This window comes from Leptonotus elevatus, chromosome 10 (assembly GCF_054856555.1).
Source record: "Leptonotus elevatus isolate MCC_2025b chromosome 10, RoL_Lele_1.0, whole genome shotgun sequence".
NCBI classification, from domain to species: Eukaryota; Metazoa; Chordata; class Actinopteri; order Syngnathiformes; family Syngnathidae; genus Leptonotus; species Leptonotus elevatus.
In genome coordinates this window covers 6,955,808-7,182,359 of record NC_141248.1, presented here as the reverse complement: position 1 = coordinate 7,182,359, position 226,552 = coordinate 6,955,808, and the positions used below count along the sequence as shown (strand labels likewise).

At 39.5% G+C, this 226,552-nt stretch overlaps 1 protein-coding gene across 2 annotated transcripts; it reads right to left on the bottom strand.

The window, feature by feature from the left end:
* Positions 1–6,094: 6,094 nt before the first annotated feature.
* Positions 6,095–211,008, bottom strand: cdh4 (cadherin 4, type 1, R-cadherin (retinal)). 2 transcript variants are annotated; one of them, XM_086086866.1, is made up of 16 exons: positions 210,733–211,008; positions 209,103–209,214; positions 79,182–79,408; positions 72,941–73,123; positions 56,241–56,396; positions 47,253–47,397; positions 38,826–38,998; positions 27,239–27,376; positions 23,855–24,040; positions 22,600–22,853; positions 18,027–18,178; positions 13,724–13,960; positions 12,879–13,112; positions 11,150–11,289; positions 8,643–8,807; positions 6,095–7,500 (listed from the first exon to the last, which is right to left on the bottom strand). In XM_086086866.1, exons 1-16 carry the CDS (start codon positions 210,784–210,786, stop codon positions 7,294–7,296), a joined length of 2,763 nt encoding a protein of 920 aa, XP_085942992.1. In that variant the 5' UTR covers positions 210,787–211,008; the 3' UTR covers positions 6,095–7,293. The 2 variants fall into 2 exon arrangements, with proteins under 2 accessions (XP_085942992.1, XP_085942993.1); XM_086086867.1 differs by having other exon boundaries at positions 18,036–18,178.
* Between the last annotated feature and the right edge of the window lie 15,544 nt (positions 211,009–226,552).

Here is a 226,552-nt window from a genome sequence, read left to right as displayed (position 1 = left end):
GTGCTGAACTGCTCATTGAGAAAAAAACGTAGTTGACGTCAATTGACGTTATTGGCGGCATTCATTAGGATTTCAGCATACATCATTAAACGTTTTTGCCGGTCAAAGAGTTAAAAAACATATTTGACCCAGAAAGACGCCGGAACCAATATTTCGTGTTTCCGCACGGAAATTCATTGCTGACGGACGGCGAAGCGGAGCTAATTCAAGCTCAAAACACGGAAATGTGACGCGCCTAATGGCTTATGGACGTCTGTTGCTGGAGGTAACATCAACACAACTTTAAATAACTTTAAAACGGCGTGATTACAGTGGGAAATTAACAAAAAAGAAGCTGCTACGGACAAAAGTTGAAACGACGTAGGTCGCGTGCGACGTAGCTCAAGGACTTCCTGTATAGCCCACGAGCTTGTTCCAAAAAAAATGCTGTATTAATGATCATTTGAAAATGTAAACAGTGAACAATATTTATAGAAATAAAGTGCATATAATTAGGATTATTACAAATTATTGTGAGAAATTATTAACATGATTGGTGGTTTCGCATAAATAAATGTCATTATTAACTCAAGCTGTCACTAAAAAAATATTTTCAGAATTGATTATCCTACTTTAGCAATTACTCAGATAATTATCTGTCATGTTTGGGCTCTCAGACTGCATCCTTTGTGTTGCATGTAATGATGTAATCAGCATCCTATGAGAGGCGACCACAGACTATAAAGGGAATAGCGGATGACTCATTTTGTTTGTCGGACGATTCATCTGCTTACCTCCACAGCCTTGTGAATGATAGTTAGCAACCTAGCTCCACGTCTCTTGATCCACGATCCCTTCTCGCTGTTTCTGGTCTAGTTTTCGCTGCCTCGTCTAGTTTGTTTTACAGAAAAAAAGGCTAAACTATTATTTGTGTCTGCGTTTTGGGGATTCAACTCCTGAACATAACATTATCCCTGTTTCAAGACAAAAAAAATTGTGTTAACCAATTTTTGTGGTTGAATTATTTCCCCTTCCAAATATTAACATGTGATAATAAAATTGAACAACTTTGTTATTTCAGAAGCGAGTATTAAAACTGGTAGTTCTTTGCACAAATCCCTATAGCCAAAAAGTAGCTCTCAGTTTCAAAAAGGTTGGTGATCCCTGATGTAGGAAATGTGGGGTTAAGAGAAACGTTTAAACCTTCCTTCTTCATGCGGTAAATACAGAAATAAAAGCATTTTTGTTTTTATTTCATTAAAGAAAACATTTTTTCCAATATTAATTTTAGTTAGTTAGTTTTCGTGAAAGTGGAAGTCAAAGTCAACCTTAAACATTTCTTGACAATAATATGTTTTATGTGACCTCACTAGTCTAAACATGACATTCTGATTGATATTACATTTGTGGAATACGAGTTATGAAGCAAAATCCAGCCATTCAGGGGGCGGCCATTTTACCACTCGCTGTCGACAGCATGTGGCAAAATGGCCGTCCCCTGAGATGGATAAAAACGATTTTGCTGCTTAACTCATATTCCACTAACACAATATGACCCAGAATACCATATTTAGACTAGTGGGGCTGCATAGAACATATTATTGTCCCAATTTTTTTTTTTGGGGGGGGGTTAAATAAAATAATCTGAATACATGGAAATACATACATACATACACAAGGAAATTGGTGCAATTCATTGTAAAATATAAACTGTATTGCCATTTGTTTCCTCCAACCATCACATCACAATGGGTTCTGAATTATGTGGTTGAAAGAGTCCTGTGATTAACGGAGTCCGGGTTTTGGGGTTAGTTAATGATGATGTCACATTTCTTCTGCTTTGATCTCATTTGAGTCGTAAAATAGCAGCGGTGTCAGCACACAAGCGTTGAAAAGAGCAAGTCTATCTTGCACAGCACTTCAGTTGACAACATCAACACGAAACTCTGAACAAGTCTTTATGCATCCAGCATCACAACCAACAGCTTGTGGAGTTGTTTTGATTGGAATGGTCCCAAGACCCAACACCCAAGAGACTCAACAATGAAAAAAGTACAACATGGACATGTTTAAAGACCACTTTATTTACAACACACACAAGGCACTGGCTGCATGCCAGCAGCAAAATCTCAGCCTACATACTCTTCATTGTAATTCAACTCAGTCGTACTTTCTTCTGTGCTCATCCTGGCAGGGAAATCAAGTGAGCCTCTGCTAAGATCGTCAAATACACTCTCTGTAAAGAAGATCAATGTCCAAATGACCTTTTGGCCAACATAATTAACACTTAAAGGCAGTGGATCAGTGCATCAAGAAATTGTATAACATTATATACCAGTTTTTTATTTATTTATGTAGATTACATAAAAACACCAACCACATTAACTCATTCACTGCCATTGATGCTTATAAACGTCAACAATTCATTTGAACTATTTCTATTAGTTTAACATTTTTTTTCCACTTTTGTTAACAAGAGTATGAAAACCGAGACTTTTAAAAAAAAAATCTTTTTTTAACCCCCACCCCCCGAAAAGACTGTAAAAAATTTGGGCCGTGAGTCGATAATTTTTTAAAATTGTAATTAATCACATGACTTCAATAGTTAACTCACAATTAATCAAAACATTTATATCTGTGCTAAATGTACTATAATTTTTTTAAACAAAAGTTGAATTAAAAAAAAACCTAATATGAATAGTTTAAATGAATTATTGACATTTATAGCCGTCAATGGCAGTGAATGAGTTAAACAGGACCATTTGTAAACATCTGCTTTGACTTTGGGAAAGAATAATCAACATTTTTGTCAATTTTCTGACAGATGTTGGGGACCAAACCCATAAAATGAATCATAATACATTTGAATTTGTGCATTTGAAATAATGTCCTGCTTTATTAAATAAAGTGATGGAAATGAAATCAAGTTTACAGTCTTATCTTTTTGCCACTTTCTTGTGTCTTTTCTAGATAAAAGACAGCCAGTGATCAAACATTGCAAGATAGCACGCAGGTGGACCTCATCCACAATGAACTTGGTTCACTTCTCCTCCTGCGTCTTCACACAGTGACGACAAAACGACAAGATTTATTTTCAAGCTATTCTCCAGCAAGTTTCCAATGATGTACATTGGCCCCACTCTTAAATCTCTCTTCCTCGGTCCCTCCCGCTGCTGACCCTCTTCGATCCTACTAATCACTTCTCCGCATGGTCTACCTGCAGATTGCCACCACCTCATTTTTCTCCCTTGCTCACTGCCAGGCCTGCAGCTCTCTGGATGTCTCATTAAAGGCGCTCTATCTAATGAGATTACGCCTTGGGGATTAATGGCGTGGCTAATTGATAGACACGCCGCCAGAGAGGATTTAAATCCCGTTAAATCCCCAGTGGCTTTTTTGGCACTCCATCTGGGTAATTGAAATCACAGGAATGGACACAAATATAGTTCTTGACCCCCCACACGCGATACACCACTGCTTTTGCTCAGATCCGATAATTGGTCTAATTTGTGGGGGATTTACTCAGAAAATAAAGATGCAGCCTACCACAAAACGTTTACTGCACTATATACCAAGACCACATCATACATATATTCGTATTTCCAAAGTAGTCAATTCACCATTGAGCCCACCAGGACTTGTCAAATAGTGCATCCATTTTCTGTACAACATATTAGGATCTCAGGTGAGCAGAAGCCTATCCCCTATCCGAACTTCATTTTGCCATGAGGTGGCGTAAATTCTGGAATGGTTGCCACGCCCATAACTATTCACACTCACCTTCACACTATGCACAATTTAGACTCTTCAATTAACCTTGTTTTGGAACGGGAGGAATTAAGTACCTGGAGAAAACCCATGCAAGCACGAGGAGAACGTGAAAACTCCACATCGACTTGATCTGACGCAGAACCAAAATGGGAGCTGCAGCCTCGCCCAGGTGACTTCAGGCCAAACGCAATAGTGCATTAAAAATGATGTAGAACAGTAACATTAACAAAAGATGACACAATATAAAAACATGCCTTTGGTTTGTAAACAACACTTTCTATATGTAAAATGTAGATATTAGATATAGAAATTTAGATTAGGACTGGGGAAAAAAGTCAACCAACTACAGTAGGTTGTGTCGACGACATAAATTGGTCGATACAAGAATGAATGCCTCGAAACTAATAATTTGTATTTTTAAAACTGTTGGAACCAGTGTTCTGCACAGACATTTGTTGCTGTGGACGACTAAACACACATCCCGCTCTTCCGGCAAAAAATATCTCCATCAGTATATTATGCCGATGGTTTAGGGTTGGTTTTTTTACCCCCAAATTAAAGATACATGTCATTACAGTGTTCCCTCGCTATACCGCGGTTCACTTTTCATGGTCTCGAAGATTTTTTTTTTTTTACAGTAATGTACTTATTTTTTTTTATATGAAGGTTTGAAAATTAAGAATGTTTAAATAAGAGAGAAATGTGAAAAAATGTAAATGCCTAATAGATAAAAGTGTATAAACTGTGTGGTGAGGGTTTTTTAGAGCCTTAAAACATTTATAATAAATGTAAAACATAAAGCTAACTACTTTGCAGATTTCATTTATTGCAGGTATTTTTTTTAACCGACCCCAGCGGAAAACGAGGGAACACAGTACTGCGCTTGGAAATGGGAACATGAGGACGTAAATACTTGATTAGCAGGTGAAATTCTGCTAGCAAACTTAGCTTAGTGTGGGATAAGCAGTATTTTTGGTGTAACAGTAATTTTTGCCTAATTGTAAAACACGCCCCACTTCATATTATATATATATATATATATATGTATATATATATATATATATATATATATATATATATTTGAATAATTATTACATGTTTGCCGAATTTATGTTGGAATTATATAGATATAACACTTTTGGTCAGCTAATTATTTGCAAAGGGGCTTCATGTAACTTTTTTTTACTTGTATTTTTTTAATAGATTTTTTAGTCGTCCCTTGCTGTTTACACTAGTCAGTTAATGCTTTCCGTGAGAATGGCGTGGTCATGTCATGTTTCGTGTGTTGCAGTGCATGTGAGCGATTACAGTAAAGACAATGAAAGTACACTCTCAAGTGTCTTCATCCAAACCCAAGTGCCACATTAGCATAGCGTTTTCCAAAGTGCGTCTCCAGGGCTAAGCAGTGATCGTGTTTGAGTGTAAAGTGATGGGATTATTGTGGGAAAATGAATAAGGACCATGTAAAAGTGACAGTCGCTGCTGGATCTTTTATGTTTTTCAAAGTCCTCTTTTTCATTCATGGTCACAAGAGTCACTGGACTCAGGTTTATATGAAAGCAACATGAAAATGTTCTTTACTTTGAAGTTAGTATAACGTTAAAGTTTGGCTTATCGCTGTTGGACAGTAAAAACAACAACAACTTAGAACAGCGTTAGAACCATGGTGGGATATAGGGATGGGGGTGTTGGGGGATTCCCTGAACAATCAGAGGATAATCGATTCCAAAAAGATTCATTTGTGAGAGCCCAAATTTCGATTGTGTCTGTGTGCGTCTCCACGATTCCCTTCAACCCACTCACATGATTCAAGACAATTCTTCTGAAAAAAAAATGCTCTCAGCCCTTTGGCGTGACCAAATTGTTGAAAATCTTTGAGATCCTCAAATGGTTTTGTGACATTGTATTTTTAAGAGCAGTCCATTTGGAAGCTGCTAGACATAAAAATGAAGAAATGGAGCAGACATTTTTTGTGAAACTTGAAAGATGAAGCTGAGCATTCCGGAACTTAGACTGATTTGCAGTAAATATCTATTAAGTTAGCTTTTAGATTATTTTTGTTTGATATATATCAATGTTTTGAATTTGGAGGACATTTTTTAAATCACATTTTATTTTTTCAATTATGAAATGGTCAGTGAATGCACAAATGAAACTTGTAGAGCTCACAACCTCCAAGATATATATATATATATATTTTTTTATACATACAACAATTTGAAAATAAGAGAGCAAAACCTATATTTAAAATATATATATTTTTAAATGCAACAAGCCCCTTTCACTGAATGGAAGCAAAACAAACAAACAAAACAAAACATGAAATGTCATCAATACTTCAAAATGATGTGTTACAGTATTTTTATTTTCTCAGTGTCTTTATACAGAGTATATTTATACAGTTTCTGTTGACTATTTTCACATTCTCACCACATACTAACAAGTGATTTGAAGAAAACTTTAAAAAAAAAAATCATGCACCTTTCAATATTGTTGTTGGACTGTAAAAAACGGGAATGTTAAAGGTGTCGATAATGTTTCAGGACTTGTCAGAGGCCTTGATTCGGAGTCTTTTAAGGTCCCTGCTTTCTTCACATCATGCCAAATAGAAGCTTTACACTGTGGAGAAAGCATCACAACAACCGTACAGTGCAGGCAAGCATCTCAACATCAAGGCTCCCTACTGTAAATTCATGAGACCACAGAGGAAAGGCAGGCATTCTCCATCAATTTACAAATTCCAAATGAGTATAAAAATGATGTCACACAATAGCAGTTAGTCCCTGTATTTGTGTCAACAGGTGATGATCAACTGAACAGGTCCTTGGAGAAGAAGTTTGTCCTCACTATTTTCAGGCCATACTTCACGTGAGTGTGACAAGGGTGCCCTGGTTGTGCCTTTCTCTCATGAACCGCGCCGAAGGGGAGGGGTGGAGTGACAGGCAAGGTTGGTTTGAGGGCCGAAGGGGAGGCGATGACAGAAAAGAGCTTCCCTGTACTGCATGAATGGCAACCGATCCTGAGATAGCAGGAGTCTGATACAAAAATCACACCACAAAAGGCACTTTATAAAATGACAGTGCTTCTGTTCTAAGGAAATTCAAGTTGAGAGAGTCACAGGGCGTCTCCCCGGAAACATTCTCTTCAGCGTTGTGACTAAAGCAAGACATGGTATTCTTTTAAACAATCAAAGCTTAAGTTCAGTACGTGCGCCTCTCACTACCGCCTTGATTTGTCCCCAGGGAGTTCGGGGTCCAGCACGGTGAGAGGACAAAAAAAAAGAAGAAAAAAAAAAGAGAGAACAATATCCAACAAATTTGCCATTGAAAAGTATAAAGCCAGAATACAGTTGCAGTGGAATTGATGTTTCCAGACTTCCAGTGAGCATCGACAGCCCATGTGGTGTCAGCGTGGGTCATGTCTCTGGTGTCTACCCGTGCTTTTCCAGGGGCATCCGTCCAAACGACCCACCTCTCCTGATTCCTGGCTCCACCCGAAAGAACCCCGCCGACCCTGCCCACCCCATTCCTCCGTCCTTCGCCCTCAGTCATCGTCCCCTCCCCCGTAGAGGTCGGCCAGCTTCTTGAAGCGAGGGCCCCAGTCGTTGAGGTAGTCGTAGTCCTGGTCACCTGAGCTGGTGGAGTTGAGTGAGCTGACTGATCCGGCAGTTGAACCGTTGCCCTCATAGTCAAACACCAGCAGGGAGTCATAGGGGGGCGCCGTAGGGTCATTGTCTGCTGCCCGAAGACCCTGGAGACACGACAGTCAAGATTTATTGAGCTGCAATGTGAGAGATGTTTTTTAACCTGCCAATTGCCAGTTGTTCTTGAGTAAAACACATAAAACAGTTCAGGGTGAACATATCGATAGATTTTTCATCCTGTTAAGTAGCATTCTCACTAAAGATACTTCATTGTTATACAACATAATTGTACTTATTGAAATGTATTTGGAATTAGGCATTGGTCGATGTTAGATTCTGACAATATGATATGGGTCTGAGTTAACAAAGATCAAATGCGGGGTTCCACAAGGGTCCATTCTAGGACCACTTCTATTTAATATGCATGCTGCTCCTTGCTCAGATTATGGAGCACTACAACATCTCTTATCGTTTTTATGTAGATTACACGCAACGTTACATTTCAGTGTCATCATATGATTACTGTCCCTTACTTTCAAATATTTAAACTATTTCATTATTGTTTAATGCAGCATTCTTATGAGTCCATCTTTTATTCTATTGTTTTAATACCCATTTACACACTGTCTTTTAATTTATCTGGATTGATGGTCGGTTTTCATCATTTTAATCTAAATGTTGTTTAGATGATTTTTATTATAATTTTTGCAATGTCTATATTTTTTCTGTTTCTGTAATGTTTTTAATGTTTTATGTAAAGGACTTTAAATTGTCTTTAAATGTGCTATGTATGTGTTTTAATTCTTCTTTCCATCACCGGTGAGCTATTTTTTTTATATAAAAAAAAAACATATGCTACTGATGTTGTCCTTGGGCTTACTAGTACCCGTTGGCACTTATTTTATTTTTATTTTTTTTATAGGACAATGCACATTAGTCAGAGCAAAAAGGCATATGTGTTTGCAGTATAAGACCTGCTTAGATGTCCCGTCAAAAAAGAAAACAAGAGCTCATTACTGGTGACAGACAATATTAGTGGTTATTGAAATATTGACTTTTAAAAACCACGGTAAACCGTCAAACCAGTAATAGGCCCATGTTTATTTGGAGTATATTGTTACAAATGTTTAACATTTTTTGTTGTATTTCTCCACTAATGGCTTTTGAATGCGTAATGGCACACAATGTAATTGTCAATCATCATGCCTGTTTGATTTCAAACAGAAGAAATTCAGCATGTCAGTCCTACATCATGAATGAAATCTCCTATATCTCCAGGGTGGGGCAGACTTGGTCTGACGGGATACTGTGACTCCGGGATGACAGGCCTCTCATCCACTCTGCGTACTCCCACCGGTTTATTGATGATGTGGTCCAAAGACTCTGGCTGCTGGAGTTGGCTCAGGTCATAGTCCTGGGTAAAGACCACAGAGAGAAAAGTGCAAGACTTGCATAAAACTGCTTTGCAAAGTCTGTCTCATGCAGTAAGGGCCCTGTAATGAGGAGAAAAGTGATGAACAATCTTTGCCGTACCCCACGGAAGGAAATGAAAAATGAATCCCCAACTGCATGGTAGTATCAAGTGAAGTGGAACGTTGACGTTGTATAATAGTCATATTTATACTGGACATGGCACTTACCAGTTGCATAGATCTTTGTTTCACAAATACAATTTACACTACTTTAAAATGGTATAATTTGCGGACAATGCAACTAATATACTCCAGTATCAGTTGAAACCCCTTGTGGATCACGTAAGTCGCATTTATGGGAGCATTTTGACAATTTAGCGTGAAATTAGTCCTTAAATTAATGATACAGGATTTTTTTCCTTCTGCCTCTCGCATTGACACCATTCAGACATGTCAAGGAAGCCGAAACATACTCAATGTAACATGCCACCTACGCTAAGGCTAACTTTAAAATAAAGTTGACCAAATAGTTAGACGGCAATGCAACTAGCCCTAGTAGACTTTTGCTTTGAAGTTGCCCCACGTGGTGGCGTGACGGCTAGCTTGACTTCTATTTTAGACATTTAAATTTCTTTAGCGTAGTTTTGATTGACATTAAAGTTGCGGCCAATATCAACACAACTCATATTCTTCATAATTTAGGATGCTAAGAAACCGCTAATTAATTACGCCATCATTGTATGATACGGCAGAAGTCTCCGACGTAAGTGGCTACTGACTAGCTTTTAGCTAGCAGTTAGCATTACGTACGAGTGTCTGGAAGCTGTAAATGAGTTTGACAGCTGGTATCTGGCTTACTTTAATTAATTTTCAATATTCAGGACCAAGGCTATTTTGTAAGTCACTCTCCGTGTTTAAAGGAAGGGATCTTTTCATTATTAAAGCACTTTTGTCCATTTAAAAAATAACATAAAAAAATCAGCTCAAAATGTCAAACTTAGCCGTTTAGATTTTAGGAACACAACTTTAAGCCAATAATACCTTGTTATTTTACACATGGACCATGTATACATTTTTTCTGCCTCATATTTCACTTAAAGTTATGTTCCAAAATCCTAAACGGCTATAGTAGACATTTTGAATGGATTTTTTTTTTAATTTATTGGGAAAAAACGTTTTACGAAATAAATGAAGAAAAAGTAGGCTACTATTTATCCTTTTTTTTTTAAAATCCGAAAAACGATCCGATCTGTGACTCAAATCCGTGATACGATCCGAACCGTGACTTTTGTGATCCGATGCACCACTAGCCAAAATCTACCAGTGGCAGCCAAAATTAAGATGTGGCAACCCCCCCAAATGGCAAACACTATCATGTTTTATTTCGAGTATATGATCAATGACGTCATCGATCCGGTGGGCAAATTACGACATTATGGCTGACCACAAAATGAACAAAATATGCAAAGTATTAGCCACTCTAAGAAAACTCGCAAATCGTGTCACTCGTATCTCGAGGCACCACTGAATTAAAAAAAAACTTTTATTCTATGGTAGTTAAGAAATTGATTTAACCACCATCCATTGTAAAGTTTATGCCATAGCTGCCCTAAATCAACACCATCGGTAACCACCAAAGTATTTTTTCTTCAAAGAAGCATTTTAAATAAAATGTATCTAAGCACGACGTTACATTTGTTAAGTTCTTTGCATGAACAGCAAAGATTGCTTGTCGCGTGCATACACCCACACACACTCTCTTGAGACGCAAATGTTGTTGCACTCAAATGGTTGCTATTTATATGTTAATTATTCAGAAGTGCTTGCTTTTTTCATTAATATTCACCATCGGGTTGTGTCGGGGTAAATAGCTAAATTCTATATCACAGTCATTTGCTGAGATTTTGTTTTGCAGTTGATGAATAACTGCAACGCTACACTCAAGGCAAAAGTGGCGCTGCAACTTGCAACTACATCGCCAGAAAATCCCCGTTGCAGTCATTGTTTCCACTCTCCTGGGAAGACTATCTACACGACTGTGGAGTGTGTCTGGGAATTTTTGTTCATTCACCATAGAAAGCATTTGTGTGAAGAAAACCAAATCTTGACCAGCAGCCTGTATTTTAGCTGGGAAAGCAAATGTATTTTGCTATGAGAAAAGCATTTCCTGCTCTACACAAAGCAAACTGCTCTGACCTCAATTTGCCAAGTCTTGTTCAGCTGTACACCACCAGGGAGTTATCCTCCCGCTTATATTCGGGAACTTAATGGGAGTTTTGTGTTCATCATGTCAAAGTTGACCGTGATGGATAACAGCCTTTTATGGTTTTGGCTGACTACATACCTGATCCTCCTCTCCTCCCCCTTCCTCGTCATATTTGAGGATATTGTCTCTGACATCGTCTTCAGGGTCGATCAGCAGTGGTTTTGCCTGCTTCTCCTTCTCTCTGCGTTTCATCCACACCACAAACAAGAGCACCATGCCTATGAGGAAAAGGCAGCAAAACATCAGTGGGCCAGAGGCACGCACAAACACCAAATGTTCCAAACTGTATGTTAGAAATCTAATAATAGAATGCATGATCAAAACTAAAGAGTGTGATGTTCCTTAAAAAAGGTCACGGACTACTGCGCTTTTGATGTGCTTTTTAAAAATTGAAATTGACATCGAGTTTATTTAATTAATTGTACAGTTCACAACTGAAATAGAAATCCAGGTATTTTGCTGGCAGCAAGAAGGATGAACAGAATTGCTCTCTCATTTTACATTTAGTGGTCATGTGTTGCCAGGAAGAGTTCATTGGACCTGAAGGCAAATGAAAAGTGTTTTTGTTTTTATTTGTTATAGTGGACGCCAGGATAGTATGGCTGTAACGTGTTGTAAACTTACCAAGCTTATATGTAAAATATTTAACATGAAATCATGCAAATGAACTCGCGATTGTGATTGGTTAGCTCGGATCCAATCGTCAACCAAAAGTGTTGACATCATCTAAATTACGAGTTATTATTATTTATTATTATTATTTATTTATTATTTATTTATTATTTATTTATTATTTATTATTATTTATTATTATTTATTATTATTTATTATTATTTATTATTATTTACTATTATTTATTTATATTTATTTAAGGGGTTAAATGCTAGCGGAGGCCACAATTTTTCATCTATTGTAAAAGGGGGCTGCATAGATATGGTAGCTCTGATACATAGAGTGGATTAGATATGGACATATTACTGTACATGCATATGTGCAAAATATGTATTCTTAATACATTTCATTTTTCATAACACATTTCTCAACGCATGTATAAACCCGTCAACAAAGTGCAAAAGGCTCTCTTGCATAAAAAATACCATTCAAGGAAGGCAAAAAACTGAACAGCAAATCAACATTTTGTCGATTTTTTCACAAAAATCAACCTACTCAAAAATTCTAAAATTGAGGTACGTGCATAGCTGCAGTTCAGCATTTGCAAATTCACATATTCGCTGCTTAAAATAACAAACTAAACAAAAAACTGACGGTATATTGAATGTCAGTGTTTTTTTGACGAACGTTTTTGTGTTTGCACAAAAAAGAAGAAGATTTTTTTTTGGGGGGGGGGGGGAATTAATCAAAGATATATTTTTTCAGTATTTTGTAATATTTCGTTTTTTTCCATAGATTTTCTTTCCCCATTTAACCCATTTTACGTGGAAAAATTATACTGAATGTTTTATAAGAATTTCTTGAGGAATGTTTTTAAAAATATCTTGTTTAATTATTTAAAAACAGATTGTCAATGTTTTCAATAATGTATTGTCACACTGTATTTTTTGTACGTTTTATTTCATTATTATGAAATAACTTGAACTTTGTTGTGTTAAGATTAAGATTGACTCTGTTAAGGGTTGCTGTATTTTATTTGTTAGTTTTTTGTTTTCTTTAAATTTGTATTTATTTTTTCGTTTCTTTTATGTTGTATTTTTTGTGTGGGACCCCCTCGCAAACGAGATTTTGGGGTTTATCCCATGATTTAAAAAAAAAAGGGCCTCATGTCCCTAATGCAGTAATTTGTACTTACTGAGTAGTACAATTATACAGATGAGTATGGCGATGATAGCCCCTGTGCCGAGGCCGGCGGCCGCTACGGCCCCCGTAGCGCTACAGTCCCCATTATCATCACAAGGACACACTTTGATTCTGATCAAGGAGCGGTTGGACAGTTGAGGGTTGCCGGAGTCAGACACAGTAATGGGAATCTCGTACACGCCGGCCTCCAAGTAAGGAATCCTTAACCTCAGCTGTGCATGGTTACCTGGAGAGAGTTTGTGAGAAAATGAAATGAATGTCGAGCTGGAGATTTCTCATTTTGAGTACACCGCATATGATAGAGCAGTAAGGGCATATCTGCCTATAGTTTTTCCACGTCATGTGTTGGGTACATAGTAGGTACCTTTAATACCTAACAGCAATACAACTTTCAGCATGTATGAGTCAGTCAGATGGAAACATTGAGTCCCAGTGGGAGGAGAATTCAAGTATGTGATCACATTTGTCCTCAAGGCAAGTGTTGTGATACATCCATCTGGGTGGATTAGTTGACAGATGGGTTTCTCGGGGGACAAGGCGATGTGAATAGATCTCATTTGTCACAAATGATAGATCATGTGTCAACACTGGATGCAACCTGTATCTCTCACTGTGAGACACTCAAGTTTTACTTGGGGAGCTCAAAGCAATCCATTTATTTCATCTCTTGAGAGTTTTTGCATCCCACCGGTTACATTTTATGGATTCATTCGGCTAGTTATGTTGAGTTGCTTAATATAAGTGACTTTAGCACCTCCTAAATTTAACATGCCAATGGTACAATTATTGCATCATGAATCCTACATATTATCAAGACAATATAGATGATGATATTACCGCTGAGTCTGGTAATGGTCCAATTGCGGCGCAAACTGAGTGGAAAAGATGGTAGCTCAAAACCAAACGGCCCCACATTGGGGTCAGCATCAGCGTCCGAAGCTGTGATGTTTATCCTAGAGTTGGGGCGTGCCCGCTGACACACTTGGGCCTCCCGCGGTATCAGCACTGGGGGGTTGTCGTTCACATCATTTAGGTAGATCTGGAGGGTTCCTGTCCCGCTGGCTTGAGGTGAACCTGGAGGAAAAAAGAGAGAAGAGCGACTTGATCAAATGAGGCAGGAGGAAAAACACGCGAGGAGGTGGTGAGATAGTTATGTAGAGAGGAGGGCGAGGTAATAGATGTGAGATTAAAATGCATGCAGATGGAACTAAACAACAAGAGAGAGGAGTTTGAGGCAGTCTGGCAACGCTGCTGTTATCTATACGCAGCACTTCAGGCAGACACAAACTACGACTCGGAACACAAGCTCTGAGAAGAGCAGCAGAAGGATTAGCTTAGTAGACACAGTGTGGCTGAACGTTTGGTTCATTATTACCAAAAATAAACTTCTAGAATGCAACCTCTAAAGTCAAACTCCCCAAAGCCATATAAGTTGGAGTGGGATAATTTTCCTCAAAGATTACATGGACGAAAGCCAGCTTTACAGAACTAAAAGCTAGCTTTTACAGAACAGCTAGCTTTTAGCTAGCTTGTTTTACAGAACTAAAATCTAGCTTTTACCAAACTAAAAGCTAGATTTTTTCCTAGAAGATTACATGGACGAAAGCTAGCTTTTACAGAACAGCTAGCTTCATTTACAGAACTATAAGCTAGCTTTTACAAAACAGCTACCGGTACTTTTTACAGAACTTAAAAAAAAAAAACTGAAGGAAATAGCTAAAATAGCTTCAACTTTCTACAAGATGTTGAAATGTGTCTTTGGGAATATTTGTTCATTGTTCCAGAAAAACATTTCCGGTCATTGGATGATGGATGAGACCAATTCCTTGATGGCCCCTTCTTTGTGCGCTAGGGGCACCATTATGCCAAATTCATGAGCTTAGAATAGAAGAAAGCTTTAAACAAACTGTTTCCATAATGCTGGAAGCATACAGTTGTCCAAAATGATGTGATCATAACGCAGCAGCTCACAATGCACGAAAAGGGCTTTTGCGGAAATACCTGGGCAAGGTAAACTTTTTGCCGCAGGTATTTGGCTGTATGTGTTATGCAAGCCTTCAATTGTCTAACTACAGAAGCTTTACAGAACTCTGCCAGACTAAAGTCATTAGCTGCTGGCTTTGCCTTTCACATATTTAATATAGATGAGAATTGAAAATGGCTTTCCTCCTTGTCATTAACACATTCCACTGTATTCACACAAAACCTAACGTGGGACATTTTGGAGGACACGCAGTTTAGTTTTATGGCAAAAGAGAGCTAGATTAATTGGTGATTTAAATAAATGAAAAATAGATTCTAGAAAAATGACACATTCTGGTATTCTAGTCTACGTGATGGCAGACTACTGTAAAATTGCGTGAATAACACCTGTGTATTAAAAAACAAAACATATAAAATTAAAATATATTGTATAGCTTTTCACCTACATAAAGAGCAATTTGATTAATATTATATTTGTGGTATATACTGTAGACGAAACAGCAAAATCTACTCATTTTGCCACTTACTGTCGACTGAAACTGACATTACAGTTGCTCAGCGCTCAGGTAACGACCAATCAAGGCTCAGTTTCAGAAAACTAATTATTTAACGCATATTCCCCAATCACAATATTAATCAGAATACCATGTTTACACTAGTCGGGCTGCATAGAACATATTGTAAAGAACATTTTTGGGTTAACTTCCTCTTTAACAAGCTTTTTTTTTTTCTGTACTCGTGTATAATATGATTTTCAAAAATCTTGTTCTTGTACTGTACGCACTTTTGGTCATTTTACTAAGCTATTTCTTTTATTTCTTTGCTTTTATATCTCTTTTAATCTTTTAAAACGTTTTTTTTTTTAAACAGTTTTTAAAATGTACTTTTAATTACAGTATGTGAAGCATATTGAGCTGCGTTGTTGACATTGTGTTGGACAAATGATATAAATATTTTTAATATATAAAGACCAAGGAGCAGCATCCTGAAATGTCATTGTGTTGTATACAATAACAATAAAGGCGATTCTGATTCAGTACTTTAAAAAGTAACAATTAATAAAAAATAACCTACTCGGAAGACCGTGGCATCAGCACAGCAAGATGTTGACGAGGAAACGACGTGCTGCTCTGTTGAACAAACAGACTGTAGTGGTGTTGCCTTGAGCACCACGTGCCTCCCAGCACACTGTCAGCAACCGGAATTAAATTACTGATGCGAGCAGAGAGAGTTTCTACCAGCAACTCATCAGTGTTACTTTAGCACTGTTCTCTCTCTAACTAACTTGGTGCATCAACCATGTAAAGGTCTGCTGTCAAAAGGCCTCGGAACCCATTGACTGTCTTGTCAGTTATGATTGGATACGAGCTTTGTCGCTTCCTTTTTGCGTCTCACTTAGGGGGAATAATAAAAGCAATTTCAGTCAAAGAGGATAATTTTTTCTTGTTGATACTGGGCACCACAATCGATAGACAGATGACACGGTGAGCCTGAGTTGGTGTTCTTCATTTCTCCAAGGAAAAACAACACTTTTACACAGAGAGCGAGCTGCTTATTGTAGCTATCTAGTTTGTGGCAGACTGCTGTGGCGAATGCCTGCTATTGACATTGACATTCATTTTATTATTACTTGCTCGTCACTGGTTGAACAAGACTCACACCTGACAAGCCACAGCCTGGCTGTATGGAATGTAGCATCATTCATGGTACAGTGCTGCAAGAACTGAATGGCTAGTTAGTTCAACCATCAAGCAATAGAGGGTAAAGGAGAGAAAGCAGGGAGACGTTTGGTATGTTTTTCCAATGAATATATAATGTTTGTTGAAATATTTTGTCTACTGGAGTAAATAAGAGTAAATGCATTTTATTTTTTATCATAAGTTTTTTTTTTTTAGCTATACTTATACAATACTTTGTGCCTGCTGTACTATTACAGGAACATGTTTAAGCGGGAAAGTAGTATACTGTATGTGGCTGTAATAATGTAATAATAAAACTGGCCTGGCTACAACCTCCTTTGTATAAATGTAATCATACAAGAGTAGTCAAGATATTCTGTTTACGTGCTATGTCTTAATTGGGTTCTAACGGGAATAGTGATTGAAACACAGGTATCGTCTAAGTGCAGGCGTGGCAAGCTCATTTTTGTCTTGGGCCACATTTTAGTTATGGCTTTCATCAGAGGGCTGTTATGACTGTGAAAAACATATATGGTAATAATGTATAACCAATTCATGATATTATTACATATACACAATAGCCCCTGCATTTGATTGTTTTTATGTGTATTAACAACACATTGAATAGTAAGTCATGGAAAATTGTGGCAACCTAATGTTTTAGTGTACAATTTTCCAGTGTATTTGTAAGATAATTGAAGAATAAATAAATGCTTATAAAACTAGTTAAAAGGGAAGTCAATTTTAAACATTTCTTGACAATAATAATAATAATAATAAATTGTATTTGTAATGCACTTTACATTTTCAATGAAATCTCAAAGTGCTACAATGTCAAGTAAAACAAACAAACAAGAATAAAAAATAAAATAAAATAACATGACATTCTGATGAGAGATTGTGGAATATGAGTTATGAAGCAAAATCCAGCCATTTTTATCCATCTCAGGGGGTGGCCATTTTGCCACATGCTGTCAACTGAAGATGACATCACAGTTGCTCAGGGCTCAGGTAACAACCAAACACAGCTCACCTGTTTTCTAAGGCTGAGTTGTAATTGGTTGTTACCTGAGGCCTGAGCAACTGTGATGTCATCTTCAGTCGACAGCATGAGGCAAAATGGCCACTGTCTGATATTGATAAAAATTGCTGGATTTGCTGCTTAACTCATATTCCACTAACACAATATCAACCAGAATACTGTAGTGGTGCTGCATAGAAAATATTATTGTCATATTGGGGCTGAGTTCCACTTTAAAGTGAAGAGGAAATGTTTTATCAAATTTCAGGAGAGTATATTGTTGCCAAAATGATAACCCCAAAATGCATATTACAAGAAACATGAAGTCGAAAAACTCCGTTTGATACCTGTGGTCTACAGCAACATTTAAATAATAGTCCGCACCATAAAAAGGACATCTTTGGAAAAGTGAACACATCTGTGGTTACACTGGTCAAAAATGGTCATCCTCACTTACCAGACTTACCATTGTCGAAGGCCAGAAATGTGGCCTCATATATGTTGTTTTGGACGTAAATGGACTCTCGGTCTAGAAGGGCCATTGTCGTTATCTGACCATTGGTCCTGTTGATCTTCAGCCAGTTAGCGGGATCTGATAGCTTCGAGTACCTTTGCACACAGACAAGAAAGAGAAATTCATCGTTAAATTCAACAGCAAGTTTAACAATATATTTATAATTCACCCCCTATAGATGATAGATGGTACTATCATCTAAGTGATGTCAAACCAAAAATGTTTTCAGTCAACAGCAAAAAAACTAATTTGTGTCATGGTCCCAATACATTTGGATAGGACAGAATATGTACATGTACACTATATCTATATCTTCTTCCATCATGGAATGAGAGGAACCAATTTGATTTGTGGCAAATCAAGTGTTCACACCAAAAATGATATTTTTGAAAACGCTACGACAGCTTGCACAGGTCTTCGAAAATACCAGAACTTAGTCTGACCCGCCTCCGTGCCGTAAGACAACGCCTTGTGCTAGACAAAAATAATTGTATTTACGCTCAAGTGTATTGCATCAATTCTCAAATGTTTTGTTTACCTGATATAGCCATCAAGCTAGCACCTTTTGAAAAGTGCAGCTACATATAGACATGAACATATGTTTGCCAAGAATACTGTGGCAGTTAATTAGCATAGAAACATAGACCCATAATGCAAAGCAGTTGAAGAGCACTCTCGACTTCACCACTTTTCATAGCCACGAGAAAAAACTGAAACTTTCGTCATCACTGAAGTGACAAAGCCGACCGAGCTGAAACTGACAACTCCAATTACAGATGACAAATCCAATTAACAACTGACTTAACCACTGAGTGACAGAAGATTCTCTCTTGGTGTGTTTTCAGGAGAAAGAAGTACATACAGAAACTAAACTTGGTGGAAGTATTTCCATATCTTATCGAGCCATTTTATTAGGTACACTCTCATGATGGCGTGAGACTGAGTCTGAGAGCTGTATGAAAATTTATCAGTTTAATAAGTTACTGTTAATTTAATATAGTATTGTGGTTCCAATTGGCAGTTTAACAAAGATGCACTGCTGTGGTGTTTGTAATATTTATCATTTAATTTAGAGTTATCCAGTGACTTGAGTAAGGAAATATTTTGAGTGTGTAAATTCACCTAATGAAGGGTTCTGTGAGTGTAATCAACAGCATCCACCAAAAACGTAACATTGAAAATGTACACGAAACTATATAATAATGTTACTGATGACTCATCTATGTGATGGAAAAAAAACTAAACAAAAGACCGCGCAGGTTCAATCACTGCCAGCAGGGCTGGACTGGCCACCCGGCATACAGGGTAGATGTCCGGTGGGCTGGCGTGTCTGATATGATGTTAAGCAAAGCAACAGTAAATAAAATGGCATTATCTCGTAAATTGAAAGGGATGTATCTTGGCATTTTAAGTCCTTCCACAGTTAATTTTAGACATGTAATGATTAAATCTTACCTTTGACACCATGGCGATGTAATTTTTTAGGAAATACAGTATTAGGTGCTTTGCTGACTATTTTTCTAAATGCGGTAAAACCCCTGTCAGTAAAACCCAGCCTTTCTGCTTACAGGCTGAGCACACAAACCACTACACCATTCATTCAATTAGGTTCAACGGTGCAGAAATTTTACTTGTAGTTTACACAAGTGTCAGCCACAACCTGGGAATTTAAGATTGTCATTTCACTTTGGCATTGCAAATGTGAAGGATAATTGATTGCTTTGAATTCATTTGGACAGAATGTTTACTGATAAAGGCTACTTTTACCACTATTATGCGAGCATGGAGGTCTCAGAGAAAGTGGGCGTGTGTTTAGTCCGCATAGGGGGCGCGGGGGTGGGACCACACCTGATGACATCATAGAGTGAGTACCCCGCTCGTTTTCTCGGGTTGGGAGGGGCTGGTGCTTGGAGAGCAGAATGACCTAGAATTTGTCATAGAGGGGCGAATGGGGGAAAACACCACTTAGGTGATGTTTTGGGTGAGGAATTAGCATTTTAACATGGCTAAAAGCTCTAAAAAGTAAAATTTTCACGCTACTGTCCATTTAAGCTCAGTAAAAAAGTTACTTTTTACTTTGACTTGATCCTGCTTGTATTATGAGGGTGTTGAGTAAGGTTCTGGATATGTGTGCATTTTATTTCAGGAAACCCTGACTATGGATGGTATGAATAACAATGACTAGTTACAGAGGGGGTTGCGAGCATGTATAGGTATGTGCACGTGCGCGTGGGCTGGTCTAATTGAAAATGTCAAGACCAAGTTTTTTTGTGCAATACCAGGCATTGCTGTTCACAAGCCCAAATAAAGTGTTATGAAGGTACGAGAATTACGTATTTGTTTGTTGCCATCATTTAAAAGCAACATGATCAAATGTGGATATGTTAAAGTAAGTGATCATTACATTTTAGATATAAAGCGATCAGTTCTCCAGCAAATCCTTATCGTTGATCTAACCACTATATTCAGCTCATTTTTTTGAATATTGATGCTAACATAAACACCCAACAATCCATTCATTTGTCCTGTTGCCATCAAAAGCATAGCCTATTAACTGGAAAAGCAGATGGCTAATGGCCTCAAACCTCTTCTTGAAAAGGAATGACTTCCCACAGAAAAAAACTTGAGAAAGCCAATCTGGCTCGTTTCCCATTCACCACTCACACACCATCTCTGGCGTCCGTGGCACTACTTTTGAGCATTTCGGAGTCTTTTATGCGCGCGCATGCAGAAGTTCATCCAAGGTCATCCGACGCAAGCGCGGCAGTAAGGCTAGAGACGATGCCGTCTAAGCATGAGGTGAGCATCTGCTTGCAAACTGCTTTAGTGGAGGGAGACAGCAGCTCTTAGTTACTGACTGAGTAAAAGGCTGGGTCAGGGGGAGCAAAAAACAGAGACTGCAAAAGGGGATTGCTCCTCTCACCGGGATTAGTTTGTGCGACTTTTACTGCACACAAATAAATATAACTATCTCTATGTAAACAAAAGTGCCAATTTCTCTGTGATGCACTCATATTTTTATGTATTGTAGGTGAAGAAATGGCCACTTATGCGCTACACATATGCACACTGTCACATTTCTACGGGGTTCGTTGGTGGAAGAGGTCATCTGACTGACATTAAGAAAAATCAATGGCTCTCCGTGGCACTCTATAAAGTGGAATGAAGCTGCTGGGCCTCGGAGGGCATGTGGGAGTGTCCGCTATGCGGGGTCGATGCCTGGGTGGCACAATCCCTGCTGCGTGTCCGCCACATTAGGACGGATGGAGAACACAATCAATTAGGAGGACGAGGAGAGGATGGGGACCCAAGCAGGCGAGACAGACAATGTCCTACTCATTATATGATGACCTCTTCACACCACACCGGACAACCGGGAGGTAACACTTGTCTTAAAAGTCTGGGCCGGTTGAGAATGTCAGCGTGCAATCCTGAAGACGGATGAACTTTTGGTGAAAGTGCTCCCTGTGGATAAAACAACGGCAGCAAACTGTGAAATAATCTCACAAGGAAACTCACGTCAGGCTTTAACCTTCAAATCGAATTAGTGAATTTGGGGGGGAAAAAACACAGAGGGAGCAAGGCAAGCAAAACAATGAAAGTGGATTTTGGATTTTAAAGTCATATTTAGTCACACCAAGTCACATTAGTGCTGTGTCTTGCTATTTTACAATTGGGATCATACTAAATGAATTACTTTTGAACACAGTTGTGTCATGACTTACTAATATCTAATGTAAGGTCCTATTACTACATGGGATTTGAACATTTAGATATTTATATCTCTCTTTCATTCCTTCCTTCCTCCCTTTCTTTTTATTTATCTATTTGAATAAACAATGATTATGATACCTGTCATCCCTTTAGCCACTAATTACTTTCTAGAGGGTTCATATGCAGTATGCGGTGTTCCCAGGCACAAGTTAATACAAACCAGGGAAACGAGGTATTCGAGAAACCTAATGAGCCCACTCAGACAGACCATATATCCACGTCTTATTCTGGGATTTACGGGATTGTACAAAAAAAAAATCACTCTAATTAGCAAAACGCCTTTTTTTTTAATCATGGGTGTTCATGGAAAAAAAAGGTTTTGACTGTATTTTCTGAAAATAATATAACCAAACCCACACACCAAACTCTTTGAAGTTATAGCACACAATAACAGTTTAATGGTAAAAAGTGTGTGAAGTAGCGGGTGCAGCATGTACAGCGCCTGTAGAATGTGTTATAATAGGAATACAACAAAGCCGCTCCATTGTGGGGGTTACATTATAGACAAACCGCGCAATAAGTGAAATCCTTAGGTTGACCAACTGTTAATAAGCCCAAGGGGGGGGATAAAGGCTGTGTTTCTGAGGGACAATGTGGGCCCAGCACTAATGAAAATAAGTGACTTAATGAATGGACAGATTTGACTGTATTGTATGAACATTTAACATATTCTTACGCGGACCAACTACATGCAAAATAAGAGTGACACTAATTCAAGAATCCTTCACACTATAGTAAGCACCTGACAATCTGATGGACGAAGTGGTCCGGGTCCTGAGCAGAAAACACTGTAAGGGTCGTCCCCGCCGGAACTCCCTCCTCGAAGCGGATCATTTTGGGGTTAACAGGAAAGACAGGAGGCTCGTTCACGTCCTGAACGGAGATGGTGACGCCGGCTGTGGACTGGAGTGATGACTGGATGCCACTGGCCAAGTGGGCTTGGTTGGACACCACCACCGTCAGCATGAAGGCCCGGTTCATCTCAAAGTCCACCGACTAGAGAAGAAGTCAAGGGTTAGACAAAAACTAAACATATGTGAAGGGAGGAAAATGAAAGTGCCTGATGACAATAGTGTCATCTGATAAAATACTTTCTTATTGTTTATTTTTGTTGTTTACTGTTCAATATCATTTGTAGGGCCAAACACTCAGATGTCAAAAGTTGACATGAGATGAAAGGGAAACAGATGATGCGGAGCTCAACCTACGATTATGCAACCAGAAAACAACACTTCCACTTTAATAACGAGATCATGAATGTTTGTAAATGGTCATTTCAGTTATTTTATCCAGCCGAATGCTTGCTATATATATATATTTTTTTATATATATATTTTTTTACTTTATGGATTCTATTTTTCATAGAGTGTACAGTTTCACTCAAATGTAAAAGTCCTTGTTTGTTGTTGTTGTTGTTGTACCCTGTTTGGGAATTTGACAAACCGCCTTGAGCTATGGTGTGCGTTCTTGCGTATATTGAGGACGTTTCCTTTGACATGCGGGCACAAAGGACCGGGGTGGAAGGCGGTCTCTAAGTGCGACCATTGGTATACGTGCAATTACTAATCTATATACACGCAAAACTTTTTGAGCAGGGGTGTGTAAATGTTTGTGCTCAAGGGCTACATTAGATTTTTTAAATGGGTAAATAAAAAATAACTATTGTTATATGTTTATGCAAAAGTTTTCATTTGACTAACATTTTTCCTTTTGTTACAATAAATCAACCAACCAGTTATTCACTGAAATAATGAAATGTATTAATACATTTATAGTTTAAAAAAACGACAACAATATAAAAAAAGACAAATTTAATGCAACGAATATTACAGGACTCTTGATAATGTAAATGCTCAGTGTGCTCGATAGAACAAACACATTTGTCAGCTACTGCTTTCAAGTCAAGACCTTTAAGTACATTATGTCATGTTTTGGATTTGTCATTTTGTTCCCCAGAAGACAGACAAGTTGATCATCTGCAATATTTCGACACTCACCTTGACTACAGTCAGCATGCCCTCATTAGTGACGGGGTTTGTGCGGATGGTGAAATGTCCGGAAGGGTCCCCGCTAACAATGCGGTACACGGCGTTCCAGTTGGGACTGTGAGGCTGATCTCTGTCCACCACTGTCAGGTTGGCCACCACCACATTCACCTTGTTCTCTGGCACCTCACCGGAAAACTGGATCAAAGGTGCGAGAGTAGGAAAAATAGGACAGGCCAGACATTAAAATGTTTTTAAAACAGTGTTTCCTACATTCACATTTTGTACATTTGTCAAATTCATCATGCATTTTGGACACCATTTTGGAATATGGAAGGAAGATACAGAAAACGCATACAAGCACAAAAAGAACATGCAAACCTTGAAACTCACAACTGTGAGGCAGACACATTTGTGTCCTAATATGTAATTAAGGCAACAGTATAAATAATCTTGCTATAATGATCCTCATTAAACTGCAGTCTGAAACAAGTCCCTTGTGGACCAACTGCTGGAAACTTGGTGACATGTTCCCGCGCATTAAGGGCTCTCATTTTCAAATGATGTGAAGAGGTAAACATGTTTATGGAGTGTATCTGCCAGCTGCTGTTCACTAATGGCTTCATCTTTATGGGACTGAAGTAGCATCTGAGCTACCCATCTCTTCTTTGCTCTCAATCCCCAACTTGCTCCCCTCTCTGCCTCCTTTTCTGCATCCGCTGCAGTACCACCCGACCAATAAGCGCAGGGACTCCAATTAAAAATGCAACATCCTTCACTGGCCTCCATTTCCTCATCACCCCAAGCTTTTAGCACAAACAACTAAAAACCTTCCCAGCCAGTTTAGCCATGTTGTCAGACAGCCAAATGGAAGGTTTTCTCTCAGAGGCATACACAATGAAGCTGACAGGAAGTGAGGGCGGCGTCCAAAATGGTCACTCTCTCAATAAAAATGTGTGGTTAGGGGGGACGAGTGTGAGGAAAACACAATTGCAGTTTATTGTTGCAAGGGACCCGAGTCCACTCAGCAAATGGAATTGAAAATCCAACTGAAGCAAAGTAAATGGGCAAAACCTCATTTAAATTTCATGAAATGCATTTGCAACACTATGCGTTCTAGCCTACAATCAAATGAATGAATGAATAAATGAATTTCGGCAACCACAAACAACACAGACAAGAAAATGCAAACATCGCCTCGAACAAACCAACCAACCGACATAACACACGTTACATAAATCAATAAGTCGAAAAAAACCCAAAACGTGTTATATCATAGTCATTAAAAAATATATTTTGCCAAAATATAGAATAACTCCAACATCTCTTTATTTAAAACTGAAGTGAATGAGTGCTGATTATCTGTAGTCTCAGCCTGGCCAGTGAAATGTTAGACTTCAAAGGAAAAGTGAACAAAAGGAAAACTCGATGTGTGACATTCTAATGAGTGGTTTCAAACTTTTATGGTTTAACCTGGAGTAACACAGGAAAGGATTTTTCCTTATTGAGGTAAACATTTGGAACTGGATAATTCACAGATGTGTGAATCCTTGACTCCTGCAGGCTTTGGTAGAACAAAGACCAAATTGGCAGCTGATTGTTTTGCGTGTGGACATACATATTCAAGAAGTAATATTAGATATTCACGTTGGATGTGCCCAGTCCCTATGAGACCAAAAGTGCGCGATTTCGGGAGATTGCAGTAACTTTGACGTCTACTGTCTTTTACAACCAAAAATGGCTGCGTCAAAAGACGTTTTTTTCCATAATACAATTGCTCAACGGTGTTTTCGGAGAGTTTTCAAAGAATATACACAACACCCAAAATACTGACTGTGATTGCCAAGCCACTTGAAAAAATGAATCGAGGCCAATGAGAGTGGTCAGAAATACTATTTCCTGACAAAGTATTTAAAGCTACTGAACGCAGATAATTAAACTTCGGATCGTTACTGCCACGTGTGGCCGAAAAATGAAACTGCATTTTCCCTTCTTCACTTCCACAATGCGCATTCACATGACATCACATCCGCAGACAGAGGGCGGGAAATTCGAACCTCAAACCAGTCTGAAAACTATTGGCCAGAGACTTGCAGGAGTTCCCATTACGAACAGCTAAAGTGTTAATCTACTAATTAAAATATGTTTCAGTCATAAATGGTCAAATAAAAAGGCCATCATCAAGATATTTTCTGACCAATTTATAGTAGATGGCTGTTACGATACTGATTTTGCCACATCATACAGGCAAGCTGCTTTCCATTCCTGCTGCTATTAAACTCATATCAAAGTGGAGAGCAGCAGAGGGAAGTGTGGATCAAAAATCACAAGTCCTCATCCTCTTTCAGGTATTTAGACGCTCCAAACTGGCAGATGAATCACAAATCCTGCTTGGTTGGTTTTGCTATATTGAACACACGTTGACATCCATTTAAAACACCTTTTTTGTTTTTTTTGCCATATTGGCAGTCAATTCGATGTACTGTATTCACATTAATGTTGAAATTCTGTTGAATGAATGGAACCTAAAACAGAGATGGGTATTTAAACAAGTGATGTAAGTTTCTTTATCATGTAATACAGTGAGGTAAAACCATTCGTTCAGATTCTAAGTCACTTTAGATGCAACAATTTTTTTTTATTTGTATTTTTTTACAGAATGAAGTGGCCAGCGAGTTTATGCCGTACATGTCATAACTGTCAACGGCAAAGCGTTTGTTGATGCGCAACACTACAGTTGACTGCTGTCGTGACTGTGTGAGCCACACAGATGGGGGACGGCGGCAGTTGTGTGAGCAGTGGCAGTCTTGTTTGGTGAGCTCTCGCGCTGACATCTGGGGAGCTCTTATCAGAGCATGCGGCTGGAACTGTCCTGGCATGCGGGGGACCACGGCGAAGCCAAGGGGACGAGCATCACAGTGTGTGATGCTGACACTGCTTACACCGCTTGTGGCTTCTGATGCCGAAAGCAACTGAATTGCTTTTGACTCTCACTATGCACACTACAGGCTGAACAGATAGAGTAAAAGATATGGGATGTATATGTGCAAACATAGAAACTACATCTACATCTACATTAATCCCCAGATGAGATGGACTTTGAACTTCTTCTTCTAAATTGTCACTGCCACACAAACACACACGTACGTATATGTCCCTGCAGCTTTCACTGCTATTGTCTATGGCCATGCGTTATTCTACTGCATACAGTATTTGTTTATGCTACATGGCTCAGCCTTCTCAAATAATACGTAAAATAGAATATCAGTATACTGTATAACAGGATTTACATTGTTGAGAAAATGATGGACTTTTGCGAAATAAAACGAACCAATCGTGGTAAATGTAAAATGTCATTCACTCAAACCCTACAAAGTTTCCTAGTTTTGGACTCACCGTCCTGACGGTCAGTTCTGGGGGGTTGTCATTGATGTCGGTGATGGAAATCAGGGCTGTGGCTGTGTTGGACAAGCCGAAGTTTAAGTTTCCCTCCATGTCAGTGGCCTGGACAATAATAGTGTACTGGGAGACTTTCTGGAGAGAGAAGTGGAGAGAAACAACAAAGTTAAGAGTGAAATGTTGACAAACATACCTACAGGTATAAACACGGTTGAGCTGTTTAGCTAGCTAGCTAGCTAGATCTTTGTAGACACTTTATTTGACAAGACCCAAAATAACATGTCAACAATGGTTTTCTGAGTATCAATAAATACATTTTGAATATGTTTAAAACTTGATCTGATGTCGTGTCTCTGCCCTCAGTTTTTTTTTCAGTCTCTGATTGAGCAGAGGGCCGTGTCCTCCTGCGCCGCACCTGTTTCCTATTCTGAATCAACGCTTTATAAGGACAAGAACTGCCGGCAGTCCCTGTCGGAGTATTGACCTTGCTACGTCCTCGTCCAAGTGCATCATTCAGTGTTTCCTATCCCTGTTCTAGTTTTCGTTCTTCGTTTCCAGTTTTCACGTGAGTCCTTTTGATCCGTAGTTTTAAGTTGTTGTCTCCTCGGCTTTCTGCCTGAGTGTTTTGGTATCCACGCATTGAGTCCTTTTTCTCCGTAGTTTTTTGTTTCCTCAGCTTTACGCTAGGGATGGCAGAAATGGAACATTGAAACGATCAAATCATTTGAAACGATTGATTCCCAAAAAGAATCGATCTTTAGGAACGTTCAAAATATCTCCCCACAGTGACATCTGGTGACCAAGTGTAAAATATTACAATCAAACAATAGATCAATGTTGCCCGCTCCCCATTAAGGAAACTAACTATTGGCTGTCTGTCATCACCTAATTTGCACAACTGGCAATCGGGCTATAATTGTAATGGACGCCATGAGAGAGAAAAAATATCACGGGGAAAAAAAAACACCCCGTCAAAATTAGTATAGAAGTACAAATAAGCTTTTTGTTGCTGATACTTGGTTTGTTTTTAATTTTGCCTCTCAACATGACTTAAATGCTTTGATGAAACCCCCAGTGCTATCACATTTAATCAAAAACAACATTTTAACAGGCTACATTTCAAAGGCTTTTTTTTGCAACAGTTCTGACAGAAAGTATTAGAGAGGAAAAAGAATGACCTGCAAAAACATGACACCCGTAGCGGAAACTGAACTTGGGTAACCTTTTTCTCAGCCCATTGTGCGGATGCGTTACCACTAAACCAACCACCGCGTTCAAAGCGTTCAAGAGGTTGTTGACATTTTATTATGTAGGGTGATGAATCAGCGGGGCAATTTTACATATGAAGTATACTTAGGTAGGATTTATTTCAGATTTTGCCATCACTACTTGAGCGATTGATCTCCACGTGTAGTTTTTCCCACGTCACATTTAGTTTCTCCACTTTGCGTAGCTCGTTTTTATGTGTTATTCTGTTTATTCGGTTTTATAGCCCTCGGTGCATTTTTGTTACTTTCTTTCCTTGCAGCTTTTGCAAGCGACTTTTGTTAATAGTTTTTCTCCTGGCTTCGTCCAGCGCTTTGTGTTGTTCCTCCCCGCTGTGCAAGAATTGTCAATCTTACCCTTTGTGTCTCTGCGTTTGTGGGATCCACTATCCGGTTTAGCCAGAAATCATTACATGATAAGGGATTAATGATATCTTGAATGTGAATTATGACCAGCCAGAATGAAACTGTAGAGATATTAAACTGGAGTTATAGATATTTACAACTTGGTTGCATACCTGTGATTTACACATAGTAGATCTGTAACGGCAAACTCCTTACAAATGAATGGCAAAGGGGACATCAGAACGGCAAAATCATGTTTACAGATATTTGAAGCGCCAATTGTGGATAGGAAGAATATAGTTAAGGTTATATGTATATACAGTGTTCCCTCATTTTTCGCAGGAGTTAAGTTCCAAAAAATACCCGCAATAAATGAAATCCGCGAAGTAGTTAGCTTTATCTTTACATTTATTATAAATGTTTTAAGGCTCTAAAACCCCTCACCACAGTTTATACACTTTTCTCATAAAGGTATTTACATTTTCTCACGTTTCTCTCTTGTTGAAACATTCTCAATGTTCAAACCATCATAAATGTTATAAAATGGGTACATTACTGTAAAAAAAAAAAAATATGCATGCAAAAGTATAGAAGCCCCCCAATTTTTTTTTAACAAAACAGCGAGGCCGTGAAAAGTGAACCGAGTTATAGCGAGGGAACACTGTATCTGAATGAATACTTTGTGACTATATAAAACTGAACTATAGTTAAATGTAGGGATAGGAGAGTACCAATAACAGGTATCGGTATTGAGCCGATATATCAAGGTTTTTGACTCGCGGCGGTGGCTGCCCCCTTGTGGCTGTTTTATGATCAGGAACTAGAAATTAGAATAATAGAAAATTGCCATTAGTTTCATGTACTTTAAAGGAAAATTCTAAATTGGGACATGTAGGTCTTCAAATGATCTGTAATTACTAGTGGTAACGGGACTCGGTATCGGTGACTACTCAAGGGTTGAGCACTGGTATCGGTCAGAAAAAAAGCGGTATCAAACATCCCTTGTGAAATGTTAAAAAGGCTCGCTATAAACGTGCCGTATTACACCGCAGCACACAAAACAGTCACCACATTAAACAGCATCACTAGTGGCTCAGTGTGGTGGCTGTCCATGGTGCTGAAAGTTAACCAAGAAGACTGCATGCTAAAGGAAACGCAATAGTATGTTGCAACAGTTCATGTCGATCTAGTGTCGTGTTTCCCAACCTTTATTGAGCCAAGGCACACCACCAAACAAAAACGTTACACCAAGTATGAACACTGAAATAACCATGATTTCGTTTCAATTTACTCCGTGCTGGACCTTCCTATTCTATTCGAATAGACCCACAGGCCCGCTCTACAAATCTTGTAGATTGTAGACCCGCTTCAAAGTGGAGATTCATTTCAAGTTTTTTTCCATATTATTTAATTTGGGTCCCATTATTTTTGTTTGTATAATTTATATTCTGCTTTATAGTTTGATAATAATGATTGTTTGGTGTATAGTACGCACTATACACATATTTTAGCATTATTCCAAATCCACCAAAGTGTGTGTGTATTTCCACCCAAAGCAATCATTAAAGCAGCTACTAAGTGGTCTCTTCCTAATTCCACACAGTCCTCCACTGTGTCAGGGTGCAGAGATGGAGTAGGACAGAATGGACGTCAAGGACAGGTCAGTGTCAGCAGAGTCAACTGCTTTGTTGTACATGCACAGTTTATCTCATTGAGATTCTCTTTGCTGACAGGCTCGTTTTGCCTTATTCATCAATGCGTATTTTTAAACGCTTTTCTGTAAGCTCGACTAATGTCAGGGACGGTCTGAGGGAAGATAATAAAAGCTGTTTTTGCAGGTGTGGATGTGTGTGTGGACACCGCGGTCGGGTAGTCATTCTCTTACACATTTTTTTAATTAGTAATTAAAGATGCATTTGATTATATATCCTTCTGCATCATCAAGACAGATCTAAAACCCAACTGGGGTCATGAGGCATCTCTGAGTCATCATGAAGTGCACAAATGCTCATTACTCCACACCCAAACAATATCGTATTAATGATTATTCCAACTTGACCTCTATCATAGGTGTAATGAAATACCAATAACATAAGCCCTTCATAAAGCACTTCAGACTAAATGACTCTCTTGGCGGCCTCATTAAAGATCTAGTCTTTATATTGATATAAGAATTGTGCCGGAAACGAAATATATTGTTTGAGGAATCTATATTTTGAGGACTGCCAGTAGGTGGAGCTCTCATATAATTGGGGATGAAAAAGATGCATCCTCGCACCTGCAGGGTTTTTATCGCTCATCAGAGGCTAGTTGGATGTTATGGCCTTTCTAGTGCACACATGCATATCGACTAATGGTCCAGTGAGATGGAACAGGTGGGAAACACATGCATCCGCACATGCACACACACACACACACAGAGCCAAGTGCACTCTGTCGCCCAAAAGTGGCCAAACAAGCTACGAGAGGCTCGTTAATGAGTCCTGTAGAAATGCTGAGCCGTTGAATTAGAGCCCAGTGCTGCTTTCTCCAAAAATCCTAAAGCATTTTGTGCACATGCAATGTGTATTTTAGGCCACTGAAAACTCTTACCAGTGTTCCACAATTCAGTTTTCAGTATAACTGAAAGGTGATTTGAAAATGGAGGCACTTTAATTGTTTTTTTGTGTGTGTTTTTTTTTTTTTGAGTAATGACCAATCACGGTTCACCTGTTTTCTGAGCATGGGCATGTGACGTTCACAAGCTGAGCCGTGATTGGTCATTACTTGAGCCCTGAGCAACTGTGATGTCATTTTCAGTCAACGAGCAAGTGACAAAATGGCTGCCCCCTGAGATGGATAAAAATGGCTGAATTTTGCGGCTTCACTCATATTTCACAAACACAATATTCATCAAAAAGCCATGTTTAGACTATTGGGGCTGCAAAGAACATATTATTGTTGTAAAAACCTATTATTATTGTTATTATTAGAGGTGTTAAACTATTAAAGTTTTTAATCAGATTAATCACATCTTATAATTTTGATTAATCTTTAATTAAAAGGCTTTTTATCAACATTTTTTGCCTGCGAAAAAAACACACCTGTTGTGTGTTAATTCTTTCGACATTTAATGTTATGAGGACATCTTCAAAAAAAAATTGATCCACTGCAACGCTCATCCTCCTCTTTTTCTAATCAGTTAATTACTTGCATAATTTAAAATGGGAACAAAATGACCCCGAAAGTTTGACATTGACAAATATTCTGAATGTCATAGGCAAACATTTATTAAATGCTCTACTTTAATGTATGCAGTTATGTTTATTTCTCAAACACAACTTGTGCTACCTTTAACGTAATCATCTGCTATCAAGATAAAGGATCATCTGTGGCTAAAATGAACAGTGCAATTTATCTGTTAATTAATTAATTAGTTAACGCTTTAACTTTGACAGCACTAATTATTATTCTTTCATTAACAGAGCGGTACCAATAATGTTGTCCACATGTGTATGTACTGGGTGAGCGAGATTCAGTAATTATTTTTTGACTTGATATTGACACAATTTTTGTCGTAATGGTAATAGCGTCACCATTAAAAACAATGACAAATACAACCGTTCTTTTTTATTTTATTTATTTTTTTTATGATTTTTTTAAAACTATAAACAAATAATACCTCTACTAACAAAGCCCTTTTGGGTTTAGTTTAACCCATTTCCCATAGCACACATGCCATTATGCCAATAATTAACTGAAACCATTGAAAGTGTGCCAAAAAACAAAGACAACACCAAAAGGTGCAGGAATACCACATTAAAGCAGATTTAGTTTCATACTGGATACAAAAAAAGACACCCATCAATGTAGCTGCTAGAATAAAGAAAACAGATGACAAAAGATTTAGTTCATCGTGCTAATCAGCGTGACCATACAAATATTAGACAAAACATAATGAATTAAACAAGAACATGACAAACACAACACAGAATCTTTTAAGAATAAAAGACGGGAAGTGAGAGAAACGGAACCAAAGTGACAAGGACACCTTGTTAAAAATACACTACGTCTGGTCTCTCCACCCTCATTAAAGAACAAATAAGGAGAGACTACTCGATTACTTCAATTGATCAAAACAGCACAAACTATACGTGAAAGCTTTCTAACGTGTTGTCTACTAAAAGTCTTTTGGAATTAATCACATCTCAGATCACATCACATCTTAGAGTGCGTATACTACTAATTAACCTAACTTAAAAGGTTTAAGAGATAGCCAGCTAGTCAGATAGCTTGAGTCTTAATCATCTGGGCACTAGAGTGTAAAGTGCACAGCATTTCCTCCCATAAACGTAAGTCTACTTCTGAGAATGTACCCGTGAGTGAGCTATTAACATAATAACCACTCCCACACCGAGTTTCTCGACGTGGCTGCCAAACATAATGCGGAATTGCGTTAGCAGAGATTAGCATTGGTTAACACCTTTATCAGCATTAGCTTCCAAATATAAAGTTAATGCTTGTACAACAAGGTTTGGTACAACTGTCTCTGTGCCACATGGCAACACTTAAGAAGCTAGCTACTAGGCTAAGGCTATTTAGTTGTTTGAGGAGAGTACACCTTCACATTTGGTTAAAAATAAAATCTAAAAGGGCGAGTGAGAAAAATGCTTGGAACAAGAGCACAAAGTGTAGCAACTTCGCAGTGAGGAAAGAAAACTTTCTCAAGAAAGGTTCAATACAAAGTTCACACGATGTTGAGAACATATTTTTCAGTGCTCTTGATTCAGTGTTGGCTACAAAATGGCCTCATCCACCTCCATGCATCATTAGTCCTCATTCAGCAACCTGCTCACAATTCTCCAGTGGATTTGCTGGCTTGCTCCGGGAGCTTGGATGCTCTGCTGCGAGTTAACATAACTCTCATAGACAATGCAGCCCCCCGGGCCCGTTTCATGGATGCAGACTCGCAGCAATATTCTCCAGGTGGAATCCAAAGACACTAATAGAGCCAGGTTGTGGGAACTCATCCCCTACAGACAGCGCAGGCCAAGCAGTCCTGCATAGAGTTGGCATCAGCAGTGCGGACAGTCAGGCAAAGAGCCACATCACATTAAGCCACACTGGACCGTTGGAGCATGGGGCTCGGGGGTGGGGGGGGATTGAGACATTCGGGGTTAATGAAAGACAGCAGTTGTTTTTGCCAGGCCGGCCGCTGCTTACAAAAGAGTGCAATCTTGCCAGCTGTGGAACCAGGATGCGTCTTGAGGATTTCAGCGATATTTAACATATCAAGTCATTATAATTAACAGTCTCTTACGACAAAACAATATGGATGGCAACTCTTAAAAAACAAAAAAAAAGGATGAAAATAGAAGCTTTGTACTAAAATGTCAAATGTGTCAGCCTCTTTTTGTTTAGTCCTTCACATAGTGGAGATGATGTACTCTTTGCAAGTTTGCTTAAAAACAAACTCTTGCAATTTACAAAAAATGGCACACAAACGGCAGTACGGTGGCTGACTGGTTAGCACGTCCGCCTTGCAGTGCGGAGGACGTGAGATCGAGTCCGGGCTTCGGCCTTCCTGGGTGGAGTTTGCATGTTCTCCCCGTGCTTGCGTGGGTTTTCTCCGGGTACTCCGGTTTCCTCCCACATTCCAAAGACATGCATGGCAGGTTAATTGAACACTCCGAATTGTCCATAAGTGTGTTTGTGAGTGTGGATGGTTGTTCGTCTCTGTGTGCCCTGCGATTGGCTGGCAACCAGTTCAGGGTGTACCCCGCCTACTGCCCGAAGCCAGCTGGGATAGGCTCCAGCAACCCCTGCGACCCTTGTGAGGACAAGCGGTACAGAAAATGGATGGATGGCACACACACAAGATGTACATATCTAAAAAAAACAAGCTGTTTTTTATTTATGAACAATATGTATAAATGTCCTTGGTTTATTTATAAAAAAAAAACATACATATTGTATAGATAATTTTTTCGCACTGAAGTGGTACCAATTATTTTGCCCCATATGCCACACAATTTAAAGAAACACTGCACACTACTAACTTTTAAGAACAATACCTGAACTGCCAAGGGATTCCTAGAACATATCTCTTAGTCCACTCCAAAAGAAAATTTCACCTCACTTTGCTGCCCGGATATTTGTACTTTTTTTTTTGTGTTATGTGTTTAAAAAAAAAAAATTATAATCACTTTTCCTTACAGCCATTAGCTTTGAAACAGGTGAATGTTAATCAGGAGCTTATCCTCTACTAAGTACTTGCGGCTATTGGCATGTGAACAGTTTTTCAGCTTTGTTTAAAAAAAACAATCAGGTATTATATGATATTGTTATGATTATATTATACTTAAAAATGTGATGTTACAAAACAAATAAACAAACAAACTGGATTATATAGAGAAACACTAATGAGAATTTTGGATACTCCATCCGAAACTGCCTGAGAAAATGTTGTTGGCAATTTTGTTAGCGCTTTTTTTTTTAAGGCAGAAGACACAGCTATACAGATCCATGATTGTGAGTGCACTGTATCCTTTCAGCAGCAAACTCGAACTTATAACTGGAAAATGACTTAATTTAATAGGACCAGTAACTGAACTACTTCTAAATTTGAGTTGTAACTTTTGAGCTTTAATTTTAAAGAAAGACTAGTTCAAGACTTTCCTCTATTATTAATAATATTTGTGTGAGGTGCTAAGTAAGTGAATTGCTGTGTAGTGTGCTTTGTAAGCTCTCTGCAACCTTAGACAAATCTAACAGCGTTAACATTTTGTTAGTCGTTTGTTTCATTTATTTATTCATTTATTTTTAAAAACACCTATGAAAGGTGATAAAGCAGTTAGGGATTTTTCATGATTTTGGGGCAGCCCCAACTGTATCACATTAGAATTGATCCGCCTGTCTCCTGAGCCGATCTCCACATTCAGAACGAAAGCGAGAGGCAACAAAAAGTGGAAGAAAATATTTTACTGCTGAAAATTAATGAGGCATTATTTAGACAAAGAGTGTTACTATTTTAGTTGTAAAAAGTTTCTTTGCATATTGAGAAAAGCTCTTTCAGTGAAATGTATCAATATTAGTAGTTGTCAGGTGGATCTTAGGAGATGTGGGTGTCACAAATGTCACAATATCTACCCCCCGCCCACAACACGCTTTTTTAAAATACCTGCACCCAACAGGGTTGCAGGCCGTGTCAAAAGCAGTGTCAAAAGCAGAGGGCCGTGAGAAAATGGATGGCGGGCCACATAGAGCTGAAATTTGGACACCACTGCTGTAGCCTATATTATGTTCGTGAGAAAAAGAGCGGTTCAAAGTCATTTTGATATTTAGCCTCTCCCTAGTATTTATTGAGTGGAATTTGCTTACAAAAATGAAATAGATAGAAACCCTCAACTCAATTCAACTCATCTTCATTTAAAATGCACAAAGTCATCTTACGCTGGCATGATTAACACAACGCAAGTGGAATCCTTCTTGTAAGCCTGTCGAAAGCATCATGTGGAGGAAGCACGTGTGCTCAGAGGAGGAGCGGCTGAGGGAGGTTATTGCCGGAGAACGCTCATAACAATAATTGGCATTCAGTAACGTCTGGGGAAACGATAACTAGGCTAAACCCCATGTACCCCCCATCTCCTCAATATAAGAGAAACGGCTTCACCTGTTAATTAGAACTTTAATATTCTAATTAAACACCGCTGTGGTGGATGAGGATTAGCTGAAATGTGAGAGGAAGCAATAGAGAGGATATAAAGGTGTTTAAGCGGAATTCATTGTTGACACAAGATGTGTGCGGTATAGCTGCCTTTTCACTGTATAGATTCAGCCAGACACCTGGCATTGTTCTTATGTTAATTGCTCTGTGTTGGCAAAGCGCGAGAATATGTGTCTGTGTTAACGAGCTTAACAGCAGGTGGGCGAACTCTCAGTTGGGTCACACCTTTGGTGGGGCTCTCATATCACAGGAAGGTGGGACCCAGTTTGGCTGGATATGTTTAGAGGTTTCCCTTGCCTCACATCCGCTTGCTGTTGCTTCTGCAAAATGAGACCGGCAACACAGCGCTGGCCCATGTTCACTCAACTCTGATAGTGTTCGTATTGTCATCAGCATGCCAACTTGAGATGAGATGATTTGTAATTACATTCTGTACATTCCAGCTGAAACTTTTCTGAACATGCCTACTTTATACTGTTAAATCCAGCTTTCATTTGAAAAGTGTTGGCTCACTGGGTTTAATGCTGAGAGGGACCAGTGGGCCTTCTCAGAATATAAACATTATGAGATACAATCAATACTGCTTTTATGTCTGCTGTAAAAACCAACCAAGTAAGTTATGAGATGAAATTACAGTCATTACGACGGCATACAAAGTTAAATGTTTCCATGGATTTGCCGTCCAGATTTTCTTTTCAGCTTCTTGCAGCAAGAGAAATTCTGCTTTGCACTTGTACCCTCAACAACCTGCAACGCATGAACATGGATGAACCCCGAGTGACCTCCCTCATTAGAGAGTGAGGTGGAAGTGGGACATCTTGTGCTATGGTGGGATTGGTGTGTGGGGTTAAGGATAACCATAGCTGTTAGAAAAATACACCAGCTGCAGATGAGAGAGAAAAAAAACACGACGGTGAAATCCTAAAGACTACATGAGCAAAGATAGCAATAGATTATATCTTTATAGTTTGCCTTGTCCTTACGTCTGAGAAAAGAAGACAGTCATTTGTACACATACTATAAGTTAACCATCATTTGGCTATTTCATGTTGCTGAGTTTTCTTTTCTGTAAAGAGACCAAATTGAAAAATACAGAATAGTCTGGCATTTTTAGCGGATAAATTAATCAATAGTTTAAAGCAGGTGGCAAGTCGGCACCCCAAAATGGGCCGAGATTCATTATGTGTGGCACAGACAAGAAGCAAAAAACAGACGGGCTCCTTGGTTTATGTTTTTTTAGTCATATAACTCGGACTTTGTGTTCGTGTAGATTAGTGATTTCGATGAAAATATGTGTGAGCGGAATGCTGTCATTAGTTGAAAATATGTTAATATGTAACTTGCCATTTATGTGGAAAAGAACATTTTACCAGGCATGCATCAGAAAGGTAATGCTACATTTATGCGTGCATGGAACATATTGTATTAAGTAGTCTACGTGATCAGCGATCAATGAGTTTGAAAAAACTTATAGCCAATCACCAATTCAATCAGAAGATGGAGCAAAAATATCTATTTAAACAACATTTACAGTTGAACGCCGCCAATCGCGGGGTTGAGGGACTGGCACACACAATTAACGAAAACCCATGCTAATTGACGTCAACTGAAATTCATGGAGAGAAAAAGGATATCATTCAGCAAAAAAAACTGATAAACATTAACTCTAACATGTAATGTATTATTTTGTGGAGCCGATCTATGACGTCATTGATCGATCAGGCAACATGACAGTCGATCACCAATTTTGCATAAAATGCTAAATATCGACCGACGGATCAAATTGCTCTAAATGAACCAATATTATCCTTGAATCGAACCAGCAACCCCGAATTGTGATACGAATCAAATCGTTAAAATTAGTCGTTTCGCCCTGACTTACGAGTGCATCAATTTACCATTTTTTCATGTTACAAGCCATCGCTTGGTCGATTCTTCCGTGCAAAAAAAAATAAAAAAAGAATACCAACGTGCTTCAGATATGCTGCTGCCCCCGTAATTAAACAAATAAAATCAATAAAACATAATAATAATATATTATTAAATAAAATCGGGTGACTTTGGGCTTCATTAAAACAGTTTTAAGTCTTAACACTTTATTCTGGTTTTATAATGCATTTTACAAAACCATCAAACGTAAAAGTGCTGGTGTCATTTTGGGGGCTGGAAAGGATTAAGCGCATTTGAATTGATTTCAATGTGGAAAACCAGATTTTATATCGAAGTAAATGGAGTGACAAGCTTGGTCACGGTAAATGATCACACACACCTCTCTATCCAGGCCCGCCGCAACTGTAACAATGTCTCCAGTCTCGCTGTTGATGGTGAACATGTTGGGGATGGGGCTGTGGGGCGTCTGCGAGAGGATGCGGTAGCGAACCATGCCGTTAGCTGTGGTGGAGTCATCTGAGTCGCCGGCTGTCACTTGCATAACAGAAGAGCCTACGGAGAGAAAAGATAATGTTTTAAACGGCTAAAATAAGCACTTTGAGAACATCAAAAAGTGTGAAGACAAGCAGCTGGCATTCGTTGAAGTACAAAGAAAAATCGGAACTAAGTAGGTTCTCTGCTTTAAGGCGTCAATAATGAATTTTGGCAAAATATTAAAGGGGAGAACATTTATTTATAACCGCTGCAACAAGTCAATCAGACTTTGTAAATTGCTGTAACATACTGTGTTATCTGGCAGCAACTTTTCGACTGTGATCTATTATGAAGAGCAGCAAAAGAAAACCTGTCATATCAGCTTTGATTTCAAACTGTGCTCTTTTGTCTTTTGTTTATAGCCTTAATGGTAGTACACAGTTCCCACCTCTACAAAGTCCAACTATGACGTCTACAGTACTGCTGATTTGATCATGGTATCATTAGAATAGGTTTAGGGGGAGTGGTGGTGGGGGGGGGGGTTTGGATCTGGATGTGTGTGTCCCACATCTTTCTGCGAGACGCCATTTATTTCCGTGGCCTTCCTAAGGGCGTTTATTGATCAACATGTGTTTGTCAGCTGGACGCTCCGCTTCGACCAGGCAATTAGAGACACTTTGTGCTGGAACAAGGAGAGATCTCTGGCAGGTTTCTGGGAAAATGTCGCTTTTCATCAGGCAGCAGGTTGTTGCTACTGCTGAGATAAAATAACAGGCTTGCTGGAGGGGGGCAAAGTAAAGATACTTGAGGGAGGTGAGAGTGTAAGCAAGGGAAATGCTGCATTTGATTGGAAAAAAAAAACTGAAAAGGAGAATTTGATCATGTTGAATACCTTGTAAATTGGCTTCACGTGTATCACAGTCAGAGTTTGGTCCGCATTGCCGGCAGTAAGTCGGATTCGTTCTCAGTGAGGGACTCCGCCAAGGCTGCCCTTTGTCACAGATTCTGTTCATAACTTTTATGGACAGAATTTCTAGATTCAGCCGAGGCGTTGAGGGGGTTCGGTTTGGTGGCCTCAACATTGTATCTCTGCTTTTTGCAGATGATGTGGTGCTGTTGGCTTCATCAAGCCGTGATTTCCAACTCTCACTAGAACAGTTCGCAGTTGAATGTGAAGCGGTTGAAATGAGGATCAGCACCTCCAAATCCGAGACCATGGTCCTCAGTCTGGAAAGGGTGGAGTGCCCTCTCCGGGTCGGGGATGAGATCCTGCCCCAAGTGGAGGAGTTTAAGTATCTTGGGGTCTTGTTCACGATGGAGCAGGAGACCGACAGCCAGATCGGTGCAGCGTCTGCAGTGATGCGGACTCTGTATTGGTACGTTGTGGTGAAGGAGCTGAGCCAAAAGGCAAAGCTCTCCATTTACCGGCCCATGTGCATTCCTACCCTCACCTATGGTCACGAGCTGTGGGTCGTGACCGAAAGAACAAGATCCCGGATACAAGCGGCCGAAATGAGTTTCCTCCGCAGGGTATCCGGCCTCTCCCTTAGAGAAAGGGTGAGCAGCTCGGTCATCCGGGAGGGACTCAGGGTTGTTTCGCTACTCCTTTACTGCTCGGCGCACACGGACATGTCGCGGGCTTCGCGCGCGCGGTGACGTCATCGTCCCACACGGAACCGATAAGGGAATCGTTAGCAAAAACGGCAAACGATGCCAAGGAATTGAAACACTGGGAGTCGGTTCTTAACAATCTTTTCGATTCCCATCCCTAGTCTTGAAAGGGATTGTGTTTGACCTTTTGGAGAGGATATCTCAGAGGTGGGCATTCCATTAGTACTGACGGACTGTCCGTCTGTTCTTCACTGACGGACACCCGTTTTGTTGACGATTGACGGACTGACAAAATGCCCACCTCTGTATTTCGGTTCTAAAATAGTGGTGACAAAGCGATGACCGAAGCGTGTTTAAAATATATTGACAGAGTGACGATTACAGTTTGGTACGGCTTGAAAAAAACGACTGAGTGACGATCAATGGAGGGTGCCCAGGGCGCTGACAAATGACGGACCAGCAACATTTTGTAAAGTGCCCACTTCTGATAAATATGAATGCATTTTCAATGAATATTTCTACATAATGTGTTTGTCAAGACTGTCAAAGTCACTGACAAGTGAGCAGATACAGCTGCCCCCATAACTGGCGGTTGATGGCACAATAATTCCCGTGACAACATAATTGTGGCCAAGAATTCCATTTCAAACATCATTAAGTTACAAAGCAGAGTTTGTTATATACAGAAAGGAAAAGTTGATGGTTCAAAGAATCAAAGGCCTATATTTTCTTTAAAATATTATCATCCTCTTCACATTTTGGCCTTACACCTTTCATTATAATAAGAAGGCTCCATGGTAGTCCCATCTCATATCCAAAAATGACCGCCATGCCCAAAAGGGTTAATCTCTGAGCCTGTTTAATTCCTCTTTAATTTGAATACTAATACCGAATCCTAATTGCTTTTTCACCAAAATCACTGGAGCTGAACATTTTACTGGTGGCAAATGCAAATATTATTGGTCATTTTGCCCATGTGACCCGATATAATCCGTAAGCTATATGAGCCGCTTCACCATCTTCAGCCAGAATCAACTTCTGCCTCCCAATTAGATTTGAAAATAAGAGGAAGAAGGCTGGATATCAACATTCAGATAGGAACGGTACGAAATTGCCAAGCAGAAAAAGAAAGTGAAGAAGGGCAGGAAAAAAAGTACAGTGGAAATCCACAAAGTGAGCAGCGATGGATGGCATGAGAGTACAATAACTCTTATCAGTGTAGAGGAGATTGGGGTGGAAGTGGAGGTTGAGGAGGAAAGGAAGTTAGGCAAAAAGGCGGAAACAGTGAATCTTGTGGGAAACAATAAGGCGACACAATATAGTTCATACGGTCTCTAATGGAGCCGACTGCTCTCTGAGGACAAAAGGAAAGTAACTTTGGAAAAGCAGCCAATATGAAATATAAGGTCACTGACAGCCCTTCCTACATGAATGCAAAGGTCAGATTAAATCCACGAAGGCATTTTTGAAAGAGTCTTGATGCCTGTTAGTGCACAGTGGTCATGTCTGTTCCTCTCAGACGACACAAGTGCGAATGCAGGCGTCAGTGTATAGGGTTTGGCAACAAGACGAAAGACAACCTACTTCAAACTTGATGAGAATGCTTGAGTGTCAGATGTATATAAAAAGATGGTAGAGCTAGAATTTGCTAAGAAAAATACTTACTTACTAATACGTTACTTCCTTGATTATGGTTCATTGAAACTAAAATCGAACCTAAGGTTCTGCCTCTACACCCTGACGCTGATCGGTTGAATACCTCAATTAACTTGACGTCTGACAAGATGGATTTACATGATTGCATACTTTTACAAGGTTAAATAACTTTGGCAAAAAGTCATACTATTGTAGGCTTTGAATCCATTGTTTGAATTGTTTTCCATTCCAATCAGTTCTTGATTTGTAATATGTAACAACTGATTACAAAACAGCAGTTCTTCCAACTGCATCAGAGAAGATTACAGTGTGTGTGTCTAATATTTTGCAGCCACAAAATACATGTAAATGCCAAAATCTGAATATTGAATTTCAATCATTAAAAAAATCATATACGCTAAGCTTTCTTGTTACATTTTGATGGACAAACACGTTTTGGACTGAAAGAAAGCAGGGAACTAAGGCCCCGTGCACACGAAAGCCAGTTTCAACGTATCCTCACAAGTTTCTTAACGTTCAGGTCGTTCGTCCACACGTTGGCGCGGTTTTGATAGATATTGTCCAAAATAAATTTGCAAATGTCTTGCCATAGCTTGCGAGCATAAGTACATTTCCAAAACAGATGCACAAGAGTCTCTGATTGGGAGCCACAGAAGGAGCAGTTCAGATCCATATCATAACCAAATTTAACAAAAAAGGATTTCACAGGAAAACAGTGATGAATATGCAAGATATTCCTCCAGTGGTGATGTAATGGTCGCAGCTCGATGACGACGCATTGTCGCAGATTGATGACATATGCGCTAATTCTCACGTGACTGCGGACAGTTTGTCAACAACAATCGCGGAGTCGTTTTGCTAAGCCTCCTTAGCTTGCTTATGCTTTTGCAGCAAAATATTTTTGCTTCTATATTCCCACGTTCAACAAGCGGTGTTGTACTTGAATCACCCGCCATTGTCACTTCTCCTGTGTTTGTCTTTGTCAAGTTGTTTCGATACACGCAAAGACATGTTTCTTCTGCAGATTGCAATAAAGTAAGGGGGAAAAAAAGTGCTCATCTTCTTCGCTGATTCTTCTTCTACACTTTCCGTTAACTCCCTGTGTAATATTTATAATATTTATGTCTAATATTTTTGAAAAAAAAGTGAATTGATGTGAAGTGGAACATAAACGCACAGATGGGCACAGAAATCTATCAGTTTGGCAGGTTAAAAAAGTATTTTGGAGCCACGCGCACAGGTTTGGTAGTGTTGTGGTGATATGACAAAAAAAGAGCCGGCTCAAATGGATCTCTGCTGATGGTTTGCTTCCTTCACAGTGTAACATCTGGTGACGGTAATGCTTCCCTGTAGATCTCTTTGGTGGCTTTCATGCTACATTACCTTGGGAGATGTGCTGCAGTGCTTCACTGAACCTTTGATAAGTGTGTCTGCAGATGCAGAACCCAGGGATGCTGCTGTACGTGTGTATGCGCTCCTTTACTTGGCAAGGGCTTGAAGAACAGAACATTACAGAATATAATTGATTTTAAACGTTGTGGAGAATTAGCACATGCGGCAAGAATGAACCCAATGAATGTTGGACTAAAATGAAAACATAGGAATGTATTTTCTGTTCTTGGTGCTGGAGTCACAACAGAATCATTCAGATGGAATCAAATGCGATTCAGAGAAACTGCCAGATATTTACATGCAAGTACAGCTCGGTTTGGGAAACTTGCTTTGATTTTCTTTCAAGAACAAAAAAAGGAATGGCATTGTCAGACAAACATGGTGTGCTCAAGTAAACTGGGAACTCATGTGAGGATGTGTCAATTGGGAGAGCAGCTGTTTGAGACTACATGGGACGTTTCTTTGGTTAAGTATTAATGTCAGAGTTGTGCTCTGAACAAAATTCCCCAAAATGTTTGGGTGCCATTTTAAAGACTTTGGCCCGTTTCTCACTGAGCCGTGAAGGTTTGCAAGTGTTTGCGAAGTTAACAAATGTTGTTTTTTTGTCAGGGTTCGCTCAAGGTCGCAAAGATGTTTAATGTTAAAAATTTCTTGCAAACAAACAAAAAAAAATGCTTGAGACCATTAAAACCGTTGGCCAACGTCTTTGTGACCTTGAACACACCCTGATGAAAAATTCACATTCGCTAAATTTGCAAACACTCGCAAACCTACACCGCTCAGTGAGATTCTTTTATCCGTGTAGGCTTTTCATGTTAATAGAAAACAATGACTACACTTGACTATTTATTATAATTATTGTGTACATTAAGTCCTTAGTATAATATTTGTATGAAATTCATGTAGTAAATAGGCATTTTATTTTATTTTGCAGTATCAATTTAGGGGTCATTCTCAATTCAGTTCAAAATTGGGAGTGGGAGTGGGAGTGGGAGTGGGAGTGGGAGTGGGAGGAGGGGTGGAGTGGCGCCATGCACGAGCGTGACACAGAGGCTGCAGTTACGCTTTAGGCCAGAGGTGGCAGTTGTGAGCAAAAACGTGACAACCTCTGCAATTGACTTAAAACTCGCCCACATGACCTGGTAAACCAATCAAGAGGCAAGACGTCAGCACGCATGTTTTGCTGCGGACAAACAAAGCAATCCGGCTCCCGGTGGTGCATTAAACGCTGTAGTCACGGGTTGTGTAAGAGTGATAACCGTTATCCTGATCGACTGGAAGGAGGTGTCCGGCAGACATTGTCCGGTTGATTCTCTTCCCTAAACCCTCAAACAACTACGAAAAATGTCTGCGCTGGATCAAACTATAGCTCCGGGTAGCTAACCTTCCGCGCTAACATTTGGTCGAAGTGAGTGAGGCGACTGTTGTTTTTATGTGTGTGTATTTGTCATTTTTCTACGCGACGTGCCGACGCCACAGGGGTTAGGCGTGGGTCACATTTGGCTGATGTCGGACTGGTGTATCTAGGCCTTAAAGTTTACATACACCAGTGGTTCTCAACCACAGTCCTCAAGTCCAGCCAGTTTTCCATGTCTCTAACAGCTAATCAGCTAATCAGCGAGCTCTGCATGAAGCCTGATAACGATCCTCGGGTTTGTTGGCTGAGAGAGACATGGACTCGAGGACTGGGGCTGAGAAACAGTGACATACACTATGTCAATCTGTTGACCGAAATGTAGTTGCATAAAAAGAAACATTGCCCATTTGTGTCAAATATGATCATTTTATGATAATGTGATTAACTGTAAAAGCTCATTTAGAATGCATCTTATTATTGATGTAATTTTGTAGTGTACAGCGTTCTGGACACCAACTGAACTGAAGCGAACCTTAACTGAGTTCATTATTAGTGTGGAAGACAGGGTAGGCACTAAATCAGGGTAGGCACTAAATCACAGCTGATCTAATTTCTTCAATCTTTTTAACCTTCTTCATTAAAATTAATCAATTCAAGAAGCAACAACGCAAATCGGGTTTCCTTTTACATCAAACAGTTAACACCTGATTCCGTAAGAACAGATAGGAGCAACTAGAAAATACCTCCTGTTAATTTGTATCACAAAATACTTTCTCGTCAAAACTGCATTGCAATGCAACACAATTGCCCTTTTTACATTCCCATTTTGAACTAAGCAGTGAGCATGACGATGAAATGAAAAAAGACAGAGAGATGTCTGGTTGCTCTCTCTAATTAGGTTCTCTGTATATAGATCCACGCTCCAGTGAGAAGAACCGAAACCCCACCCCCCACCCCCCACCCCCGCACACGCACACACACACGGACACCCATCATGCCTTCCTATATTGTTTACAAATCCCCTTGAGATTCAACTTTGCAACAGAACAATAACTGAACGCTGTGAAAACAAACATGGGTCCTCAGGGTCTGATTGTTAGAACAAGAGTCCGTCCAGTCGAGACAAGAAATCTACTTAAACATTCTGCTCTCGTATTTAGCTTGTCACTGACCGCAGCTCGGTTTCCTAATACTCCGGGAAGAACTGCTTCTCTCCAAGGTCCACAGAATTTGATAATAATACATATATTGTTAAAGAAATGTCTTATGAAGCAGACAAACCCCAAAACAACATTTTTTTGTTTTTTTTTGCACAAGTGAAAGCCTTTTTAAAGTTGCGATTGCTTCTACGAGACTACTGGACTATGGATCGGCATCCCACAGTGGGGATGGGAAGGCAACATTTTCCAGTTATACACCACTATTCAGCTGAAGATCCATGTAGTAGTACAGTCTTCTGTCCATAATACCAAGACAACTACATGTTCCGGATGAAAACTGCACTTGTTGACAACTGTGTGCAACTGCAGGTGCATGATTATGATGCCCCCCTAAAAAATGTTTGGGGTCAACCGTGAAGTTGAGTCGGACGGGTTGTTTGGAGTGGATTGTGTACTTAAGACTTACTTTCAATCTACAGTATTTGTTGTCTGTTATGCTGTATGCCCCCTTCTTTTACGTGGATGACCCATAGCATTTTTCTTTAACTAGGGGGTGTTCAATGCTGTGTCTGAGATGTGTCTGGTGTATTGCCAACAAAAGACATTTTGAAATGTTTCTGTCAACAGGGAGGAGCGGGCTGCCCAGGTGGATGCCCCGTCATCACGAGTCGCCAGTGAAATCAAGTCTATTTACAATCAAATCTTGTGTCTCACCTTAACTGGCCTTTACTAAATCCATTATTAGTGTGGTGAAACGTACCAGAAAATAATATAAATCCAAATCCTAATCAATCAAGTTTGTTCTTGTGACCAGGATTTTAAGGTTGGTTTCTTAATTAAAATGAATTGATTTGGGAGAAAGGGGAAATGTTGTGCCAAACACAAAACATGTGTTTTTCTACATCAAACAGTTAATGCCTCGTTGGAACACTTTAATGAAACTACGGTGTAATTTGTTCCTGTTAACTGGTACCACACATCTGAATAACAATTGCATTTAAAAAAAAACACAACTGCACTTTTAAGTTCCCAGCATGAACTAAATAGACAGCCTGAAAATGATAAAACATTGGAACTGCCAACACTTTTGACTTGCAAATATGTACGACCATATTTAAATACGTATATTCCCCCTATTCCCCCGCTGTGGTCTTACCTGGCTTTGATCCTTCAGCCACAGAGCCATTGTACACCTGATTCTTAAACTCAGGCCTGTTGTCGTTCATGTCAATCACGTAGATGTACAAATCAATTGGATTCTCCACCTGGTTGCCATTCATGTCCACTGCATGGGCTCGCAGCTGTGAATACGCATACAAACAAAGACACCTTCAAGAATATGCAACACACTTTGACAGCAAGTTCTCAGTCCAACTTTGTTAATTGACAGCCTCATTTAATTGGCTGATGTTTCTTTTATTTATCTTGTCTGTCAATAGGGCAGACAAGACAGCAGCAACGACAACCATCAGTGAGCTGTTGCTTTCTGCTATCTTTGACTTTTGCTTTTGTTTATAAATCAGGAATAGAAAAACGAGAAACAATCAGTGTAAAAACAGACATGAGGTGAATTTACTTGTGGAAGCAAATGTAAGATATAAACTTACAACGGCATGGTGGTGATGGTGGGTTTTTGCATGGACAGATCCGACTGAAGGTAATTGCCACTCACATGAGTTGTTTTAATCTATATTGCTACTTTCACAAACTCACTTCTCTCCCATCACCATCAACAACATCTGACAGGAATTGAAGCTTCTGTAACCAACTAGGATATACGGCCCACATATATCAGAGTCAGGTTTATTGGGCTAATATGTAAAAACACACAAGACATTTTCTTTCACATTCACAACCCATTGGAAAAACGCAAAAAACAACAACGACAAACAGAGGGAAACAGGATGGGAAACCTGGTGGTTCGCAAGTTAGCGCCCTGTGTTTCTTAGTAGGAGGGAAGGGGTGGGGGGGGACAGGCCCAGTTTGTGCAACTTTAAAGGGGAGCATAGTATGCACCTAAGAAAAAACAAACAAACAAACCTGCACAAAGCAACATAATGCTGAGATAGATATGTCCTTGACGGACAAGTTAGTCTGATGATGCCCATTTTATGAATTATCGTGGTGCGACCAAAAATAAATAACCAATTTGGGATTTTTATTTTGAAATACTTTTAAAGACAGGAGTTTGTGTTTCATCCATAAGACAGTCAAAAACCCATGGGAGCAGCTATCAGGTTTGTACTAAGTCACAAGTAGCCTATGTAAAAATGTTACCCTTTTAGCAACTGGTATGTAGTGGTCATATTTGGACATCATATGGTATGACCTGAAAAATAATTAACAATTTTTTTCTCCAACAAATTATATTTGATTATAATTTCCCTTTTACTTGTGTGGCTAGCTAGCTTGTTTTGATCAGATGGCTAATTGTTAGCCTCATAACTTTTAAATGTCTGTGGAACGTCCCCTTGGTATGGCAAAGCATATCGTCTCATTGCCATGGAGACAGTCTAAACGGCTTAATCAGGAACACAGTCTACAGGAGAAAGAAGTGGGGAAGGGAAAAGCTTCTGCCAGCATCACTTCCAGGAGAAAGTCCACAAAACAGTTGTTTTGATTTTGGTCAGCCTTGAATCTTGCCTGTGACTTTCCAAAGGGCATCAATTAGCCAAGTTTGGAATTCTTCAAAAGGATTCGCCAATGTCTGCATGGTGTTCGCCAATTTGTGCAGTGGCTCAAGAGTCGCATCCAGTCTGCGATTGAGTTCACTCATCACCTGAGTCTGAGTGATGATCGCTCACACCATACGATCCAAAAGACCGTCAGCTAATTCACTTCCAATAGAGCTGATAAATCAGGAAACTCCAAATAACAGGATGCCTGATAACAGAATTCCAATAATGTAAATGTCGTCCATGTTCTCGATGGTTAGAATATATAGGCACACCATCTTCCATTTTGTTCCAGGAATTCGAGGTGTACTCGGCTGCAAACGCCTCGTCGGGGCAAGCTGGCTCATCTCTACCAGATCTTCCTATCGAGAAAATGTTGTCAATTGCACCGAGAGACCAGCTGACCAAAATCAATAGTTAGATTTTCAGAAGAAGTGCAGCGGGAGCCTGGGGTAATATACACTAGAAACTCAAATCATTCATCCATGGAGTTATTAAAGAAGATTATTTAAAGCACTGTTTGTTTGAATGGCAACCACGTCAATTTCGTGTCTGCCAATCAGAATGAAGTAAAAGGTACAGTTAAACATATCGGCAGAGTGCTGATACAGCCTGGGAGACCCGTCCGTGTCCATTGAAAAGAGCCTTCCTGAGCCACTTAATGACCCTCAAAATGTAATTTTCCCATTGGCTGAACCACAGCAACAACGACAACAACCAGAACAGCTCAATCTGTTTTCTCAGCAGTGAATATGGCATACGGAAAGATGCGTGAATTGACTAAGTGGGATTGCTCGTGTGGAAGCATGTGTGATAACGAAGCCACGTTTTTGTTTGCATTCATTTATGACTCTGTTTTCGTAGGCCGCGTTGCTTGTGGATTCAAATGTGTTATTCAGCATGCATGCTTCGGTCCTTTGTGTGTGTGTGTGTGTGTGTGTGTGTGCGTGTGTGTCTTCCTTTGAATATGCCCTGCAGATGGTACAGTATGTGTGTCGCTATGTCTGGTGGAAAAAATGTAAATGTGATCTATGGGCCTGGAGGAATGTATGCGACTGTGGGGTTTGCAGAAGTATGCGTGCAATTACAGTTTTGGTGTATGTGGACCATGCACACACAAAACAGAACCCTACTCGTATCGTATTTACACACACACCTTTGACTGTTTTTCTCTGATTTCTGCTGGTCTAACGTATAATGCTGGGCCTTCGGTATTCAAAGGAGCGAAATATACACACCTTTATAGGGCTGCCACCTGTGGTAATCTTAATGTTTAATAAAGCTATGACCAAAACTCTGGATTAAATACATACATGTACGTTGAGGGCTGAGCAACCTTTTATGAAAAAAACAACAAGACATAATTATTGACAAACACAATAATTTATGGGCTGCTATACATAGTCCACAAACACACTATTTAAAAGGTTGTGCACATGCACATTATGTTCATCAAAGTTCCAGCTGTGAGCATAATATAGTGCTAGACTTCATATTAAAATTCCTGTTAAATTTTCATGAGAACACGTTGTCCTGAAACTCACTTATAGTCCACACGCTTAATCATTTACACTCACATTTACACCTACTGGCAATTTTGAGTCTTCATTTAATAAATGTATTTAATATAAATTCTAGTGTATTTTTTTAGGCCAATGCTGGTTTCTGGGTGAAAAAAAATACTGATTACCAATTATCAATCAAACTGTAACTATACTGTTAAAAACAAACAAAAAAACATTCCTTTTCGGATCCCTGAATGCATTGTGTGGCACATTGCATGCAAGTTATAAGGTCATTAATCTTTCTCAAATGCATGTTTGTGTTACCGGTTTCAATCAGTTTATTTAAAGTGCAAAATCACCATGAAACATGGTTTTAATACACTTTAAAAGAAAAATCACATACAATTAAAACACTTCACAATAAAATCAGGTACAAGAAAAAAAGAATAAAACACTTAAGAATGATAATAAAACACTAAAGGAAAATTATAAAACAGTCACGGCCAAAATACTTAGTATGAAGATATGTTTTAAGACAGGATTTAAAAATTGCAGAGGAGGCTATGGCTCGACCGAAATGTATTTTTTAATTATGATTTTTTTTGCCCAATTCCATTGTGGATGTTTGTCATAAAAAAATACAGATTACCAATTAATCGGATGATTAATTAAAAAATAAATAAATAATGCATTCAATATTTTTTCCCCTGCATTTCAGTGTGTTTCAATTATACACGTATTTTCGCCATTTGCAGACTGACGGGTGCCAAATATAAGTATATTGTTCAACAACATACAACAACATAATTTTCCTTTTCAGCTCCCAGAATATATTGTGTAGTGCAATGCATGCAATTATTGAAGTTATAAGGACATTGATCCATATCATATGTATATTTGTTTTACCAGTACAGTGGTAGCCTACCTCAGAGTTTGAACACAATTCGTTCCTGTGAAGTGTTCTAAGTCCGAATTGTTCAACCTCCGAAACATTTGTCCCATCGTAAATAATGTAAATGCAATTCATCCGTTCCCAAGCTCCAAAAACAGAAAATTCCTATTTTAATTTCTAGTTATATTAAAAAAACATGTACACCCTGTACAGTGTCTAAAATAAATAAATAAATAAAATACCTTACCTTTTTTGTTGATGGCATCAGTGGATGAAAAATGCTGTGTTAATGCATGCTTTAGTTTAGTGCTGAGTTAGTGTATTTTATATTGGGCATATAGTTTGACTACTAAGGGGTCCTTGTGCGCTGTTTAGCGTCAGGCACATTGTTGAACAGCTAAGGGGGGTCCTTGTGCCATTATTTACAGAAGTAGTCACCGTAGTTACAGTGCTGCGATAATCTCTTTCCTAAATCCACTGTGGTTTGTAGCACTGTACGTTTTTCTTGGCTGCCATTTGCACTTCATGCTGTCTTTCTGTGGGCACATGTCGAAGAAAATTGTCTTGAAAAAATCCAAATGCACTCGCGAATGTACGGAGCACCTCCGGGAGTATTCACCCGCTCTGACTAGAAATGAGCAGTGCTCCCTCTCCACAACTGCGACGTGAGCATTCGGCATCGCTCGGCTTCACTTGGCTACCCGTTCAAGGTATTTCTGGCTTTGCTTGCGTGTTCGAACTCCGAGAATGAGGTCAAACTCCGAGGCATTTTTCACTCAGATTTTTTGGTCGATGTCCGATTTGTATAAGTTCCGAGACGTTTGAACTCCAAGGTTCCACTGTAGTTGAATGTGCATCATATTTAACACATTTATGTTTGATTGATCTCACACTATGCTTTAATTTTATTCTTATTACTACTCTGAATTTCGGTTGTAAATTAGTGACATCAGGTCAATTCCTTTCACTACTTGCATTGCTTGTAATAATTAGGATTTATTTTGAATATCAGGTCCGTAGAATGACCTTATAGTACTAGTAAATGGTTCTTGATTTATCTAGTGCTTTTCCACCTTACCTTAAGACCCTAAAAGTGCTTCACATTTTGACTACTCATTCCCCTACTGACGACGCAGCATCATGAGCAACTGGGGGTTCAATGCGTTGCTGAAGGATACTTTAAATTTGTCACACTGGCCTGGGATCAAACCCACAACCTCAGGGTTGCAAGATGACGACTTTACCACTGAGCCATGTCGCCCCCGAGGACATTTGGCATTTAGTGATACAAAGTTTTGGTATAGATTTATGTGTACCGAGACCAGCGTAACAAATGCTGTATTTGGTTAGGTGAGTACATTTAAGGTAAAAATCGAAACGACCGATGATTAATTGGTCGGGCCCTTGTAAATTCTATAACATTACACTAGACTACAGTGAAATTAAAGAAAACACAAGGAGGAATGTTTTAAAATGTCACACTCACATGTGCTCAAGAATGTTTTGGAATGACATTAAGTTATATACTGTATAATACATGCATTGATGAAATAATACATTCTTGAAAATTCCGCAAGTAGAACTTATCTATTGGTATGCCGTCTGTGAATGAGGCCCACTGAAATCTGTGTGCACAACACAACCAAGCATGAAAAACTAAATGTAATTTGCTCAATTGCTTTGCTGAGTCACAGGAGCTTTGCCTGACAAAGCTAAAGCACAGACTATGATCCACTCCCTCCACTTCCCCCTGGTGCTAGTCTGTCAAAAACAGCAGGCTCTTCTCTCTTTTCACGCGAGCTGCGAACTAACAAGCAAAGTTTGGCCCGTAAGAGCTCAGCAGTGCTTGGAACTTCCTGTCGTGTTGAAATAAAATGAGAGATGGGACAAATTTCCCCTGGGCCAATCGCTTGCAACATTCTCTAACCCTAAATCATACATCACATCGCAACCAGCATGGGTCCACACAAGTCTAATTAGGAGCCCCCTTCAACTAGAAGAGCCTGTAAACTTATACACTCTCTTCTGAACAGAGTGCCTTATAAGAACTGTACACATGCCATGTGACTCTTCTTTCCAAGGGACTAATAATGTGGCGCCGTTATTGATCCCAATTCTGGATGTGTGTAAGAGAAGCCAAACATGCACACTTCCAAAGCATATAAGGTAACATGGCACATATCTAAAAGAGAATCGAAAACACCCTCACAAGTACAAGACAATTCAATCGAGAAGACAATCCTCAGAAGATTTGTGTTTGTTCATACTGAGCTGTGTGTGTGCATTGGTGTGTGTGTGTGTGTTGACAGAGACGCTGAAGCGATCAACTCCCATTTTTTCCATCTCTCCTCTGAGACAGGCGCATGCGTTTGCATTACTTCTATCAGCAGCATGGCCATCTATCATGCCGACAGGCACGCAGGCACCGCAGGTCTGATTCTCCAGCGCACCTTGAGTGGAGATGTCACACTCTTTGGCGATATAAACTGAAACCTGTAATGCGTGTATATTAACCAATGGCCTGATATTAAAGCAGTTCTCATGAGGTCTGCATATCTAATTCACACATGCGCAAAGCTGTTTACAACGGGTTCCGGAGAGGATGCTTAATCCTTTGCCGTCTCATTGGTGTATGTACTGAGGAACCCAGCAGGTTGTATTCAGGGTTACTGTTCAGTAGGACTGCAGCTATCAAATATTTTGTTACTCGGCAGAGGTGGGCATTTTACTTAAAGTTGCGGGTCCGTCATGTAATAGCAACCTGGACACCCTTCAGTCACAGTTAGTCTGTCATTTTACTTCAGCCACGCTTCCGTCACCACTATTTTAGAACCGACGGACAGAGGTGGCCATTCGGTCAGTACGTTCTACTTCAATTGTCAACAGAATGGCCGTCCGACAGTGACACACTTGATGTTTACCCTGACGAAAACCCATGTCCGTCAGTGCTTAGTCCGTCATTTTTTAAAAGGTTCTCGACATTCATCAGAAAAACAGGGCATCCGTCAGTGACGGACTGACATAGAGAGTTTGTCATTAGTAACGGAATGCTCACCACTGGTATTCGGATATTCTACTAATATTCTATGGAATAATCGTGTATTCGGATTAAAAAAAAAAACTAAACAAAAAAGCATTCAAATTTAATAATGAAAGACCAATTGGTTTTAATTTTTAGTTAACTATCAACATTTTTTACTGTGGTTAGCAGCACACCATTGTCATTTTTAGAAACATTAGTGGGACTTAAACAGACATGAGCATTCTGTCAGTGCTGATGGACGCCCGTATTGCTGACGAATGACAAGAAACAATGACAGAAAATGACGGACAAAACACTGATAAAAGGTGGGTTTTTGTCAGTCAGTGTAATCATCACTAACCGGCTCAAGTTATCACAGACCTGTCAGTCTGTCACTGACTGACAGTCCGTTAGTACTGATGGAATGCCCATGTCTGTTTGCTGGTCCTAAAATAGTGGTGAAAAGTGGTGACTGAAGCGTGGTTAAAACTGACGGCTACAGATTGGTTTGATTTGAAACAATGGCACTATAGACTGACGAATGACAAACCAGCAACATTTTGGAAATTGCCCACCTCCGGATTTTAGACAAAATACCATACCATAGATTTTGGTCTGTGGATGAAGTGACGTCAGAACCACAGAAGCGATTTTGATGACTAAAAAAGCATTTGAGTAAGCTTGGTTTGTTAAAAAGTGATCAGATGGAAAAGCAACTCTTTCTGACTGTCAGCATCAAAGTGCGCAGTCATTTATGTCTATAAATGCCTTTAAAAAGTGCTGCTAGCCGTACATTAAACCGCCTTTAATAAGTAGTCTGACTGCTCTCACGAGCCAAGCGCTGCTGTCCGCTAGCGCTGCTATCTGCTGTTATCTGCTAGCGCTGCTATCTGCTGTTATCTGCTAGCGCTGCTACCTGATAGCACTGTTATCTGCTAGCATTGCTATCTGCTAGCGCTGGTATCTGCTAGTGCTGCTAGCTGCTATCACTATTGCTAGGAACCCTAACCCTAACCCTGGCAACAGGCGTGGTACAATACATCAATGTAATTGAGTCTTTTTTTAACATGAACATGATTTCAGAAGAACGTTTTGTTGTTGACGTTGGTAGCTACAATTTGTGATGACAAAACGCCCTAAAGACAGTCGGAAAGACAAATCAGCCATTACACACTGCCGAGAACAACTTCAAAATATATGTGTGCCAAAGCATTGATGTCCATATATTATTTGATAGAGTAAGATTTATTTCGAAGTTGGCACAATGTTATTGTTATGCATAGTAAGAATTGTTACTACTGTGTTTGGATTGGCTAGTTCGTTACGGCGTACACGAAAATACCTAGGTATTTATATAAGTACCTGAGGCAGAAAAAATTATTCAAGCATTTTTTTTTTTTAACCGAGGTACTCAATTTACTCAAAGACTCGTTTCAGTCCTACTGTTTAGCTTTCACTGGCATAGGTGCAGATTGCTCAAGGTAAGCATGCAGCACTGTGTCAGGGTGCCTTGGTTAAACAGGGGTCCTGTCCACAAAGGTGAAAAGGAGAAATAACAAGAGCGAGGGGAGAATAAGTGGGTGGAGAAACCTCGACCTGCTTATGCCATAAACAAACATACAACTCATCAATCATTCCTGCTTATAAGGGAACACACACACACACACACACACAAGTGTGTATGCATAGTCACCTGCTCATTAGCTCTGAGGGAAAGAACAAAGTTTTGAGTGCTTCACCACATTTCTCTGTTCTCGCCATCCTGTGCGGTCTAAATGACAGCTGAAGTGTGTATTGTTATCAAATGTTGGCTTTCATTGTTAGACTGAGCTTCAATCAGAGCCCTGGGAGGATGGAGGGATGGTACACAAAGTCCTGCGAATGTGCTCTGACTTGTGGTTTTGTTTTGGCACGGAGCGACATCAATGATGGAATGAAATGTCGACAGAAGACGAGGAAACGTGTAGCCACATTTCCATTGGAGATAATTGTCAGCTAACCAGACCAGCTTGAGTGGAAAAGTCACACAATCATTTATTTATTGTCTTACATGGAAGGACGCTCTCTCCTCTCTGTCCAGGGGTTGAGTGACGAACATGTTGCCGCTGATGGGGTCAATGTTGTAAATACCACTGGGCGGCTGATCAGCACCTGCCCCAGTGATGCTGTAGCGGATGCCAACATCTTTGTCCTGGTCGGAGCGAATCTGAAGAGAAGAGAAGAAAATCAAATAAGAGCATTTTATTTAAAATGCAATATTTTTGCCAGGTCCAAGTGTTGTCTCATTAGTGAAGTAGGTTATGTCAACAAAAGTAGAGCTGGTCCAGCATTCTCTTTATAAGATTTTATGACAAGAGGGTCATGGTTCAAATCCTGCTGCAAACAAAACAACAACAATATATAATTGTCGTAGTGATTCTAGTCTGCATTGTGACCTCTGTCAAGGTGTTCTTTGCTGAAATTTTGAGTCAACTGTTTAGGAAATTGATGGGAAGAAGGATGAAGCTATACTGAATGTCTGCTGGTTTTATCGTGCACGGTTTGAGGAGCTGGAAGAGGTGGTGACCAGGATGTGGAGGGTCAGAGAGAATTTTGCTCGCCCTTGTCTTGCAAGTGGCCAAAAGTGGGTAGCAGGGCTATGTGAACTACTACATGAGCAATGGTGTAAATTGAGAATGCATTTTTCAAGTTAGTCTAATGTCTTGAATAAGACATTGTTTCAACGTATTGTTTTCTGTTTGAATGTGACCGTTTCTTTGCAATCTTGAGGGATAAAAGCGACTTACTTTCAGTTTTGAGATTACAGAAGGACATCTTCCCTCCAGGATGATGAAAACTGATAATTGTCAAGAACAAAAATCTTTGACTGGAGCGTAATATCCCACTGTGCACCGCATAATGCAGCTTTCCTTTGAACACTTTTCAGTTTCCAGCATTTATTATTTGCTACAACAATAAAATATATCAATACTTTTGCTCAGCGCATTGCTGACAAAAGAAGATGGATTAGTAGTACTTCTTTCAGTGGCATTGATTTTCATTCCATTCCAAAAAGACATCTGAGTCACCGTCATTAATGTGACAAGTTTTGGATTGCTAAAGCGCAGTTACTGATGGAACATTCTCACCTCCGCATCCCTTTTTACTGACTGGATTGTCTGAAATGAATTGAACGGCGAACCAAGTAAATGTGAAAATAGAGCTGCATACATGGTTAACACTTCTGTTAATCGAAATTTTAGGCTGAGACTTTTATATAAAGTTTTTTACATTTGTGAGAATGTGATAAATTCGAAGTGCAAAGAACTTCTTTTGTTTTGAATTCAGTCGAGTTAAAAGACAGGTTATTCATGGCCTCATCACATGGAAATGTTTTATTTACTGTTGTTTACCAATTCATTATCTCAGACACACATAAAAGATGACACTGTAGTTTGTCATTGGCATGAAGGCAAAAGGATGTGAAGGGATAAGCAGTACAATTGTGATGCCGCTCTAAACTAGCTTGGGGTTTTTGGTGCCTTGCTCAAGGGGACCTCGAGAAAATCCTAATAATAGAAGAAATCATAATATCTCTACAATTTCGACTATAATTTGAAGTCAAGAAAGTCAAGCCATTATAGACTGAACCAGTGCCATTGCAACCACTACCTTTGGCTGGTAAAACATTTTGGGTTCTTGCTCGACAAACTTCATATTTACTCCATTCTGAATTCATTTTGTTTGTTTGTCTTTGATTGCTTAAATTAAGTCTGACCTATCACTTTGGCTACAATTCCAAGGGAAAAACCACAGATTCAAATGGAGAAAAGAGAAAGCTTGAATCATCTTTTCTCTCTATCTTTCTCTTCCTCTCCGATGCAATTTCCCCGGTCTGTGAGTCTGCAGATCATGCATGAAAATGAAATGACTTCATCCGTTCAGCTTTGACGGCGGCTTCTGCATAAAACATCTCTCTGTTTGAACATGATACCCTCTCTTTTAATTTCCACAGTTGTCTTCCCACAGCCACAGAGCAGAACTTTGCTACAAACCTTTCACAGGTTGCAGTTTCCCCTCCCTGTCGGCACGGGAACCCAGGGCCAAGTGTAATCTGAAGTACAATATGTCTATCAATGATTTCACTTGGCAGAGCAATCTCTGTATGGTTCTGTTTTACTGCATTTGTTTTTCACAGTGCCCACTGTTTATCTGCCTCAAATCAGAATCATTAATGAGAACAATTTTATTCCTTTTGAAATTGAAGTGTAGGATGACCAGACGCCCCTTTTCAACTGGGACAGTCTCGTTTTGGCTCTTGTGTCCAGAGTCCCGGCGGATTTCGCCAGCCCCATTGTTATATCCTAGCGTATATCCCAGCGTCCAGTCTTTTTTTTGTCCAATCAGCAAGCCAATTGTTTGGCTCATATATATATGTCACACAGTAGTCTAATTGCTAACAGGCGTGTTTGCCTCATACCGGAACTAGAACTACTTTCTGTTTTGGTCTCTAAGAATCATGGGAAATGTAGCACTACTAGCCTAACGCTGCGGTTGCTAATCGGACCCAACGAACGCTGAGCTTTTCTGGTGGCATTTTTGAATATTACAATGTGGGACTGGCGCAAGGTAAACGGCACAGCCAGCTTCCATTAGCTGCCGGGACAGAGCTTTGACATGTTTAGTGCTGTTGAACTGTCAACCAACCTTTAGCATTAGCTTTTGTTTTTTTTTCTTTTGAGAGAGAGCTCAGAATTGTTCATTCAGTAATCTTACCGATTCGACATGTCATCATCATTGCTCTCTCTTTTTTTTTCTCTTTTTCTTTTTTTTGTATGTGCATGTGCGTGTGAGTGTGTACTCATTAATTCACCTAAAAACTATTAAAAATCCCATACCGTTCACCTAAACCGAATACTTCAGAATCTTTAGCATTAGCTAATGCAATAACTGGCAATGAAATTAGTTATAAATAGTTCCTGGTAAGAGTTTATTGTATTTTTGATTTTCAGCAAAATTGTAGTGGTCTAGTTCTTATTTAATTTATTTATTTCACCTTATCCAAATTATCATTTTAATATCGAATTTCCATGGGGGAAAACGGGTTAATGCCTACAAGTCCAAGAGACAGCTTAGTGTGAAGTGTTTTGCAACTAAGAGTCACAATGTGTTCACAAAGTGGAGAACAAGCTCAGTTCAAAAATTCAAAATTCTTCTCCCCCCACGACCGTCTACACAGTTGCTTGCCATTGCGTGTTGCTGGAATCGTAAAGCAGTCCCTGTGTAGTTGGCATGTTGATGTAATATTCCTGACATACCACGTGGCCTCTGCTGCCATGCCCGCTTAACATTCCGCACCGCTGTCACCTGAGATCACATGTCACATTCACTGGTGTATCTTAATAAGGAGGCCTTATATGAATAAATGGCATAAATGAAGAAGCATGACTTCTCGGAGTCCTGGGAATCCCATGAGTGACAACTCCGCAATTGAACCTTTTGAATGGAATGCTAATGACAAAAGCTAGGATCTTTTTTTCATCCTCCCCTAGCGCTGCCTTTCTTTCGGTCTATCACCATCATCTATCTCGAGTTCTCTTTCTCATTCGAGTAGCTCCCGGTGGAGTGACTGGCTACTAATCACACTAAAAATAGCAGAGAAAGGCAGATGTAAGGGACTTAACTTGATGTCTGTCTCCCTCAGATCAGACCAGACATCAGATAAGTGACCTATTTGTAGTTCTTTGAGAGTGATTTCCTTGATTACTGACAACTACTGGGATCCTTTGGGACAAGCTATCAGCGTGAGAAGAAAAATGGCAATGGGTGGAGGGAGAGAGGCACAGAGGAAGTGAAAGCAGCAAGGAGTTAGGGAAAATTAGATGAAGAATTATTGTTCTGTAAAGCTGCTGGGGGTGACACAGGACGTGCAAACAGTAGGGATATTCATTGAGCATAGCGACTTGCTGCCCAATTAGTGTTATATGAATGTTCAGTCTGTTCAAATCTCCTTTGATTGATCTGAACCTGAGACAAACTAAGCAAAATTCCAGGAAACTAATTTGCTTTTCATGCATTTGCACCATGCTGACTCATAATGCGGAGACGACTACGCAGCACGCCACTATGCACCGGACAAAAATCGAACACTTCTTCTTCATAGTATCACGCTTCCAGAGAGCAAAAATAAGCAATAAGGTCATTGAAGGACAGTGTGCGGCAGGCACCCAAAGTATTACAGTATTATGGTATCATGTCTGCTATGGGCTAATGGAACATAATCATTTGAAACTGTGGGTTTACACTCTTTGGTAGGCTATTTTATGTCTCATGTCCACTTAATGGTTCAGGGTTTGGTTGTAGTCTTTCAAAGCTTTCCACAGGCATAGCCATTCAGTTTCTCGTCAGGGCGCATGACCCCCCCCCCCCCCCCCCACCCCTCGTGTTTCAAAAGCAGAAGGCACAACAGGGAGAAAATGAATTATGACCACAGTGACGAAAGCAGTACTTGAGAGCAAACTGCATGACAATCAAAGTGTTTGTTTTGCATTTGAGTTGGTCAAACTCGCTTAGAACTGCTGTACCATTCGGGTTGAAATAGCTTGGGAAAACAAGACACACAACAGGTTTTGTTTTACGACACATACGGTATATATGACTTTTGAGAACTAATCGACTTGGATGCAGATAAGATGACAGACAAGCATTCGCAAATGTGGCTAGCAAGAACGGCCTGGAAGAACTAGCTAGAGTGGCTAGCTAGAGCGGCTAGCAAGAGCGACTAGCGGGTGAAGCTAGCAAAAGCTAGCAAGAGCAACGCAGAGGGAGACATACAGCGGGAGCCCAAATTACGGGACTCAGCAATTACCACATGCGGGTCCCAGCTGCGGAAGGTAAGCAGCAGTCAACCCATTGGGTCCGACACTAGCTGCAAGCATTACCAGAGGCTAACTACATTCGTGAAGTTCTTCTCCTTTGAGTATCCATACCATTAAGTTGGCGGCCAAACATGCCAGCCTCCTGAACCTATGTAATAAAATTAGCGATTACTAGACCTACGATTATATAGTAAATGTGGTATTTGAACACCCCACATTTTTTTGTAACCCTTTTTACAGTAACTTGAACAATAATTGAAGAGACTATTATCCTTGATTTTTTATTTCAAAACTAGTAATCCATCAATTTGTTGTGTTGAGTGAATTTTAATATTTGGTTTCACCATCATAACGGCCTTCTGAGGGAAGCCGTAACTCCGTACAACGTGGCCCGCGACAAAAATGGGTTAAAGCATTGAAGGAATCATCGTAAACTAGTGCAACTCCACAAGTCCTAGTAATTACTGGTGACAATTGATGAGGCAATCAAGACGTTTCGTGCTGACCCTTGATCAAACCTGTTTTATTTGATTTGAATTTGACTAGCCAGACATCATAAATTCAGCAACTGTAATTAAGGTATGTTCAGCACTGTGGTTAGACTGTTTGCATGAAGCTAGTTTATTGATGTAAGGGCAACAAGTATGACAAGTAAGCATTCTTCTTTGTTTAACTTTTTGTCAATCACTAGTCCTATTAAAGAACAACAACACTAAGCCTAGCAGTGCAACTAGTGGATATAGATAATAATTTTAACAACACGAGCAAGGGGCTTGCTTCTGAATGTTACTTGTGAGCATTTGGCTCTAACTAGTCTGTCAGCCTGGCAAGTGTGAAAGAAAGGAGTCGTGCTAAGAAATCCCAAAGAGTAGAGAAATAAGGCTTTTGATTTTGAGGATATCAGAACAAATGCTTAAAAGATTTGCTGTTCTGATCTGCCCAACAAAATAATTCCTGTACACGATCACCGAGACTGGGTGAATTGCTGTGTTAAGTAGTATTATAAAAAGCATTTGTGCATCTGAAAAGTACTTGAAAATCACTGTTTGATAGTGTCTCATCTCTCCCTGCTGTCACATCCGCGTATTCCGGGATGAGCACAACGGAAATGGCGACACTAAATGTTATTCCTTCGAATTTTGACTTTTGTATTGCTCTTATGCCTATTGCTGTGCCGTTCATCTGAGATGATGCGCTCTACTTTTGATTGGTAAGAAGCTTTCTAGTCTGCGAGGCCAGCCACTCAAACAGAACAACATTCCTTAAGCGATGAAATAAAAAGGTCAGTCGACAAAGTAGAGACAGCCTTCAGACTTAATTTGCTGTAGAATACAGTGACAACCATACATACATTCGACTGGCTATAAAGAGCGTCTGGGGACATGGGGGAGGTGTTGAGTGGTGTTATTAAAGGGGAATGATGCAGCTTGTTTTAGAAATAGTCACTCAGGAGGTTTGTGAGAGAAAAGCTGCAAAGGGCCCCTTTTTAATATCTCTCAAATGATCCGTTGACAGCCAACATCACGCGCAGTCTTTCCTGATACTCATAAAGAGCGGAACATTATAGATCGGGGACAGAATAGAAAATGAATAAAGCTCCAAGGAGCACTGAGATATGACGTGTTTTTGCATCCTTTTTTATTAGATATGTTTTTCTGTTCTGTTTGGGTAGCCTCTTAGTTTGCTCTCATCTTTTCCCCCACTTTCCACCATTTCTCCATAGTGTAGTAAAAAAAGGAAAATAATTCTGTCCATATAAATCAGTCTCCAACTGAAGAAAGTGTAATCTGTACTGACACTGTTATTCAGCTTTTTACATTTATTTTTATTTTTTTACTTTAATTTTCTTAATTCGTATAAGCTGCTCAGGGCCCCCAATCTTTTTTTTTTCTTTCTTTTTTCTTTTTTTAAAAAGGGCCCCCAATCTAATGTTTTGGATATTGCGTGGATTTGATTGTAAATGTAAATAGGCTGTATATTATTATTATTATTATTATTATTATTATTATTATTATTATTGTAAAGCGTCTCTGTAGAGGTTTTCGGCGTTGCGAATATTTCACAAGTAATGCAATTGCAGTGATCATCACATTGTAACAAAGCAATTAAAAATGTTAAACATTTCTAATAAAATGTAGTTAATATTATTATTTACGTTTCTAATCGTTCTGGGATGTAAAAAAATTAAATACAAATAAATCTGGGATTGACTCAGTTGGCATGTATTACTCCACTTCTGTTCATGTCCCGCCTTCCTTCATGGTCTGACTAATATACTGTAGTACCTCCTCAGTTATTGTTCATATATGATTGGATTAAATCACTGTAGCAGTATCACTCATCTGTCTGATTGAGCGTAAGATCAATCATATAGCACAAAACCCAGATGTTGAATATACACAATTTAAGATCTAGAAGTAGGCCAGAGCAAAGTATATAATGGAAGACTGAAAGACTCTTATAAAAACTAACAAACACTGAAATTACCTTTAACTTTTAGCTATCAAAACAATTAGCTAATCTTGATTTTGTGAAAAAGTTAAATGAAAAGTCTAGTAAGATAATAATTACTTGGAAACCTTTTTTTTTATTTTTTTTTTAACTTGTTATTTTACTACAGCAATCAGTGTACTTAAGTTAAACGTCATATTGTAGACTTTTGGTATTGTTTTGGTGAACCATTTGTACGTGGTACTCTCTCTCTATATATATACTATATGGTTGACAGTGTCTCTAATTTTACTTTCAGCCATTTGACCTTTCAACGCTCCGTTGATGAGAATTTTATCAGCTCCATTGTCTTATTTTTGATTAGTTACCCCGAGGACAGAAGAGTTCCACAATTTTTACATTTTGTAGCTTTAAAAAAATAGATGAGATGCTTTCTCAAGCATGCCCTTGTGCTCATGCATGCGCCTCACTGCCTCCACCTCAGACCATTAACCAGACGGCGGAATGAAATGTAGGACTGAGCTGAAAAAAAGAAGCAATTACAGGGAGAACAAATATTAATGGGAGTTAAGAAGTGACGAACAAACCCAATTATGGCATTAGCCAGGCAATTTAGAGGAGCTCTGCAGGATGGGAGAATCGTGTTGAAATGTACCAGCGGTCTCTCTGCATTAACAATGGCATTAATTCCCCTGAATCACAGCGTGGGAGAAGAATGAAGAAAATATATCTATTAAGTTCCTTTATAAAGAGCGCCAGAGATATTCCGTGTATAATGAGATTGAAATGGAGGATGCCGAGGTCCACAGTCTTGTCTTACTTACCAAACAGGCTGTAAAGTCTTAAGTTGAAATGGTTTTATTGTACCATTTTACCCACAGATCCACAATACAGGAACAAAAAGTAAACTGCCATAGATCTTGGGTCTTTCATGCACAAGGCATGAAGCTCTGACTGGCTTCACGAAGTCTTACTGAAAGAGAATAACAGGGCATGTAGAGTATGAAATGGAGCGAAGGGAGGAGTTTGTGGTGCTAAGGGAGCTTTCCGCTGCCCTTGCGCCTTCATTTCCACCATCAACTTGCATGCTTCGACCTAATCTACTGCCATGTGCTCTCCCCCGCAGGAGGAAGCGGGCCTTGAGAGCCGGACCAATCAGCAGCAACCCGAGGCCAGTTGAAAGCACTTCTGGCATGCCCAAGGTGGCCTCGCTCCAACCAATCACTTAAAGGCCGGACTTGAAAGGAGGGCCATGTTTGGACCTGGGAGTGACTGGAGCTGCCAATGCGAGTCCAGAGGGGAGTCGCAGTGGTTCAGAGCGAGCTGCCAGTGGGGTCAGAGTGGTTGACAGTTCTTTAGTGAGAAGCTGAGCTTTACGCGGGCCACAAAAGCACACAGCCTTTTTCCTACTGGGATGGCTCTAATGGGACTGTCACCTTCTAATTGTCCAACCGAGAATACTGTGATTGACACACACATTCTCTTGTGGAGACGTGCAGCAAAGTGCATACTGGGTGTGTATTTGAACATATTTACTCTAGCTTCAATTCATAAAACACATTGCTCAAATCAATTTTACAGGTCCAGAGTGTATATTTTATACAAATGAAAATTTACAATTGAACAATTGCATTTTAATGAAAATTCCAGTGACAGACATGCCAACAGAAAGATACACTTTATTTAAATATTTAATTTAAATGATTGAAATGTATTAAATGGTACCTAGTATACCAATATCTTATGACTCTTCCAGTGTATTCCCTGGCTCATACAAAACCTTCCATAGGTTACAACCTTGTGTATCTTGACATTAACATAAGTTTGTTTTTGGCATGAGGGAGGAAGTCGGAGTAGTCATAAATAATCTATAAACTACAAGAGAACACACAAACAAACTCAACACATACTCTAAAAACAGGTAGGTCAAAAATAACCCAATTTGGGTAAAAACAAACTAACTAACTGATTCACTACTTGGTTCAAAGGTCAGTTGGTAACAACATTTGAGAATCAAATTGACACAATTTGGAGATCTGACCACTTTTTACCCAAATTAGGTTATTTTTTACCCAATTGCTTTTAGAGTGCAGGATGAGCAGAAATGAGATTCAAACCTCAGAGTTGTGAGGCAACTGTGCTAACCACTTGTATGAAGCCGATAATTGGATGACATAATTACATCTAGACCAGGGTTATTCAAATACATCAAAAATATTAATACATTATTGAAAATGTTAAACTACTAATCACATTTTTAATTGGGTCCATTTATTGTGGTCAGTAAGGCCACTTGCATCAATACTGTTAAAATAAAAACAAAATATTAATTTCATTTAAAAAAAGAAAAAGGGCTGGAACATTATGGGCGCCACCAATAGGTAGCCAGAGGGCCAGATAAGGCCCGGGGCCCACCGATTGAATACCCTTGGTCTAGCAAATATTGATCCGGCAAATTAATGGTTCACCAGGAAAACCATTATTGAAATAATGAAATACTGCATCTACAAAGGTAACTTTACTAACAAATGCCATATTGTGTTTGTGTTTGTCTATGCTTGAGAAAGACTAATTGATCATTTGGGAGTATTCATGCGATTCTGTCAATACAAACAAAAACAAATTAAAGCAACCAATAAAACTGACCTTCCTCAGACTCAGTCAGCATTTGGGTATTGGATTTTCCATTTTACGACGTCTAAAAAGACCTTTATTTTGAAACGCTTCAGTCGATTGTTCATCTAAAAATTGCTCATTATGGCATGCAAGAGGAGGGAAAATCTCATACTGTTAATTTGCAACATAATGTGATGTGTTGTGTTGTTTCAGATAACTTGCTAGCGATTTCCTCCAATCATTATAGGACAGGCAGGTACCGACATATAAATGAACTGGGCCACGATGAATACATCTGTGGTGTATATTTCAAGAAAAAGAGAAGCTTTTCAGGTCTTCTCAATTGACAGCTTCATTAAACACAACTACAACAATAACATCAACAATGAGGAGACATCGTTAAGTAAGGAGATTTCGTGATAGAGTTGTGAAGAATACGCGCCTCTGACAACATCATGCAAATTGCTTTGTAAAAGAAAAGAATAAAACATGATAGGTAAAGATATTGTCCAGAAAAGTTTCTTTTTCTTTTTTAATGAGGATTGTGTGAATTGACAGATACCTTTGTATATGCATGTGTGTATGCATAAAATGACCAAATACCATAACCATTAGCATATTAACCATTACTATACACACCTATTCTGTGCCTCTACTGCCACCGCAATTGTCTGCACAATGCAGTATACAATACATCCATGAAACAAACGCCCCCGTTCTTTGCACTATTTTACATCTAACCCATCAGGTGACAAGTGAATAATTCAAATCTGTTGTAGAGAAAATGGATGAGGGAGCATGTCCTCATCATGGCAAAGCGGAGCAAAATCAGAGCAACTATTCCTGGAAACCTTGTTAGTCTGGATGAGTCAGCATAAATGGCACAGATTCTGGGACGATGAAGTCGGGAGGAAATGCAAATTGGGCGCTGACCTGATTCCCACCTTGAAAGAAAATGTCAACAAACTATCATCTTGAACACGAAAAAAGAGAACAGAATTTCAGTCACAATCAGAGAGCGAGACTGCACTTCTGACTCTGAGATGCAATGAGTGACAAAGTGTAATGTCCTGTATGTACAGTATGTGCACTAGCCATAATCAAGAATTTCAGGATGAATTTAAACAAGGGACAATGTATGTGTTTTTGTGAGTTTCTCCCTTTTACCATTTCAAAAGGACCCAAAATCGATTCCCGACCAAAACAACATGTGGCTACCTCGAATCTCTCCAAGCTGGCTTGGGATAAATGTTGAGTTTTGCCATTACAACACCAATTTAAAAATAAAAAAATAGCGCTTTTATTTTAGATTTTTATTTAAAAATGTATTTAAGTAAAGTGAAGTCTCGAAAGACTGCCTTTTTATATATATTTTTTAAATGAAAAACAACCAGCCCAATTATGTTAAGTGAAATCCATTAAAAACTCTCATAAATATGGTAAGTCCATTAACTCACTTGCTCCCAAAACGTATACAAACGTTCTATTTTAAATATTGCCATGGTCCCAAAAACTTATTTATACGGTTTTTATGGGTTTTTTTTAATGCTCAAGCATACATAAGGCATACAGAAGCCTCTGACCTGAAGAGGTCGCTTAAGGCAATGGTAGTTATTACAAAAACGGCCAGCAGGTGGCAGCAGAGTATAAGAGACCAGGGCCATGTTGCAACAAGCTCTTTTCCCCAAAGATTTCAACAGGTTTGTGAATAATGATGAAACTTAGCTATATTTTAATGCTAATTACTACAAAATGGAAACAGATACAAATATCCTTTTTTTCCTGATGAAAGAGGAGACTCTAATTGTTCTTTTGGTAGGTTCCATGTTTTTATAGCAACAGAACACAATATTCTGTGAGCCTTGCAAAATCAGTCAAAAATCCAGTAAAACAGCCATGAGCGAAGGGGTTTGCTTCAGTGAAAATGGCTGGAGAGTGAATGAGTTAAAAAAAATTTTTTTTTAAAATGTGCTTCAAATGAAGTGTCAAAAGCGGGTTGTCTTTATGCTACGTAACTATTGGAGTAACTTGCAATTTAACTTAGTTACTTTTAAAATCAAGTTATCAATAAAGTAATAGAAATTACTTTTTAAAGTAAGTAATCAGTTACTTTTTTAAGGTAACTGTAGCAACAAGTTAACACTGTTCTGCAAACAGTATATACACTGAATATTTAGGTCAAACTTTGTGCTTCTGTTTGCCAAATGAGGAGCCTGTTGTTGTGACTGTGACCCATTTAACCCCCGGTTGCTTCTGATGATATTGTTTGAGAGCACAATGATAATGGGCTATTCAAAAATAATGAGGTAACACAAACCATGCTGAGTTGTTGCACTCCAACTCACCTGAAAAAAAATATATCGTTTTTTTTCTTCAGAAGTGTGACAGCATGATCAAAGTCATGCTTGATGGATATCATTACAGTTCAATTTCGCTCTATGTGATGGCACATTCATGCACAGCATTCGGGCAAAGGGAATAGTCCTGATCATATTCTTTCTATCATCTTTCCTTTTGAGTGGGTAATTAAAATGTTTTCAAAAGCATTATACACGATTAAGTGCAATTGTTTTCGGGCAATTGATCATCTCCCTGGCTATGGTCAGGAAAAGAGAGGGTTTTAAACTCAGGTTAATTGCAAGTAGGATATTTTGACTAGATCAAACAACCTTTCATCAGTTTTGGTCCATTAATCCCATTAAAGTATACAAGAGACAGATGGGAGAGACAATACAAGAAAGATGGCATATATGGGGGAAACAATCCATTGTGTAAGTGTTTAAGGTTGCGCTTAGTCATATCAGAGACTGAACAAGATATAGCTTGACATGCCCACTCTGCTTTGCCTTGGACGTTGAGTGGCAAGAGGGAGTTGAGGATTGAGTTTACACAATGATTTAATTTGTTACTAGGAGCAACAGCACTGGGGATTCATTCAAAGTGTAATGTTTCTCCCATGTTGCCCTTTTCCATTAAAATCGTCCATCGAGCCGTCCAACCATAGAACATATCTACCAATTATCTTGTGTAGGAATGCATGAGCTTGAATTTCTCCCAGCGGATATAAGAAGAAGAGTAGCTACATCCTGGTTAGATCACAGTCTATCACAGGGACAACATGTGCACTCAGTTGTGCTTTTAAAGATATTGTGCAACCACAAAAAAAATGATATAACAGGTTTTGTTGGGAACATGGTACTTTAGGGGAAAAAAACAAAACAAACGCTCACCTGACACATCGGAAAGATTGTTTCACAAATCTGTGCTTTTGGTTAGTCCACACTTGTGAATGTCATTATTACAAATTATTGATCAATCTAAAGTGTTGAAAATGATTTGCTCTCTTTGATGATGCAATGTTAACTCATGCAGCCATTTTCACTGAAGCAACCCCCTTCGCTCCCGGCCGGTTTACTAGATTTTGACTGGTTTTGCAATGTCCGCAGAATATTCTGTTCTATTGCTATAAAAACATGGAACCTACCAAAAGAAAGATTAGAGTCTCGTCTTTCTTCAGGGAAAAAAGTATACATAAATCTGTTTCCGTTTTGCAGAAATTACCATTAGAATATAGCTAAGTTTCATCATTTATTCACAAACCTGTTGAAAACACTGAAAAAGAGCTTGTTGCAACATGGGCCTGGTTGATCTCTTATACTCTGCTGCCACTTGCTGGCCGTTTTTGTAATAACTACCATTGCTTTAAGCGACCTCTTCATGTTAGAAGCTGTATCAAAGCCTTCTGTATGCTCTAGCATAAAAAAAAACATAAATAAATGTTTGGGAGTGAAGGACAAAGTCTTAAAAAAACATATTTATAATTTTTGGGGTTTGAATGAGTTAATGGTTGAACAGACATGCCGTTTTTGAGGTCTACTGAAAACTGTCTGTTTTGTAGAGGTAAAGGGTTTTGGCCTGACGCCAGGGATATACGAACTGACTGGAATATGGAACAAACCTTTAAAAGATGTTAGAAGGTGATTGAATGCACCCACTAGAGGCCAATATGAGCAGAATACTGTACATCCTTTCACTCCTGTTAAATTAAAGACTTCTAAAAGTCATGCAAGTTGGAATTTCACAAACACAAATAAATAACAAAAATAAAATCAATGTTTATGAACCTGTACATATTAACAAGCTCTATTTAAACTTTTGTTATGATGATCATTAATTAATCATTTAAAAATTGTGACATGTATGGCAACAGTACAACTTGTGCTTTTACGTTGCCAAACCTCTGCAGCAAACCCACCACAACTGTGCCAATAATAATTACTTATGACACATTGACATTGAATAAACAGTCCCATCAAACTCTCCGTAAAATTTTCACGACAGTCTTTTCCGTCCAGCTGCTCACCCAGTCGCTGAATGCAAGTAAAAATAGAACCCCAAAAAGGAAGCCAGTGGGGGCTAATTCAACTTCAACATTTAGTGCTCGAGATGAAAAAGGGAATTAAGGCGTTCCCATTTCCTCGCGAGCGCAGCACATTCTGGTTCTTTCCCTGGCACTTCATCTTGTGTGTGTTTTGTTCGAGTGAGTGTTGAGCTTTAGTGGAAAATCTGCCCTCATGCCAACACACTTGGGAAAGGCGATTTCTGTAATACGGCAATGTAAGCCTCGCTGTACAAATGGGCGTAAGGGACTTTGTGTGGACATTTGTGTGCGTGCGTGTGTGTACGTGTTCGAAATGCCAGCAGAAAAGCCGCATGTCTGTGTGGGTAACTGATAAGAGGCAGCCAGTAAGGAGAGTTTAGAGCAGCAGCAGTGTGCCTTCCATGGAAACTTGAACATTGTCATCACTTGGCTACAATCACAACCAGGTTACAAATAAAAGTCACAACATCCGTCACCAAAACTGCTCCAATGTAAAGGCAATCATGATCATTTGCGCCAAAAGGGAGACAACACACAGATAAAAGTAAGATATAATTTCTTACGTTTTACCTTAATTTGCGTATTTTGCTCTGACAAGTTATTTTTTTATTTGAAATAAGATTTTTAGATAAGATCATTCTGCTTATTTTAAGGTAGTTAGTACTTAATTATCTGATTTGATCAAGTAGTCTAAGCCTTGAGTGTTAGCAGCCAGTTTTAAGTAGCCTATTTTGTGGCTTAAAACAAACATTTTCCACATTTTAACTCATTCACTGCCATTGACGGCTCATTCATTTGAACTATTTCTATTAGTTTAACTTTTTTTCCCACTTGTTAACACGAGTATGAAAACCTAGATTTTTTTAATTGTACATTTAGAACAGATATAAAAGTTGTCATTAATCGTGATTTAACTAGTAAAGTCATGCGATTAATTACGATTACAAATTTTAATCGCTTGACGCCGCGATTTATTTTTATTTTTTATTCATTCACTGCCATTGATGGTTATAAACGTCAAAAATTCATTTTAACTATTTTTATTAGTTATTTTTTCCCCACTTTTGTTAACAAGAGTATGAAAACCTATAATTTCTTTATTGTACATTTAGAACCGACATAAAATGTGTCATTAATCGTGAGTTAACGAGTGAAGTCATGCGATAAATTACAATAAAACATTTTAATCCCGTCACCCCTAATTTATTTAATAATCTTTTTTTAAATGAATTTATGGCAGTGAATTAGTTAAGATTAATCAACATCAAAGGCCCCGAACTGGGGTTTCATAGGTTTAATTTTCTTATTTAAAGATTTTGCATAATCTAGTAATAAGATAAATGGGGGAAATACACATGTGAAAACAATCAAACAAAAGTGGAATATAGCACTCAATTGTAAGCATTTTTTTCTCGTGGTATTTAATAAGGTAATTTTTCCTCATTCCAGTAAATATAGCACCAGCTGTGGTAGAGTGTATACCCTCAGACTGGGAGGTTGTGGGTTCAATCCCTGGCTGGGTCATACCAAATGCAATTCAAAAATGGGACCCGTTATCTCCCTGCTTGGCATACAAATAAAGATCTACACACAAATATTTAATTTACTTGTAATAAGGCCATTAAACCTTTAAAAATAAGTGTTATAAATAAGCGTATAAAGCTTATTTTAAGATTAATGTAGCTCTACACATTTTTCAAATTTTTTTTTCAAGAGATTTCAAGAAATCTAAGTTAATAAAATTATCTTATTGCACCGGCAGATAATTTCACTTGTTTCTAGAAACGTTACACTAAGACCAAGTCTAATATTAAGGAAACGTGTTTTTGCAGTGTACTGCCAAACTGCTTTCAGAATGTTAACATGGTTCAATTGTGGTTGGCTTCGTTAAGTGAATCATAGAAATGTAACGCTGCATATTTTAATATCAGAGCGCCCTCATGTTTTACCACAAGAACAGTTAAGTTCAATAATGGCTTCATGCAAAAAAAACACACACACGCATCCTTGAAAAAAAACTTAGTTTGAAGTGAATTTTGGCTTCCTACGCTTGGGAGAATGTGGGTGTTTTGATAACTACAATAATTAATGTCAATGCTGTGTTACACGAGATGTACTGAGATGTGAAAAATATTCCATTGACTTAAGGTGCAGAGGGGAAAAAAACTTTGAGTAAACAATTCATCTATTCCTCTGAGACAAAGCATGGTTTACGTTTTTGTATGCCTTCTGTTCTTGTTTCACTATATGGAAATAATAAAATCTTTTCTGGCAAAAAATCCGAGATGAGCTCAACGATTTAATTGAACTGACTGTGCTTTCATTGTATGGACTGAGTCGGCATTTAATGACATTATGAAGTCTGCCTCGAGTGATATCGGTTTAGATTTTTGTCCTGGAAGTTATTTCTAATTTAATTTCGACTTGATGTAAAATGACACTCACTCTGACAAGCATATGAGGAAAGGGTCCTCGGGAATTCTCAGGTACGTTAATGGGCGGGATGACCCAATCTCTCTTCTGTCGCCTCAGCCCGTTACCATAGGAGCTTCTCTGATGTTTTCGGGGAAACTTGATGACACGGGGTTGGGAATCCAAGACTCTTGATAGCATTTCTTCAATGCTGACCTGGAGAGATAAAACAAACATATGACGTCATGCCAAATCATTCACTGAATACATTTCACCATTTTAACTCTTTTACCGCCAAAAACGTTTAATGACGTATACTAAAATCCCAATGAATGCCGCCAAAAATGTTAATTGACGTTAACTATGTTTTTTTTTTCTCAATGTGCAGTGCAACGTCTTGTGTGGCACTGGTTTGTGAATGGGGTTTGTGAAGTCCAAAAACGTCCACCAACTATGGCCAGCAGATGGCAGCATTGTATCTCTTTTCAATGGTTTCCCGGGTATTAAATTACATGAAAATATGGCGGATGACGTGAAATAGAACGTTTTGACGTGAATGATCAAAGCATTTGTAACATTAAATAAAATTCACAGAGCGTCACTTGACAAAAAATATTAGTGTCAAAGTCAATGTTGTGCAGAAAATGTATCTTTTCACAAATAGCTTGTTTCTCCTTATTTTTTTCAATTTTCGCTTGATGATGTCACTCGAATTACCTATTTTCAAATGGTGAGTACTAAAATAAAGTAGAAACATACTTTTTTTCTAATGAAAAAAAAATGGAATCCAATCTTTCATATGGTATCCACCATGTTTACATAGTCATAGCACACAAAATTCTGTTTTCCTTGAAAGATGAGTGGAAATGCTCGAAATTGGCTGGCACTGTAGGGGTTGTTTTTTGGATAACGTTTGGCAGTAAAAGAGTTAAAGGGTGTGATTTTTACAAGAAAAAAAAGAGTCTGTGCCAAACAATAAACAATACTTATTTATAAGAGGGACAAAACATTTTTAACCACAGGTACATCATGTGCAACACAACTAAAGCAGCCTCAGTGGGTTTTTAACATGCTGTGCTTTTTCTGCATTCCTCTGCAGCCAAAGATTTTTCAGACAGACAACATTATCTGTGCACGTCTTTGTCCTCCGTGTCACTGCGAAACCCAGTAAACAATGTGACATTTCGCTGTCAGGGTATTATCAGATAAAATGGATATTGATTAAATACTGCTTCAATAACAAAAGGAGTGAGGATAGAAGAATATTGTTTGCACTTTGCTGAATGGCTGTATAGTTTTACATTTGGTCTTTTCCACCAAAAAATGGTTAACTTTGTGGAATAGTTTTGTGTGCTTGTCAGTGTATTAAATTATGCGTTTCATTGTGAGTTACAATTATTGATGACAATATAGCTCAGAGTGATTTGTTTTATTTATCCAATGAAACAGACTGACATGGACTGATTAGCCTTGGCAGAGGTCTATTCTCCAATGACTCTCAAGATCATAATTATCTTTTCATTCGAAAAATATAGAACCCAAACAAGGTTTGAACTCTGGCGTCTGATGTCAGCCTTTTTCTGTCCTCTGATTGGTACAGAGCTACTCGAGTGGGATTCATTACATGAAGCTAGGAGAGGACAACTATCGGATTTCATTTGAAATTCATTTTCAAGGTGGACTTCAAAAAAATGACTGTGGAGTCAGACAACACTTGGCTGGCTGGTTTGTTTTAACCTAGTAAATGATTTATTCCCAGTAAATGATTTATTCACCACATCCATTCGCAACATATACGCATTTCTGACCATAACAATACTGCTAGCAAAAGAGAGTGAATTTTGTCTATAATAATAAGAATATCTGGTGAGTAGCATTTTTTTTAGGCTTTTGGCATGTTATTAGATCACTGTGAACAAAATTGGAGAGTTAAAATTGCATAGTTAAATTTGTGGTTCATTTTAACTCCCAAAGTGTCATTTTAATATTTTCAGAGATTAGAGAGGTGTCCAGAGAAAGTGTTATTTCACAGAGTTGATCACCTTGAGTTAGATTAACTCAACAGAGTGAGACAATGCAGTACTGGGCTTTCTGCTGTGTTTACTGTAGTGAAGACATTTGGAGTTGAATGTTGAAATGGAATCACCGATGGTGTAGTGGTGACTGAGTAGCCTGACTTCAGTGTGGGTTAATTTCCCTCGCAGTGCCAGTGTGACTGGTTGTCTGTCTCTATGTTTGTCCTGAAACTGACTCGTGACCAATTCACAGTGTAGTCTGCCTTTTGTCAGCTGGGGTAGGCTGCAGCACCCCCTGTGACCTTGATAAGAATAAGTGCTGGAGATGGATGGATGGATGTTGTAATAGAAGATAAATAGTTAAATTTTTGGGGTCACCTCACCATCCCTGATTTCTCATTTGTTGAAAAGAGGTTTAAAAAGATGGGAACATGTTTGTTTTATTGTCAGCTATGGTGTTTCCCCTTGTAAAAGGGTTGTTTTGCTATGATCCACCTAATCCTATTGTTGTCTTTCAGAACACACACACACGCACACACACATTAACTGGCAGAGAGGTTGTAACCTGTACCACAGGAGGAATCCATCAGCTAATCCCAACAGGACACACCCAACACACTCGTACGTGTACATCATTTGTGAGCACACGTGACACATGCAAACACATGTTTTATTCATGACGTAGCTCGGCGATAGGCCACCTGAGCAAACAATGAAGGAGGGAGAGGGAGGGAGGGAGAAAATACAAAAGTACCGAAAATTGTTACCGTTGAGTACTGGTATCGATCCCCAGGTACCGAGAATTGGAACAGTACCGGGTCAAACGTGAAAGGTACCCATCCCTAGAATTAATGAAAATACTATTTTTTGGAACTGCATTTGCTTCTGGATATTTTTTTTGCATTGATTTTGCTCAGTCAAAAATATGGAAACATGAAGAGATAATAGTCTGCATGTGAATATGAGGCGGAACTTAGGCTGTTGATTCTCCCCATGAGATTCCAGCAAGTGAGGTGGACATTAGGGCTTGCTCAGCCAAAATGCTTGTGTTCACAACTTGAGTCTCCAGTCAAGTGCATATACGCATAATTGCATCTGCAAGTGTTTTTGTCCACTTGTACACACCAAAGAGTGTAGGCATATTGGCACATATGCACATTTGAGTGTGTGCGTGTGCGATTGTGCGCACGTGCTATAGAGCCAGTTCGTGTGCCCCTTGTGCATGAAGGGCTTCAAAAAGCCAGAGGCGAGCAGGGCCAGCTGGCAGCTCTCTGCTCCCGGGTATGCTGCACATTGTGTGGGACATTCTACAGGCCTGAAGACCCTCAAGCTGTGGAGCTGACATCTGGAAGTTTTCAGTCTGACAAACAAGGAGGACAATACCACATGAGCTCCTTGCTCACTCTGCGCACAGTGCAATATTTGATCTAGGACTTTTGATATATGTACCTATATTTTTGTCTTCAGCTTTGTAGTGCAATTTCCCCCTGTACTTGTGTGATAAAGAAAGAGATCACAATACACGTCCTCTGTGAGAACATGCCCCCAAAAGATGTGCGTATAAAAGTAGCTGTATTGAATAAAAGGAATGTTAAATCCAGTAGTCGTATTTTAAAATCACATGGATTTCCAACAGCCTACGCCAATTGAGCTTTCTAGTGCAGTTGTTACACATTTCCTAGCCTCAAATTCAGACATGAAAATATATAGATCAAAAGTGCAAATGTTTAGCGCTGCTGACTCCCCGCGACTCCGTGACCTATGAACCAAAAGGTTCAATGCTTTTCCCACCTGCCAGCTCCATTTGTAATCTAACGTGAACAGGTGAGACTATCTTGAACAGAGTGTGGTAAAAATGCAAATCAAATAAGCACTAAAACCTGTTCCGGGAACCAGTGGATTTCAGATCCGCTGGTGCATAACTAATAGGCTCTAAGCTGGTGGAGAAAGCGAGCCACCGTGCCATGAAATCAGTATGGGTTGGAGAGCACTCATTGAGAGGCCCTACCTGTGTGGAGTGTGATAGCGTTAGTGCATAAACACCGCAGAAAGACTCATAGGCCAAAGATGCTGCATTAAACACTGGAAAATTAGCATTCCAGGTGATCTATTTTCTTTTACTAAAACAGGTGAGCAAGTGTTATTAAAAGAAAATGAATACACTCTCGAGATAGCAACACAAGAAAGCTCTGATGAGAGATAAATCTAGCATGTAATTGGCATCATGTCTCGCTGCACTTAACAAAATGAACTCGCTAGCCTGTCGTCTTTTAGCCTTTTTTTGAGCTGGTATTCTGTAATGTTTCCGTGTTAGCAAAAATAGCAGCAAGTAACGTGCTAAATACAGTGTGTTCTCTAAAATTGCCAGATTTTCACAATAAACTGAGGAAATCTTGGAGTTTATTTTCCTCCAATTTGTCACCCTGGTGTGACGATGCGCCGACTTTGAAATGCGTGCTGCAATTCACATTAGCTAGCTTTGCTAGCTTTTTATTGACACGCAAGCCAAGTGATCCCACGCTAAGAGTTATCGCAATTCGGTTGGTTTGGGCCTGCTATTACTGGCTGCGCTACCTGTTCTGAATGGTTAGGATTCGCAAGAAGCCGTCTTGTATATCTTTTATTGTTATTATTATTATTATTAGTATTATTTACAGTGCATTATTTACAGCTCAGCACACATCCATCTACCTACTTGTATGGCCAGTTGCCATACTATGTTACTTTCTTTTTTATATATTGTCTCTTATTGTATCTACATCTCTTATCTACTTTTTTTTTTCCATTGTGCCCCTTGTGTTCAGACTGAGACTCCACATTCGGGTAAGCCTGGACATTCATAACAAGTTGACAAACTTGGGTAAATTATGCTCCTTAACTCATTTGCTCCCAAAAACGTAGAACAATTTTCTATTTTAAATATTGCCATGGTTCCAAAAGCGTATTTATATGTTTTTTTGTGTGTTTTTTTTTATGCAGAGCATACAGATCGAGGCTTTGATGCAGCCTCTTACCTGAAGAGGACGCTTAAAGCAATGGTAGTTATTACAAAAACGGCCAGCAGGTGGCAGCAGAGTATAAGAGATCAACCAGGGCATGTTGCAACAAGCTCTTTTCCCCAGTGTTTTCAACAGGTTTGTGAATAATGATGAAATTTAGCTATATTCTAATGCTAATTGCTGCAAAACGGAAACAGATACAAATATTTTTTTCCCCCTGACTCTAATCTTTCTTTTGGTAGGTTCCATGTTTTTATAGGAATAAAACACAATAATCTGTGGGCCTTGCAAAATCTGTCAAAATCCAGTAAAACAGCCAGGAGCGGAGGGGGTTGCTTCAGTGAAAATGGCTGGGGAGTTAAGCAGTTCATTTGTTAGCACTTTCACTGGATAAATGCTAGGCATGCTTGAAGCCCGTATGTCATTGAGTGGCAAAAGCTTGTGGTTTGTGTACTTAGCAAATGTTTTTTCGTCAGGGTTCGTTCAAGGTTGCAAAAGGTTGCAAAGACGTTCACCAGTTTTAATGATCACAATCAGTTTTTCTTGTCGCAAATCAATTTTGAACATGTTCAAAATTTGACCCAAGGGTAACATACAGACTGAACAAGAGGGGTGCAAAGATTGACCCTTGAGGGACCCCACATATCATGGGTATTCGATTAGATCTAAAACTTTTAATCGTCATAAAATAAGTCCTTTCCTCCAAGCAGGACCTGCACCATCTTAAAACTGTTCCATTTAATCCTAACCAAATTTCCAGCCCAAGAGTATAATTAGCTGTATAAAACACTACACTGAGCTTTAATAAGACGAGCACCAACAACTTTTCTGTATCAGTGTTCAGTTTTATAAAATTTGTACAGTATTATAATAAGAGCTGTTTATGTACTGTGATGAGGTCGGAAACCTTATTGAAATTCATCAGTCCATTTGAGTTCAAAAAGTTGCTGAGTTAATTAAAAAAAGCAAAAACACTTTCTCAACAATCTTGGTTAAGAGGAGAAGAGGTTTGAGATGGGTGTATAAATTGCAAACAAAGAAGCAGCCAGTGTTTTCTTTTCCAGAAGTGACTTGACGGCAGCTATTTTCAGGGGTTTAGGAAACTCGCCTGACTGAAGTATCAATACAACATTCTTATATTTAAATATCGAGTGCATGTCAATTGATGAGCTTCTACTTGTTTAAATTGAGATGTTGGGTTAGCAAATGGGATTTCTTGTCCGTGAAGGATGCGGAAGCAACTAAACAATACTTGGGTACCTTTGTCAGGGGTAAAGGGTGGGGATGTCCAGCTGGTGCTAGCTTAACTGTGGTCTCCCAGATGTGTGGATCAAAGAGCTCTCGGGCAGTCACCATGAATTGGACGGGTTCCGAAAGGTTTGCAAACTCCTGCTCGGCATACACAGCACCATCAGCCCTCACGCTGAACTTGGGGTCGCTACTAACAAAGCCCACCTCTCTGCTGTGCTGGCAGTCTTCAAACTTCACTGCGGAAAAACAGAGAGAAAGAGGTTACAGAATTAGAGAACATCAAAGTGAGATTTACTTCACGAGGGTTTGGCAAATCCTTGACACATTTTAAGATTAACCTGCACCCATCAAAACATATCTTGAAATATCTCATCCCTTTTGCTGTCACTTCTGATTCCTCACTTTTGACATTTCTGGCAAAATGAACTGCTTATCTTTTTCTGAACCAGATACACAGGGGAGCCTAATTCTCTTTTGTATCATTCTTCTTTCCAAACTAGACGGATAGCAATATCAAAACAGAATTTCTCTCAGCTTCTCCAGGGAAAGCTTGAAGAGTAGGTCCAAAGGATATTAGACCGAGTGGGCTGAATGCAGCCGAGGATTTACTGCCAACCGCAATGCTATCATGTGGGTTTCAGGCACATGGGATGGTGTTTTTGGTGTGTATCAGCATTCATCTTAACACTTCACATAGACTTTGTCAGGGATTCCTACAGTGTCAGATTAAGAATGCAAAAGCGGTTGGTCTTAATAATTACATTTACTTCCCCCAGGCTTTCCACCTCTGCGTAAGTTTGTTCACACCAAACTCATCCAAGCATGCCGTTATAGACTGGGGCGCAGTCATGCTAGAACAGAAAAGGCCTTCCCCAAACAGTTCCATGGTGCAAGCGCAGAAGTGTCCAAAATGTCTTGTTAAAATCAAGAAATAAGACTTCATTGGGACTAAGGGATCTAGTCTTAGCCCTCATCCATTACGTCATTCCCCATCCCGTCCATATAGTGCATGAGTAAATGTTTCGTAAATATTGCAAACATACAGATGCATCGGAGATGATGGGCGCTTGTATGCAGATATTCTAGTGACAGCTGACATGAATATGCCATTAGAAAACCCCAAACACAGAACAAACTGACAGCATCAGACACACACAACAGTTTCATCCTACTGCCAAATTTGATCAATGCTCAATACATCATCATCCCATGTACACAGCATGGCGCAATGGCATGCGTGCCGAGAATAAATGATGGGTGGTTTTCAGCATGTCTGCCTCGTTAAGACACACCACCACAAAGTTTAAACGCATGTGCTGTGATCATATCTCAAACTCTGGCTGCTGATAAAAAGACAAATTGATTTCATAAATCACCCAGGCAATAGAGCTACTGTTCTGAGCAACGGCAGAGCGATTTTTCAAAAATCCAGTCTGAAGAATTATACACAGCCATCTTATTTTTATTTTTATTTTTATCAAGCCATCTATTTAATTTATTGCTTAGCTTAATGTCAAAAGTAGCTTCCAAACAACAGGCTAATAAAGCCGAAACCTCTCCGCCGTTTCAGCTTAGCATTAAACAAATGACGCTGCTTGTGTTCACCATCTGAGTAATTGCGCACGGAATGAAATGGAGGTAAACACGGCTTCGACAATGAGTGCATCTGTCTTTGTTGGCAAATGCCATCCATATTTTTATCAAGCAACCTATTGAACAATGTCCTTCTGGGAGTGAAAGCCTTTGTGCAAAACTATCACTTGGCTTTATGCCGCATACAAAAGCGTAAGGTGATTTAACAACAGGTTGTGACAAGAAAACAAAGACCTGCTTAAAATTGGCCACAGATTAATTGTGATGGCAGGCATGCATTATGTAAATGGCTTCAATTTACTTGAACTGAGCAGGCTAATTGTTGTCACCCAGACAGGTCTCTTGTGGCGCAGCTGGTGCAGTGACACGTGCCACTTACCCACGTGTGTTTATGTTCCTGTGTGCGTGTGGTTCTGCGCGTAGGAGTTTGTTCAGAGTACATTGAGTTGAAGAAGTTGAGCCGCAGCAGAGCCTTCATTTAGTCTTAATTCTTCAATAACGCCGGCAAACACTGGAAGGATCTGTTTAAAATCACTCGTGTGTATTATGTGTTGTGTACCAGTTGGCACACAAACTCAGATTTGGTTTATGAAACATGCAGCAGTATTCTTATTAAGGTTATTATTTTTTATTAGAGAAGGAATAAACAATCTAATTTTGGAGACGAGGTTGTGTGCCTTAGCCTTGTGCAGAAATATGAAGAAATGGTTTGCTATTCATGGTTTTTGGGACAGAGGGAGACATGCGGATTCTGATGGAGACGCTGTTTGACAATATGTGTTGGGCGTAGACTGCAACTATGCTTACTATGTTTAGAATTGTCAGCAGACATGGGCTGATTACTGTTTTCCATGGTTTGAAAAAGTCAAGGTTTGAATAACTGATAATACTGTCTGTCACCGGTAAGGAGTTCTTATTTTCTTTCTTTTAGGTGACGGCTAAGCAGGGCACAATGTGATTGGCTGCTTGCAGAGTTGAGTAAACTAGCCGATTCTTTGAAGTTAATTGCCTCTAATTACGTTTTTCTTTGTCCTTCTCAGAGGAGGGAGGGTTTAAAATGAAATACCGCTAAAACAGATGCCTTTTTATTTTTTGATTCTGAATTTTCTAGCCCAAAAAGGTGCCAACGGTTACTAGTTAGCCCCAAGGACAATATGAATAGTCTGTTCTAATTTGCTATGAATAAGTAGGGCTGGTTGGGGGGGGGGGGGCAATTATTATTACAATAATAGATATTCATCTATTCGTTGATAAAAGGTTTTGTTTATGTCTTTTGTTTGCAGTTCTATGAGCTTGCCTGCAATGTGTACGTATGTTTTTCATTCTCATGAGAATTCTATACAGTATTCTTAAGTTTCACGACATATGAAATGTTTAGTACACTTTTCTAGCAGCATGATTCCTAGATATTAGAAATAATAACGGGTTAATGAAATAATCTGCAGTAGAAATACAACTCGGATCTGATACTTCCAGAGGAGGGCAAAAAATAAATACCTCAAGTTTAAGAAACTGCCTGACAATTATTTTAGGAACAATATAACCAGCAGAGCATAGAAACCATTTTTAATGTGTACGGCACTTTTGGTTCAGAAACATCCCTTCTGCACAAGCAATTTACTATAAAACGGTATCTGTGCATTAGGATGTTGCATACCGTCGTGAGACATTTTGTAAACATGTTTGTGCGTTTCTTTTCGTGTTGATGTGTCCTACCATCCACAACATTGGCTGACAGGCTGCTGAGGGTGTTGTCATTCCGCTTGGTTACTCAGATCTAGACACATGCAGCAGAAAAAAATGATGCCCAACAGAGCGGCTAGCACATTGTGGAGGGGGCTTAGACTGAGTAGCTGTGCTGCTACAGTATGATGGCCAACAATCTACTATAACTCCATCAAGTCATGCGTTTGCACTTTGTCTCTTCCTGCTTGCAAATTATCTGCAGTGACCTTCCACCGTTGCTGTCAATCTTAGCCTTCTTTTCCTCTCACCAAATTCCTTCAAACTCAGACTGAAGTCTCTAATGGATCATCTAGCACTGGAAAATGTGACAATGACAGTGACTACAACAAAACGACTGATTGCAAAATAAATAACGAAAGAAGCCAAGGTCAAAAGGCTTTGTCACTCAATTTTATCCGTTATAATTGGATAATAAAAAAAGATCTACAACAAAAGCTGTAGTCAAAAGTTCATCTTAATAAAAAAAATATGCATATTATCATAGCTGCAGTTTTTAGTGCACACTGCATGAAAGCAAACGGCCTCTCCTGCAGCTAAATATGGTTACCAAAATATGACACGCTAGACTCTATACACATAAGCAATTTGAACTTGTACTGATCCTCTTTATTCTTCACCTGAACTGCACACAAACTGTATTGAATTTGGATGCCAATTATGCTAATGAAAGGAAGGTGAAGAGTTCACTTTCATACACTCACCCTCGGAGAGGTATTGATTTATGACCTATGCCAAAGGAGACACAACCAGGATGGTTTTAAAATTCTAATTAAGTGGTTAATAACTTAAGGGCAAAGGTGTTTGGATAGCATACATAGCTTGGCTACAAGCGTGGCTACTAACTACAAAAGTTGTTAGATATATTAGAGCCTTACCATTTAACCACCAAATCCCGAATCCATTCAAATGGGTTACTTGTCATAGTCCAAAAAAAATCCAACTTTATCATAATGGTAAATGGAGTACAGTTATATAGAGCTTTATCGACAACATTTGTTGCCCAAAGTGCTTTACCAAGCCTCCATCTTCTACCGCTTATCCAAGGTCGGGTCGCGGGGACAGCAGCTTTAGCAGGGAAGCCCAGACTTCCCTCTCCCCAGCCACTTCAACCAGCTCCTCGAGCGGTATCCCAAGGCGCTCCCAGGCAAGCGTGTTCTGGGTCGTCCCCGGGGCCTCCTGCCGGTGGGACATGCCCGGAACATCTCTACAGGGAGGCGTCCAGGAGGCATCCGAACCAGATGCCCAAACCACCTCAACTGGCTCCTCTCAACGTGGAGGAGCAGCGGCTCTACTCAGAGTCCCTCCCGGATGACCGAGCTTCTCACCCTATCTCTGAGGGAGAGCCCGGACACTCTGCGGAGGAAACTCATTTCGGCCGCTTGTATCCGGGATCGTCTTTTTTCGGTCACGACCCACAGCTCCTGACCATAGGTGAAGGTAGGAACGTAAAGCAACCGCAAAATTGAGAGCTCCGCCTTTTGGCTCAGCTCCTTTTTTCACCACAACGGATCGATACAGCACCAATCCACCTGTCTATTTTCCGCTCCATCCTTCCCTCACTCGTGAACAAGACCCCAAGATACTTAAACACATCCACTTGGGGCGGGAGGGCACGCCACCCATTTCCGACTGAGGCCCATGGTCTTGGATTTGGAGGTGCTGATCTTCATCCCAACCGTTTCACACTCGGCTGCAAACCGCGGGAGTTGGAGATCACATCTTGATGAAGCCAACAGCACCACATCATCTGCAGAAAGCAGAGATGCAATGCTGAGTCCACCAAACTGGACCCCCTCAACGCCTCGGCTGCGCCTAGAAATTCTGTCCATAAAAGTTATGAACATAATCTGTGATAAAGGGCAGCCCTGAGGGAGTCCAACCCTCACTGGAAACAAATCTGACTTATTGCCGGCAATGCGGACCAAACTCTGACACCAGTCGTACAGGGACCGAACAGCCTGTATCAAGGGTCTCGTACCCCACAGGACTCCCTGAGGGACACGGTCGAACGCATGTAGACTGATTGGGCGAACTCCCATTCACCCTCGAGGACCCTGCCACGGGTGTAGAGCTGGTCCACTGTTCCACGGCCGGGACGAAAACCATAATGCTCCTCCTGAATCCGAGATTCAACTTCCCAATGGACCCTCCTCTCCAGCGCCCCTGAATAGACCTTACCAGGGAATCTGAGGAGTGTGATCCCTCTATAGTTGAAACACACCCTCCGGTCCCCCTTCTTCTTTACTAAGCCTCATATTCACTTTTTCGAAAACAATTTGGAATGTACATACAGTATGTGGTTGACGTGCACACAGACACATCAACCTAGGGCAGGGGTGGGCAAACTCAGTCCTCGAGGGCCGGAGTCCTGCGGTTTTGGATGTTTCTCTTCTTCAACACACCTGATTCATATGATCAGCTCATCAGCAAGTTCTGCATAAGCCTGATAACAATCTTGTTCATTGGAATCAGCTGTGTTGGAGAACTGAAACCTCTAAAACCTGCAGGACTTTGGCCCTCAAGTACCTAGTTTTGCCACCCCTGTTCTAGGAAAAGGTTTCCATTTTTAGTTAAAACTTTAATCTCCAGGATCCTTTGCCGGACATTGTCCAATGACATAACCCAGGGTGTTTTTTTCCCTTCACTTTTGGTATTAAATGGACTCTCACACTATTTTATTTAACATTGTATAGCATCATTTTGTGTAACATACTCGGTATCCATTGCAGCCTGGTCATCCTGGAAGGGGGGTTTCCCCATCTGCGGCCCTCCTTGCACTCCTTTGGGGTTAAGGTCAGGGGTTGTTAATATGTGGATGTGTGATGCCCTTTCAGGATCTGTTGTGATTAAGGGCTATATAAACAAACTTGACTTGATACCACACTACAGAGTGCAGAGGAGAAATATGAAAATCCCACTTTTTATTTGCCAGTTTTGGATCTCTGGAGTGCTTCTCCACCAATCAAATGTCAATTTATACAATCCTGCTCCCAATGTTAAGCTCAATAAGTTAATATGCTGTTTTTAACTCACCCATAGCCATTGACTGCTAATGATGCAGTTTCAAAATAATTGTTCTATCACTGAGCTTTACGATTCAAACAAAAAAAAGGACGTTTCAACTTTAGAGACTTTATTAGTGTGTGTATGTGTGACATGGTTGGTGGTAGCACGTCCGGGAAACGCGCGTAAGCCGAAGCGGCAAGAATTTGTGGCACACTGTTTGCATATAGTAATGCATTGATGAGTATGGGTATGTAATATGTAAGTGAAAGAATTGTGTCAGCTACCATCAGCACATATTTCTCTTTTTCAACTGCTTGTTATTAGGTGCTGTTCATGTACATGATTGAATAAGACCTTTGGCACGTTGACACTTCACTTGTCGTGTCTATGCGGCCAACGTCAGCCCACACACACATGGCATCCACTCCAATGCCTCCTTTGTTTTCCATCAATCGCCTCCCTCCTGCAGGTAGAACATCTGTGAAAGAATACGCTCCTGCCCTCCATAGTGAAGGCGTAGGTGCCTACACGCCTGCCAGGATGTCAAGGTCTTTATACTGCGTGAAACCACATAATGTTGTGTGGGCCACGTACACAACGAGCTGATTTTTATAGTGTTAGATTCAGATTTTTTTTCTGCTCCTCGGTTTATAATGGCACCCACATCAAATGTTTCAAAGGTAAGAACGACGCGCAATGAGCTAGCTGCGTAGCGGCATAACTATACGTTGTCACACGGCACAAGAAGGCCCACTGTTACCAGCGTACTTAACATTTTCCATTTGACCATTTTATATTTATTGACAAGTGTTTTCCCATACCAGTATCAACTTTTCATTTTGGCTTTACTTAAGTACAAATTTGGGTTACGTCGCCTCTGTGGGAATGAAACTCCATTGGCCGCTTTGAGTAGCTTATTCCAGGATTTGGCCAGCCCTGGCCCTGCCATTTATCTCTGCATTAGCCTCTTCTCATGTGTGCATTCATGAGGAGGCTTGAGGAATGAAAAAAGGAGAAAGGGCCAGATAAAGTGGCAGAGTGGGAGAAAAGCAGAGCGGATGCAATTAAAGGACTGGATCAGACTGAAGTTGTAGGCGTCAGTGATTGATAGTTTTTCTCCTCTTGTCTTGCGGGGTACACATATCAAGATTTTTGCAGATGACAGACAGCCCGCACGTGACGATACAAAATTTCATTCTCATTGTGTGCTGTTTATTTGTGGGTTTGGGTTTCGTCTTTATGGATCTTGTATAGTTAAACATGATCAAAATTAAATATTTGTCTAGATAATGCATGAGCAGGTCAGATGAAGTACTTTGTCAATGTCTGTCCTGACATACCGTATTTTTGAACCAGTCGGCGCACTTAAAATCCTTCAATTTGATCAAAAATCGATCCAGAGCGCCTTATGCATGGATGGATGTCAGCTTGTCGTCTTTAATTCAAATTCCTTTCTATTATGTTCACGTTTTCATTCTCATGCGTATCGATTCACTACCAGGTGTTTATGTTTTTGTTATACTGGAATGAGAACTACAGGTACTTCCTGTTTCTGTGTTTAAGAAATGTAATCCTACTAGCTTAATGCTGCCGTCACCCATGAGACCCAAGGAAAGCGGAGTTTATCTGGCAGCATATTTCTAATGTTACAATGAGGGACCGAACAGGCGCAAGGTAAATGATATTGTCAGCTTTCAATAGAAAGCAAAAAAGGTTAGTGCATGACTTGTTCAAAGCTGTTGAACTGTCAACCAAGATAGTATTTAGCATTAGCCAATCTAAAAACACAATCACCTGTCACCAGATTGACTAGGGATGTTCAAACTTTTTTTTTTTTGGTCTGTCGGAGCATCCCCTCCTCCGCTCGAAGCAAACCTTGTGTAGTTGCATGGCGAACAAAAGCACGACGCTACCCAATGCAACCAAGCATAATAGCGCTAAATCTATCAAATAAACATACGGTGCAATTAGATTAAGCTACAGTATCTAACATACAATGCTTCACAAAAAATAATGTGCCTTATAACCCGGAGCGCCTTATGTATGAAAATATTTTAAAACAGACCCGTTCGTTGATATTGGGCCAAATAGTACAGTGCTCAGAAAAATCTTCTTATTTTTCTATATACAGTGTATATACTCTGCCCAACTTTTGGTGAGTACTTATGCATCTCCGGCGAGTGCTTTACAACGCAAAGCCTAAAAAAATACACGGACTGAGCAGGACTGTCGTTACTGATCGAGATCGATGGACGTAAACTTGCTTCCATCGGTGCTCAATCCGTTTATTTATTCGAGACTTTGCCTCATAACACATTCGCTGAAAATGTGGGAACTAACCGAAAATGTGGGCATCCATTAACAGCGGGAAGACAAGACAAATTTGCCCATCCCTGGTATAAATACTGTATAGTAATAATTCATAACCAAAATAGTGTATGGAAATATTGAATGTCTCAATCGTTTCACACGTTAATGACCAAATACTCTGCTTGAAATCTCGTTTGCATGCCTTTTGGCCGAGTGTCACATTGGCAGCTACCCATGTCAAAGGTGTGTAATCTTCCTCCCGATCAATTCAGAATGTGCATCAAGGAAGCAGGCAATGCCTGAAAATGTCAACAATTGATCCCCTCGACCCCTGTTCTATGATAATGAGAAACATTCCTTTCGAAATATAGCAGACTACAAAAATACTTTTTTTGTTGTTGTTGTCGTCCCCCACACCCCCCCACCCTAACTGGATCCCACTCCATGGACGGACCATGCCCTACAGGCTTACCATTCGATTTAGCACAAGCAGAGAAGGAGCGACGCTTATCACTGCAATCTTTTTTAAAGAGGTGAAGCAAGGAAACGGCCTCAAGGCAATGTGTGTCTACACAATGTCTCTTATCTCCTTGTACAATGTAATGATTTTACACAGCCCAAGGCGAGGTGGTGGGACACTTGGGCCAAATGAACTTTGGGCTGGGATCAAGGAACAAAGGGGGCTTCTGGGTAATATCAGTGCCTTTCACTGAGCCATATAATTACTGTGATGAAAACTCATTATTCTCATGTAAGTACTTTTTGGAGGATTCACACTGCGCAAAAAAAATGGTTTAATGTGAAGAGCAAACTTTTTAGTTTTAGATAGTGTTTTAACTTTATAATAACTGACGTTGGCATTAATGCCTTCCATTAGAATGAAAGAGAAGTTTTGGGATTTAGTTAGACTTACAGATTGTGCATCATGTTTTGATGACTGCATCAGCTCTTAGTATTTAATACTATGGAGGTCATTCTAAAAAGAGATGTTATCCTCAGAGACAAGGTAATTTTTTTCCACTTTCCATCACCCCTCACTATGGAATCTGCCTTCATCTGTGATTTCCACCCTTTTCTCACCATCTTCTCCCACTATGCGTTATTAGCATAATGTGTTTGAATACATCCCTGGTGATTGTTTAGCTGTTGTGTTCAACATCTTTATTTGATTCCCAACAATTGCTCTAATTAGCACTACAAAAATACACAGAGGAATGAGCAGAAATATCTTATTATGCCGACAGACTATTTTAAAGTATGAGGTGCTCAAGTATGAGGCATCACCTTTTGATCAAATATGTATCGGAACATCTAAATTAGGTCATTCTAAAAATCAAATTAAAAATTATTCAAGTCTGGCTGTACTCAGTGACTAAGGTGCATTAATGTATTAGAACAACAAGCTGAGTGATGTGGCAATGATGGCGTTTCAGTATAATCACAATGTGAAACATCCATCTTATCTTGTTTACCTCACCAGCCCAGATCATGACTTTAAAAAAAAAAGCCAGCGATTAGACTGCACACAGATCCCTTTTGTAATGTTTTTGTCCTCATCCGTTGCACACTAATCCAGTCTCTCCTCAGACCCCCTGGGGAAAGTGATAGTTAGTCTCACAGCTCCTGAGACGAGGGACAAGACTAATCTGTTTATCCTTGAGAAGAGATCAAGACCATTACAGGGTTCAGGTACACAGACTGATATATGACCCTCCCCCAATGCTTTCAGTCATCAGTCATCAACCACCTTCGCCTTGTTCTACTTTGTGAAGCCAACATGAGACGGTTGTTGTTTGTTGATTTTTTTCTTTGGGGGGGGGGGGGGGGTGTCATTATGTAATCATGTATAAAGTGACTGTTTTGTAATATATGTCACTTTTTAGGAAAATATTCACCAAAATTAACTGAATGAGTAGTATCAGTAATGACTAAATGAGATGAGATGGAGCAAACTATTCAATTTCTGTAATTTTAATGGAAAAATAACAGTTATTATGACTTTAAATTCACTTAAAAACATACTGTTTAATGAGTAATGTAAGTCATTTTGAACAAATGCATTACATTGAGTTTCAAACGACAATTCGCGCTACCTTGCATGTACTTGAGAAAAAAAAGATGTGTAATCCGATTAATCACCATCCTCTTTGAGATTAGCCACACTTCCGTCTGAAGAATACGTGGGCCTTCCAAAGTGCAATCCTCTCTTAAGCGACAAGTCTGATTTCCTTTCAAAAGATATTTCATTTGAGGTCACTAACAAAAAAATAATAATCACTTACATGACAAATACATTTGAACTCAACATTTTCCAGTTTTATGTGGCCCATAGCAATCACATCAATAGTGATGGAAGATTTTCCACATGCACCATTTTCTACCTTTGGCCGCCCAAAGTGTGACTGTAAGTGCTATTTCTATCCAAAACAACATTTCCAAAGATCTTTGATGAGGAACATTATTTAAGTCTTTCTGATGTTTTATGTTTGAGGTGGAGGAGTGAGGTTGAAATTATTGGATGAACGGTAAACAGATGTCCAGCCCTTGCCCTTCCATTTATTTCTTAGAGTTTCCTTTTGACAGTTATCAGAGAGATCGCTTGTGATCCTTCAAGCCGGCATACACCATTCCCATAAGAGTGCACAGCTGAACCTCATTGCCTGCTATCGATGAAGGAGGCACAATAGGAGAGGAGAGAGCAGCTTTCCGCTCAACTATGAGAGGGAATGGGAGGTTGGTCTCCTATGGGCAATGCAGCGAAACCATTATTCTTATCACTACCGGACAACTCACCGTGGGCCAGAAAAAAGCTCAATGGAAAGGTCAAATGAGAGTGTCTCCTAACGTGTGTGCCTATGCACGCGTGTGTTTACCTCTACCCCCCTGCATCTTTCAACCCAGACATTTCCCTATTTCTCATTAACTGATAATGCATCACTCACGACCTTGCGATAAAATAACTGGAGACCACCAGTCATGAATCGATCAGGAAACATGGAATTTCAGTTAAAAGGTGATTAAGTCGACATGTTATCACAGTAGGAATGGGGATAGAATGAATTGCGGAACTTGAGAAAGGTCCAATGTGGGGATTTCATTTTCTACTTTGAAATGTAAAAGAGTAATTCTAGTCACTGATGGTGTAAGATTTGTCTCTCTGATTTCTGTGCAAAGCGGGTGTAAATTATACAATTACGCCGTGAATGTGTAAGGTTGTGTTTCAAAATACTGTTAACAGTACGTTCGTTGGTAGTTTAGGGTGACCAGATGTTCCGTTTTTACCGGGACAGTTGGGTTTTTGAGCCTTGGGTACCGTGTCACGGCGGATCTCGCCAATAACATTGTTTTGTCCCGATATTAAACAGGTCCCATCTAGTAATCTGTATATATTACTTGATAGCTGATAAGCCAAGACTTTTAAAGCCGCAAGGCCGCCAATGATTAATCCTCCCAAGAAATGTTTCTTGGCATGCGATCCTATACATTTACATTATCGAAATTGGAGAACATTTGAGACAGTACTTAGTAGAAACAGCATGATTAATGATGTTTTAAATGTGTTAAACATAAAGGACATTTTACAACTTGCCTTAAATACATGTATACATTATATGCTTAATGATGTTTACAGGAGGAAACTTACATAATTTTTATTAAAGAATTATAACTCTAATTCAACAAAAGATGCCAAATCTAATGATGGGGTCTAAGGAACTGAGCAATAAAAGAAAAAGGGAGTCTTCAAAGCAGCACATACCATACCCACACCCTGACCCTATACTAAGAGCCTACGAGCTGTATATGTCTAATCCAGGGTTAGGGAACCCTGGTCCTTGAGATCCGCTGTCCCGCCTGTTTTCCATGTCTCCCTCGTCCAACACAGCTGCCTCATATTATCAGCTCATCAGCAATCTCTGTAGAAGCCCGAAAATGATCCTGTTCATCAAATCAGCTGTGTTGGTGGAGGGGGACAAGGAAGACAGGCAGGTCGACCGTGGCTCTCGAGGACCAGGGTTACTTACCCCTGGTCGAATTTGTACGCATACGTATAGTATATACAGTACTGCTTGAGATATGGGGGTAAAATGGCCGCCTTGTGGTTTCAACAGCTTGCACGGGTGTGTATGGGCTACTAGCTATCCAGTCATATATACAGATCAGTGACTAATGTGCAGTCAACAACTGTGTGCTAATGACAACTTCATTCATCATAAAATAGCAATTGACACACTGTACTGTGTCGTTACTGTCAAAACACTTGTTGGAATATGCCAAACGGCCATAGCTCATGGTTGCAGAGCTAATGGATTAAAGTCTGCAGGCGGGACTATGTTTCAACACAGAGAGATCTGTATTTACAACGGCAAGCTAATTGCACTTATATTTGGCTGCCAACTCACAGCTGGGCCTCATATCGGTGCCAGTATCATTTTGTAAGTGTGCAAACTGTGGACGTTTCTGATGCTTAGTCTGTTTTAGCCAGCCAACAGCCCTACTTGTGTCATACGCTAGTTTGCAAACCCATAACATATGCTTCGACTTGAGCTGTCTGCTGTGCATAAATCTTAGTCTTGCTGTTGGCAAGAGTGATGACAGAGAGGCAGATGAGGACACCCAGTGCAGTATGAAGGATGATGGTAGCCTTACCACCTTGGGGCCATGGCGATGGCACAGCATTGATCCAGCCATTCCTGAGCCTGAAGAGCACAGCGTTTTGGCTTTGTCAGCAATATTCAGCTCACAATTGCTAAGTAACTCAGTGAGGAAAGCCCAGCAAACTGGAGCATGAGGTGCAAAGCAGGGGCACCGAGCTTGCTAACTCATTGGCTACCGCAATACTGTTTTGTAGATGTGTGGTCATGTAGGTAATGAAATGTTCATTTAAAGGCTGGGGTTTACAGGGTCTCTACTTATTCAAAAATAATCGTAGGATTTTAAGAATTTTATCTAGCTGAGGAAGTAAGGTACAATATTTTCTCCAAATGACACTTTTTTAGTTAATAATAAACATTAATAAAATGTTTTATAGTGCACAGCCTCAATAAAGATGTACAATATCCATCAACATTTATGATAAGGAAGATAGAACCTCAGAAGATCATTCCAGACCTGCCACAATATTTGGGACATTTTACCTTGTATAACATACAGCACAGCTGGGTATAAAAATGACATAACATAAAATATTTTGAAATAAGATGCATGAGAGAGCAATTTAATAACAAAAGAAAACTGTTAATACACGAATACCGTAATTTCTTTCAATGTATTCTAAGCAGACGTAGGTAGAGTAGCCAAACATTTTACTCAAGAGTAGCATTACTCAAAAATAATATTACTCAAGTGAAAGTAAAAAGTAGTCATGAAAAATCACTCAAGCACAAGTAAAAAAGTATTAGTTACTCAAGTACTGAGTAACTGCTTGAACATGAAGTCTGATTTATTTTTAATACAATGTCATCAGACAGACAAAAATTTGTGCATATGGCACAAAAAAAAATGTTCAAGTGCTGGCATCTTTAAGTCATAAAATACAAAAAAAAAACTTTTTGAGCTCAAACAACGTTAACTCGTTAATACTCACCTCTGATTCTAGGTCATATTGAGCAAAGGCTGATAGGGGAATTTTGAAAGTTTTGTGTATGCATAGACGAGTCACCTATGCTCAGTAAATTGCTATGTGGAGTCTTATGGGGACAGGTTAGCCATAAGTAAAGGAGCTTTGCAAAGATAGATAAATGATAATTTAATGCATTCAGTTTTAAGTATACAAGAATCAAATAATTTGTCAGATTTTAGACTTTGCAGTATTAAAATCTCTTTGTAGATCATCTGCCAAAAAACTATTTTCTTATCATAACTATAGTATTTCTCTTTAAAGCAATACATAGCAAAATCAATTGCATCTGGAAATCTTTGTCACAAATGAAAAAGTCATCTTGATTATTATTATTTTCTTTTTTGTTTGTTTTTTGGTTGTCATGTTGTAAAGAGAACTGAGTAAGAAGACTTGGTTGATAAAAATCTCATAAAAGTTCATCTTATATCAAATAATGGATTGACATGACATTTTCCTCCACTGTGCTGCAAAGATAAAGTGTTTTAAATAAGTGCATCCAATGCTGGAAATGTCAAGATGTCTGTCATTACAGAAAAGGTGATGGATTTATTTCCTTCTGTAATGCTGTGATTCCATCTCTGCCAACATAGTCACTAGTTTCCAGAGCGCCACAGCAGACAAAAAGGCAGAAAAAAATGCAATTACTCTTTGATTTGAGTGAATGAAGGAAACAAACAATATTGCTTAATCTGGAGCATGAACTGAAAGGAGGATATTGTGGATGGTGAGACGGTTGCGATAAGGGAGAAAGCTGAAGAACACCAGCCTCGAAAATGAGACCAGTGACAGGCGGCGTGTTTGCTCATCTTTCATGTTCTCTCTTAACTACAGTCTGTCTGTGAGGGAGACGGCAGGCAGGAAGATGGAGAGGAAGAGAGTGGGCAACAGACAGAAAGGTAGACATGATGGAGTGACAGCATGGTAGCAAGGCAGGCGAAGCAGAAGAAAAATGGGAGTGACAGAATGAGGTTTACAGCACCAGGTAACAGAAATCAAACCCATTCCCTGGGCTTACACACCCAAACAAATACCTGGCAGAGGAATTGTATAATAATAATAATTATTATTATTATCATTATTATTAATCTCTAAAACATTACAATCGAGTGAATTTTACTGTAAAACTAAACACAACAAAAATTATTGCACAACAAAACATGGTTCGTTTTTAATACATTGCTAATGCTAATGTCAGTGTAAAATCAAATTGACATGCTAACGGGAAATTAGCATCGACTTCAGGAATGATATTTCTTCAAATAACAAATATTCACATACAAACGCTGTAGAAACACATACACGCAGGTAATTTATCAAGACTCAAAGGCACAATTTCTTCCCAGTCCATGAAAAACTTTCTTCTTATCTCATTGTTCTCCATGCGTTCATGGCACCACACTGCCCCCTAAGAAGCCAATGCGCACACAGCAGGAACAGCCGTCACACACATTTGAGTATTTAATTTTTTTATCGTTATTTTTAGTCGTTATTATTTTCGGATATTCTTATTTTAGTTTCTTACAAATTTGCTTTCTCGTTTTCCTCTCAAGTTATAATTAAAGTTAAATTTTCAAGGATTCAAGGAATTATACTTTCCTCAAGATTCAATGATACAGCAGTCCAAAGACCTTTTACCGCATATGGCACAAAATATGACACCCGAGTCCCAGGTTAGCCCAGTAAGTCCCAAGACATGAAAAAAAACAAAAAAACAATAACATAAGATACATAAATATGATACAGAGATAAGGTTTGAATGTGTGCAAATTTGCAAGGCATGAAAGATGTGGGTGTAGCAGAATGAAAATGCGTGAGGCTTGAATTTGACATTATATTCACAAGGTCATTCTGTATGAGACAACGATGATAGTTTTGAGTAGTTGAATAAATACATAGTTTTGAAGCCGACCAATATTTGTTTTATTGATTGTGAGCTCCTGGGTGGCAAGGCCCCGGGGGTGGATGAGATCCGCCCGGAGTTCCTAAAGGCTCTGGATGTTGTGTGGCTGTCGTGGTTGACACGCCTCTACAACATCGCGTGGACATCGGGAACAGTGCCTCTGGATTGGCAGACCAGGGTGGTGGTCCCCCGTTTTAGGAAGGGGACCGGAGGGTGAGTTCCAACAATAGAGGGATCACACTCCTCAGCCTCCCTGGTATGGTCTATTCAGGGGTGCTGGAGAGGAGGGTCCGTCGAATCTCAGATTCAGGAGGAGCAGTGTGGTTTTTGTCCCCGCCGTGGAACAATGGACCAGCTCTACACCCTCGGTAGGATCCTCGAGGATTCATGGGAGTTCGCCCAACCAGTCCACATGTGCTTTGTGGACTTGGAGAAGGCGTTTGACCGTGTCCCTCGGGGAGTCCTGTGGGGGGTGCTTCGGGAGTACGGGGTACCTGTTCTGTCCCTGTATGACCGATATCAGAGTTTGATCCGCATTGCCGGCAGTAAGTCGAATTTGTTTCCAGTGAAGGTTGGACTCTGCCAAGGGTGCTCTTTGTCACCGATTCTGTTCATAACTTTTGTGGACAGAATTTCTAGGCGCAGCCGAGGCGTTGAGGGGGTCCGGTTTGGTGGCCTCAACATTGCATCTCTGCTTTTTTGCAGATGATGTGGTGCTGTTGGCTTCTTCAAGCCGTGATCTTCAACTCTCGCTGTAGCGGTTCGCAGCCGAGTGGGAAGCGGTTGGGATGAAAATCAGCACCTCCAAATCCAAGACCATGGTCCTCAGTCGGAAAAGAGCGGAGTGCCCTCTCCGGGTCGGGGAAGAGATCCTGCCCCAAGTGGAGGAGTTCAAGTATCTTGGGGCCTTGTTCACGAGTGAGGGTAAGTAGGAGCGGGTGATCGACAGGCGGATCGGTGCAGTGTCTACAGTGATGCGGACTCTGTATCGGTCCGTTGTGGTAAAGAAGGAGCTGAGCCAAAAGGTAAAGCTCTCGATTTACCGGTTGATCTACGTTCCTACCCTCACCTATGGTCACGAGCTGTGGGTCGTGACCGAAAGAACAAGATCCCGGATACAAGCGGCCAATATGAGTTTCCTCCGCAGGGTGTCTCCCTTAGAGATAGGGTGAGAAGCTCGGTATTCCGGGAGGGACTCAGTGTCGAGTCACTACTCGTCCGCGTTGAGAGGAACCAGTTGAGGTGGCTCGGGCATCTGATTCGGATGCCTACTGGACGCCTCCCTGGAGAGGTGTTCCAGGCATGTCCCACCGGCGGGAGGGCGCCGGGGACGACCCAGGACACGCTGGAGAGACTATGTCTCTCGACTGGCCTGGGAACGCCTTCGGATCCCGTCGGAGGAGCTGGTTAAAGTGGCTGGGGAGAGGGAAATCTATGCTTCCCTGCTACCGGCTCGATCCCGGATAAGCGGTAGATGATGGATGGATGGATGAATTGTGAGTTCAATCTGAATCAAAATCATTGGGATTATTATTATTTCCATAATTGTTCAGCCCTTGTGTAACATTATTTGTATCGTTATATAGCGCAGACGGCAGTGGGCGTCATTGCATCAAGCTGGGAGCTCACAAGACATGTCTGATGGTGATGTTTTGTAATTGCGAGGGCCATCCGTCATCATGACAGAGTTCCTCCCCTTGAAAATGTAAATGCAGGATTGTACGGTAATTCGCGTTGGGCAACATGGGAGCGCTAGGCTAAAGCCTGTATGTGCAACAAAGCTTCGTCAGACTGCAGGAGAGTGCTGTCAGTGCAGCTGCCTCAACTTTACCCACCCTTCCTTTACACTCGTCTCGCCTTGCTCTGACTCACTGTCAGCCCTTCAAACTTGCTCCATTCGCTCCTGCCTTAAGCCAGACATTGTGAGAAAATGGGAAGAATGAATCCATTTCTGGCTCAGCTAAACAAAAGGAACATCTTTTGTGTTATGTGTTTTTATATAAATGCAAGATTTGCCATTGCTCATTTACTGCCCCTGTGGTTAATCATTGATAAAAATAACCCAAAGAACAGGAAGATGTTGAATATGTGATAGGAACAGGACACATGACAGTGATCCAGGAATATTGAAATTTACTTCAGCAGTTCTGCTGCTCGCTCTGCTTCGATGGCTATATATGCTCATTAAATATTCATCTTTCTACCATCTCATGAGCGGAAGTTTTGGCAGAAAAAAGATTGAGACAGATAATGCCTGCACTTGCTGTTGTATCAGGCCTGCTGTTCTCTAAAAGCTATCTTTTCAGGCTAAAAAATAACATATTGAAAAGAAGAAGTGAGACACTCGAGAATGAAGTAAAAACATTCATAAAGAAAGACAAGCCAGGATTTAATAGAGAAAAGGAGACTTGAGTTTGTCTGCATACACTCAACAATGTGTGTGCGGCAGCTAAAACAGAAGAGACAGAAGGCATTTAAGATCTGAAGGAGTTTCCATTCTAGATGGAATACATGAAACTACATCACCACATTTCAATGAATGACAAAGAAAGTTTGAGCATTTTGTGTAAGTGAGATCATGTAAACACACAGGCAGACATATGCAAAAGGTTGTAGATTGTTTTGCAAATACATTAAATACATCATGATAAAAAGAGCTTGCGACAAACATTTACCATAAGGCAAGAATGTCCAAACATTTTCCACCGAAGTCTCCAGTGAGAAAAAAATTAAGCATCCACAGGGCACTGTGACATTGGTAACCTTTAGTTTGTTCAAAGGGCAAGAAAGATCCATCAGTGTAGATAGGCTAGGAAATGACATTTCTGTTAGCAATGCGCACACCTTGAATTGGTTGAGGCAAAATAGTCCTGCAATGTGCTCAATGGGTGTGAGAAGAGGACAAATGTCAGATATGATTATAAATGAATTTTAAATGCGGACTTTCAAGAAGGAAAAAAAAAAAGTCAGCCCACGTCGTTGCTGGCTGGATTCTTTGAAACTGGAAAAGGATTTAATTTTTGTCTATCATTTTGTAAAATTGTGACGTAGTAGTGGTGGTGTAGATTAGGTCACTTCAGTCCCTACTGAGGTCCCGGGTCCGAAATCATCACGTAGGCTACTCATTGAAAATGAGAGCCGCAATTATGTTCTTTTTTGTTGTACTATTTACGAGCAAAATTGAACTGCCACACTGAACTGACACAACATGTAACAGTTTGGTTTTGTCCAGTTACTGAAGCAATATGTAGTAAGTAACATATTTGATATTGATATCAATTTAAAACAAAGAGCGAGAAGCAAATTGAGCAACTACCATTGCATAAATGATTGCCAAATGCTTGTTGCCTTAGATGACGCTGACAGATACAGTTTACAGTTGTGAACGCAAGACACTGATCTTGCCTGCACAAAATGTCAAAAGAAGAAAGGAATACATGAAATGACAGGGAGGATCAAGTAAGAGATACAAAAAGACGATCAAATGGTTGAGGGGAGAAAGAAAAGAAAGGGGAAAGCATAAAGATTAGCAAGCGTGGCGGAGAGCTTGCGAGGAGATAAAAATAGATCACATAGCGAGGGAAAGAGGTGAAAAGATGAGTCCTGTTCATCATAAAATGTGCACTTGGAGAGCGACTCTAAAAACTTCTCTGAGAGGCAACCAGATAATAGAATGGATCACAAAAAGGGGCCTTTTCTTTTTTAAACAAAGCTCGCCTTTTCATGTAGTAAACAGGCACATGCCAAAAAAGGAACACCACAAAATGCTGGATGCCCTCTATTGTCACTCTTTATTTCATGTAGCTCATTATTCTTTGTTCAAATTGTGTGTTTTTAGCCAAACTACTGTTCTGTATAAACAAGAATGCGAGGACAACATCATGTATGCAAATTGACACCTTTGGGGTTAGATCTGCAACAGAGGGGAGATTGACAGTTGCGTGTCAAGAAATGCAGATAGAGGTGTGATGTTTCACAATCAGGACTAATTTGTTGGCTGGGTTCTGTGTAAAAGTTGATTAAATGGTGAATCTTTGGATGCAGCAACTTTGTGCAATCTCTGTGTAAAGCCCAGTCTGCCACACTGTCAACAGCATCCTTGTTGTAGGTGATCAAGTGCACACTGAGAGGCACACCAAATCAGTTTATTGATCCAAAATGGATCACAATGACTGTTTTACACTGTTCTACAATGTTTACATTTAGATCATTTACTTAATGTTTACATTTGAGAAAGTACATTCAAAATACATATCGTACTCAAGGGTATCATTTTCCACCTTGATCTCCTTTGTGTTTTGGGCACTGGCGGCTGTCCCTATGCAGACGCAGTGATATTTATATAATTTAATGGTGTCTTCGTATTGATTGGTTCGCTGTCAGTAATTGTAGAGTCAGCGAGAAGCAGACACTGTTGAGATTTCTCTGAACATCTGACACGGTTGCCTTTTACTGACAGTCTTCCGTCATACAACATTTGTCTTTCACTTTTGCTCCCGTCTGACTGTGGGGATGTAAGGCCACAGTTTTTGAGCTGCAATGACACATTTTTCTACAATCATGCATCATCCATTTTCAGTTTGATATGACCGACAAGGATGGGCAGAAACGGTAAGCATAGAAGGAGCCTAAGCTAATTCGGTTTATGAACGTAATGTACTGTAGTTGGTAAAAACAGTTTACAAAGCAACAATGGCAAGGTAAAAATGTTAAAAAGTACTAACTAGTTGGTACTCCATATCGGACCTTTGTTTTACTCCAGTGAGCCACCAGAATATTGTTCACAATAGGTCCAACAAAAAACATTAGGTGAGGATCTGGGTGAGAGTGTGGAATTATTTTCACCATGCATTGGAAATACTCTTCTATTAGTGGAAATGTTCGCTACCATAAGGCATATATATAATTGGCATTACCTATGAACCTGGAAATAGCCTGATAACAAATGACCAAATACAAGATTCTACATTTTGTTAAGCATTTGTCCTAAATTAGGGGTGTTCAAACTTATCCTCCGGATGGGGGCCACTTTGATTTTTTTTTTTTTTTTACTTCGCCAAGCACACTAAAATCAGTCAATAAGCAATTGCATATTGCTTATATATTAGGTTAAAAAACTGCTACCTATTGCGTGTACAAGTTACATTGGTCATCTGAGAATTGCTTGTGAAATTACAAATTTATATGCTTTGATTGTGTCCGACTGATTAATTGGTTCGACATTCTTTTTTTTTTTTTTACTTTACAAAATTGTTTCACAGGATTACGGATTAAACCCCTTTGCGGGCATAATCCGGCCCGTGGGCCATATGTTTGACACCCCTGGTTTAGGATTTTACAAGAGAGCGGAAGTTACGTCTTTTGGGCACATCCTACATATTTTGACCCAGTGGAATTTCCAGACCCACAAGAAAGTGGGTGTGGCTTGCCAGGCTAGTCATCAAAACCCTGTACCCACCACCCCCGCTCCCCCGAAAATATCTGCCCCTGCACTGAATCACATTTGAATCCCATCTCTACATTCAGAACCAAAACAGGAACAATCTGTCATAAGATGACACTTTTTAAAGCTGTTAATTACTTTACTGTTGTCACTTGTTTAATTGTAAATGAAAATAGTAGATGGCGGGTCACAAATTTGGTCCCCGGGCCACAGTTTGGAAACCTCTGTCCTAAGTAGTTATTATTGAGCTGGTAAAACACAAGATAAAATAGTTCCTTACACTTTTCGACGGCACTGTACTTATGCTGTTTTGACACATCATTATCATAAATTTGTCTGACAATCCGAATATGCTTTGTCAAACACTTTCCAGTCCTACCAGCTGTCAGCCCATTTACAGCAGGTGTCCTGAAAATACCCCCATTTTAATTTATGAGGGCCACTGCTGCACTCTGGAGCGAATCGCTTGCTCATCAGAGCCGGATGCAGCACTATAGGTGGAATGAAACTTGCAGGCAGTTTGAATGTATGAACTGTGCGAGCTAATCACTTAACAGGCCCGCAGAGGGAGTGTGCTCGCTGAAAGTCTGAACTCAACATAGCCCAGTGTGTGAGAGAAAGTGTGTGCACCTCTGAGCGCAGGCAGCGGGGAAGAAGACGGAAGGCTTTTGGCAGAACCAGGTCATTCTGTTCTACCAAGTGAAAGTGTGTGTGGATGGAGCAAGTGACAGAACTGTAGTCCTCAGAGTTTTTAGCGTTACCCTTGTTACATTGTACTGAACGCGCTGCTTGGGGAGGGGGGAAGCTTTGTTATGGACACGAACAGAGATGTAAGTCATTTGGTAGTAATTAGCGATGCAAGATGTATGATGTTGATGATTTGTCATTGTAATAGTCTACAGCTCGACCTTGCTGGAAAATACATTTAATATGATGTCATTTTCCTCAAAGCGTAATGGTTGCGTCTCTGTGAGTGGTTATATTGGATTGCAGCTAATAAAAAACGACTGCCCAATTTTCGTTTCCCTTCATCTTAAACCAGATGAGAACAACCTGCAGCCTTGTTATTATGACAGGATTTCCCTGTATCTGTTTCGTAACACTATTTAGGCACCTGCGTTTGAATTAGCCCACAAGGCAAATACTCACACACCATGCCTGCAATGAAATATAAACCGCTAATATAGCTGATTGTGAGATCCAGGCTGTAATGTCATGCAATATGAGCACTGTGCTCCATAATAAGTGTCTTGGGAGAGGGCGGGTTTGTGTTGTCTGTCCCTCCAGCCACACCATAACAACACCCTTAGCTTGTATCTTCCCTTCAGTGTGGAGTGTTCGCCCCGCACACGCTTTACATAGAGGCTACAGTTACGCTTTAGGCCAGACGTAACAGTCGCGAGTAAAAATAGTGACCAATTCCACAATGCTTCTTTAACAGGAGCTAATGGCCGTTTCTCAATACGCGTTCTTGTCCGTACTTCCAAATTAAGTATGTTCCAAATGAAAGTACGCAAAATGCCATAAGGATCAAGCAAAGAACGGACAGGATACCCAGATGTTGTTCTTACTATGAGCTTCCTGGTTCTGACGCATTGCCGTAACTGTGTACCACGTGGTTAGATGTTATATAATTACGAGTAATATATTAAAGAAGTATCATTTGAAATGATAGATATGATTTACCAAATTTATGATTATATTGGAAAAAAAACAAGGTTCTGGAAAGACACCGATGTGAGTTGCAGGTTTTGTTGCGATTCTCCTAAAATTGTGGTACAGTACATCTATAAAAAACTTTTTTTCGAATGTGTGTGCGTATAGTAAATCATATTTATAATATATTAATATATTTATATATAATATTGTAAATTTAAGTTGTTAAACAAAAAAAGGGCTAGATTTAATACATTTGTATTTTCCACGTAAAATTATTTATTATTATTTACGCTCATAAAAGAGGCGAATACTTGCAAACGTGATGCTGGCGGGGGGCAGCAATGCACATGCCGTGCCTAGTCTGCCGGAAATGAAAGAAGAAGAAAGAAGAACAAACGTGATGCTCCTCCGCTGCCATTCGTTCCTTGAAGTACGAAATGCATGTTGGGATATTTTCCCAGCCAAGCAACAAACGATGCATCCTTGGTAGCTAGCAAAAAAGAACGACATCCGGGAATTCTGTGTGGTCTTGGCTTATGTATACTTTTGATTGGAACACTACTTTACATGCCGCCATTTATGCCGTTTCACGAAATCACAAAGACATAAGTACATTTTGAAACATTGAAATAGTAGCACAAATTCATTGAAATCTAGTTACATGATATAACTGCGATAAATTACGGAAATATACCAGCGAGATATGCGCGCTTGGGAAGTATTTTATTGAGACCGGGTTTAACAAGACCCTACTCGTTTCGTCACAAGAACGCACTCTTTGCTCTTGATATTGAGAAATGGCAAATGTGTTATTTAACTACTCCTTCACTGTTCAAATGCATTTTTGACTTCTGCAGCCGTCAACGGCAGTGAATGAGCTAAACACAGGTGCCAAACCATTCATATTTTAGAGAGCAAGGATATGGACATAACTTGACACCTCATAAAAGGTTTGTGGCTGTTAAAACGCTGACAAAATCCCAGAGGTGTGAAACCCAGGTCCAGAAAGTAAAAAACGTGCCTCAGGTGCTTCTACTCAAATGGGAGGTAAACAATCCACTTGAGCCGGTTGATTAGGAGCACCTGTTTACTTTCTGGACCATGATTTTACACTTCTGGACTCCCGCCAGTTAAAAATGGCAAAGGTGTCTTAAGTTGTTTTCTATTTATTCCCTATGAGGAAGACAACCAGACGGGACAGTTGGAAATTATGCCTGATGTCAGAACCTTCACCAAAATCCATGTGGACAGCTATCTTAAGCAAACCTCTGAAATTATCAAAATGTAATATTTTGAATTGTATAACTATTTTCCTTTTGCGTAACGATGTTACGAAGATTCCAGCTGACATGAGCGATATACTAACACACAGCAGAAGTAGATTGGCTGTCTCTGAAACGGAAGGCTGTGAGTTTGTTCCTCAACCCTTGAGTGACTCCCCCCCCCCCCCCCCAGAATGATTTATTTTACTCTCTTCCAAGTGTTATTATTATTTTAAAACTGAGTCTATTTGATTCCACTCTTAAGTCAAATATACTCTACAGAATTTACTTTGTACCTATATGCATATCAATCAGTGAAGACCCCTTCTGTGTCTGGTGTGTAAGATCTTATGACCCTTGACCTGAACCTCATCGAGCACATTTGAGATGAACTACAACAGAAAAAAGATGTATCTTGATACATGGATGGTATTCCCTCATACACACAAATTCCCCAAACCGTAAAAGCTGCAAAAAGTGTGAGGGTAATAGCGCATTTTCTTCTATTTTTACCTCCAGTAGATTTAATATACAGCAGTCCTTTTGTCCAATTACTGACTGTCTGTCAATGTGTGAGGAATATAGAGGAGTTGCATTATTAGACGGTTGAGCAGACTCTGTCTCAAGGGTGTAACTTTTGTTCTTTGAGTATTCCGGTTCAAGATGTCTTGGAGGTCTGTTTTTATTTGTTGCCCCACAGGGTGCATTTTATTTTCTGCTCAAACAGCCTTTCATTTATCACAACCGAGGCTGAAAAGACACCTGTCGCATCGCAGGTATGAGATGAAGAAAATAAAATAGAGCCTGGGGGGAAACTAATGTGCAGCGTGCTTCGTACTAAATATTAATCAGTTGTCTCCTGCTTGAATACTGTTGAGCGGAGCCACTCCTGCAAAGATCGTGGGAGGATCCACCCACCCACTCTGCCAAAGACAACCCTACTTGTGCCGAGGTGACCCCCATGTGTACTGCACAGCCCCAACATTCACCATGGTTATTTATGAGCACGCAAAGGTGTCCTTCTGCAGAGAGCCTGTGTGCCACCTGTTTCAGCAGCAGCTTAACGTGTCAAGCAAAGGTGAAACTGCAGGTGCTAGTGTGGGGCTAACCAGCTTAGCAAAATAAAATAAAAGTTTGGGAAGAAGAATGATGCATATTTTTGAGTTAGTTCCAAACAAGTACATTGATTTGATTTGCAAATCCACAAAAATAAATGTTTAAAGTGGAGTTATTTATGTGATTATTATCGTGATGTTCAGTATTAATTCTGTTTCAAGGTCTATCTTCTCATTTCACATTAAAAGCTTAGATTTGTGCATTTGTACTTTATTCTCATGCCTGTTTGTTCATTATGAATATAATCATGAGCTTTAATCAGTGAAAAATACTTCTTTTTAGAGAGCTTACAATCTTAAAATGCAACAGAGCAATAGAACATCTCAAATTAGCCTTTGAAAGATACAGAATATTAAAGTAGCCAATAAAAAGTATGAAATCATGCAGCATGTCAGGCTTGGGTTGATGAATAAGTACAAAACTTACACTAGGGGGGGGAAAAAAAAGAAAATAAACCTGTTGATTTTTATGCTGATTAAAATTAAAATTGGCATGCTGATTCCAAATTTGCAGTCATCCAACCCCCCCAGCATATAAATTGTTTTCTTCACAGTTTATAGATAAGTAAAATTCCACTCATTAGCTAGAGTTAAGACTGTAGTCGGAAAAGCTGATTGTGATTACGTCTACAGCTATGTGGCAACTTGTTTGTGCAGTCACATTTGTGTGTGTGGTGAGAGGTTTGTGCAGCTACCAATAGGTCAGTACTATCAAGATCTGCAAACAGAAAGCTAGCATAGTAGGAATTAATACTGTTGTAAGTTGTATTTCGGTTCATGCCGGGATTTTTTGTTTAATTTTCAAAGCTCGCAAGTATTAGTTTTGGATTCCGCACCCAAAAACTGCTGTCAGACCAAATTCAACAAAAATTGTGCTCTCCAGTGTTATGAAAACAACGTGGCAAACCTTATACATTATTATAACCTGGCAAGAAGCCTACTTGATAATGTGAATCACTCAAAGGAGTTCTCCACAATATCAGTCTGGGCTGCTCCAATGTGATTTGATTGTGAAAGGCGGGACATTCAGTACAACACTTCGAGCTGATTGGGGGATGCGGCAACTTGTGTATGCCTACCAAGTTTTTGGTTTTGAACAATCACGGCAACGGATTAAAATGTTGTTGTTGCTGTAGTAGGTAAAAAAAGAAAAGAAAAGAACTACCAACATCTTTACCAGCTAAAAATGCACAAAGCGCCTCTTGCTGTTCTATCAAAAAGGAAACTGTTGGTAATTCTGCGAGAAGAGAATTAATTGTCCACCAGTGTCGGTTTTGTAGGTTTGTTCATTTCCCACGGCCACGGCGTTTGTTTTCGTCACAGCCGCATATCCCGCCCCCAAACACACTGTTGATTTGTGATGGGTCCAAACCGATCGCCGAAAATCAGTGGGCTCGGTACAAGATGGATTCTCGGGGGGGTTGTGAACTCCCAAATACCGCGAGAATTCAGCTTGCAGGCAAGATTAACACTATTACGTGCTTGTGAAAAAAAAAAAAAACAGATAACAGTGAAAACATCGTGCAGCAAAGCGCAAGGCCAGGCTACTCTATTCGAAATGCTTTTGAATTGATAGAGATGAAGTGTGCCTGTCTTTATAGAGGCACGCAGATTCAAGAAAGTCAACACTTTGAGCTGATTCACGTTTTTTTCCCCCATTCTTTTTGGTTTTCATTTGAGATGCCAGTCAGGCAGATAATTAAGTATCAGTAGATTGTCATCAGGACTGTTTGTGATTAAATGTAGAGGGCATTGGATGGTAATTTCCTTTTCAGTATGTTGTGCTGAATCAGGGCTCTTTGAGTTAATTATGCATCATTTCATACTCTCTTTTGTGAATTTTGTTGGCGCACTACCTCGTGGTCCATGTTGCTTGTGTGTGTGTAAAAATAGTAGTAAAAGAAATAGTGAGAATCAGGAAGTGCATCAAGGGGGACTAGATTGCAGAAATTAGTGAGACTCTACAATTTTGCTGAAAATCAAATATAGGCTACAATACATTTTCACTAGGATCGATTTATAACATATTTAATCGCGAGTCAATCTGGTAACCGGTGGTTATATTATAACTATAGCTAATGCTAAATGCTCTCATTGTTGACAGTTAAACAGTGCTAAACAAGTCAATGCACTCACCATTGTCCCACCTTTATTACTCGGTCACGGCAGCTATTTGAAGCTGGCTGCGGTGTTTCCCTCACGTCAGTCCCGCATTGTAACATTGGAAAAACAACGGCAGAAAAGGTCAGCTTGCATTGCGGACTGCATGGCGACCGCAGTGTTAGACTACTAGGACTATACTTCCCATGATTCTTAGACACAGAAGCAGGATGTAGTTATAGGTCCGGTATGACGAAAACATGCCTGCTAGCAGATGAGAACGCAAATGTGAATGTGAAGGTAAATAGGAAGGAATATAATAAATAAATTCCTTTTTGATTGGTTTATTGTATGAATTACTTTGATAACTGTGTGATTGACATATACATGGCCCAAACATTTGGCTAAAAACTAGGACGCCGCATGGGACCTGCGTAAAAGTGGGACAAAGCAATGGGGCTGGCGAAATTTGCTGGGACTTGGGACACAAGGCTCAAAACCTAGGACTGTCACGGGTAAACTGAAACTTCTGGTCACCCTAAGTTAATCGATCTCATGGAAATGAGCAGACAACTCCACTCTATCTTTATCTTGTGGTTCGTTCTTGTTCAAGAATCACCTGTAAGTAATTAAACATGCAACATGTAAAAGTGAGCTGAAATGTAGATGAAGTTTTGTTGATTTAAAATTTTAATCGCTAATGCTTACCACCGGTGCGCTAATGCTAATCGCTGATTGTTACCAAAGTCTAACTTTGATAATTCATGTGTATGAAGTGGATATTGATTGTATCTTCTGTTTCTTGTAGCCGTCTCACAATATGAATAGACAACTTCATTGCATACCTTTTGTTTATGAATGTTTAGCTGTTTAAAAGCTATCTCTCTCAACTAGCAAGGCCTTTAGGACAGCGGCAACATTTTCCTCTTCATCCAAGAACATGTATTTCAACGGTTATGTTTCAAAAATGAACATTTCCTCATTATCTACATACGTTGACATATTTGGTACTTGATGCTTAAACACATATAAAATGCCCAAAACAAGCTTGTATCAGTTGTTCATTGTCGAAACCAGGCAGATGTTTGCCATAATAAATATGAGCTAGTTAACGTAGCTCCAGTTGAGGTGTGAAGGTGTCTTCAGCATGCTCCGTCACACATGCCCTCCCATTTTTCTACCCTTGCTCAGTGGCCAAACAGAGGCACCATGAAGAGTTTGAATAAAAGGGATGTAAGACATCGAATTCTATTAGGTGACTCTCTGGATCAGCATGGAGCTTGGCCTAGGTCTACAGCTGTGCTTCAGTCAAGGACACCGTGTGCATCAACCAGGCCAGTCTCTGTCCATCAGGCATCAAATGAGCCGCCTCCAGTGGGACACCAAGATCAGAGAGCAGAGGGATTAGTACTCCCACTGGGGCAAAATACAGGGTGTGTATGTGTATGTTCTGGGATACACACTCTGGGATAAGTATCTACATTTTAGCCACAGGCTAAACACTATCTAATTCTACTGCATGCCAACATTGCCCCTAAGGCCGCAAATATATGAGGCGTCTAAAGAAGGAACAGGAAAGGAGAAAACATCCCGCAATCTGCCTGCACTGCTGGGTGATGTCAAATATTCAGCATGCAAAAACATTCTTCAAAGCTCCTGATATGTTGGAGGCGTGAGGCCATTTGTACGTTGCGGGCAACATGCAAAAAGTTGACACGTGGTGCAGTGAGATCCATCTGTGGTGATTGCAGCGGAGGCATTAAACATGCATGAAAACAGGGAAGGCTTCAGTTGACTGAACCACTGGGCGTTATTGAAGTGACAGTGCCGCGGGGGAGAAAGGTGAGACAAAGAGCTAAGCCTCATTGGACGCACGGTCTCGTGACAATTCGGAGCATTCGAGGCTCTCGACCACTTCAGCAACACCTTTTATGATGATGTTGTTCACAAGCTTGGCACGATAGGACTACCTGTGACACCAACACATTCGATCTTCTTCAAACATCGCCATTCACTCCTGAGTTTCCGTCTTTTTTTCCTCCACACACACACACACACACACACATACACACGTACACACATCCATTTCCTCCTCCTTTCTTGAATTTGGCCCACACAGTCTGACACTAATGGTAACTTTTCACACCCTTTATGGAGAGAGTCTGCTCAACTCCCTGTGCTGATACAGGAACAACGACTCAGCTCTAACTCTTCAAAGACGCCTGTCTGCACACAGCGAGGCACTTAGTCTCACCATGGAGGAAATGGTGAGCCACACCAAGATTTATGTCCAATTATAATGGTCCAAATGGGAATTTATCACATGATACAGGCTATTTTACAAATTTTTGGCGACATTGCTGTTTTCTACTGTCTGTGCTATACACACACAATTATAAGCGTGACACTGAATTAACAAGCACTTAATGTACATCATACTGTCTCAACACTTCTTAAAGACCCAGTATAGTCCATAGCGCCATCTAGTGGTCAAAGAATAACATTAGAAGTGCGCAGGAGCATGCGCACTACGGTGACTCAGAGAGACCACATTTTGTAAACCTACCACAAATTCACATTTTGCGTTAGCAAACGAGCATCTTGGCGAGCGATGGCCACCGTTGTGAAGCGGCTAGCAAGAGCGGCTAGCGGGAGCTAGTCGGAGCCATATGCTGGAGTGGCTAATTAGAGCGGCTAGCGGGAGGAGCTAGTTAAAAAAAAAACTAGTAAAAGCTTGCGAGTGCAAAGCAGGAAGTGACAAGCGACGGGCCAAATCACAGGAGTTAGTGACAACCACCTGCAGGCCCTAGCTGTTGGAAGGTAAACTGCAGTTGACCCATTAGGTCCGACACTCGATGCAAGCACCCACCTGGGCTAACTACATTCGCAAAGTTCTCCTTTGGGCATAAGTGGCAGGAAGATGGTGGTGAAACATGGCAGCTCTAGTAAGTTGAGACTACATCCATGTGATATAATTAGTGATTACTCGACCTATAAATAATTATTATTTTTTGCATACTAATTGACATAAAGTCAGTTTTTTTAATTAATGAATTATTAGTTTACCACTAGATGGCGCTAGTGATTACTGAATGCCCCTTTAAGTTTTATCTTCCCCAAAAATTACAAGTAAAAAATACACTCCTGACTGGTGAGAACCCGTTTCCTTCATTGTGGCCACATGCCAGCCTTGGCCTGGACATCAACGTCAAAAATAAGAGTTCTATTCACATTTACATTTGGTAGTATAGCAGTCTGAAGGATTGAAAACGAGTGTAGACCCTCCCTTGTGTCTTCTAAAACAACAGCTGATTCATGCTTGATCCAGCCTAGCCTCATTTCTCCACCAGCGTGCACGGCTAATCTATAGAGTGGGCGGGAGCAAGAGTGATGTGGCTGGAAGGTTGGGCTGAAGAAAAAAACTGTTTAAACAGGGTCTGTGTGGGAAACGTGTAAATAACAATGAAAACAACAAATGAGTGAAAAAATAAACTAAATGAGGTGAGAATTGGACAAAATAAGAACATTGGATGAAGGCAGAAAAAACAATTGAGTAAATTGAGACATCAGATTCACCCATCTATTTTTTACACTACTTATCCTTCAGGGTAGCGTGTCTGCTGGCGCCCATCCCAGCTGACTGGGCTAAAGACGGACTAAAGCCTGATTTGTTATCCATGACAGGACCCATATGGAGAGGGGTGCATGTAAGCAGTGCGCAGGTGCACACGCATACTGAAAATATTCCTGTGCACCAGTTGCATGCATTTACTGTATGTACTAAGCATATTGCAGCTCAGTATGTGTATGTGTGTGCTCAAGTGTCTCATGTAGTGTGCGTCACAGGCTGAATGACGTGTGCCATTTACTCTGAAGTGTCTATGTTATGTGGACCTACAAACCAATACAGTGGGAGGAGATGACACAACAGACCAGCCCGCAGCCCGTCCACTCACCTCAGCTCCGATACGTTTCCGGGAGCTTGCTAGTTTGTGAGCTAGCTGGTGGATAGCTCATCTCAGCTCGTCAGCGATGACCTGCTGAGATATATTCCAGCCACCGGAGGCTTTAGCATATATGTTTTCATGGCTCAAACATGTAGAAATATGGAGGCATAAGAAAGCTTTCAGTTTAGTTTTTTTTAGTAGAACGGGGCATGACTTGAGCGCATTCAGCAGATACAACATACCTTACTACAATATTCCAGAGTGGTGAGAATGTCCTGATTTTCAATAGATTTTGTAGCCTCATTTTATATAATTCTCATTTTAAATTATTATTATTATTCATTCATATTGACAGGCTTTTTGAAACACCATTCTCAGAATCTGAATCAATTTATGGAAAATTCCGACCATCTCAGATATTTTCGCAATGCAACGCCGTTCACTCAATACAAATGGCGTATTGTATCGCGTTTGCCTGTGATTTGTATACAAAGCTCTTAGGAATCATGCCTAAAAGTTGTGTGGTTGGATGTTCCAACCATAACATGATGGAAACTAAATTATTATTCAATGGGCCCTGAATGTCGGAGAAAATGTGTAAAAGTAGTGAAAGAGTGGAATCGGAGGCTAACCAAAATCACAGGGCTTTGTAGTGAGCACTTCCTAAGTAAGAATTGTTTTTGAGTGTGATAAAATCAAACATATTGTTTCATACATATTTTAGGTGCCAACTAGCGTGCATCCTTATCTACATAAATGTGTAAAGCCCACTCCACTCTCCTCAAAGTGACATTTACCAATTTTTCTAAGCAACAGGGCAAACATAAGGGTTAACTAAATCAAAACTGGTGAAACATCACTCTAATCATCCAAATCACTGTCACTGTCGACGCAAATGTCCTATTCTGTGTATAGAATAACAAAAGAGTGTAGACTGGTTCGCCAGGCTAACTCAACCCAAGGTCAAGTCAAGTCATCTTTATTTATATAGCATTTTCAAACAGCCTTAGCTGTAACAAAGAACCAGCCAGCTAACGCGCCATATGCTCGTCTTTTGATGTTTTAGCTTGCTTGTCGCACATTTTAGTTTTTTATGGAGCATTTTTTTTTTACATTATCAGCATAACATACAATATTCAGATGACATAAGAACTAAATAGTATTATACACAGTTTGGATTATTTTATTTTTAATATTGTAATACTGTAATGTAAAAGTGTTTTTTGGCTGTTTGTAAGGACATTCATCAAATGTTAGACCAATTACGTCCAATTTCAGTTCATATTGCACTTTTGCCTCTATAGGCAGATTGTTAAGTAGTCACATGGTATTTCATCAAATTTTGAAATCAAACTATACCTCACAAATCAAATTACAACGATCCAAAGTCCAACGCTTCCAGTGAGCAGAGAGCTTTTTTTCACCGAGTAAGACTTGTGACGTAAGTGTCACGTAAGCTCAGAATTGTCCATCGCCATTGTCTGTGAAAGTTACATTCACAACTAGGAATCGTTTTCGGTTTGATGGAGCAGCATGAAATATAAATAGAAATGACAAACATGAAAAACAACAAACACTGCATCCATAACAAATTAATTTGATCATAACAATGTTCTTTTCATAAAATGTCAATGACCATATGCTTCTGCGTGACTCACAGGTTGGCGGTGACATGCTCTTTTGGACGATGAGGGGGAAGAAAACTGTTACAGCAACGTGATGCTGACAGTTGCGTGACGAGTGAGCCGAGAGAATTAGTTTGCTACAAGTGAAAAATGCCTCTATAATTTACAAGAAATATTCATTTAATTTTCTTTTCCGGCGGAGAATAAGTTGTACGTCTCCAACTTATTCATTTGCATGTTTTTATGCCAATAGATTAATTCAGAAAGTACTATGTTTATCAAACCTGAGACAGAATGTGATGTCTGATTTTAGGACGAAAATACCGCGTCAGGAAGGCAGGCACTCCTACATAACCATGACAATGAGGGACAGGCAAAATGAGTGGCGATGAGCAGAACAGATCTTCTCCACTCGTGTAATCATTTGTCAAATTATTGTGACATATCATCTATTCAACAATGCAATTTTGGAGCTTCTGAATAATCTAAGGGCTGAGTTGGAGCCAGTCATAAGAAGGAGTCATGCCATATTTAGCGCCCACTACTAGTAAAGCTCGACGTCCTTATGATTCAAATGAGGCAGCACATTTCGAAGGACAAAAAGAAAAGCAGAATACATATTTGTTGTCACTGACTCAAAAGGAAAAAAATCATTGAAGAAATTAAATACATGCTTCGAAGGTAGAAGGACAATATTTTTGTGACTTTAGTTGTTTCATGAAACTACTATATAATTATGAAAAATATGGTCACCACAATTATCGTTAACAACTCAAAGTAAAGCAATATCAAGAGTTAAATATGTTGTGGTGTTGGCTTTTACTCGGCAGAAAGCAATAATAATGCAATGGCGTATTGTTAATGGAAAAGTCACTTGCTCTAAATCCCAAGTTTGTCACAAAGTACAAGCAATGTAGCTGTGAAATGAAGACATACAAACTAATCAAGGTTATTTTGATTGAAGTCATTTCCCAAGAGGGAAGTCTTATTTTCCATTTGTTGGCAAGGAACAATAATAATTTTCCAAGAAAGTGATTTCATTAATGGTATACATTTTATAAATGATATACAGTACTGTATACTCATGGATAAGTGGCACCATTTTTGAAAAAAGGTAAAAGTACTTAAATTATTGCCTGTGATTGAAATGTGAAATTCTTAGTAACTTCTAAATGTAAACACGACCTCCATAGGCAATGTCAGCTTGGATGGTGACGTCATCTTTTTAAAGTGAGAGCTTAAGACTACGAATGCACAGAAAACAATTCCACCCACACATGCATAAAAAAAAATGCAAACAAAGCTACTGTTGAAATAGACGTGTGCATGTTGAGTGCACTGAGAGGTAGAGCTGATTGGCAGGAAAATTGTTGCTGCTGGAACACCAGCTTGACAGAGAAAAGCACCAAATGCACAAGTTAAAAGACATTCACGAAAATGGCCTCAGCATAGTTTGCGTTTCTGTGAAAAGTTGAGTCTGAGGTAAAGCATTCGGTAAAAAACGAGTTTTATTTATTTCATTCTTTTTTAAAGAAGAAATGCTCTTTAAAGAAATAGTAAGGCTCAGGTGTCAATCATGAGCACTAAGCCCACTCTGAGGGGCTGGAGCGCATTCAAGTATCGGTGTCGGTATTTCAATACTTATTTCTTACACTTTGAAGAGAGACAACTGAAGATGCGGAGCCACAAGTGGGATAGTAAATAAAGGTGATAATAAAACGTTTCATCAATAAACTGTATTTCTACTGTCCATGGCAGGTAAACGTGGTCGGTTTGGACCAGAATGGCTGAACAATATAATAATGGAAGGTGAGGGGAAAAAAATCCCACCGTGAGAGGTGATCATGAAGGTACTTTGCCAGTTTCTGCTCCTCGTAATGTCGCATAGTGTAGGTAAAATTAGACCCAGGAAATGGTGTGTCATTAGTCCCAGCCAGGATGTTAAAATCAAGTGTGAACTAATTGGTCGAGAATATACCGTGCCTGAAATAATAAAGCAGTGTAATTATGGGAGCAGACTCCACTCGAAATGTATATTTTCTGCAGTTTACGGCAGAATTCATTCGTGATTAACACAGGCGAGGTGCTACAAAACCACCAAATATTGATCACCAGCTCTTGTTGTTTACTTTTTAAAAGATGGGTAACATTGAAAAGGCAAAATGTTGCCAACTCCACTAACATATCTTACAGTGCCCATTATTTCTCTTTTTCTATATTCGTGTGTTGATTTCAATATGCTCCACAAGTTAAAGTACTATTCACATTGTAGCGTTACCATTCATCCAACACATTATTTCTCTTAAGGCCATATGTCACTGAGCTGTGATGCCGAACATGGTGAATGTTGAATTCGCCATGTTCTAAAAATAGTCTGAAAATATTAGCACGAAACTCGCAATATTTTGGGGTATAACTATGCCGGAACCGTTGCCACACATTCATATGAATAATAACGCTTTCAAATAGCCTATTATACAAAATATTGCGAGTTTTGTTGTACTGGTAATATTTTCAGACTATGATTACCACATGTCTACACATTTTATGGAAACTTTTGGTAACAATCAGCATTGTTTTTTGGACATTAAGTGACATAATGTTTTGTGTCTATACAAAGGAACGAATTGAGCCAACTTCATCGTGAGGGATGAAAAAAGATACGGCGGGTTTCATTCTAATTTTCAGACTATTGTTAGCACACATACCCATACATTTTGGTGACAATCAGTCACGTTTTTCATTCATATGCCACCGTAATGGACCGGTTGCGTACACGATGGGTTGGCTATGTCGCACTGCAGTCACTTCCGCAATAAATGTATTTTTTTTTCCAAAGGAAGAATATGAAACCTGAGATGGGTAGGAGTGCTACCTAAATATGACATTACTTAATGACGCCATAGGCATTTTTATAGCACAATAGATCAAAAAATAGGTCCAATACAAACAGGGCCGTATTGCGTGAGCGCAACACGTCACAGCGATGATGTGCTGCACAAAAATGTCCAATATGACAGCATCATTTTGACACTTAATCTGTTTAGGTTTAAACCGATTTATTTATTCAGCTAGGGAGTCAGATGCCATTAATATTTTAATGCTCATATAGCCTTATGCCTGCGAGGAAACATCTTGTTGCGTTTTGGAGGAATTTCACCGGCTTGACCGTGGTGCATGGGCACATTGAGCACTTGTAAAACATGCAAATAAATACAAACTAGAAAATATGTTCAACACATGTCTCCAAGCTAGCTTTTTGTTTTTCATTTTTGAAATATGATTTCAATGCACGTGCTGCTCGAGGCAGAGCCGCACTCCTCCAAACAGAGCCTGCCCCGACTGAACACAAGCGCTCTCTCTCACCGTAGTAGGCGTCAGAGTGAATTAATGAATGGGACCTCGGAAAGCACTTTGCCGTTTTATAACGAATACGAATTACAAACACAAACGCAACACAAATGCGACATTTTCCAAACTCTTTCAAACTCTGACAAATCGCAACATTCGCATCGTTGGGCAACATTCGCAGCTCAGTGGGATAGGATTATAGTTACTCTTCAAATATCACAAAAGTTTACTTTGTAGAATGTATGTACTTCTACAGACCAATGCAGGACAGAGTCAAATAGATTTGTATTTTCAAATCAGAACTATTATTTTGAGTTTGTGTCAGCTAAAAACAAAAATATAAAGGTTTATTGCACATTCTGTGCAGTCTACAAAATATTATGCAGCTTCAATAACACTACGTAAAAAAAATACAATTAAAATAAATGAATAAACAGTATACATTCAAGGTTAATTAAAAAGAAAGTGACACCAGATTGTGTGAGTGTAAGAAGCCCCTAAATTTAGTTATTACTTGGTTACTTTCAAAATCAAGGCAAGTCCATAGCCTGGTTTATATGGAGCCATGTATTCCGAATGAAAATGCTCCATATGAAGACCTTAATCGGAATGAAAAGGCTGAATCCGAATGGAATTTCATTCGAAATCACAGGGGTGGTATATTCATTTCGTCAATCCGAACGAGTGTCATGTATACACTTCATTCGGAATAGCCATGCTGCGTCAGGCAGCATGCTCTGTCTTGATGTAAATGCATCATGACGTCATCTTTTCCACCCACTAAAATGGCGGCATCTCCCTAAAGCTTGTCAGCGAGGGGAGAAATTGTTTTTAAGTAATTGAAACTAGTTTTTTTATCATGATGTTGCTTCTATAAAAGTGTTAACACTATCACAACTACTGTGCTAAATGACGAATAGACTATATCCTGATCATTCACGTGATCGATGTTCGTGTGTCCCGCGGATATAAACGGCAGATCGGAATGGACCACGCCACATGTGAACAGGTGACCACAGATCTTCATTCAGAATGATTTCAATCGGAATCACTAAAAAGTCTCCATGTAAACCCAGTTAAGTAACGAAGTTATTTTTTAAAGAGAACTGTGACAACACTGCTGCTAGCTAACAAACATAAAAGCATTCAAAGGTACATGTGATAAGACTTCTAACAACATCTGGAAGTCCGTTGGGTGCGAATGCATTTACAGCCGTTAAGCTCGGCCTCCTGTGCCGTGACACAAGCGTGTCAGCCTTTGTAGGCATAGGCTGTGGCGTTTGCTTTATTCAGCTGGGACAGCTGGTCCGAGCTCAACATCAAGAGCTGTCAATGCTTTTATTTTTGTGAAAAATACATGAATTGTCTCAATAAATGCCTGCAGATGTTTTTAAGCATTTTAAGGAAATAACTCAAACATTGCTGTTTGATAGGTCGGCCAGCATTCTTCAGCAGTTCACAATTTGATAATGGTGAGTCGCAAACTGGGTGACAAATAAGAGCTTCTCACAGGATGCTATTTTCATGCTTGTTTGTTTCGTTCTTTCCCAGTACCTCTTTGCATATACCTTTACACAAACCATCTGCCGCACAGGTCCTTTGTGAGTTGACTTCAAGAGTTTAGTGGCTGTCTCCATTCGTTCAAGAGCTGCTGCAGAAAAAACTGCTTTAATTGGTAATGCAGGGTGAGAGAAGAGGAGGCACTCTGAAAGACTGGGACTTCACCTGACTCAATGTTCAATTCATATGCATGCCAATGTGTGTCTAAAGACACTAGAGTTGTTTCACTTTAACACCAAAATAACTGATCTGCATCTCTTAATATTTATGAAAATAGTCATAGTTGCTGCAGTCTGCTCTTGAATGCTTTAAAGTGTGTGTAACTGATTTATAAGATAACTTGTAGGAGGGCTACAGTAACCTCACCTAATTTGACCTAATTTGTCTGTGTTAGGTATGTTTGTTTCCCCCAGCGTCGACATTTCCTGGTTTCGTCACAGCTGCATGTCCCGCCTTAAAAAACGCCTGGTTAGTCCAACCTAAAAAAGGTTGGTTGCGAACGGTTCAGCGGGATCAGTACAAGATGGATTCTTGTAGTGCTAGTGAACAAATACCGCGAGAATTCAGCTTGCTGGCAAGGTTAGGGTTACAGGGAGGGCTACGAAATAACCTGTAATGATCACACTTATTATGTTTTTCTTGTCTTTTTTTAAATCTCAGTTATATCTAACTTTGTTGATTACATGGCTGCACAAAAAGCAAACATCTTTTGTTTTTTGCAGTGCACCTTGCTAGTGTGGTCTAGTTACTACCTGAACCCACAGCCAAAATCAACAATTGAAAAATCCCATTTGGTCCAAAATATGATATGGTAAATGAAGTACACTTATACAGCGCGTCATCATATGTTTACAAAGCCTTACTCACTCATCTCATTCAAACATATCAGAGTGTAGTTTACACTGGGCCGCTGACGCAGTTTATCAACCAAAGGAAATTATTTTCAGTTAAAGTAACTTACTTTATTCTCCGATGTTATTTCTCTCTGGCCCCTTTTTAAATCCATTTGCTACAAGCCTCATTCTAGCTAGCGCTAAGCTAGTTCGTCTCTCGGGTCCGGCCAGTGTCCACTTTTACTAACTCCATTTCGCTTGTTGATAGGACGGCATAAGATGCTAACAGCAAGGCGTTAACCGTAGCAGGCGAACAGTGAGACATTTAGCAGACAAATATTCCCAGACATTCACACACAACCATTTCCGAGCATCTACTCAAATGTAGCTTCCGCGCATGTACAAAGAGAGACTGGATATTCCATCCAAACATTCTTCTCCGTTGAAAAAATGCTACAACACTTTGTGACTGTAATGGGAAAATTCTGATTCGGTGTTTGTTTTCAACAGCCAAACTGCTATTCAATTTGAGTGAACAGTCCTATATACTAGGTCTAAAATATTACTGTTGCCTTGAGAAAAAAATTAAACAACTAGCAGTGATCAGCCAGCCATCAAATTGCAGCTTCATCAACAGTATACATGCATCATTCAGTTTATAGTTTGCTGATGTGCACTGTGCTGTGGCCAAGACAGAGTTAAGGTGGTTTCCAATTGCAGTTGATGGGGTTCAACAATTTGCACGGCTGGCAGAAATACCATAATCAATCCGGAGATTATAGATAAGGACACTAAAACCACCCAAGCACAGCATTTTCTCTCATCACAATTACACCTTACCCTCCAGCCTCTGGTAGAGCCAATTAAGCTGTGAGAGGATGAGCCAGCAGCCACTTCACATCGAGAAGGCCTATAAGATGCCTCACTGCGGAGAGGGGCACGGAGGAGCGCGGTAAGACACAGGCAGGATCAATCTATAATGCAGGTAGACTGAACACTCAAAACTGATATTTTTCCAAACCACACAGCTATCGATTTTGGGGATGACGTGTAGGTTGCTGAGTGATGAGCAGTCTACTGGATGGCTGCATCAACAGTCCAAGGGCACAAAGGCATTACCCAAACACTTCCCCCGTTTACTCTTTCATCACTCTTTAAATTCATTACTTCCGTACTCTTTTTTTCTCCCTTTCATTCTGAACTATCCCTCATGGAATGTGATGACTCAGCAGTACAGAAGTCGAAAAGTAGGAGAGTGTTTTAACGTGAATAAATAAGGGTGAGCCATATTTGTGGCTAAAACTAAGACTCAGGATGAATACGCATTTCCTCATAATGTCACTTATTTTTCTCTGCAGAATGTGACATTGGTAATTTAACAATAAATAAATGATCCAAATGTACTGTGGTGGCTGTAAACCAAGTATGGAAGAACACTTCCAGTGCTGGAAGCAAACTAGAACTAGAAGAGCATCAAAACAAAACAAAAAGATCCCTGCCAAGTGCAAAACTTCAACAAAGGGAGATTGAAATAAAGATAAAAATAACACACACACACACACATAAATGATGGCATGCTTATTAGTGTGTAAATTAAGCTTTAGGAAATTATCAAGTAAATTAAACTCAGCAAAGCATTGCTTTTTACTTGGACTTGATCCTGCTTGTACAGTATTAAGAGTGTGTTGAGCAAGGTGAGGATATTGATATGTGTGCATTTTATTTCATGAAACCCTGACTGTGTATCAGTTACAGAAGGGGTTCCGAACAAGCATGAGCTGGTGAGCCGGCCGGTCTAAGTCAAAATGCCAGAGCTGATTATTTTATTTTTTTGGGTGTGTGTCAGTCCAGCTCTGGGTGGGGTAACATACGTGAACACTAACATTATTAAGTAAAAGACAAAAATGTGACGTTATGCCAAGTCAATGAAGCATTTCGAGATTGTGCAAGTTTTTTTTGGGCTGGTAATGTCTTAATTTATCTAGCAGAATAAAACAAAGAACACGAAGATCATCCTAAGGAGTCTTTTATGTCTAGTGGGAATCATACTTGCTACAGATTGCCAATACAATAAGACACGTCAACAAGAAATATAAAATCCTCAATGGCTCGCCAAGAGGGCTTTAATTCATGTAGGGCAAATAATGATTGGCCGCATAGATGGTGCTTCCGTAATTACCTCTGCTTTTCGATTCTCTTCTTGTTGCAACATTTGTCATGGCAAGCAATGTAGTTTAGAGAAAAATTGCTTTGATGAAATGCATTTGCTGTTTGAAGCTTGGTGCTCCCCAAACGAGCCAAACATCTGAAATTGTGGTTTCTTTCACATCAGTATCAGGCTGCAATATAACTTCTCCCTGAGATTTGACATAATCTTTAAACAGCCAATGACAAAAATTGTGAAATTATGCGTACGAATCGCACACACATGAATGATCGCTGGTAATTATTCAGGCCTTGACACCAACGCTAGGTGATGGAAAGTGAAGAGACAAGCCTGGAAATTCTGAACTTTTCTTTTCCTTCTTGTGTCCTCGAGCTGATTCTCTTGCTCAGATGTGATCCCAAGCAATCTCCATCGCTCTTGTTTGCATTCCTCACCCAGCTATTTTAAGCAGGAACTTTGCTAAACAAATACCAACTGTTATCAGATCCACTTGATTTGTTTCTTAATCATAAACCACACAATTTCGTCTAAACATTGCAACCTTGTGACTTCCAATTTCCCCAGGACAGATTTATTGTAGTTAAGAGTACAGCAACGCAACCTCAAATTAGCCTTCACCTTCTTTAACTGCAAGACCTGAACGATTCAGCATGCAAGCCAGGTGGATTTGGATAAAGAGGATGTTGATGGATGACGGACTTCCTGAAAATGATGACACCGAATGTAACGGTAACAACATGAAGCAAAGAACATGGGCACATAGCTCATATGCTTGAAACCTTCATGAAAGTTTTCTCATACTTTATAGCTTGTGGCAACATGGCCAACAAGTCTCACTGGCATTTATTTCAAGGCTAAACCTGCTCTGTTGGATTGATGTATGCTGACCGGTATTTCGCTTGACCTCTTTGCCTCAGTAGATATGCCCCTCTTTTAGCCTTGAAACTCTTTGAAATGATTTGTGACTTCTAAACCGGCCATGTCATAAAACGTATTGAACATATGGTCTGAATAATACACTCCAGCAACTGAAAAAGACAGGGGGGCTTAGAAGCCCCATGATGATGTAAGGCCTTCAGCAGTAAGCAGTTGCAACAGTGTTGCAGTTAGTCAAAGGCAGTCTGTTTCACTGTGCGTTTAATTATTTAATACAAATATAAAATACATTTGCGGTGCCTATAAATGTTTTCATAGTTTTGCTTCGTTTGCCAGATGCCAGCTTGTGGCCTGTTTGGTTGCATCTGTTACAATCAAAGTTCAAAGTTATGTTCTATCAAGTTTACGTCTCAACGCAAAGCCATCTGAGTTCATTTAAAAAGTTATTTCCCTTATTGACTCGTTAAAAAAAAGGAACACACGTCCACATCTAAATGAGGGTTTTGCTCATAGAAAGCCCGCGTAGCTCTATTCTCTCTCTGCATGGATATCCCAATAGAACTTCCCTCCGCACATGTTCAATTATTCATCTCCCTCTGTCAAAAATTCAGCCTTGCTAGCACTTGCCAGTATCCCACACAAATTGGCAGGCAGGCGCTTATTTGGCATATGGTGCAGAGCAGCATTGCTTTTTCACGTTTTTTTCCAGTTAGCCTGCTTGCACTTCTGAGTACATGGACACAAACTGAGATAAACTAACAAATGCGTGTACATTTTCACATACAGTATACCCGCACACACTAATGAGGTTCTATGTTTGTCTTGTCTTGGAAAGTGAAACTGCGCCGCTTGTATGTACGTGTAGTTTTGTCTGATGAGCTTTTAACATTAACTTTCAGTCTTTTCAAAGGAAACACAGCTTTTTTTTTTGGTCACACAACAATGATGGAGGCAACCGTAAACCACTGCTAACAATAACATACATTACACATTGTTATACAATTAATTACCCATACAGGCACTGCAAATGGAACAAAAATACAGACAGGACTGTATGCAACACAGATCTGAAAAACAGTTGTTACACAACAACATATTAGCTCAGCGACTCACAGGAAAGCAAAACCTTGAAGCAGTTTTTAGCTTAGTAACAGTAAATGTTTGAGTTTGCTTGTTTTCCACCAACAGCCAACTTTCCCCTTTCTTCACTTCCTATTATATATTACATATCCCACTGAGCGGTGAACAATTGCGAGTGCTCATGAAGGTAGCGAATGTTGATTTCTCGTCAGGGTTCGTTAAAGGTCATAAATGTTTACCAGACATTGAACAATAGTTTTAGTGTTTTTTTTTCTTGTCGCAAGGAAATTTAGTTTGAAGCCTTAAGCCTGTGTCCCACTGAGGGGTGAATGTTTGAGATTGGTTGCAAATGTATCAACTTTTGATTTCTCATCAGGGTTCATTCAAGGTTGCGAACGTTCGACAACAATTTTAGCCAGTTTTTTTTTGTCGTTTCTATCCTCGTGAACGTCAATTTTTAACATGTTCAAAAGTTCTTTGAGACAAGAAAAACCATTAAAAGCGTCAAACATTTACGACATTGAACAGACCCTGCAAACATTCGGCTCGTAAACGTTCTTTTAGATCAATTCTTCATGTTTGGATTTGTGTGACTTTTGAGTTTTCATTATTTTTTAAAATACATTTATTCCCAAAACAACTGAACATTTCCATTTCTATGCAATCGTACTTTGGTCGTTCTCTCCCAGAATGCAACTACAGTCACATCAAACAATGTGAGCCAGCAACTCTATGAAAATGAACACTATCTGAGTTCTTATTCGTTTTCATATTTGCCAAATGTCAGTGTTTTTTTACACGCTGAGCTGACACATCCAAACAGCTTCTTTAAAATGGGCAGAGTTGTGCCAATGTTCTGTCCTATGTTGATGCATATGCACAAATTTTTTTTCCGTATTCTTCCTTCCATCGTTAACTAACAACCTTGTCTTTGGCCCATGCAACGTTCACAAACACACTAGAGTTTGTTTACAAGTGGGCACAACCACCCAAACCTCTTCTACTTTGCATCTGTTTCTGGTGCGCAACAGTGATGAGAGGGTTTATTCCTCATCAAACAAACTACCACCGCCAGAGTAATGCCAACAGTTTGTTTAATCCAAACGAAACTGAACACATCCCAAAACTGCTCTTTGCTACTCCTTTAGAAAAAAAAAAGTAATTTAGCTCTGAGAGAGAGACTCATTCAGAGAATGTAATGACGTAGATTGCTATACATTTGACTAAAAGGACTGTTATTCCTTTCCTTAATCAAAAGCGAGTCGAAAATGTCATCTCTCATGCACTTGGCAAAAATAAAAAAATATCTCCCGTGGTTCTGGTCACAGAAGCTTGGAACCATTATGTTATTTTCTTCTATGAAGGACACAATTCACATTTTCATATATCTTTCCTTTAATTTCTTGCATTGTGTTATGACAAATACTTAAAAAAGAAGCTGTGAATCCAGCTGGCAACCACATGCTGAAAGAACGACAAATTGTTCAGAACATCATGTAGCAGTACACAAACACACACGACCACCTGCTATGGGCCTTAGTCGAATATTCTTATTGCCCTTGCTGTGAGTACAATTTCAGCTAATAAATAATACATTTAAATCAAATCACATTGAACAAATAAGTATGTCGACAAAACTATTAATCAGAGTGCAAACATGTATTTACAAATATAACACTGGCACAAACAATCAATTATTCATAAAGTAATGGTGGGTAAGTGGGCTTCTTCCCGGGTGAGATGCTGCCATAATTGGAGTGGGACTGCAGGCGTGCTGGCTGGTGTGTGTGTTTACGCGTAGGGGTGAATGCGTATTACTGTGTGTGTACCTTTGCACACATACTAAACTAACCCCAAACCTGATACGAGCAGTCAAGTGTTGGCTCATTACCGCTTAATGACTTGTCTGATTAGTGCCGAATATAAAAGTCTTACTGTCACACGCTGTATGTTTATTTTTGATTAATTATTGCACTAAAGTTACTGAATGGTTGCAGAATGACAAGTAGTTTGAAGACCAATGTAGTTCTCATTGCGACACAGTTAACATAACCACTGCCTGAAGGGATTTCACTTTGCCGGCTTTTATTGTTTCGTCTCCTCCTCCATGTGTGCAGTTTTTAGTTCAGTTCTTATCAATCAACCTGCACACGCCAATGCATGATAATGTTCCATGTTTTTCCAGACAGGTGGCCGGTTTTGAGAAGATTAGCCCTCAAACGTATTCATCAATAATACTTTTTATGTCCCTCTCATCCCTTTGGGATGTGTTAACAAAATACTCAAAGACCTTGCGATAATTAATCAACATGGGATTCATGGAACACGTGTGCCTCTCAGTGTGTGTATCAAAAAAAAAAATCTAATGACAAATCGCACATTGTTTGAGCATTCTATGGCAGGAACGACTGTTGTTGATTTGGCCATGTGTAAAACAAAGAATAACTTTAGGTTAACCCTTTAAGCCCTAAGCTATTTTTCAGGCTTTTGCTCAAAAATTGCATACCCAAAATAAAAACAGGATATCTCTGCAACCACAAGGTCTACTTGAATAATTCTTGTGTCATAATAAAGGGAACACTTGTGAGATTTGTTCAAATATGTGTAATATATGTTACTGGTTAAAAGTAAATGAAGACGGCACACAGCACAAATGTGAAAAAAACTAAACACAAGAACACGTGTGTAGCACAAACGGCCTAAACAGTAAGAAACTTGTGCGGATACATTCAAACTGGCTATCGTGTGGACGGGAACTAAGCTCATCAGCAAGCTCTACAGAAGCCTGATAATTATCCTGATCATTGAATCAGGAGTGTTGGAGTAGAGAAACCTAAAATGCACTTTTTTTTTCTCTCTTTTTTTTCCCTATAAGAGCTCAGTATTGTTCATTCGGAAATGTCATCATCATTGCTCTTTTATTTATTTATTTTTATTTTTATTTTATTATTATTATTATTATTTTTGTTTTTTTTTGTGTGTGTGTGGGTGAGTATGTGTGTGTGCGTGCGTGTATTTGTTAGCTCACCAGAAAACCTATTAGAAAAAATCTCATACCGTTCACCTAAACCGAACACCAGGAGACCCGAGGGGACCAAAGAAAACCAAGGAAGGTGAAATCCAGCACCGACCAGACACCCCCCCACCAGAACTCCTCCCCAGCCCAAGAAACATCCAGACCCCAACAAATCCAAAAAACATAAAATCAGGGAGGCCTCAAGAGACCAAAGGAGAGACCGAGAAAAGGAAGGAAGGACAGACGAAGCCGCGTGAGATCCGCAGACACCAGCCTCCACCGATTCAATAACCTGAGGAGGAAACAGATTGCGTCTGAGTTTCGGTAGATGCTGGTGTGGTGGATCTGGCATGCATGAAAATCTCCACCAAAGAGGGGAGCCGTCGACCCCCGCCGGAACAGAGCAAGCGCAACACCTCAGGGCCCCCCAGGCCGCGGCAGCGCCAAAGGACGACCCCCGGGCCCCGCCAGGGCCACCGGCCGGAGAGCAAACCCAGGAGCAGGAGCGCCCCCCGCCCCAACACGGCCCGCGCCCCCAACCCCCGCACCTCCCACGACCCCCCGCCCCCCACCCCCGCCACCCACCCCAACCCAGCCCCAGCCGCCCCCACGTCCCCAATCCCCCAGACACCCCCCACCCCCAGCACCCCCCCACCCTGCAACCCCCACCACCGCCCCCCCCCCCCAACAAAGCCGCCCCCCCCCGACCCCACCCCGACCAACCGGCAGCCCCCCGACCCCCAGCCCCCGGGGACCACCCGCACCCAGGCACCGGCGCCGAAGAGGGGCCGGACAGCGGAGCGGAGAGGGCAGTCGCGCCCACCCCACCCCCCGCCGTGTGGAAGGACGGAACACCGGGGGCAGAAGGGGGAGATGGGGGCACCGGAGGGCGGCCGACACCCCCGAACCCCAGGCCCAGCGGGGGAAGGCCCCGGTCGTCACCCCAGCGTTCTTTGTGAAAATTAACCCCTGTTACTGAGTTCGCCAGCTCGCCGACTGGCGAACTCTACCCCTAAACCGTGAATGTGACCCCACCCAGTGTATATACAAGTGTGTGTGTGTGGTGCATTAAAATTAGGAGCAGGTGAACCGGAGCCGATGGAAATGATATTCCCACGTTCCGATCCACCCGCCACTTAAGCATGTTACTGAGTGTATGTGGTGCATTAAAAAAAATAGATAGGGCGGGGGGGGGGGGGCGGGGACAGGGACAGGGGACCGCAGCACTGCTCTATACTGCGGCCCCCAACCGATGGCACCCCCACAAGCCCCCCCCACACAAGTTGTGTGGTGTATTAAAATTGGAGGGGAGTTGTAGGGTGAAGACGGTGTTTCCACCCTACCCCACCCCCCAAAGTGTGTTATGTGCCCTATATGTCTATAAAAGTTAAGAGGAGTGACCAGCGGGGCCCTCCCCAACCGGGCGGGGGCAGGAGGCGCACCGGCCCACCAAGCCCCCACCCACCCCACCAGGACCCCGGCGGGCATATGGGACCCGTCCGGCGGGGCGATAGGGCTCGCCCCCCGGATACTGGGTCCCGCCCGAGGTGCCAGGACGTCCACTGGAGCGTGGCGGGCACGACATCAAACCTCAGCCACCCCCGCCGGCCCCCGTAGCACCGAGACCCGGGCCTAAAATGCACTTTTAATTGTATTGCATAATTTAAAATGGAAAAAAATGAACAAACATTCTGAATGTCATACGCAAACATTTCTTATTACTTTAATGCATGTATATATTTTTATTGCTCAAACACAACATGTGCTATCTTTAACGTAATCATCCGCTGTCAAGCTAAAAGATCATCTGCGGCCAAAATTAATAGTGTGATTAATCTGCGTTAATACATGATCAATGCGATGTTTTGTTGTGATTAATTAGTTAACGCTTTAACTGCACTAGTATTTTCCCAATGTTTGCATGTGTGTTTACAGCTACCAATGCATAGTGCATAGTGTGCGAATGGTGAATGAATTGGAGACAATCAATTTGTGCATGTTGTAGGTAGTCAGGTTATCAAGTTCAGTCCATTTACTTGCAAGGATTTTTAAGCATATCTACGCAAATCTACCTCACCCAAAATGGTGGGTCCATTGCCATACAGCAACAATAGGCCAACCACTTAAAGTGGGTTCTATGTATACTGTATGTCTATGGCTTTATATAGCTAAACTTTACATCTTTTTTATATTGTCACCATCCACGGGGGTTGGGAAAAGTAATGCCTATGCACTTTTGCGCTTGGTAAGGATAATAAGTAGAGAACATTAGCTCCAATTGAATACGACTGCCCCCATTGGGTCACGTGACTCCCTCCTGGCGCGTCTTTAATGATAATCTCCAGAAGCACAGCTTCCCTTCTCCTTCTGCAGTGTCATGTCCCTATTCATTGTCTTAACCTCTTGTTAACAACCCGAGGGCCAAATCACTTGTGTTGTGTAAAGTGCTTGCATATAATGTAAAATGTATGCTGCAACCCTTGGAATTACAATCGCGTTAATATTGAAGCACTTTTCCTGGAGGCTAAAAGCATCTAAATGGGAGGGTCTCCACCCTACTGTTAATGCAGGGCAGGTATTAATTATCACCAGTAATAGCGATGAACAGTTGCATTGCAGTGGGTGTCTTCTTGTATTACTTTCTGCATCACATTTACACGTTTTTGCATATGTGATTTGCACTCTGACACCTATACATGCTTTTACAACTTGAGTAATGGAATATAATGTGCCAGCGTTACATATTCAGAATTCAAAACACTGTAGCTGTATTTTGTTCAGTTATGAAAAAAGGATGTAATCACTTTTCAGGTACATTTATGAAAACTGGGCCTGCCTGGCTCCTCTTGCACAGTTCATTGTTAGCAAACGGGTCTTCAATCAAGGGGAGAAAGTGGAACTGGCTGTGATGTGTCCTTCAAGTGAAGCCATTTTAAAAGTATCATGGAAGATACGAGGAAGTGGTAACCAGTATTCACTGAAGGTCGTATTACATTTATAAATAAAATTCAGTCCTACCTCGCCCTGATATGGCGGTGCTGGTTGCTAGCCCGTTACACAGCTAACATGACTTCCAGCTTCCATAAAAATCAGCTATGGATTTACTATTTATTCACCATATTCATTATTAACAATAAAAACGGCTAAACATCAAATGTTGCCTTGATATACGCGTATTAGTGCAGTACATAGCCTTCTTCTCAAGTGGCCTTTCAGATTTATGGGTGCTATGAGACACGTATTTCACTACTTTACAATGTTCGTTACATTCATAGATAAATAGATAGCAAGAAAAACAGTTATCTTAAAAAAATAATTAAATAAAAACATTTATGATTTTTTAAAATCAGTTGTAGTTTTCATTGCTTTGTTATTTTCCGTTCACTACAACATCCTTGGTTTGCACCATGTTCACAGTATTAAATCAGACCCAGAGCGATGTCTGTGAATGGAGCCTCCCGATATAGTGGTGGAAGTAAAAAGGGAAGGTGGGTGTCTACCGTTGTTCCAGCTGCGATGAACTGGTGCTGACACAGCCAGATGTTTAGTTTAAATGCAAAGCCCCGATGTAGGATGATAGGAGGCGCTGACGAATGCTCTGGAGGTTTTAGGCAGCCAAGTGCTCCTCTGTTGGCCTTTTATATCCCTGTAGGCAAAGCGTGTGTAGACTTTATCGCACACAATTGACATTTAGCTAAGTGTGTGCATTTGTACGTGTGTGTGCACATTTCCATCTTTGTGACAAGCGCTACATTGAGCATACGTCGGAGATTCGACATTGTGGACTGTGTCATACCTGAAAGAAGAAAGACTGCACTGGCTCACAGTCGACACACCTGCCACCATTAACATATGGTATCTTACGCTGCAGTTTGGATGAGAGTCATTTCCCGATGGAAGCGCTTTCATAGATTTAGCGACATTTCAACAAAAAGGAATAAGCCACATCTTTGTCAGTGTGTCGTCATCACTTCTACTTGCACTATCATCATAAACATGATCTCAGTTATCATGCACCTGCTGGCTCATTTTGGTACGCTGCAGCGAGCCTCGTGGAGTCGCAATGACAAACCTTAATGGAAAGAACTTGAATTTGAAGCCATGCAGGCAGGCAGGTGGTGCTTGATAGGCTAATTGACACACTTACAAATTCCCACTTTCTTCCTCTCTCATCTTCTGTTCCCTGGTCTGTACTCATGTTCTCGCCATTGAAACTAATCTCATTTACCAGTATCTTGAATTGCAGTCATTGAATGTGTGTTATTAAGACCAGAAAGCATGGTAGACAGCCTTGGGGAGATCAAGAGCAGGTACGTAGGGAGGGCAGAAGGTGATTAATTCCATCCTGAAAGCGCATGAAAGGAAATGAAGATGGTGAAAAACAAATATGGATACTAAAGCCACTTTCAAAGCCCCTTCTGCTTTTCGGGGGCCAGAAAGATACAATCGAAACTCTTACCACCAATAGCACCTCTGTTTCTTTCTGCTCCATGTCGGATTATCACCATTTCGGCCACCCCGCTGCACCTCCCAACAGTCCCATTTAGGCATTAAGCCAACAAAGTACATCCCTGCCTGCTCGCCAATCTGTCTCTGCTTCCTTCTATAGCCTTGATTCTACTGACAACCACAAGGTAATGGCCACTGTGAAGTATTTCACAACCACTTGGGACCCATTCTTGCAGTTATGTGTCCAATGTGTGACTATTAGTCGGCAGCGAAAGGCTGCCATCTATCGCTTCGGTATCTATTTGATGATTCCCACATGGGAATACTTCACCGCTGGTCTTAGTTAACCTGTCGTTCTATTTTAACAATCTCCCTTGGGTCTCTTCACAGTCTATTATATGAATGCTGGAGAGGTTGTCTGGTATATTATTATATGCATTTCAATAAACCATATTTCGTCAGTGCCCCTGTATGGTCCAATTTGTAAAGGTGCAAGACTATTGAAAGAAAAAAGGTAAAGATGGAAATTAATTACTTTAAGTCTATTAACTATATATATATATATATATATATATATATATATATATATATATATATATATATATATATAACAGCAATGCATATAAACAACCTACAATCGCTAATAACACTTATTATTGAGGCACTTACTTGCTAATGCACGCACACATTGAGTTCCTCCACATATTGACTCGGTTCACAAGCATACTACATTTCCCTTCATCTGACCATTAGAGTGGATTTTAAACATAGAAGGGCCGAAACATGCCTTGTGAAAATTAAAACTGCACTAAAAAACTAGCCACCAGAGGGGGCTAGAACTGCACATATGGAAATCAACCTGACTTGCTTTAACAGGTGTGCTGCTCTTAATATCGACGACGATATTGTGGCAGTTTTAATATCGCAATATCACAATAGTGCAGTTATCGTTACGTCCCTATTAATTAGCGAACCACCAGGGTTATTGTTCTGTCTCCCTCTGTTGGTCATTGTTATTTTTTTGTGTTTCTTGGACAGATTGTGATTGTGAAGATAAAATTCCTTAGGTGTTTTTACATACTTTGCCAATAAATTTAATTCTGATAAACAAAAAATAAATCTTTGAAACTACAGAGGCATGTTCTATACCACTGCAAACTGCCACCACAATTATAAAACATTTCTGTAAAGAATCAATAAATCAGTCCCCTATAATATTTCATTCTTCTGTATTGGCCTGATTAAAATGTTAACGTGTGCATAAAACAGAGTCCCTTGAGGGTAACGTAACAATTATTTTCTGTTTTACCATACCTTTAGAAATGCTTCCACTTATTTTACACACATCAATATTTTATTTGATGCAGAGAATGCAGCACAGGTAAGCTATTATTTTACCTCTCAGAGGATTTGTTAAAAAAAAAAATCCAACTTTTGCATTCTCTATGTTCAGGAACAACAACAACAACAAAGATAAGAAAGCACCCAAGAGAATAAGAGCAAAATTTTGTCTGCTCCTGTGCTCCAAAATTTCCCTCTAGTGTTCTACATTTCAGAAACACGAGCAGACCGCAGTGTCAAGTCACTGCTCAATTCCTCTTCACAAGATACAAGTGACAACTATTTTATGTATACTCAAAAGTTTCACGATAGCAAAGTTGAAGTGTTTTACTTTATGTGATAGAGCAGTTATGCAGGGTAATGTTTGTGTTGACTTGTTCATACACGGTCTTTTATGCAGCAGCGGAGGACACAAAAAAAAGGCAGCCAAACAAAAGAGGCAGCCCGTCTAATAACGGTGGAGTTCATCAGCTCCTTCTGCCTCCTCTCATTTCCATCAACCTTGGCAAGGCCATTAAATGAATGCCAGGCCAAAAATAAACATGTTTGTGTTGAGTTTAAGTGACAAGCAGTGATCACACCTCTCAATGTTGAGGGAGATGGGGACATTTTTAATTGAAAATCGGCTGCTGTAAAACGTGCCTCCAGCACATAGCAAACACATCAAGTAAACAAATACATATTGACGGTGTTTGTCATTGAGTAGGAATATTCTAGAAGATGTGTCTCGTATACTTTCTGGATTACAGACCATTCTGTCATCTAATAATGATGAGTTGTATTATCTTTCTTGAAAATATTAGTCATGCATTTCTTCAACGTGATAAGCAAAAGAACACGTTGAAGGTTTCTTTTAAAACAATATTCTTACACAGTTCAGCTACTCCACATTGTACACTCATAAAATATGAAGAACAGGACTCCATCTTCTTGCTACAGGTCATCACCATGTCTCCTCTCCTGTCTGGCAATATGTTTTCTTAAACAGGCCCTGAGGGAAGTGCTCTTCAAATTCAAAGAGTGTAAGGATTGAGTAGAACCTTTCGTATCCTCACTGGACTGCTGAAGACAATGTGACCTCAGCAAAGGCAATGTCAACCCTCGTTGCGAGTGACAGGCGCCATTTTTCTCAGGATGACGTCTTTGTCGGTGGCCATTGTCATCCGATGAAGGAACACAGCACAGCCGCCACCCTGCCTGTCAGCGGAACTGAATTTAGTTTCCATGACAACGGCATTCTCCCAACTTTCATGCCATTTCTGCCATACAGGCTGACTTAAGGTGAGCCGTTCTAAAAAATCTTCCCTGGCACATCTGCAGCGAATTTTAGTTCAGCTCAAGAGTTGTCTTGTACTTTTACTGGCACGGACATTCTTCTGAATCTTTCTTCCCCACACTTGCCCTTTTATTTTCTTTGATAGCTGATCTACACTACAGAGCTGTACCTCTGGGACATAAAATGTTGGAAAGACTGCATGTTTGTATTTTACTCAAGGCAACTTGACAGTGGTTGGACATTTGAAAACTTTTTTTTGCTTCTTCACAATGTTGGACTGCTCATCACGGAATTCTTTCAAGGTTTATGAAGTTTAAGTTTAGTGTGAAAAATACGATGAAGTTGCTGGGGCATGTACAGAATCCCTTTATTTGTCTCTGGATTTGTCAGTCTATGCATAATTGGTGGTGGCTCGAATTGAGATGCAAACGAATGCTGAATCAGAAGTTTCGGATTTGAGTGAGAATGAATCATATCCTAGCATATTAATGTGTACTAGTGTCACAGGAATATTTGAATGGCAACACGTGCGACACGCTCTTCAACAAGCGGCATCCCCCCCAAATTTTTACTTATGCATGGGAAGATTTAGCCAGCTAATTATCATTATATTAAACTGTTATGCAGTCAATCAATAAAGCCCATCAATGCAGTCTATCAACGCCTTTGTCCTTGCTTCGCTGTTGGTTTCTGACGCTGTCCAAGCATGAATGGAGTTTGCAAACATGGACGCTGGATTGCTGGACAAATTATCCTAGGTTAGCTTAGCGCTAGCTAACCGCTACGACAGACACAACATGAATGGACGACGCGGATGGATTTAAAACTTGATTGATGCGGAAAAAAAACACACACACTTGGTTCTGCTGTTAGCCAGTGTTTGGCAAGAGATTCTGCAAGCATAAGTAAGATGTTTTAAACAAAAAAGGAAAAGCTCTCCATAGGTTGACTTTGCTGCACATACAGTCTCAGTACAATCAAATATGTTTTCAAAATGTGAATATAACGTGCTTTGGAATACATATGGCATAGATAAAGCGCAATATACGTGCACTCCATTTACCTTTATGATCAAATTGGATGTTTCCTTTCTTTGTGGATTATGACGTGTTTATTTGGCAAAAGTACACTTAGTAACCCATTCAAAATGAATGTGACATTTGGTGGTTCAATGGTAAACAAATATGCGTACAAAGATTTGAGCTACGAATCCAGGTTATACGTATTTGTCCTGCTCTTGGTAAATGTCACCATGTGCAGGAAGGTTACAGAAACAGCTTTTTAAAATGAAAATCTGAACCAGAAGCATCATCTGAACCGTTGTCCAGTATTTTAAAAGCAAATTAAGGCTCTTAAGCTTGAATTAAAAATCAATGCTGAGCTTCCTTGAGTCTTGATTTCAATTCAAGACCACTAGTAGGCCAGGGGCTACGCCCACCAAACCTGCAATTACGGTTTGCGTGTCGTATGAAATTAATCATTACCTCGGCAACAGAGAAAATATAATGTGCTATACTTGGAGCTATTCCTTCCCGCAAGGACTGATTTGCAATCAGAAGACAGAGTGTGCATTCAACCAACAATGCAGCTTTTAGCTTTCAGGCTGCCCCGGCGTGAGGGATATATGGGATGCAATCAATAGGTGAATTAATTACAACACAGCCAAATGGGAGTATTGTGTGACCAGAGGACATGTGAGAAAAGATCACTGCCTACAGTCAACATAAATTCTTAAGGCTAGTATCACTGCAACATATGAGGTTCAAGGAAGGCCATGCGGGAGCCTGTGGCATGCCTTCATCCTTTCTGCATCACTGATGCTCAGAAATACCCAGCAGTTTAATGCAACTGTGTGCATGACGGACATTTGCACAGCAACAAAAACGCTGGCTTACAAGGGATGTTTGTGTCTCATTAATGTGAGAGCAACTCATGCACGTTAATGATATGAAAGCAATTAAGACGCAATTGAAGTAAGATGGAACTAAACCGAAAGGGCAGATATGAAGAGCTGGCGTGACACTTATTGCTGCTGTCCACTCCCCTCAGCTTGTTCCTCAGCCAGCCCAAAGTGGTGGTTGTGGATGCAAGCACACTTCCTGCGAGCATGCTCATCTATTTAGAGGAGCAGTGTGTTGCCCTGGTTGCCTGTGGGCTACATTTGCCTCACTGCTAATATCCAACAAGCACTCCATGAATTCCTTAAAAGAAGAATAAAGGGGTGGGGGATCTGCTGCTGACCTTGCCCTGGCACTTCCTGCTACTCACATAGGCAATATTCCAGACTGTTGTTTTGCTTCTATCAAATGTTCCATTAAAAGTGACATTTCATCTACATCAAGCCCTGAGGTGGAAAACCCACCCAATATTAAAGGAGGTGAGGGATGGAAGAATACGTTCAGCAGGTTTGTGCATGCCGCCAGCATCTAACACATAAAGGCAATTACACGCCTCTCTGTATTCACTGTAGCTATTAAAGCAAACAGCTAGTCATTTATCAGAAGTATGTAAACACCAGTGTGGCCTTCTCTGTCTCATCATTTGCTGCCAATGTCACACCAGATAAATAATATTGACAAGTATCCTAAAGTATTCATGTGTGTTTATGAAAGAGGGCTACATTGCAACATTCAGTGCATCCACTGGAGCAAGACACCAAAGGATACATAACAGAGAGGGGATACATAACTGAGAGGGCAGGAATAAGTGCAGACAAGCAGGAAAAGGAACAGGGGTCTAATTTCACAAAGCAGGTTTAGTGAGAACCCTGAGTTAAGAAATCCTGAAATGTGGGAAACTCACTTATAATTGCGCAGGGAATAAAATATTCGTTGTGAGAATGTTATCAGGCCGCGCAAAGATATGCTGGCGTTTTCGGACAGTTATCTTTTTGAGCGGTACTGTTTTACGTCACGGTCCATCATCTACATACACAACTTAATCTAGGTCTCGACCTCCACAAGTCTTGAGCTTGGTCTCGATATTCTGCAGTCTTGATAATGTCTTAGTCTCAGTTGGTATAACGGGGACATAACAGATCTGATCCGGTCACATGCAAATGACGGAGCGGACTGTAGACCATTAAAGTCTGGTTTAATTCGTCAAGAACTGTGTGCGCCTCGACCGCACTGACTTTACAGCAAATGTGGGGTGCTGCTTGGATTAGCTGGGAGCTGGCTGTGTTCCATCCCCACCCTCTTCTATCTGCATTAGTCTAGCAGAATAACAAAAGAAAGCAAATTCCTCCACCTACGCATTGTTAGACTGACAGCGCTTTGCACTAGACTTGCACTGGGCACTAGAATAGGGCCCTAGCTTTGTCCCTATCTATCTGAAACATATACTTATCTAACATTGCCAACACATTATAAGTTTTGTGGAAATCAACTCGGCATTTCAGTTAAGTAGTGAGTTGCACGTAAGCTCGAGAGATTTATGTACACAAGGCCTTTCAATTACTCATAAATCAAGAGACTGACTCACAACTCACACAGGCAAAAAACGTCAGAATAAGTGTAAAAGGTCTGAGTGGTATTCATTCCCTCCTGAGCATTACAGCGCAATCAATCGTGATTAAAATGGCTTGCGCTGGATTGGGTTTTGTGAAATATGATGTGCATAGAGTGACGGCCTTATGTGATTATCAAGTAGCTCTTTCCAACATTATAAAACACAGTCCTATAAAACTATGAAGTTTGAAACAGAGCTACTTCTTGAGAACTGATTTACAGTATGTGACAGACTACTAGTTCTATACACATTTCTTTGCTCTATTAGCTTTACTTACAATATCATTAATTATTCATATCTAATAATATTAAAGACACTCATCATGTTATTGATTTTGAAACAATATGCAACACTTTATTTTGATCAATCTCAGGAGCTACCTGGTGCTCGTGGGCACCATGATGGTGACCCCAGCAATAATTTTTATTTTTTTGCAAACACTGCACTGAATTGACAAAGTTATCATTGAGACAAAATACTACAGCATGATCTTTGCAATTTACCTGTGACCCTTGTGAGCCCTCGATCACTTTGTGAAACAAATAATGACAACAATACCCCTAAACCCATCAACATAAATAAACGAGTCAACTGCAAATTTAATGAGATGTTGGTACGCTTGAGTAAATATAATGAGACGTGTAAATGTGATTTTGCTCCCGTCTGTGCTCTTCCACCAAAGGTTGTGGGTTAAAAAAAAGGCACATTACTAGGTACACAAACACAATCTAATGAGACACAATATGACCCTTATTAGAAATTTTGGCTTGTCTGAAATCATAATGATCTGTCTGAGTGACACTGGCAAATATACACAAATTTGGTGATAAATTAATTACAGTAATGTTGTTTGCACTAGAGTAGAAGTGCCCTGCATCATCCTGCCATGTGATTCCGATTTTTTTTGTTGGACTTGCTGTGGGCTTTATTATTAATATCATGAGGAAATGTTTTATATTTACATGTTTCTTTCAGACCGAGGACAAATATTCAATTTTTGAGTTCTCACCTGCAGTACTATTGCAGATATCTAAAATTTCATTTAACACGACACCAAACAATTGTAAACAATTACCTATTTTTCTGACGCAGATGATGATTTGGCATGTGAAATACTGCCGAGGAGTAGTCGATGTCAGAATTGTTTATTTGACATTAGTATCTGTAGTTGTTATCGGCAGCCATTAGGAGTACCCAATAGTTAAACCCGGTTCTCATGATGATGATGCCAGATTAGTTTCCTTTTGGAGGGTCTCAACATGCCCTCGAACTCACAAATTTTTGCAAGCATGCACATCTTGAAGCTGTCCTTTCTCAACTTTCTCACTTTCACTCAATAGCACCCATTGGAAAGTTAGAAAAAAATTATACCCGACTACCAGTTGTACCATCAACATGGAATTTGACACAACAAAGTGTGTGCCTGAAATGGAATAGCATGTCAACCACTTTGATTATATACAGCCATTTAAGTAAAACGCCTACTAGCGAATTAGCAAGATTGCAACCAAAAATGTAATTGACATTTTAGACAGATTTTCCCCAGAATAACATTTTACGTTGTCAGGCAGTGATCCTACACTATACTTGGTGGGCGAATTTGCCTGTATGTACTGCACGCCCAAAGAACAAAGTGCAACTCAGCTCCAATTCTGTGTGCCTGCCTCTGATTAGGAAAACAAAGAAAAATTTGGGCAAACAAATGAGAGGGAGCCTGGCAATTAGGTATCTCAATTCCACTGATTGGGGATGACAGGGGCAACACTACGCACAGCTTCATACCCTCAGACATGCACGCAAACCCTGTCACACTTTGTCTCTCTCTTTATCTCGTTTATACAAACACACAAGACACACACTTGAGAATACTATGCCTCATTTACTGCAATTCTAAATTGGATCCGATTTGCAATTAATGGTTTAATTGGCCATTGGAGGGGGTTCTTCTCTCCCTGGAGCATCGCTGGTTCCGCTGGGTAGTCGTGTGGGGAAGGCAGGATGTGTAACTGATAGAGCCGGGTCAATCGAACTAAATAATCCCAAAATTGTTAGCAGACAGAGAGGAGTAATGACACATGGTCCTGCAGGGCAACTATACTACAAATTGTTCATTAGGAGATCACGTCGAAAAAATTGACAAGAAATGTGATGTACTGCTTTTAGATTGCAAGCCTGTTCAAATTACAATAGACCTCAGTATGATCCCTCTAAAGGTGAAGCCACAAAAAAAAAAAACTCTGCCTCACTACTTATTGAATTTCAACTAAAGAAAGGGGCAATGTAAACTAAACGAATCAATTATGTACCCAACCATGTAAATGCCTTCAAGGCATAATAATGTTAACAGTGTCTAAAATGTGTATATAGATTAAACATTTATGCAATGTAGGCTTCAATGGCGTGGAGCCCCAAAAACAGAGCAGGAGAACAATAGCTCAACTGCCCCCTGCTCGAGTCATGTTGCATTTCAGTGAGTCAGCAGAATTATAAATGCTGTTCATTATTAATCCATCCAGAGGGACCGTTCCAGTGTGGAGAAATGCCGTCGCTATGTGCATGGTGATGCAGTCAGGTTACCTGACGGGCTTATTTCCTTGTTAACACACCTTAATTTGGTGCTGAGTATCCAACTATGCTAACATCTAATACCACAGCCTAGAACAGAGCTTCCCATGGTGCGAGCTGCGACCTTTCGGGTTGTGGGGGAAGAGCTGCTCAGCACTGGATGAGCTCGGCTACTAATTTTGCTTTTAGGCGTGACATTTGTTGCATTACTGAAATCAGCTCGTTTGAGTGGGCGGCTCTACCTCATATAAGTGAGCCAGCCGTCATCCCGCCCCACATACTGCTGGGAAAATGGCAAGTAAATATTCCTACACGGGAACGAGATGACAGCCACCTGATATGTCGACCGATGTCCACTGTAATATAATGTGTTCGCCATTTTCCACGAGGAACTATTTGCTTTGTTGTTATCATTGTTGTTATCATGAGTCCAGAGACATCTTTCTCTTCTTCTTGAATTCGGTCCATGAATGGCAAATGCATTACTGCCCCCTACAAGGCTTTAATGGAACAGCACTATGTGTGAGAAGTCCAGTGACTTTCTATCACTCATCTCGTGCAAAAAGAAAAAATACAAAATTCTGCCCATGTAATTTATTTATTCACTAGTTGTTTTCCCCTTCATTGCAGTAAATACATTACAAAGTAGTTGTTTAGAGAAGTCAAGTCAGTAATTTTATTTTCCATAATATGTTCTTTGCCTCCCACACACACACACTAGTCAAAGCACAATATTCGGATTAATATTGTGTTTGTGGAATATGAATTAAGCAGTAAAATCCACCCACTTTTATCCATCTAAGGGGGCAGCCATTTTGCTACTTGCTGTTGACTGAAAATGACAACAGTTGATCAGGGCACAGGAAACTATCAATCATGGCTCACTTGTTTTCTGAGTTTGGTCGCGGGACATTTGCAAGCTGAGCCGTAATTGGTCATTAATTGAACCCTGGGCAACTGTGATGTTAGTCAACAACTATTGCTTGGTGGATTTTGCTGCTTAAAGGGATACTTGACTCATTGAGCCATTTTCAGCAGTAAAAAGTTCATATTTTGTCCAGAATTAATTTGACAACTTCATTACTTTTCATGAACAATGAATACCTTTAAAAAACAGATGTTTCCACTTGCTGTCGACTGAAGATGACATCACATGTGCTGAGGAAATAGGTAACAACCAATCACACCTAATCTGTTTTCTGGGTTTGGTCAGCAAATTGAGCCATGATTGGTCGTTACCTATTTCCTGAGCACGGGTGATGTCATCTTCAGTTGACAGCAAGTGGCAAAATTAGTTTTTAAAGTTATTGATTGGTCATAAAAAATGTAAGTTATCACATTAATTATAGGAAAAACATTATCTTCTTACTGCTGAAAATGGCACAATGAGTCAAGTATTCTTTTAATTCAGATTCCACAAACAGAATATTAATCAGAATACCGTGCTCATAATAGTGGTGCCGCTAAGAACATATTATTGCAAAGAAAGTTATCTTTCTTTTTAATTCACACAATTTTTCATAATTTTTCTTTCTTCCCCCAAAAGACCCATTAAAAAATATATTATTATTATTATTATCATCATCATCCATCCATTTCTTGAACCGTTTATTTTATAATTATTATTTCAGTTATGGTTGCTGCAAAAGTTGCTTTGCTTAGTAACCTTAGTCTGATTGTCCCTGCTAAATAAACTAATAAAATGAAATGGAAATTAAAAGAAAGAGCAATTGGAAATAAAAGTAGGTTACACCAGGCATTAAGAGCCATTTATCAGCTCTAAAAATAGCACCATAATTAATTATGATGGTACTTATCATGAACAATAAAAAAAAAAAAAATCTGCATTGTAGCAAGCTTCCTGCATTTTTGCATCAACCACGATTTACAAGAGGCTGAATTTCTACTCAGCAATATATACTATAGCGTAGGCTTTCATCTCTGTTTCACATTTTCTGGACGTTCTTGCCCGAAGACACAGCATACTTGATGTGCAGAGTAAATTCCCTTTAGCCTGCAGCATGTTAGCCAAATCTCCCTGCAGTGAATACACAGAGTGGGAAACTTAGTCTGGACTGACAGATAAATGGATAGACAGAGAGTTGCTTAGTACAGGTGGAGCTGAACATTTGACCACTCCACTTTGATGCAGTCTTTACTATACAGTTTTCTTTTCTTTCAGCGTAACTCCCTCATGCATTCTCCTGCAAGCTAAAAGTGTGCACGAAAACCAGGCATGGTAGGGCATCTTCAAAGCTTGTCTGAATTTGCCTACCCCGTTCATAACAACAAAGCTAATATGTCTCACGGGAGCGAGTGTCTGTGAGCGTGTATTACACCAGCTACAGGTAGTGTGCGCTAGGCTAGTCAGCTGTGTGGTGTTAAAAAAAAAAAATCTTCATATGCTTGGCTATGGACAAAAAAAGAACATTTAAATCCACAGTATGACCAAAATTATTATTATTAGAGGTTTTAAATATCCTTTATCAAGATACGAAGATGTTCTTGTAGATATTTATTTGTTAAATGTATGTGATGAATGGTCAAAGCCAGCATCTCTTCTGATTTCCTCGATGTCATGGGAACATGGCAAGTACTTAATCTTGGTAAGACACTGGTTTCCTCTATTCCTCTCTGACAATAGTTAAATTTGAGGAAGGAATGCTGATGAGGCATCCCACTGAGTAGGATCTGAGGATGAGCCGTCCACAGACACCACCTGCTTACATGGCATCGATGCCAAGCTCCCCTTCTTTTATCCTCGCATGCATTCCCCCCTTCCTCTGTTGTTACCCTTTTCAAGTCCTATCATAGATTTGCAGGAGGTTTGTGGTTTTCCGGCATTTCTCTATCACTCGCCCGATCTCTCGGCCTGTCTCGTTCCATGACCATCTGGTACTTTCTTTCACTCTCTTCCTCCATCCCTTTCTCTCTTCCTCCCTTTTCCCCATTTTCAGTCTCTGCTTCCAATGAGACTTCTGAGCCAACAATCAATGTGGTTTCATTCCAGTGAAGAAAAAAAAGAAATGGAATTCCAGCTGAGTGCAAGGCAGCAGGTGACGAACAAAGGCCTTGCTGTAGCACTGACTCTCCCTGTCCATTCCCAACACTAAAGCCCAGAGTCAAAGCTGGACAGGCCCCTATCACCTCCTTACACTACTTTGCCATTTACACAATGTGAAGCTGTACAAACAAGTTAACAAAAGCAGAGTTGGTGGGGTGAAGGCGGGATCTTATGCACATAGAACTAACTGAGTCTGAACGATACATGGAATGATTATTTTTGTCTTGATTGGTCTTAAGGTCTTTTCACACTGCACTTAGCAGGGTGCAGCGCATCGTTGACGAACCCATTTTGGTGAGTGTTTGCTGTCGCGACAACAGACAGCTTGTGTGTTGGCGGAGTGATTTCAGAGTGCAAACCGCAATAGCAATTATTTTTATTCATTTTCTGTAAAAAATCAAATAAAAATCATGTTGTGAGTTAGAATAGAATGCGTGCAGTTCAAAATGCATTGAAAATAAAAAATTGAACAAAAAGTTATAAGGATTTTTGAGCTTTACTCACATTTACAAATGCACTGCTATTTTTTTTAACACAAGCTAACAATTTACGCCCAAGATCAAAGCTTGATGTGGAACTAGCAAAAAACATTTTTACTTGCATTCATAACTTTTGTAGTACAAAAACATCATGGGGCAAAAGTAAAGTTCTTAACTGCTTCTGGCAAAAACTGTTTTATTTGCCTTCAACTTCAACTTGTCGTATTGGTCTGAAGGCTAAATGAGGTTACCCCAATAATATATATGCAATATGAATTTTACTCAAATGCACCCCAATCCTTTTATCCTTTAATTTGATTCCAACTATATTAGAATTATTAAAAATTGGAAGTCATTCATATCATAAACAATAATAAAAATTTAAAATGTGAACTGATGATCAATTTTATGAAAGAAAAGCCTGCAGTACTGCAGTAATTTATTTGATGGGTGTGACCCATTATGTGCCCACTTCTTGCTGCTTCTCATGTGACTCATCGACTTACTTGAATTTCCTCTGACAATGGAGGATCAGACAGTGAGATTCAAAAAGCTTTCGTTCTGATGCACTTCTTAAATGTACTTCAGGAAGACATAACATGAATGTCACAAACCAAAAATAGAACTAAACAGAGGAGGAAGAAAAGAAGGGTTGACTGGGAAATTAAGTAGGAATCTCTGAAATCAAGATATATATTGTTATATATAGCCAAGATTTGTTTGCAAATTAACATCAAACCTTTGATTATAAAACCACAAATGCTGAGAGGTCCTTCTTATGATACATGCCCCTTTCTGTTATTAAAAACGTCCAATTACTTGACTAGGGATAGGAGCATGTTCAAGCCAATGAAAACAAAAATAAAATAAAAGAAAATGTTCCAAAAATTCAGCAATGACAAAAGATAACACGTGTTATGTTGAATTGAGACGATTCTCAAGTGTGACCATTAGTGAAACAACAACAGCAGCAACCAGAACAACATTTTTTTTTGTACTTTACAAAACTACAGTGTGAAATGACTCCCATACATTAACCCCCCCCCTACCCAGCCTGCACTACAATTCTATCTGCCAGCTGCATAGGGCTCCCTCCGGCATCACCATGCCTGCATGTCTGGCCAGCTGTGGACATTCCCTGGGGCAAAAGAGAAGTGGAAAGAAAAAGAAGAAGCTGGGGTGGCATTTGAGCGAGATGAAGTGGCTGGCCAGCTGTGAGAGGCAAACGTCTTCTTTTTTTTGCGCAGCGCAAAATGAAAAATGCGGTTAACATTAATTTCACACTTTGACAAAATAAAGTATATATCTATATCAGTATTATTCACACCCTCTCGAAGATAGAAAGTGGCAGCATAGTGCAAAGTGAAAATTGAAGATTTCATAGGATCCGTACATCACCGGATAAACCAAGTGAGCCCAGCAGTACCCAGAGGAATTATTAATGAATGCAATGACATTTTCTTTTAATCACTGTGCCCTGTCAGATGCTGTCCAGCACTGTGGGAGGTGTTTGAGTGCAGGGACAAAAAAACGTGTTAACAGATAATGAAAAACATAATGTATCAGCATATGGAGGAAATAAGCCAGTGATCCCCGAGGGGAAAATTCTGCCACGCTAGAGCCGCCCAGGAAGTCCAGCTAACATTAACACGCATTACATGCCAGGCCAGACATACAGCAGGACACCGATCACATGCTGTTAGCATCTTTTATCTGTTACTTGCTAGCGTGAATTCATAATAGGCAGCAGTCTAAGGTTGTAAGGTATGGCTTTATGCAAATTTTGAATGGTTATTTGCTCATTTCTTGGAAGCTCATCCATATCTAAGTACATGGAATATCCAGTATATTAATTGTTCTATATTATTGTAATATAAAACTACCGTAAAATTCTGTGATGACCACGCACACCCGTGTATAATAACCCAACTCCCCGCCAAATCACCCTAAACTCATTTACTCCCAGCCAGTTTCACAGAAGCAACCCCCTTTGCTCCCGGCTGTTTTACTGGATTCTGACTGATTTTGCAAGGCCCACAGAATATTGTGTTCTATTGCTATAAAAACATGGAACCTAACAAAAGAAAGATTAGAGTCTCTGCTTTCATCAGGAAAAAAGTATATTTCTCTCTGTTTCCATTTTGCAGCAATTAGGATTATAATATAACTAAGTTTCATCATTATTTACATTCCTTTTGAAAACACTAGCAAAAAAGAGCTTTTTGCAACATGGCAATGGTTGATTCTTATACTCTGTTGCCACCTGCTGGCCGTTTTTGTAATTCTCCTTAGTTCAGACGCTGCATCAAAGCCTACTGTATGCTCTAGCATAAATAAAACAATTTAAAAAATACATATAAATATGTCTTTGGGAGCATTGTAATATTTAAAATAGAACGTATTAATACATTTTTGGGAGCAAATGATTTAAAAATATTTTTTGTTTCTGTACTTGTGTTCAATACGGTCCCCCGATTTGCTGGTTATCCTTTATTACCAGAGTAAATAATATGAATGAATAACGATTCGAATTAAACATACGAATAAAATGTAATTATTCTTAAATCCAGTATAAAAACGATGTGCTTTTCCCATGCCGATGATTAAGGTTTTTCAAAGTATTTTTTAAATCATGTCTTTGGTAATCTGTATTGGCTCTTTTAATCTTTTCAGTAAGCTATTTTTTACTGCTCTACTTTGCTTTTAAATCTCTTGAACTCTGTTTGTAACTGCTTTTCAATATTGTATTTTAATTACAGCATGTAAAACACTTTTATTGACTTCCGTTGTTTGAAATGCGCTATAAATCAAATTTTCTATTTTTTGTTTGTTTACAACCTCTAGGTACTGTCGAGGTGGTAAACATCTAACAATGTGAAAAAATGTACACATCTTTCTTAAGCCCCATGTATAATACCCACCTTGATGTTTTTTATTGCCAAAAGAAAATAAAAAAATATTCACAAATATTCACAGGATTATATAATTATATCTGTGTGCAATCCATAGGCTATGTAGTGACATATAAAGGTATGCAAATCTTCACAGTAAGTGTTTTGGCTCATTATCTGTTCTCCACGGCTGCTTTCCTGTTCAGCAACTTAACAAAAATTCTCATAATCAAAACCTTTTAATGACATATACTTCAAAGATTTGCATAATATTCTACAATGTGCTCCTTTGTTGAAATGAGAAGCACTTGGCAGTTTGATTAAATCACTTTGCAACTAGCATTAAGTATAATCAGCTATGGGGAAGAAAATGTAAATTTATTTTAATAAAATTTGCATGTTATATTATACTGATCATGTATTCAGCTCCTTGGCAAATGATATGTTTCCTTGCTTACAAATACTAACGGCTGCTAAGAAAATTGTAGTGTTTGCGGTAATTACCCAGAAGGCAGAAATAAAAAGCTACTGGCAACTCGACAAGCAAAAATATATGCGCCAATGTTTGCTATGTCGTTTCTGAGAATACTTTATATCAAATTGACGCACGTGCATTCTTGAGTCAGGGTGTGCAAATCAACAGATATGCACCTAACTTGTGTGCACACAAACACACGTGCGAGTTCCATGCAAATAACGAGGGAATTTGTTCATTGCGGAAAATGTGAACAATAGACGAGTAATTTTAGTTCCATTGTTCACGCTCATCCCTAATCAACGAAAGCCACACCCTGGCCTGTTGCCACACTATCAGCAAACCTCACCAATCAGCATTAAAAACATACAACGCTGTCATTCCTACAGTCCACTCTTCACTCACATCAGCAGCCATAAGAAGTGCTTCTCTATAGACAGCCAAGCTGACATTAAAGGAAATGGATTTTCTCTCAATCCGCTTAAGACATCAGTCGCTGGTGACTTTGTTATTTTTTATTTTTTTAAGAATCATTTTAATACTTGTGCTTTCATGTTTTAGTGCATCCCCGCTGTGTTACAGATACTGCGTTAGAAGACTGCTGAGTGACAGTTAAACACATAGGCAGAAAATATATTATAAATATAATATAAATGCTGCCTATGTGAGAAATTGACAAATACAAACTTCAGGTATGAGTTTGCATGTGCTGTGTTTTAAGTTAACATAGCATTCATATCAGTGTTCAGTGATCAGCCACAAAAATGGTGAATGCTTTTCAAAATATCCCATTAGGGTTTGTGTTCTCCAAATAGGACTAATTTGATTTAATGATACGAGAAACAGGCATGGGGAAGACATATTACGTCCACATAGAAAGACTCCAAGCCATATATTAACACAGTCCATGCTGGAATCAAACCAGGAACTGCTGCTGTGATCAAGCAGTGCTAACCACTCTACAACCATGCCCTTTGTTTCCACGTAGACAGGCCGTGAGCCAGGAGTGTCAAACATTTGGTCCACGGGCCAGATAAGGCACGCAAAGGGGTTGAATCCGACCCGCAAGATGATCTTGTAAAGTAAAAAATTTGTAATGTTTTTGTTTGTTTGTTGAAATGTATTTATTTATTAATAAAAACATCGACCAACATCGAAAGTTTTGCTGCGTGCCATTTGCATTTGTGTTATTTTTTGTAACAACATATTTACAGTCGAGACCCGCTGGCCTGCAAATAGCGAAAAGAACTAACGGCAATTGTCTTTAAGTTATATACTATGATATTACCGGTCCGGCCCACTTAGTAATATATTTTCCTCCATGTGGCCCCTGAACTAATATGACACCCCTGAGAAAGGTACTTCGCCGTACATGTTCGTAGCCTACACTCAGGGTTGGGAGGGTTACTTTTAAAATGTAATCCATTACAGTTACAAGTTACCTGCTAAAAAATGTAGTTAGTAACTTAATCCAAGTACCATAATATTAAAGTAATGTAATTGCATTACTTTTGGATTACTCCAATATTGAGTATGCTCATGAAGACAAAATAAAAATAAATATCACCACAATATATATTCTATACAATGTGCCCCTGCTATTTGCGGGTGATAGGGACCCGGGCAGCCTACAAATAGCAAAAATCCTTGTGTAATTAAAAAGCATGTAGGCTATTGATTGAGTGATTGATTGATTGATTGAAGGCCACATGCTGTTTTCGAACTGTCACTGAAAGCAACCACATGTAGCAATGGTCCCACCCGCGCGTAATCCCCATTTTTAATAAATGTACCTGTAATCTGATTACATGTTTTTTCCTTTAACTGTAATGGAATACAGTTACATTTTTGGGGCAATCTGATTACGTAACGGCGGTACATGTATTCCGTTACTCCCCAAGCCTGCCTACACTGCACCGCTCTTCTTCTACACCACTTTTCCTACACTTAAAACATGATGGCACCTGAAGGCACCATACGTTGAGACTTGGCGGAGTTTACTTTAAAATGTAGATAGAAGTTTGGGTAGTTAATCATAAAACATCACTTATCAGACACATTAGGCCTGTCGAAATTGACCACGGTTTATGAGGCTCTCAGAGACTACATGAGGGAAGAGGAGCCTCTGAAGTTTGTGTTTTTGTGTCACGTGTTAAATTCCCATGTTGGTTTGGTAACATACTCTCTACCTGTCTACCAAAACATAATTAATAACTCAACTCTGGAGTGACAAAATTCACCCACTCCCCACTCTCTGTGGTCAAAGTTCGTGACTTTGCTCTTTTACTCCATTTCTCGCCAAGTGGCGTACAAGAACATACTTGCACTGATATCCCCTCAAGAGCTTTTAGAGTCAGAGTGGTACCTTAACTTGTGTTCAAGTACAGTATGGAATCCTGCTTGATATTGTGTCTCCAAAGTCTAGGAGTTTATTTACAAAGTACTAGCACCAGCAAATAATTTTTTTTTTAGAGAAAGCTTCATCTTAAATTGCTATTAGTTACGTAGGGTGGAGCTGCAAACACAAATAACAGTTTAGATTCATGGGTGTAAATCTAAATATTAAACAGCAAATATATTCTCCAGACACAAAGTTTTACATTTGAGTTTGAAACTGTTCCATATTCCTCTAGGAATAGAGTCAAAAGCCAAACAAATCAAGGAAAAGAAGACGTGTTTATGGCTTCCTCCTTGGCTCATGCCTCCACTCTCCGCAAAGTACTTTATTTCTGTTGACACTGTCAGGGACATAAATAAATACAAATAAATCAATCAATCTGACAACTTTTTTTTTTATTGTGACTATATTTTGCAATGGTGTAAAATTAAACAATACAAACCCGTTGGTACGTTACATAAAACATAAAGCAATGATTTGCAAATCTTTTTCAACCTATATTCAAATCGAAAAAATCTACAGAGACAAGCTATTTAATAATGTTCAAACTGATGAACTGTATTGCTTTATTGTAAATATTCACTTATTTTGTATTTGATGCCTGTAACACAATCCAAAGCTAGACAGGGTGGGTTGCATTCCATCACCTGTCATTTTAACGTCACTCAATAATCGTTTGGGAACTCAGGACACTAATTGTTGAAGCTTTGGAGACGGAATTATTTCCCATTGTTGTTTGACGTACAACTTAAGTTGCTCAACAGTCCGAGGTCTCTGGCGTCGTAAGCATTTTGCCACTGGACTGTTGGCAAGCCAGTCTCGTACTCAAATTCTATGAATACAAAATCATGTTGTTATAACACGTGCAAACCTCGACATTTGACTTGCTAAAAGAAAGCAAGGAAGCCACCAAGAAAGACGTTGCTTGAATGGCAGTTACTTCAAAAACTGCTAGAGTTTTAACTTGCATTTGTAGATGTCGAGACAAACTGCTAAATTTCACAATCTGTTGGAGAGGCTAGGTTTGGACTGTATATGTGCGATTCAAATAGAGTATCTCTTTTCGCCCTCGGGGTGTCGGTCAGAACACAAAGCAACAGTGGAGCGAAGATGTGGATTGGCAGCTTTAATCCAGGAACATCAGCAAGAGGCGGTTACAGTATTTGCACTTTAGTGTACAGGCATACAGGCATGGGATGCTATGATGCAGGCACTGTGGCTAACTATGGATGCTCGTAATCCTGAAGTCCGGTGCATGCATGGTCTGATCATCTATGTGTGTGTGAATGTGTGTATGGTTCAATGTGTGGTTCTGCAATAAACAGAAAAACAACACAGCGTATGAGTTTAAGTACTTGACTCCTAATAAACACAAATATAGTATTGCATTACTTAACAGCACACATTGATTGGCTAAATAACTGGGCTGCAACATTACTAATTTTACATGAACAAGCACTATGTTAGCTGTGCACACGAATGGCTATAAACACTGGACATTGAGGAGGGTTAAGGCGAAGTAAGGCTTGTCGGTATTTAATAACTTGAAACATTTATTCAGTCTGATTACACCTTTTGGGGTTTTTGTTGTTGTTTTTTGTATTTAATCATTTTTTTTCCTTGTGTCTTGTTAGACAGTACTGTTCTGGTTTGTGTGCTCAACTTGAATTGGATGTTGGAGTTTGAATTAATAAAGAAAGCAACAACAACACAAATTTGCTACAGCTTTTCAAGACGTGTCCGCGGCACTCTCAAACCCTGTGAGAGCCAAGGGCCGTCTTGTCAGTTGGAGTGACCCCAAGCCACTTGATATTTAGATGTGAGGCGTATTTTATTCAGCAACTCCAGAAAATAGCTTGGCTCGCTAGCAGCAGAGCGGCTCTGGCTCGGCTTGCAGTAAAGCGGTGTCACTTTACAATCGATGCACATCCGAGAACTAAACAAAATAAAAGCATTCAACGTCGTTCAAATGAGTCACTATAACACAATTTAGTAGTAATAAATGAAATGATAATGCATATATTTGTGGGGACTGGCGTCAAGTTGTATTTTACAATTTAAAAAATGTGCAAAAGTTCGCAAGTTACTTCATGTTAAAAATGAGATAGCTCTTAATATGAAAAGATCTTTTATGTTTCGTTTCCAGTAAAGTTGAGTCATTTTACAACGTGCATCCGTATTGCACTTAACAAAATAAAAGCATTCAACATTGTACAAAGGAGTCACTGTAACACATTTTAGCAGTAATAAATGAAATAACAATGCATATATTTGTGAGGACTGGGTTTAAGTTGTATAAGTTATTTCATGTTAAAAATTAGTCAGCTCTTAATATGAAAAGAAAAATGCACTGATCTGTCACCAACGCAATTATGCCATGTAGTGACAGAAAAATGACTAACACAAATCAATGTCACACTCGTTTTTTACAGTACAGTAATATTGATTTATTTTACCTATTTTTAATTTAAAAAAATTATGAATTGTTATGAACTTACTGTATCAATGACTAAAAAATGCAACCATATTTCTATTACGTTAACAGTTCTTCCCACTTTTATGTTAACAAGAGAATGAAAAATTTAAAAAAATGCACACATTATACATTTAGATATAAAATGTGCGATTAATTTGTGATTAATCGTCAGATAATTGTTAAAGTCAAAATATGGATTAGGCCATTATTTTTTAGAAGGTGACAATATCTTTGAGCAGAAACACAAAGCTTAAATATAAGGAAACTGAACTTCAATAATGATGCAATTAAAATGTATTGCACTAGTAAATTCAAAATAAAACCAAATAAATGTTTAATCTTTGAAACTGAACTGTACTCAATTTAAAAAAGTAAACTTTAAGCCACTGTAAACATGCACAGTTTGAACATTTAATACAGTAATTTTTTCACTTAGCAATAGAAGAAGCCCACGTACCACTAGTGGCACCACACATATTTATTTAGATGATCTATTTACTGTAAGTAGGCTCTTATGTGAGAACCTTACTCAACACTACCATTAAAATGGAAAATCACAAGTGTACTTTTATGGGGACATATTCCAACCATTTAATCAAAACTCTCAGTCTTAATCTAGCTGGTTTCATTTTAGCTTCTCATTATTCTGCTTTTCTTAATTATTCGTCATTTTTTAACAGAACAGAAGAAATATCAAGTTCCCTACGCAAACAAGAAAATTGGGCGCCAATCATGTGCAGCGAAACAGAACAAATCCGCTATGAAAAAGGTTAGAACGCAATTATTGCAAAACGGCATCGGCACATACTGTACATGTGGGAAGTAATAAAGGAAGCAAAACCAGCACATCTGCAGCTTTTCTGTGCTGATCAATACAGACAGGAAATCCAATAGCCACATTAGGACACAGCCCCAACAAGCAGCTTTTCATCACTGACATTGGCTACAGTTTGCATGCAAGAGACTATAGGATGAGCTCCACCCACACTTAAATCAGGTAGAAAATACTGACAGAATAAAACTAAATAATAGCACTGGTTAGTAATTTCCTAATGCATGCCCAATTGCACTGATGACTTAAGTAGTCCTCGACCAAGGAAGGTCCATCCATCCATCCATCCATCCATCCATCCATCCATCCATCCATCATCTGGACCACTTATCCTGTTTAATAAATCTATAAATAAATAAATCTATAAATAGATTGAGACTATCTATTTGTAGTTATTACGAAACAATAAATTCCTGAAGTAGGTTTGGAAATGGTAAATGTAATTTCACTTGCGCAGCGATTTTCTACCTACAAGCTACTCGATAACGCAAAATGAGGAGCCAGTGGAAATTCCATATATTGCTCAAAGACACTTCAACGTAGTCACAACGGCTGAGGAACTTATTTACAAATAATGGCAAGTTCCCACCAAGCCATTAAAAAATTCTGCTGCTCGTGTCCTCATCCTCCTTTTAAAAATGAGCAAAGTCAGGGCACTCCATTTTTACTTCCTGGTAGGATGGTACGTCAGCCTTTCCAAATATGGGCACCGGTAATTTCACATTTCCGTGTGACTCTTTCACACTGAGCGAGTGCAGTGTGAAAAGGGCTTAACACGGTCATTATTTTATATTATAATGCCAGTGTCTAACAAATTTCCTTTGATCTTACAAGAGGGGATAGACTGATTATCAGCTAGGCCGATTATCTGTGCCAATTTTCAACATGTTGACCAATGCCAGCATTTATCTTTTAATAGATCAATTTAAAACTGTGTTAACTTCAGGGAACTGTTTATTTGAATTTTCAGTTAACTTTATAATAGATGAGATGAGGTCAACCCTGTAAACTCTCTCTACCTTCTGTTTTTGTTTGAAAATAAAACTAAGAAAAATGCAAATTTAACCTTTCAGATATTTTTAAATGACGACATCTTGATGACGACCTTTGGAGCTCCTTTAACTCTTAATTAGAATTTTAAAACAAAGATGTCTATTTTCCTTTTTAGTAAAAGTGAATATCGGCTCCAAATACCAATTTTTATTTTATTTTTATCTTTTATTTTTTTAATGGCCTCCTTGAGTACTAATAATCAGTATTGGATTGAAAAAGACATATCGGTATATCTCTACTTACAAGATCCGTTATACTTGATGACTATTCATTTGTGTCCATAAATAAATGTAATTCTCATTTTGCTGAAATAATAAACCATGACACGATTTCATTGTCACGTGATCTCTCATTAAAGCAGCTCATACAGATTTTTCCAATCGATCAATCATGCAGCATCTCCTTCAAATCTTCTTACACTATCTGAAAGATGCAAGCCATCAATGCAGAGCGAAGTGGGATCAGCACAGCGGCATGCTTCAAATAGGTCCAGGTTTTGTTCGCAGGGCAGAGGTCAATGTGAGTACCATGGATGGACAAGTTTGAGACAAGGTGACAGCAATAGTGCAGCAGGTGATAAGCCTATCTGAGAAGGTCGCCAATACCTCTTTCTTGTCACAGATAACGGGTCAAAGGCAGGCCAAAGGTCAAACAAGAGACATGCATGTGCACGTGTGCCGTGCTAATCCCTGGCACACAACAATGGGATACAGCACAGAAAGTGGGAGTAGCAACACATGCACAACTATGCACATGACCCAAAAATAAATTATTTTATATGTCAGTCATGTTTAGTTTTTTTAATTAGTACCAACATTTGGGTTTGGATGATCTGTGAATTTAATTGTCGTTCATAATAAAATGTTATTGTATTTTTAATAAAGATCTGAACACACACCAAGATAATTTTTTATGGCCTGTAATTAAAAGTGCACTGTTTTTAATTATCACTTAGGCAACGGTAGCAAGGTCTCATTCACAGTTCGGATGATACTTAACACAAGCATGCAAATTCCAACACAACTCATACACACATACATTTGAAAAGGTGTATGATTGCATGTATTTATAGTGTCTAATGTGAAAGTAAGGTGGTTGCAAATGTTAGCAACATTGCTACTATTTTTTATTATTGGTTAGCAACAACAAGCTAAGCCAATTAATTTACATGCTGACTACTCATGTACAGTTGGTTGTCAATTGAGGGTTGCCATGGTGATGGTCCTCTCATACCAGCGATTCTATTGTTCTTACTACAAACCAGAATACCATCAACATGCGTCTGTTTTGAAGCTGTTATCTTAAAGGAACACAAGGCTTATGAAAAACTAACCAACTATTCTGTGAAATGGTTTATTTCAACTCTTCCCTGAAATTTTTTTTAAATTTATGTTGAGCGATTATGATTTTATAGCACTTTTTATGAATATTTTTGCATTAAGTACAATATCGGCCATTTTGGACTGTCACATAATCATCCTGATGTGTCGCGTACGTAAAACAAGCATATATGACATGGCCGCTAATGACAACATAGCCATTCACGAGGAATTATTGCGTCCCACGGCGGACATCAAAGGTGGAATTATGCCCTATGGCAAAGAAGCACTTCTTCAAAAGCAGCACAGCCACGGAGGACTCGCCAAAGATTTGTTTCCAGCCGAAAGCCGGATGAAAGTGGCCGACTCAAAGCGAGTCGAAGTTGGGGACCGTCTACAAGTTGCATGTTACAGAGGCTCAAATTAATAGTCAAGTCACCATTGACATTGTTCACTCTGGAAATGTAATTTGTGGGCGGTCCCTAACATGGACTGTAAACATCCGGGTGACTTTTACTCTGCTAGGCCAAGCTTCATGTTAACTAAGCACGCTTTTGCTCACATTAGGAGAGGCCACCCCCCACCGCCCCACCTTCACACGGAATGACATGAAACCTGACGTGCGGAGGATTTTACTGATCAGAATTGGCGCAGTAATTGGGATAGAAGACGGCCTTTTTCTTGCCCGTTACGTCAGCAAACTCCCATTGAAATGAACGTAGGCGGCTTTCGTTTACGCACGTGATACGTCATCACGATCATGTGACCTGGATAACGGCGTTCACCACGGTATGTTCTTATTTTGATACTTAATCGGTTTAAAATAAAATTCAGGGAATAAGATGCCAGAGATATTTGCACTTTTACTCTTTATACACAATGCCTAATCCAATACTGGAAAATTAGTAATAAGTCTTGTATCTCTATAAGGTAACATTTGAATTCAAAATGTAAGTGTAGAACATCAGTATCGATGAATCAAGTCAATATGAATACTGTAACTCCATATGGGTGTTTGTGAGTGACAGTAAATGTCATAATATTGTTTTAGATCTGAAATTGATCTTAGTTGATAGTTAAGCGGCTTTGATTCAGGCAATGGGTGATGTGATTGCGTGCAAAGAATTAGGGAGGGGCAAGCATCAGGTATCAGTATCACCTGAGCTTATTTCAAGGTTTTGATACTCTGTTTTATGATCAAGAACTAGAAATGAGAAGAATACACAATTGTCATTTTAAGAAAAAACACTGTATTTGGATATACAGATCTTTCGTTAAAATAATCTGTCTGTTTGTTTTATGTATCAAAAGCACCAGCGGTATACTATTACTCCAACTATAATACAACAGTCCCAGTTCTAAACTGTGAATGGCACAAATGTGACGAACATATGGTGTGATGGAAAGCTGGGGGTGGAGGTGGTGGGGGCAATCCAAACAATATTTTGGTAGGAACATAAACACATCAAGATATCAAAATGTATTTTCTCTCAGCAGATTGCAGAGGAGTGTGATGAATTCCGCCTCAGAATAAAGACTCTGCAGCGCTCCTCTCTGCTGTTCTATTTTTCTTGAGCAGCACAACCAATATTCTCCCGCCGCATTTCCAATCTCTCACCCTTAAAAACAAAAGGGAGGGGTGGATTGAAAAATGAAAAATCTGTGCGAATTGGAGAAGCTTGCCCCAGTGGAAACCAAGGCACTTTAAAGCTTCAAACAGAAGAGGTGATTCTCCCAGCCGGGCAATTTGGGAACAATCAGTGTGAATTGTCGGGCGGCTCCTTCTAGCGAGACTGAGGCAATGGTACCATTGCTCATGTCAGCCGTGCTAAACGTGGCCCTCCAGAGCTCTCACTGAAAGGAGCAAAGGAGAGAAGGGCAGGAAGTGAGACCTGGAAACTGGGGTGAATAACACAGAAAACCGTTCGACTCCACATTAAGGTTCTCACATTTAAATGGACCACGTGCTTTTTGCCGATGGCTCCAATGATCTGCTTCGTTGCCTGTGTTTGCAGCTCCCATCTGAACACTTCCACAAAGCAGCCCTCAGGTAATCCATCATGAGCAATCAAGTCACAAATCGCCTCTGACTTCAAACCCACAGTCAATATGGTGTTTGGAGCATTAAAGCCACCCTACTGTAAAAATGACGTGTAGAGTTCACATCACGACCAACATGATGACAACATGAAATAAACACGTATTTAGACAGCTCTTGTCACAAAACTGAAAGAACAAAAATCCAGATCCGTGATTCATGAGTGATTTAGGAGGGGAAGCTTTCACCTTATCCCAATATTTCATTTAGTGCAGTGACCAGGCCATTAGACGCTGTCAGACTGAGTTGAACGTGAGCAGGTATCCACCCATGCAGCACAGGATATTCATTTCATCCATGAGAGAATGTGCAACTGCAGAAAAAAAGCTTTACATGCAAGGGGTGAAAAAATGTGGAAGGGAACTGAGCTCGAACCCAAATAGGAAGGGCTATTTTGAAAAATGGAAAGGTCCCCCACAGAACATCAAGGACAACTCCAATGTCTTGTTTTATAATGGGAGTGATGCCACTTTTTAGAGGAATTTAGATCTCTGGAACCTAGTTACGCAGGCAAAATCCTCTCGAACCCTCCACATCCGGGTCACTGCACTGCAAAAATAACAAATAAAAAAATAGAGTAAAATAAGAAAATTATTACTTCAAATAAGCAAAATTATCTGCCAACAGAACAAGAAAATTGTACTTAAATTTACCTGTAAGATTTTGAAAAATAAGAAAATAATACTAGTCCCATATCAACCACTGCAGTCTTGAAAATAGTATTTTCAGACAAAAAGCAAGTAATGTTGACTTTTTTTAAGCTGTAATAAATAGAACTATTTTTTTTACATACATGAGTATTTTTTCACGCTTGGATAACTGAGCCTGGGTCAAGCAGGGAGGTAACATGTCTTATTTTCTTTGTCATGACCCAAACAGGAATTGAACTCACAACCTTCAAGTCTGAGGGTAGGCACTCTACCACTAGACCACTGAGCTGGTACTGAAAGTAGCACAAATGAGCTTAGTAAATATAACGAAAGGAACCATATTGCACTTGTCTGTTTTTATACTTGTATTTTTTTTCCCATTTATCTTATTATTAGATCTTAAAATCAAAATCTTAAAATAAGAAAACTCATGAAACCCCACTTCAGGGTCTTTGATGTTGGTTAGTTGTCATCTTAAAATGTGGGAAATGCTTGTTTTAATCCTTACAGTACTTAAAACTGTCTGTTAACACTCAATGCCAAGACTCAACGATAATTAAGTAATAAGTATCTTAAAATAAGCACAATGATCTTGCATTTCAATTCAATTTTAAGTAAAAATAACATGCCAAATCAAAATAAGCAAATTTAGGTTACATTTAAGAAATTATATTGTACTTAAGATTTTACTTTTTGCAGTGTGCGTCTTCCAGCTCCTTCCCTCAAGTTACAATAATTGCTATCGAACGATGCACACTAAAACCAGCAGACATTTCAAGAGCTTCTTCCCCCTTGCCGTTAACTCCCTAAACAATTGACTCAAAGTTCCATAGTGGCACCTTTTAAATGTTTGCCAATTTTGCATATCCCCGTGTAACGGTATTGTAGCATAAGATCTCTACATATTTGTTTAACTCATTCAAATATTTGTATAACTGTCATTGATAATTATTCCACAGCACTAGAAACTATTAAGTGCTCAAGGAATTTCTGCATCATTGCACATTCAAAGTTGTATTACAATCACTGCGCTACTGGTCACTAGATGTTTGCTTGACGACTCGCCCAGGTGATTTGCACAGCTGTTATTGGTCGATACTGCAAGCACTAATTGTATCTCGCACATTACGTAAAAAACCACTGTACTTATGTGTCGTGCTTTGTTTTGTATACATAGTTGCTTGTTTCTGCAAAACTAGTGTAGCTCATACTACCCGAGACAAATTTCTTGTGAGTTTTTACATACTTGGCCAATAAAGATGAGTCTGCGTCTGATGTGAAATCACAATGACTCACTGTATACGACTTTCTGGGTTGGACAATCAGAACCGCATTCCACTATCTGATTTATGACCTTTGAAACTTGGAATTTACAACATATTTTTAATTAATTGCGGTTATACAACAGGAAATGTGGGACATGAAGACATAAAAATGTTTTCAAATTTCTCCTTACATCATGTGAGAACAATGAGCCTCGTTCAAGAGAAGCCACAGACAGACTAAGGACTCAAAGAAAAAAATTTATCCAAAAGATAAAAGACACAAATTAGGACATGCAGCTTGAGCTTCTTGAGTACTGCCGGCCAGTCCTTGAGCAACGCATCCAACAGCCAACACTCCAGGGCATGACCCTCTTTTGTACACCCCCTCAGCCCCAATTTATTTTAGTGCCTGTCATAGAACCCTACACTGTAACACATTTCTGTAAAATCTACAGTGAGAAACTATAGCATTGTCTCGTTTTTTTAAATCTTATAATATTTAAATGCATTATGGGTAAAATATGGTGCATTATGGGTAAAAACAAAGTACAGTAATTTGCTGTATAATTAGCTGAATATCTTAAATACTGTAAATTTTACAGCGGCTATGTTTTTGCATGTATATGTGTGATGCAAGCAGCGGCCTTTGACTGTCAGCCAGTGGATTATGTGTAAATACTGTAAAGATTGTCGGATTTTGGCGGGTACTCTCTCGAGGAAAAGGAGCAAATAGCGGACCCTATATTGTCACCGGAGCAAGGACAAGAATCCAGCGAATTGGTGAGTTTTATTTTAGCGCGAGCCGCGAGGGCAGTCTGCGTCGTCTTCACATTGCATTTCTCTAATAAACAGGCAACATTACAGCGAATAATTCATTTATGCACTCGGCTGCACGACAAGGATGGATTTTACAGCAACATACTGTATTATTTATTTACAGTAAATTCCTGTAAATTAGACTACAAGAAACAGTTGTAATCTAGATTACAGGGAATTGCAGTTTTCTTTAAAAAAGTAAATATAGTAAGTAACTGTTATTTCTTGTAAATTTGCTATAGTGTATATGAAGGCTTGGATTCTAGTTAATGTTAGGTTACATTACTATTGCCTGAAACTGAGTGGGACTGTGGTGGGTTTTTTCCTCTATCGCTCTTCTTATTCAAGTCTTATTGAGTCACAGTCTATCATAGAATCCACAATGGGTCATGGTGGGGAGGGTTTAGCTGAGTCCCGGTGGCTTCAAGGCACACTACGGTTAGGCTCGCAGTCTACCAATGCAATACATTCCCTCCCGATCTATAATAAGATAATGGGGTCCCTAACGTTCTTCACCTTCGGATCAAGGTATGACAAGTTTTCCACATTCACCAAGCAGCTGTGGATCATGTTTGTGGCTACAGAAAATTTGACTGGCGGGTTAACACTGCCATGTCAGACCATAGTAGAACCCTAGCTTCCTGTGAAAAGTGTGGCAGATAGATGGCAAAACATGCACCTAATGTGGCAGACTGTGATGAAACTTAAAAGGATCATACGATGATGATGATGATGATGAAATACTGTACATATGCTTCCGGCCCTACTACGAGACCGTCCCAGGTTTTGTTATACCCTAACGTAAGGTCACATTTTGTTGCATTGTCCCTGTTTTTCTACCGCCAACAATGTTTCTCATATGCACCGTGATTGCCGTGGCAATTTTTTTCGACCATTTCAAATGAGGGTTAGGATGAGGGCTGTAAAGCACGTGTCACGTTATCGCATCCCATTCCCCCGCATGGTCTCACATCCATCGCGTTTTGTCAACGATGGCCTGAAACATGAATGACGTGTCTGCCGTGATCATAACGGAAACGTAGCATTAGGCAGCTAGACCCACATCGCTAGCGCACGCATGTTGCAGCTGACAACTATTGTGTATACATGTTTCTGTGTGCATGTGCATTCGTGTGTGATCTCACGGATGGATTGAATGCAGAGACCTAATGTCCCTCTTGGGATGAATAACATTTGTATTTTCAAGATAACAATTTTTTGAATTTTGAACGGATCTGCAAACCATTCTGTAATGCAAGCAAGGGTTGAAAAGCTTCTGAGAAGGATGTGAAAATAAACTTCAGAGGTACGTTCCTCCCATGTTACGGTGATGTTCAAATTGGTTTTTGGGGGGAAGAATAAATATACAAATAATATAAATGAAAGGAGAAGGTGACTTTTGGTGGAAGATTTCTGCATGTTTCATACCGCCTACAAAGTTGTCAACCGCAGCCTAAATCCTCTGGACTGTGATGTTTTATTCATCATTTGAACACGCAAGATAATACCAGAGGCCAACAACTACTAGAAAAAGCAAGCCTTGCAACTTTTAAAACTCTTTAAGACTCTCACTGCTAAAAATATATATATATTAAAAACATTAAGTGAAGGTATTTTATTGACTGCATACATGTTAAAAATGCTTGAGTACACATTTGTTGAAGCTGTTTTTACAAGTGTGCTTTGCTCTGCCAAGTCTTATACTATTGCTGTTAATTGTTTTTCTAAATTGTTCAATAGCAACCTTCAGCTATTCGAAAACTGAGCAGAAAGGATAGACTTGTTCAAGTATTATCTACATTGTACAACTGTACTATTGTGGCAAGGTGAATTAGATATGTGATCAAGGTAATTTATTCAAAGGCATTCATAAGAAAGGAATGTTTTGAAGTCCCTGGGCCCAATTTATTACGATCCCAAATAGAGGACACTAAATTGCGTGCTCACTGTAACAGAGTGCAGGCACTGCTTTGTTGGTTGTCGTGTTGTGCGTGATCCTCTAAGATTGTGGAGCAATTAGCAACATGTGGAGTAGACTGTAATTAAAAGAGGATTTTGCACTTCTGAAGGTTTTCACCATGGAAATTTGGGGAGAGCCCCACAAATGAGGAACAAAGTTTGAAGTGATGGAATTGGAAGTGTTAGTCAAAGGATGAAATAAACAATACAGCCAAAAAAGCTATGTTTTGTTTGAGTTTACTGCTTCCAGTTGGATGTATCTGCCCATCCTCCATTGTTGCTCCAATTACTTTTCCAAAGTTGATATTGAGTAAAAGTCACGCTAGTAAGTATCGATATTGATACGATTTGAACATAATGTGTTTGTTAAATCTAAAGTAAAACAGTGTTTTTAAAAATCAGAGCTACCAGCCGAATATTATTTAAAGATTTCAAAAATGGTGTTGCTTTCTACTGTGCCTGTTGCTGTATGTACTCTGCATTAGTGCTCGATTGAATGAAGCATCAAAAGTATCGATATTTTGATTAGAGAATTTATTTTTGAGCATACTGTTCTAGTATCGGAGATATGGTTATTTCCGGATGGAGCCGCACATGAATATTGCGTGGCGTTGCTTTCCTTCAGACAGCAGACCCTGAAAACTGCTCTGGGAAGGCCAGCACCAATTGTCCGTTTGCGCAAATGACGCAGATGCATGGAAGTAAGGAAACACACCTTAAAAGGAGTTGGCTCATAAATGATATGGCATGGCAACAAGTCAACCCTGAGATCATTCAGAAGCTCTGAAACTGCATTGCTGTCAAACTAATAATAATAATAATAATAATAATAATGCATCAGATTTATATAGCGCTTTTCTAGACACTCAAAGATGCTTTACATTGGATACATTATTCATGCACTCACACATTCATACTGTGGCGGCGGTAACTTACTTAAAGGTGTATTGTGCCGTTTATGAAAGCAATATTAAAGCTTTTTCTACACCATGCATGCTCCACCAATGCCCAGATAAGTACGAAGAGCCCTGACTGTTTTACTGTTTGACTGCACCTATCAGCTTTTATCTTCCCCTTTATAGTACAGTGTGCGGACCCCGCACACTCCACAGTTTCTTTGGGGAGGGGAGGGGTGGAGTGGTGGAGGGTGACATCATGTGCGTCCCCGCGGAGTAGCGGACATGTGGCGTGCACTTAAAATCGTGCACGTAGCAGTTACGCTTTGGGCCAGAGGTGGCAGTTGTGAGTAAAAAAGTGACAAACTGCACAAAGATCCTTGAAGTAGTCACAGCTGCATTGGGGCAGGCTGACGGAAGCGTGGCTGCCAGTGTGCCAAACATTCCACCAAACATTCGCACCTTCCATACACCAGTGGAACTGAAATTAATAAGTAATCATTTTTGTTTATGGCATTTCAAAATGTTTACAAAAGTAGAAAACAGCCATTCTCCTTATTGGCTCTCATTTTCTCTATGTCTCCGCATTGCCAAAATAACCACATTCATTGTACACGGTCATTATCATTGTGCATGCTAAATTAATCTACTCATCACAGTATTATCTTGGGTATGCCCGCTTAGTCGATCAGCTTCTGCATCTCTTTGCATCCGTTTTTGCACTTTCAAACCTGTCATAAATCAGCCGCTACAATATGTGTTAAACTCACAATCGATTTTTTTTAAACCATACAAACAAGACCTGTTTGCACTTGAGACTCCCTAGTCAGGAAATATTGTACTGCATTATTTTGTTCTTGTTATGCTCTTTTGCTTAGCCAAGCCATCCATGACATGGTTTCTCGTTTGGCTTAGTACAAGCGGTCTTTGGCAGCACTAATCCAAAATAAAACGTCGCCTTTGTAAGCTCTATTGTAGTACAGTTGCTCGAACACTTAGCATCACTGCATTGTTGGATCCCATTCAGCACAGCTTTGCTTCTAAGAGGAATATACAAGTGTTAAGTTCAAAAGTCCTCTTGTATGACTCTGATAAGAAGGAGCAAAACCGACTAAACCAATCTCACAATGCTCTATAATGTAAAGCTGATGTTGGACTTTATGGAAGTGGGGAAAATAAGATTGATGGCTGCAGACAATTGGCATCCACGTGGCGTCACGATGTTGGAAGAGACTTTTTGGCCAATTTTGTTTGACATTGGCAGTTATTTTTGGCTACGGCTGCGTAAATGTCATTTATATTGTGTGCTCAGTTTATCAGTGATGAATGCAAAATGGCATTTGAGGCAGTAGTGCAAGCTTGGAAACTTTTCAGTTTTATTCTTGTTACTGTTTGGCTTGTTTAAATCTTTTGGCCCACTGCCTTAAGTCTTTCAAAAGGTCTCAGAGCCAAAGTCAGTGTTTAGGGTAGTTGTTTGTTTGTATACTATTTGCTTCATAGGACTGTTACGTGCCACAACTTTTTAAAGAGACTTAAAACATATGCCAAACTAATGCTGGTATCTCAGAGCATTTTTTTCAAAAGCTTTGGAATGTAAATTCATTTTAAGATGGCAGCACAGTATTTAAGAGTTGAGGTGTCCTGCTTCATGGCAAGACGGTTTGGGTTGGAACAGGGGTTCAAAATGTTCTTTGTTTTGGAGAGTTCTCATGTTCTCCATCTGATCACCACAGGGCTGGGTATCAATTCTAATTTCCTCAATCGATTTGATTTCAGTTCACTAGAGTTCAGTTTGATTCGATTTTTCCTGATATTGGTAGTCAGGCTGGTTAAACGATTTAGTTAATTAATGAAAGTAACACATATTATAGTCACTTAAGTGTTACACAGACATTGACATCAGCAAGGATGAGATGAAAATATGTTCACAACTCTTATTCAATAATTGTAAACATAAATTCAAATGATTCTGAATTGTATTAAAGTGCAATAAGTCAGGTCTTTCATAAATGTAAGCAAATAATTTTAAATTCAAGTGAACAGTAACATTTAAGAAAACAGTAAGATTCAAAAGAAATGCGGCCTGTATTATTGTATTTTTTTAATTAATTTATGGGAAAAGAGATATAAAAAAATATATATTTGTGGTTTTATGACTCGATATCAGTCTCTCAAAGGAAAATCTATTCAATATTGATTATTACATTTTTCAAACCCAACCCTATTTACTATTTCTTTCGTTGAAACCATGTACTGCCAGTTAATATTTCTAACCTCATATCAGGGGAAGCGATCACTTAATTAATCAATAGAATAATCGATAGGCTGCGATTTGCTGGCAACCAGTTCAGGGTGTACCCCGCCTACTGCCCGAAGCCAGCTGGGATGGGCTCCAGCAACCCAGCGACCCTTGTAAGGACAAGTGGTTAAGAAAATGGATGGATGGATAATCGATAGATAATCAATTTGAAAAAGATTCGATAGTGGCAGCACTAGTCTGATTAACCAATTTCCAAAACCAATGCGAAACCTCCCATTGCAGCATTTTCATAATCCATTCTTGCGTCCACCAGGGAGGCTCCAGGCACTTTCTCACCAGGTGATGAGTCTTAGTGCTCCATCTGATTCTTTTTTTTTTTTCATTTTTCTGCCTGTGTGCACTTCACATTTACTGACCTTCCCAGTCAATTCCTTACAGCCTCTGAGCAGGCTTTTCGAATGCAGCGGAAGGGAAACCACTATCTCTGTCTCAGGTCAGTAAATGCACTAACATATAATCTTTCTCATTAGATTAATTCCCCCGACACGTCTCCACATTCTAAATGTCATAAGCACGTATAGTATGTTCTTTCTATTCATATGTATATATTGTTTGGTGTTTGTTATTTTTAAAATTTGAAATGTACCTGGAGGTAGACAGCCTCTCCAACTTAATCAATTCCCCCTACACTTTTACACATTTTAAATGTCATAGTACATATAGGCTTTCGATGCTTATGCATAGTGTTTTTAACACATCCCTTAAGTCTTTTTTTTTCTTCTTCAAAACAAAATCTGAACTATACCCGGAGGTAGGCAGCCTCTCCCAAATTTCAGCAAGCAAGAGATTTTTTTTTTTAATGGTCTAAAGAGAGAATATGTTTTCTTTCTGTCCTTGTTGATGTGTCCATTAATGACAAAGAGGCACACGGGAAATGAATGGCTATGTGTCGACAGGGAGAACGGAACAGAACAAACAAAAGCAACCAGGTCGGACGTGTGAGCACTCGTCGGCTTCTGAGCTGCCCGCCAGCCAACGGCGGGCTGACGTGATCTGCATCTCAAAGGCGCTTGTCCTCTGGCAGATCGCTAGCTCCTCCAACAACAAGCTGCAAAGGAGGAAGAATGAGCCTCGCAAGCTTCAAGGTCAGATATGAGATCTAGATGGGAATAATAAACATGTTTAAATTGGCAACCTTGCGCCTGGCCTGCGCAACCATTCAATTACAGATCGACGGTGTGCTAATTCGACGCTAGATCTAAGTGGCTGATTGAGTTTGAATTGTTGCCGCTTGTGGGATTATGAAACATGACAGGCTTTTTATAAGGTGTAATTAACGCTCTGATTTTAGTGGGGACATGACAGCTATTAAATTGGTTTCAGATCTCAGTGGTGAGACTGTGTGTCTTTGACTCTTGTCAACTGTGTTAAATTAAGACATCAAGTGAAATCGTTGACAATTTTTCCCAAAAAAGGTGACTTTGGAAATCAACATGATGAGCACTGACTTCCACATAGTAGCTACATTTAATTAAGTCATAAAAGCTGCTATATGCTTCATTTTTTACATCAGGTTGTTGTACCACTAGACTTAATGTGTTCTCCGAAGAAGCAAAAAATGTCAAATACTCTGTAATAATTGCCATTTACAGTCAAAACCACGACACCAGTTGCTTACTTATGATTGGTGGTAGTCAACTTCATGGCGCTTCCATTTTCAGCCGTAAAATGAGTGGAATACAGCGTAAAAAAAAAAAGAAAGAAAAGGAAAGAAGATTACTTTGTAGATTAATAAGCAACAAATAATAAACTTACATTTTCCACCAAGCGCACTAAAAATGTATTGGTTAAAACCAATCTAATAGCTTAAGCTCATATTGGCATGATTAACAAATAGATTGGTCAGACATTGACCATTCACAGGCATACAAATTCAATTGGTTAGCCAAACAACCAATGAAATTGTTTGCAATAAAAAGTAAGTGTAGATAGATCACTTAGAAATATATTTGGTATATCAATTTATTGTAGTCTAAATGTACTTATTATTTTGATTACAATATATTATATAAATATAGTGTTTAAAAATGAAAATGTGTGTCTAGATAGACAGTGGCCTATTGGTAGAGTGTCTGTCCTGAGACTGGGAGGTTGTGGGTTCAATCACTGGCCGGGTCATACCAAAAGCTATAAAAATGGGGCCCATTTGTCTCCCTGCTTGACACTCAGCATTATGGGTTGGAATTAGGGGGTTAGATCACCAACTGATTCCAGAGCGCAGCCGCTGCTGCTGCTCACCGCTCCCTCAGGGGATGGGTCAAATGTGGACAATTAATTCAGCAATTTGTAAAAGAACTGTACTTATAGGAACTGTAGAAAGAATTACAATTGAGGTAACAAGGAGCTTTTAATTAATCACACATTTGAAGTCTTGACAGGAAAATATTGATGGCTGTAAGTCACTCTGTCATAATGTGTAATAAAAGAGTGTTTTAATGAACCCATGCCTCCAATCAGGTAATGGTGGAATTGATTTCTTAACTAGCAGAATAAGATATTTTATAAAGCAGAGAAATGAAAATGTTTGGCCGAAACAGAAACACAACAAAAAAGTTATATATATATATATATATATGTATATATATATACATATATATATATATAATTTTTGATTTTAAGCATTTATGGCTACGACTGTGTACTTAACTAAAGTCAAAGCATTGCAAATGTATAAAGTAAAAAACAAACAATACATGAATTGAACTTTTGCTGCATTCGAGGAAGTTGGGATGTCAGATTTATCCCACTCGGATTGTCCCAGTCTGACCTCAAAGTGTTTGAGGCAAATGTAAACGACATAGGCTACGTTCTCACTGCAGGCAAATGCGACCCCTGTCAGAAGTTGGCTATTTTTAGAACAGATCCCAGTTACTCGTGAACAATGCGTGTGTCTCATTCCTCCAATGTGGTGGTGTTTCGGTTTTAATTGTCTTTTGGCCGACAACCAAAAATTCATTAATTAATTATTATTATTATTTTTTACAATTTTCGGCCCCAAATTTTCAGTGGCCGAAATTTCGGTTGCATCCCTAGTATAAAGAATAAGACTTGTTCGACATACAGTAATTTGCTCTATGCTTACTCATTAGTGCATTTACTTTCGCTACGCAGTCCAAAAATTTTAGGGCATTCTCCTCTTGACTTTCTTATACTCTCTGCATCATTTTTGGGAGCTGTCATGTTCAACCACTGCATTTCCTGCTCTGTCTAGTGCTCATGTGTTGTGTGTTTTCCCTTCTCTTTCTCTTGCTCTGTGTGCCCCTGCTGTTTCCATTCTAGTGTAAATGGGCAACAGCTATAACCATCCCTGGAACAGCATTTATGTGCAATCTTCCAAAACATGTACCTATTCCCTCCATTTCTGTCAATACCAGCAATTGCTTTCGGTCCCTTTTTTATTTTTTTTGTCACACATGCTATCAATTTAAGTATACAATAGCCAGTAAAAAAAAGAAAGAAGAAGTAGCAATTAGCAAACCCATCTTTCCCGGAGGCAATGGCTTCATGGATATTCAGTCCCATCGATTTTGTGTGTATATTTTTTTGTTTGGTTTTCACAAACAAAGAAGTCTATAGAACTATAGGGAAAAAAAATAGTTTGTGACAACCTAACTAATCTGAGGACCCACCTGGTCCTCAGTTTCTGTTTGCACCATTTCCAGTGTGCAAGTCCACCAAATGAGTTAAACTAATATATGGTTCCCTTTCATTGTCACTGTTTTTGAAATTTGATTGAATTATATTTATGGCCAGAAATTGTTTTTCCATACAAATATTTTCTGCAAATGACCTTTCCACTGTGTTAGAATAGGTCAGTGATATAGAACGCTTATCTTCTGACTAACAAATTAAGGTTAGCATAGTGTTGTCAAAATGCAACATGGTCATAAAATTTAACTAAATAAAAATAAATAATATGGGGAATATAAAATCTTGTTAACCTAACCTAATTTTACACAGGTTCTGGTTTTAGTTTTTACATGCCATTTTATAATAATTTTGCAACTTATAAACACATGACATTTCCTCAACACTGAACAGGATAAATCACATTATATCCAATTTGTTTGAGATTGATTAGAAATCAGAAATAATTTGTCACAAAGTTGTGCATATGTTTACAAAGCCATATTCACTTATCTCATTCAAGTCAAGTTAAGTCAAGTTTATTTATATAGCCCTTAATCACAAAAGAGTCTCAAAAGGCTTCACATGCCCACAGTTGACAAATATTAACGACATCCCCTGATACAACCACAAGAGGGCAAGAAAAGAAAAAAAAACATAATGGGAAAAACAAGACACCTTGAGAAAGGGCCGCAAATGTGGAAATGTCCCTTCCAGGATGACCAGGCTGCAATGGATGCCAAGTGGGCAAAAATTTGATGCGAGAGTCCATTTAATGAGTTGCAGTCCTGCACAAAGGGAACTGGGTCCTGGACTGGTTTATCTTTTTAGCTCATTCGCTGCCATTGACTGCTATAGCCGTCAAAAGATCCATTCCTACTGGGCTGGCAGCGACTGAGTTAGTTTAAAATACAATGATGCGTATGATGCGTTCTGACTCAAATGGGAAAATTCTGATTCAGTGTTCGTTTTCAACAGTCAATTCGCTACACAATTCGAGTCACCACTAATTTGTGGACAGCCCGACAATAAACACAACAATAATTCAACATTCCTGTCGAAAACAATGGGGGAAAAAATCTTGTTGCAACATGGCCCTGGTTGATCTCTTATACTCTACTGCCACCTGCTGGTCGTTTTTTGTAATAACTGTTGCTGTAAGCCACTTATTCATGTCAGAATCTGCATCAAAGCCTTCTGTATGCTCTTTCATAAAAAGGCATAAAAAGGCGTGTTTGAATGAGTTAAAGAAGCTCAACTCTCTATCTGCGGACGTGGCGGGCCACATATGTATAAGGCAGCTAATAGAACGCCCCAAATAGATGCCAGCCCAACAGAATGCGCGTGCCCCTTTATCCTCTGCTTTCACTGATGTGAAGAGGAGCCTCCATTTCCTCTCTGGAGGGTTCACAGCTCTGGGGCTGTGGCTTGTCAAAAACAATTACATCCCTTGGTCCCCAGAAGGGCCTCCTCTTAATATGATCTGATAAGCATTTCCTTGCATATTAGCACAGAGACTCGGCGGTCGTACTGCTCCCCATAGATAATGGACTGAGCTGGCAAACAGCATTTGTCAAAGACAGCCACTTACCTGATCCGTGCACGACATGCTGAGCAATACTAATAATAGCCTCTCTGCCAGACTAGCAGTTAGCGGGCCACGGAACTCTGCGGCTGGCCAATCGATTGTCATTTACTCGCCTTTCAAATCAACAGGGGGAAAAAGATGTAGTGAGGCCACTTCCTGTTGCCCTCAGACAGAAATGAGGGAGAAATATGTAGTTCCTTTTGACTGCCGTTTCACACTACTATCAGCATTTTTTTCCCCTTGTCAATGTTCAGTGCAATACCTGTATACCATTAACAGCAGTATTCATGTACCATAAGATAATCCTGTCAAAATTCTCTATATTAGAATTTTTGCGCACACTTGAAAGATACATATGCGCTACATCGAGCGGATGACCGGAAGTATGGAAGAAAATTATTGCTTGGCTAACGCCCCAATCTGGTGCCTACACCCAACGCCGTCCTAGCAACGGGAATATTTGGACAGCAAACACCTCGCTCATGGTCACCTAACACCATGCTAGCAAAAAAGGAAAGGGTGTTTACAAACTTGAATGGAGGACCTTACAGACGTACTAACTTGGATGAATTAAAAATGGAACCAAAGACAAGAAATGCACCAAAGCACCGGCCGGTGTGTGCTGCACTCTAATATGTTTGAATGAAATAAGTGAATATGGCTTTGTAAACATATAATCAAGCTGGTGCTATATCATATACCAGTTTAATCAAATTGTATTTTTCTCCTTTGATGGCAAAAGTACATTGAGTCCCCAGTTGTACTAAATATGGGGTCAGCAACCTCTGACTCTGGAGCCACATGTAGTAATAATGTAGAAATTATTATTTTTAACATATATTTACATATACATAAAATATTCTTTAAATTGATTAATAATCATTTGAACAATGAGTCCAAATAAGTCGTCAGAAAGAGAGATAGATGAAAGGCAGACAAAAGGGTTTTAAAAATGACCTAAACTTGTCAAAAATGTGACCTTAAAATGTCCAAAAAGGAAGAGTAAAAGCAGAAAATTACCATAAAATCGCCATGAAATTGCCAAGAATGTCAGACAATTTAATAAAAATGGTAAAAAAGAAAACTTTCAAAAAGTAACCAAAAAATGTCCAAAAACAAAAGAAGGCAGAAAATGACCATAACATGTATTTGGAATTAAAAGTCAGAAAATTGATTTAAAAAAAGTAAAATCCTTAAAATTACAATAAAATGTCCACAAAATTGTCAAAAAATCAGCAAATTAAATATATTTAAAAAAGCAGAAAAGGAAATGTTCAAAAAGTAACCATAAAATGTCCAAAAACAAAAGAAGACATTCCAAAAATTACCATAAAATGTCCACAAAATTGCCAGAAATGTCAGAAAATTGATATGAAAATGGCCGTAAAATAGCCACAAACACTCCAAAAAAGGAACAAGTTCATAAAATTGCCAAATTGTCAGAAATTTGACAGAAAGGCAGGAAAGTCTCAAAATGTATGAAAATTAAGTCTGAATTATTTTTTCTTTTTTTAATACAAAAACGGAAGACTAAAGGTAGAAGAAAATTTAAATAGTATTGGATGCTGCATTTTTATTTATGTTATGATACAACTCTAATTAGCCCTTGGCCCTCAGTACATACTAACGCACTGTTTCGTTCATTACAATGTTCAAATGTTTTGCGGCTCCAGAGAGATTTTTAGACACTTATTTGGCTTAAAATGGCTCTCTTGACCGTAAAGGTTGCTGACCCCTGTACTAAACAAAACTCTACAGTTAATACGTGTGGGTGACACTTGCATATTAATGGTATTTTTATTTTACCATGTTTTTATTTTACCATGTTTTTATTTAGGTTTTTAAAACTCTTAAATTGATCACTTGTTGTAAATCAAGCTAGTAAATATTCTGCACACACAAAAAAAACGGAATAACTTTTCAGTTTTGACCAACTCCAACATTAGCTAATCCTTTCACAGACGCAACCCTGCTGAAATGCATGGTAAGAAAAGGAATGAATAGATCAAGAAGAGAAAGAGTGTGAGGCTGAAGGAGCCAGTGAGCTGAAAAGCGAAGAAACAAACCAAAGACACTGTGACTATCTTCCTGTTCATCATCTCCACTCATGCAGAACACGCATCCATTTGGCTGACGAGGGAGCCTGAGTGGGACGTTGCTTCCTTATGGCCGTCGCTTGGCGTTAGCCCAGCACACTTATATCGTTAAATCGCTCATTAGAGGCGGAATAAAACACATAATTTGATTTACAGAGCCAGAATCACTCCCCCGGCAAACAGGTAAGCTGTGCAAATACAATTACATGGCAACAATGACTTCAGGGTGGCGGAACTTATCAGCAGTACCCAATGGCTTTCTTCAAGCACAAATGCACATTGACATTTACAGAGGGCGCTAGGAGGGGAACGCTGCACCGTTTTTATTCACCATTTTGTGGGACTTCAGTGGAATCAAAAGCAAAAAGGCAAATGTAAACATGTTCACAATGAGCTGTATTATTTTCCACTGGATAATATTCAAGCTTGTGCATAACAACATAAATCCAGATTCAGAGTGAAAGTCTTTCATTGCAATGTTCAGTATAAGGCATTTTTATGTGATTGGGTGACTTTCTGACAGTCATGTTTCCGCTTTAAATGTGTTGTTGCACTCAAGATATATATTAGGAAAAAAACACAGATGAAAGTTACAGCAATGAAACAGTTGACAGTCTGTGACAATCTTGTCGTTAGATAAGACAAGCGCAGACGTGAAGTCAAAAGGGGTTATGGAACATTCAATTCTATAGACCCTCATAGTACATCACATTTACACGCTAATGTGTGTGTAAACATGTCAATGAGATTTATTATACTGCAGTTCCAACTACCCTAACTCATTTGCACCTGAATGGTTCTACTACAATAATTTATAGGCAATAGAGCACATTCCAGTCGAACCTCCAACATTGCCCCAAATTAAAACACTGGGAAAAGTTCGTCTCTCGCCCACAGGAATGCAGACACGCAACCCAATAAAGCCTTTTGTACCTGTACTCCTTCCTGGTCCTGTGGGGCATTTTCCTCCCCTCTGTGTAAGCAAAACTGACATCCTTTATAAAAGATTTATGAGCCAAAGATGCAAACGATAGAGCGTGAACTCTCTTGGGTACAGCATCTTCCATCTGTGAAGGATCACCTGTTCTTAGGCAGGCTAAAGTGCTTGTTCACCGCTAGTGCTAACAGGCGTCTCGGCCAAGAAAGCAGGTGGGGGAGAATGCAGTAAGTTGCACGGGGCTGAGGATTGGTGTGTAGCACAACTGAGTAATGCAGACAACGCAACGTACCGCCAGCAGACGTAGCATCCCGACATGTCTGCCTCACAGTTGAGTTCTTGCATGGAGTTGGCATGTTGTCTTTTTTTCTCTGGCTTCTTCCCACATCCCCAAAACATGCATGGTAGGTTAAGTGAAATCAAATTGTCTATAATAGTGAACGTGAACAGTATTTGTCCTCTGATTGACTTGGCAGCTGTGACCTCACCCTTAACCCTAATTTTTTTTTTTTTTTTTCCTTAAAGAGCTCAGTATTGTTCATTCGGAAATGTCATCATCATTGCTCTTTATTTTTATTTTATTTTATTTTATTTTATTTTTTTTGTGTGTGGGTGAGTATGTGTATGTGCGTGTGTGCGTGTGTGCGTGCGTGCGTGCGTGTATTTGTTAGCTCACCAAAAACCTATTAGAAAAAATCTCATACCGTTCACCTAAACCGAACACCGCCGTCAGGAGACCCGAGGGGACCAAAGAAAACCAAGGAAGGTGAAATCCAGCACCGACCAGACACCACCCACCGGGCCACCCACCAGAACTCCTCCCCAACCCAAGAAACATCCAGACCCCAACAAATCGTCGTTTTTTGTTTTGTTTTTAAAAACAGGTTCCCCAGACGCTAAGAAGTATTTTTCCAAAGCAAGTCTTAATCATTTTGCACATGTGATTTCTTAGCTTTTAATTTTTTAGTATACAATATTAAGAAAAACGTTAACTAAATGAGGAAGATAGATAGATAGATAGATAGATGTGAGTGTTGATGGATAGATAGCTCGCAAGCTAGATAGCTAGCAAGATGGATAGATAACAAGATAGATAGATTTTTTTTTTTAAATATGACACTAATCCAAGACTTAAGGCTAAAACAATTTGCAATATGAACAGAATTAGAGCTCTAAGAACCCCACCAAAGGACACAATTTTCCATAGTAAGATCAACACGTTTGGTTTAATGGCAACATTGTCCCAAGTTCACGAAAGACAACACAGTGTAAATAATGTTAATGTATCCTCAGATCCACTTTCTGTTCCTTTTACTTTGCCTCATTCCACTTGTTATTCAGATAAACGAAGAGTGAAGCACAGCAGCTTTGACTGAGTTGTGCTCCTGGAAAGCGACATTCATCCATGGCTCCCAAAGGAGGGCGGTCGACAAAATGCCAGGCTTTGTTTGTTGCTTGCCTCATCCCACAGCTTCCCTACTCGCCAATTCTCTGTATTGACCTTCTGGGGCATTGTGCCACACCTCCTCCCATAAGTCTGAAACACAAACGTAGCCTCATTTAAAGTGGGGTCACACTTGTTGCTTTTATCAAATCCTCTATTCACCCCCTGCGTGAACTTGATACTCTCCGTCCCAGCCAACCCCCACCAGGCTGCTGCAAGCTTAAACAGAGTGTGACGAGGGTCTGCAACATCATCTTGACACTAAATAGAGACTTTATTTTATTTCTTCAACATAGTTGCCTACTTTAAGAACATACCATAGCCCTGGGGCCGTTATTACTGAATAATCGGAACAAGAAATTTAACTATTTACACAATATATTTTATCTTATCGTACGGTGGTGTTTTATTTTTGGTTTTAGAAGTTTCTTACCAGATGAAAACCTAGCATGTTTGTTTAGGGTTCATACAGTCCATTTCTGTTTTGATAGCTGTCATCATAGTTTTAGTTTGCCATCATTGGTAACCTTTTTGGCGGCATTCCAAAAAAAAACCACTCAAAAAACGTGTAATTTTAGCTGTGTTTGGGTCTTCATCCTGTTCAATTTGTGCAAGACACTATGAATCTTCAAGACTACTAAGACTTTCAGGGATGAGATATGTCAGAAAGCTTGGTGTCAATCGCAATTTATAAGTCCTCCAACAGGATAACAACTAGCTAAAAATATCCAAGAATGGCTAAGAACAAAACATTGGACTGTCCTGCAGTGACCTTCTATCGGCCCCTGTTCTAAAACCTAAACGTAACCTGAAAATCAATGTAAGGGGCTGAAACTTTCAATCTGCAGATGGCACACTACAAACACAAGACAGCTGGAGTAATTATCTCATGCTGCTTTATTATTTCTTTTTCACTAATTTTCAATTATTACTTTAGTCATTGTTCTAAATTTTAATTAGTTTTTCCCCCCATTTTGTTTAAAATTATTATTACATTAGTCAGTTTCCCAAGTTATTTCACTGACCTTTGAGGAGATTTTCTATCTTTAAATGAAGGATTAACAATGTGTCCACATATGTAAAAACAAAGCCAGTGCGACCATCAAGCTTTACATTTTGGTGCCTTGGTTTGCAAAGTAAGGTCATTATTAACATATGAAGGCCTGTTTACCATGTGTTTAGCTGGATTTTCTCCTGGAAATATAACAAAACCTGGTATTCTTGAACAAAAATGCACCTCTGTTTAAAAAGCATTCACAGACACCAGAATGAGCGTGTTCACAAAAACTTTCATCAAGCAAAAATACTCAACATTCAGTTCACGTTTACCCAACATATCTAGTTCATGACCTTTCAGTCATATAACTCGTTCTGGTACAAAACTGCAAATAGTATGTCCCTCTACAGTTACTTTAAGGGCCTTCCACATCAAGTACAGTGACTGAGTGTAGAACCAGTTCATGCTCCTGCCCGTTTGCCCTCACTTGACAAAAATAAAAGCATTGTTTCCAAATAAGTCATATTAGAACAAGTGAAAGAGAGCCGATTCAGGTCCATCTCCATTTTTCCCTCTGTCTACCTTTTGCACTAACCTCAGTGTCCCTTGCACTGCAGCAGCTCGCTCTACCTGACAGGAGCTGACAGAAGGCTTACAGCTCAGAGTAATGGCGGGCCAAGTGACGAATGCCCAAGCTAATGAAACATTATCTCTCGGCCCATCCCTGCTGATTCTACGGCTGTCGTTTTTTTCCCTCGCTATTCTCTTCAGGCCTTTCAATCAGGGAGCACTTGAGGAATAAAGCTAATTCATGCCATCAGACACGTTTGTGGAAATGGAATGCAGGTGCAAACAGGTTTACCCCTATTACTTATGTGACGCCCTTTGAAGATCAGCTCATTATCAGACTGTTATCAGGGCATCAAATGATGAAACGTGTGTGTGTGGTACGCTGGACTAACTCATTCATGTTCATTAAAAAAAAAAAATCACTTCTACCCTCCTTTTCCTTGCAGTATTTCACACCAATGAAGTTAATATATTAAATTGTACAAATTTAAATATTTGTGCTCTTCGCTATTAGAATTTGCATTGCTCTGGGGTTACCCTAATCTTCATATTATTGTGGCTCTTATCCCATTTAATGGCTCTTCTGATTTAATGAGTCACATATAAACTTTATTCATCTAATTCCGCACAAATTATGTCCCAAAGCTCTTATGTCACCTACAGCTGAGGGAGATTTGAACATAGCTGGCCAGAGGAGGCATGTGGTGCAACAGTGTAATTACAAACACAGCAGTGGTTTTAAAAGGCAACTGTTAATGAGTGATGGACGATAAATTGGTAACATGCACTCCTACTTGTATTTGGGTTTCATTTTGTGTTAAGTGTTGTCTTCTAGTGGTTCACGTCTGTCTCGTCATGGTTTAGTGTCCACCTGTTCTCGTCAGCCCCTGTCCCCTGTGTTTACCAATCGGCTCCCTCAATCATGTGTCTTGCCTAGGTGATTCTCATTGTCTCGTTAGTTAGTTTGTATTTAGGCCCCGTCCACACGAAAGCCCATTTCGATGGGCTCCAGAGTAGAAAGATTTCAAAACGCGCCCCGTACGTTCCAATGTGGACGCCATATGCGGGATACCCCGCAAGGGATGACGTAGTGGTCGCAGCTCAATGTTTGATGACATATGCTCCAATTATTGCGTGACTGTGCGCGAACTGCCAGTCTGTCAACAACAATGGCGGATAGCCGTGTTGTAGTCGTTTTGTGAAACCTCCTTAGCTTGCTTGTGCTTTTACAGCAAATTATTTTACGTGATGTTGTTATACTTGAATCACCCGCCATTGTCACTTTTTCTGTGTTCGTCTCACTGATCTGTATATATTACTGGACTGCCGATAGCCCATACACGCACGTGCAAGCCGTTGAAGCGACAGGGCGGCCATCTTACTCCTGCCTTCTCGTGAGCAGACTAATGTATAAACTACTTTGAAGACTTCCTTAGACCTCAATATTAGATTTGGCAAAGTCATTTTTTGTTGAATTAGAGTTATAATTCTTTAATTAAAAAAATATACAAGTTTCCTCCTGTAAACATAATTAGGCATATAATTTATACATGTATTTAAGGCAAGTTGTAAAAAAATTTAAGTCCTCTTGTTTATGTTCAACAAATTTATAACATCCTAAATGATGCTGTTTCTACTAAATACTGTCTCAAATGTTCTTCAATTTCGATACTATAAATGTATAGGATCGTATGCCGAGAAACGTTTCTTGGGAGAAGCAAATTGGCGGCCTTGGGGCTTCAAAATTCTTAGCCCATCAGCTATCCAATAATATATTCAGATCAGTAATTCGTCTTCTTCGCTGATTTGTCTTCTACGTTTTCCGTTAACTCCCTGTGGCTGCGCTACAGCGCCACTACAGGCTTGGCATATGCATTACAGCCGTTAAACGTCCTCAGCGTCTTCTTTTGGACACACGCATGTCTTGAAATGTTTCTGTCTGTACAAGATTTTGTTGAGGAACGAAGCCGGCTTTGCTTCCGTGTAAACAGGGCCTTAGTTCCCAGTTTCTGTTCAGTTCTTGTTGGATCATTCACGTCTGTTTGTGTTTGCTATCACTTGTCAATTTCCCATGTCAGTCATGTTGGGTATTGTACTAAGTTTGTTTTGTTTTTGTTTTTGGAACTTTGACTTTGGTTTCTGGACTGTTTATTTTTACACTTTTGATTATATGTTCTGGTTTACTTTAAGCTATTTTGAGAATTTATTATTTTTTTCTGAGTGCAACCCTGTCTGGCTTCACCTTCTTCTTTGCACTTGACTCCTTGTTTTAACAGATTAGAACTCAATCTTGAAACACTGTGCAAATGGTAAACAATGTGGAGACGTTGGCCCATTGTCCTGAAAAAATGATTACCAATGAAATTATTGTCCTCTCAAGGTCAACTGATATTCTTGTCGGCCGGTTCCCAAAACAACCTTTACCTGGACTTCCTCCTGGAAGGGAGGCTGCCGGATGCTTATTTCTTCCTTCCTTCCTGTGTCCATGGACTGAAGGCTGTCTCCACAGCAATGAGACGTTATGCTTATTAGCTGAAACACTTGATATGCACACAAATTCACAATAACACACTGCATGCACAACCTTATATTTCACCACCTCTGGTGGATCCCACATTCCTTTCCCTGCGTTGCGGAGTGCTCGCAAACTGAGTTGCTAGTCAGCCAGGCTCTGTCACGTCTCCCCCAAATTCCTTCTTCTCTTTCTTCATGTACAAGTCTTGAGATTTGGTGTAATGTCTGTATGTGCTGCATGTGTGAGTATTTTTTGCCCCCCCCCTCCCCCCAGGCTTAGAGCATGATTTGAGCCTTGTCTTTTTTTCTTGTCTCCCCCTCCCTCGTATCTTTCCTTCTTAAGTTCTTGGGGTGCTTCTTAGTGAGTACTGGCAGGCATTTCCGTCCTGTCTCCCTCTGTTGGTCATTGTTTTCCATGTTTCTTGGACTAGTTGAGCCTGTTAAGTGACTTGTGTGTGTGTTTTTTTTGCTCTGTACTTGCATATGTGCAATAACAATAAAGATATTCCATTCCAATCAAGCCGGGGTTTGAGTTCACTTCACTTCAGTGCCGATATCTGAAACGTCCTTTCTCAAGAGTTTCTTTATTATCAGGTTTTCCCCCCCTGGTTTTTTGGAACCGCACATGCAAGTGTGAATTACTTACAGAAATGGGGATGAGAACAAAGATTGCCTCGTTGTTCAGCTTGTGTATATTTGTTTGTTTGCAATGCAGCCTATCGCCAGCTGGTCTGTGTTTAGATTTGTTTTAATAAATGATCAATTTATTTCTGCTTGACCTATGTGCATTCAAGCATTTAAAGCAGAAAAACAAAATTACAAAATGGTGCCTGTATATTTTCCCATCTGTATCTTGTTTTGTCTCTCTTAGCCGGTGTGTCTGTTTCAGTTTAGTCCTAATCCTTCGTCTACACTTTCTCTCTCCGTCCTCTTGTCATCTCTGTCTCAGAGATCTATGATGTGAAAAAAAAAGGGTGGGGGGGGGGGGGGGGGGCTTGCAACCCAAGCAACAGACTAAAGGCTTTTATAAGCCATACAAATAGGCTGCAAATCGGATTAGGGCGGAGAAGGGAGCCTTTTCTATTGAAAATCCATCTTGTGATAGGGTGGACATTGTATGTACAATGACAGGCAGGACATGCACTTCTGAAAACATGCAAGGGTGACAAGCGCGGAGAATGGCACTAATCTGCATAAAAGAGGAAGCTTTCTTATTGAATGCCACAGTGGAAGACGCCGCATTCGATTGTTACGCTAAAGAATATTCCAGACTCTTTGTGATCTGTTATTATCTGTGAGAAAAGCTGCAGAATGGAGCACAGGAATGAGCAAGATGAACGGATTAATGGCAGAAAATATTCACGTCATCTGTGTAAGTAAATGCAAAAGAACATGTTTACTTTGATTAAAAGACAAGGCTTGTAGGACTGAAAATCATTTCTGTTGCATTCATTCCAAATGAATTTATGTCATCTTTCACAATCGCTTACGCACGGTTGCATATTTAGAAAATGGACTGCAAGTTGTTCAAACCCAGTTAACTGCTCGAAGTTGCAATAAACTGTTTTTCAAACGCCTCAGAGTAGAGGCAAGGTGCGCCAGCGCCCACAACGGCTCGAGCATTGTGTGAGCGCTACAAAAGCACAAGACTTTGAAAATATCCATCTTTGGTGAGCTTCAGCCTTGAGAGCCACTGAGAATACAGGACAGAGCGTGAGGGCAAAGCTGGCGCATTCATCTGTAAAAGGAGTTGGGCATTTGCAATGCCAGTTGCTCTTTTGTAAAAAAAATTAATTAGCTCACTGCAATTGTAGCAAAAATAACTTATTTTTTTTCCGCAGCGTTTGACTGATTGACCTGACTCGGTTGATAGATTTTCCACAACAAAGCACAGTGCTCGAGATCAAGGTGGCATAGCTCATCTGATGTGCTGGAGTTTGTGTTCCTTTTGGTGCACCAAAAGATAGGCTTATTTTACAAAATCTGGACTGCAGATACGTGCACATAGCAGTGCGGTCCTGATCTCACATCTAATTGTACGTCATGTTTTAGTGAAATGGCATACTTTGATCCTGTCACAGAAATAAATGAAGTTCTTTAAAACAATAACATTTTGTTTTTGCTGCAATTTGCAGTGTACATTTTTAGGGGCTTTAGGGTTCTGGTAATGACTAATCTCGGCTCACCTATTTTCTGAAGCTGGGCCATGACTGGTTGTTACCTGAGCTCTGAGCGACTGTGATGTCATTTTCAGTCAACAGCAAGTGGCAATGATGGATAAAAACAGGTAATTCATGTTACACAAATTGCAATATAAATCAGAATGCCATGTTTAGACTAATGGGGGCACATGCGAAAAAAAATTTGGGGAGGGGGGGTTCACTTCTTCTTTCAAGAAATAAACGAATATGCTTTTAAAAAAAACTTAAATCAAATCTTACATTTATCAAACTAAAATTAACTATACTTATACAGAAAAGTAATTTGCTTTCATCTTTATCAAGTAATATTATATTTGAGCTTTTGGAGTTCATTTTACATGTACATGTTATTTTGGTATTGTGTATTTTCCGTGCATGAGAAGGAAACTTCAACCAATCGTTTGAGAAGTAGTTTACTTGACCTTACTTTATTACACAATAATTAGTACTTAATGTATTTTTTTTAAATTGCATTCAACAAATAATCCCTATATTAAAAAAATAAACATAATAATAACTAAAATAAAATACATTTTAGAAAAAACAAAAATGCTCTAAAAATTACTGCATTTATAATAGAAAAGAAAAAAACTATAACGGCGGTCCCAAGTTCCTAAAACTGGTAAAGTCATGTGACTCACCTCTGCTATATGTTTTTGTTTTTTTTTACCACAAAAAGAGCCCATAGCACAGATACCACTAGCTTTTATTTTGCCACAGATGCTTTCTCTGAATAAGGAACAATCTGCTGAATGCCATGCTCTGTGGGAAAGAAGAAGCAAATTGAAGCCCTCTTGCACTGTGTTCCTCATCAGGGAAAAGGCTGTTGTTGTGTGAGCACTCCAATTCTCGAGTGACAGGCGGATTCAGCACATCCGTTATTGTGTGGAGCTTGGAGATGGACAAGCCATGCTGGAATTTCATTACCTTACTTACTCATCCTTTCTGTCTCTCTTGCTAAGTTGATGAGAGGTGATTCTGTTGCTCCAGCAAATAACCAGGAAAAATAGTACAACTCCAATTCAATTAATGAGTAATGATTTAGTGTCACAGTCACTATGTGCTCTCAACCCTGAAAGAAATTGGCATTCCATTCCCAATGCAGCCTTGATGTAGTGCTTCCTGAAAAGATCGGACCTAATATGTACGTCGGGAGGAGCAACCAGTTTAATCACAAAACCAAACTCCTTTGAAAAGAAATGAAACCATGCTTGGAATGGTCTAAATGTGACATTTAGTGGTATTTGAGTATGATTATAAGACTCTTCAGGGAATTCACTCATTTAATTCACTCACACACTCATTTCCTCGTTGGCAAACGGCTAATGGCTGTACGTCTTCGGCCGGCATCCCATTCGTCATCAAATGAAGAACGCAACAGTCTATGAAGTCAGTTGGCTCGCAGGCTTGATGCAGTTTTGGCAAGCAAGGCTTACGCTACCAAATATGAAATGTTATCCACTTTAAGCTAATTTCATGTTTGTTCCAAAACTTTTGCTCACTTGAGAAGCGGGTGGCTTCAAACAAACAGTGCTCTGTCCTGAGTTGTTTAACACATCTATATGTAAATGTCATGAAATCAAAGCTGGAGTTCTTAACATTTGTCTCATATACATTTTTGATCTGAAACCCAAATTCTTTCAGTATGCGACAAAAACAAAGGAATGGACCTTGCCGTTGGAAAACCAGCCCGTGTGGCAAAAGTTCAAAGGCTATCAGTGAACAGAAAACAGCAGAGTGAGGCATGAGACAGTAGTGGAAATAAGAAAAGAAGATGGGAAAGCAACATGAAGGAACGCTTGATCTAAAGTCTCCATAATTACCTTCTTTTTCGTCCCCAGTCTCATTTCTCTGAGTTCATATGACACACATGCCGAATGTTTGTACATCTGACTTCAAGTGGGACTGTGAGTCACTCACCTGCAGCCTAACACAAAACATCAATTGAAGTTGGAACAGTTTTTTAACCAAAAATTTCAAGGAAATCGTGGTGCAAAAGCCACATAAGAGTTGGTGTTAGTTTGTGATCTGAGCCAAACAGGGAAACTAATAACAGAAATGAAAAAGAAAATAAACTTTTGTTTTTAACATTACTTGCCTTGTTGACTTGTATTTGGACTTACATAATAATGCTATGCCAATGTGACTAAACAATACATGGCCTATTCAATCATGTTTTTTTTTTAAAGTGACTTCACTTAATACTTAGCTCGAAACGTGACACTAGGTAACAAGTTAACTCTCATTTTTTCATTCAAATATGAAAAAATAGTACACAGAACAACCAGGTTTACTCTTCACAACGGGGATTCAAGACACAAATCCACTTAAGAAATTGGCAACTTGGCAAGCAAGAGATGGAAATTGCGGCTATGCTAGTTGTGATGCACGTATTGTAATTCAAGTCTGTGGACTGTTACAGTCCTTATATTTGATTTGTACACGGTTGTGTTTTAAAAAAAAATTTTGTTGTTGTTGTTGAATTGTTACAACACAATACTTTTTATCTTGTGCACAATAAATACACAAAATTAAAAACAAAACAAAACGATGACCTAAACTAATAGAAACTAAACTAAAATGAAGCATTTTTTGAAAAAATGTACCTAACAAAACACCTTTTAAAAAGTCATTAAAGTGACAGTGTGTAATCTTTAGCGCCATCAAGTGGTGAACTAATAATCAATTAAAAAAAAAACCAGTATCGTTTTTAAATGATATGCAAAATATCCAATAGTATATATATTATTGGATAATATATATTAATATATATATATATATATATATATATATATATATATATATATATATATATATATATATATATATATATATATATATATATATAATATCCAATAATATGCAAAAAAATATGTTCTATCACATCAACGTACATTTATTTTATATTATCGTCGGTCTAGTAATCACTAATTATATTACATGGCTGGAGTCTCACCTTAGACCACCAAGAGGATAGAATGTTTCACCACCATTTTCCTGCTACAGATGCCCAAAGGGTAACTTCGTGAATGTAGTTAGCCCAGCTTGCAGCTCGTGTCAGACCCAATGGGTCACCACCCACTTAACTTTCAGAGCTGAGGCCTAGCGGTGATTGTCGCTGAGTCCCGTGATTCCGGCTCTGCCGCTTGTCTCCCTCTGCTTTGCTCTCGATAGCTCTTACTAGCGTTTTTATTTTACTAGCTTTTCCCACTAGCCATTCTTGTTAGCTACTCCGGCCAATGGCTCCGACTAACTCTTGCTAGCCGCTCTTGTTAGCTGCTAAATCCGGCTCGCTCTGTGCGAATATTATATAGCGACATCCAGAGGAAAACTTTAACACACCGTTACTTTAAAACTAACTACATTTAAAATGCAAAACAGAATAAAAAGTAACGATAATGAAAATTCCAAAACGCCCTGTCTGTCACAAAATCCAACTTTTAGGCTAATATGCGATCTCAATGATGTTCTTTGTGCAAATTGTAGCATTCTGTGGTGGAATTTGTATCCCATCCCATATATGAAGCGATCCAGAAGAGACAAGCTCAATTGGCATCTCTGTATTCAGGGAGAATTGCTGCATCGGCACAATGTTAATAATGAATTCTGTCCTTCATCTCTTTGTGATTTATTCAGCACCATATTGATTTATACAATTGCAGAGGCACTAAGGAGCAGACTATGCCTGATATGAACATTGGCACTGGCCGGCGTAAATGATTAAGCCGGATGTCTGAAAACGAGCTCATGCAAGGGACTACAGCATCTATGCTAATTGGACGATGGTGCTTAATCTAAAGAAGTGGAAATTAAAAAGCTTCTACAGCGGCTGATCACATCCACAAACCGGAAATGGCTTCACCTCAGTCAAACCGTACAGAAATACAAATTGAATTGATTGTACTTGCACCCCTTCGGCACGTTTTGCCTGACGTCAGCTCGCTTGGAAAAATGTTGGCAAGCCTAAAACGTTTTGCACACATCTTTGTTTTGTTGATTCTTAATCTCCAGAAGCCCATCTAAGATCAATCACTTGGCCAAGCATGATGGAGGAGCCTGTCAGACCTCACTGCTGTGGCCTTGATTCAAAAAAAACAAATAAAACAGTCGGCGGCTTTACAGAAAGGTTCAACTAAAAAAAAAAAGACGAGAGACCGCGCCGCAGACTTTCTCAACGAGAGAGAAGAATAATGAGGGCTGTGAATGTCAAAAAGTACGGAGCGAAGAGAAATGATACCCCGAGACAAAATTGATATAAAGAGCGTGCCATGCTTTGTTACTTATTATATGAACTCAAGTATTAGGATTTCAAGCCATGACACCAATTTGGACCATGAGTCCTCCCTTCTGACCAAAGTCAGCAAGGCCCGATTATCTGATATCTCTAAAGATCCTCCTGACAGTTTAGTATCTGTCCTCCAACTTTTTCACCATGAAAAGACAAAGTGTTCTATTTCTGTAGAGACAGCGCATCTTCATTTTTGTGCTAGTGGAGTCTAGCTTGCCGTGTTTGGGAATTTGGCAGACTTTAGATGAGCTAAAAGCAGGTCTAAGTTGTGGTGCAGGTGGTGTATTTTGTTGGAATTGAACGAAGGCAGGCAGACAGACGCACAAGAACGCAAGATCTCCAAGTGCCAACTTTGCAGAGATCAACTGTACATCAGCCGCAAATCTTCTTGCGATTCGATATACACATTCTTTGTACACTCTAAAAACAGTTGGGTCAAAAATAACCCAATTATTGTTAAAAATGTATCTACTTTATGGGTCAATTTGACCCAAGTTTCTGGGTTGTTTTATACAAAATTAACCTTTTTTTTTTTACCCAAGTCAAGAATCTGACCAATTTTTAGGAGATGTTTTACACTAAAAGACCCATTACTTGACTCAAGGTTGGGTCAAATAAACCCAAGTAGAGGATCGGTCCATTTTTAACCCATAGTTGGGTTATTTTTGACCCAACTGTTTTTAGAGTGTACGTTGCACAGTGAGTCTGTTTCTACTTCCGCCATGCAGACCGCCTGCCACGCCGCCACTAAATTTAAAGGAAATGAAAGGAGTCACTTTGATTGGACGGGAATCAAGTTGCCTGTGTGCACTCCCACAACGGCATGAACAATCTCACGTGATTGAGGAATCGCATCTATTCACACACATTCCAAACAGATTGTGGCATCAGAGCATCACACCCGAGTGTCAGCAAAAGCAATTCTTCCTCTCTGATGATGATGTCGACCATATAAGCTGAGAACTGCACAGTTCAGCTCAGCTCAGCTGGATGTGATTAAGCAGCATTTTCAATAAAGTGTTCGACAACAGAGTACAGCTCTTTCCCTCAACATAACATAACCCGAGGAGGCCATTATGCAGCGTTGTCAGCAGTTAACCTTCCAGTTGCACTTCAAAGCAAAACCTAGGGCCAAGCAGTATGGGTGAACCCCCCACCATCATCTCACACACACAAACACACGCACACACACACACATACACCCCTCCCTCTCCACGCACACACCTCTGGGAGGCCAGTGCAGGACCAAAGCACCGTGCTCAGCACAGTCACCGGGCTCACACATCAAACAACTTCCTGCGGCTCTATTCTATATCCATACACTGCACACGTTGAAAACGATGATGCAGGCGTCCTATTGGGCCGATTGGTCAGAGAATGTCGGAGGGCAAAGGTCTTCTGTGCAGTGGTATGATCAGCTGAAAACAACCATTAGCTCGATAACATAGAAAATCTGTCCGTCCGTCCATTTTATGTAGTGCTTAGCCACACAATAATGTTTACGATTGTTCTTTGTCAGACAAAAAAAAAAAAAAAGAGACAATGGACAAGATGAGATCAAGAGGTAAACTGAGAAGTCTAAGGAGATGTTGAATTAACTTCTATTATGTTATGTATATTGCATATTTTGGGACATGAAAATGAAAATTTAGTAGTAAGCTAAAAAATTAGGGCAAGACAAGTACCGATACCAGGTATCTGTATCAGCTGATACCGATGCCTTATTCCAAGGAATTGGTACTCGATCGGGAATTGAAGGCACACATATCTGACATATGCCCATTAAGAATTATTTATTTAAATTAATTGTATTAGGTGTTCTATACAAAATATGTATTTTGTGAACAAATGGAAAAAAATTAATGGAAAATTGTAGGGCTGGCTTTAAATTGTTTTTTCCAAATTTGTAATAGAAACATCAAATTAACTTTGGGGGGAAAACAAACCTAACAGACAAATGGTTGCTGCAATTTATTCATGTTAGAGCCATGGGAAAAATATTCATTCATCGTTCGTTTATTTCAGGCAGCAATCAAAATCAACAATTTATCAATTTCTCCAGACAATACTCAACTAGTCCCACCCCCAATCTCATGACATCAATGACATCAAAAGCTCATACCAGCAATGGTAATGAAAAGTAACAATACCAGCTTGGGTAAGAGACAAACCAGAAACAAAACAAATGCACAAACAACACATACCAATAATTCTAAGACAAAAGTATACCAACAATGGTGATAGATAATATGCCTGCAATCATAAAAAAAAAAAAGAAGCAGCAATCATACACTATCGCAATAAGATGGAAGATTGTAAATTTAAGATGCACTCCAAATACTGAAACCAAACCATATGTTTATACAATAGTTTGAATCTATGGATGTTTTGGCTTTGCTTGTGTTGTACCTCTCCAGGCTGTTCCAAAGTTTGACACAGACACACAGAAAACTTTACGAACAGTTCTAAATTTAAGTCATATAAAATCATAAATATGAATATAGTTTTGTTCAAATGTGAATATATGTTTATCTATTTGTGTTCCATTTGAATATTTTTTTACTTGTCACAAACCTATATTTGCCGTTTTATTTTTGTTATTTTGTTTAATGTACATTTATTTAGAATATTTGAGTATTTGTGCTCCATTAGTTCGTTCTGCTTGTAGGCTGTCGTAAAAAAAGGTAGCTGCCGTAAAGTGTGGTGTTGACGGAAAGGAAAAAGGAAAAGCAAGTAGGGCTTGGAGCAACAACTTTAACTTTAATGTAGCAACAAAAGGAAAGGAAAGGTGCTGCTACAATTCTTTTTTTTCCTAAAATGAGACCGAAGACGACATTTTCATCCGTTGCCGTGATTGCTCAAAACAAACGTGCACAAGATGCCGCATTGTCCAATCAGCTGGAAGTATTGTACAGAATGTCCCTCCTTTCCTGAACGGATCTGTTAAGTGAAGTTCCAAATTGATAATGTGAAGAACTCTTATTAATCTGGCTTGTGAGGTTACAACGAGTATTTTCCTGGAGACAGCACCCGGACAACCCATGGCCTGCTTTCTCTACAACAACCCACAGACAATTGAGGCCTTGAAGGCCAACATTCGTCAGAATTTCAGAAACATTTGATTGGCCCACCCAGGGTGCTATTCGCTTCCTGAGTAAGGTGTCTTGAGCAAGGAACTAGTCTTTAAATTGTTGATGACACAGAGTATAGCCTTTACTTTGATTCTATGTTCATGTATTGTATTCATTATATTTTTCTTAGTATATATTTTTGGACAGTATATGAATAAACTTCAGTATTCTCCTGCTGCCAGAAGCCATGTTAATACAGTTGCAGTCTGATTTTATTGATGGTCGTACTCCATCCATATTTGGATTATTTTATTTATTGTTGTTTGTGTTCAGCGATAATCTAGTTGGTCTAGGAATTGAGAAGGTTTTGTGACAATGACAGTCAACCTTTTGATAAGCGACAGTCATGATATCTGAGTTAATGATGGGAACAGTTAGATTTGAATGTACGAATAAACATAAAAATGGATAATAGACAGTCACAGTAAGTTACTCACTCCTTTTGCAGCGTAGGAGGATATTTTGACTTTTTGTATTTGGCCTTCCTCAAACTTCTTCTTGGATCCCTCTAAAGAAAGCAATTTGTTCTTCACCTTTCTCCCATCTATACACTTGTACATCTTTCAACTTAAAAATGGACTTCTGATCTTGTATTCAAAATATGACTTCAAGATCAAGATATTGACAGGCAGAGGAATACTTGCTGGAAGCATGTTTACCCTGCAGCCATTTGCATTTTGATTTCATTCATGTGCTATACTGTTTGTGAATAAATACATATTCAAATAAAATCATCTCCCCCAACAACATTCACAGAGCCAAACTTTTTTTTTTCCTTCCATCCACTATTTATGATACAGAATATGTGTGTACAAAGAAGGGCTTCAATAGTTGTTTTTTCCTCCAATACAACTATCAAGATTCCCTCCACAATTATAGTTTAGCACATTTTCCACTTTAATGGAAATGAAGAACCATTTAAAAAATGTACTGTTCAAACATAATCTTTAAAAATCGGATTTTTACTATGCATACTTTGTACCTTTCAGAGCACCTTATTAAAAAAAAAACTGATGATCAACATGACAACTGCAAATACAAAATATATTCTTAACATTAAGGTCTGTAACAATGAAATGCATATCTGTACTGATGTAACTTGAGGAGCAGCTTCTGCAAGTGACCCAAAATGGATGAACTACTTTTAGATCCCTACCAGTGGAGAATCACTGGTTTGAGCATATTACAAGGTGATAGGATCGAGATCTTTCTGAATTTTATTGCAATGCCGTAAATAAGTAAATAGGTGTCTGTTAAAAAAAAAAAGAAAAAAGAAAAACTTATATGAAAGATGCCAAGCCAGTGAATGTGCATGAAAAACAATATATTTGCGCAAATGAGATGAAAGCTGTGCCAGTTTGAGAGGTGTGAAATGTTGACTCAATAATTAACCTTGAATTACTTTTCCTCTGCATGCTATTTGTGTTGGTTATATGGTTCACTTATATGTGGCTGTTAGCTTTCCATTATCACTTTAAGCGTTCTGTATCAATGATAATCTAAGGCAACATTTATAAATAATCATGATGTTTACCATGAGATTCATTGGGCTCTGTTATTACAACTTTAGAAGAAATCCAATCTTGTAGGCTCATAAAGTTTAGATAATCTATTCATGTATGAGACTGTGTAATATATGCTTCGGAATTATACTTTACACAATAACTAACACACACACCCAGAGGTGAAGGCGTCATTGCACCATCAATAGCTCCATGTGAACGGACGGAGGCTTGCTTCATCTGCAGTGCGTCAGAGTCTCGCAAGCTGGCATGTCTCCTGTTCTCCATTCGCTTATTCATCTCTTTCACTCACAGCCAACATAGTCTCACACACACATACACACACACTTGGCATCCAGTCACCCACCAGGACCGGAACAATACCACTTGATAGACCACAATGTCGTCATTTTGAGCAAAGCCAAAATCTAGTTCAGGTGCACCACACAATTGCCACAAAACAAACCGCGCTAATTGTCGTTTCAGAAGCAATCGCTTCTTGAGCCCATTGAAGGGGATGCACTGTACAATCAAAGTCCATTAGCGTTACAGCGAAAAGTCCACTGGGATGATTCCCATAGGTGTACTGAGAAATGACTAAAGAAGACAGACTAAAGAAAATATTCAGCCACGAGAATAAATTATGCATACAAATTTGCCACAGGTTCAAAAAAATGCTTTGGCAGTTAGGTGGCTCAGGGTGCGGAGGAAGTAAATAAATAATCCTCTTTAATAATTCATTAAAATTCATGTTGCTTTGCCTCCAGCCTTGACGATATTTAGAATGCAGCCTGCAAGGGCTCTGACTTATGGCTGTGTGGTAAAAAAAATATATTTGAAAATAGAGGAGAGATGCAAAGAGAAGCAAAATGCATCCTCATAGTGATATATACCACTTATTAAATGTTTTGGAAAAAATAGTTAAATGGATCGACACTTGTCAACATTTTCTCCCCTGATTGCTCCACTTCTCCTTCGAATGGGATATCCAATCTCTAGAGTGTGTAGATAAGTTCAGAAAGAGCTTGAGGCTGCATACGCTGATGCTGTAAAGACAGCAACAGACACGGCGAGACTGCAAATTGGAGCTAAAAGTCAGCAGATGAAGACAGAGAGAAGGTAAAAGAGGAAAAGAGTTCATTAAGTCAGCAACTAACTTCTCTCCTAACAATTTCAATGACACCAGTACATTAACCTGTATATGCGCATGAGAGGGTGGTTCGATGAAGAGACATATCCAAAATAAATCAAACCTTTAGAACTGTATTTGGCAGCACATTCTCCCTGCTTGTAGTTGGTTACAGTTCAAACATTCACATGCGGTGTTAAGTTTGCGTGGCTTCAGCATAATAACGACTCTTGGGGGAGTTGCTGATTAAAAAACATTTTACAAGCAAAATGAAGAGCATACCAAGCACCAAGTGTGTTCATAAGACAAGCTTATTTTGTATTGTTACTAAGGGTGCACCGATCACAATTTTTTGATTGATCACTGATCCCAAACCTTTTAAAAAGTCTAATAAGCTGATGTCAATTTTTTTTCTCCAAAACAAGCAAAACGGTTTGTTTTAATTGCACATGTAGTAGCTCTATGAAATAAAAAGGAAAATCCTATTAGTCATAGCAGAAGAGGACAGGGACTGACTTTTTCAGATCAACCAATCCCCCATCATTAAAGAAGTCGGGGTACCCCTAATTGTCACGCCAGTTGGAAGCCAAGAAAAGGCTAAATGTAAAAGCCGTGACTTTTGTTCCTCACACATTTTTTGCATGCGTCTCCTTCCACATCATTCATCCATTTCACATCATTCCAATTTCACCATATTCCAAAAATTCTCATCATGAGGGCTACTATATTTGACTAATTCCACAAATTCACAGTTTTCTCAAAATTCGACATTTTCATCCAAAGATTCTCCATTAATTTCCAATTGGGACATTCCACTGAATCACATCATTCCCATTTGAAATTCAAAACATTCTGCTCATTCAATCCACCTTGGGAAGGATTTTCAACATGTCAAAAGTTACTATTCACCAATAGTTTTCACCACTAAAATCCTGGCATTTCGGCCTTCACATAACATTTCTGCAGAAATTGCAAATGTCTAGTATTTACATTTTGTTGTGAGCTCAAAGACTTGCAGAACACGACAAAGCATTTTAATATTTTCCAATAACCAGCAGACAAAAAGTTTCTTCCATTTGTCAGCAAATCATACCAAAGACATCATGATGACACCTGTAAATTATTAGTTTGCATGGTTTTATTCTCAAGTCCGCATTCCAAATGAGAATCTCTTCTCAATTGCCTTACATGGATAAATAAAAAGTCAAATGAATAAATAAATTAAAATGAGCTGCAATATATAGCAAAGCAAGGAAAGGGGAGCATTTTAACAGTTTGTTGGCCTCTCACGTCATTGTAGTCGTCACCAAAATCATTACGATACTTTATAAATAATTATACAAATGACACAATAGCCATTGCAAACTACTAGCTCTGTCACAAACTGCACTCTACACAATCTTTTTAGAATCACATCAATTACTTGGGTAATCCATTGACGTTTGTCGCCGCAACAACAAACGTCCGTGCGGAAACACAGAAATGACTCAACATTGGTTACGGGTGCCACAAAAATGTAAAAAAAAAGAAAGAAGCTATAGTTATAGTTTTGTGGCAAAAATTGTTGCAATTTTTGTAGTCAACTTAACCTGTTTCCCAGCACTACAAACTACCGACACTATACCTACTTTTCCTGTTTGGTCTTGCAGGGGTTCCAGCTGACTTTGGACTTGGCATCACATATAAAGGGGCAGACAACTGTTCACAATGCATGGCAACTGCACCCACGTTACCTGTGCAGCCAGAGACTGAACCACAACACTATCAGTGATTGGGTCAATAATAGGGGAGACCGGGCTAGTTATATCACTTTTTATACTTTTATATATTTCTTGGAATCATCCATCCATCCATTTTCATAACCGCTTGTCCTCACAAGGGTCGCGGGGGGCGCTGGAGCCTATCCCAGCTGACTTCAGGCAGTAGGCGGGGTACACCCTGAACTGGTTGCCAGCCAATCGCAGTTCTTGGAATCAATACATAATATATAAACAAAATGTATACCAGATGAAAGATCAAAGTCTAAGGTATATTTTTTTGTATTCATGATATTTCATACCTCGTGTCAGTGCAGAGTTATGAGCCATCAAATAGAAGGAGTGAACATGTGACATGTTGCCCCACCATTGGCTAGGTTGTCACATCATATGGGGTAAGATGTCACACTGGATTTTGCAACTAATAAAACAAGGACAAAATTATCCTTATTTTGCTTTTCTTTTTTTTTTTTTACAGCCAGAGAAATTGTTTATCATTGATCTTGAAAATTTACCATAGTCATTGAGCAAACTTTAACATAAATACAATTTTATGAAATAGATTTAGTATTTAGGAACTGCTGTAATGTAGGTCTCAGCTCTCAGCCTCAAATGCCTGTTGCCCTGTTTTGCTTCCCTTAAACTGGAAATTTCAGATTAAATTGAATAAAAAATAAATAAAATAAAGCATTTTGGTTAATGGATTCATGGATGGTTCATCATAAAACTTAAACCAGTCCTGACATGTGCATACTGTAGTTCCAACAACTGGAAAATCCATTTTTAAACTATGAAACAAAACCTGGCTAACTAATTTCCTCACTCTTCAGACTTAACATCAGAAGGGCAATTCTGACATACGTAAACTGAGTTGCCAGAGGTGCATTTTTCATTAGCCCATTCTTCGCATATGTGACAACAAACCCAAAAATGACTGAGACAAGTTGCCCCAAACAACCATGTTGGCTAATACTTGCTCTAGTTTAAAGTTAGTTTCAAAATATATGAGGTTGAAAGATTTTGCATTGCATTCATTTTGCCTCCCTGTGGACAAGAAGCTTTTCTATCAGTGGACTGATGTCATCAGCATCATGCTGAATGAAGCATGTCATGGCCATCAAGAACAAGCCACAATCATTCTTATCTAACCCCGCCATGAATGTTGAATAAAATGTACATGTCTACCCAGTCTTCTTTATTTGGCACAAGCCAAAGCACTCTTTGGAAATCACAAGCCTTTAGCACAAAGCACAAATGTCACTTGCTATCACAGAAATGCAAGGATATTCATGTATTATGTCAACACTACTTTGTTCCACATGCTGTAGTGCCCACCGATTACAATGGTCTTGCAATGTTCCAAGCAACTAGCTCACATCACGTTAATGAGTCTAACATGACCCACGCCTGAAAATCTATCACTTAGATATAACAGAGAGGGGCAATTACAGTAGCCACAGTGACACATAATAATTTGATGGTTTGATACAATAGGAAGTAAAAGAAAAATGCAAATCAAACACTGAATCACTGCATAGAATCAGGAAGGCCACCAGATATGCTGGATGGTGGGTGGCCCATTGCCCTGCAGAGGAGCAGTAAGCATTCAACCAGGACATTTACTCTCTATTTTATAATAGTACCTTTTAGAGGGCTGTTCAAAGCTTTATCCTCTGGTTAGAATTCAGATGGCTCCATTTGAAAGGACTGCAGCATGCTAAGCCCGTAACCTGTGGGTTGCAAATCAAAATGCTACATGTGGAAGCTCAGACACAAATTGATGTGTTCAAAATCCTCCACCCTCTCAAGCCCTCTGCTTTTAATAAACACAGACACGGCGATAACCACTGAAGAATTCCGTAGTGCGAGTTGAAGGCATATTTCACTTACTGTATGTGTCAATTCTAACTTGTCATTGTCAGGATGAGCCTCGACGCTGAAGTGCTTTACACAGCTATAAATTTGATGCTCTATTTAAGCGGGCTGTAAATCTTTCACTGTCACGACTCAATTGAAAATAACATTCTAAGATTCTTACAGGGAACAATTTCAAGATTGTTTCAAATCTGTTGAGTGCCAGAAAGGCCGTGAGCCAAATTATTTCATGAACTTGGCGTTGCGTAACGTGGCATGGAAATCTCCATAGCCTGGTGAACCAGTGGTGCTTAGCGACACTTCCTCACATAAAAAAATGATGTATGTTAGCATAATCTGATTCTAAATGTGAATGGTCAGTACTCCAAAATAATACTGCAACTGCAAAAAACCCTCTGATTGCTAACAATTTAATTAATCAATACAATTAATTAACTTTCACTACCATCAGAAAAAGAAGTGAAGAAATGGAAATAAGAACAACTTGTACTTAGTTAGAACAATGCGGCTGCAATGCGTCTGAATATGTTTTCACATAACTGAATGTCGGGCTTTGTAAAACGCTTTGAATTGCGTACAGTTTAGTTAAAGCGCTATCGAGAAGCTGAAATTCCAAGGATTTTGACAACTTTAAATTAAAAAACAATTTAAACAATTGATCTACTATCCCCCAAAAATTTTTTTAATACCAAACAATCCAAAGTTGTGTCAAAAAATGTGTTGTTGTTTTTGACCCGGCAATTGTTCTTCGGCTTTGTAACGTCGGCCAGCTTAGCTGCCAAGTCTGGATTTATTGGCTGAGAAACTTGGTTTGGGGGTGGTTATGTAAATTAGCCCCACCGTTAATAATATTCGTGGGGAGTAAGTAGAACAGCTCACTCAGATATATTTTCAATAATAGCCAGAAAACAAAATATTTACTTGGTAGTGTAATTTTGCACTTAAAGGATGGGCAGGCCCAAGGATAAACAATGAGTTTTCGGATTCTCTCAAAAGTGCAGATGTTACGTCCATCCTTCACTTTGCCATGGCGATGTGGTGGTTGCCATGCCAATCCCTCACATTTGGCTACCCAAACTAAATTGCTGTTTATCGCTATCAGATGGCACCTATTCCCAGAGGCCAGAGTTAGTCAAACACTCTCGTCTGTCTTACGGTTGCGGTGCAGACTGTAAACACTGCCACCATCCCTTTCTCCACCTCCATGCCAAGAGTAGGAGAATGAGAGTGAAAACGAGGCGCAGAAAGCAACAAAACAAGACAGGACGGAAAAACAGATTCCTCTGAAGTCTAGATCGATGCTACCGTTGTGTTCCAGCAACGCGTATTGGCAGCAAAAACGAGGACTCTATTGATTTGTATTTCAATCAAAAATGTAGGTTGTCCCCACATATTCTCTGTTGTGATTTCTAGGCTTCCTCACAATGTAAAAACAAAAACGGCTCTGTTTTTTGTGTGCACAACAAAAGGGCACAGTGTCATCTTTGACATGATAATAATTATATTGCATGGTTATATATGTATTTCCGTCTTTTTTCCTTTTCTAAAGCATGTCTGAAGTGCATGTGTGTCATTTTACAGAGAAAATTGTATTATGGTCAGTCCAGTGACTTTTACATTCTTACTTGACGCATCTCCTGCAGAGTCATTTACTGGATGACTGTAATTTTGAAGAAAGTCAAATGAAGACCAAGGTCAATAGCTCAATGGTGCATTTAACTTAGCCATTGGGCTTCTGCTACAAAAACATGTCCTGTCTTCCTCGTGTGAATCACTAACAGAAAACCAATACAATTAATAATTCAGTCACATTTCCATCTATCCATCCATCCATCCATTTTCTTAACCGCTTGTCCTCACAAGGGTCGCGGGGGGCACTTGAGCCTATCCCAGCTGGCTATGGGCAGTAGGCGGGGTACACCCTGAACTGGTTGCCAGACAATAGCAGGGCACTCAGAGACGGACAACCATCCACACTCACAATCACACTTATGGACAATTTCGAGTGTTCAACTAACCTGACATGCATGCATGCAGTCACATTTCATTTTTCCATATTGTGTATTTTCAGGAAATCGTGTCAAAAGGGATGAGATGACAGTAACAGCCGCAAGAGCGAGTACAATCAGCAGTGCAATATGGTGCCATTATGGGAGTAGTTCTGAGTGGTGTGGGGGCTTGTATGATTGAATTTCAATCATGGTGTACTGGGTTAGCAAAATATTTGAAACACAAAGTTGCAACATAATTCGCAGGAGTACATGGAGTCAGTGTTGTCACAGTTACCTTGAAAAAGTAATTTAGTAGTACTGATTACTTGCTTTAAAAAGTTAAAAAATATGTTTAAAAAAGTAAAGTAAGTTAGTTTGTAAGTTACTCATTTTTATTTTTTATTGAAGTATTTTTACATTTAGCAGCTGCTGACCAGCCTGCTTAGCATGAAAATGACACCTGGTTTTGACACTTAACTGGAAGTGTTTTTAACAGGAAGGTTTGTTTTTATAGTTTCAAAATGGTGATCATTGCTTGGCCTATCTGTGCTGCGGGGAATTTGGTGTGCTCAGTAGTCGACTTTTGACTATTGCGATGATAAATCGTATGACTTCTTTATTATTGTAGTCCCTTCATACTATGTCGAAAAAAGAAAACAGTCGGCTGAATATGTACAATATGAATTCCCATGTATAAGGGAACGTCGCGTATGGTGTTCTACAGGGTTCAATTCTGGAGCCTCTGCTGTTTTCCCTGTATGTCCTGCCCCTGGGTTCCATCTGAAAAGGAACATCAATTGTAATGACAAGTTTGCTCTATATTATGTATTTGGTTGTTACTAACATAACTATGAGATTCGTTTTTCAAAAATAATTTCTAGTTTAATACATTTTGTAGAAACTTTATTTGGACGTACGCCGCCATTGATATTTACGTTGCAACACATTCAGTGCATGGTGACATAGAATGGCTGCTGTCCCTCTGCCGAGCAATAGGAAACGCTTCTAAAGAAAGCAAGGTAAGTGTCAGTAGCGTTCCTAAAGAAACAACATGCGATGGGGAGAGTCACCCTCCCCCACGCCCTGCTCGCGTCATTCACCAGACGCATTCAAGAGTTGATCGTCCAAATAAAGTTTCTACAAAATGTATTATACTGGAAGTGATTTTTGAAAAATGAAGCTCATAGTTATGTTAGTAACAACAAAATAAATAATATAAAGCAAACTTGTCAAAACGTGGGTTCCTTTTAAGAAAACAGTGGCGATTAATTTTAATTTCTCTATAAATATAGAGTTGAGTGATGAGAGCCAGATTTGATGAAATAGCTACTTGCCCTGTTCATTTTGTTCCTCAGTAAACCCCCTAAACCTATGTCTTGAATTTAAAAAAAAGTCATTTAATATTTCAATTTAAAAAAAGGGCTCAGTGAATGTGGTGGGGTTCAGTACCACCAGAAAGGCTACCAATACTATTTGTCAGTCCTGATGGGTGTGTTCTAGTTTTACACATCTTAAGTATTGAGAATGGCTCTTTCACGATAAATTGTTTACAGTTGAACAAACGTGGAATTTGAAAGGAATTATTTTGGAGATACAAGGATTTAGACTAGACTGAGGGGGCGCTGGAATCTTTCCCTTCTGAGCTGCAGCAAAAGGCAGACTCCACACTCACATGATTAGCAATTCTTAGTACAACATTGAAAAAGGGAACAGAACATGTCTCTGATGTATGGATGTCAGCTATGCGAACAAACCCTTGTGCGAGAAATGCTAACTATAAATTGCAATTCTTAAAGAGATTTTCTTTTGATGCTAACACATAAAGCCACCTTTGAAATATCAAGGAAAGAAGCCTAAGCTCATCTGAGATGTACTGGCACAAAGTGGAAAAGTGTGCCGTGGTCTGATGAGAGGTGTCGAGTGGGCATTGTATTCTCCGGGTCAAAGAGGAAATGGACCATTTGGATTGTTAAAAAGTTTAAAAGCAGGCATATGTGATGCTATGGGAGTGTGTTAGTACTCATGGAATGCGTATCTCACATATCTGTAAAACCACTATTAATGCTGAAAGGTACATATAGTTTTTGGAGTAACGCGCTGCCATCCAAGTCTTGGAAGACAATGTCAAGCCACATTCTGCAGGTGTTACAACAACTTGGCTTTGTAGTACTTGTAAAAATGTGCACCGGGTACCAGATTTGCCAGCAGTCCAGACCTGTTCCCATTGAAAATGTGTTGCACATTATGAAGAGAGGTTTGCAGGAACATCTGTCCCTGTCTCTGTAATCGTGCGGCAGAGAGTTGAGTCATTGCACTGCATTTTTCCCCAAATTATTTCAAAATGATGGTTGAGTTCTTTTTTTTGTCTGTTAAAATTTTCAGTTAAGTATTGGTGTAACACTAGCTTGGAGAGCTGTTGTCTGTTGGAGCAATTTGATCTGAACAAAGATAAAGTAGTGCCAGTGACGATATGCTGGCAAGAAAAAAAATGGTGTCTCTGCCCCTCTTCGTACGGTTTGTGTCTTTCTCTGATACATTCCTCTGCATTGCTTACTAATTAGCTTTAAGATTGACGGCTGGATTAATCTGCTGGTTTACAATCCTTTAATTTCTCCATTAAGGATAAAGTGCTGCCAATAAACATAAGCACAAACAAATGCACAGAATCCACTTCATTAATATATAAATAAGTGTGTGGGTTTTGCATTTAGCAAAAATACGTCAGAAAATCCAGGGAGAATGGAGATAAAAGCGAGGTTGAATTAAAATGAATTCAGAGTGGAGCAAAGGCGTTTGTAGAACAAAGACATTTTGACATTTTGATATTTTGTCCTTTAATTAAGGCAAATGGAATAGCAAGAAGGCACACTATGGCTGCAGTGTGGAAGACTGCACAGTGTGGATCTCTTGAGATGAATTTAGCAGCAGCTCAGAAAGTCGAGTCAGGCCAAAAGTAAATCATTTTGATCAGGCCATGTTTCTCATCTCTTCTGGCGTTGTAGGCTAAGGATACAGTGCGCTACCGAACACGTGAGTTCAAATGGCAGCACAAGGTCAAAGGATTTGGCCATAACTCATCAATAAAGTGCAAAGCTATCTGTCACTTGGAGTTAGTGAGAGAGAAACAGGAGATAGGGCAGAGTAGAAATTAGATGGGGATAAAACGGAGCCAACACGGATACAACGCTGAACACTATTCATTTTTATGCATTGCTCATTTGTCTCAAGGGTCAAAACATGTATTTTTTGTCCAGTCATTTACAAAATAACAACACGTGAGGCTCTCACTATCGAATATTTTTATAGTATTAGTATAGTATTCTATCAATGATTCCATCGATTAATTGGATAAACTGTTAATTAACCGAATCTTGTTGATTATTAGGCATAGTTTTAGTGATTAAAAAAAAACTAAAAACTAAACAAGCTATTAAGCAATATAACACGAGAGGGATTGATGTTGTAGTCAGCATTCTTTTTTAAACTGATTGTTACTGGTTCAGTCATAGTTTTCCAAAGTAATAGCAGATGTTTACAAATGTCTTATTTGGATTAGATGCAAAAGAGCCTGCTTTCATGAAGGACTATAGAAACCAGAGAATAATTCATGTTGAGAGGATGAAATCAAAGCATTTAGACAGTTCTAAGTCATAAAATGTCTCTAAACAATTACATGATTATTAAACAAGTTGAGTTAGTAATTTGGTAATCAATTAGTTGTCAATTACAGTATATGAATCATTTTGACACCTTTAAATGCATGCGTGCCAATGTGAGGAGTCAGTGATACTGCTGACCATGATTATTTTGTAAAAACAATTCTCACGTCTTTTATTCAAAGTATAATCAATGCTGAAACGGGAGTGCTGAGAATTTTTTATTTTTTTATTCTTTAGTCATATTTTAAAATATCTAATGCCAAAATTATCTGATCGGATGTCTTTTTTTTTTCATCTTCAAATATACAACCTTTTCCTCCTGTGAAGAGGAATAAGTTGTCTGAGCACATGTGAATCCCCTGATCCATTGCTGAAACAGAGATCATGCCAAAAAGATGTAGCTAAGACTTTCCACAACCAAGTTGGGCTTGAAAAATGGACTGTCGTACAGAATTCATAATCTCTTCTTTTTTTTATGTCAGTTCATCCGGAGCACTTAACGTAGCAGTAAATGTTTTATTTTGTGTTGCTGTGCCTGCCTTTTGCCTACATTGTCATAAATACAAATCGAGAGCTATAAATGTGCTTTGTTGACAAGCTGTCTGGGGTGACATTAAATTATTGGCTCTCTTGCTGGTAAAATCTGTGGTTTACACGGCTATTCTTAATAGAAGAAATCACAAAAATGATGACAAAACCCTTATTTTTAAGTAACCGTATTAGTACTAATTTGGGTTCTTGTTTTCAGTTGTCTTGTCAAGGTTGAGTAAACTGCATCTATTAGGCTAATAGTTACCAATTCAATAAGCCACTAGTAAGCATTGCAATAAAGGGTCATACGAAAGGATTGCATGTGAATAATTTAAGATGAGGAAAATTTCGCTTTATCCAGATAAGCCGATTTATATTTAGATGCATGTAAATCCGACAGTCTAAGGCGGTGGTGAAAAACCTCATGTAATGAACTGGCAAATCGCGGGTCACATTTACAGCGAAAAAGGTGACACAGAGGTCTCCTAGTGGGAACGTGATTTGTTTCTGTGCTGCAACAAAAAGCCAATTGAGTCTTAATCAAGGCTACCGATCGCTCACATGCGCTTAGATGCAGAGCACAAATACACATTGATTGAAGGCCAGGTTGATCAATAGGAAAAAAGTCTACGATAAGAAATGCAAGTGCCATTCACATAAAATTGTCTAATTTATTAATTTGTGCCACACTCTGATTTAAACAAGCTATATAATTTGTTTCCAAGAAACATGAAAGAAACTCACATTTACCCCATTTAATGAAGTATTACGCCTCTAATTTCCTCTTCAACACAGTCCTCATTCCCTTGCCAATGATTCTCGTTTTGGCACCGTCAGAGCCACCTAGTTCTTGCCTTTTTCATATAATTGCTTCACAATTTCCCACACAGCCTTTTGCAGATGCAAGCTGGAGGCTGCATTTACCTCCATTTGAAGGTCACCATTCAGAACACTATTAGCTCACATCAAGTTTGTTAGGGAAAGTACACATAAGAGTGCAACAACATGGAGGTGGTGTTATTAACCCTTTGAAATCGCCATTTATCTTTTTGGTCTTTTTTAAAGTGTACTTACTGAATCTCATATTACACGTTGACTTGAAAAAGACGTTGACAGTGGTATGAGTATGTTGGAAAGATGCAGGTCGAAATACTGGGGCAGAAGGCAATTTTTTTTAATTCAAAGAAGTCAGCATGTGCTCACCAGAGCAACTATGAGCTTCACAAGGTTCAAACACACAGACAAACCTTGGTTATGTGTGTATGGGGATGGACAGGTTTATGTGTGTATGGGGATGGACAGACAGGTGCACAATGTGACACAAAATTTCATGTTTAATGCATGTAAATTAATTCAGCCTGTATCAGTATGACTATGCTAATATAGTGCTAACCCAAGAAGAGCTGGCTCTCAATCCACCCGTTTCCATTTGGTAGATAAGCATTTGCACAAATTCGATACAAAGATTGTGGGGAACAGAAAATCGCTTATGGCCCTCATGAGGAAAAGTGGTATAGAAAATAGGTAGATGGAACATAAAGCATTTCTGTTTTCTTTTCATTATTTCTGGGCTATGGCATTGCAATTTGTTACAGCTAAGACCCAATGTAGAATTTAGTTCCACCCCAGGGACAATTGCATAATATTAGCAAATAAAAGTAATAAAAAAGAAAACAGACATGCAGATTTTACAGCAAATATAGGGAAGAAGAAGAAGAAGAAGAAGAAGAGGAGGAGGAAAAAGAAGAGGAGGAAGAAGCAGAAGAAGAGAAAGCAGAAGATGTATACCTGCTTACTGACCATTGTACCTAACATACTAAAAAGGGAAGTCAAGTCAAACATTTTCTTTACAATAATTAATTTTATGTGGCCCCACTAGTCTAAGCACCACATTCTGATTAATATTGCTTAGCAAAATCCACCTGCTTGCCGCCATCTCAGAGGGCGGCCATTTTGCCACTTTCCGTCGGGTGACATCACAGTTGCTCACGGCTCAGGTAACAGCCAATCACGGTTTTACTGTTTTCTGGGTTTGGTCATATGACGTATGCTAGCTGAGCCGTGATTGGTCGTTACCTGAGCCCTGGCCAACTGTGATGTCATTTTCGGTCAACAGCAAGTGGCAAAATGGCCACCCCCTGGATGAATTTTGCTTCTTAATTCATATTTCACAATCAAAAATATTAATAAAAATACTGCGTTTAGACTAGCGGTGTCGCATAGAACACTTGAAAAGACTTGACAAAAAACAATATATCAATATGATTACACATCTGGTTTGTTGCAAGAAATCAAAACAAACATATTAAAAAAAGAAAAGAAAGAAATGAGAAAATCTGAATTCCAACAAACACCTCCAATATACAAATCCGCAAAAAACAAAAAAATTATTTAAGTAATACCCAATTTCTACTTGCTCTATTCCAATATAGGATGGAAAGTATTGTGCTGCATCATGTAGCATAATGTATCTTTGGTGGCTTGCTAGAAAGAATTGGCTCCACAAGCGTGTCATGAGGCCGAGCGTTTGAGGAATAAAGGAACGCAGTCCGGTTTGGTATGAAGGTGGGTAAGATAAAGAGAAATGATGTGGCTCGTCATCTCTACCTGTATTCTATCGCCTCACTACAGACTGCTGGTCTTGGCTGCGGAGATGAAATACTCTCTGAAGGACAAGAGGGACCTTCATGAGTCAAAGGCAAAATGGCATCCTGCTTATCACTGGCGTAGACACATAATTCCCCCCCCCAACTTTATTCACACACACACACACACACACACATAAACACAGCTGTTGGGACTGGACATACTTATGGAAGGCTGAGCTGCTGAAAAGTAGATATGGCTCCTTGCCAGATTTTTCTTGTGTCGTCTAATTGGGGTCACATAGCGAGTCATTTTGTGAGAGCAACCTCTACAGGCAGGACAAAACAATAGGAAACCATACTGAAGTGTTTAGCTGTTGGGGGCACAAACCTACTTAAATTTATCTTCTCCTGTACAGTGCTTGTTTTTTCACCCTGCAAAAGCTGAAGCAGTTAATAATAGTACGGTAAAAAGGCAATAAATCAAACGCATTGGGATGAGGCCAGGAAGGAAAGACACCTCATATCTTCAGATATAAGAGCAAATAAAGGGCCCAAGACTACTCGCCTCATCGTACCGTCTTCAAAATCTCTTCTAACAGGATTCATGGAGATTTTTGCACGCTTTGAAAACAAATCATCTTAATGTATGTTGTTCTTTTCTTTTTGACACGAAATAGGTGAATAGCTTAAGAAGCCTACCAATTAAAAACGGTGACATTGGATTAAAAGTGATATGAAAAACGTGCTTGTCCACCCATCAGGTGTGAAATTTGTATTTGCTAATAGAGTTATAGCATTAGCATTAAATGGCATATACTTGATTGTGCAGCCAAGTTGTTGATGGCCCCATGGTGGTGGTGTTGACACGCACACGCATTGATGGCTTGGCGATGAAGTGACATATCCACTAGTGAAGATACAATCAATTATTTTAGTCGTTACGGGGGCTTGGTGAGTGTTGGTGTAGATACTGGGTGTAACCTGAAGAGCACTACCTTGTTAGACTGCACCCTCAGTGTGACTATGTCAAAGTATTCTTTAGCAAGAACCCCCGGTTGCTCCTGATACGGTGTCATCCGTAGTCAAAATGTGAAGTGCTTTGAGGGCCTTGTAAGGAGGAAATGTGCTATATAAATGAAGGACCAGAGTTAAGTGTAATTTGAATTGTATTCATAACACTGAAAATACCTTAGACTACTATCAACATAACTCAGTGTATAATTTCAACACCATACAGTGTTGGAAAGTAGCACTTTGAAAAGTGTCAAATGTACACTCATTGGTGTGGACACACTTTTCTAGTGTTAAATTTAACACTCTCAGTCTCCTCGCAGGGGATAGCAAAAGGATATACAGTAAGACTGTGAGAACTGTTAAATTGAATGTCAAAAATGTTTTGCTGCACTGATAAAGTCTGCCACTGTACGGCTAAACTCGACTGAACTCTTGAATAGTGTGTGGGTTTCTGCAAGTAGTTTTCGTCAGTGGCTGAGGGTCGGCCAAAATGGAAATAAGCATTCCACAGTGTCGCAACATTGCAGATATACCGCTAATCAAAATGCACATTTGTTTTTGCACAGCAACATTTGTTTTTTCAAGTTTTAAGCTAGCAAGACCCAAGACCCTGTGCTGCTGGCAAGCCATATACATACGATATATACAGTATAAATAAATATATTGAGTTTTACAACAATGCTTGATTATATTTATGATTTCATATGTAATTTGGGATGAAATAGTGAATGGTGGCAAGGGATTTGTGGGGAAAATAGTGATCCTGCAAGCCTCTCCTCCAATCTATATTCTAATATCCTTTTATTGTACGATATAATGTGCTTTCTTGGTTTATATCCTGTCAAACTGAATGCCTACTTGTTCAATTTCCAAAACACCATAGTAAAAAGTTGGATTATATTTTAGAAACGTGAACCAACAAAAGTACTGGTTTTAGTGAGGCAACATGTTGAAAGTGTGTTAGAAGGCTTGTGAATCCCACAGCGCTCTGTTCGGTGAAACACATCACTGCTGTCATTGCTGACACTGGCAAAGTTCTGAGAGAGAGAGAGAGAGAGAGAGAGAGAGAGAGAGAGAGAGAGAGAGAGAGAGAGAGAGAGATAAGGTGTCTGTCCCCGGCTCTTGGAGGGAAGTGATGGTTTACACAGCGAGGCGCAATCACTGGAATATTTCTTTTCATGGCTTATCTCACCACAGCGGGAATCTGCACAAACCACAACTCCAATTCAACTTCTTTGTGCCCGCCTGTGTACCGGCGCCTCCTGCTCCAGTCCTGGCCCAGCTCACAGACAAACGTCTCCATCACAGCATAAGATGATTTATTCAGAATCAGAACAACTTAGTGCAAGTGCAGGGATTTTTTTTTCCAGTGAGTTTAACAAAAAGGTTTTATGGACCACAAACACATAACTCGCCTTTTCCACTTAATAGCAGAATAGCGGAATGGGACACATTCACTTTAGACATTTAAAAGAGTAAAAAAGATGCTTATTACAATATTTTGTTTAATGCGCATTTAGTTCTTTCTTTGGCCGAGACCCCTTAGTTGCACAAAATTTTTTAGTCTTAATTTTCAGACAGTGTTATGCTTCTTGTTAAGCCCCACTGCACAAATCAAGGTCCGTGAAGACATGGTTGGATGATGATGCTGTGGAATGACTTATTCCCTAACAAACATCAATGACCTCTGACCTTAAATAGCTTTCTGGTGAATGGACAAATATTCCTATAAGCACACCAACATCTTATTAAAAGACTTTCGAGAAAAGCGGGCTATGAACTTTCTCATTACTAATACACTCGAGGGTGAAAAATGACTTCAACAAAATATTTGAATTAGAATGTAAATACACCATGGTGATGTCACCTCACCATGGTGTATTTACTTTAAGTACGGGTACATAACTGTAACTTTGTTATTTTAACTCTTTTGCTCCCAAAAACGTATAAATATGTTATATTTTAAGTGTCCCAAAGACTTATTTAATTGTTTCTTATGTTTTTTTTTTAATGCTAGAGCATACAGAAGGCTTTGATGCAGCCTCTAAACTGCAGAGAAAGGTTGGAGCAATGGTAGTTATTACAAAAACGGCCAGCAGGTGGCAACAGAGTATAAGAGATCAATCAGGGCCATGTTACAAACAAGCTGATTTCACCACACTTCTAAACAGATTTGTGAATAATGATGAAACTCAGCTATATTCTAATGCTAATTGCTGCGCAACAGAAACAGATAGAAATATATTTTTTTCCTGATGAAAGAAGAAACTCTAACCTTTCTTTTGGTAGGTTCTATTTTTTTTTTTTGCAATAGAACACAATATGGGCCTTGCAAAATCACTCAAAATCTAGTAAAACAGCCGGGCGCGAAGGGGATTGCTTCCGTGAAAATGGCTGGGAGTGAATGAGTTAAGAACTAATAAAAATCATGCACAGCACAATGTATTCAAAAGGTTGTTATGGTGAAACCAAAGTAAATACACACAGACCAGATGACACTGGGCTCTATTTCCGCAGACAGGTGCACTTGCACTCAAAACTGGCACGTCTTCATTTTCGTGCCAGGTCAAGTCTCGCTTGCGCTGTGCCTTGCTGGTCATTCCGTTTAACATAGGGCGTTTTCTATTACACGCCTTTGGCGCACTTGACAATTTGGTGACAGACAGTAGACTATAGACCTCAGATTAGTTAAAAGCAGGTCTAAGTTGTGGTGCAGGTGGTGTAATATGATTTTATTGGAATTGATCAAAGAGCATGCACATGCAATCCGCTGATACGTGGGGTGGATGTCATCGTATTGCGATCATAAATATGAGAACAGCATGCAACGAGCCCTCTGAATACATGTAGAAATAAGTTAATTGAACACATCATTATTATCACCATCTTCATTATATGTGTATACTATATAGTACAGTATTGTATTGAATTTTATTATATTCTAGCGGCACATTTATGCAGGGAGGTGACAGACAAACACAAACAATCAGGGTGGGAGACGGTTTCCAAATGCCCACTTCACAGTGATGACCTGTGATCAACCACACGTGGAGGTCTGCTTGCAGTTCCTTATAAACATACTTTTCCCATTTTGATCTTTTGCATGGACTTCTGCAATGTCACAGGGTACACTGAATACAAAAGGAATGAGGGAAGCTGCTTAAATTGGCTGAGAAACAAACTGGTTGATTTCACACAATGGAGCAAGCGCCCTTTTATGCCTAAGTCCGTCTACGAAAATTCCAAAGTTAGATTGCACTTTGCGCTAGAGTTGCACAGGGCACAGAAATAGTGCCCACTGAGAGATATGCAACAAATGAATGCAGAATACGAGTCAATTAGCGATCCTCATAAAACATAATGTAATCACATACACTCCGCCCACACATGGCAAAAACAACTCCCATTTCACCTCAGCATGCGGCCCGATGTGACTGGAAACACAAGCCCTGTTCACGCTGAGCCTACTGGGTCACAGCTCTTTAGTCCTTCCAACAATCGCTCACTGTCATTTTCTCCAGGGACACAACAACCATGGTCTCCAGTGGTCCTGCAACCCCACCAATGCTCTGTAACAGCCTAGACCCAATATTACAACACACCTGATCCATTTATTTTCTTAAAACCTGACAGTTTCAGGTTATACATACTGCAATGTAGTGTTACTATTAAATAAAGGATTCCTCTCACTTAGCATCCAACCATACTGAAGACGAATCGAGCGTGTGTGCATAAATCATTATATGAGGACTGATACTGCTGGAACCCAACGATTTGGAGGACTGCATGACTGCAAGATAGGGACCACCATACATCACGAGAACGGTGGACTCATTTGACTTCAAAATAGGGACGATAAGGACACCTTGGCCCATTTCTAAACAGGCAGGAACCTTGAGCTCCGTGGCCCTCCAGGCAAACTCGCTCACCATTGGCCAACCAGTGGCACTGTCCTTCTCTCCCTCCAAAATAACAAACAGAATAATTAAATTGTTACACCAGAAACTGAAAGATACTCATGCCAGCAGCTATTACTATGTGAAAAAAATGTAATTTCCTTTTTACCTGAGAAGAAGGTGGACTGCAAAAATTAAGTATCATGGAGGTTTTCCTCACAAACTTGATAAGCCTGGTCGTCAGGGACGGACTGGGAACAAAATTCAGCCCAAGAAAATATTTGTGAATGACATGCGCTGAATCGTATTCGTTGTTGGGGTAAGAGAGTGAGCACGCTGGGCAGCATTATGTGGCGGTTTGTATTTATTGACGGTGGGGGAGTTGTGACACTTAGCATGCCAGGGACGGTGCAAGAAAAATCTGGCGGTTCGCCAAGCTTATAAAGCACTGGGGGAAACCCTGATCATGGCAAGTGCCGCATATTGTTCACTGCAGTTTTCTGTGACCATTGGGGACAATACTACAAAATGTCCTGCAACCTACAAAGTAAATTCTGAAGAGTAAATTTGACTCTATTTAGAGTGGGACCAAATAGACTTAGTTTTAGAGTAATATTTACACTTGCAAGGAATAAAGCAAAGAATAATAACATAAAATAAAAGTCACTCAAGGGTTGAGGAACAAATTCACGACCTTCAGCTTGTCAGAATGCCACGCTACCACCTGAACTATGCCACTACTACTGTTTTCGTATATACAAAAGGAGACCAAAAACATCGTTTTTTTGGTCTCTTGGAGTTATAAGCTGATACGAGCAATTTACGAACACACAGCAGAAGCTGTAGATCGGCTGTCTCCCAACCTGAAGTTGTGGATTTGTTCTTCAACCCTTGAGTGACTTTTTTTACTCTCTTCCAAGTGTAAATTTTACTCTATTTAAAGTGGAACCAAATAGACTCAGTTTAGAGTAAAATTTATTCCACAGAATTTACTGTGACATGGCTCCAAACAAGAATCCAAACTTTTACATGGACCATAAATAATAAATGTTGGATTTCATCACTGTTCCTTTTTAAGTCAGTTCAGAATTTTCCAATTTGGTGAGTTTAAAAGTGCAACTCACCCCCCAACCAGTCTCTTGCTCCACCCGGGGCCCTCACTAATATTAAAACAGCACCCAAAGGGAGCGTTGGCCTGGAGGACCGTTGGGCTTGCAAGTGGGGAGAGGGTTGGGCGTAGTCTGGCTGTGATTGACAGCAGCAAAGAAACTACGATCTAAATAATTTCTATACTATGACAAGCTACGCTAAATAAACTAACCAAATGCTATGCTAATAAATCACTAACCTGAAAATCGATATAAAGATGTTCGCAAACGCTACTACACCAACTCACTAAGGAGGCGTGTACGAGACAGGACAGAGCGACTACGTCAGTTTCATGGATGCGACGTTGATAGTCTGTGCTTGTCCAAAGAGAGAAAAAACCTGAAGATGGCGCCACAGAGACGGTGTTTGCCCCAAATGCAAGCTTCCCACAAACATACACTAAAAAGTAAAAATAATAGCAAGGACATGTAGACAGCATTAGTAGACACCCGTTTATGAAGTTTATCAGTAAAAAAAAAGAAAAGTTTTTGGGCATTGAGTTGCTCTTTGAAGATTGATACGAGTAAGTATACAGTATTTATCACAAAGTCTATCTTTCAGTTGCACAGAATAGAACTCTAGGCTGCGGCAGAGATGGATTTTTCTATTACAGCAGATCCACCGGCACATAGAGGAGACACGCAGGAGGAGAAAATGCAGCATAATTTCTCATGGCAGGAATGAACCTCACAATAGATGCAGAACCCTGGCTGCTCTGAAAACAAATAAAGCAAATGAAAACAAAATTGCATTCCTCTAAAAACCCAAAAGAATGAGACACTTGGAAAATGTCTCATGATAAGTAGAAAAATACTTCTCAGGTCTGAACACAAATCAATATGAAATGACAACTGCCGCACAGCGTAAAAATACATTTTTAACCCTTTGCCACAACTTTCTACTCCTCTATTCACACATTCATGCAATCTGTGTAGCTTACACAACATAACCACGACCACAACGCACGTTGACCTTCTACAAGCGTGATGAAGAGACACAGCACATACAAGGAACATGTGAAGGACCCACGTTCAATTAATCACTCCATGAGGATGAAGAAGAAAAAAAAAAGTCTATAATTGAAATCCAGCAGCAGCAGACATACCTTTGAGAATGTTCTGGCCGTGCAGCACAACCCTGGGAACTATCACTGTGTAGAAGTTCTGGGAGAAGCCTGACCTGCATGGAGGTCTTACGGACAGGCCCATCTTGCTCCCCTGTGGAATGAAACAGCATGTTAAGCATCGGCAAGTTGAGTCATAGGAGGATTTCAGGGCATGGTATCGAACCCATTGCTGACGAATGTGAGCAAACTTCAACCCATTTAGGGTAACCTTTGCTCCAAATACATGAAAATATCTTGAAAAATGTTGAAGATTTGTTATCGCCAATAAACTTTCATTATCATTGCTATCCATGATGAAAATAACAATCATGGTAATCACTGCCTCACAGGAAATGGTAATAAGCAAATAAGGTCTAACGTGTGTAATACATATTCTATGTAGTCACTTAACCCAACTGGTGTATTTCTCAGCTGGTACCACAACATCAAAGTAAAGCCACACAAACATTTGTGAAATCCAATAAAACACACAGTATCGTAGTTCCACAATGGACCTCCATTCTAAGGACGGTGACGTGAACCAAATTTGTACATAAATCGTAATGCACGTAATCTATCTACTAACTAAACTAGTACCCTATACTATGCAGGAGTAAAAAAATATATATAATTTAGTAATGTGCATGAAAAAATGTTTTGGCCATAAATATAGACTGATGATGAATAGTAAGTAAAACTTCCTTGTATCTCATTTATCAATACTATTATGATCGTGTTTGCAGTATTCTGAGAGTTGTTTTTAAGATTTTGATTTGCCAAACATTTAGAGATAATCAGATGTGCCATGGAAAATTATCCAATTTCAGTCAATTATTATTTATTAATGACAAATAATGTAGCTGTTTCATTATGTAACGTATAGTTGATGTGACATTTTTCTTTGGTTTTGCGCAGCAGTTGGATTTTTTAAATTTGTGCCTTGGCTCAGTAAAGTTTGGGAAACAGTGGTCTACAAATTATAAACACATTTTATTTGTATTTTTAGGTATATGGTGTACAGTTGCAGTACAGTACAACAGCAACTACAACCACAATTTCAAGTAATTATCAGGCAGTGCCAATGAAAAGTGAACATCAGACATTGCAATAATCAGAATGTGCAGGTGTACCTAACAAAATGATCGGTGACACATCACTAAGCATTTGCTCTGATTGGCAATAAAACCCAGCTAAGCGTTTTCACAACTGATGACTTGCCCTAGAAACGATCGTGCCAATAACCAAAAGCCAAGACCAACTTGCTACATAAAAGTTCAATGCAAAATAAAAAGGACACCTCGGTGCGTAAATGTGCATGACCCAAGTTGTTCACAGCCACGACAGAACAAGGAGCCCATTTAAAAATCCATTCTGCAGCTACACGGGGCTGTTTTCGTCAAGGCGGGAAAGACAACGAGAAGAGTTGTTTGTGACTTTTTCATCCAGGTTGGACAAAGAAAAACCAATTATTCTTGACATAAAAGCCGCGCGACACTCGGGCTGCTTTTTTTTTGGCGCATCGGCGGCGGCACTGCGGGAGAAAAGTGCTCGTTCCATGGCCACTCTCATGCACCATGCACCGCACCAGTGCAGCACTCCCACAACACATGAAGCAATTAACTCATCTTACCGAGGATGCTGCGGCGAGCAAGGTGCACGCCAGGATGACGCAGCCTGTCTTCATCTTTGCAGAGTGTTGACTTTTGAGAAGAAAAGCGAGTCGGATTCTTTGGTCAGTAGACCTCGGTAATTCCCGGAGCTTGTCTTTTACTCTTGAGAGTGCGGCGAGAAAAACGTGCCTACTTGTCTGGCGCTCAAGTGCCGCTGACAAGAGAGATGCTGAGCTCTCAGCTCTGGTCACAGAAAGAGCCGTTGGAGCTGCCACAGCGTCACTGTAACCCCTCCTACCTACAACAGGGGAGCAGCCACAGCAAAGTGCTCACTGTGCACTTCTTCCAGTTCAACCACATGTCCCGTAACTATAAGCGAGGAAAATCATTTTTGACCGTATCATTTTTGTGTGTACAGCGAGAGTAAAGGGTGAAAGAGTTACTGTCATGCTCATGTGCAAAATAAATAAATAACTAATACATGGCCAAAATATGACTACTATTAGCGGAATGATCATATCATGATCTTTGCATGTAACCCAATAATGCAGCCAAAATGATTAACATAGGCTAAATAAATATTGTTTGTCAATCAAAGCTGAACCATATCTCCTGACTCCTGGTCTTTAAATTTGAATGTCATAGAAAGGTTAATCACACAATAAGTTAATAACTATCGCATTGTTAAATGAAAAGCCTGTTTTTTATTTTTTTGTCAAACAATTGATGTTTTATTTTTTACATCCATAAACTCCAATTTGTGAAAAGTGAAAAACTGACTTCAGTAGTTTACTTAAAGAATTTAGTATGGCCAATACACTGCGCGAAATATTTCCTTTTGATTATAGCTAAAAAATACATTAAAAAAATAACAGCTCAAGAAATGTAAATAACAAATAAGCTTTATGAATTTTGGAGTATCATGGTATATAACACAGACATTTAACCTCGGAGAGCCTCACTTTGTGGAGTTTACATGTTCTCCAGATACTTTTTGGCTTCCTCACAAGTCCCAAAAACATGCATGAGGCTCATTGAAGGCTGCAAAATTTAGAATAAATTGTCCTTAGATGGGAGTGTTTGTCAAAATGTGCCCTGCATTTGGCTGGCAAACAGTCCATAGGTCAACTGGGATCAATTCCAGCTCACCCTATTTGGTCATGTGACGTTCAGAAGTTGAGCCGTGATTGGTCGTTACCTGAGCCCTGAGCAATTGTGATGTAATTTTCAGTCGACATCAAGTGGCAAAATGGCCGCCCCCTGAGATGGATATTTATTTATTTTTGTTTAATTCATATTCCACAAATACAATTTTAATCAGAATACAGTGTTTAGACAAGTGGGACTGCATAAAACCATCATTGCAAAGAAATGTATTGGGTTGACTTCTCTTTTAACAAATCTGTTTCACTCTTTGAATTGAATAGCTAAACCAGGGATAGGCAAGTTCGGTCCTAGAGAGTTCTCGGTGTCTCCTGCCTCCAACCCAGGTGTTTCAAATCATCAGCTCACAATTACGATCTGCAGGAGCCTTTCAGCTGTGTTCGAGGAGGGAGACATCAAAAACACGCAGGACTGCGGCTCACTAGGACCAAACTTGCCTACCCCTGAGCTAAACTAAACAAACCTTTTTGAGATAATCGAATGTATTGAGATGCACCCATACATTTCTGGATACATCCTTTGATTTGGATCTCATTGCTGCTCAGTTCTCATCTCATCATTGTGTGTATGCTGAGAGACAAGCATTCTTTCCAAAGCTATTGTGTGTCAAAGACATTTGTGTGCATGCCGTCTGACAAGCATTCAGGCAATGCTAATACATTGCATTTGAGTAAAGGCTGAGATACCAGCATTCACACTGAAGTTACATTGTGGCATATCATTTAACGCTATTGTCCTTCAAGATATCTAAATGCTTCAGAACCTATTTACACATATAAAAATGCATTGTGTGTAACAATGTGTTAATGTTATTCACAGTGCTGCTATTATCATTGGTCAAATACAATTCCTGTTTGAATGGTGAAGCATTTTTTTTTAATTCAAACTAACTCAAAGAACAAAATGCTATTTCCCCTTCTTGCTTGGTTGATTGGTTATTCAATTTGTCACTGCAAACAGGCGAGGACTTCTGAAATGATTTTACTAATTAAAAAAAAGGGAAATTAAAAATAAGAATATTGAGTGAACGATATAGAAGTGACATTTCTGGAATATCACAGTGTGTACTGTCTCAGGGGCGTCAAAGTCACTTTTGTCACAGTCCACATTGCAGTTACAGTCCCCTCGGAGGGCCATTATGACTGTGAAACCATATAAATGTTTAATCACCTCCTCATATTATTACATGCATACTACATGACAAATTGACGGATAACTACTTTTGAAATCAGAAGTCAAGAATAATCATTTGTTCAACTATTGTTCAAGTTACTGTACTAAGGGGTTTGGTAACAAGAACATTCTTGCAATATCTCAATGTTATTATTTATTACATATGAGAATTTTACATTTGGGTATAGATTTAGCCAACATCATGAAAAGTTGACATGCTTGATTAGCTTTAGAGGGCCACATAAAATGATCTGGGCCCCAGGCCTTGGGTTTTACATCTTGTGTCTAAACTGACTACTCTAATGTATTTACTATTCTAGTCACAGTTGCAAGTTGCCTGAGTATTGCTATGATACATTTTACATAAGTGATATTTGCCATACTGAATATAATTAATTCAACATTTTAAACAGAGCTTACATTAGTGCAGTAGGCTACATTACACACACAAGCTATACGGCAATGTCATGGCGAATATATCTTTCAGAAGTTCAGATCAATGATATTTTGGTACTGAGAACTCTTTGTTGTTTCCATTAACGCATTAACTTCTTAAATGTTTATATAAACAAATCTGTGTAGTTTGACATGGAATGAAATAAAAAAATATATTAAGTGACATCTTGGTATCTATTTTGTATAGGCATCAAGAATAACGAGTCTTTATATAGTGGGTCAGGTAACAGTTGTTCGACGAGGCCTCCCCTGAAATAATTGCCTGGCAACTGTGTGAACTATGCCTTTAACTGGTCTCACAATTTAATAATGTTGACATTTCCGAAGCCTCTGATCCGTGCCTCGATTTCCATATCTGAGAGGTCATGACAATTTAATCCCATCAAAAGGAATAGGACAGTATTGCAGTGTCAATCACTCTAGCACAGCATTTCCAGCGGATATAAAAAGTCTACACACCCCATCATGAATAACTCACTTGAGGAGCGACTGCACTGAAGGAGATACAGCGTATAGAACAAGTCGTCACTGATGAAATAACATGTTTTTATAGTATAAAAACTGAAACGGAGAAGATTTCCAAAACTTTTCCCCACCTTTAAGGTAACCTGTAACATGTAGCTACAACTCAATTTTAAAAATGAAATGAGCAAAACATAACACACTGAAATCATGTAATGGGGTGAATGAGACCACACAACCACAGACTTAAAGGGCAAGTCAAGTAAAAAATAAAAAATTAAATCAATACAGTTCTATGCAGCCCCACTAGTCCAAACACGACATTCTGATTAATATTGTGTTTGTGGAATATGGATTAAGCAGCAAAATCCATCCGTTTTTATCCACGATTTGACTTGACATCTCAGGGGGCGGCCATTTTGACACTTGCTGTCAACTAAAGATGACATCATCACAGTGCCTCAGGCCTTAGCTTGCGAACGTCACATGACCAAACAGGTGAGCCTTGGGTGTTGTTCTGGTTGTCACCTATCCTAAGGGTCTGTTTTGTATTGTCACTGTATTGATTGAAATGCGTTGAACTGAGCTATAAAAAAAGAATTGTTTCCGCCTGGGTAACAGTTCACATTCCATCACAAATATTGCCATAACATTGTGAATATTTCCAGGGGGTATCCCGAGGCGTTCCAAGAACAGCCGGGAAACACAGTCTCTTCAGCGTGGGCCTTCCCTGGGGTCTCCTCCCAGTGGGACGTGCCCAGAACGCCTCACCAGGGAGGCATTCTAAGCAGCTGTCCGAGCCACCTCATTGGGCTCTAGTCTCAGCCCCTCCCTGGAAAGCCTCATTTTAGCCGCTTGTGTTCCTGATCTTTTCCTTTCTGTCACTAACTACAGCTTGTGAGTATACAAGGTGAGGGTAGGAACGTAGATTGACTGACTTATAGTGAGAGCTTTGCCTTTTGATTCAACTCCTTCACCACAAGAGAGCCGCCTGTCGATCTCCTTTTCCATTCTTCCCTTACTTGTTAACAAGACTCCAAGATACTCGAACCTGTCCCCTTGAGTCAGCAGCTTATCCACGACCCGGAGAGGGTACTGCGTTCGTTTCTGAATGAGTCTCTGACTTGAAGGTGCTTATTTGGAAAATGTGATCCATTTACTGTCATCATCATCATAGGGGGTCTTGATCTATGCTTTGTCTGGTCCCTAACCTAGGACCTGTTTTCCCCAGATGGCCCTACAACCATACTCAACACAACAAGGTGACAACTCAAGGAGGAAATGTTTTAGTTCTTTTCAATGAATCAAAGGTCCATTTTTCCGGGTAGGTGTGGCCACATCTGCAGGTAATTCTGTACAGTGGTAAATGCTCTGAGACTCCAAGGGAAGCTCAGCTTCCCCAAAATGCCCCTCCCCCTGAAAAAATAAAGTGATGAAATATGCACTGCTGTGTGTACAATTCATTATGAGCTAGAAAACTTTCATCTTTTGTTCAGAATCAGCTTCTCATCACAAATAAATGATACGACTTCCTTCTCATTCATCCACGGCACTTTTATTTATTTATTTACACAGTCGGACGCTGCTTCGTAGAGTGGGTTATTCCACTGTGCGAAACGCGGACGGTCATTCGATAAATGCTGGGCTTTTTTCCCGCCCGTCCTGACAAGCAGCGTCTCTGGGGGTTTATGGAACAGACATTCGGCTAATGCAGGATGATTGGATGATCTGTCTGAGGCGTAAAGAATAAGCTTCCCCTCATTTGAATGACCAGCAGCCGGCACACTGCAATACTAACAACAACATTTAAATTTTCAACAACAAAAATGACATGCAATTTTCCTTTTGACTTAAAAAAAAAAAGTTGAACAAAATAAAACATGACTCCTAGCCAAGCATGAATTTAAAACAAATACATCAGTAGGGATAAGAAGACAGTGATTACACCTTTGCTCAAAGGAGGAGACTAAGCTGATTGGCCTGCTACATCAAATGTAGTTGAAGGTAGTGGCCCTGCAACTGAAGGATCATTTAAATCATAGGTGTCAAACTCCGGTCCTCGAGGGCCGCAGTCCTGCAGGTTTTGGAGGTTTATCTCTTCCAACACAAGCTGATTCCAATCAGCAGGAACGTTATTAGGCTTATGCAGAGCTTACTGATGAGCTGATCATATATCAGCTGTGTTGGAGAACGGAAACATCCAAAACCTGCAGGACCGCGGCCCTCCAGGACCGGAGTTTGACACCTATGATTTAAATTATGGAGACAGTCCCTTGTATTCACTTCAATTCAGTTTCAGAAAACACCATTCGATTGAGACCACACTCTATTACTTTGTTGAACAATTTAAAGCCATGTAGTTTAAGGGATGGGTAGTGGGAGCCATATTTTTAGACCTGGGGGAAAAAAACGTCACACACATCTTGTTGTTATGAGTTATCATTTTATAATATTTCAAATGTCACATTACAATGCTTTGTCAGAAACACTGCACAATAAATAAAGTGGAAGTCAACCTTAAACATTTCTTGACAATAATATGTTATATGTGACCTCACTAGTCTAAACATGACATTTGTAGTATATAAGTTATAAAAAATACAGCCGTTTTATTCATCTCATGGGGCGACCATTTTGCCACTTGCTGTCGACTGAAGATGACTGAAGATGACCAAACACAGCTCACCTGTTATTTGAAGCTGAGCTGTGATTGGTTGTTACCTGAGACCTGAGCAACATTGACGTCATTTTCACTCGACAGCAAGTAGCAAAATGACCGCCTTCTGATATTGATAAAAAAGAGCTGGATTTTACTGCTGCATATTATTGTTAAGATTTTTTGGGGTGTGTTGACTTCCTATTTAAGAGCACATGTCCTGTAGTTTTATACAGCACAGTGGGAGTACCGCAAGGCTCCATTTTGTGTCCCCTATTGTTCAGTAGTGACATTCCAGCCACACAAATGTATGCAGATGATGCTGTGATATATGTAAATAGTAAACAAGACAGAAGGCTGCAGCTGTGGGCCCGGGTGCAATGGGCAAAATACCGGAATGGATGGCGCAAACAAGAACCACAGTAAAGAAGGGAATGTGTATTGCGTGCTTGTGTGAGCATAAACCCTAACAGGAACAAAAACTAACTAAGTACTCTTAAGGATGTATATGAAGAATGCTGTTAGTTTTGCAACATTTACACAACATCTCACTTCCTGTATTAACAAACAAGACAATCCATTTTAATAATAGTTGTATTGAGTAGCACTGTGTAAATGCTTGCTGTTCTAATTTTTATTTTTTTTTTATTAAATATCACAGCATTTTTCCACCCCTTGAAATGGAAACTAATTTTATTTTTGACACATGCAGATTCAAAGAACAAATGCTATTATTAGCTGTGTCGAAATGCCCCTTATCACTGACCCGAGGCAACACAACAATCAGCCCACACTGTGCGTGCCTTTCTTTGACCCTGGTTTGTCATACAGTATGTTATGTCTGCACAAGTCGTTATGAAATCCTGCTGGAGGTGTTTTTCTTCATTTGTTTTTTTAATTGTGCCAGCAGAATGAGTCAGAGCGCTTTACACCAAACATCAGCCCCCTGAAAACCTGTTTTAGCTTGTGGAAGTGTGCTGCACATTTTCAAGTTTAGTACACTTTTATTCTTCTGGTATGCTTGGAAGAGGTGAGCTCAGGACCATTTGACTATGATCACCACTGCACAATGAAAACTTCATCCAGTTAATCCATCCAACTTTCATACTCCTCTTTTGGAGTGTATGAGAGAAAACTGTAATACCCGGGGAGAACATATACAAACACCTGGATAACTTGCCACCTTTTCAAATGTTTATAAGGCTTTTTAGAATGATATATACAAACTGGCATCAGTGCACAAACACGGGCTTCAGGTATTTGCAAAACAAATCTTAGCAGTAGATGGCTTGCGGCAGGATGAGCTTTAATACGTTCATGGCTTTCAACCAAGACATTGATGTCCAAACAGACTACAAATGATAATGTTATGAGGCAACTATTCCATAAATTAATCAAAGAACGACTGTTGTTTTTAATCAGCAGGATTAAAATTCAAAATCCATTTGCTAAATAAAACACTTTAAGTCTTCCTGCAAGGTTGACAATAACTTCTACTTCTAGAAAAAGCCTGCGGGATGCATAATCATTATTCGGTACATTTTATTTGCTCTTTAAAGGCTTAATATCATAAACTACTGGGCTTTATATACGTCTATAAACACATGGTACCGAATGTGATCCTTGCTGCTGCATGAAGTGACATGCACACAATGGTGACTTCACAACCAATCGACAGTGATGCAATGTTTGACATTGACCATTCGGTCACTGAAACGTGAGAGCACTTTATCCGACTGTTTCCGTAAATAGTAATTTGGGGTTGCTTTGACGTAGGTTAAAAAAGCTTCAGTTTTTACATTTTGTGATGATCATCGGGGTGGGAGGGGGGAAATTCGCAAAATTGTGCCAAGAACCTTCTAAAGAACATACTTTTTTCCTCAAGCGCAAATGTTACACATTAGCAAGTATCCATCCGTTAAAGAATAAGTCGCGAGGAGACACATCAGGGAGACAGGAATTGAGAACAACGACTTCAACAACGACACATGACTTCGACACCTGACGTAGACAATGATCCCACACCGACTGGACAAACACAACAGACTAAATACACCAACACTAATGAGACACACCTGGGGAACACAATAGAAAGAGGGCACCGATTGGTCAAACACACCAAAATAAACAAAACCCCAACCCATACAAAACCGAAACGTGACAGTATTATTTCAAAGGAAAACAAGAGTCCCACTAAAAGTATAAAATGATGTTAATAGCCACAGTATTTCCCACGGCCCGTGAATGAGAACGTTACACTTTTGTTTAATCTTAAAGAGTGTTTATAACGCACAATGCGCAAAGTTCAGTGACCACCTTCTGTTTTAATTACATCAACAATATATAGCAGCTCAGTTTCCCTTCTTGCTTAAACAGATTTTTGGTTCTAACAAGGTTAATACTTATTCAACAAGCACCTTGAAGAAGCTTCTTTCCTCTTCGTCTCCAAGATACCCTGAAGTCTCAGTCTCAGTTCTCAGTACTAACTAATCATTGTGTAATAAATACGATTTTCAGTGCGTTTGATCATGAGAAAAGTCCACACCCCTATATCACACCAATACTATTCAATACAATACATAAGCCCAAATATTAATATCACGCAAACATTTGTGCACCCTTCACTTTTCTGCAGATAGTTAATTATTTTTCATGGGACAACACTGAGAAAACAACACTTTGACAGAATGAAAAGTAGTCAGTGGACAGCTTACATAACAGTGTAAATGTATTGTTCCCTCAAAATAACTCAATATATAGTCTTTAATAGCCAAACCCCTAGCAACAAAAGTGAGTGCACCCCTAAGTGAAAATGTCCAAATGAAACAGTTAGTCCTATTTCCTTCCCAGTGTCATGTGACTCGTTAATGTTACAATGTCTCAAGTGTGAATACGGAGCTGTTAATCTAGGTATTACTTTGTACAAATCAAACACTCATAGTGATGACTGAAAGTTCAACATGACATCTCATGGAAAATAATTCTCTGAAGATCTGAGAAAAAAAGTCTGTTTTTTTAAGGGACTTGTGAGTCATGGGTCCATAGAATTTTCCCTTGATTATCCTTTCGGTGACCCTACTCATCCTTACACAGGATAAGAACTAGAAAATGAGTAGTTGAATGAAATTACATGGCTATTCAAGTGTTCTTTGAGTACTTCTGTGTGGTTTGTTTCTTTCTCCATAAAGATGAGACTATTGTGTCCTTATAAATACATAATGGATCGCTTGTTCTTTGAGAAGATACAACTGAGCCCCGAAAGCATTGCCGCAAAGCTAAGGGTGTCCATAATTAACACAGGGGGTGCTTTCCTAATTGATTCCTGAATCAATGATATTTTGACTGCCATTCCAGTATAACATGACAGCCTCATAGGTGCACACAGTGGCTCAATGCTGATAGATAATGGACGACGCTATTCCATTTTTATTTGAACCACCGGAACATCCGAATCAATACTGACATGAATGTTTCTGTATGTTTCAACCCAATGGACTTCTCTAGCCTCGGAGGCAACTTGCATGCAACATGCATACTTGGCAGCCACGACACTAGCTACACCTGCATGTCTAATAATGAAATTCTTGTTCACAGCTTTTCCCTGATTTGTGGTTGCCGTTTTTGTATGACATTTTTGGCAGATATTATATGGATGGATGCCCTTCCTGACTCAAATCCTTTCTATGATGCAATATATGATATGATATGATATGATATGATATCAGGTGAGGTGGGGTAAGGTGAGATGAGATGAGATGAGATGAGATGAGATGAGATGAGATGAGATGAGATGAGATGAGATGAGATATGAGATGATATGATATGATACGATGCCATATGTCATAAGTCTCATATACATTTACACCATTTGGTACAAAAATCTAGTGAAAGACACAAGGAAAAAAAATACATTGTGTCACTTTGCAATGTTAAAAGTGAAGCAAATATATTTTTGGTGCTCTAATATCTCGTGTTTAAATATATCCCTAGGGTACTAAAGGAGCATTATGCAAATACACTATTGCAAGTATTGCTTTTAGATGCAGCTTGCTTTGGTTATTATTCAATACGGGTGTTAATTAACAACAACAAGTGTATGTAGAAGGAAGAAGCTACATCATATAATGGCACAAGCGCATCAGTGTAAAAGAAAAGCAATAACACATAAAACTGTTGTGTGAATAATTCAGTAGGCGAAAGCATAAATAGTGGATTAGGCTTGATTTAATTTTGTCTGTGTGGAAGCGGTGCCTGTCATTAAACAAACTAACAGACGAGCAACTGGAAAGAATAGTTCTGAACCTGCAAGTCGAGCCAAATCATTCCTCTGTAAAGATCAAACAGAAGCGACCACATTTAACCAGGGCCGGACAGTACTATAGACCTGACTCCTCTTTTCATTGTTACGCAGAGAATGCTTTTCTTTCAGGACACAATTTTCACAGGAAGAACACTGAACTGTTTGTCTCATAGCGCCGCCTCGCACTGATCTCTATTCACATCGGCACACATCGGGTGAGATTTGTTTCACTTTGATACAAAACCAAATCCGTGTGCTGCTTGGACTAGCTGATAATGGAGCTCTACCTGCCTGAAAATAAATCTATAATTTCATATTCAATGTCTGTCACCATTGAATATGGATGAATACATGGTTCCACATCTCAAGATTCTTTGCCAGGAAGCACATTTGTCTATATTGATTTGCTTTAAGAAAATATTAGAAATGGCTCACGAATAACTGCATTAGCATTAAAATAAGAATTCATGAGAGGGGATACATCTGTAATATTAATATATCATGATTCGTTGATCACATCACCATTCATAGCAACTGTTTTAACCCTGATAAGCAAGTAGTTCATTTGGGAGTGGCAGATGTCTGAATGAGAGCAGATGTAGCCAACCTGTGGGGAGATTGGGCGAAATATGAATTGAAGCTTAGTTATTCTTTGGGCAATGGAAGCCAATATGAGGAGCCAAAGCTCAGTCGACTCAGGCTGAATGGTTGATTGAGTTCCGACGGAAGAATGGGTCTTGGCAGCAAGAAAGGCAACACCTCTTTCATCCATATTCATCCATCATTTGAACACAAGGTTGAAAACAGCAGTGCATAATCACACCTGAAACCATAGCGAGAAATGAACCTGTATTCAAAATTTACCGCCATCTCTAAATTATGTAAAAAATTTAATCTAAGTTGGACAATACAGTCTATGCTAATGTAGCTTCCCGTCTATTGTCATCTATCAGTTCAATCTTGTAGTTTCTATAGTGCAGGCAGCAGTCTTTTTCTAAACCAGAGTCTGTTAGCAAATGTTAAATGTAATGGAATTCAGAAGCCGCCTGCTATGTGGCCTTATGTAGCACACCCCCATTGACAAAATGGTTAGAATGCTGTATGGTTGTCATACAGCTTGCCCTATTTAAATTTGCTCTGCCCTCTATGTCTCCTTCCAGGTAGAGATATGAAATATTGACTGTTCTCATATTGGGCTGCAACCTGCAACCCCCATTAAGCCACGCTGCTACACTCTGCTATCAAAGTGCTGGCACAGCAAAGTGAAGAGGGGAAGGAGTGGGGAAGCAGGAGGCAGATATACAATGGGCGAGGATTTAACAGACAAGCATGTATGAGAAAATATATACAATGGAGCAAAAGACAGGGAAGGGGTATACACAAATAATGCCCAAGCACAAGTCTTGTGGGGTGCTATTAAGCCTGTCTATGAAATAGGAGAGAAGAAGAAAATATGGATGGGCATGTTCTTCATAAAATAAATAAATAATTGCAAGTAAAACTGAGAAGAAAGCAGAAAGTGGTAATTATGTGCTGTTGTCTGTGGTCAACTGCCGAGTGACAAATTGTCTTTCTGCAGCACACTTGCCAATTGTACATCTCCTTGAGTCAAGAGGGAGTAAATGTGAGAGTGAAACAGTCATCTTGGAAAAGAGTGTGCTTGGTGTCTCACTAATGCTGCTTTTCCAACAAACGGCACCACACCTTATTAATCTGCTTGGCCTGGTCAGCACCACACTTAACGGCCTCAGCGTCCAGCATAAAGTGGGAGGGGCTGGGGCGGGATCAAGGACTCAAATGCACAAGCGTTAGACAACGAAAATCCATTTTACTGGTTTAGGCCAGTGCGATAGTGACATTGCGAGTGGCACGCAAAAGCTCGCCACCAGTTCTTGTAGGCTGGAAAAAAGCTTGAATAAAGACAAAAATGAATCCTGTCCTGTCGTGTCGGTTCCCGCAGACTCTAAAGGAAGGATATCAACATCTTTGGGATACAAAACTTTGATTTTTAGCTCGATGTTTGGCCTAATTACTACTTCAATACTATAATAATAACCTGGACTGCCAGCCACTCTCGCATCTGAGGGCAACCATCTTGCGTTGCGTTGCCTCTGTTAACTGTCAACTTCCACCAATAAACTAAGACAGTGCTTCTCAACCCCAGTCCTGGAGGAACCCTATCCCGCCTATGTTCCATGTCTAGTAGTAGAAGTAGTAGTTTATGGTGAACACATCCATATACAGAACCTCTGAGTTTGAACGTCTCGGAACTCGTACAAATTGGACTTCAACCAAAAAACCTGAGTAAGAAATGCCTCGGAGTTTGAACTCATTTTCGGAGTTTGAACACCCAAGTAAAGCAAGCTAAGCCGAACATACCTTGAAAACGGGCAGCCGAGTGAAGCTGAGCTGATTTCTTATTGTTTAAATACTCTACTGTAAAAAACAAACAAAAAAAACATAAATATAAATTAAAATTTTCTAGTTTTGGAGCTTGGGAAAAAATGTTTCAGAGATTGAACAATTCGGACTTTGAACACTTCGCAGGAAAGAATTATGTTCAAAGTCCAAGGTACCACTGTACTCAGTAAAGTAGAAATAGGCATATGTCTTCAATTTCTTGAAGAAAAAAACTTAGAGATTGAAACATCTGAACAATAAATTGAGAGACAAAAATCTTGCCGGCCATTTTTCTTGTTAACTTTCTTCATTCAAGTGCTTCCAGCACAGCGCCCCCTACTATCAAGGAGAAGTATCGAACTAGAATATCGATACAGTATTGTTTTTATTTATACCGGTACGTATCTAGATATCAATATTTTGAACACACCCCTAGATGACGGAGTTACTGACTGATGTGGTGAAATTTACTGAAGATCCTAAAATAGCTGTTATTGATTGATGATGGAAGCGCAATGAAAATAACGAAGACGGAATGACGAAGTGACAATTACAGTTAAGTTCGGCTTGAAATAATGACGGACTGATGATGACGGACATGTGGGCCAGCTGTTGATGAATTGACAGACCGTCAAAATTAATTGACGCACCCACCACTTTACCTACCCTCTGTCTCATTTGTAAAACCAGGAAATGGGTGTGTGCAGCGGAGTTCCTTGCATTCACTCTCGGCCAATTAGATGACAATGATGACCGCCGACGTTTCAGAACCACCTCAGGGATGGTTCTGAAAAGAAGCTCCACTGCAACAAGACCAGAAAAAGTGTAATGGATAAGCAACCACTCAGGGCCAAGCAAGGCCATCTCAGTGTGGAACCAGACTAATGGAACGCCATAAATGTTCTCACGGTGGCACAGGCTGTCTTGAACAGCAGAGACCAATTTTGTAAATGTATTCTGTTTAAAAGTACAAGAAGGTTAAAAAAAAAAACTGTAGCACCATACACAACGAGAAAAAGGCCACAAACTCTCATCCATTATATACAACAACAAAAAAAAGTATAACTATGAAAAGCAAGCAGACAACTTGATATAGCTGGTATTCAAATTGGAAACATAATAGGATTCATTAAAAAGTGAGGCTTAGAATTAGGTCTGCCTGTCAAATTGTCACAATGCGGAGTGGCGGACCCAAATGCAGGGAGGCAGGAGAACCACGGCAGGGATACATGTAATACTGAAAACGCATTATTTAACAAAAACACTACCAGGGGTACTGGGTGAACAAAACCAACAAAGATCTGAAAAGACCAAATATCAAAGTAACACCAACACACCAGTGGTGACAGCGACAATGATCCAACCAAGACAGAGGGGAGACAGGAGACTATATACACACACACTAACGACACAACAAGACACACCTGGGGCAAGACACAAGTGGCTGAGGGCACAGATTGGTTGACACGAGGAAGGGCAGAATTACACTCAACAAGACCAAGGGGGACACACAACCAAAAACAGAAACCAAACATGATACAAACATATTCAATTGCAGAATGTAATACAATGCTTTATAATCTAAGGATAGTAATAACCACTCCAAAATTACGCAGACTCCATCAGACTGATGCTGCAAAAATGGCTCTTCAGTCATGTTGAAAATTTAAAACAAAGAAAAAAAAGCCTAGGCTGGAGTACACTGTGCATCTTAAAAAACTGCACATTAAGAAAAACAATTTTTTCCTGCTTTTTCACATTTTTTTTCTCAACAGATTTTCAACAGGTTTTCAATAAAAATCTATCTGCATTTTAAGATTTGAGAAATTACATGCACTGGTGGAGCCAAAATGGAGGTCAGGATGGGACTGGCCCCCCTCAATGTGACTGGACCCCCCCAAGTGAGAACTGATCGACATATCACAGCACCAGCGCAATTGCGCCGCACGTCTTGCAATGCAGTCTGCCAGCATTTTTTTTTCAATCAGACGCCTACTTATTGTTATGCCCCTCCTGCACAGAAGCTGCCGCTATTTACCACAAAATGTTGTAATCCAGCTCACTAGGAGTCTGGAGAAGAAGAATCTCCCGAGAAGACATGTTTTTGGCAATGTCATGTTGGTTTCCCTGTGAGACGGGACTGACTGTTTAAAAAAACTTTTATGTTCATAGATTGTTTTGGACGGTCATCAATAAGTTAACGTTGTTTTGCACAAGCTAAAAATAAATGCATGAGCTGAATGACGAACGGCGACGTGAAACAGGAAACAAGTACGGAGCGGCCTTCCAAATTAAAAGTGCAGATTTCAAAATAATATATATCAACATCACACACAAATCAGTTTGAAGAATACTTAAAACATATATGCCCTAACGTTTTCAGTGGGAGGATTTAATAACATTAATAATCATGGCGGCCGTGGCTCAGGGCGTAGAGACGGTCGTTCCGTAATCAGAAGGTTGGCTGTTCAATCCCTGTTCTCCCCAAGTCATTTGTTGTTGTGTCCTTGGGCAAAGCACTTCACACACATTGCCTCCAGTGCTACTCACACTGGCGTATGGAAGGTGCAAATGTTTGGTGGTGGTCGGAGGGGCCATAGGCGCACACTGGCAGCCATGCTTCCGTCAGCCTGCCCCACGGAGGCTGTGGCTACTTAAGTAGCTTACCACCACCACAGTGTGAATGTGTGAGTGCATGAACAATGTATCCATTCAATTGTAACGTGTCTTTGAGTGTCTAGAAAAGCGCTGTATAAATCCGATAAAGTAGGAGTAACAAATGTATATATTTTTTCATACAGTGTGTGGAAAATGAAATAAGGGGACAAAATAGGCTACATAAGTATTTTTTGTGATACATATTACTTATACATGACGTGTGATGATGTGTATTGCTGCTGGTAACGCTGTGAATGTCTCCACTGTGGGATAAATAAAGGTGCATCTTATCTTAAATATGACGTGTTCCTTAAAAGAAATAAACTAAGCAAGTGTATGCGTGCAAATTTCATTCATGTTAAACACTGATGTTAATTGTTTGTAAACGTTGAATGTTTTTGTACATTTTGCACATTGTTAATAAACAGCACATTATGTGCAAAAATCTCCTGCGTGCTTAATATAAACTTAAATATATTACATCAACATTTAAAGACGCCGATTGAAATTAATTTATTATTAAATGAATTATTTGGCATAATCTTTGGATACCCTGAAATATCCTTGCCCA

Excerpts from the sequence above, each read along its gene's own strand:
- cdh4 (XM_086086866.1), bottom strand. The coding sequence starts at position 210,786 with ATGAAGACAGGCTGCGTCATCCTGGCGTGCACCTTGCTCGCCGCAGCA. Across the intron at positions 209,215-210,732 it reads TGCTCGCCGCAGCATCCTCG|GGGAGCAAGATGGGCCTGTC; the intron begins GTAAGATGAGTT and ends TTCATTCCACAG. Across the intron at positions 7,501-8,642 it reads TAGGAGATTTCATTCATGAT|GGTCTTCGGGCAGCAGACAA; the intron begins GTAGGACTGACA and ends TCGTGTCTCCAG.